The sequence below is a fragment of the Raphanus sativus genome, chromosome 6, assembly GCF_000801105.2.
Source record: "Raphanus sativus cultivar WK10039 chromosome 6, ASM80110v3, whole genome shotgun sequence".
Classification (NCBI taxonomy): domain Eukaryota; kingdom Viridiplantae; phylum Streptophyta; class Magnoliopsida; order Brassicales; family Brassicaceae; genus Raphanus; species Raphanus sativus.
The window spans coordinates 36,985,062-37,254,166 of record NC_079516.1 but is presented as its reverse complement, the minus strand read 5'-3'; the positions used below and the strand labels follow the sequence as shown (position 1 = coordinate 37,254,166).

General features: G+C 34.4%; 28 protein-coding genes, 5 long non-coding RNA genes, 3 other non-coding genes and 4 pseudogenes across 46 annotated transcripts; 19 read left to right on the top strand and 21 right to left on the bottom strand.

The window, feature by feature from the left end:
- Positions 1–10,178: 10,178 nt before the first annotated feature.
- On the top strand, positions 10,179–10,721 carry LOC108810649 (uncharacterized). Its single transcript, XM_018582753.2, has one exon. The coding sequence runs from the start codon at positions 10,234–10,236 to the stop codon at positions 10,681–10,683; it is 450 nt and encodes a 149-aa protein (XP_018438255.1). The 5' UTR covers positions 10,179–10,233; the 3' UTR covers positions 10,684–10,721.
- A 1,920-nt stretch (positions 10,722–12,641) lies between these two features.
- LOC108806022 (phosphate transporter PHO1 homolog 3) lies at positions 12,642–17,910 on the bottom strand. Its single transcript, XM_018578032.2, has 12 exons — positions 17,174–17,910; positions 15,288–15,645; positions 15,169–15,217; positions 15,025–15,096; positions 14,824–14,953; positions 14,619–14,739; positions 14,036–14,294; positions 13,840–13,944; positions 13,558–13,749; positions 13,197–13,478; positions 12,974–13,110; positions 12,642–12,885 (listed from the first exon to the last, which is right to left on the bottom strand). Exons 1-12 carry the CDS (start codon positions 17,805–17,807, stop codon positions 12,786–12,788), a joined length of 2,439 nt encoding a protein of 812 aa, XP_018433534.1. The 5' UTR covers positions 17,808–17,910; the 3' UTR covers positions 12,642–12,785.
- Positions 17,911–25,265: 7,355 nt separating this feature from the next.
- Positions 25,266–33,795, bottom strand: LOC108809644 (phosphate transporter PHO1 homolog 3-like). 4 transcript variants are annotated; one of them, XM_056988482.1, is made up of 13 exons: positions 32,873–33,795; positions 32,352–32,374; positions 32,101–32,315; positions 31,969–32,017; positions 31,817–31,888; positions 27,619–27,748; positions 27,415–27,535; positions 27,052–27,310; positions 26,346–26,450; positions 26,051–26,242; positions 25,686–25,967; positions 25,470–25,606; positions 25,266–25,365 (listed from the first exon to the last, which is right to left on the bottom strand). In XM_056988482.1, the coding sequence occupies exons 1-13, from the start codon at positions 33,495–33,497 to the stop codon at positions 25,266–25,268; spliced, it is 2,310 nt and encodes a 769-aa protein (XP_056844462.1). In that variant the 5' UTR covers positions 33,498–33,795. The 4 variants fall into 4 exon arrangements, with proteins under 4 accessions (XP_056844462.1, XP_056844461.1, XP_056844460.1 ...); XM_056988481.1 differs by adding an exon at positions 32,411–32,470 and having other exon boundaries at positions 32,101–32,374; positions 32,873–33,794; XM_056988480.1 differs by having other exon boundaries at positions 32,101–32,479; positions 32,909–33,793.
- On the top strand, positions 28,244–31,908 carry LOC130496422 (uncharacterized). 4 transcript variants are annotated; one of them, XR_008935562.1, is made up of 6 exons: positions 28,244–28,554; positions 28,758–29,070; positions 29,216–29,414; positions 29,514–29,758; positions 29,828–29,932; positions 30,030–31,908. It is a non-coding gene; the product is annotated as an uncharacterized LOC130496422 (long non-coding RNA). The 4 variants fall into 4 exon arrangements; XR_008935563.1 differs by having other exon boundaries at positions 28,244–29,070; positions 30,030–30,147; positions 30,347–31,908; XR_008935560.1 differs by having other exon boundaries at positions 28,244–29,070.
- Positions 33,796–37,996: 4,201 nt separating the features above from the next.
- Positions 37,997–40,201, top strand: LOC130495813 (uncharacterized). Its single transcript, XM_056987337.1, has 4 exons — positions 37,997–39,047; positions 39,158–39,703; positions 39,830–39,843; positions 39,974–40,201. Exons 1-4 carry the CDS (start codon positions 37,997–37,999, stop codon positions 40,199–40,201), a joined length of 1,839 nt encoding a protein of 612 aa, XP_056843317.1.
- A 7,829-nt stretch (positions 40,202–48,030) lies between these two features.
- Positions 48,031–50,177, top strand: LOC108806159 (fructose-bisphosphate aldolase-lysine N-methyltransferase, chloroplastic). Its single transcript, XM_018578196.2, has 6 exons — positions 48,031–48,543; positions 48,635–48,663; positions 48,813–49,024; positions 49,094–49,216; positions 49,302–49,706; positions 49,777–50,177. The coding sequence occupies exons 1-6, from the start codon at positions 48,065–48,067 to the stop codon at positions 49,981–49,983; spliced, it is 1,455 nt and encodes a 484-aa protein (XP_018433698.1). The 5' UTR covers positions 48,031–48,064; the 3' UTR covers positions 49,984–50,177.
- Positions 50,178–50,430: 253 nt separating this feature from the next.
- LOC108813319 (transmembrane emp24 domain-containing protein p24delta7) lies at positions 50,431–51,506 on the top strand. Its single transcript, XM_018585847.2, has 4 exons — positions 50,431–50,709; positions 50,798–51,007; positions 51,097–51,173; positions 51,244–51,506. Exons 1-4 carry the CDS (start codon positions 50,500–50,502, stop codon positions 51,386–51,388), a joined length of 642 nt encoding a protein of 213 aa, XP_018441349.1. The 5' UTR covers positions 50,431–50,499; the 3' UTR covers positions 51,389–51,506.
- Positions 51,483–54,219, bottom strand: LOC108813318 (serine/threonine-protein kinase VIK). The gene is made up of 11 exons (XM_018585846.2): positions 53,657–54,219; positions 53,483–53,557; positions 53,175–53,291; positions 52,966–53,060; positions 52,748–52,868; positions 52,590–52,669; positions 52,446–52,505; positions 52,241–52,362; positions 52,060–52,145; positions 51,863–51,978; positions 51,483–51,784 (listed from the first exon to the last, which is right to left on the bottom strand). Exons 1-11 carry the CDS (start codon positions 53,972–53,974, stop codon positions 51,658–51,660), a joined length of 1,317 nt encoding a protein of 438 aa, XP_018441348.1. The 5' UTR covers positions 53,975–54,219; the 3' UTR covers positions 51,483–51,657.
- Positions 54,220–61,959: 7,740 nt separating this feature from the next.
- Positions 61,960–64,207, bottom strand: LOC130496288 (uncharacterized). The gene is made up of 3 exons (XR_008935399.1): positions 64,087–64,207; positions 63,824–63,905; positions 61,960–62,103 (listed from the first exon to the last, which is right to left on the bottom strand). It is a non-coding gene; the product is annotated as an uncharacterized LOC130496288 (long non-coding RNA).
- Positions 64,208–82,003: 17,796 nt separating this feature from the next.
- LOC130497160 (small nucleolar RNA R71) lies at positions 82,004–82,110 on the top strand. Its single transcript, XR_008936171.1, has one exon. It is a non-coding gene; the product is annotated as a small nucleolar RNA R71 (small nucleolar RNA).
- An 8,428-nt stretch (positions 82,111–90,538) lies between these two features.
- On the top strand, positions 90,539–93,460 carry LOC108805639 (uncharacterized). The gene is made up of 10 exons (XM_018577568.2): positions 90,539–90,641; positions 90,972–91,084; positions 91,203–91,565; positions 91,642–91,728; positions 91,799–92,068; positions 92,163–92,280; positions 92,354–92,654; positions 92,731–92,925; positions 93,028–93,150; positions 93,230–93,460. The coding sequence occupies exons 3-10, from the start codon at positions 91,292–91,294 to the stop codon at positions 93,338–93,340; spliced, it is 1,479 nt and encodes a 492-aa protein (XP_018433070.1). The 5' UTR covers positions 90,539–90,641; positions 90,972–91,084; positions 91,203–91,291; the 3' UTR covers positions 93,341–93,460.
- A 3,899-nt stretch (positions 93,461–97,359) lies between these two features.
- On the bottom strand, positions 97,360–101,484 carry LOC130496328 (uncharacterized). The gene is made up of 4 exons (XM_056988314.1): positions 98,989–101,484; positions 98,355–98,898; positions 98,179–98,278; positions 97,360–98,100 (listed from the first exon to the last, which is right to left on the bottom strand). The coding sequence occupies exons 1-4, from the start codon at positions 101,117–101,119 to the stop codon at positions 97,420–97,422; spliced, it is 3,456 nt and encodes a 1,151-aa protein (XP_056844294.1). The 5' UTR covers positions 101,120–101,484; the 3' UTR covers positions 97,360–97,419.
- Positions 101,485–102,704: 1,220 nt separating this feature from the next.
- LOC108805640 (probable WRKY transcription factor 4) lies at positions 102,705–105,321 on the bottom strand. Its single transcript, XM_018577569.2, has 3 exons — positions 104,608–105,321; positions 103,333–104,108; positions 102,705–103,264 (listed from the first exon to the last, which is right to left on the bottom strand). The coding sequence occupies exons 1-3, from the start codon at positions 105,028–105,030 to the stop codon at positions 103,015–103,017; spliced, it is 1,449 nt and encodes a 482-aa protein (XP_018433071.1). The 5' UTR covers positions 105,031–105,321; the 3' UTR covers positions 102,705–103,014.
- Positions 105,322–106,216: 895 nt separating this feature from the next.
- On the bottom strand, positions 106,217–111,566 carry LOC108808367 (eukaryotic translation initiation factor 5A-1). Its single transcript, XM_018580525.1, is given in 6 exon segments — positions 106,217–106,372; positions 106,459–106,524; positions 106,596–106,730; positions 111,373–111,385; positions 111,387–111,488; positions 111,556–111,566. Coding segments are annotated over 6 exon segments (483 nt in total).
- On the bottom strand, positions 109,735–111,191 carry LOC108807415 (uncharacterized). The gene is made up of 2 exons (XM_018579700.2): positions 110,958–111,191; positions 109,735–110,719 (listed from the first exon to the last, which is right to left on the bottom strand). The coding sequence occupies exons 1-2, from the start codon at positions 111,135–111,137 to the stop codon at positions 110,480–110,482; spliced, it is 420 nt and encodes a 139-aa protein (XP_018435202.1). The 5' UTR covers positions 111,138–111,191; the 3' UTR covers positions 109,735–110,479.
- An 8,831-nt stretch (positions 111,567–120,397) lies between the features above and the next one.
- On the top strand, positions 120,398–124,023 carry LOC108805786 (uncharacterized). Its single transcript, XM_018577726.2, has 3 exons — positions 120,398–120,825; positions 121,339–121,532; positions 121,626–124,023. The coding sequence occupies exons 2-3, from the start codon at positions 121,341–121,343 to the stop codon at positions 123,900–123,902; spliced, it is 2,469 nt and encodes an 822-aa protein (XP_018433228.1). The 5' UTR covers positions 120,398–120,825; positions 121,339–121,340; the 3' UTR covers positions 123,903–124,023.
- A 7,688-nt stretch (positions 124,024–131,711) lies between these two features.
- On the top strand, positions 131,712–132,787 carry LOC108809837 (uncharacterized). The gene is made up of 2 exons (XM_018581976.2): positions 131,712–131,871; positions 131,964–132,787. Exons 1-2 carry the CDS (start codon positions 131,840–131,842, stop codon positions 132,775–132,777), a joined length of 846 nt encoding a protein of 281 aa, XP_018437478.1. The 5' UTR covers positions 131,712–131,839; the 3' UTR covers positions 132,778–132,787.
- A 1,055-nt stretch (positions 132,788–133,842) lies between these two features.
- LOC108812829 (probable inactive purple acid phosphatase 2) lies at positions 133,843–136,543 on the top strand. Its single transcript, XM_018585198.2, has 2 exons — positions 133,843–134,638; positions 135,183–136,543. Exons 1-2 carry the CDS (start codon positions 133,943–133,945, stop codon positions 136,440–136,442), a joined length of 1,956 nt encoding a protein of 651 aa, XP_018440700.1. The 5' UTR covers positions 133,843–133,942; the 3' UTR covers positions 136,443–136,543.
- A 2,971-nt stretch (positions 136,544–139,514) lies between these two features.
- LOC108810412 (putative SNAP25 homologous protein SNAP30) lies at positions 139,515–141,147 on the bottom strand. The gene is made up of 6 exons (XM_018582527.2): positions 141,024–141,147; positions 140,547–140,929; positions 140,364–140,457; positions 140,134–140,261; positions 139,812–139,909; positions 139,515–139,729 (listed from the first exon to the last, which is right to left on the bottom strand). The coding sequence occupies exons 2-6, from the start codon at positions 140,925–140,927 to the stop codon at positions 139,630–139,632; spliced, it is 801 nt and encodes a 266-aa protein (XP_018438029.1). The 5' UTR covers positions 140,928–140,929; positions 141,024–141,147; the 3' UTR covers positions 139,515–139,629.
- Positions 141,148–142,490: 1,343 nt separating this feature from the next.
- Positions 142,491–143,940, top strand: LOC108806682 (protein KTI12 homolog). Its single transcript, XM_018578852.2, has 2 exons — positions 142,491–142,643; positions 142,847–143,940. The coding sequence occupies exon 2, from the start codon at positions 142,886–142,888 to the stop codon at positions 143,792–143,794; it is 909 nt and encodes a 302-aa protein (XP_018434354.1). The 5' UTR covers positions 142,491–142,643; positions 142,847–142,885; the 3' UTR covers positions 143,795–143,940.
- Positions 143,941–145,978: 2,038 nt separating this feature from the next.
- On the top strand, positions 145,979–146,992 carry LOC108813831 (PLASMODESMATA CALLOSE-BINDING PROTEIN 1-like; annotated as a pseudogene).
- Positions 146,993–155,318: 8,326 nt separating this feature from the next.
- Positions 155,319–155,391, bottom strand: TRNAA-UGC (transfer RNA alanine (anticodon UGC)). Its single transcript has one exon. It is a non-coding gene; the product is annotated as a tRNA-Ala (tRNA).
- A 323-nt stretch (positions 155,392–155,714) lies between these two features.
- LOC108813830 (PLASMODESMATA CALLOSE-BINDING PROTEIN 1) lies at positions 155,715–156,877 on the top strand. Its single transcript, XM_018586501.2, has 4 exons — positions 155,715–155,970; positions 156,054–156,296; positions 156,363–156,399; positions 156,482–156,877. The coding sequence occupies exons 1-4, from the start codon at positions 155,919–155,921 to the stop codon at positions 156,690–156,692; spliced, it is 543 nt and encodes a 180-aa protein (XP_018442003.1). The 5' UTR covers positions 155,715–155,918; the 3' UTR covers positions 156,693–156,877.
- A 238-nt stretch (positions 156,878–157,115) lies between these two features.
- Positions 157,116–158,352, bottom strand: LOC108813829 (uncharacterized). The gene is made up of 2 exons (XM_018586500.2): positions 158,192–158,352; positions 157,116–158,088 (listed from the first exon to the last, which is right to left on the bottom strand). Exons 1-2 carry the CDS (start codon positions 158,221–158,223, stop codon positions 157,245–157,247), a joined length of 876 nt encoding a protein of 291 aa, XP_018442002.1. The 5' UTR covers positions 158,224–158,352; the 3' UTR covers positions 157,116–157,244.
- A 221-nt stretch (positions 158,353–158,573) lies between these two features.
- LOC130495812 (pentatricopeptide repeat-containing protein At1g12300, mitochondrial-like) lies at positions 158,574–159,674 on the top strand. The gene has a single exon (XM_056987336.1). The coding sequence runs from the start codon at positions 158,574–158,576 to the stop codon at positions 159,672–159,674; it is 1,101 nt and encodes a 366-aa protein (XP_056843316.1).
- A 345-nt stretch (positions 159,675–160,019) lies between these two features.
- LOC130495462 (uncharacterized) lies at positions 160,020–161,483 on the bottom strand. The gene is made up of 3 exons (XR_008934737.1): positions 161,149–161,483; positions 160,899–160,943; positions 160,020–160,331 (listed from the first exon to the last, which is right to left on the bottom strand). It is a non-coding gene; the product is annotated as an uncharacterized LOC130495462 (long non-coding RNA).
- Positions 161,484–161,689: 206 nt separating this feature from the next.
- Positions 161,690–162,493, top strand: LOC108808366 (pentatricopeptide repeat-containing protein At3g22470, mitochondrial-like). The gene is made up of 2 exons (XM_056987335.1): positions 161,690–162,352; positions 162,479–162,493. The coding sequence occupies exons 1-2, from the start codon at positions 161,690–161,692 to the stop codon at positions 162,491–162,493; spliced, it is 678 nt and encodes a 225-aa protein (XP_056843315.1).
- Positions 162,494–166,981: 4,488 nt separating this feature from the next.
- Positions 166,982–168,899, top strand: LOC130495461 (uncharacterized). Its single transcript, XR_008934736.1, has 2 exons — positions 166,982–167,155; positions 167,844–168,899. It is a non-coding gene; the product is annotated as an uncharacterized LOC130495461 (long non-coding RNA).
- A 1,058-nt stretch (positions 168,900–169,957) lies between these two features.
- Positions 169,958–170,254, bottom strand: LOC130495811 (protein AUXIN SIGNALING F-BOX 3-like). Its single transcript, XM_056987334.1, has one exon. It carries the CDS (start codon positions 170,252–170,254, stop codon positions 169,958–169,960), a length of 297 nt encoding a protein of 98 aa, XP_056843314.1.
- A 2,497-nt stretch (positions 170,255–172,751) lies between these two features.
- LOC108807302 (factor of DNA methylation 4-like) lies at positions 172,752–175,768 on the bottom strand. 5 transcript variants are annotated; one of them, XM_018579573.2, is made up of 6 exons: positions 174,394–174,502; positions 174,240–174,299; positions 173,933–174,148; positions 173,556–173,817; positions 173,261–173,473; positions 172,752–173,169 (listed from the first exon to the last, which is right to left on the bottom strand). In XM_018579573.2, exons 4-6 carry the CDS (start codon positions 173,805–173,807, stop codon positions 172,933–172,935), a joined length of 702 nt encoding a protein of 233 aa, XP_018435075.1. In that variant the 5' UTR covers positions 173,808–173,817; positions 173,933–174,148; positions 174,240–174,299; positions 174,394–174,502; the 3' UTR covers positions 172,752–172,932. The 5 variants fall into 5 exon arrangements, with proteins under 5 accessions (XP_018435075.1, XP_056842828.1, XP_018435074.1 ...); XM_056986848.1 differs by lacking the exons at positions 174,240–174,299; positions 174,394–174,502 and adding an exon at positions 175,625–175,768; XM_018579572.2 differs by lacking the exon at positions 174,240–174,299 and having other exon boundaries at positions 174,431–174,538.
- Positions 175,769–176,135: 367 nt separating this feature from the next.
- LOC108811027 (F-box/FBD/LRR-repeat protein At1g13780-like) lies at positions 176,136–177,467 on the bottom strand (annotated as a pseudogene).
- A 3,587-nt stretch (positions 177,468–181,054) lies between these two features.
- LOC108838836 (F-box/FBD/LRR-repeat protein At1g13780-like) lies at positions 181,055–182,147 on the bottom strand (annotated as a pseudogene).
- Positions 182,148–192,069: 9,922 nt separating this feature from the next.
- On the bottom strand, positions 192,070–193,721 carry LOC130495886 (uncharacterized). Its single transcript, XR_008934864.1, has 2 exons — positions 193,551–193,721; positions 192,070–192,660 (listed from the first exon to the last, which is right to left on the bottom strand). It is a non-coding gene; the product is annotated as an uncharacterized LOC130495886 (long non-coding RNA).
- Positions 193,722–207,985: 14,264 nt separating this feature from the next.
- LOC108812736 (probable inactive purple acid phosphatase 1) lies at positions 207,986–211,220 on the top strand. Its single transcript, XM_018585079.2, has 9 exons — positions 207,986–208,189; positions 208,295–208,499; positions 208,579–208,670; positions 208,748–208,814; positions 208,882–209,004; positions 209,085–209,177; positions 209,257–209,604; positions 209,680–210,321; positions 210,814–211,220. The coding sequence occupies exons 2-9, from the start codon at positions 208,317–208,319 to the stop codon at positions 211,117–211,119; spliced, it is 1,854 nt and encodes a 617-aa protein (XP_018440581.1). The 5' UTR covers positions 207,986–208,189; positions 208,295–208,316; the 3' UTR covers positions 211,120–211,220.
- LOC108812737 (ninja-family protein AFP2) lies at positions 211,199–212,849 on the bottom strand. Its single transcript, XM_018585081.2, has 2 exons — positions 211,756–212,849; positions 211,199–211,694 (listed from the first exon to the last, which is right to left on the bottom strand). The coding sequence occupies exons 1-2, from the start codon at positions 212,336–212,338 to the stop codon at positions 211,351–211,353; spliced, it is 927 nt and encodes a 308-aa protein (XP_018440583.1). The 5' UTR covers positions 212,339–212,849; the 3' UTR covers positions 211,199–211,350.
- Positions 212,850–216,408: 3,559 nt separating this feature from the next.
- LOC108808362 (nuclear transport factor 2-like) lies at positions 216,409–217,397 on the bottom strand (annotated as a pseudogene).
- A 361-nt stretch (positions 217,398–217,758) lies between these two features.
- On the bottom strand, positions 217,759–217,830 carry TRNAT-CGU (transfer RNA threonine (anticodon CGU)). Its single transcript has one exon. It is a non-coding gene; the product is annotated as a tRNA-Thr (tRNA).
- Positions 217,831–234,052: 16,222 nt separating this feature from the next.
- On the top strand, positions 234,053–236,034 carry LOC108810003 (cytochrome P450 78A5). Its single transcript, XM_018582133.2, has 2 exons — positions 234,053–235,073; positions 235,191–236,034. Exons 1-2 carry the CDS (start codon positions 234,147–234,149, stop codon positions 235,806–235,808), a joined length of 1,545 nt encoding a protein of 514 aa, XP_018437635.1. The 5' UTR covers positions 234,053–234,146; the 3' UTR covers positions 235,809–236,034.
- A 3,122-nt stretch (positions 236,035–239,156) lies between these two features.
- LOC108808361 (uncharacterized) lies at positions 239,157–241,246 on the bottom strand. The gene is made up of 2 exons (XM_018580522.1): positions 241,032–241,246; positions 239,157–240,936 (listed from the first exon to the last, which is right to left on the bottom strand). Exons 1-2 carry the CDS (start codon positions 241,244–241,246, stop codon positions 239,157–239,159), a joined length of 1,995 nt encoding a protein of 664 aa, XP_018436024.1.
- Positions 241,247–250,909: 9,663 nt separating this feature from the next.
- Positions 250,910–252,586, top strand: LOC108808360 (uncharacterized). The gene has a single exon (XM_018580521.1). The coding sequence runs from the start codon at positions 250,910–250,912 to the stop codon at positions 252,584–252,586; it is 1,677 nt and encodes a 558-aa protein (XP_018436023.1).
- Positions 252,587–269,105: the final 16,519 nt, after the last annotated feature.

Below are 269,105 nucleotides of genomic sequence, written 5' to 3'. Positions count from 1 at the left end.
CCTGATCTGTTTGCGATTCTCAGCCAAATCACGTTTCAGCATCCTTGCTCTATCTCGTTCCCCAACGACAACTTCCCTCAACTCGCTCACCTTCTGCTCAAGAGACTCATTCTTCTCATTCACAGCAGCAAGTTCTTCACGAAGTTCTTCAAGCAGCTCGTTCTGCTTCAGAACCATATCCTCCAATCTCAGATTCTGATCCTTGACCCTCAACCACTTGTTAAGCAGCACGTGATACTCCTCATCATCTGTACTGAGATCTGAACCAGAGGATTCACTAGATCCCTCCTTGCGTGCACCAAATGCAACAAGGTTCACCTTTCCATCTTCTTCAGACTCTGACTCATCAGACGACTGCAATGGACTACCTTTACCCTTCCTTGAGTTTGGACATTCACGCCGTGTGTGTCCAACACCTCTACACTCAGAGCACTTGAGCTCTCTTCGTTGTACCAACGGACAGTTAGCCCTTATATGACCAACTCCTTCACACTCGTAGCACTTGAGACCTTCTCTTCTTCTGCTACTGTCACGATCACCTCCCTGGCGACCAACCTGATTTCTCCCACCTGAGAAATTCATCCTCTTGCCAAAATTCCTAGCCAACATGCCCACGGCATCTTCAAGCTCCTGAATTTTCTCTGCTTCCTTGTCAACTACAAGGGCTATACTCCCTAGCGTACCTCCTGATGTAGACACCGAGCCACTGCCTGTCTCCATCTCTTCCGCCTTCAGCATACCCACAACCTTGTCAAACTTGAGCTCATCCGTGTTTGCAGTCATATTTAGGACCGCCTTCTGAGCTCCAAACCTTGCTGGAAGACAGCGTAACAACTTCTTCACCAGCTTCTTCTCCTTGTACTTCTTTCCAAGTACACATGCTTCATGCGCCATAGCACTGAGTTTGGCACTGAAGCTCGCCACCGTATCTGCATCTGACCACTTCAGATTCTCAAACTGCGACCCAAGATGATCCAGACGTGTCCTCTTGACACTGTCATCTCCTTCAAACGAATTCAGCAGGATCTCCCACGCCTCTTTAGCTGAAGTACTCCCCTGAATCAGCTGGAACTGCTCTACTTCAACAGCTCTGAAAATCGTCGAAAGCGCCTTTGCATTAAATTTTGATGCATTGCGCTCTGCCTCTGACCAATCCTCCTTTGGCTTAGGCTTCTTCCCATCTGCTGTGACTATGGTGGGCTCCTCCCAACCAGTCTCCACAGCTGTCCACGCATCTTCATTGATTCCTCGAATCAACTGCTTCATGCGAGCCTTCCAATGACCATACTGGTCCGCTTTCAACACGATTGCCTTCTGCACAGAAATAACCGTGTCCATCTTCACCTCTAGGATCACACCAGTAACTTAGGTGACCCGCTCTGATACCACTTGTAAGTGCAAAGATGACACAAACAATAGTAATGCAGAAGGTAAATCAGAGAGAAAAAATACACAAGCACACACCAATAGCTTTATTAGAATCGCCTTGTAAACCCTATTACAAGTTCTGCTTAATCAGCTTTACACGTCTAGTGTTACACCCTAACACACGTCACTGAACAATTCCTAAGCTACCCGCTTATGTCTCTCCACCGTCAAGTACTTCAGCCCCTGCTTCAGCACGACCCAGAACACTTCCAAGCGCTTCTCTCTCTCTCTATAAGATCAGCCTCTGTGTCTCTGTCTCTCTACAGACGACCCATAGCTATCTTATATAGTTCTCCACGTTCCCGAAACCCTAGTCTCCAAGGAACCACAATATGGACATCTTCCATATCAATAAGTGCAACTTTCCTTTTCTTGGAAAGCACTTATTCCTCTTCCTTTAAGTCATAAACTTGCTCCCCAAGTTTATTCGTCTTTGCCTTTTCTTCAAGATACTCCCTTGCTCTCCAAGTCTACACGACTCCAGCTCAGCATCTCGACTTCACATGGTCTTCACCACTCACTACGACGTCTGCTTCAGCAACTACGTCAGCGACTACTTCAGGGCGAACATCTTTACATCAACAAAAGATACCAAACGTACGGTGAACGTTGCGTGCAAGTTCGGATGGGGTTTGTTTAGGGCCTTTTATGTTGGCGTTTTGCTGTATGGTCTCCCTCAATCTAGACCGGCTCTCTCAAACCGCTGGGGTTTTTCTGTCAAAGCAGATCGACTTGTACCTATAGTCGAATTGGGAGATGGATACATCCGCCTTTCTCACCATGAACGGAGATCTAATGGAGTAAAGAGTTGAATTGTGATATGGATTGTATTTTGGTCTATCCTCCAAACGATAAGGGAAGAAGAAAGTGATAATGATAGATACGCTCTTGTCAGAAACTTGAAAGCACATGATTTTTTATTGTTAAGTGATATCATGTAGTGGATCATTGTGTAAAATGGTATGAAGGTTTAAGGGTGAAGATGTTGGAGTTGCGCTGATCTCTTAAAATGGGTACATTATCGTGTAAAATGGTACGAAGGATTACCGGCATTTGTTTTTTTCTTTTGTTATGTTACAGCACTTTCATGGATAGTCTTAGAAAGAAGTTATCTGCTCTGGTTTCGTATCTTCTTTCCCTCTATGGTGATGCTTCAAGATAGATTTGAAAGCGGGCAAAAATCGTTTTCAGTTTCTCATCCAGTCAGAATTTGTTGGCACCAGTGTGAAAGAAGCTGTAGCGACTGTGAGAAACGGCACGAGTTATGTGAAGTGTAGAAATTTCTGATACTAGATTCTTTTATTATGAGTGATTAGTTGGTTAAAATCTCCGTGAAGTAGATCTTGTATAACAAAAACATGGAAAAATATATATATATATATATATATATATATATATATATATATATATATAACACCAATATGTATTAAGTGGCGATAGAGCATGTAGATAACACAAGTTCTTTATTTAGTCTCTTTCTAGAGAGTTGATATTGATAGAAAAATAAAGTTAGTAGAAAGGCACATATACTTGATAAATGAATGTTTTGTTCTTATTAAGATTTTACCATCGTTTATTGGTTTGTTGAGCCAATAGCATGTAGTATTATAAAGTCCAACAATTATTTAGCTAATTAGAAATAGACGAAGATGGTGGAGGTGTATAGATTTGCGAAGATATGTGTTGGGGGAAAGGAAGTGAAAGGAAGCATCATGGTTAATAAAGTACTTCACAGACTACAAATGTTAAATCCTATTTCGGGTTTAAATATTCACCCTTTCTAACATTTATTTGTGTGTTGCATATTCACAGAATCTCTCAACCATTAAAATTACAAAGAAAAAGACAATATGAGAGGACACAAATGTAGAACAAATAAGTTTTAAAAGGTTATAAGAAGTAACACTTTAGAAAATTTGCATAGGCCATGAAAGACTCATCATAATCGGATAAAGTAGAGGAATTTTAGTTTTTTTTTTAAATAGAGCAATTTAATTGTCGGGATCTAATTCGGTATTCAAACAATAAAAACTTAAAAAAAAACTTGGAGAAAGAAACAGCATAAGTATATCGTTTGGAATGATTTAGTTTAAGTTCATCCTAAAACATGTTCAAGTAAAAGACATGGAGGATTTTATGAATTAAAGTTACATATTCATGTTGCATAACTTGGAAGAAACAAACATACACAAAAGTCAGTGATATTCTTTTATTTTGAAGGTTTAACAATTTAAATGAAAAAAAATTTTTTTAAGAAAACAATTTAGAAGCAAATACAATAAAGCATATACAGGAAAAATTCTATAAACTAATATCTGATTAATTAATAAATACATATTAATAAATTTATCGATTCTTAATTGGTTTTGTTAAAATATGACATATATCAATAAACTATTAAGATAATAATTGTTAGAAAACTCTATGTAAATATAGAGTCATATTAAAATAATAAGTTTTATATATAATGCTAATAATAAATTTTATTACTTCTTTATATTGATAAGGGGTATATTTTTGTTTTTTTAAGGTTTCATATTATTTAATAAAATTAAAACTAAAATACATTTAAATTGTATGATGCATATTTCATATCTCTATAATATTATTTGAGAAGTCAGTTTCCTATGTGTCGCACTCACATTAGTTCTCACGATGGTTGATTACAATGATATCCTTAATGAATCAAATATGTCTAATTACCTTATTAAAAATATTTATGTTTTCCTTTTTATTGTTGTTTCCTTTTCTTTATATAATAAAGAGAATTTAAAATATCTTAAAACGAAAAATATATATTAATATAATATGATTCATTAAAAGTAAAGTTTACAAAATAATCTTTTGTTTCAAAGTAAAGAAATAATCTTCCATTAAAAGAAGATAATCTTGAACAAATAATATATTTTTAAAGTAATAGGCATTTTATTTTAAATCAATCTATTTTTATAGTTATTAGAAAAATAATTTAAATAACAGAAATAAGATATTTAATAAATAATCAATATTATTCTTTTTAGTTTAACTTAAGTTTCTTTTTTTCTATTTTTGATATAATTTCTATAACAATATACATCATAAAATTTGAAACGAAAATATTTTTATATATAATGTGATTTCATAAAAGAGTTTACGAAAATAAACTTGGCATTAAAGTAAAATAAATCTCTTTTAAAATTTATCAGTTATGTTCTTATACTACTTTGTACTGATCATCACTTTATTTTTTTCTGGTTTTAGTTGCAAATTAACATATAACCATTTCTTTTTCAAAATCAAAAGTGTACTTACACATTCTAAGATGAATATCCAGACTAATACAATGAATACAATTAGTTCAATTTTGTTGAATTCGATTAAAAATAGTTGTACTTTACTCTGAAGAAATATATGTAACACAATATATCCACAAAATAAGTAATTAGACCAATCCAATTTTATTTAAATCTAAAATCAAATTTAGCAAAAACTAATATATTATAATTTATAGTAATATTTTCTTATTTTATACATATAAATTATAAAATGTCCGTACATAGATAAATCAATACAAAATTCTCAATAATAATATACATTTATTACCAAAAAAAATCAATTAAGCTTGATTTTGTATTATTTATATATATGCATGATGTTTGAAAAGATTATTGTTGCTATTTTCATTGATGTAACTTTGAATCAATTAATAGTTAATTTTTACTATTTGATTCTCAAAACAACATTGATTAAATTATAGATATCTTAATTAAATATATATATATACAAATCTAAGACAAGAATGAATTAAATGAAATGAAAAATAAATCAAAACTGTAAAATGTAGAACAAAAATATTACTATTGAATTAGAAAAGTACATGTTATCCAATACATCCGAATAATAACCAAATAGATAAGATATTATATATTCAAAAGCATACAGATATTTTGTAAAATATTTATATTAGAGTTAGCTATAATTTGAAATATTATGTTACAGTTTCACAGTATAAAGTAAATTAACTAAATTAACAAAATTAAATTATTTGATTAAAAAGTAAAATAAAATCCCGCTGCGTAGCGCGGGCAATTACCTAGTATTCAATAATAACACAAGTAACTCTCCAGAACATGACACATCAGATTTTTAGAAGTTTGTGAGATTGCCATGTCAATAAATGAAAAAACTATGAAAACCAATCAAATCATTTCGTTTCTACACATCAGTTTTGTCTCGTGCTTTGCCTTTTCTTCTTTGTTTGTATCACCACTTTCACTTGTCCAAGATTTACGATCAGAAATATTGAAAATCAGATGGGTTTCTACTGCTACTGTGCGGCCTCCTTTTCACGCCGTAAACCCCGTCCTCATGCCTTAACCACCGTATACGTCGCCATCGATCAGATTGATTGAAAGTGGGGAAGGAAAACGCTTGGGGCGCAAGCAAGAGTGGATGGTAATCTGACTTGCTCGGATCTCGACTTTGGTGGTTGGTACCGATCGGATGGTATCATCGGTGGATTGTGAAGATTCGGGGCGTCGAGTGATGGTGAAGACCGGCAGCTCTGATGTCGCTCCTTTCTCCTCCACGTCTTGGTTCTGCCGCATAACACCAATAAGAGCAAAGATGAGTCTATGGACAGCAGATGCGGTGGATCCAGAGGTGATTAGTTCGCAAGAGGAAGGTGGTGGTGATGATCTGAGACAAACACCACATCTTTTCCTCACACAAGAAAGAGAAGAAGATTTGAAGGAAGAACCAAGAACAATATGAAGGCTGAAGAGGGGAAGAAGAGAAGATAATACGAAGAAGTGGTTAGAAGCATTGGTGATTACCACACAAGGAAGATGACGGTTTGGCTTTAGGTAGAAGGAGATAGATATACTTATATAATTTATACACGTGTTAGGTTAACGTGAATAAGAAAAATTGAGCTTTGGTTTGATAAAAGAAATTAATTAGACAAACCAAACCGGTTTTAGTAAACCAAAGCGATTAGATGATGTTGAATCTGAATGAATGTTGATTTTTAAAGAAAAAAACAGAAGACGAGAACATGTTTTTATAACCGGAAGGAACCTATTATATTTATATAACTAGGAGTTTTAACCGCACTTGCGGGCTTAACAATTTTACAAAAATTATACATGAATATATTATCAATTCAAAATTCACTAAAATAAAGTATTCTTATGCTTTTGAAATATTTAATAATTAGTTAAGAATTAAAATTTATCATACGATTTTTTCTATTTTGAGAAAACATCTTTCGTTATGCAGAATAAACTTAAAACATTCATATATACATAAAATTATATATGTGGATTTATATTTATTTTTAAAATCTTATGATGTACAATATTTATGGATAACATAATATAGAATCTTTTAGATAATGATGATTATCAAGTTAATGAAATTTTTAAAAATTTCTGAATAATTATATATTAACAAAACTTATTGAATTATCTATTAAAAATAATAAAGACTTTAAAACTTTATGGATTAAAGTGAGAACAAAAAAGTCACTTCACATAATAAATATAAATACTTTTAATTCTTTGCTATATATATATTGAAATAAAGTCGGTTTTATATTACTAAACCAAATATAATATAAAAATATAAATAGATATTTTAGTTATACTTAAATAAATATAATATAAATTTAATTATGACATTGTGGTTATAGTTTTTAGTTATTCTCAAGATAAATATAAAGATAAATTATAAGAAAAATAATTAAAATATTTATTAAGATTAATTATTGAAAATAAAATATAACTAAACATAAAATTACGGGAACCATGACAAATAAGCAAAAAAACTAAAATTATGGAGAGTATGAAAAGTAATCGGTTTGATATTACTAAACCAAAGATAATATAGACATATATATATATATATATATATATATATATATATATATATATATATTTTTTTTTTTTAATTATACTTAAGTAAATATAATATAAATATGACATTGTGGTTAGAATTTTTTTGTTATTCTCAAGATAATGACAAATTATAAGCAAAATCACTAAAATATATATATATTAATATTAATAATTAAAAATAAATATGACTAAACCTAAAATTACAGGAAACATGACAAATATAATATAAAAATTATATAATTTTTTTAATTTTAGTTAAATATATATAATATAAATTTAAATATGACATTATGATTAGAATTTTTAAGTTATTCTCAAGATAAAGATAATGATAAATTATAAGTAAATCATTAAAATATTTACTAAAATTCATAATTAAGAATAAAATATGAATAAACCTAAAATTATAGAAAACATGACAAATAAATAAAAAACCTAAAAATATGGAGAAGCTGACACATAAGCCAAATCACTTTTTAAATAATAGTATAGATTTGATTTTGGATAACAAAAGAAAATTTAATTTGGAAACAGATTATCGTATTATTAGATTTCATCATTGTGGATTGGAAATATGTTTGATGAACTCTTCATTTTTTTTCATGTACATCCGAAATATCAAGTTTGGTGGCAAATAACAATGACACCAGTGAATTATTATATTTCATCATTTCAACAAGTGTTGGGATAATAATGACGATACTGAAAAAATGCTGGATAGTTTTTGATTCCAAGATTTGTTAACCAAGATCCAATTAGGTTTCACTGAGAAATTTTTGAAAAAAACCTATTGCAGTCTCACTGAAAAACTGTTTATTTTTTTTGTTCCTTGTGATATCATAGGCTGAGATTGAGCAGATGCCTGATATAAGCAAGAAACTTAGGTTTTATGTTAGATGGTTCCAACAAGTAAGTGGAATTTGTGTCTAAAAGAAAGAAAATATGTGTTATTCTTTAGAATCTGCACAGAAAGATGCAGTGCACATCAATGAGTTATCTTCTACAATGGGTAATTACATCACAAAACCTTTGAGGTTGGAGAAGAAAAAAACTAACCTAAGAGACTATAGACTAAACATACTAAAATACATAATTTGATGCTATGGCCGAATATTGAAGAGACAATCCCGCAGCGTAGCGCGGATAATTATCTAGTATATTTCAATAAGTTTCAATTAATTTTAATGTTGAGACCTCTACACTACGATGATCAATTTTGATCCGCGCTATCATTTTGATAAAATATACATAAATCTATATTTTTTTTATTAGAAAACAAATAAGTTAAAATTGTTATACTGTAATGTTTTAGGAAAGCCATATGTAAATTGAGAGACTTGGCTAGGCCTTTTATTCATTGCGAGGTTGGTTCCGGAGTTACAGCAAGCTTTTGGCTAGATAATTGGACGTCTAGTAGTCCGCTGATTGATCTGGCAAGGCCTAGATCGGTGTCTCGCGGGCCTATACCACCAAGGCTTGTGCAAGTAGCGGTCGGGATTGGGCAGCATTTCTAGGGACCGCATCCCGCGCGACCCACATTGAAATTGTACTGCGGCGGGGTGGGACAAGGTGGGGCGGGGACAGCCAATTGCCAACACTAATGGTGTTCATCAAACAAAAAGAAAATAGAAAGTAATTTGTTCAAAAAGAAAATGTGTTTTATTGAAAACACATCTAAATCAATAAACAGTGATAAAGACAGTAAATCATGTTCTTAGTAAAAAAAAACATTTTTTTAAAAAAATCAAGACAAAAGAAAGAACAGAATACAAATAACATGGCATGGACAAATAAATTGGAACCAAAAAAACGAACCGAAATACTTAAAACCGGAACCGAACCACTATACTCAAATATCCGAATGGTTCTTATATTTATATATTCAAAATAACCGAAGTGAACCAGAATTGAACCAAGAACCGAACATATGCCAAAATATATAAAAGTATTAATTATATATATAACATAACTAAATATATATTTATGATTTAGAAACTTATTAAAAATATCCAAATCATTTTAAGAAAACTAATTGTTATAAAGAATCCAAACTACCTAAAAATATCCGAAATATCCAAAGTAATATGAAAACTCCAAGATTTTTATCCTAATCATTCTAATTATTTGATATTCTACCCAATCTATTCAATATTTAATCTGAATTGTCTGAATTAACCAAACTACCCGAAATAACCCAACTGGAACCAAAATATATAAAACCAAACTTTTTCCGAGTATTTTTTGGTTCTTAGTAATATTATCTGAACCGTACCGAACCCAAAAAATTTCTGAACCGGACCGAACCGAACCCAAAATAAATCAAGTAGTAAATGGATCCTCTAACTTTCTACCCGAACTATCCGATACTCGAAATAACCAATCTGAATTTAACTGATATCCGCCTACACCTACCAATAAAAAAGAAGAACAAAGAGGTGAGTAAAAAAAAGAGAAGCAGAGTAGTTTTGGCTTAACCAAAGAGAGAGATCTTAAACTGAAACGTTCTTATATACACACGTATTGTACTGATGTTAATTAGATCTCAATATGCCGTCAAAAGAAAACAAGATCTCATTTTGCTAAAAAAAATGTTACTACTCCCTCCTTTTCATATTAGTTATCGTTTTAAATCTGTACACACAGACTAATAAATCATTTAATTTTGCATATTTTCTATATAAAAATGCTAAAAAAAAAAAATTTCTTTACAACGACAAATGAGAGAGTATATTTTAATAACATAGATATTTATTTTTAATAAGGGGATAAACAACAAGTAAAGGTAACATTGACTTTGACCAAACAAAAGAAGGTAACATTGACTATTAACATTGAATATACAGTATTTGTATAAACACAAAAGGGTTTATAAGAGGGTTTACAACAAGGACGGACATCTACTACGCTACGAGTCGGCTTCGTGTGAATCATGTCATCATCATCGGATCCCAAAACGGAGAATGCAACCGACTCCAAGCCTCTAATGAACGAACCTCCGTCAGAGAAACTCGGAGACTCGTCCCCGGAGCTCGGAGATTCGAACTCTTCGGAGAAACTTGGAGATTCATCAACCGTTTGGAAAGATCCGGTAGAATCTTCCAGATCGCCAAACGAGGAAGAGAAAGGAGAGTGCTCGTTTTGCGTGTACATGAAAGACGGCGGTTGCAGAGAATCATTCACGGCGTGGGAGGTTTGCATGGAGGAGTCTGAGAAGTACAAGAAGGAAGATATCGTCACCAAGTGTATGGAAGTCAACGATAAGTTGTTTGAATGTATGTATGCTCACTTCGATTATTACAAGCGGATTTTTCCCGAGATGAACAAAGAAGAAGAGATCTCCCAAGAGGAATTGGCTGCGAGGAAGCAAGCTCAGGGTTGAGTGAAACGATAGGTAAAAGTTTTTAATGGTCTTTTTTTTTTGTTCAAGGGATTATCAATATTGGATTTGGGGTTAAAATTGTTCACATTTCATTTTTTTTTTGTCAATTGTTCACATTTCATTTTGTTAGATTAAAAAAACTTTATAAGACCATTGATGGATGGTGATAATTTGATCTAAAGGTTGTTACTTTGTTAATGCCTCATCTTTTTTTTTTGTTTAGTGATCGATTCTGGTTCCAGCCTTTCTTTTTCTAGTTTGTCTGAAGATCAAGTCTCCATAGAATGGTTGTCTGGTTACCTTGATTAATCATTATGTTAACTCATTTATTACTAGTTCAGCTTTGGACAATGATGTTTATGAGTTAGCTGTAAGCCGCCTAGAATAACTGACCTTTTTCTTTTCTCTACTCCTGAATCCCTGATCTGAAGTTTCTTTGATTTGAATGGGAGGCCAGCATTGTCTCTGGTTTATCTTTGTTAGTATGTATTGGATCGGTGTGATAGAGAGAGTCTTGTTGTTCGACCCAAATTTGCAACTATTCTCAGTTAAAATTAAACTAGGATCAAGGTCGGTTCAGATCAGATTAGTAGCTCAAAAACGAAAAGAAAGAATCTCTCATTCTCAAAAACATATAGTTTCAAAACTCATCTCATTCTCTCTATCTTTTCTATTTTCATGATTGTTATTATGATATGATTTCTTGCAACTATTGTCATCTATCTATCTTATTAAAGTAGAAACACAAAGTTGGACCTAACTTATTTCTAGGTAGAAAATTTAAAAATAACTATATAATATAATTAAGTCAACTAAATCAAACTATATCATATAATTAAGTCTAATACATTTACTAATAAGAGCATGATTATCGGTGTATCTACACCATGTCCTAAGCCTTTTACATATTTAATTTAAATAAAAATTGTCCAATATAACGTAGGACGTATCTTAGTTGGGAAGTTTTTCTTCGCGTTCTTATGGTGTACGTGGCGCGATTTGAATGGGTAGGAGGAAATGGCGAGCGCAAACCGTTTCGCGAAAGAGATTCACTTCACTTTCTCCTTCCTCGTCTCCTTGTTTCTTTCTCCACTTCACTTTTGTCCCACCCATAATCAATAAATTATGATAAGTCCTAAGCTATGTCCTTAAACTACAAAAAATATTAAAATATCCTAAGGACAAAATATCTGTCTCACTGATAATGTTGCTCTAATAACAAAAAGCCTAACATCTAGCTTATTTATATGGTAAAAATATATATCGTGATTATTAATGCTAAGATTTCCAAAACGATTTTTATGGTAAATAGTTTCTGAGTATCCATAGAAGCAATATTCATGGCTATAATACTAGATTTTCTGAAAATTAAGAAATGATAAAAACGAAATCCCTAATTTCATGAAAACTATATAATCTAAGTCGGTGTTCAAAAAATAGGTATTTGATTTAAAACGAAACCCGTAATTTTAAATTTATCATTAGATATTTAAATATTTATTAATTTTAATACTTTTAATTTATTACATAATCTAACATAGAGATATGACATAAAAATATAATAAGATTTAAGTTAATAAGTATTTAAATATCTAATGCTAAATTTGAAATTAACTTTAAAAATTAAAAGTTAAAAATTTAAATCAAACTGGATGATTCATCGGTTCAACGGGTTCCTTTGGGGTTTAGCATTTTTGCTGGTTTATCGGGTTTTAAAATAGTGACATTTCTTAAAACTCTAACTGTATTACATTTCAGATCACCGGTTCAATCGCAGATTCATGTCGGGTTTAAAAATGTTGATTTAAATACAAAAATATTTAAAATAGACAAAAATCTTACAAATTAATATCATTATTAATAATGTTGATAAAAAATTCATCATAAAATATCCCGCGGTTTTAAACCGCGGGTCAAAATCTAGTAACCATTTAAAAAATAAGTCGCAAAGGGGCAAATTGAATAGAAAGAAAATAATCAGATGCAATCATGAAAATAATCTAATACTATTATGTTTCTTAACACGATTTACAAGATAAGACATTGTAAACAGTTTGATGGATTTTTGTGGCTAAAGAGTAAATAAATAGTCTTGAGAAACTCTAATCGTCCTTATCTTCATCTTCATCGTAGTTGAATGGTAATGGAACAGATTTGAAGGCTCTATATTTCCCAACATTGTTCAAATGCTCATTCTCTAATCTGTTTTCCACAAACAAACAAAAAAAACAGAGAATTACTAACACAATGTGCAGAATTAATGATATGAGTTTTGAAGTATTTTTCCGACCTGAAGAAACTCCATATACCACGACGAATAATCTCAAGACTAGCAACAACGGTAACCATCGTCTGTTTATGCATAAAGGAGAAGTTGAAATCCAGAACCGTCTGAAGCCACGCAAATCTCAGCAGGACGTTCAAAATCTGATACATGTTCTTAAACATCAGTTGCTACGAAACATGTTTTGATGGAATGAATATTCTTTTTTTTTTATGGTTTTGAGACTCACCATGGCGATGAAATATACTTTCTTTTGAGGTATGAGAAGTTTATCTCGAAGCCAGCGGTTTTTCGATGTCCGGTTTAGAAGTCCCCAATCATGAACAAAGTCCCAGTAAGTAGAGAATATTGCAGCTGCAGCTGAGGAGATAGCGGCTACTACCTTCCAAGCGATGTCACCTTTATGGAAACTGTAAGCAGTTCTCAAGCAAACAGCTACTATTGTTAAGAAGTACTTGACTCCGTTGTACCCTTGCTCCACGTTTTTCTCCTCAAACAGCCGTCGCAAGCACTGCATTGAATACAAGTTTAGTTACTGAATGAATGTCTAGAGATGTTGAAATTTTTCTTTGGAGAGAAAAGCTAAGCACCTGAAGGAGGCGAGACACATAAGGGATTATACCAACAATGAACAAGAAAGTGTTGTACACACTATTGCTACAAGTGCTCTTTCTGTGTCTGAAGTCTCCCCAACCATAGTAACATATGTAAAACTCGATGCTTCTAAGAGCTTGAACTTGGCTAGTAAATTGATCCGCCAAGAAGAAATCAGGCAATGTTACCTGCAGGATAAGTGACGGTTCAAGTCCTATTATTATAGTAATTCACAACATTCTCGTTGGGTCAACCATCTTATTAGAGCTCTAGTTTACCTTGTAAAGAGGAGCGGCGAGGCAACGAAACACACAACTCAGGAAGAAGAAGCGACTTGAGCGGTAAAAGAAGTTGAATGGCAAGACTAGAACCACAAACATAGCCTGCAAAAGTGAAAAAAACAAACATAACGAAGTTAATATTATGCTAATGTTTTATTACAAAGCTCCAATTTTCCAGGGTTTAGAATTTTACAATAAGTAGAAAAAGAGGAAGGAGTTCAGTAAACGTTTGATAGCCTTTGGTTTTAGGATCTGCCTCCATGTCAAGATTGGCAAGAACACAAAGCAATGCAAAGACTCCAATGGTGAAACCCACAAGGAGGACTTGTCTGTATCCAAGTTCAGTTCCTTGCTTGAACCCAAATATGAATGAATAGTTTACTTTATATCGCCTCCAGTAGTATATATTAGCAGCATACATTATTATGTGCAGCACGATAAACCCGAACAAGCTGCAAGAAGCATTAGAGAAGACAACAACATCTAAGCACCATATGTTCCAACTCAAAGGACAAGAATACTAACTTATTGTTATGGCGGAACCAGAAAATTTTTATACCGGGGTCAAATCTTTTTTTTCAAACACAATTTATAAATCATTAAAAATTATAAATTATAATTTTACTTTTTAATGTTTTTAATAGTTTTAGTGGAATTATATTTTTGTGGGGTTAAATTTTATATTTTAATGGAATCAATAATTTTTTTTCTTAAATAAAAACAAATATATTTAAAAAAACAGTGGTGTCAGCTGACCCCACTTCCCATTTAGTTACCTATAAAGAGGGAACATAGTATTCATGTACTGCTTCTGGCCGTCCCCCTCTAAGATATTTCGGGTGCGGATGATGGCTACAAGAGCCACTATAAGAGAGAATACGCATCCAGCAGAGAAACCTGAAAACAATATATTCTCATAAGCACACCACCACAAAGTTTGAACTTCAAAACCAAATGCTGCCTCCATATTATTGTTTTTACCAGTGGAGAATGTAATTATGTGTCTCTCTTGTTTCGTTTTAGGCCGTAAAATGTTCATTCCTTTGGTTCTATTAGCATTTGCAAAATGCTTTACGAATGTAGCTTCAACACGCTCCATGAGTCGCACAACCTGTCACAACAGAGGATCCGTGTAAGACTTCGTTGAGAACAGAGAACTTGAGAACTAAGCAAACCTCTTACTTCATCAGAGCTTCCCAGGTATGAACTATCAACCGCTTTCATGTAATGCTTCGTTGCATCCCTTGAAGTTATCTATAAACACACATTTCAGTCATAAAATACATAAACCCCTTCAAGAAGCCTAAAGAAAGTCTCAAATCTTACCTTATCATACTTCTTCAGTACCTTCGATATTGCCAATACGTTCAAAAAGCTGCATATATATAATTTAAAACCCATTAAAAAAAAATCTAAAAACCTACACAAATAAACACCATACGCACCTGTAACTTTTGAGAAGCCTCAGCTTCTGATAAAACACGATGAAAGCATGCCTCAGCTTCTCCTGGACTTTCATCAGATTTTCTCTGCTGAACTTTAACTCGTTCTGCTTCGGAACCTGGAGAACTCCTTTAATGGTGGAAAGAGGCGTCTCTTTGGTGTTGTTGATACTGACTCGATCAAGAATATCTAATGGAGCTGGTCTAACTGCTCTCATCCTGGTCGTCTTCACTTCATTGACCGATTCTTTGACTGCATTGTCTTCTCCTTCTTCTTCTACTTCATCATCTTCTAATTTTCCAGCTCTGCTCGACCCTCCTTCCTGTATTGCCTCCATATGAGCTTCACTTCGAACTTTCACTACAAATTTGAAGTGTCGGTCTGGTAAGTTAGGTGACAATACGATTTAATGAACCGGATCTTAATCAGAACCAATTATAATCCCTTTGGATGTAGTGGTTTACGCTGACCGGTACAATACAAAGCTAAGAGTAAATTTATGCTCTTTATGTTTTCATTTTCCTTCACACATTAAAAACGATTAAATAATCTGTTTTGTCTCTAACTGGTATTTTGTTTTATTTATATTTTGATACTTAATCAAAAATAGAAAACTGAAAAATTTATAAATATATATGTTATTAATTTATAATTCTATTTTTATCAACTAGTAAAAGGTTATCATTTAATTTTTAAATTGTCCAACAAGAATTATAACAATATTTTGAATATATCTTAACAAACTAAATAACAGATATTATATAAAATTTAGTACTAAAATAAAAAATATGTTTAATAATTTAACTTTCAAAAATTTAATTTACCCTTCATATTAAAACTTTTAATGGCTTTTAATGTATGCATACATACTAATAAACTAGATGTAAACGTTAACATTTTATGACAATGTATTTATACTATTGCAAGAATTTATTTGAGATTTATTGATAAATTATGACAATAAAATGATTTATATAAAACTAAAATGTTATAATAAGGTTGAAGTTCAACCGTTGAACAATATAAATTAACAATATTATACAATAGACAACCTTCAATATTAAATAAAATAACAAATTAATTTATGATAAGTTACTAAATTTTTCTATATATACGAGTAAATAAAGTTATATATTGTCGCTGATAAAATGACTAAACCAAATTCAAAACAAAAGAAATATAATTTTTGCTAAAAACATTTTATATAAATATAACATAATAATTTTGTTTAGTTGATTTTATAAATGAAATAAAAATAAATTATTCAGTTTTCAACGTGGATAGTATTCTAGTATGTATGGATTAAAATATAAAATGACATTTAAAATAAAACAAAATGTTTTACTCTCTTCGTTTTGATTTAATAGTTGTTGTAAGAAAAAATATCATTTCAGAATAAGTGTCATTTTAGAGTTAAATGAAAAATTTATTAATAAGATTTTTTATTTTATTTTTTTATTAGTTGAAATGTGGTTAGATATATAGTTAAATGTGTTTTTATTTTGAAAATTTATAAAATTATACGTAATCTTGTGTGCATAAATCTAGAATGATAACTAAAATAAAACAGATGGAGTGTCAAAATGAACTTAACAGGAAACAAAGTATTTAGGTAGTCCAAAAAATGAAATTTACCAAATTCAATATGTCAAATAATAGTTGGTTACTGTTGGAACCGGGGAAAAAAAAAGATAGAACCAATTCAAGTCTGGTTTTGTAGCAGGAAATAAATTGGGACGAAAATAAAACATCTGGTTTAGTACTGTTAGTCTGTTAGATTTGATGTAATTGAATATAAAGATCGGACTACTTTTAAATTTTTGTCTGTTTCCTGTCGAAAAGTGAGTGAGTTAGGTGGAATAGTACATAGGTGTGTATGATTGCTTACTGGATTTAGCTCCAGCGGGAGTAGAAGCGGAGATAGTAGCGGCAGAAGTAGCAATATCGGAAGCCAACCGACTGATCTCCACCGTCCGTTCATCCCATCCCCACCCTTCTGGATTCTCCACTTTGACACGAAACGCTATCAAAGCGTCCATCTGTTTGTTTAGCACCGACGCTTCTTTCAACACTTCCTCCACTTTCTCTTTATAAAACTTACTCACTTTATTGAACTCGTCGTCTAGTCGCCGGAAAAACACCAGTTCATACTCTCCTCCTTCCTCCGCCGCCATCAGAAACGTAGTCTCGCAACCGCCATCCACCGTGGTGTTCACTATAATGGGACCCGCAGTCGTAGTCGTCGACGTTAACTGTACCCCTTCCTCGACATCGTGAAAGTTGGTGTGTCTTTGTCTTCTTGAAGTAGAGAGTAAGCCGCTAAATGCGCGGTGAAGTGTCATATTCCGGCTTAATCCTTCACCGCCTTGGTGATTCTTGGCGCCACCACGAGGAGCTGAATTGTTGGTTCGGAGTTTGAACCGGATGATTTCTTTGAGCAGGGTTTTGAGAAAGCTGTAATCCATGTAAGCTTGTTGCCACTCTGGCACCATCTGAGATGAATACTCCTTCCCGAACTTCATTTAGCTTCTTGTCACTAATCTTTTTTTTTGTCACAAACTTCTTGTCACTAATCTATGTACTTAGTTTGTGTTTAATGTTTTGTCTATGTCTTATGTTTCTCTGGTGAGGACCAGAGGACTCGTGTTCGTATATATATTAATATATATATACACCTAGGTCAAGGAGAGACCGGGACAAGGAGAGTTGTTATGATTAATTTAACATTTTTTTAATTAATTAATTTAACATTTGTATAATTTAATTATGATTCTTTTTTTGAATCACGATTTTATTCTGATTAAAGAAGTTTTATCATAATAAGAGTGCTTCAACTTTATAGCTTTTTCATCAACTTTATTGAATTCTTGTTATTAACGTGTATTCAATCAGGGCAACTAGAGCGCGTGAGGAATTATATGTTCATACAAGGTAAATACTTTTCGATGGTTTTTTTTTTCATCAGTATGATTATACATTTAGACTTTGATTGGTGAATAATAGAGTAAAGTGGTAGGATAAAAAAGGTTGAAAGAGGAGAAAATTGAAAATATAAAAAGTAAAACTGGGAGTAAAACTGGGAGTAAAACTTTTCGCTTGATTACTATAGAGTAACATATTACTTAGTTTTAATTTATTTGGCTTTAATGGGAGAAAAATGGTTTCTACCTGATTGGGTAATTCAGCATAAAACACTTTTTTTTTTGTAACTTAGCATAAAACACTTTTACTCCAATACATTATCACTAGATATGCCTTTTAATCGTAGCCTTAAGTTTTCAGAATGCGAAACCAACATTTGTTTAACAAGTTGTCTTAAAGTATAATTGTATCATCGTACTTTTGATTTAAAGACCACGTTGATCTTGAAAAAGTAGCTCAAAATGTTTGGCAAATTCGATTTTAACTTAACCATTAATCGGTATCGTCTATTTATTTCTAGATACGTAGTGGACGACCCTAGTCTCATTGTTTATGACCCATATCATATGACGTTTAGAGGTCAATGGTATTGTCATTTCAAAAGCAGAGAACCAAAAAGCCTTTCTTCAAAAAAAAAAAAAACAGAGAACCAAATTCATTGATGAAATTGATTACATGCAACTAATTCATTGTGGAACATTGAACATCTATATTATTAAAAGAGAAGTACCCATATAAAATACCCTTTAATTTTCACTTTTATTTACAATTGCATGCCACTGAAGTAATTAAATGAACCTATATTAAAGTAATCATTGTCTTTTCCTATTTATTAAACATTTTCCTAAATTACTTTCAGCTTAATTTTTGTATTTAATATGTTTCCTAAAATAAAGGAGCTGATTTTTAGGAATATTCATATTTAAAATTGATGTTAACAATACCATTAATTATTTTGAACAAAATTCAAGTTTAAATTCGATATTTAACAATATTATGAATATTCCTAAAATATATGTTTAATTTACCATTAATTATTTTGAACAATAAAATCTATATATTCTAAGATTTTAAATATATTTAAACTACTTATAGAACAAGATGAAATATTTGTAACTGAATATTATTTTAATATAATTAAATCTCACCTAAAATTATATATTTTTCAAAAAATTCTAAAATAAATGTTTAACCATTTTGGTTGTTATTAATTATTTTCAACAAGAAAATTTAATACTTAAATTTAAATATCTTTGAATTACTTGTAAAACAATGTTTAATGTTATAACCAAATATTTTTTCTAACGTATCTAAATCTTACCATATTATCCATATCTGATCAAAATATTTAAATTCTTTTTACATTTGGCAAACAATTTAATGTTACAAGAAGTATTACTCAAACTATCAATAGGTCAATATTAATTTGTCAAATGTTTAATAACAGGTACGAGTCACTATTTTTACAGCATATAAACTATTTGATTGTTGAAAATATGATAAATATTTAAAAGTATAAACCAATACATATTTAAACAATATTCATTTATATTAAAAATGAAAATAATTACCCGTCCGGTCGAACGGGTCCAGCTCTAGTCTATATTATTAAAATAGAAGTACACTTTGAAAATGACCCTAAGTTTTTGAAGTTATTTACATTAGAATGCCACTGAAGTAATAAATTAATTTTCCTTAATTATAGTTGTCTTTTCTGATTTGTAAATGCATTTTCCTTAATTATAGTTGTCTTTATTGAATCTATATTTAAGTATGCTTATCTTTTCATATATTTAAGTATACTTGTCTTTATTGAATCTATATTTAAGTATGCTTATCTTTTCCAAATTTAAATAATAGATTTAAGCATTTAATGTATTTTCTTACTTTAAATAATAGATTTTCTTAATCAAATATTTACGAAAATAGATTTCCCAATATACTTCATTTTAACATGTTAAATATTTTTAATATTTATTGGTATAAATAATAAAATAAAAATCACACATCATAATCAATTTATATAACATATAAATAAAATATAAAATAATTTATTCATATATTATTAGTATAATGGTTTCATAATATAAATATAATAAGTTATAAATGTTGGATTTTTTTATATGATACACTGTGATATAATAGACCATCAAAATCACAAAATATAATTATTCAACGTAATAAATAATATTGTTATGTTTTAAAATGTTTTATTAATAATTATGTAATACATTTTAATTTAAATATATATATATATATATATATATATATATATACCATTAGTACAAATAAAATTTAAAATGAAAGCAAATATTTATACGGTCACGGGTCAAACTCTAGAAATAAACAACAACATCGCTAAATTATTTTTCTTTAACAAATTTATTTTGATAGAAATATTGTTCCAAATATGGTTTATATATTTTATGTATTTATAAATTAATTTTATTGGGATGCTAAGATTTTGAAATTGGAAAAAATATGACCCACCTCTATATTATTTTTATTAAGAAATTTAAATTATGTATCAAAATATTTTATTAAGCTTTTCATTTTAAGTTTTATTATAATTGCAAAAATTAATTTTCAATCGAAATTTATGTGCAAATATTACAAATTTATCATTTATTATAAACACAAAATTTAAAAACAGAAAATAAATACCCGCCCGGTCGGACGGGTCAAGGTCTAGTATCTAATTATTTGATATAACACTTTATTAAGAAAAGACTTGATATCACGCAAATAACGTTGCACGGATCTATTCAACGTAAATCATGTGCGTACGTGAAAAAAAAAAGTGAAAACAAAAATTCAAGAATCAGAGACGCAGCATTCGGAAGTTTTTTTTTCTTTTTGCTAAATGTATAACCGATAATATCATTTAGATGAATGATATATATACATTGTAATTCGAAGATATATTAGATGAATCATAAACAGAGCCAGACCTGTAAATTTAGGGGTTCTATTCCAAAAAAATATTTGATATATATACATTGTAATTCAATTTTTATATAAATTTTGACTAATTAAAATTTAAAAACAATTGAATCTGTTGAGATTAAGATGAGTGAGAAACATATATTTTTAAAAATCAGTTACAATTTTGAATTCTACCTAAAAACCAAAAAATTTCTCTGTTTTTTTTTAACTTTCTTATTATGAACCAAAAGATTGTTTCTACGTTCTAGTTAAAAGAAACTGAGTGGACGTCTTGTTCAGCAAAAAAAAAAAGAATGATTTATTATAATTTAAATTTCAGCTACCCCTGACCCACCCTAATATTCCATTTACATCTCTACCGCTAAACTTTTTCCATCAACGTTTTATACTCATATTAGTGTTTCTCCTGTACGCACGGATCAAAATAATTACATATTCTATAAATATGAATAACCCATGAATTGTTGCATTTAAACGGACACGTACCTACTTGACAAAAAAAAAACGGACACGTACCTAATTTCTGAGTGGGAGATGCAGCCCACAATAGTTTCTCTCTCAAGTTTTCATACGGATGTATCCGCAACCGTGATAAACAGAACAATGTGACCTAAAATCCGCAACAGAAAGATCGAACTCGGAATGTATTTACGTTCAAGGTCCGTCCACTACTATTAGACCACAAAGTCGGTTCAAAATTTTTCATGTTTTAAAATAAATATATGATTGCAAATATTTTATATTTAGAAATTGAAATATATACCAACACATAAAAAAATATTTAAAATACTACAGTATATGTAATTCATTCAGTTTTCTTTGTTTTTGTCTGGTAAACAAATTTTCCACTTGTTCTATAAAAAAATATCTGCATTTTTAATTAAAAATAAAGTTAAGATGGTTATAAAAAAGGTATTGAAAATTTATACCTAATGTTTTTGATAGTTTGAGACATAATATAAAGAGAGAAATCCTGATAGAAACTTTAATCATGAAAAATAAATATCATATTTAAATGGTACAATCACATTTGAGGTTCTTTCACCATTTTTCTCAAACCAAACTCCAATAGTCTCTGTATATTTTTTAATGGTTACCTTTTCTTCTTCTTCCATTTATATTTTGTTTTTTTTTACAATTAAAATAGCAAACAGAAACTTGAGATTTCAAAAGAAAAGTATATTTGCAACAAATGCAAATACTAATTTTTAAAGTATTTCATAAATGAGACAGTATTCTGAAAATATGATTTGTCGTCACTATAAAATAATATATTACACATGCAATCTTCGAATGCCCGCCAGCTCTACATAGAGCTGGGAATTTGACTCATTATCCGTGGGCTCCGCCCCGTTTGATCCGCCACGGGGCGGATGCGGGTCGAGTGATTTGAAAAAAATTGTTCGCGGGTGCGGGTCGAGTGATTTTAACGCGGGGCGGGTGCGGGTCGACAGAATTCAAACTGCGGGTACCCGCCAACCCGCAAAATTAAATTTTTTTTTTTAAATATGCTTTTTTTAACAAAAATATGTTTTTTTTATAAAATAATAATAAAAATTACGAATATTTTTAAAAAATTAATTAAATTATATTATTTATATTTTTTTTAAAAAAAAATATTAATAAAAAATTATTTTTATTTTTTTTTATTTCCGCGGGTTACCCGCTAATTTATACAGAGCGGGGCGGGTCTTATTAATAAAAAATATGATTCTTTTTTTGAATAAAAAAAATGATTCGACCCGCAGCGGGGCGGGGCGGGTCGGGGCGGGTCAATCCGCAAACCCAACACTAGCTCTACAAACTTGGGCATTAGCAACTACTCCAACAAGTCCAGGCATATTCCCGGTCCCGAATATCTATGCAAATATGGATTTTCTTTTCTGGAGAAAAAATAACATTGTTGAGCCTAAACAAGATAAGAATCCTTATCCTTAGATTATTTGGTATATATGGAAGGTTAGAAATGATAAACTCTTTCAAGGAATTGACAGGGATCTATTGGAGTTAGTTCGATATGCTGAGAGTGAATGTCAAGCCTGGTATAACGCAAATGAGATGGTTCCATCAAATGTACAATAACATAATATGGTAGAATCTCAAGTCTTAAGCTTGAGAAATATATGCATGATAGACGGGTGTTGGACATCCACATCACGTTTCAGTGGGTATGGATGGGTTTGGATAGACAGCTTCGGAAAGGTACAACTAATGGGGATACAGAACTACTTTCCGAGAGAATCGGCGTTGCACTCAGAACTGGAAGCATTGCGATGAGCGATGGAGAACATGCTTGAGCACTCGACTTGTCAAAACTTTGGAACGGATTGTAAAGATTTAATAAACATGATTAAGGAACCTCTTTCCTGACCAAGCTTTTCGACATAACTTAAGAGGATTGAGACATTGAAGATATACTTTCCAGATTTCAAGATTTTCCATATTCCAAAAACGCAGAATCGGATTTCTGACTTTTTAGATAGGACTACGAGGTCTTTTCATAGAAAGCTTTATTTTATTGGTTCTCTTTTTTGGTCTGGTTACCCAGACCATCTCTACCTTGAGTAATAGAATAGTTGTTTGATGTAAAAAAAAAAATAATTTTAAAGTTTTTACATCTTATCCATCTGTAGCAAATAAATAACAGATTTTTCCTAAAAATATGTCACAAAAAAATACAAAGATCAATTTATAAATAAAAGAACTAGTGAAACACTATATTACCTTTGTACCTGGTAAATTGGTGGAGTTTGAGAATATAGGCAAATGTTTGAGATATGATTAATTCTGGATAAACGCACAAATGCTTTAATTCGTTAAGATTAATCCGATCTGTTATTTATTTTTATTGATCCAGAAAATCAGGATATCCGTAACTTTACGAAAGGAAATACTAAAATTTAATATACGTCAAAGACAAAGTAAATCACAAATACTCTTTTGAGAAAAACAGATATCTGATCTGATCCGTTATATACATTAGCATATACATGTATATATTAAATAATTTTACATCCCTATATAAGTTTTAGTATTTTTTTATCCACTAAGTTAATTATTTTGTTATTAAAAATTTTAAAGTATTTAGTTTTTAAATAATTTGTAATGAAATATTATTATAAATTAAAATTTTTTCTTTTCTTTTAACATTTTTCAAAAATATAAGTATTTAATTATTTTTAATGGAAGAACAGATCGAATCGGATATCCGGTAGATATACTGATTTTTTCGATATCCGCAACATCGAATATCGCAAAAAAAAAAATCGAATCGAAAAATCGATTATTCCTATAGAATGGATCCTTCAAATTTTGGATATCTGATCCGTCCTCACCTCTCTGTGTAACCATATAATTTGAAGATTTCTAACGTGGATATAGACTATTAGCATACGATTTGACCGTTAAAGATTCGAGTTTCAACGACCATACGAACACGTATATGTTCATGGGAAATAGTTCTTGAATAAATATAGAATAGAGTATTATTGAGTAGTAACCTAGTTAATTTTTCTATTTAATGGTAACAGAAAGATATTGAAAGACTAAGGGACACAATAATTAGTACTTAATCGTTAAAAAAAGGTCATGTTGATCCACTTTGGACCATCTCTTTAATCGACCATTCAAACACGTATATGTTCATGGGAAAAAGTAAGGAAGTAAAACTGAAAAATCAGGAATTTAGTTGACTAATTCCATTGCAGACTCACCCATAGTATTGCGTGGTCTATGTGAACTACCACGACGAATGATCTCAAGACTAGCACCAGAGATAGAAACTTATGTTTATATGCATTTGATGACTATATTTTTTAAATGGTTTTCTCCTCTTTCAAATTAGTTGATCTTTAAGGTTCTTGCACTCATTAATTTTTTTTTTTCATTTTTATTCATTTTGCCTCTTTGTGTATAAAATTACATTAACTAAAACAGTCAAAACAATAAAATTATATTATAGAATACAAATAGTTAAAAACATTAAAAGTTTTGAATAAAACTTGGGTTTTGAAAACATCACTTAAATTAAAACAAAATAAAATCCTACAACATCCACTCAAAGAAAACAGTTTGATGGACTTTGGTGGCTAAAGAGTATACTCAGTGAAACTCTAATCATCTTTATCTTCATCTTCATCGTAGTTGAATGGTAACGGAACAGACTTGAAGGCTCTGTATTTCCCAACATTGTTCAAATGCTCATTCTCTAATCTGTTTTCCACGAACCAGACCGAAAAAAACAAAACCACAGAGAGTCACTAAGACAGAACACAGCCTGTGGAATCAGTGATATGAGTTTTCAAGTATTATTTTACCTGAAAAAATTCCATATGCCACGACGAATGATCTCAAGACTAGCAACAACGGTAATCATTGTCTCCCTATGCATGAAGGAGATTTTGAAATCCAGAACCGTTTGGATCCACGCAAATCTCAGCAGGACATTCAAAATCTGATACATGTTCATAAACATCAGTTGCTGTGAAACATGTTTTGATGGAATGAATATTTTGTATGGTTTTGAGACTTACCATGGCGATAAAGTATACTTTATTTTGAGGTATGAGAAGTTTATCCCTAAGCCAGCGGTTTTTGGATGTCCGGTTTAGAAGTCCCCAATCATGAACAAAGTCCCACCAAGTAGAGAATATTGCAGCTATAACTGAGAAGATAGCGGCTAAGACCCTCCAAGCGACTTGATGTTTCTGGATACCGTAAGCAGTTCTCAAGCAAACCGCCACTATAGTTAAGAAGTACTTGAGTCCATTCCACCCTTGCTCCGGATTTTTCTCCTCAAACAGCCGTCGCATGCACTGCATTGAGTACAAGTTTAGTTATTGAATGAATGCTTAGAGATATTGAACTTTTTTTCTTTTGGAGAGAAGAAAGTATGTACCTGAAGGAGGCGAGAGAGATAAGGGATAACAGCAACAATGAAGATGAAAGCCTTGTAGCTACTAGTATTACAAGTGTTCTTTCTGTGTCTGAAGTCTCCCCAACCATAGTAACAGATATAGAACTCGATGCTTCTAAGAGCTTGAACTTGGCTAGTTAATTGATCTCCCAAGAAGAAATCAGGCAACGTTACCTGCAGGAGAAAACACGAGAAGTGTAGGGTTGGTTGAAGCCCTACTAAGTACGAATTTACAACATCCTCTTTGGTCAACGAGCTTATTTGATCTCTGGTTTACCTTGTAAAGAGGAGCGGCGAGGAAATGAAACAGACTGGTGAGGAAGAAAAGGCGAGTTGAGCCGTAAAAGAACTTGAATGGCAGGACTAGAACCACAAACATAGCCTGTAAAAGTGGAAGACAAATGTAACACAGTTTAATGACTGATTTTTTGTACTTATATGACATATATGTCTTTTGGTTTTTTAACTATAAAAATGAAGTTCACACTAAAGTTAAGAATTCTACCCGATACCATTATGATTCGGTTTCGAGTAATGTATTAGAATTATAGTGTATTAACCATTTCCCCTTGCCATTTAATAAAGTATTTACTTCAATAAAATTATGGACATATGTATTATGTTAAGTGGTTAATTAAAGAACTTAACTACCAAAAATATATAATACATATAGGCATATGAAAGTGGTGGTTACAAAATGAGAAAAGGTGTGATTGTTAATGTGGTGTCTTCTATAGAATAAAAACAATAATCATAATAATTTCTAACCCACATAAATATTGAGTAAAAATTTGTAATATTCTCCATCAAAAATCATTTAAGGAATTAAAGGTATAAGGGGAGGAAAATCAATTGGTGAGTGGATCTAATACCAAACCAATTTGATCATTTGATCAAGGTTAGTGTTTCTTTTTTTCTCAAATATATATTATGGTTAGATAAAACCAAATCTAGATGAAATTGTAAAAGTGTTTTACACTTACAATAAATAGGAAAAGAGGAAGAAGTTCGGTTAATGCTTGATAGTCTTTGGTTTCGGGATCTGCCTCCATGTCAAGATTGGCAAGAACACAAAGCAAAGCGAACACTCCAATACTGAAACCCACAAGGAGGACTTGTCTGTATCCAAGTTCAGTTCCTTGCTTGAACCCAAATATGAAGGAATAGTTTACTTTGTATCGCTTCCAGTAGTATATATTAGCCGCATACATTATTACGTGCAGCACTATAAACCCGAACAAGCTGCAAGAAACATCAGAGAAGACAACAATAACAACTAAGCAACATTGTAACAACACAAATTCCCGATATAAATACTTAAGAAGACAAGAATACTAAGTTGTTACCTATAAAGAGGGAACATAGTATTCATGTATTGCTCTTGGTCTTCCTCCTGCAAGAGGTTTCGGGTGCGGATAATCGCTGCAAGAGCCACGATAAGAGAGAAAATGCATCCACCCAAGAAACCTGAAAAACAATATCCTCATAAGCAAGTTTCAAAAAGTTATCCTACGAATTCTTTTTTTTTTGATGCAAGTTAATGACTTTACCAGTGGTGAATGTAAGCCGGTGTCTCTCCCTTTTCGCTTTAGGCCTTAAAATATTCATTCCTTTAGTTCGATTAGCATTTACGAAATGTTTTATGAATGTAGCTTCAACACGCTCCATGAGTCGCACAACCTGTCATAACAGAGGATCCAGAGAATGTTAGGAATTATCGATCGTTTGATTGCTTAACTAAACGACACAAGATTTTTAACCCAGTTCCCTTGCGGTACCTCTGGGGTGGGAACCGTCTCCCACAACATCCACTATCAATCAAAGGGGTTTACACAAACGCTCTAAGCGCTCTTCTCGTATAAACATGACATTAACAAAGAATAAGAAGATCAAAGAAACTCTATCCTTTAGAGACATGACTCGAACAATATCTCTTAGTTTCTTCTACTCTTGATCTCTCTCTCTTAACTTCTCTTTGTCCTTGTGTTTAGGTTTTCTCGGATGATTCCTTAGGTCACATCTTCTTCCTCTTATATATACGTCCCAGTATATATGCATGTTTCCTTTTTACGTAACGAGAACAAATACGTCACCGACTTGGGTGGATTTTTCTTTTGACTGATATGGATCAGAGAATCAGGCTTAATTCTCAAGCCCATATTTATGTGAAGATAAGTCCATCCTCTCACAATCTCCACCTTGGGCTTTATTCTTCACATTTGGCCCAGCCTATCACTTGTCTCTCTCTCCTCAAGCACACGACAGTTTCTTTGTCGATGTGCACTGCTTTACTGAACAGACCAAACTATCGGATCAGCTTTCAGACGTCTCCGGTGACTCACCATTGCCGTCCCTTTCCTCGAAATATTGTGTCAGAACTTGATCAAGGACTTGATCAAGGACGTTTCTCTGTGGCAATTACCACTACGACTTGATCAAAGAGCTTCTTCCTCGAAATATTGTGTCAGAACTTGACTGCAATTCCGGTGAGCTTCTTGGTGTTTCCCTTAGAGCCTCATCTCGCCGATCCTCAACACTTCTCAGAAGCTCGAGACGGCACCTTTGATTGAGACTCTTTTATCCCCTTTGATCTCTCGATCAAAACCATCTCCAAATCGCCAAATTCTCTGTAATTTCAGACGAGTTCTTGCGATCAACCATGTGACTTGCGTTTCCTTATTGTACTCAGGAACTTCAAGAGATTCGCGACTCTCCCCCAAGCTTCCTTTCACGTCAATGAACCGCGTCGACTGCGATTTCAACGGAATCTTTTTTTTTTTTTTTTCCCGATGAGATTTCCGTTGTCAATTCTCTCTGGTGTTCCCTGCTACTCTTACACCACCACGCCAAGCTCACAACCCCTTTGATATTTTCCTTTGATAGTGAAACCCTTTCGGAAGTACCTTTGCTTGCCGACCTTTTCCAGCTTCTCCGGCGAGCCTATTTGTCTGCCTCATCCGCTAGTTCAGACAGAGTCGTATCCCTTCAGCTACTTGATCAAGGTTCATCACTTTCTTTAGCTGTTTACTACGCCCTCACATGTAACTCTTTTAACCTGAGTTCCTTATGTCTCTGTCTTTGTTCTTTTGATTGTTTTTCAGCTTACTCCACCTTGAACTGAGAATTCTTTTCTTCTTCTCTCCTCAGGTTTGTGTTCTCCGATGTGATTCAGTTCACTGGATCTCACCCACCGGCAGGTTCCGTAGCAATTAGAAATCGCCTCCACCTTGGACGTTCCTTCCCTCTAGCAACCACAACTTCGATCCTATGACTGCAACCCTTTCAGTTAGCTCTGCTTTATTTTACCATTCTCCACAGCTCCACCTGAACCTGATTCCATTTAATGGTATTATCCTCAATAAAGCCTGGAACCACTCCATTTTTTCTGTCTCTTCTGATTTCTATAGGCTATGTGAATTCATCACTTTTGATTTCTTCTCTGCAGTTTCTTCGGTGATCAATCGAAGTACTTCTGCTCCCATGATGATTCCTGTTAAAACCATAAACTTGAACCATCCTTCTAGCCTCTGCAATTTTTCAGACTTATCCGAGACAGTGAAATCACAGCTTGGATTTCAACCTCTTTCTTCACACAGTAGCTCCTTATGGAATCTAACCGTTGATTCCTTGTTTATTTCCAGCTACTCATGATGAAAGACCAACCTTCTCTCTTGCTTCCTGCAACTTCAGGTATATCCCATAACTTGATCCTCCTCTCGACTTGAGTTACAGCCTGTTTCTTTTCCCTTCTCTTACCAGCTCCTTTGGTGTACCCTTATAACTCCTTTGCTGGTCCTCGGCCACTCGTCTTCTTTCAGTTTATCCGGCAAACTGATTCACCTCCTCCACTGTTTAAGACGTCCGGTAACTCTCGTTAGACCTTGTATCAGCATCACCTATGCTTCTCTAATTTTTTTTTCTCTCCGAGAACGAACCTTAACGGAACCTGAAACCGTTTCAGATTTCCATGATGAACTCCACCTGGAACCAGAATCAACACTCCAGAATGTCTGATGCTTCACGGTTACGTTAAATCTTCACTGCGAGAGCTCAGCCTCGTCCCTTTTTCCATCCTTTAGGTAATTCCCTTTACCTTAAACCAATCAATCACACAGCCTCCTCCATGACCTTCATGAATCTGTTGTTGATCGAACTCATCCTCCCTTTGCATCTTGATTTCCTTTAATCAAATGCAATTACTTTTCTAAATCATACATGTTTCACCCAATGAAACAATCTCTGATTCAAAAAATTCTTTTTTTTGTTTAAACCCCACAGCTTTGAATCCCTCTTTATACCGCCGTTAACGGAACACGCCATCAAGCTACCACATTTGCTAGATAGACTTTCGACAAAAACTTTGATCCAGCTTTCTTCTTAAACAGAATCTTAGTAACAACATTACACCTTGTTGCCAGATTTCTTCTGTATAAGATCTGCCTTGAACTCCTCTGTGTACCGCTGTTATCACTTAACAGAACCAGCCATCAAGCCATCATCCTTGCTAGATAGACTTTCGACACACCCCTAGTCCAAGCATCTCTTCTACATAACTTAACACACCCTTTGTGTTCTTCTTTACCTCTTGTAACTCTGATCCTTATCCCTGACACTTAACCCTCCTTGAAAACTTTATCAGACCTGATTTTATATGAACTTCTCAGAAGCTCCCTGCCTGCTTTGCCTCAAGCAGACTCCATATTTCACCTCCATACTCTTCTGCTATAACCTTTCTCTTGAATCTCAGATTTTTAACATACTGTCGAAAAACTTTTCTACACATCCCTTTCCTAAGGCGTCCCCTAGACATGGATCTGTAAGTCCAGTTGCTTTATCAACCCATCCTTGAACACCAAATTGAATAAACTTTTAACAACTAGAGCAAGCCAAGATACAACCTGATTTCACAGCAAAAAATCTTGACTTCTCTATTGTTAAAATCTATTCTACTTCCATGTGCTCTCCCAAAATCTTGATTCCATAAATGTAGCAGCCTTGAGTATCCAGAAACTTCAAACATCACAATAACCATGTGATTGCAGCGGAAATAAGTCTTCAAGTCTTCAGCATCCCCGTACTTCATTAAACATCATGTTTCCCTTTGATCTTTCAATTCCAACCCTTCAATGTGTCGACTCCATAATCTCACTAACCCCGCAATCAAAACCTGGATTGCTCTGATACCACTTGTTAGGAATTATCGATCGTTTGATTGCTTAACTAAACGACACAAGATTTTTAACCCAGTTCCCTTGCGGTACCTCTGGGGTGGGAACCGTCTCCCACAACATCCACTATCAATCAAAGGGGTTTACACAAACGCTCTAAGCGCTCTTCTCGTATAAACATGACATTAACAAAGAATAAGAAGATCAAAGAAACTCTATCCTTTAGAGACATGACTCGAACAATATCTCTTAGTTTCTTCTACTCTTGATCTCTCTCTCTTAACTTCTCTTTGTCCTTGTGTTTAGGTTTTCTCGGATGATTCCTTAGGTCACATCTTCTTCCTCTTATATATACGTCCCAGTATATATGCATGTTTCCTTTTTACGTAACGAGAACAAATACGTCACCGACTTGGGTGGATTTTTCTTTTGACTGATATGGATCAGAGAATCAGGCTTAATTCTCAAGCCCATATTTATGTGAAGATAAGTCCATCCTCTCACAGAGAAGATTAATACTGGAACGAGTAAAAACAGAGGATGATTTTCCTATAGGATCAAAATTTCATAAACCTCTTACTTCATCAGAGCCTCCAAGGTGTGAAGTATCTACCATTTTCATGTAAGTCTTCACTGCATCCCTAGAAGTTATCTATATATAACACACATATTCAGTCATATAAATTAATTATTATGTAATATATAACACCAAGTCAAAGTCTCTAATTTTACCTTATCGTACTTCTTCAATATCTTCGAGAACGCCAATACATTCAAAAAGCTGCATATACATAATCTAAAACCCATCAAACGTATGAAAGAAAATCACAAATTCACAATCCTACAAATAAACCCCATACGCACCTGTAGCTCTTGAGAAGCCTCAGCTTCTGATAAAACACGAATAAAGCTTGCCGCAGCTTCTCCTCGACCATCATCAGATTTTCTCTGCTGAATTTTAAATCGGCCTGCTCCGTTATCTGGAGAAATCCTTTGATGGTAGAGCGAGGTGTCTCTTTGGTGTCGTTTAACCACACTCGATCAAGAATATTAATCGGAGCTGGTCTCATTGCTCTCATCTTGGTCGTTTTCACGTCCCTATCTCTGGTCGACACCGTGGCTCCATCATTGTCTTCTTCTTCTTCTTCTTCTTGAACAACATCTTCCATTCGACCAGCTCTGCTTGACCCTCCTTCCTGTATAGCCTCCAGATGAGCTTTACTTCCAACGTTTACTACAAATTTGAAATATCGGTCTGGTAAGAAAAGATAAAATATTTATGAAAAAGTAAAGTGATGCAAGCGTTGGAAAACCAAGTTATATGTATTTATCATCTAATACTATGAACATAAACGAGAGAATCATGTGTGTTTTCGATCCTTGTAAACTATGTATATTTTTAGTTATTTTGGGTAGTTCAGTTCTTTAAAGTTTGTTAAACTGGTTATGATTTTGTCGGAGCTGGAAAGTTTGATCCTTTTTTCAACTTCATTTTTTTATTTTTTCACTTTCTTAAATAAATAAATACTAAGTTCATAGATTAATAAAAATAATAAGTTCACAGATTAACAAATAAAAAGTTCATAGATTTTGGTGGCCGAAATTAAAGTAGATAGGTATGTGTATGATTGCTTACTAGATTTAGCTCCTGCGGGAGAAGAAGCCGAGATAGCAGCCGCGGAAGAAGCGATATCGGTAGCCAATCGAGTGATCTCCACCGTCCGTTCTTCCCACCCCCACCCTTCTGGATTCTCCACTTTGACACGAAACGCAATCAAAGCGTCCATCTGTTTGTTAAGCACCATTGCTTCTTTCAACACTTCCTCCACTTTCTCTTTGTAAAATTTACTCACTTTGTTGAACTCGTCGTCTAGTCTCCTGAAAAACACCAGTTCGTACTCTCCTCCTTCCTCTGTCGTCATCAGAAACGTCGTAACACAGCCTTGATCCACGGTGGTGTTCACTAGAATGGGCCCCGACGTCGCTGTCAGTGGTACCCCTTCCTCAACGTCGTGATGAGAACTACCGCGTCTTTGTCTTCCCGGAGTTGAGACTAAGCCGCTAAACGTCCGGTACAACGTCATTGTACGGCTTAATCCTCCGTCGTGGTGGTTCTTGGCGCCACCACGAGGAGCTGCATGGTTGGTTCCGAGCTTGAAGGCGATGATATCTTTAAGACATTTTTTGAGAGAGCCGTAATTCATGTAAGCCTTTTGCCACTCTGGTACCATTTGAGACGAGAACTCCTTACCGAACTTCATTTCGGTTCTTGTCTGGAATCTATCTAGCTAGTTATGTTTTCTGTTTCTTTGTTGGATTGTATTTTATGTTTCCCTAATGAAACCAGAGGACTCGTATATATAAGGGTAAGTTGGTTGATAACCAGTTCAGTGGGTCGAGATAAAAATATAGCAAATGTAATATCTATCATACGGGTGGATGTGCATGTCTTTCAACGACGTTTGGGATGACGTCAGCAGGAACGTGCATGGGAACTTCTGTAATTTGGAACTATGTTTAAAATCTGTAAAAGTCTATATAGCTATTAATTTTAGAATGATGTGATGGGTTTTTTTGTCGGCTGATGCGATGGTTTAGTTACAAGCCTTCAACGTACAATTACATCTATCTATCTTATTAAATTAGAAGTACTTTAGGCTTTTGTTTGGTAACAGGGATATGAATCTTTAAAAAAAAAAATTTTGTTTGGTAACATAGATATTCGTATCGTTGAATTAATATTTACATTTAAAAAAAGTTAAACATGTCCTACGTGATTTACTCACATTAACTCCACTTATATAGTCAACCTAATAACTCACATATCTTCCAAAAGCCTAATTACGTGATTCACTTGCATTCAAACCTTCCTTATCCAATAAATTGTAACAATATTTAAAATAATTATGAAGTTTAAAAAGGGAATGGTTTCATCGATCATAACTATTATACTTAGATACACCCATTATCTTTTTGTTTTTCAAAAATTTATATATATCGTAAAAATAAAGACCCGTCCAGTCAGGCGGGTTAAGATCTAGTCTATCTTATTAAATTAGAAGTACTTTAGGCTTTTGTTTGGTAACAGGGATATGAATCTTTAAAAAAAAAAATTTTGTTTGGTAACATAGATATTCGTATCGTTGAATTAATATTTACATTTAAAAAAAGTTAAACATGTCCTACGTGATTTACTCACATTAACTCCACTTATATAGTCAACCTAATAACTCACATATCTTCCAAAAGCCTAATTACGTGATTCACTTGCATTCAAACCTTCCTTATCCAATAAATTGTAACAATATTTAAAATAATTATGAAGTTTAAAAAGGGAATGGTTTCATCGATCATAACTATTATACTTAGATACACCCATTATCTTTTTGTTTTTCAAAAATTTATATATATCGTAAAAATAAAGACCCGTCCAGTCAGGCGGGTTAAGATCTAGTTTCATTTACAACTTTATCATTTCCTCCAATTTTATATGTAACCACAAGTAAGGTTAATTCGTAATATATGTGTATTACATTTTCATCCATCTAATTAAGACATTTTGTAACAAACATTCCTTTCTATTCAAATAGTTATATACCATTTGATATAATATACAATTTAAATAAATATATATTTTCTTATATTTCTTTTTTTTTACTACATTCGAATTACGAATGCAATGAACTAAAAGCAGTAGAAGATACTAATCACGGAAAAGAAAAAAAACTATTTTTTCTCTAGAAACTAAAAAATCCTATGAATTATGACAATTTAAATCGGTCGTTTCACCGCCGTTGGCTTTGATGGTGAGAGAGGCACTTCGCCTCCAACCTTTTTGCTTCCGTTTCTTCTTCATCTACGGATCGAGAGTTCCTTAATTTGTCTGTTAAGTCTTCTTGACTTGTAGATTTGGTTTCGTGATGGTGTAGTAGATGAGTATCAGTGGCTCTCCGGTGGCTTAAGTACAGCTCTAGTGGCCTTCCTCGCTTCCTCTCTCTCCATCGTATTTGGTTCTCACGTCTGGTTGTAGTGGTGTGATGGCCCTGAAGTCACGCATGTGTGGCGGTGGCATGTGGGTTGTGGCGGTGGCATGTGGGTTGTGGTGGAAGTTTGTTTGATTGGCGATCTGTTTGGGGATTATGGATCTGTTTTTCATCGGAGTTTTTCCAGCGTTTTTATCTTTTTCTGTTGGTCCTCTTTTCTCCAGCTTTCATTTTTATTTACATGGATTAAGTTTGAGCTTTCTTCATTATGCGTGGTGGATCCCTTCAGATCCTTGTTTTTAGATCTGATGTTGGTGGTCTGTTGATGGTTTCTGTTACGTGTTGGCCCCTGCTCGTTGTTTAGGCTTGAGAAAATTGTCAGTATTTTCTTATCTCTGGTTTGTGTTCTCTTTCGGAGGTTTCTTGCAGCGGTGCCCTTGTCCGATAATGGTGGTATCGCGTCTATGTGTGGGATTAGAGTTTTATTCCCTTTGAGTCTTTTTGTTCGTGGGTTTCTCATTTAAGTCGGGTCTAGTTTGGGTCGTCTTGAGCTTTGTATTTGGTTAATGGGTCTGATACACTAAAAATGAATCCTTGCTACTGTCAAGTTAACAGTTGCAATTGTAGTATTTGAGATTCAAATCCAGAGGGCGAGTCTACACTCTAGTTCTATGAGTTCCGAGATCAAGCTAAGAAGAAGATTTGACTTTGGTTTTAAAATGACGTAGAGAACAAGTAAAAAGCTCAAGTAATAAATTCAGGTTAAAAGGAGTTAATTTAGGATGAATGCGAGTGATCTCAATCACGACCGAGCAGCTAATTCAGGTTCGATGCAGTTCTATCTAGAACTCGGAGAACATGCTAGATCAACACACTGTCGTGTAGTTATTCCTTTCACTGTTCAGACCCAGCTCCTAAGATGTCGCTTGGTCTGAGATCTGATGGTGAACCTTTATGATTAACTCCGGTTTGTTCACAATGCACCTTAACATCTACTTTTGTGTGGCTAAGGATGCAATGCTCATTCATACAAGATCTAGCAACCTATTACACTTTTGATGCACAGATTTACCTAGGATCAAACGCTAGATGATCAGTTTAGCGCAGACAAAAAACAATGAATGAATGAAGATCTACTAAATGATAACATATCTATGCTCAGTCGCGAATGCACTCTATCACCCTAGATCAACAGTCGACTACTCAATCATGATGCAGTGAAGAACAACAGATGAAATTGAAATACTCATGATCAGATTAAGAAGAATAAAACTAGAGTTCAGGTTGTTCTTCGTATGGAAGAGGTGAGCCGTCGCCCTTACAAAAAGCTTGAATCCAAAAGTATGAAACTTGTCTTGCAAAAACTAGCGTAAGAAAATAAAATAGGATAGATGGCGTTTTTATATGGAGGCGCCAATAGGTAGAAAAGGAGATTAGGGCAACAGGGCTTTAATTTCCGAAATAAGAGTTTCCATATTCGTCGGGAACAATCTCGAGATCACTCCGTCTGCTTGTTCCGCTTGAGAACAGTTTCAGGACTGTTTTTCTTGAGTGTTCTCCGCAGGATTTGCTCCAAAAAGACATCTTCTCTTCATGCACCTTCACTACAAAAAAAAGATGTATTGTGACGACCTCTTGAGACGAACTGTCTCGGTCACAATTTAGTGACGTTTTTAATACGTAGTTGTGACTGTGTTTTTTCGTCTTAATTCTGTAGTTGTTTTGTCACTATATTATGACGATGTAAGTCGTTGCTATATTTAGTCACAAATAAAGACGTAATTGTCACTATAGAAATAAACGTAATGGTCGTGACAGTATTGTGACTATATGTATCATCACAAAATGGATACGAAACCGTGACGGAAATATAAGTCTCTATTTGATACATTTTTGTTACTCACCTTTAGTCATTAACTAACACCCGTGAAAGATATATTTATTGTTGCAAACTTTTACATAAATAATATAACAATTTTGTAGCTAATTAAAACCAAATATATCATGTTTACTTTTTTCACGGTTTGTGACTCAACCTTTTGAGTCTATAAAAATAGTTGCATAACAATAATAATATTAAAAATAGAGAGAAATTCTTTTACAAACATATGTCAATGTTACATTTTTTATCTAGTGCATAACTATTTATAAGGACTATAGTCCTTATCTAATATGGAATATACTTTAATATTTCCTTTTTTATATTATTAATTAGAATCCTAATCTCTTGATACGTAATTACGTACAAGACTTTTGAAAACAGAAAAGAAAAAAGAGTCCAATTACAATAGCGATAGAAAAAAAAATTGTGTTGGTTCTACAGATAATCATTGAGAAGAGAAAACAGAGGTTCTCAAGTCATCTACTGTCGAGGAGAAGGAAAAAGAAGCTCTCTGCTGTAGAAAAGAATGTCACTGGATAATGATATTAAAATTGCAAGAAAGTGGATGTATGAAAGAATCGATGGCTCCAATAATCAAGTTTCAGAAACGTTTTGTCAAGGTTTGGAGAGTTTTATGAATTTTGCAAAGATTCAACCCCTATTTCTCGAGAATGGCAAGCTATTTTGTCCATGTTATAAGTGTGACAATGGAAGATTATTGGAAGAAAAAACTGTGTGGAGTCATCTATATAATAGGGGGTTTACAGGAAACTACTGGGTTTGGATTTCTCATGGAGAGAATTATGATATTCTAAACAATCCTGAGAATATAATTACTAGTGAAGATGCTTCTGGTTTTGACTCCCAAACCGAGACAGTAAATCCTTATGTGTCAATGGTATCAGATGCATATAGTAATAAGGAAACTTCATTCGATGAAAATATGGAAGAAGAGCCTAATGCTGAGGCTAAAAAGTTTTACAATATTTTGGATGCTGCTAAACATCCAATTTATGATGGATGTAAAGAAGGTCTCTCACAACTTTCTTTAGCAGCTCGACTCATGAGTTTGAAGACAGATTATAATTTGCCTCAAAATTGTATGGATTCGATTTCTCAGATGATGCAAGAGTATTTGCCACAAGGTAACAATTCAATGAATTCTTACTATGATATAAAGAAGCTTATGCGGTCTTTAGGTTTACCTTATCAGAAGATTGATGTTTGCCAAGATAATTGTATGCTATTTTGGAAGGATTCTGCGAACCTAGAAAACTGTCTATTCTGCAAAAAAGACAGATATCGACCTACTCAAAAGTTGGGACAGAAAAAGGTTGCATACAACAAAATGTTTTATATGCCGGTAGGAGATAGATTAAAGAGATTATATCAGTCTAATAATACTGCAAGAGATATGAGATGGCACGCAGAACATTCAATGAATGGTGGAGAAATGTGTCATCCTTCAGATGGAGAAGCATGGAAACATTTTCGTGAAGTATATCCTGAATTTGCATCCGAGTCAAGAAATATTTACCTTGGGTTATGCACAGATGGTTTTAATCTATTTGGTATGTCCGGGCATAACTATTCTCTATGGCCTGTAATTCTGACTCCGTATAATATGCCACCTGAGATGTGCATGAAACAAGAATTTATGTTTCTAACCATTCTAGTCCCTGGACCTAATCATCCTAAGAGAAGTCTCGATATATTCCTTCAGCCACTGATAGAAGAGTTAAAGAATCTGTGGGATAACGGGATTGAGGCCTATGATATTTCTACTAAGGAAAATTTTATATTACGAGCTGTGCTTATGTGGACAATAAGTGACTTTTCTGCTTATGCTATGCTTTCTGGATGGAGAACTCATGGTCGATTGGCATGTCCTTATTGTATGGACCAGACTGATGCATTTCAGTTGAAGAATGGTAGAAAACAAGTTGGTTTGATTGTCATCGTCGTTTTCTACCAGCAGATCATACCTATCGGCGAAATAAAAAAAAAATTAAAAGAGGAAGGGTTGTGAGTGATGATCCACCTCTGTTGCTTACAGGCGAGGAAATATGGAACAAAGTAAATGGTTTGCCCAAAACAGTTGACTGCGGAGGAAACCATGGGCGCTTAAAGGGTTATGGTGACACTCATAACTGGCACAAGCAAAGCATTTTTTGGGAGTTGCCTTACTGGAAGACTCATAAACTTCGGCACAATCTTGATGTGATGCATATAGAAAATATTTTTTTTGATAATATCATCAATACTCTACTGAATGTTCAAGGAAAAACAAAGGATGGCATCAAATCACGACTTGATTTGAAAGAGTATTGTAACAGGAAAGATCTACACTTAACAACTGATGGCAAGGTTCCTTTCCCAATTTTCAGACTACAAGCTGATGCAAAAGCAGCTTTCTTAAAATGGCTTGAAAAAGATGTTAAGTTTTCTGATGGATATGCATCAAGTCTATCAAAATGTGTTGATTTATCTGGTGGTAAATTAACAGGGACGAAAAGTCACGATTGTCATGTTCTAATGCAACGGCTCATTCCAATTGCGTTTGCTGAACTTATGGATAAATCTGTGCATGAAGCACTATCAGGTAAACACATAACTTTTGATTACATTTATAATTTTGTCTATGTTCCTTTCCCTATTTTTCAGTTATTTTTTGAGGCTGATGTTTTGATTTGAGTTCATAGTGCTCTGTTTTGATTTTAGTTTGTAGTGCTTTGCTCTAAAGTCTGAGTCTTATACATGGTATTTTTTTTTTCAACCAAAAAAGAAATACATATATTTTTTTTTTTGAAAAATACATATATATTTTAGTTTCTTATTTCTAAACATTATGTTTTATTGATTTTATATGTAGATTGTTGGAACATCGAAACAAGGCCGTGTATTTGGTCTTGGGTCCCTCCAAAGAGGTGTTGTAATGCCTTTAGAGTCTGCGACGGGTTCTCCCCTTGGTAATGCAGAAGTGGGAACAACTCATCGAGTGGAAGAGCTTGAAGCTGAATTGCAAAAGACTCGTGATGAGTATGAAGTCCTCAAGAAACGAATTGAAGCTGTGGAGGCTTTCTGCTTCAACACCAACTAGTTTGGCTTATGGTGCTATTTATGGTTTTGGTTTTCGTTGTTATTTTATTGGTTTTCAGTTGCTTTATCTACTGCACTTCTAGGATTTTTTTCCATTTAAATTGCTGTTCAAGTTTAAACTATATTTATGAATTTTTGATTTTATGGAATTTTTATTTTCAATAATTTGTCTTTTCATATTTTGTTTTTGTAAAATAAATATCAAAAACACGTTGTAATATAGCTAACATTTACAGAATTATAAAAGTAAAAAATATATGGATATGAATATAATTCTGTAAAATTGTGACTAATTTAATAAAAATCTCTGCAATTTTTACATCTAAATTAGTAGCTAAGTAAGACGGATTTGTGATGTTTTTTCAGTGAAGAATTGTGACGAATACATGACAAAATATAAGTATCTAATTAAGACTGATTTGTGACAAAATGCATGACAATTTGAGTTAAGAAATCAGTAGCTTGTACTACGGAATTGTTACGAATTTTCAGTGACAATACGTAACATATCTGAGACTACAAATTAGTAGCAAAATAAGACTGTTTCGTGACTACCTATTAGTCCTTAATTGTGACGATTGGAGACTAATGTTTCGTCACACCGAGTTACGAAATGGAGACGGTGTGATGGTCACAAACAGTGACGGGTTTGTGACTTGATTATTAGTCAGTAACTGTGACTGTTTTGTCACTTATATATATCGTCACGACTTGTGTCGAAATTGGTACGGTTTCAATAAGTCACAACATTGTTACGGTGTTGATACCAAAAAATATTTGTGACAATTGTATTGCAACCATATACAAACAGTTACAAATACGTCACAATGTCAATATTGTGACGAAATATATTTTATTGTGACGAAAAAATTCGTTACAATACACTCATTTTCTTGTAGTGCTTCTCTTCACTCTTCTACCAACTCCAGACCTGTAAAAAATTAAAAGGACTAGACTGACACGGATTAGTGACTTGAAACAAATGAAAATATATATACAATGATGTGAAAACACCATATATCAGGGTCATAGATTCGAGATCAACTCTGAATTTATCTAAGGATGTCTAAAAATACAAAAAACATGTTTTAGAAAATATAGAAAATATAGTTTTGTGATTTTGATAGAAAAGTGTGTATAGTTTTGGCATGGAAATGTAATTTGACGATTTTGAAGATAAATATATAATTTTACGGTTTTCGCCAAAAATGTGGATTTGTAGTTTTTTGAGAAAATATATCAATGATTATTTGTTTGTTCAATTTAGATTTAAATATTCAGTTTGTATAATGGTAAATTTGTCATTTGTCATTTATCATTTTAGACACATTTATCTAACCTAGATACACCAATTAGATTTATCTGGATAAACCTCATTTTAGGCTAAATTTTTAAAACTTATTTTAGATAGATCATTGAATTGATGTCTATTTAACACAAAACAAACATCAATTCTTATCTCCATCTATATATAGTCCATTTTGATTGACAAACCAACAAACCCTTGGTGTAAATGCGTGTGTGTGTGTATATATATATTACAAAAATAAGTTATAAGACTATAGTGGTAGTTTTAGTGAACGTGACGTAGATCTACTACAAATATTGGACTGATCAGAAGCAGCACAATCAGTCATTTAGAAACAAAGAATTACCGTACACAGGATATGCAAAACAAATGCATTTAAACAAAATCCCAGTATGTATGTGTCTAACCATATTATTTGAAGTTGGATGGTCCAACGAGGATATATAGACTATTAGCATAAGATTTGAACCTTACAGATTCAAGAACTTTTCCCGATGAACACGTACGTGTTCGTATGGATGAAACTTTTTTATCCATGCATGTACATGTACAAAAAAATATTTCATCCATTCGAACACGTACATGTTCATGGGAAAAGTTCTTAAATAATTAGAAAGAGTAATAGACTATTTCTTCAACAAGCATGATTTGTTTTGTTTAATCATAAAGAAAAACACTCAAGACTCAAAAGAGTAACGGACACAATAATTAGCTGATCAAAAAGTATTGTTTTCTTTTTTGAAACTCTTTTACTATTAAAAAAGTATTGTTGAGCAGGGCATCTGTGTTAATTTCTGTAATAGATGATAACCTCTGTCCTTCGCAGGGTGAAAAAACTTTGAAAATTATAATTTTGAATATATAGATATTAGAAAGGTAAAAATCTTAGGAGTTTGCAGGATTCCAAATATTTCTTATTCGATATATGAATTTGCATCATCGTTTAAATATCACTTATTAGTATAGAGTGTGCAAACTGCGTAGGATTCCAAATCTTTCCTAATCGATCCATGAATTTGATATCCCTGAAAAAAAAAACTATAGCATCAACTGAAACAGAGAAAAGTAGTTGAGAAAAAAAAACAACAACTAACTTTTGCATCTACGAGAACCATTTTAATGGTTTCTCCATAAGCAGCCGAGTATTACTTCCAAAATTTAATGATTTCATCTTAATCTTCCACATATATTTCTTATATTCAAGTGAGAGATAAAATTCATGGAATTTATTTTCTTTTGCTAGTTTTAATCTTTGTATGTTGTGAAACCGTATAATATATTTCACGTGATTTATATATAGTACACCACAGTTATGGTTAATTCCACCTAATTTCGAAACAAAATGAATATCTATACTATTAAAGCAGGATCCTATTGGATTTTTTATTAAAAATACCCCTTTCTTTAATAACATTGCATATTTCATTAAGGGCAATCAAGTAATATTAATAACACATCTATATTGGGTCATTTTTTTTAAATCCAGCCCATTGCCCACATCATCTCTTTTGGGCCATTTGAGCCGATTAACAAATCAGATTCAATTTTTATTTTTTTTGGATCGGGTTCGAGTCAGATCTTTCCGGGTCCGGGTGGGTTCGGTTCTCATGCATAAGAACCTGAAAAATAACCAAATAACCAAAATATCTAAAACGGGTTCGGTTATTTATACTCAGAGTAACCAAAGTATCCGATTCGGTTCAAATTTTTGTATCCAAATTACTCAAAAGTAACCAAAAGTAACCAAAAATATCCATTATATACAGTTTTTTTGGGTAAACTTTTATCCAAACTATCATATTTTATCCAAAAATACTCAAAAGTACTAAAAATGACTACTATAGTTAACTTATGATATTAATTTAAAATATTAAAATAATTAAAAATATAATTATAACATATATTTTTAGATATATATTCACATTTCGGGTATCTTCGGGTACTCATTTGGTTCTCGGTTCGGATCGGGTTCGGATCGGTTCTTCGGATATAGCAATTTAGAATTCATTCGGATATTTACCCCGGGTCTGATCGGGTTCGGGATCCTGATTTTTGGGTCGGTTTTGGGTTGGTTCTTTGGGTCCGAATATTGTGATCAGGCCTATACTCATTTAAAATGAAACACGATAAAGAAAGATAAAAAGCTTAAGTCTTTTATAAAAAAACAAATATATGAAAATATGACATTTATTAAATATTTGTCAATTTAAAAAAAAATAAAGGAAAATAAACCCGCGCTTTAAAAGCGCGGGTCAAAATCTAGTTCTCTCTTAAATCTAGTACTAATAATCCCTAACTTTTAAGTCTAAAATATATATTTTTGGAAAGTTTCACAATTAAGGAAGAACACAAATAGGAAATAATATTGACTATGAGATTTAACAATATTAAAAATCGATAAATTTTTATTGAATTGTAATTGGTATATCAAATTTTATGTTGATTGCTTAGTCAAAACTTTTTGGTCCTTAAGTTAAGGGATTCAAGAGATATTGTAAAATACATCTTTTAGTTCATGTTTTACATATATTAAAAACTTAATAAGACATTTTTTGTGCAACTAATAAAGCATACATATGTAGTGATTTTTGCTACGTAGCTTCTTTTTTAAAAGATATATAATGAAGTGGATATATGTAACACATATATGGATACTTAATGTTATATATAAGTTACGAATCATATAAAAGTCATATACAACTTAATGAAATATAATATAATATATAATGTTTCTACATATGATTTTTCTCTTTAACTTCTGTCACGAACAAAACTAAAAACCTTGAGACTATTATATTTATGTGAATATGTAAATCAATCACATAATAATGATAAGAATTAGTGGTATGTGTAATAAATAACTTTGCAACCAGTCGTCTAAGAAACATATCGTCCATTTTATAATACCACATAAATCGTAGACATTGATATGGTAATATGACCAATGGCACATTATGTAATAATTCTAGTAGATTAAGGGTTGTTTTAAAATAGATGTGAGAGTGCTTGTAAGGCTGCCACGTAGAAAATGATACTTATATAAATCACACATCAAGTGAAAGTTATTTATTTTGAGTGCTCCTAAAATAATATATAAGTGATTTAATGCTAACAAATTAGCTTTTCTTTATAAATTAGCGAACCACTTTTATATACAAAAATGAATAGTAACATCAGTTATCAATTTATCAACATTTATTAAAGGTTTCTTTTCCCTTCTTTCAAGATTCAACATATTACGAATGCACATAATTTAGTGGCGGACAAGCTGGCACGAGGTATTAAATATTCTCTTTCTGCTATGTTTTATGTTGATTTTATGTCTTCGGTCTGGTTCTCCGAACCAATAGTTAGTTTATTGCTGTAAAAAATAATAATAGGTTTCTGAAGAAAAAAATGAATATATTACATATATATTTTGCCAAAGAAGAAAAGTAATAAAATAAAATGGAAAAATCATGAATATTGTTGACCAATCCCTGAGCTTGTGTTGGTGGATTTTGTCAGACTTTCTTTGATTTATTTAAATCATAATGTGGGGGCCCAAAAACCTGTTCTTAAGATTTTTCTTCTTGGATATGTGAAAGTATAAATTTAATTTTCGTTATTGGGGTCACAATATATAAATTTAAACACAAACTAGCGAGGTTAAAAACTGATTTTAACTCAATAATATGTTAACTTGAAACAAATAAACAAGAAAAAAAAACTTTAAACAATTATACAATAGAGTTTATTTACCAAATTCATAAGAATCATGTGATCTTAATATACTTTTATTGCCTTCATCCCTGAGTATGAGTCAATCATAAATATTTACAATTAGCATCAAACTATATAAACTTACATTTCTTAATAGTAGAATTTGTGATTTTGATAAATTGCTTAGTATACCATTCCTTAGATATCTAAACGTTTGAACTTATGGTTTAGTTATTATTGGGTAAGGTTTATTATTTAGGGGATGGATTTGTGTTTATAAACTTATATAAATAATTTTATATATTTATAGTGATTCAAAAAATAGTTTAATCATTTTTCATCACAAATTTAAAATATTTATAAAAATAATCGTCATTTAAAAATAATTTTAAAATTATAACAAATTTATGGTAACGATGATTCCGTGATTGCTTTTAGTGGATTACTCAATTATCACTTATCAATTAGAAAGTCAATGAGGCTATATGATTTTCCAACTAATTATTTTCCAGCTAAGTATCTTAGACATAATGTTTTTTTAAGATAGTATAGACATATAATGTTAATAGATGTAGAAGCTAAATCAGTTTTATAATAAAAGGTTATTTTTAACTTATTAAAACATATAAAAGAGAATGGTCTTTTTCATATTTTCGTATATTTAAATAACAATATTTTTTTAAAATAATGTATTGATAAAATGCTCTCAGTTATCGTGTTTCACCCATGTAGGTTTTCTTTGTCTTTTGTTGTTTATATTTCCAAAATTTTAGGTCAATTATAAATTAAGAAAATGGGATGATTGGTTGAAACATTGAAAATTATGATCACTGTGCACAATCTAATTTCTCTACAGTTTTAAAAATTAAACCAGTCAAACTGTGATCTATTACTTTTCTAAAATTATAACAATACCAAATTTTTCAAAAAATAAAATAATCCAGATTTTAATAGCATCCAAAGCACTATTTAAATAATTTTCATCACAAATTTAAGATATTTATGAAAATAATCATCATTTAAAATAACTTTTAAATAATATCAAATTTATGGTAATGATGATTCCGTGATTGCTTTTAGTGCATTACTCAATTATCATTTATCAATTAGAAAGTCAATAGCAATATGATTTTCCAACTAAGCATTTTTCAGCTAAGTATCTTATACATAATGTTTTCTTTAGATAGTCTAGACATATAATGTTTATAGATATATAAGCTAAATCAGTTGTATAATAAAAAAGTTATTTAAAAGTTTTATACTTATTAAAACATATAAAAGAGAATGGTCTTTTTCTTATTTTCGTATATTTAAATAAAATATTAAAACAAATATATATATTGATAAAATGCCCTCAGTTATCATAAATTTTTAAATCAATCATAAATTTAAGAAAATTGGATGATTGGTATATAATTTATGTTACTTGAAACGTGGAAAATTATGATCACTGTGCACAAATTCATTTTTCTACAATTTTAAAAATTAAACTAGTCAAACTGTGATCTATTACTTTTCTAAACTTATAGCCATACCGAATTTTTAGAAAAATAAAATAATCCAATTTTAATAGCATCCAAAGCTATTTCGAAAGCACCATTTAAATAATTTGTTTCAGAATATACAACTACTATCTAGTAATCATGTTTTTTTAACAACAACTCATGGCCAAATTTCTACACAGAAAGCTGCATCTTAAATTCTACAATAAACAAAAAAATCTACAATAAAATGAAAACTATAACAGCAACCAAATTATTGCCTAACTAACAGGTGAAACAGTCAAGGTGTCTTTTTTTTTTAATCAACAGTCAAAGTGTCTAAATTGACGACTTTTGAACATAAAGGAAACAAGTGTTGATTTTCCAGTCAAATTTAACAGTTATCGACACTTGGAAAAGAATAATATTCGTATGTAATTTTCAGTAATGTGACTAAAGTTGACTTGAGATTGGACTTGTCAAACGATTCACAATCTTACTAGTCGAGTACACGTTGGATATATGATATATCTGTAGACTGAAGTTAGACCTAAATAGTAGGGGTGGACATTTTACCCGATACCCGAACCCGTACCCAAACCCGACCGAAAAAACCCGAACCGAAACCGAACTGAAGTAGTAAAATATCTGAACGGGTATTGAATTAGGAGAGATTGGATATCCAAACCCGAACGGGTAATACCCGAACCCGAATGGATATCCGAAGATAACCAAACATATGTATACTTAGGTCTATATTCCTAGTTTACTTCTTTAATTTTATTCAAAATGTTTATTTTTATTATGCACATTTTTCAAAATTAGATAATTTACATATAATTAGAAAAAGTGAATTTTTACTCATTTAAAATGCTTGTCAAGATTTTTATTTCATGCATTAACAAAAGTTACATCCACAATTTTAAAATAATAATCAATTTATTATCTTTTATTTATAAAATGTTATCTTCAAATTTATTAATCATTCAATTATTAGAAAATAAAAAATCAGTTAAGTAAAATTTATAATTTTTAAATACAAAAAACTTGAGAAATGAAAAATTTAATATTTTTTTCCAAAATCTAAATATCCGAAAATCCGATCCGAAATACCCGAACCCGAACTAAAAATTCCCGAACTCGATCCGGAATAAAGAAATACCCGAACAGGTATTACACTCCTATATCGAAATACCCGAAAATCTGAAATACCCAATCCGAACAGGTACCGAACGCCCATTAGTAGTGTGGACTTCGTAATTTGTAAAGAATCTAAATATAGGCCTTGGGCCTTATACATTAATGGGCTATGTATATTAAATTTCCTTATCTATGAAATAATAATTACTATCCACTCAATACTCTACCCGCCATGACATCCTCCTCCGTCACCGTCGCGACGGGTTTTCTCCGTTCACCGTCGATCCTAAAGTCTCAAAACCCTTCCTTTCTCTTCGCTCGTCAGAGAATCCCACTCAAGAAATCTTCGGTGAGACCCATCTCCGCCTCGACCTCAGAGCTGCCGGAGAACGTTCAGAGTTTCTGGAAGTGGCTCGGAGACCAAGGAGTCGTCTCCGGTAAATCCGCCGCGGAGCCCGCGGCGGTGACGGAAGGTCTGGGGCTCGTAGCTCGGCGCGACATCGGACGAAACGAGGTCGTTTTGGAGGTTCCCAAGCGGTTGTGGATAAGCCCGGAGACGGCGGCGGCTTCAAAGGTCGGAGCTTTATGCGGCGGGTTGAAGCCGTGGGTTTCGGTTGCTCTGTTTTTGATCAGAGAGAAGTATGATGAAGATTCTGCCTGGAGGGTTTATCTTGACGTTCTTCCTGAATCTACTGACTCTACCATCTTCTGGTGGGTTTTGTCATCATTCTCTGACTATCAATCATCTAAAAAAACTTGTCTGATGAAAATGTCTTCTTCATGAAATGTGTCTCCAGTACAGGTCAGAAGAGGAGCTTGCTGAGCTCAAAGGTTCAATCTTTTTTAAAATAGTTAGACCATTTTAAAATGATTAGATTCATACTTGTTGGTTTGAGACCAAATACTAGTGTATCACTAGTTAGTGTCTGATAAGTTAAACATTGTTAACGTAGGAGTGGTTTCTGTTTGTTTGGCTTTAGGGACTCAACTGTTGAGCACCACATTGGGTGTGAAAGAGTATCTGGAGAATGAGTTCTCGAAACTGGAACAAGAGATATTACAGCCCAACAAGGATATGTTCCCATCCGGCATAACACTTGATGACTTCATCTGGGCATTTGGGATTCTCAGGTCGAGAGCTTTTTCTCGCCTCCGTGGTCAAGAACTTGTCTTGGTCCCTCTAGCAGATTTGGTAAACCCCCCTCCCTTGTATACAAAAGGATACTTCATCTTATTTACTATAACGTTTGGTTTTGAACAGATAAACCATAACCCTGCGATAACGACAGAAGACTATGCATATGAGATAAAAGGAGCTGGCTTGTTCTCTAGGGATCTCTTGTTTTCCTTGAAATCTCCTGTTTATGTTAAAGCAGGTGGGCAGGTAAGCTTCAAACACTGTCACTTATCATTACCCTCTCAAAGAGTGTACCTTTTAACGCTTTTTTTGGACTACCTCTTTCCACCAGGTGTACATTCAGTATGATGTGAACAAAAGCAATGCAGAACTTGCCTTGGACTATGGTTTTGTGGAGTCAAACCCTAACCGGAACTCATATACTTTAACAATCGAGATACCAGAATCAGACCCGTTTTATGGGGATAAGTTGGACATCGCTGAGACTAACGGGATGGCTGAGACCGGATACTTTGACATAGTAGAGGGCCAGTCTCTTCCCGCTGGCATGCTTCAGTACATTCGGCTTGTGGCTCTTGGTGGTTCAGATGCTTTCTTGTTAGAATCCATCTTCAGTAACACCATATGGGGCCATCTTGAGTTGCCTGTGAGTCGTCCAAACGAGGAACTTATATGCCGTGTTGTCAGAGATGCCTGCAAATCTGCTTTGTCTGGTTTCGCTACCACCATTGAAGAGGTAGCTCTTACTTCTCTTGTCTTTATAAGCTACTTAGAACTCATTTCTTGCTCTGTCTATGTTTCTGCAGGATGAGAAGTTTCTGGAAGGAGAGCTTGATCCGAGGATGGAATTGGCTCTCAAGGCAAGGATTGGTGAGAAGAAAGTGCTTCAGCAAATCGACAATATCTTCAAGGATAGGGAGCTTGAGCTTGATGTGCTAGAGTATTACCAAGAGAGACGGCTCAAAGATCTTGGTTTGGTTGGCGAGCAAGGAGAGATCATCTTCTGGGAGTGAGAATTAGCTTTATAGGCTCGTATAGCTTGTTCTCCTGCAGAACAAAACTCAAGGACAGAATGAAAAATCTTTACTGAAGCAGAGCCTTGAGACACAAGAGTTGAGAGAGACCACAATCTGTATGTTGTAAGCTATTTTGCCAAAATGGCCTTTTTGTGAAGTTTATATAAGATGAGATACATAATCTTGTTTTAGTTACATTTAACTTACGTAAAACAAAAAATCAAGATCAGCACACCTATGCAGCAGCAGTTTAACAGAAAAAAAAAAAAAAAAAACAAAATTTGAAAAACTCAGGGAAGGAATATCCTTATTGGGCCATAGTTTTATGAGCCCACTGCTGTTTAGCCCAAATGAATCCACGTGTTCGAACGAATGAAACACTTACGCGTGGCACTGCACGTGTTGACTTTCGTTGTCTTCTTCATTAACCAGAGACAACAAAACATTGAAACTCGTCAAATCGACTTCTCTCCGTTTCTCTCTCTCTCTCTCTCTCTATACATCGGAGCCGCCATGGATCTTCGTCGGAGCTCGATTGTACTATTAATCCTCTCAGTTCTATCTCCAGCGACTCTCTCCATGCGTTACGAGCTACTCTCGGGCCACACGAAATGCATCTCGGAGGAGATTCACGCGAACGCAATGTCCGTGGGCAAGTACAGCATCGTAAACCCTAACGACGAAGATCATCCTCTTCCCGATTCCCACAAGATCACCGTCAGGGTAAAAAAACAAACAAATACATTCCCAATCTTACCGTCAGTTAAATTTCTCTTCTGGTGGTGATTTTAAGTATATAAATGTATAATAGGTGACGTCACCGCAAGGAACGGCGTATCACGAGGCGGACGGAGTGAGTACGGGACAGTTCTCGTTAACGGCGGTTGAAACGGGAGATTACATAACTTGCATCTCAGCCGTTGATCACAAACCCGAGACGATGCTGATCATTGACTTTGATTGGAGGTCGGGTGTTCATACCAAGGACTGGTCCAACGTCGCCAAGAAGAGCCAAGTCGAAGTAAAAAGTCTTTTTAACTTTTGTCAAAACTAAACTCTTTAATTAGATTCTTCAACTAGTTCTTAAAGATTGTTTTTGTTATTGGGCAGATGATGGAGTTTGAGGTTAAGAAGTTATTCGACACAGTTACATCCATCCATGATGAGATGTTTTACCTCCGCGACAGGTATCCCTTAATCTGACCAAGTTGATTGTTTGACTCAAACACACATCTTCTTGTGGTAATGTTGTTGCAGGGAAGAAGAAATGCAGGAACTGAACAGATCCACGAACTCGAAGATGGCATGGTTTAGTTTTCTGTCGCTTGGAGTTTGTTTATCAGTCGCTGGACTTCAGTTTTGGCACTTGAAGACTTTCTTCCAGAAGAAGAAGCTCATCTGAAGACTCATTACCATATTAATATATACACAAACTATATTCATTTTTGTTAAAGCGTTATATGATCTTAACATGTCAGTGACCTGCAAACTCTCAATACAATCCAAAAGCTTTTTTTTTCTGTTTTGTTTTTGTCACCCTTTCTAGTTGTGTACTGTGAAACAAATGAGAAAAGGAAAAAGATCAAACAATCTTTACAAAAGAGATAAGAAACATAGAATAGTAATAACCAAACACATAATGTTAACTCTCATGCTTGGATTTTGGGGTATTTATGAAGTGAATAAGCCCCAGTGGTGATCCGATGGTAGAGTTTCCTTGATTTTTTCAAGTCTCTTGAGGATGTCCAGAAACGATGGTCTCTGGTTCATGTCTGCGTCCCAGCATTTCACTATTAACCTGTTACAAAAGACACTGGGTTAGGTTGGTCGGGTAGACTATAACCGGTGTGCATAGGGGCCCTTATGTTTCACTTACTCTCTTAAATCAGGTGTGCATCCTTTGGAGCGGAAAGAAGGTCTGTGTCCACCTGATACATGTTTAGCTGCTTCATATGGCTCGTAGTTCGCAAACGGTGGCTCTCCTTCAAGCATCTGGATACAATGTTGTAATGAAATTAAGGTTAAAAGTGTAGAGAGAGATAGAGATTTTTCTTATAGTTGAGATGTAAGCACCTCGTAGAGTATCATTGCAAAGGAGAAGACATCGACTTTCTTGTCGTATTTTCTATGCTTGAATACTTCAGGAGCCATATACCGGTCTGGTTTATTGCACAAAGAGGAGTACCAAAAGAGATCAAGTTAGAGCAAAAAAAAAGAAAGACGTCAACGGTTTTGACTATAGAAGAACACTTACAGCTTCCGGTTTCGCCAGTCATTTTGTAAACATCATGAGAGTTTTGAACCTTTATTAGCTTACTAAGACCAAAGTCTCCAACTTTCAAGTGGTCTGCACTGGAGTTAACCAGAAGAACATTCCTGCCAAAATATAACAGGCGAGAACCGGTTTTACAAAACAGCAAATTTAAAGTACAACCGAAGAGCTATGCAATAGTGATTACCTTGGTTTAAGATCTCGGTGAATGATAACATTAGGTTCATTGTGAAGATATGTCATCCCTCTGTTAACAACAAATTAAAAGGAAATTAAAAAAAAAGAAGAACAAATTTTCACATAATATCTCAAAAGGTAAGATTGAAAGTACCTAGCGATATCCAAGGCAAAGTTGACAGCAGTAGCTGGAGTAAGACCACCCTTTTCTTTGAGGTACTGATGAAGATCTCCCTGTGACAGTTTTAACCATGGTGAAAACATTGCAGAGATAAAAAAAAAAAAGACAGAGGACAGTGAAAAGTAAGTTACCCCGCGTAAGTACTCGGTGATTAACATAAGGGGCTTTCTTTCGGTTACCGCTCCTAAGAACTGCACTATATTCGGATGGCGAAGCTTAACTAGCAAATCAACCTCATGCCTGAAGTCCTGACTGTATCACAGCAATTACGAAACACAAAGACTCTTAGGAGAGGGAGAGACTGTTAACAAGGTGTTAGTCGTAAAAAACTCATCAGCTAAGAACTTACATAACAAGTCTATCATCTGAAAGAGACGGAAGAATACGTTTAACAGCTACTGGTGTCCCTCTCCAATAAGCTTTCACTATCTCACCAAAGGAACCCTGACAAAAAAAAAAAAAAATGTGACCAACCTCCCAATTACCCAAAACAAACCTAAAGCACAAACTCTGTTGCATTGAGCTAGAGACAGAGAATGTTCAGAAGAATAAACAAACCTTTCCAATCATGGCTGCATTGGAGAAATCAAGCTCAGCAGGTTCAATTTCCCAGTCACATTTCTTTGGAATTGGTGGTGGCACAGGCTTTGGTTCAAAGTGACTCCCGTTCTGACCCTGCATAGATAATTCAATAAGCTGAGAATCTCTGAACACAAACCACACTGCATTAAGACAGCTGCTTCAGAGAGAGAGATGAATGTTCCTAAACTTTTCAGTAACATTATTCATATTCCATACCAATCAGTACATAAAGAATGAAAGCTCCTAAACAACCTGAAGCTACAGGGAAAAATTAAAAAACTCACATAAGATAAACCGCCATGAGATTTCAGCAGCTCAATCATTTTCTGTTTCCTAGCACCTTCCGCATCAGCCAGAGGCTTTCAAACAAACAAACCCCAACACAAAACATTCAGATCAAAAAGGTTACAACAACAAAAAACAAAGAATCACAGGAAAAAAAAAGAAAAAACACTTACAGTGTTCTTCCACCTGTCCTGAGCGTTGACATCAGCACCAAACTCCAGCAGACAATCAACAACATCGATCCACCCATGAAGCGAGGCCACGTGGAGAGGCGTCCGCTTGTCGTAGTCTCTAGCGTGAACCAGAGACGGATCCTCCTCCAGGAGTTTCCGAACCGCAGCCGCGTCGTTCTGGTGCGCGTGCCACAGGATCAGAGACGTTCTGCTCACGCGTGCCTTCTCCTTCTGTTTGTCGTGACCAGCAGCGCTCGTTCCCGCGGCGGAAACGGCTTGCTCGCCGCCGTCTGCAGCCGCCGACGATTCGGAGTTCATCGGAAGCGGAAAAGATGGGATTTTTGAGAAAAAGGGTTGAGACTTGATTGCTTTGGATTCTGGACTTTTTATGGATTTTGCTTCTTTGGGGTGATTGAGGAATCGAATCTTTACAGTGAAGGTGATGATGAAGCTTGTATGTAGCTTGTTCTCTTGTGTGAACGTCGCCGTTAACTTAGCCGTCAAGTTTGAGACTTTTTCCTCCGTCTATTTTAGCGAGTTTTTTTTTAACTCTGTCACCGTTATCTCAGACTTTTCCTTTCGGTCTTTATATTATTTAGTGGCCGACTAATTTCACATTATTTGTTTGTTGGGATAATTTTTTGAGTTTTATGAACAACTAGATCATCACCCGCTCGACCGAGCGGGAGTCAATTTTCTTTTTTTCTTTATTTTTACTATATATTATATATGATCGCAATGTGTATTAATATAAAATCTTGATAAATAACAATGTGTACTAATGTGTTTAAATAAGCAATGTGTTTAATTACTAAATCTGATTTTTAAAAATTATGATAACGTAAAGTAGATTTTTTTTTATATTATTTAAAATATATAGTGCTATATATTTTGTATTTTCAACATTTATCATACAAAACTTACATTGGGGTATTATTTATATGAAAATATGTGTAACATAATATATTTATATATTATATAAACATATGCACACCCGCACGGGTTTTATTTTTAAAATGTATTATATATTGTTTAGTTTTATGTAGTATCGAGTTTGTATAATTCAATTTTGTGTTTAAAGAAAAATATCAAAACTGTCTTTCGTATGTAAAAATAACACTTTGCAAGCGCGAGTTGTGTTTTTTTATTGTAACACAAAATTTTATATAAAACTAATGTTTTTGTACATTACGAAATTTAATTTTTTAAAATAATTATTACGTAATTTCAAAGTGAATTTTATCTCTAAAGTCTAATATATTTTGTGTGTAATGGTTCAAAGCATTTTCGATATATATTATATTTCAGTTTGGTTTTTTTTAGTATTATTGTATAAGTATAATACTATACAATATTACTATTTTCTATACAATATATGAAGCTATGTGTTATTTGTTTTAGAAAGTAGATTAGGCCCAACGTAGTTATAAGAATAGTCACATCTTTATGTATGTGTCTATGACTTATCTACCTAATGTTATTCGTACTAATAAAATTAATATGGCCAATGAAAGTATACTGATCAATTTAAAATGAATTGTATAGGGTAATTATAGAACGATTAATATTTTTAGTATTCTTAGTATATATCTTATCTAAATCGACATGTAATAAATGTAAAAATCATATATGGAATATAGACAAAAAGAAGAACTGTATTTAAGGAAATACATCAATGCAAAGTTAGACTATGGTATGTATTATATATAAAGAATGAGACATTTAATTTAAATATATGAAGTCCACCTTTAATAATCCACCTAGAAAAAGTTGTAATGTTCCTGTTTTAATAAGATAGATATAAATCTAATTTGGTGTTTGATTATTACACAGTTCTATTTTGTCACAGTCACTTATAACTGAAATGAAGAACTAGTCGCATTTGAAGAACTAATATGAATTATATAAATAAATTATTAAATTGTTATGGTCCTTGGGCGTGAAGGGGACTAAGTCAACGATCCAGATAACATGGCATCACATCTATCACATGACTGCTGCTATAAATACACACGGACATGCCTTTACCATCTATTTTCATGTGATTAGAAAGTCATTCATGATTGCTCAAAAAAAAAAAGTCATTCATGTTAAAATAATCAATGCACTAGATTTAGATTTTAGTTTATTTTAATCAACTAATCATGTATGGACAACTATAAACACTCGCAAGTCGCAACTGTTTGGCCAACAAAGTCATGAAAAAAACATCTTAATTTATTTTTCTGAATTATACAGATATCTTGCCTCCCTCGGTGGATTTAGACTAACCACATAATATCAGTATAAGTTTTCGATCTACGTGTCGATCGGCGATATCAAAATTTTCCGGATCTCGAATTTTAATGGATTCACCGTTCACCCTCAAGTTAATCACCATTGAATCACAAATATGAATTCATTTTAATTTTAATCTCTAAATTAAAAACACAGATATGTTACAAAAAAAACTTAAAGAAATTATACAAAAACTCACCTAATGACTCTACTAACACTAACTAACCAACTGTGTTTGCTCCAGCTAGGGAGAACCGAGAAGATAAGCCATTCCAAGGGTTTAAGACGGTTTGGTCATCTCCATGCTGTGTGGATTCTTGACCAGGGAACAGCTCTAGCCTCTAGCGTACAAGGTGCGAGCTTATGATTAACGTGAAGCCAAGGGCGGAGGGAGAGCAGAACATGTGGGGTCAGGTGACTCTAGTAGAATTTTGGGGATTTTTTTTAAATATATTTTTGTCTAAAATTACTATAATATTTAGTTAAATTTTACCATTTGACCCCACTAATTTACATATAAATTTTTATATGTCCCCATTAGTTTTGTAAAAAAAATATTTCTGTAATAATAATATATACATATTAAATTTAAATATTAAATTTATATATTATGATCTCAGTCAAAAAAAAATTCTGGTTCTGCCACTGTGTGAAACCATGTGGGAGATGTGAGAAGATACACCTCATGACTAGTTCATGTATCGTGTTGCGAGCTACATGATGCAATAACTCAACTTTCTTGGTGAACAACTCTAAAACAAGTGTTGACAACAGTGCATACATGCTGGTTGCTTAGCATAACTACCGTTCCTCATGCATGCCAGAAGAACCTGAACTATCTTCATTAGGACAAACCCCTTCTGATGCAGGATCTGTCACCCTCAAATCGGCATCGTTTCACAGAATCAACTACCAAATGCAAGGCGTCTTCAATATTTGTAGATTTTGATAATTCAGACTAACTAGGATCTTGAAAATTATGACAAAACAATACTGGTTGTCATATATTATAAATTAGTGGTATTCCGGCGCTACGCGCGGGTTCGGACGATATATTTTTTAATAAGTTCAAAATTATTTGTTGAATTCATTTGATAATTGTTAGTAAAAATAATGTATTAATTTGGTTTAATAATTTTTAGGTCAAAGAGGAATATTGTAAATAGTTTTCACTAATTGATTCAATGAAAACAAAATAAATAGTTGACAGTTGCACCAAAATAAATATATTTGATTTAAAACATAAAGTAGAGTTGATGTTCCACAAGGAAAACATGTAAATGCATGTACTATTTGTTTTGTGATTATCTTGTTTAGATGAAGATAATAAATTTTTTCATCAGCACAAAAAAACAACATCTGTTCATCTATCTTTTGTTGTTATGAATTTCTGCAATTTCTTTTTAAAATTTATGTATTCGGTGTTATATTATGTATTTTGGATAAATTATGAATTTTCGATATTTTTATTGTTATATTTGTTATATCTTTTTTGGCTTTCAAAATGGGGAAATTTTTAAAAGAAAAGTACGGAAATAAAACTAAGGAATTCCTTAATATAAAACTAAGGAATGTTTTATTATGTATTTTTTTACCAGTCATTTATTGAAATTTTGTTATTTTGTTCTTTATTTTGCAAAACTTGAGTTTAGCGATTAAAATGGGAACATTTATTTCAGCTTTAACTTCTTATATATTTTTAGTTGTCTTGAGTTTGATGAAATGTAATATTATAATAGATTTTTTTTCTTTTTGTCTTTCTTTGTGAAAATTTCTTCTCTTTCTACAAAAAATATGTATGGTACCTAGCTTCTTTGATAAGTGTAATCTGTCAAGTAATATTTACAATAACTTGCTAACTTGGAATAACTGTACGTAGCTTCTTAAACTATTGTTAGGAGTGGTAGAGAAGAGTATCATAACTTAGAATAGCTTAACTCTGAAACTGGACTACAAAAGGCACATACATGAAGACTTGGACCCCTCTATTGTGAGGATCGATAAGCAAATCCTAAGAAATGAATTCATACATAACATGAAAGGACACTAAAATGAGGAGATTAAGAAGCACTTGGCAGTTTAACATGTGGAGAAACAGAGAGCAAACAATATTGAACAATAAATCTGTGCTTGGTTTGAGATTATTGTGCTGCACATTCAAAGGTAGGAGATAATTCAACCTCTTCTCACTCAACCTTAGGCTCCATTGATACATCACTAACCTTACTAATTACTATGATTCTCTTCGCGTTAACAAATTCTTTCTGAGTGGTGACACCAGCTCTTTCCTGCAGAACCCACATTCAGAAGTTAGGGGAATATTTTTCATTATGTATATTATCTTTCTCAAGCCTCAAAGTGTCATAAACTTTGGATTAGTCCCTCTTGAAAGCCTTCTTAAGACATATAATTGGTACTTTAGGAACCATTAATTTTTCCACACTTAGGCACTCTACCACCATCAATCCGAATTAATGAGAAACTACAACTATATTTACTGAAAAGAAAAGCCTATACCGATGTCGTTCAAGAACAGTGGAAAAAGAAATGAGAGACGACTGAGTTACCTCAGTAGTCATAGCTGCACCAGGAGGCAGTCTATCTTGCGCAAAAGAGCTTCCTATTGTTGGAGTTTCTTTATTGGGTGTTCTGGAGGTGTTAGCTGTTTAAGGACCAGAACCAGTCGAACTCAAATGCAAACTCTGTTCTCGAAGAGGACTTTGAAAGTGTCAACGAACAAAAGTTTGTATAGAACTCACCAGAACCTCAAAATTAGACTGTGGTGGACGCTTGGTGGTTTCTAAAATGCGGGAAAACAGTGAAGCTCTGCTGCTTTGCAGTGAAGTTGAAGTGGGATAGATTCAATTGGAAGGTTAAAGTGCTCCCAACAATATCATGTAAACACTGTGGAAGCTCCCACTCCTGTGGGTCTTGGTCACCGGCAGCTTTGAGTCGGACAAGAATACAAAAAAAATATCAGTTGTCATTTCTCAAAGTAAGCAACTTAGCTTCACCTGCCTCAGATATGGCCGTAAAGTAAATCATGTAGACAAGACACTATACCAAGCTTGCTGAGGAATTCCAGAATCAGACTCCAATAGACTTTTATAATATTTTAAAAGAGAGCATCTTTAGGAAAAAAAAAGAGAGCATCTTTAGAAAAAAAAAGAGAGCATCAACTAATAAAAATTAACAAAACTTGCTTTCTTACAGCCATTATGCATCTCAGCAAGTGATATAGATCTTACCATTCCCAATACGGATAAACTCTGCAGGATCATGGAATTGTATGTGAATATCACCACAGATAGTTACTGGGAACCATCAGATTATGATTGAAAGATATAGGCGATGGAATATGAAAAGGACAAACCTTTTCATCAGGCAGGAACATGTGAATCCCCATGAGTTCCCTTCTTTTCTTAACGTTCCTAGACTCTGAGAAAAAAAAGAGAGGCATCAACACTATAAGGACGAAACAATGATGAATCTGGTGAGACAATGAGATATGGAGAATTAGGGATTTGCAAAGTAGAGGAGAAGAGGAATAATTAAATTCGAGTAGTGGAAAAGTTAGACGGAATGATTTAAGGCTGGAACTTAATAGATTTTCTCAATAGTAGTTAAGAAAGCTTTACATATCGTTCGGGTTTCTTCAACGGAACAGATACAGGACGCACACAAGAAACAAAACACGTGAAATACACAGACGCACAGAAAGCCGACACGTGTCATCGTTTGTCCATTTCACCAAGATGTCGTGGATAGCCTAAGGAGGCAGATTTCCCAACTTTATTGTATTATTATAGATGTCACTATTTCAGTGGGCTTGTAGCAGGCTTGTAATTAAATGTCGCGGTCTTTACTATATAAACTAGGTGACCGACCCGCACCTTGTGCGGGTATAAAAATATTGTATAATATTGATTGAGTTCAAATGTAAGAGAAGGTGGAACAAGTGAGAGTTTCAATGCTGAGACATGATTTGCGCAAATCTCCAAGATGCAGTAGGGGTGGAATTCGTTACTTTTTCGGTTCGGTTGGTTTGTTTAGTTCGATTTTAATATTTTTTTCAACTAAAGTAAACCATATTTAGGGTCTAACTGGTGACCACCTCGGGAATAGTAGGAACAAAAAGGAAAAGAATTGATGGGAATAAAATTATGGGAATGATGAGGAACGGTTATTCCATATCAAATTTGGTGAGGAATAAATTTGTTCTTTAATTCTCTACAATAAAAGGAATGAGAAGGAATGAAAAGGAATGACTATTCCTAATGAATGGTAAAATTTGTTAGGAACATTAAGGAATGCATTATTCCTCTTCATTCCTTGGTCACCAGTTAGACCTTTAGTCTAGTTCGGTGTGCTTTATGTCCAGTTTAGTTTATATTCGGTTCGGTTTGTTTTTTTGGATCGGTTTAATTAGGCTCTTTGTCGCTTAATTTTTTAAAAGAAAAATTATGTTTTAAAACATAAATTATGTACACATAAACTATGTGAACTAAATTCAATATAAAACTGAAACAAAAACTTAAAAAGTCACAAAAAGTATATAAGAATAAAACAAATGAATGTTAACTAAAGTAAAAAAGATATCAACATCATTAGTATGTTTTTAATAAAAGTTAACTAATAAAAAAAACAAATGTAAGAAAAATATACAGGAAATAGTGATGTATTAAAAAATGTGATAGAAATCTCATAGATATCACAATCCCATAGAAACCTGAAAAGAAAATGTGATAAAATTTTAAAATATAATCCATAAGTAATATAAAATAAGAAGAACAATTATGAATTAAAAAAATCCCATAGAAACCTGCAAAAAATTGTCAAATTTTGTTAGCAATTGTACAATATAAAATAATTCGATATCATACAATATTTTTATACAATATTTTTTTGGATATACCGTAAACACTAATCTCTCTCTCTCCCCCTCTCTCTCCCTCTCTCTCCCTCTCTCTCCCTCTCTCCCCTTTCTCTCCCTCTCTCCCTCTCTCCCTCTCTCCCTCTCTCTCTCCCCTCTCATCCTCCCTCCTCCCTCCTCCCTCCTCCCTCCTCCCTCCGCCATCCCTCCTCTCTCCCTCCCTCCCTCCCTCTCCCTCTCTCTGCCTCTCTCTCTCTCTCTCACCTATTAATAGTGAGAAAAATATCTTTATTATTGATTTATATCATTACAATATCGCGAATTCCACAAAAGTAAAACAAAAAATTTAATTAATAGAAAATCTAACAAAAGCCACAGCTTAACCAATAGAAGAGTATACTATTGATAACACGTTTCAAAACTTAAACAATGTCAATGAGCTTCCGTTCAAACGCATAATTGATTCAATCTCCTCCAAAGATAAACTCTTAATTTGATCTTCTGATAAACACAAGCCTGAAAGAACATGTAAAAATTAATTTGATCTACTAACATTATATTTTGATAAAAACATGAGCTAACTTGGTTTATCTGTACTTTTCTTTGGTTGCATAATATATCTTGTGATAGTTTTTCCCAATTAGCAATTGCAAACGTTTTCTGGATTTGTGATACTATGTGTTAGCAATAGGACACAAAACAACTTGCGTAGATCTTTTTTGCTGATGCCCAATAACATGCTTCTTTAATAGTTTCAATATTTTCTTCATCATCGTCCTTCCGGATAACAGAAGAAGTTATATTTTTTCTAAAAAACGTCATTAGATTAAGTTTTGAAAATAATAAGCAACTTAAAATGTAGACCATAAGAAAATGTAAGATATATATATATATGTATATACAACAGTGCTGATATGGTTGCACGATAAGTTAGTATCAAATATTATATTCGTACAATTTATTACATTTTTTTATTGCTATATAGATTTTTTGAATTTAATGTGTTAACATAAATCATTTTTAATTATTACCAATCAATCTTTTGAATTAAATATGATGAATATATGTTACGTGATGTTGCAATCATCATTAATGTGATAAATATGGACATATTTTTCATTCAAGGCAAATTGTGAGAACTAAATAATAAATAAGAAATAATATAATTGTTAAATGACATAGTGTTGATCTTCAAGACTACTGTCATGATCTTCTTGGCTTTTTCTTTTAGACAAAGGAGTTCCTGAAAAATCAAAGAACCAGAGGAAATATCACCTAATGACTGCAACATCAGGACCTGCAAAAGAAAAGGTTCATCTCATTAGTATGCTATTGTAAATATAAATAATAAGCAATTGTAAAGTATAATACATGTTTAGAAGGAAAAGAAGAAAAAATTAATTTTTCATAATAAATATTTAAATTGAATAAAGAAAGTTATTAAATCTACAATATCATAAGCTGATTTGAATTAAATATTAGTCTTCTTGCGCAAGTTAGATTTATTTAAAATATTCTTTAATAAATTCTCAATAAATCTTATACTTATAAGGTAATTTTATTTTTGGAATATCTTGTTGATAAAGTTAAAGGAGAACATCTCGTGAATAGATTGCACCAGAATTTTGGTTGACAAGTCTCACCATAAATATTAAGTTTTAAATGCATGATTTTGGAGAGAAAATATTTTGTCAATTAATTTGGTTTCTCTGACATCTAAAATATTTAGTGGGTATTGAATGAATTAAACACAAAAAGGGTCTCAAAAAGATGTTCTTTGAATCGAGAAAACACAAAAGGTAAGTAAAATGCTAGACTTTACTAAAATATTTAACTTTCACAATAAGCTATGTACCAGAATGTTCTCAAATTAACTTTAAAATTTATCTACCTATAAGTTAGGATTATTTATGGAATATATCTATATTATTAAAACAGAAGTACAAATATAAATTATCCCTAAGTTTTCCAACTTGTTTACAATGGCATGCCACTAAAATAATTAAATGAATCTATCTTTAAGGAATCATTTTTTTCCTATTTATTAAACTATTTCCTAAATCAAACTTAACTTAATTTTCGTATTTAATATATTTCCTTAAACCAATTAACTAATTTTTAGGGATATTCAAATTTGATATCGATTTTAACTATATAAAACTTGGATAATGTTACCATTAATTATTTTGAACAAAAATCAAGTTTAAATTAGATATTAAACAATATTATGAATATTCCTAAAATATATGTTTGACTTACCATTAATTATTTTGAACAATAAAAGTTATATATGCTAAGATTTAAATATCTTTAAACAACTTATAGAACAATATGAAATATTTGTAAGTGAATATTATTTTTAATATAATTTAATCTCACTTAAGATTATATATATTTCAAAAATTTCTAACATATACGTTTAATCATTTCAGTTACTATAAATTATTTTCAACAAGAAAATTTAAATATCTTTGTATAACAATGTTTAATGTTTATAACCAAATATTTTTTCTAATGTATCTAAATCTCACCGTATTATACATATCTGATCAAAATATTTAAATTTTTTATTACATTTGAAAAATAATTTCATGTTAAAAAAAATATTATTCAAACATATCAATAGGTCAATATTTTGTCAAAAGTGTAGTAGCGGGCACGGCTCACTATTTTCTTTGTTGTATTTATAAAATATTTAAAATATGATAAATATTTAAAATATAAACCAATAAACATTTAAATAATATTCATTTATATAAAAATGAAAATAACAACCCGTGCGTCCGCACGGGTCAAGCTCTAGTTGTTATTAAAATTACATTTTAAAAATAAAAAAGAGAATATATCGGGAATAGTTTACACTAATGATTTAATTAAAAAATCTTACCCTTACAGTTTAAATATTAAAGCATGAGATTAGGAAATAAGATATTATTTCAGTAGAGAAAATACCATCCTACTAATATTTTAAAAATATAATGTGATTATCCAATTTTGATGTACAATAGAGAAAATACCATTCTAAGCGCACATCTTTTGCAGGACCGGAATGGTGAACTCTTAGAGGTCTGAAATATGAACACTTCCGTCAAATCATCTCTGAAAAAATATAAAACAAAATCACAATCAGCAAATCAAAAAAACAATGTGTATATAGAAGCTTATAATTCTAAACAATAATATAATTCTACTAATAAAAAAAAAGTATTCGCAACACAAAAAGATGCTATTGAAATGATATAACTGAGAGATGTTATCAAATTGAGTAAATTTTTTTTACCAGATTGAGGAACAAAGATGTTATCGAAATGATATATCAAAGAGGTGTACAATCAAATCGATATATAGCTTCAGTGGATAAATCGTCATAATAGGGTATCTGCATATAAACCAAAAGAAAAATCAGCTCTCATGAAATATAAAAGCTTAATGTTCTAAAATAAGAAGAAAAAAAAATCCAGAACATTATTAACAATAAAAGTTCAGAATACAAAGTTCAATGATTTCGTTTATTCTACTGTAGATGTCTTATTTATAGTAAATTGATGGACGTTTCTCATTGATTTAGCTTGCATGATAAGCTAAGAAGTAGAATTTTTAAATAAATTCTCAATAAATCTTATATTTATAACGTAATATTATTTTTGGAATATCTTGTTGATAAAGCTAAAGGAGAATATCTCGTGAATAGATTGCACAAGAATTTTGGTTGACAAGTCTCGCCATAAATATTAAGTTTTAAATGCATGATTTTAGTAGAGAAAATATCTTGTCAATTAATTTTGTTTCTCTGAGATCTAAAATATTTAGTGAGTATTTAATGAGTTAAACAGAGAAATGATCGCAAAAAGATGTTCTTTGAATCGAGAAAACACAAAAGTTAAGTATTAAAGTTATTTCGTTTTTAGTAGTGTCGATGATTAAAATAAATCGAAAAATAAATTCTAAAAAATCAATCAATAAGATCAACAGATTCTTCCCATTTGTAATAAGGAAACTAATTATTACATGTATAACTAATATTTTTGCGCGAGTAATGTTAATAGGGGGATTAAATTATTTTTTCCTTTTCAATTAGTATTCAATGTTACTTTCCTTTTATAGGGGGATCAATGAATTAAAATAAATTATTTGATTTCATAAAATGACTTTATATTCTTATATATCTATAGACTACATAAAATAATAAACCAAAATATTTATTTGAATTGATAAAATGACTTTATATACCATATTTTCAACAATTAGTTACCATAAATAGTTATTAATAATATTATGTAAACCATTTGGAATCTAAAATATTTATTTGAATTAATAAAATGGCTTTATATCATACTTTCGACAATTAATTACCATAAATAGTTATAAATAATATTATGTAAGTCATTTGAAAAGTGATGTTAATTGGTCATTAATTTATTTTTTTTCCTTACAATTAGTATTGGATGGTACTTTTCTATTATAGTGGGATCGATGAATTAAATGATATATCGAAATTACAAAATAAGGTAAGTATTTAGAGGGCTTCCCTTTTTAGTAGTGTCGATGGAAAAAAAATCAAAAAGAAATTCTAAAAAATCAACCAATAGAATCGATAGAATTCTTATGAGAAAGGCTGTGAGAGTGCCAGCTGGCAAATGTACTTTCTTTTAATATATAGAAAGATTATAATAAATAAAATTAAAAATAATCGGCCAATAAAATTATAATAATTAAGAGTTCATTTATGGTCGACACGTAATAAAAATCACTTATGTGACTTCTCAATCAATATATAGTAAATTTATTTTTTATAAATAATTTATAACATTCTGTAAATTATTTTAAAATTCTGATAAATTTATTCTTTAAACAACGATAAATAATTTAAAAATAATGTTAATAAACATTTTTGGATTTTTAATATTTAAAATCATTATTATATAATTATATTCGAATACAATTCATCAAGTAGAGTATAAAACTATTATAATTATCTTATATAAAATTTCGTTCATTATATTTTATAGTTTATAAATATTAAAAGTAAGAAATAAAATATTATTAATCTTTCTATAATTTCTATATTTGAGAAGCTTTCCAAATTTTTAATATGAATGCCTTGTCCATAAAGTATGTCATTGTTAAGACCGTATTAATTATATGGATTCAAATTTGGTAATGTTTGTGTCGATCAAATATACTATATTAATAAGACCGTATTAATTATATGGATTCAAATTTGGTAATGTTTGGTCGATTATAAAAAATAAATGAAAAAGAAATTATCAAAAATTCAACCAATAAGATTAAGAGAATTAATCTTAGAAGCTCTCTATGAATGCCACCTAAGCAAAAATCACTAAAGTGACTTCTCTTTTAATGTATAGGAGGATTCTGATAAATTTATTCTTTAAACAACGATAAATAATTTAAAAATAATGTTAATAAACATTTTTGGATTTTTAATATTTAAAATCATTATTATATAATTATATTCGAATACAATTCATCAAGTAGAGTATAAAACTATTATAATTATCTTATATAAAATTTCGTTCATTATATTTTATAGTTTATAAATATTAAAAGTAAGAAATAAAATATTATTAATCTTTCTATAATTTCTATTTGAGAAGCTTTCCAAATTTCTAAAATGAATGCCTTGTCCATAAAGTATGTCATTGTTAAGACCGTATTAATTATATGGATTCAAATTTGGTAATGTTTGTGTCGATCAAATATAATATATTAATAAGACCGTATTAATTATATGGATTCAAATTTGGTAATGTTTGGTCGATTATAAAAAATAAATGAAAAAGAAATTATCAAAAATTCAACCAATAAGATTAAGAGAATTAATCTTAGAAGCTCTCTATGAATGCCACCTAAGCAAAAATCACTAAAGTGACTTCTCTTTTAATGTATAAGAGGATTGCTTTGTATTCATTGCACTTTTCTCATTTCCAACAAGATGGAAAAACTAAATCGTTTTAAATTCACGGACAACTGTAACACTAGTATAGTTTTATACTATACATTTAAATTCAGGTACAGTTGAAATGATTCTTTCTCCTTTGATGTTGTTGAGGTGGTTGCCTTTGCTCCTCTGGTTAGTGGGAGACAATACTTTCCAGAATTTTATAACCCAAAGAATGATCAAACTTAATTAATATGATTTTTTCAACATAAACTATGTAGGAAAGTAGTATACAATGAACTTTTTATATATCTCCACTTTTGAATAATCATAATATATTATGACTTCTTCCCTTGTCTGATTAGGTATTATTGCAGCCGAATGACATGTCTCTTTCATGTTTAATTAGTGTCAAAACATTGAACCACCATTTAATAAAGTATAGTTTGTTATATTATCTATCTTTTTGTGCAACTGTTATATTATCAATCTATGTTTCACCATAAGCATAAAGCATGATATAAGTATCTTACTACATAGATACTAGCTAGATATATGAGTTGTGGACGAAAATAGCTATAGTTTCTTATGAGAAGTGATCATGTAGACAGGTGAAAAACGAATGAGAAAAATTTGTAAACCAAAACTTTATTAATCGAACTTTTTTTTAATTATTAATTTAGATATTCATACAGTGGCAGGGCCACATGAAGCAAGGGAGAGGCAGTTGCCCCCGATGAAATTTTCTCAGTCAGTATAGTTTCTTTAAAGTTTTAGTTATGCCCCCTGTTCACATATTATTTTTTGCTTATAATTTTCATTTTTGCTTCGGATAAAAATGTATATATTCTAGATCGCCACTTCATAGTATGATTCAGATGCAAATAAACTTCGTAAAGAGACTTTGTTTTTAGTGGACATATCTAGGTATTTGGTATTAGAAAATGAAATTGAATATCAAACCAATAATCATTAGATATCCACTCCCAATATTTATAGATATTTAAATAATGTGGACTACAGTTGGGAATGTTCTCTAAGGTCTACACAGGTTCAAGTATTTGTCTGGAACGTATCTGCTCCTGAATTTTTTTTTTGTCACACAGCATATTTCATTCATAATTTATGCAAAGATAAAAACAACATCAAAGACTCGATGTGCGATCCTAATAAAAAACGTTCAATACAAGGCAATAAAGAGATAGAGACACAAGCTTATATAAACTTGATAACAAGTTGAAAGAATGATCAAAAGTGCCAAGTACGATGAAATTTCTAGAGAGAGTACACCATCCTTCAAGTTTTTTTTTTTTCTTTTTTTTTAAATTGGATTATATTAAAGTGGGTCGAACTCCAAAACATACATAAGACCAACGGGCCCAACAAAACACAGCTCAGGTAAATAAAAATCAACAAAACATAATATGCCCATACCCAGGAGAATCATCTCTCCAGCACAGGCCCATTCGCCCTAAACACGAAAACCTAGAATCCCTAAGCCGCCGCGATGCCACGGCCGGAAGAAACTGTTTCGTTGCAGTGACATCGTGTCTCAATGGCTACACCACGCGCAAGCAATTGCGAGATCTACCACTTCAAATCTGTGGCTTCTTCCCAGGAAGAGCGTCAATCAATCTAAAAAGATCGAGATCTCATCCTTCGCGCTTCGAAGCCACCACACACAGACCCCTCTATAATCCGTCGGAGAGCGTTATCAACGGATTCGAGAGCTCATCCGACCACTACGCACAACAGAACAGGGAGATCAACCGGAAACCCTAGATCACCGCCTCCATCTCCCGACAACCCCAAAGCAACTTCAAAGACTCCCGCAGAGCCACAGAGAACACCAAATGTCTTCATAACCAAAGACCACCGATGCCGGCGACGCAGAGCTGACGAAACCTCCACCTCCCGGGAACAAGAACCGGCGTCGGCGGAGCTACCTAAGCCTCCACCTCCCGGAAAAATCTGAGGAAACAACCACTCCCTCACTCTTTAAAACCATTACCTTACAACGATTTACAGAAACAAAACGGAAAACCCAAATCGCTGGACAGACGGTGGTTTTGAAAATTCCTCCACCGGCCGGAGCACTATTCCTCACTTTTCTCTCTCTTTTCTTTCTCGATGATGAGGTTCTTTGACTCGAGTTATGTAAAAAAGACAGTCCCGATACACCATCCTTCAAGTTTTGCTCCTGAATTTTTATATAGAGAAATTTATATTATATTTTCTTGCTAAAAGAAAATTATATTATATATTTGGTATCCACGTAACGTAACTGCACCGGTTTCTTTTTGATGAACCATTCAGATTACTATGTAAATTATTCTGAAAATAATTGAGATTTATTTCTCAGGGTATCCTAGACTAGTCTCGTGTTTGCAACGGTCCTTTATCTACCACTAGTCCAATGCATGCTGGTTTATAGTTCAGTTTTCTTCTACTGGAGTATATAATTGATGTGCTACAAGTACCGTCTAAAGTTAGTCGTGTGTATTAAAAATAACTAAAGTTTGACCCGCCCTTTTAAAGGACGGACAATATTTTTTTTTCATCATCCTATGTATTAATCTTCCGTTTTTGTTAAATGTCTGAGATTATTATTAATCTTAAAAATTTGCATTTTGATGATTTTGACCTGCCCTTAAAAGAGCAGAATTCTTTTCGAATGATATAACTTTTTATTTTATTTTTGATTGCGTACATACTTTTAAATATTACACATGAAGTGTTATGTTCAGTGTTCTGTAACCCGGTCCGGACCCGCAGTTAAATCGATAACATCGATGACTCTATATGTAATCTGGTTAAACTCTATTTAAAGTTTCTATTAAACCCGCAATTTTGATTGCGTACATACTTTTTAAATGTTACACCTGAAATGTTATATTCAGTGTTCTGTAACCTGGTCCGGACCCGTAGCTAAACCGATAATATCGATAACTCTATATGTAATCTAGTTAAACTCTATTTAAAAATTCTATTAAACCTGCAATTTTTTATAATCTTTTATAATGGTAAAATTTATTTTATTATTATAATTTTTGGTTAGCATAATTATACAAATTAACTATTGTCATTCAACTCGCCTCATACTTGATAAATATATATATATATATATATATATATATATATATATTAACTTATGAAATTATTTATTAGTTTATATATCGTACTTTAATATTTGTTTTAATAAGTTGAAATATGTTGTAAAATTCATGCATTTGTTTTATTATGTTATTTTATAATTTAGAAAATAGTTAATAGATGAATTAAGTTACTTTATATTTATTCGTTGACGTAGCAATTTAATTATGTATATATAAATACTATAGAATTTTATTTTTAGTATATAAATAAAAAATGAATTAAAAATCGTTTTTAACTACACTTAATTATTAATTATGACTTTTATGATTTAAAAGTAAATATTAAAAACAAATTTGTATTTGCATTCTAAACAAAAGATATTATTAAGATGTAATCTTAGTAAAAGATACTTAAGAATAAATTTTTAAAGATCTTGTTTTAAAAATATTAAAATAATTGGTTAGATATATTATATATTTAATAATAAGTAAGTTGGTTATAAGAGAAAATTAGGAAATTAAATAAATATAATGGTCCAACCTAGATTATTTGTAAGTAGATAAAAAATTCTCATGTTTTAATAGTATTGACTAGATATTGACCCGCCCTTGCAAAGGGCGGGTATATTTTCAGTTTAATTTATTTTCTTTTATTTTTAGATTATTCTCAAATATGTTTAAACATGTATGTTTGTTTTCGGATGAGTTGATCTTTAGTGTGTATATATATATATATATATACTGTTTAGTGGTTTATAAATCCGGTTCATAATTTTTTTTTCATTTTGCGGTTTTGTTTGGTTCACAGTGTTAATAAAATATAAACTAATTAATCGCGGGTTATTTTGGATTATAAAGAAAATTGATTTTAAATAGTGTTTTTGATTGTTGTACATTATTATGTTATAAAGTGTATTATATCAATTTTTAATTATATAATATATAAATTAGTTTATTGGGACTTTATATGTACATTTTTGTGTAATTTTCTTTTAGGAATGTATATTTTATAGTTTATACAGACTAAAAAATTGGATTGAAACTGACCCAAAAATCAGGTTGGAGTTTGGTCCGACTATTTATCCGGGTCCAAAAGAAAGTATCTATTGGGTACTTTTTGGACTCGCTAGTCTACGTTGGATCTATGTCTTATCTAACCGATCTGGTGTCCAAAATAACCAAATATTTTTCTGTATATTAGGTACATTTAGTTATTTTGAATATGTTTTTTATGCTATAGAGACTTTTTAATATTCATGTTTGTGTTTTCGGATATAGTATTCAAAAATTATAGCAAATAAAATTATTAAAACCTTTTTAAAATATATATTTGAAGTGTATTTTCTGATAACTTTGATGCTTGATTATAACAAATAAAATTATTTAATTTTTTTAAAATATATTAGATTAATGATTAGTGTTATATAGATCTGAAATAAATATTTTTGTGGGGTTTAAGCAGTGTTCTAAAAAGCGGTTTAGGCGGCCGCCTAGGCGGCGCTTAGGCGCTAGGCGTTACAGGACCGTGGCGATTACTCTTTAAACCGCCTAGATAATTACAATATTTTAATAATAAATAATATATAATTTATTATTCATAAATTATAATAATTAATATATTGTAATATATATTCTTATGAAAATAATTTTTATCATATATAAATAATAATATTGTAATATTAAAATAATTGGTTAGATATATTATATATTTAATAATAAGTAAGTTGGTTATAAGAGAAAATTAGGAAATTAAATAAATATAATGGTCCAACCTAGACTATTTGTAAGTAGATAAAATATTCTCATGTTTTAATAGTATTGACTAGATATTGACCCGCCCTTGCAAAGGGCGGGTATATTTTCAGTTTAATTTATTTTCTTTGTTTTTAGATTATTCTCAAATATGTTTAGACATGTATGTTTGTTTTCGGATGAGTTGATCTTTAGTGTGTATATATATACTGTTTAGTGGTTTATAAATCCGGTTCATAATTTTTTTTCATTTTGCGGTTTTGTTTGGTTCACAGTGTTAATAAAATATAAACCAATTAATCGCGGGTTATTTTGGATTATAAAGAAAATTGATTTTAAATAGTGTTTTTGATTGTTGTACATTATTATGTTATAAAGTGTATTATATCAATTTTTAATTATATAATATATAAATTAGTTTATTTGGGACTTTATATGTACATTTTTGTGTAATTTTCTTTTAGGAATGTATATTTTATACAGACTAAAAAAATTGGATTGAAACTGACTCAAAAATCAGGTTAGAGTTTGGTCCGACTATTTGTCCGGGTCCAAAACAAAGTATCTATTGGGTACTTTTTGGACCCGCTAGTCTACGTTGGATCTATGTCTTATCTAACCGATCCGGTGTCCAAAATAACCAAAATATTTTTCTGTATATTAGGTACATTTAGTTATTTTGAATATGTTTTTATGCTATAGAGAATTTTTAATATTCATGTTTGTATTTTCGGATATAGTATTCAAAAATTATAGCAAATAAAATTATTAAAACCTTTTTAAAATATATATTTGAAGTGTATTTTCTGATAACTTTGATGCTTGATTATAACAAATAAAATTATTTAATTTTTTTAAAAAATATATTAGATTAATGATTAGTGTTATATAGATCTGAAATAAATATTTTTTGTGGGGTTTAACTTTTTATGATATGAATATTAAATTTTATTAAGTCAATAAAAAGAAAAGAAAAGAACTTGATAAGATATAAATATATAATTCTGGATAAGTTATTCAGTTATATCAATAAAAGAAGTGGGTCTTGACGCGTTACAAATAACATGGATCAAGTCGTCTTAATTGCGAGTAACACAAGATTTTTTTTTTTTGACAAAAGGTAACACAAGAATTGCTCCTATAATAATGTTACGTAATTGCAGTCTCTTTTAATAAATTTAGATGCAATTATCTATATAATAATTAATACAAATGAATTAGCGTGTTATTGTTATGGATATTGTGTGATGTCTATTATGGAATGTTCTAGATTTACTTGTTCCCTACTCCAAGTTACTTGTTCCCCACTCCAAGTTATTAGACTTTGTCTCCAAGCTATGTAATCCTATATAAGGAACTCATTACTCATGGAATAATAACAATTCATTCCTCTCTAAGTCATACGACTCTCTCTCTCTCTCTCTTTAGTTAGATCTATTTCGAAGACAAGAACACTAGGATTAGAACACGTTATCAGCACGATCCTGCTCCAAGATCAACCAAACTCGGAGATCATCATAAACCCTAGCCGCCGCCAACCACTTCTATCTCTAAGATCTTTTACATTCAGTTGTTTCTTAGATCTTAAACTAATCATACTTTGAATCCTTTCTTTGTTTGATTGATTAAGGTTTCTAAGAAAGGAACCAAGGAGAAGAATCGGCAAAGTTAAAGGTAAGATCTCAAGAACCCTAATCATTACTTGTGGTTCAAGCAATTCGGATTTCAAACTTCTCTTCATCTTAAATCCGATTTAAAAGTTTTTGCGATTTGATTTGGTTGATTTTAGTTCTTGTTTTATTTTAAAATCAAAACCCTAAACCCTTAATAGTTTTACATGACTTTAGTTTTGTATGGACAACAAGTGATACCCCTTTAAGGATGACACGCTATATGTCCAAACAAAACTTAAGGTCAATGTTTAACCTAATCCTAAAATCAGATTTGAATTTTAAACCCTAATCCTTAAAGTTTAAATCCGATTTTTAAGAAACCCTAAACCCTAAAATATAAAGCATGTGATTACTTGACTTTCGTTTTGTATGGACAACAAGTGATACCCCTTTAAGGATGACACGCTATATGTCCAAACAAAACATAAGGTTAATGTTTTCCACATCTTTTGGTCGATGATGCACACCATAGTGTGGCTAGACCATGATTTTCTTTTAGGTCAATGATGCATACCAATAGGTATGACTAGACCATATGAAGTAAAGGTCGATGATACGTACTCTTAAGTACGATTAGACCATAAAACAAAATCAATGGTCGATGATGTTCACCCTCAGGTGCAACTAGATTTTTCACCTGTGATTCACGGTGATCATCCACGATGATCCGCGTTGATCTATGATCCATGATGATCCTCGATGATCCGCGATGATCTACGATGATCAGTGATCCACGGTGATCCTCGATGATCCACGGCGATCCACAATCACCGGTGATGGATGATGCGCACCACAGTGCAGCTAAATCACGATCCGTTTTATTTGGTCGAGGATGTGTACCGAATGGTACTACTAGACCATTAAACTGCATGGGTCGATGTAGCATACCATATGGTATGGCTAAACCATGCACTCGTCCATCCCACTATTTTCAAGGGATTTATAAATCAAACAAGTTAATTAAGAGATGGATGAGTTATGAGAAAGTAAATTTCTAAAGAGAATGCAAACTGGCCGTATGGCTCTCTTATTTGTTTGCTGGCAGTGTGATTTAATTGTGTAATAGCCGAATGGCATTGGTCACACAAGCCATATGGCTTTATTGTTTACATACTGGCCGAGTGCCTTTTATTTCTTGGATAGCCAATGGCATCAGAAATTGTATGTACTAACACAAATCATTTTGATATGATTCAGATGTCGAGACTCCATCACTCGGATTACCCAGCCCTTGATCTCAATGGAGACAATTACCTTGATTGGGCGATGAACACTTCAGCCGATTTAAAGTCTAAAGGACTTGGGAAGTGTATCAAATACGGCAATGATACCCTTGCATATGAAAGGCGTAGAGCTGTTTTGATAATGAGAAAGCATCTCGTGAAGGATCTGTATGATGAGTGCAGTTACATCAACGATCCTTACGATCTCTGGTCGAGATTGAACACCATGTTCTTCGAGCCATTACTAGATGAGTCCATGAAAGAATGGAAGGCTCTGAGGTTCCAGGATTATGAATCCGTGGATGACTATCACTTTGATCTTATGAGAATCACCTATAGTCTTAAACTATGTGGTGAAGTGATAACAAACTATGACTTGTTAAGCAAGACTCGTGACACGATCCATTCAAAGGAAGTGTTGTTATCACAGAAGGCTAAAGGTTTCACAACCTATTACGACCTTCTCTCATACCTTTCAGCTCTTGAGGAAAAGAAGCAGAAAAGGAAAGTCAACCTCGACAAATTCGACTATGTTATGGAGATAAGTGCCGAGTATCAATGTGAGATGATATACGGTGATGCTGAAGAAGCTAAGAAAAGAAAATTCGGGTGGACTCATATAGATGATGAGATTGGTTTATTCATTGAATAGAGAACCAAATGTGAGCCACGTCCAAGATGTTATTATGGACTGGCCGGCTATTGTTTAAGCCTTTTGACATTCTGATTTCATACTTATGATTTGGTGTTTTCTTTTAAATATAATGTGTCATTCAAATTTCATAGCATTAATAAAAGTTTTTCTTTTATCTTGATTGATTTGCTTGAAAAATATTTTTGATTGCCAAATGAGAATGAAAACTCGAGAAGAGTATGTCTAGACCACCACGCCTAAGGCATGACCTTAAGAGGCACAAAATATATCACCTAAGACCCATTGAGAGAGACCCAAAATCCCCACTGGCCGTGGACAAGGATACCACAATAACCGTGGTTGTAGATCCAATCATGGTCGAGGAGGGAGTAAAGGTCGAAATGGCATTACAAGCCACATCAAAATGGTTTCTATAATAAACCAATGGGCAAAGCAAAAGGAAATGTTCCTTTAGCTTATGAAAATCGCCAAAGGCATACATATAAAAGAGGTCGAGACTACATTCTCCCTACTGATCTAATACTATGCTAAGGATCAGTGTGAGAAGGCATAAAAGCCTAGGTAACCAGTAAGGTTCACCAACGAATTTATACACTTTATGGCATGACCGGATTAGCCATCCTGGTCCGAACTTGATTAATAAGGCACAAAGAGTTATCCCATAAGATCTCACGTTGTGAAACATGTACACAAGGGAAACTCAGTAGGCTTCATTGTTCCAAGCAACACGAAAGTATAATCTGATCATGAGGATAGTGAGGACAAAACCCGTGATCATGACCATACCACAAATTCGTGTATCATGGTCTAAAACCATGCTGGCCGTCCAAGCATTACGTTTAAGTGAGGACAAACAAACGTATTTTATAGCATGTTCATGAGGGGAAGAATAAACACTCCGTGTGGTCCATGACCATACTATAAAACCCGAACATGATAAGCATGGCCGAAGGCCATAAGGCATTATAGCTTGGCCGTATAAGGTATAACCTATAAGGTTGAGACTTCAAAAGTCTATAAGCTTGGGTACACCACAAGAATACATGTATGAAAGATAAGATACATCAGGCCATATAAAGTGAGCATAGATATTCCCGTCTAAAGATGATAAAGGGTCATAGTCCAGATATAGACCATCCTAAGACTTTATGGATAAACCACCACATACCTATGTGCCATCTAGGATGGAATATCTCATATAAGGATGAGATGAAAATCGGGAATATATGTTGGATAAGAGAACATGATCTTTCTCCCACGAATTCAATGAGACCATGAGCCAAACAAAGGTGATCATATTGTGGCCAAGGTACACGGATTACATACAAGATGAATCCGACTATCCAACATCATGGAGAAAGCTATAAGCTGGTAAATAGAAAGTGGAATGGTTTTAACCATTGATAACAGGAGTTTTCAAGGCTCCTAATCAAATGATGTAGTATAAAAGATTGTCGAACCAATCCTAAGTGATTCTAAAGCAAAAGGAATGCAAGACCATGCTTAATCTAAGTGCAATCAATAAGTGGAGTGAAGTGAACTAAGAACTAGAGTAGAAATGCAATAAAGAAATGATCTTTGTTTCTCAATATGAAGCAAGAGGACTCATGGGATTAGAGAATTGACATTGGGTGATCAAGTTTCAATCTAAAGGTGGCAGCTTTTCAATTAATCTATCAACCTTAAGCCTAGACACAATCCTAAACAAACTCTATCTCTAGATGAATGTTCATTTGCTAAGGTAACTCAAGCATCAAATCTCTTTGGTTGAATGTTACAAAAGCAATCATGGAGAACAAGTCTACTAGCCATCTTAACACCTTTAACAACAAATCTCTTTGGCAAAGTATGTTAAAAGCTTAGGAGAGTTGGTTCAGGCATTTCATCAAACACCTTGTGGGTGGGAAATGTCTAAAGCTCAACTTTTGAGAGGCCAACTCAAAAGATGCATTGAGAACACTCTATAAGCAAGGAACAACATAGATCTATACTAAAACACCTTAGATCTAGCTTAATCACCCTTAGTCTCCCTAACCCATGAATCCAAAAGGAGTCTACTCACTAATCTTCATGATTAACCTTAAACCCATGGTTGATTTAAGAGAAATCATGTTGAGAAGCAAGTTTAATCCAACAATCACAAAGAAATAAGAAGAAAATAAACTAAAGATTCAATCTTTCTTCAAGGTTTCAATGTGTTCTTAAGAGAAAACAAGATAATCACATCATTAGGGTCTAAAGAGTATTTATAGTAGCCTAAAAACGAGCTGGGTCGACCCAACAAACCTGGGTTGACCCAAGATAATTTGGGTAAAAGTTGGTAAAAACAGATGTGAATATTTTTTCTAAGTGTCACAGCTGGTTTTTGACGCGTCCAATAAGCCGCTGGAGGTGCAAAAAGCCGCTGTGACATCACAGCTGGTTTTTGACGCGTCGTCACTTGGCCACTGCGAGAAGTCGAAGTTGGGCAGGGAGGTGTGTTTTTCTCCAGCGGTTTGGTGAAACCGCTGCACCAAAAGCCGCTCCAACACTTAGAATTTTCAGCAGAACTTCTGCACCGGCTTCTCGTCGTGACGCCAGGCCGCTGGGTGACGCTAGGCCGCTGGGTGATGTGCATCGGCTTCCTGCAAGGTCAAAATGCCGCTGCCTGTCACATGAAGCCGCTGGGACACTTAGTCATCACGCCATGAACTCGAAAAACACCAATCTTGCCTCCAATCCACCTCCAATTGCTCCAAAGTCACCATTTGGCATCTCCATCACCTGATAAGAACAAATGCAATGCAATGCAAACTAAACAAGTCTAAATGCTATCCTAGATGATCAAAATGCATGATAAATGAATGGTAAAATCTATTAAAAACACAAGATATCAACTCCCCCAAACTTGCCCTTTACTTGTCCACAAGTAAACTTTCAAGAACCTTTTTGGAAAAGAGGTTTGAAGGTGGGAGTTCATAGCCAAAAGAAACACCAAAAACACTCAACATGACATCCTAAAGAAACATAGCAAATAGCATGAGCAACTCTCTTATTACACTCTAGCTTCTCTAGGCCTATCAAGATACTCTTATGCCTTTACACAAGATGCAATACTCATCAACCAACAAGTCTTCCTACCAGCTCTCACATTGATTCACAGACACATACACAAGGTGGATTCTCACAAATGGGCACATGATCTCAATCATTTGGCTAGGCAAACAAATGATCTAAAGTGAATGAAGAGAAGGGTTCAAATGCATCATTTTAAAGTGGTTATCACTCAAGAACAAGGAGCTTGATCATTATGCAAAATTTATCTAAGATTAGAAGCAACTCATGCATACATGGATCCATTCTCATCATTCTACCCTTTTCCTAAGTGATTACAAGTTCTACCCCCATTCACTTCATTCCACAACCCAAATAGCAACTCATTTTCATGTCTAACCCAATGAACAAATTTCTCTTTTTCTTTTCTTTTTACTTAGCCAACAAGGGACAATCTTTGCTCAATGCTTAGCTCTTACTTCTCTTTTCCCTTCCCCACTATCTTATTGATTCTTCTTATCATTTTTTTTTCTTTTCTTTTCTTTTCTTTCTTTTTTTTTTCTTTTTAGGGGGAAGGAGTCAAAGACCACAATCTAGAGCTTTCTTTTCTTTTTATTCTAAGGTCCCTAAGGCTTTTCTTATCAATCTACACTCTTTTGTTCATCTTTCTCAACTTTCTCACTATCCAAACCCAAGATACAAGCTTATAAAGGACATAAACCCAACCATCATCCTAGAAGCTAGCTCAAATCATGATCCTATGCTAGCAAGAGATGAGAACAAATCCATGTCGCCTCCAATACTCTCAAGATTTTGCACATGACAAGCTATCAGAAAAGGCCTCACTCATGCAAATCAATGTTGGCTTCAAAGAAAGGTAAGGGTTCAAGGGTGAGGGAGTACCATTTGGGTTAACAAAGAGTGGTACAATGGAAAAAGATAACCCAAATGTGTATGAGAACCATGATCAAGTATGCAAATGCCCATAAGTGAGAGAAATTAAGTTCATTTAAGCCTAAGTTCAGTTCGGAGCTGGTTTTCAGAACAATGTCAATGGCAAGCAAGCATACAAGTTTCAAGAAGAGTTTTCAAGGCACGAAGCATGCAAGGCTTTCATGAGATGCACAAGCTACTTGATATGCTTAACTAGGGTGTCAAATTCAGTGCAAACAAGTGTTCTTTACAAGGCATTATCAACAGCTGCTCCATATGCAAGTGAATGCAATCTATATGATCTAGACTCAATCCTAAGAATGCAAGTGATGCAACTACATGATTCTTTATGCATTTTTCAATTTTTTTTTTTTTTTTAATTTTTATGGTTTTTTCTATGCATATATGAATGTACAATGCAATGCATGAGACTCACAAGCAACAAAACAAACATGATTAAATACTTGGTACCTCCCCCAAACTTAAATCACACAGTCTCTGTGTGAGTAAGAGAGAAGAAGATACCAAAAATATGATAAAGACAATGGTATGTACAAAGAAAGGTTGGAGTGATACCTCAAGTGGAGAGTGAAGTGTGGTAATGGGTGTCTAGAGCTTGAGCTTTGAGCTGGCCTTAAACTTCTGCCACACTTATTGAAAACATAAAGAAATGAAATAGCAAATTTATATACAAGGATAACCATGGGAATTCCTCCCAAGTGAGCTTGTTTTGAGTCACTAGCTTGACTACCTTTTCTCTTGTACTAGTGAGAAGGAGGATCCTTCCCACCTTCAAGAGTGATAGTGAGGACCTGAGAGAGGAGCTCTTGGAGCTTGATGGGGTCGTTTTGAAGCTGAGGAGTGATGATGGCCCTTGCACTTGAGAATGGCTTGGACCTGCCTTTGCACTTGATCTTGTACTCAATGGCTCCATCCTTGAGCTTCATTGGGTGGAGAGTGAGAGTGTGAGGAGTCTTATCAAGAGGTGGAGAATGAGTTTCTTTCACTATCTTCTTCATGTCATGAGCAGCCTTTGTGGCTTTACTCACCTCCTCCTTTTTAGCACTTTCCAAGTGCTCAACACATAGCTCTCGAGAAGACTCTCCAATAAGACCTTCTTCCTTACAAACAACAACTTCAGCTTGGGTATTCTCAATGGATGGTTCTTCACAAGTGATTGTTCCACAATACCCAACATCCATTGAAGACTGAATTGGGTAGGAGACAGCTTTGTTCACATTGAGGAGTGTGACCTTCTTGTTTGGGAAGTCAATGCAAGCTCCAACTGTTGTGAGAAATGGAGTGCCAAGGATCAAAGGAACTCTCTTCTCAATTGCCATCTTCAGAACAGTGAGGTCTATAGGAATTGTGCATGCTCCAATCTTCAAAGGAAAGTCTTTGATGAGGCCAATGGGGGTTGTAGAAGATGAATCCCCAAACATGAGAGAAGATGTGTTTGGCTCCATGCTCTCAATACCAAGACTTTTCACCATTTCCAATGAGATCACATTCACACTTGCACCAGAATCAACCAAAGCATCATTCATAGTGATCTTACCAAGGGAGCAAGACAATGTGAACTTCCCTTGAGACTCTAGCTTAGGGAGGGACTGTGGAGGGACTGGTGTATCAATCTTCAAAATGGAGATGTCCAAAAGCTCAGCCACTTCTGCTTGGTGGTGTAGAATGTCCTTGATGAGCATCATTTGGACATGAGCTTCACGCATACCGGAGATTTCTGGGAGCCTGACCCCAACATCACTAAGATCTTTTCTGAACTTGGAGATAACCTTCTTCTGAGCTTTGGTGAGGACCCTTTGTGGAAATGGGAGTGGGACCTCATATGGTGGTAGCTCAACCTCAGGAGCTTCTTCCAGCTTGGTCTCTTTCAGCTTGTGGTCAGCTCTTTTTTCTACCGGTTTCTCAGCCTTAGGCTCAACTCTCTGCAAATTCGTTGCTTTAACCTTCCTTTCAGCTTGTACCTGAACCCTTTCCATAACTTTATCCACCATCTGTGCTTCAGCGGTTGCTACAACCAATTTTTCAACTTTCCCAAACACTAGCTTCTCAATCTCATCTACCTCTTTCTCATAATCACTCAGCTCAATCTCTGAAGAAGTAGTAGAGATGATAACATTGCAAGACTCCTTGGGATTCTTTTCTGGTTTTCCTGGTAGAGATCCCATTGAGCTCTTGGAAGATGATGTCATAGAGGCGACCTGACTCTCCAAAGTGTTGAAGCGAGATGCAAGTTGTAAGAACTTGTTGTTGAGGTCAGAGTAGTTCCCATCAATCTTTGTGTGGATGTTCTTGAACTCATAAACCATTGTCTTCTCATTTCTGGCTTGAAAGTCCAAGAGTTTCTTGAACATAGAATCCACACTTGAATCTGAAGCTGGAGCTTGAGAAGAACTGCCTTGAGCTTGAGTAGACTGATTATTTTGGTTGCTGAAACCAGGAGGGTAGCTTTGCGTGGCCTGGTATCCTCCTTGCTGATTGTTGTAGTGAGGTCTTTGATGGTAGTTGTTTTGCTGAAAGTTGGGCTCCTTTCTGTACCATGTACCATTGTTGTTGATGAAGCAAAGCTCTTCTTGCCCTTCCAAACCATTAACTTCATTCACCTTAGAAGGAAACTCTTGACTAGGATCACCAACAAAGCTAACCTGCTCCTTCTTGGATTGGTTGGAAAGAACCAAGTCCAACTTGTCTTGCAAAGACTTGATATCTTTCCTTGTCTGCTGGTCATCCCCTCTGTTGGCTCTATCATACTCCTCATTGTAGACTGAGTCACTCTTTGCCATGTTCTCCACCAGCTCCTCTGCATCCTGCACAGTTCTGCCCAAGAAGAAACCATTACTAGCAGTGTCAAGCCTGTTTCTGCAAGATGGGAGAACGCCCCTGTAGAAGGTACTAAGCAAGCTTTCCTTGGTGAAACCATGATGAGGACATTGAGTAATGTAGCTGTTGAATCGTTCCCATGCTTCACCAAAACCTTCAAGATTCCTCTGTTGAAATCCTGAAATCTCATTCCTAAGCTTCGCAGTTCGTGAGTGAGAGAAGAATTTGGTGAGGAAGGCTTCTTTGCACTCATCCCATGTCCGGATGCTATCTCTTGAGAGACCCTTCTCCCATGTGTGAGCTTTATCTCCCAAAGAGAATGGAAACAGTCTAAGCTTCAATGCATCTTCAGAAACACCATTGATCTTGATGGTGCCACACAGCTGATCAAAGTTGTCCAAGTGATCTAGAGGATCTTCCAAAGCAAGCCCATGATACTTGTTGCTTTGGATCATGTTGATCAAGCTTGACTTGATCTCAAAGTTGTTGTTCTCCACAGCTGGTGCTCTAATGCCAGCCCTATTTCCATGTATGTTAGGCTGATCATGGGCACCAATTGCTCTAGCTTGGCGCTGTGGATGTCGTGGTCCAAGGTTGGCAGCTCCTTGACCATTTCCCTCTTGGGCAGCTCCTAAAGGGATCTCTCCATCTCGATTCTGGTTCTGATGGTGAGCCATATCAAAACCCAATCTGTTGAAATGACCCTGTTGCTCCTCTTCTCTCCTTCTTCTTGTGTTCTCTCTTTCCAAAGCCCGGATGTCTGGTACTAGAGGAGTGAGGTTTGTAGTCCCTCTACTTCTCAAGTTCATACACCTGAAATGAAAAAGAAAAAGGAAAAAGCAGAGCCAATATCACAATAATAAGAAAAATGACTTAGTCTCAAGCAAATGACTAAATCCCAATGTCAAAATCACAATAGAACTTGGCAACGGCGCCAATTTGATAACAGGAGTTTTCAAGGCTCCTAATCAAATGATGTAGTATAAAAGATTGTCGAACCAATCCTAAGTGATTCTAAAGCAAAAGGAATGCAAGACCATGCTTAATCTAAGTGCAATCAATAAGTGGAGTGAAGTGAACTAAGAACTAGAGTAGAAATGCAATAAAGAAATGATCTTTGTTTCTCAATATGAAGCAAGAGGACTCATGGGATTAGAGAATTGACATTGGGTGATCAAGTTTCAATCTAAAGGTGGCAGCTTTTCAATTAATCTATCAACCTTAAGCCTAGACACAATCCTAAACAAACTCTATCTCTAGATGAATGTTCATTTGCTAAGGTAACTCAAGCATCAAATCTCTTTGGTTGAATGTTACAAAAGCAATCATGGAGAACAAGTCTACTAGCCATCTTAACACCTTTAACAACAAATCTCTTTGGCAAAGTATGTTAAAAGCTTAGGAGAGTTGGTTCAGGCATTTCATCAAACACCTTGTGGGTGGGAAATGTCTAAAGCTCAACTTTTGAGAGGCCAACTCAAAAGATGCATTGAGAACACTCTATAAGCAAGGAACAACATAGATCTATACTAAAACACCTTAGATCTAGCTTAATCACCCTTAGTCTCCCTAACCCATGAATCCAAAAGGAGTCTACTCACTAATCTTCATGATTAACCTTAAACCCATGGTTGATTTAAGAGAAATCATGTTGAGAAGCAAGTTTAATCCAACAATCACAAAGAAATAAGAAGAAAATAAACTAAAGATTCAATCTTTCTTCAAGGTTTCAATGTGTTCTTAAGAGAAAACAAGATAATCACATCATTAGGGTCTAAAGAGTATTTATAGTAGCCTAAAAACGAGCTGGGTCGACCCAACAAACCTGGGTTGACCCAAGATAATTTGGGTAAAAGTTGGTAAAAACAGATGTGAATATTTTTTCTAAGTGTCACAGCTGGTTTTTGACGCGTCCAATAAGCCGCTGGAGGTGCAAAAAGCCGCTGTGACATCACAGCTGGTTTTTGACGCGTCGTCACTTGGCCACTGCGAGAAGTCGAAGTTGGGCAGGGAGGTGTGTTTTTCTCCAGCGGTTTGGTGAAACCGCTGCACCAAAAGCCGCTCCAACACTTAGAATTTTCAGCAGAACTTCTGCACCGGCTTCTCGTCGTGACGCCAGGCCACTGGGTGACGCTAGGCCGCTGGGTGATGTGCATCGGCTTCCTGCAAGGTCAAAATGCCGCTGCCTGTCACATGAAGCCGCTGGGACACTTAGTCATCACGCCATGAACTCGAAAAACACCAATCTTGCCTCCAATCCACCTCCAATTGCTCCAAAGTCACCATTTGGCATCTCCATCACCTGATAAGAACAAATGCAATGCAATGCAAACTAAACAAGTCTAAATGCTATCCTAGATGATCAAAATGCATGATAAATGAATGGTAAAATCTATTAAAAACACAAGATATCAACCATCCAAGTCTTGGCAAAGATCCTCGGACCAGATATATATGTACTGGACGTCCATAAACAAAGAAAGAATGATAGCCAGACAGACCCAAAAGAATGACTAAGTCATACCAGCTTAGCACCACTATATAAATGTCCTAGTAGAGACATAATCAAGTTGCTGTAGAAGTCTATACAAGATAGACCAGTATGTTCCATATATAAGGAACCACGGATAGAAAAAGTTAAGGTGCTCATAATGATAGATCCGGGTTCATGAAAGAGAAACCATACTAGACAATGAGATAAGACCGGCCGGTCCTAAGGTACAGGTATCATACAATGTAGCCTTGCAAACTACAAAGTATTCAATGATCCTGATAATAATAAAATCTCAATCGATTGTATCATGTCTAGAACGCGATAGAACGCGATGGAACATTATATAAGGTGTCGACACATACACACACTCATAAGTGATAAAGAGAAAGCACTTGAGCATAAGAGATATGCGAGGATCACTAACCCACGTAAGAGTACTCGTAGAGAATAGAATGGGACGTGGAGTTAAACCCAAAGAATGTATGAGATGGGCGTATTGGCCAAATACATAAGATAGACGCCATCTAACCAGTGAACAGATGAGTCTTGTGAGGAAAAGAAAATCGTGAGCAGTAGAACATGAAAATACAGACAAGTGGTCGTACATGTTGCTACATGAAGCATTCAATAGAATGGCTAAATCACACAAGGATACTCACAGGGACTAAGGAACAAGGAAATAAATTCCTATGTGGTGAATGCTACTACCTAATATCGAAATTAATAAAGATTTGGACATCTAAGGAAGATGTAGTAGACATTGGATATATCACTGGATATAAAGGTAACATAAGATACCTTGAGAAATAAGAAAGAAGTTCTCATAGAACAACATCGTTCCTGCGTTGTTCATGGACTGAAATGCAGCTGCATGCGTGTATGTACACACGATATGATAAGACTAAGTGATGCTTAGTAGAAAGTTCTATAAGAACGTTTCTGATCAGTCCATATAGTAGTCAATATATTCCTTGTGTTTATGCTTAAAGAAAGGATGATTAAGATGATTGATTCTTGGAAAGGCTATGAAGAGACTACGATGATCTACAGTAGAGATCATTAGCCGTATATAAATGTTGGGATCTATGATCCAACATACCAAGAATAGATTGATCAAATGGTCTGAGAATCCATCAGATTCACGACCAAAGGGAACCATACCGACTAGGATCATGTCCGACCTAGTTCGACCTTAATCATCATTGTTCCCGACCAATCCATCCCGTCCAGCTTGTTCCGACCAGTTCCTCTAGGTCTTAAATCCGACCTAAACCATCCAAGTGAGAGGAACGTACTATTGACCAAAAGTGGTTTAGTTTTGATTAAACTTCAAACTATAACACAATAGCCACTTCATGAACAGACCGTGGACATATACTAAAAGTTCATAAAGAGTTTTGGTCAAAAGATATGAATAAGATATATAGTGGACAAGAACATAATCCAGATGGATTATGGATGATGTCATGATCCAGACAGATCATGGACATACAAAGACATTCATGGTCGAATTTATCTAAGAGAGATAAACCATATGATCCGAATGGACCATGAATATCATGAAAGCATTTTGCTGATGCAGGTTACCAGTCCAACCCACACAGTGCTAAGTCCCAAACCGGTTATGTTTTCACATATGGAGGCACGACCATTTCATGGAGATCAGTCAAGCAGACTATATCAGCCACATCATCCAATCACTCGGAGATATTGGCGATCCATGAAGCAAGCAGAGAGTGTGTCTGGTTGAGACTCATGACACACCATATTCGGACAGCATGTGGAATCACGGATGGTAAAGACGAGCCGACCGTTCTTTACGAAGACAATGCGGCCTGCATAGCTCAGCTCAAAGATGGTTACATCAAGGGTGACAAGACTAAGCATGTTCTCCCCAAGTTCTTCTTCACCCACGATCTTCAGAAAGAAGGAGAGGTCAAGGTACTCCAAGTCAGATCCAGCGAGAACTCAGCCGACCTCTTCACTAAGGCATTACCAACATGCACGCTCAGGAAGCTTATGCAGCAGATTGGTATGCGATCACTGAGAAGCCTTCAGTTATGTTCACTTCAGGGGAAGTAATGCGGCTGTACTCTTTTTCCTATCCATGGCTTCCCGTTTTTACCACATTGGGTTTTTGGGTTTACCATGGAAAGGTTTTAACGAGGCAGTATTCCAAACGCATTACAAACTCTAGACGGTTATGGCATTACAATCTCGGTTTTTAACGAGATAGCATCTTACACGCATAATGGACATCAAGGGGAAGTGTTATGAATATTGTGTGATGTCTATTATGGAATGTTCTAGATTTACTTGTTCCCTACTCCAAGTTACTTGTTCCCCACTCCAAGTTATTAGACTTTGTCTCCAAGCTATGTAATCCTATATAAGGAACTCATTACTCATGGAATAATAACAATTCATTCCTCTCTAAGTCATACGACTCTCTCTCTCTCTCTCTTTAGTTAGATCTATTTCGAAGATAAGAACACTAGGATTAGAACAGTTATTAGGTAGTTTAGATGGTCTTATTTTCATTTTCTAAACTACTCTTAATAAATTTTAATTTTTAACACAAATCTGATGGCATAAAAAGTAATATATCAAGGAAAGTTATGGGCAAATCCATAAAAAGGATCCTAATTTAATTATATTGATTAACATCTAAATCATATGGAGATTCATTATCCGGACTTTTGTTTGACTTCACTTTTTATTTGAGAACGGTAGTAGACCAGATAAATTTGAAAAGTGTAAATCAATTTGCTACAATTTGAGTTGTCATCAAACAAATTTAAAATTTTATTCCAGTGGTTCAAGTAAAAATTATGGGTCTAACTCGATACAAGAGAAAGCTAGATGTATACTATCACTAAAAATGAAATTGTCGGTGACGTCATGTAAGTTTATACACATCGTCCGACGTCCATAATCGTATAAGTTTACCAACCACACTTGCAGCTGTTCAAGCCTCTTAACTGTGGACTTCGAGGCTTCTAATAAATCAAGAAAAACCATGGCCTGTTTTTTTTTTTCTCCTTTTGTCGGACTATCCTTTTTGCTAAAGTAATTAGCAAGAATATATAGTTTGAGCCGCCAATAGCACAGTTGAAAGTTGAAATATACGGGAGAATCCATTGCATATATCTATACTATTAAAGTACAAGCACATTTGGATTTTTACTCTATTTACCCTTATTAAAGAGGCTTTCTTTTGTATTCATTAATGACATTTTGGACATTCTGCATTGGTTTCTTTTTTAATTGTTTTTGGTTTGTCATTAACCACATGTTTCCTAATTCAATTTTGGTATGTGATTATTCCGTGTTTGATACTGCATCATTTTAATATTTTTCCAACCGGACATGTTTGAAACTGCATCGTTTTTTCTCAAACTATTTAATGGTTTGGTTTTAAACCGTTTTTTCCTAAATATAATCCCAACTATCTAACAAAAATTATTTATAAAAAATAAAATTGTTTATTGGTTCAACCAGTGGTTTAACCGGTAACCGGATTTCGATTTTAGTAGTTTTTATTGGATTTTTAAATTTTTTGTTTTTCAAACCCGAACTGAATTTATCTTTGATCAACCGGTAATCCGTTCAACCGCAGGTCTAAGTCGAATTTTAAAACATCGATCAAAACTATAAAACTGTTATATTGATTTATATTTAAAATATCTAATTCAAAATTAAAAACCTAAAAATACATGTATAATATAGTTTTACCGAACATAAATCTGGATATAAAATACATATATGAGACAGATTATATAAATACATATACAAGACGGATTATATAAATGTGATTATATAAAAAATTTACCAAACATAAACCCGCGCTTTGGAAGCGCGGATCAAAATCTAGTTTTTCTTTTAAACTAGATGCTTTGCTCCTGCGTGTAGACATAATAATTTAACAAATTATAAATAAATATATTATCATTTAAAATACCACTATAATAAATTATTCTTCATACTAATATTTACTAATAAATTTTAAAAATATTTTCTTATATATAACAAAAATCATCATAATATAATTACTTTTTATTGCGTAAAATAAATTTGGAAATATTCATAAATATTTAACAATAAATTAAATATCAGTTTTTTATATATGAAAAGTTATCATCATATTAAAAATATTTTTACCACGTAAAATACTTTTTTGGGTAGCACAAATAACCATAATGATAATTATCAAATTAATGAAAAATTTGTTTTAATTTATAATTAGTTATATAATCCTAAACTTAATTATTCAAATGTATTTTATAAATGAATTATAAATTGAGGTAAAAATGAAATTTCCCTTAAAATATTCTAAAAACCATTATATATAAACCAATGAATAATATATATTGACATTTATAGACTTATTTGGACCGAAACTCATCAAGCTGATCTAATAAAAGTCAGTTTTCTATGTATCGGTTTCACATATAAATTAAAATTATTATTCATATATGTAATTATTAAAAGTTTTTGTTATATTTTTTTCTTAATTATCTTTTAAAATTCAATTCTTTTTAATATTTTATCACAAAACATATAAATATTAAAAATATCTTAAACTTTAAATATAGACTATACATTAAGTGAATTTAAAAACCAAATTTGCAAAATTTTAGTGCTTTAAAAAACTACAACAAACGAAAATAAATCAAATAAGTTTACATATTAAATTCTACAGCCACAAACATAAAACTACATACCATTCCAATCATCTCTTCAGTTTAGCGAAAAAATATATGTACGAGCTGACTATAAGCTTAACGATTAACAAATAATAAAAGAAAATAACATAAATCAAACCAAACTAACAACCAAGTCTAAATAGAGTCTGCTGGAGATTGTAAATTTTCAAAATTTTAATTGATTAGTAAAAAAAATTATTCCACAAACATGCAGAATCAGCTAAAGTCTATTTCATATAACAGCTTCAACCAGAAGAGCATAAGATTAAAAATAAAAATACCGAAACTAAATAGAAAACCAAATGGTGAGAATAAATCTATTTAAAGTAATTATACTCCTACGACAAGGACTTTGAACTAACTAATAGATTTATATTCACTTCTTAGCTCAATAATATTTCTTTAGAAAGTAGTTTATTAATATTGGACGGCTTGGATATATAAACAATCTATTATGAATGACATAAGTAAAATTTATTGTAAAATTACATGATAACTTTCTGTCAACGTAATAATTGGACATAAGACATGGTCCATTTTTACAATAAGTTGTGTATAGATATATTTTACAAACGTTAGTTACTATTTTGACACATGTGAATTAAACCATATTTATTATAAAAAAATGAGAAGGTATATATGATCTAGAGCTCCATGCGTAGCATAGTTACTTATAGCTACGAATTGATGGTGTACACTAGGTCTGAAGTGTGCATCTAACTGGAAAAAATGGTCAGTGTATTTAATTATCAACATGCATTAATAAGCATGCTAGGTCGATGATATATGAATGCAGCTTATAACAGTAAGCATGTGGTCCTCATCGAGAACTTCACATACGAATATCAATTGTCTCGACGATCTTGATTAGACATTTTCTATCAACAACTGCATACAGAAATACTTACGCCTTGCTGTAAACTTCAACGCTCCACATTTGATGAACTAGAATACGAATATATTTTCGCCTTTATACGTTTTATTCCTCTTACCATTTTCCAGTCTTCTCGTCAAATAATAACCAAACTTGAAAATTGGAAAAAAAAATTGTAGACGGATGTGGATGTTTGTTGACATCGATGAAAAAGAAGACAAAAAATATTAAACGAGTTTTAAGAAAATTTCCATAAATGGAGACACATGCTGGAAAATAACTCAAGACTTCTGTAATTAAAAACGGTTGCTTCTTACCCGCGCGCGAAGTTCATGGGGTCAACCTCTAAAACAAACTCACTTTCTCTGTAATAAAATATCATTAAAATGTACAACAAATAAAAGAAAAAGAATTAAAAAGCAGATAGAGATTGAAACGAGGAAGAAGACTTGGGAAGGATCCGAAGAAAACGGGTTACTTAAGAATCAGTGGTGTCAAGATCTCTCTCTCTCCTATTTATTTAATGAGATTAAAATTGTACATTTTATTGACACGAAAAAAACAAAAAAGGGTCGATAGGCAGAGGAAAAGACGAACAGAACAGAGGATTTTTTCCAGAGATCCTCTTCTTCCTCTGTTCTTATCATTCTTCTCCTGGTTTGTTTTCTTGATTTCAAATGATATAGAGTTAACATTTTCAAAATATTATCGGTTCATCTTTTTTTAATGGGTCTCAAGTGTTGTTGACGTCAATTTTACCAAAAAAAAAAAGTATGTTGACGTCAACGTTAAGAAATGATTTGAGATTTGATTAATCTTCGAAAACAATGCTTAACTATTGTATGCAAGATTTTCTTGTCTTTCACGTTTTAAATCTCAAATGCTGCATTGTAATTAGGGTTTGATATCATCTGCTAATCAATAAGATAAAATTTTTTTTCCAAGAATCTACCATCAATTGATTTTGATTTTATCTCTTTGATGAAGGACTTGAAGATATACACGAATCAACATCCCATTGTTATGAATGTTGATGCACTCTCTTCTGTATACATAAGCTCTTACAGGTGACCGTCTCTGAAAGATATTTTTTAAAAAAGGTACAAGATTCTCTCTTGCATTTGTTTTTTTAATTTCTGACAAGATCATATAATACATATTTGGTGTGTGGTAGTCTCTTATCATTTCTTTCTTTTCATGTCTTGATTCTTTCCACAGATTCCTCAAAAAGTTTTTTTTTTCTTTGAGCTATTATTAGCCGGTGAATGTAGTAGAAACCCTCCAAAGCAAAAAAAAAAAAGAAGAAGATGGGTGGCTGCGTTTCTTCACAGAGAAAACTCAGCAACAAGCTTCATCAAAAGAAGCATAAACATGGTGTCAGACCTGTCAAATGCCGGTCCCAAATCTCGGCTTCGATGCCTGATGTTCCTATGAAACGCATGAGCAATGCCAGCGTCAGGGATTTTGTTCATCTTGATTTCGAAAAAGGTGCAGCCAAGATGATGTGTAAGAGAGCTGAGATGTCTAATGCTAACTTCCATGTAACTCAGCTTCAATGGAACTGCCAATTCGATGGAAACCGTAAGAACATCTTCAAAAAGAAAAAACTCACAAAGATCTTGAAATATATTTCATTGAATCTTAATTCTATTTCCAGGAGTGTCAAACGAGGAAGCTTGGTATGATTCCTATAGTTACATTGACTCTGAGTCTGATGATGGATCAAATTGTAGTGTTTTTGAAGGTAAACATCAAAAGCTTGAGAGACATTGGTTTGTGAATGAAGAAGATTGTAAACATAATCTTTCTTGCAGATGCAAATCCTTCTGGAATGGGACAAGTGATTCAGTATGAAGAGTTCTACGAGAGTTACCTGAAAATAGATGGGAACAAAGCTGAGACATACTCAAGCAAGAATGAAGTCAGCATAAAGAGAAACCAAATTGCTGATGAATGTCACCAAGAAACTGTCAAGACTACTACTTGTCAAGAACATCAAGATCACAACAAGAGATCATCAAAAGTTGTTATGGTTTCGGTTCGAAGAACATCTATTGATAGAAAATCAACATCATCTGAATTATGTAAGAAGAAAGGATCAAAGTATCTTTAGAGTTTCCATCCTTTTAATTTGAAGTTTTCTTTCTGATGATTTATGTCTTTACAACTTTGTATCAGACCGACCAAAAGCCGGTTCTGTGATTCAATGTTTTTTGGGAGAGAAGCTGAACAATCAAGGAAGCTGGTTAGAACTTGCTCCATCGAATTTCAAGCTACGTGGATTGAGCTTCTTCAGGTTCGGATTCAAGAAAGTTAGACAAACAGTTTTGGTTGATGAGTCTAAGTGTATTGTTTACATCATTTTGCAGAGACAGACAAAAGAGTCCAGCACCAAACTGTAGTCCATACACACCAATCGGAGTGGATCTTTTCGCGTGTCCTAAGAAGATAAACCACATTGCTCAACACATTGAGCTCCCTAACTTGAAACCAACGTCATCACAAGTCTGTGATGTCCCTAATATCTTGATTGTGAACATCCAGCTTCCAATGTATCAGACCTCTATGTTTGGTGACTATGATGGTGAAGGACTTAGCTTAGTCTTATACTTCAAACTGAATGAGAATTATCACAAAGAGATCTCATCTCACTTTCAAGACACCATCAAGGTATTATGATGATGATGATGATGATATATCCAAGCCCCTTTTATGTCAAGAGAGGTTCTAAAGTTTTTGTTTGCAGAGATTTATGGATGATGAGATGGAGAAAGTGAAAGGATTCACAAGAGAATCAATAGTGCCATTCAGAGAGAGGTTGAAGATCTTGGCCGGTTTGGTGAATCCTGACGATCTTCAGCTATGTTCTACTGAAAGGAAACTTATCACAGCTTACAATGATAAACCTGTTCTTTCTCGTCCCCAACACGATTTCTTTAAGGTTAGATTAGATATCTTTCCTTTAGTTTCTAGTAACTATTTTGAGACTTCATTTGTGTAACGTTGTGTGCTTGTGTGTGTTGTGTTGATCATTTGGACACAGGGACCAAACTACTTCGAGATCGATTTGGATATACACAGGTTCAGTTACATATCGAGGAAAGGACTGGAATCTTTCAGGGATAGGATCAAGAATGGGGTTCTTGATCTTGGTTTAACTATTCAGGTACTTGAAAATAATCTCTAGGCCTTTTGGTTTGGAGTGTTGCTCAAGTAAACATTTTTGTTCTTTTTTTCTGACCCAGGCTCAATCACCAGAGGAGCTTCCAGAGCAAGTACTGTGTTGTGTCAGGTTGAACAAGATTGATTTCGTGAATCATGGACAGATCCCAACGCTTTTAACTAACAAACAATGATGAGTGTCCCCATCTAATTCACTACAAAGAGACAAAACCAAAGCAGAGAACCTTCTCATTTATTTGTATTAAAGAGACATTTAAGTACAAATCAATGTCTTTTTTTGGAAACCATAGAAGCAATATTTGCTCTGAAATATATTTATTCTCATGAAAAATATTGATTTGTACAGACGTCCCAAGTTTTCTCGCAACACTTGTAGTAATAAACTAAAATACTTGTCACTGAAACTTTCGTGAAGGTTCCTTCATATTACATCATTAACTCGAAAATCTAAAGACATCATAGAAACAAAGACAAAAGCTTAAGAACTTTAGTGTTATAGCCAACATTTTCTCCTGCTGGCTGAACTTGGCCCGCATAGCTTCTTCCTTACTCATATACGCCGCTTTGATCACATCCACGGGAACTTCTCTCAACTAGGATATTTTCCGCCGCTGAGTTTGTTCATCTAAACATTGTGTACGGGAGAAGATGCAACAAAAGAGCCGTGTTACTAAGTTCCTTATGGGTCTCAATGAGGCTTATGAGTCCACTCGTCGTCATATCCTAATGCTCAAGCCTATACCAGACATTGAAGACGTCTTCAATATGGTTGCCCAAGAAGACGATTAAACCATCTACTAGACTTGATAATGTGGCTTTTCAGAACACGACCTCTGTGGATGGTTCTTCTGTTACTCCTATGGAAGCTGGTTTTGATAACAATGCTTATGCAGCTGCTATACAGGGCAATCGATATTCACAGAAACCTGTGTGTACTCATTGTCGTCGTACTGGCCATACTGTTCAGAAGTGCTTCAAGCTTCACGGTTATCCTACGGGTCACAGGCTACATCAGCAGCATAAGAGTTCTAACACTCCTCAGAACCAGTCTCAATCTTCTTCCAAGCCACAGTTTCTGCCTCAAAGTCAGTTTCAGCAGTATACTCCACTACAAGAAAACATATTATTTACCAAGGCGATATTCGTTGTAAATTCGTTGTAAAAGGGAGATTACGACGAATTTACCTCGAAAAGCGATTCGTTGTTAATCGTCCGTCGTAAAAGAAGATTCGTCGTAAACGCCACGTAACGGTTACGAGTTAATGAGTTCGTCGTAAAAGAGAAGGAAAGCATTCGTCGTAATGTCCACGTAAACACTCGTTGTAACTAACTCGTAAAGATTCGTCGTAAAGAAGTTGTAAACATTTCGATGTAAAATACACGTAAATGTTCGATGTAAATTCGTTGTAAAATTTACGACGACTTTACATCTCTGTCGTTGTAAACTCGATGTAATAGTTTACATCGTATTTACGAGTACTTCGATGTAAATTCGTCGTAAAGTTTACAACGAATTTACATCGTTATTTTATTTATTATATTATTATATTAATTTCATTTATTATTTTATTTTTATTTATAATAAAATTGGAAATTATAAAAATTAAAATTTCAAATAATAAAAAAACAATTGTTTAGAAAATAAATATTCCATAAATAAAATTTAAGTTTTAATATTTTACAAAACAAAATTATAAAAATAAAAAAATCTACGGGAGAGATACATCATCAAAGTAGTCGGTCCCGCTCGGTCCCTCTCCGCTCGTTCCCGCTCCCACTGGATCGGTAGATTCGGGATCCCGTTGTTGCATCCCGAGAGCTTCTCGTCTGGCCGCCAACGCTCTCTGCATGGTCGGGTTCCCCATCGCCATAATATCCAACAGGTTCTCGAGAGAGTCTAAACGCTCCTGCTGGGTATCCAATCGAGCCTGCATCTGAGAAGTCTCTTGGGCCCGTCTAGAAGAGTAAGACGAAGTCGCCCTTGCGACTTCGTTGACAGAACCGATTCCCACCGTCCGGCCCTTCTTTCTTGGAGCGACCTACAAAAAATAATATTAAATAGTTAATATTGTTGAAATAGTAAAATTAATTTAAACTAAAGCTTTTAAATTTTACCTCCTCGAAGATCCTGTCGACCTCTTCCGTCGTCAATTTGACGGGTAATCCATCCGGAGACTGCTGGGTGAGTTGCGTCTCCCGCTCATCAACCCGAGCAGCCACAGTGTTGAAGAGCTTCTCGGATGCAGGATCAACAAAAGTCCCGTCCGGTTTGGCGTGAGTCATCTTGAAGAGGTCGGACAAAGATGGCATGACTCCGGTCTTCTCAAACTACAAAAACCAATAATAAAATATTAAAAATTGAAATTCAAAGTTATTAATAAAATAAATATTACAACTAAAACTTACAGCGTCGAGACGGATCCCGGCATGAGGTTTTTGCCCGGTGGTATGGAGCATAGGCAAATTCCCGTCTTTATCCTTGGTCCTACGGGAAGCGGAGCAGGAGTTGGCCTTCCGGATTGAGCTGGGTAGCTTCCAAAAGGCGATGAGGCCATCCCATACCTCCTTGGTGACCCCAGTGGGCTTCCCGTCATAGCCGTAGATCTCCCACTTATCCTTCCAATCCGAGACCGTGTTGGTAAGGCGAGTCTTCGCCTTTGCCTCGAATTCCTTCTTCACCATTTCGGTGATTCCTAAGGACCAATTCCACCTTTGCTGAAACAAACAAAATTATAAATTTAATAAAAATAATAAATTTAAATATAAAAAAGAAAATTGAAAAATTACCGCAAACTGTTTAAACCAAGTGGTCTTGACGTGATCTGGAGTCAAGCTCCAGTTTGGATAAGCTCCGTCTAGGTATCCCTTCATCGTCTTTGAAACGCTCCGGGAAACACGGTTGTTGGCCCCAAACCTGCAAATTGAACCAACTTGTTAATAAAATATATAAAAATGATTTGAAATTTTTAAATTATAAATTTACTTACCAATAAGTACCCGGCGGTCTATCGGGGTCCAAAACGTCCATACCCTCCCGTCCAGGCGCGGAAAGCAAATCCTCCACTGTATATCTTGCGTATGGTGCATGAGGAGGCACCCGCAAGTCTGGATGAACATCTACTCCTGGAATGGGCTCCTGCGGAGCTTCTGGTGGAGGAGGTGGAGCCATCTGAGCTGCTGGTGGCGGAGCTGGAGCCATGTGAGGTGCGGGAGGAGGACTCCAAACTCTCTGAGATGTCTGAGAGTCCGGAACGGCATCAGAAGATGCTCGGCCGCCGGAAGAAGAAGACGTCCCGGTACCGTCGCCAAACATCTCATGATAAGTCGGTGGTGGTTTTTTCCTAGGAGCCATGATCTACATTATTTAAAAAAAATAATTAAAAATCACAACACTATTAATTAATTATTTTTTTTTAAATTCTCTATACTAACCACCTAAACTAATTCCCTAAACTAATTCTCTAAACTAATTCCCTATACTAACCACCTAAACTAATTAAAAAAAAAACTAACTAGAGAGAGAGAGGAGTTACCTTAGAGAGAGAGAGATTTGTGAGGAATGAACGAGGAAGCCTCGTTCAGGCGTTGCATATATAAAGAAAACATGTTCCTCGTACATTCGTCGTAAATTTACGAGGAATATACCAGGCCCGCGTTTTTGGATTTACGACGAAAGTACCAGGCCCGCGTTTTTGGGTTTACGAGGAATATACCAGGCCCGTCTTTCTGTTTACGACGAATTTACTAGGACACGTGCTTTCAGTAATTACGACGAATGTACCAGGCCCGCGTTTTTGGGTTTACGAGGAATATACCAGGCCCGTGTTTCAGTTTACGACGAATTTACGAGGACACGTGCTTTCAGGAATTACGACGAATGTACCAGGCCCGCTTTTTTTGTTTACGACGTGTTTACAACGAATCTTTGAAACCACAAATCAAATCCCTAAACCCCGATTCATGGTTTACAACGAAGTTACGACGAACCTAAACTTTACGAGGAAATTACCAGGCCCGCGTTTTTTTTTACAACGAAATTACAACGAAATATGTGAAACCCCGAAAATCAAAATCCCTAAACCCCAAACTTACATATCTATACTTTCATATCTTCTACACATTCAACCTCTTTTTCCAACTGAAACCATAAACTCCAAATTTTTTTTAAATGCATATTATATAAAATAGAATTTGATACACATATGAAAATAAGATCTTCTAATAAAAATCAACATTTGTTACATATTTTACATCATGAAGAATCGTTTGAGTTCTCATCAACATCACTACAATGATCATCATCGCTTCTATCGAACTCATCTTCACGTGCTTCATCCGTCACATCTTCGGGAAGATCTTCATATTGACGGTTATCCGGGTCGATCAAAAGAATTTCATCAGTTTGTTGATCAGGTACCTCAACTTCATTGATTGCATCTTCTTCTTGCAAAGGTGGTTCTTCTCCAGCAACAATCCGTCCACGAGGTGTTATTTTGATAGCAGTTAACCAATTTATCCCAGAACTTCGAAGGCGAGGGTATGGAAGGAAGCTAACTTGTTCGGCTTGGGAAGCTAAGATGAAAGGCTCGAATTTGTTATATCTTCTCCCAGAATGGATATCCACAACACCAAATTTGTTAAACCGAACACCACGGTTCTCCACCGGGTCGAACCACTCGCATTTGAAGAGGACACATTTTAGCTTCAACAACCCTGGAAATTCCACTTCAATAATCTCTTGCAAGATCCCGTAAAAGTCTGTTTCACCTTTCACACATATCCCGTAGTTGCTTGTTGCCCGACGTCTCCCATACTCATATGTATGAAAAGTGAAACCTCGTGTGAAGTACATAGATGATGTGGTGACCTTTGCTACTGGACCTTGGATCAAATCATGAAACCATACAGGATAATATGGATCGTCATAATCAACCTACAAATTAATACATCACTGTTAGAATTTTACATTAATAATAATAGTACCAAAGATTACTTAATATGTTAATATTACCTGTCCTTTTAACCACTTGACAAAGTGCTTATCTTTCCTTGCATCCACCTCGGTTCCGGATATTCCTGGTATTGCTTCTTCAACTTGAGATACAAACAAGCTGCAAATTAAACAAATGCATCATATCATATAATTAATTAACATCATATCATATAATACACACGAATATTATTTACCTTTCAAAAGAACGCATCACAGCATCCTCGCAGTTGAGCAGAATATAAGTGTGGGCACTATGCTTATCCTCATCACTGGACCACCATACTTCTCTCAGTTTACCACCAAACCGTCCAATTTGGCAGAAAATGTCAGGAACACCGTCTACTGCATAAGATTGCGGTACTCCACCATCATCATATCTTCTAGGAACTCTTTTCCTCGTACGAACCGTTGAAGCAAAGTAGTATGATGTGAAGTTAGATGTTTCTGCTGTCAAACTTCCAGCCACAATCGAACCTTCCACCTTTGCAAGATTTCTTGCTTTCCCCTTCAAATGTTTCATAGAGCGCTCATATGGATACATCCATCCATTGTGAACAGGTCCGCGAAGTAATGCTTCGTACGGGAGGTGGACAACTAGATGTTCCATGACGTCAAAAAATGATGGAGGAAATATCTTCTCTAGGTTGCACACTATGATCGGGATGTTCTCATGAAGTTGTTCGATGACTTCTTCCTTGAACGTACGTGTGCTAAGGTCTCTGAAGAAAGCTCCGATCGCTGCATATTGCAAATATAACTCAAATTAGTAACATTTCATAGTATATATATATATATATATATATATGTATATTATTAATTAATATTTACCTGCAAGTGCTTCATGTACATTTGTTGGAAGGAGCTCAGCAAAAGCGAATGGAAGTAGTCGTTGCATAAACACATGACAATCATGACTCTTCATTCCTGAGAACTTTTGACCTCGTTCAACACATCTTGACAGATTTGAAACGTAACCATCAGGAAACTTCACTTCTGATGCAACCCAGTCAAACAAAGTTGACTTCGCTTCTGATGACAATCGAAAGATGGGAACAGGAACATTTCCATTGCTCTTGATATGTAACTCACTTCTTGAGCAAATATCGGGTAAGTCCATCCTTGACTTTTTGTTATCTTTTGTCTTTCCTGGGACGTTCAGTATTGTATTCATGATGTTGTCAAAAAAGTTCTTCTCTATATGCATCACATCCAGGTTGTGGCGTAAAAGAAGATCTTTCCAGTAAGGTAGCTCCCAAAATATACTTTTCTTATGCCAATTGTGAGAAACCCCATACCCATCAGGCATATTACCAGGAACATGCCAGTTTCCTCCTTGCTTCACAGTTTTCTGAGCTCCGTAATAATCAATGTCCTCCTCGATCTGCTGGCCTGTGAGATATGGAGGAGGACTGTCTCTGACAACTTTGTTTTTCCTAAACAATGTCTTATTTCTTCTGTAAGGATGGGCAACAGGAAGAAATCGACGATGACAATCAAACCAACAACTCTTTCTACCATTCTTCAGTTGAAAAGCATCCGTAGATCCATGACAATATGGACAAGATAACCTTCCATGAGTTGTCCAGCCAGACAACATTCCATAAGCAGGAAAGTCACTTATCGTCCACAGCAGAACTGCTCGCATCGTAAAATTGGTTTTCGTGGAACAATCATAAGTTCTTACCCCTTCTGACCACAACTCCTTTAGCTCCTGTATCAGTGGTTGAAGAAATACATCCAACGACCGTTTTGGATGCTTCGGCCCAGGGATTAATATGGTCAAGAATAGAAATTCTTGTTCCATGCACATATCCGGCGGCAGGTTGTACGGCGTAAGAATAACTGGCCACAAAGAATACTGTCTCCCAGACATACCAAATGGACTAAATCCATCGGTGCATAACCCAAGATAGACATTCCGAATATTTTCAGCGAAATCTGGGTATACCTTGTTGAAATGTTTCCACGCCCTTGCATCTGATGGGTGAGCGACCTCGCCATCCTTCTGGACATGTTCAGCATGCCACCTCATCCATGCAGCAGTCCTCTCCGATTGGTATAATCTTTTTAACCTGTCTTTAATGGGTAGGTACCACATCCTTTGGTACGGTACCCTATTCCTCCCACGTCCTTGCGGCTTGAATCGTGGTTTCTTGCAGAATCGACACTCTTCTAACTTCTCATCATCCTTCCAGTAGATCATGCAGTTGTCGATGCAAACATCTATCATCTCCGAAGGCAACCCAAGACTATAAACCAATTTCTGAATCTCATAATAAGATTCAGCTGACACGTTGTCTTCTGGCAAATACTCTTTGAACAACTCCGCCCAAGCATCCATGCAATTCTCAGGTAAATTATGATCCGTTTTAATGTTCATCATCCTAGCTGCTAGAGACAATTTAGAGAGACCTTCTCTACAACCAGTGTAGATTGGTTGATTTGCAGCATCTAACATTTCATAAAACCTTTTTGCATCCAAATTAGGTTCTTCTACATTTCCAGTTTCATGAGCTATTGTAGTAGTTGTTTCTAAAAATGCATCAGTAATCATGTCTTGAACCCTATCATGATCTACCATCTGCTCCTCCTGATGATAACTAGATTCATTATGCAAATGATTCGGTTCTTCACTATTACCAGCAGCTTCAAAATTATTACTACTACTAGCTTCATTTCCACCATAACCCTCCCCATGTTGATACCAAATATAATATTGTGGTGTAAATCCTCTGTTTAGTAAGTGCTTCCATACAGTTTCACTACGAGCAAATTTTGAATTCTTGCATTTCCGACAAGGGCAGAACATCTTACCGCTTTCCTGCGTGATCGGTGTACAGCCCGCCTGGTGCATGAATGTCTCTAGCCCGCTTAGAAATGCATCCGTCACTCTACCGGAATCATCTTTATGCGAATACATCCAACTTCGTAACTCGTAAATATTGAAGCCATCAGCCATTTGTTTTTCTTTTTTCTGGTTTTTTTTCTTTGATTTCGTTTGTGTGTTATTTGAATTGAGAAATGATCATATATATAGACGATTTTCGTAAGTGGTAGGTGAAGGTATAACATGGATTTTACAACGAAAAGTTTTACTTTGCTTTTACATCGTTTTTACATATTATTTACAACGAATTTACAACGAAGTTAGCTTATTTTGAACTCCACTATATGCACGTTTTCACCAAAAGTAACGGTTACATGATTCCTCGTAAATGGCTTGTATATTTACAATGAGTTTACGACGAATTGGGCTTTCCACGTAAATCACTCGTAAATTTACAATGATTTTACAACGAAGTTAGTTACTTTAAACCACACTATATGCACGTTTGTCACCAAAAGTAACGGTTACATGATTCGTCGTAAATGACTTGTATATTTACAATGAGTTTACGACGAATTGGTCTTTCCACGTAAAAGCCTTGTAAAATTACATTGGGTTTACGACGAAACGTTTTCGTTGTAACTTTACAACGAATTTACGACGAATATTTATTTACTCGTAACATCGTCGTAAACACCATGTAAATTTACGAGGAAATAATTTCCTCGTAACCAGTCGTCGTTATAGACGCGTTTTCTTGTAGTGCTCTTGCTACTGCTAATGCGGTTTCATCTTCTGGCTCCCCTCTGGACATCAACAGCTTTACCTCAGATCAAGTTCAGAGTCTGTTGAACCAGTTGATTGCTCAAACACGGGCTGCTGATAAGCCGTCTTCTCAATCACCTTCTGGCACTATTACTGAACACGGTTTCATGGCCTCAACTTCTACTGCTGGTAACGTTTCTATTGTGTTTCCTTCCACTAACCTTCGCTTTGAAAGTCATACCATCCGTGATCAGCTCAAGAATGGCTTTCTTCGTCTCTTTCATGTCGGGTCAAGTAATCAGCATGCTGATCTCTTGACAAAGCTTCTTCATCCCGGTCCATTTCACTCACTCCTTCGTCGTTTCTCCATTTCAAACTTCTTCTCACCATCATCGACTTCGGTTTGAGGGAGGCGTATTAGAGATTGGTTAACTTAGATTATACCGGTGGTGAAATGTCTTTAATTTAATCATTTGGTTTAGCATTGGTTTAGTTTCCTTTTACTAAACCAATTGCATCGTATGTATATAACAAACTCTGTATCTTCATTTTTCCAATTTGAGAAAGTATTTTTCATTCATAGCAACTTTCTTAATACCAGAGACAGAGAAGCACTGTGTTGGGTCAGGCTGAACAAGATTGATTTCGTGAATCACGGACAGATCCCAACCCTTTTAACTAACAAACAATGATGAGTTTCCACATCTAAGAGACAAAACCAAAGAAAAAAGAAAATAAAAAACTTTCTCATATTTGTATTAAAGAGACATTAGGTACAAATCAATACCTTCTTTGGAAACCATAGAAACAAGATTTTCCTAAAATTTTATTAATCTCATGAAAATATTCATTTGTACATTATTCAAACCCCATGAAAATAACAGTGAGATTGCTCTGTAAATTTCATTCAAGCAATGACTGAGAGTCTATGAGAGAGACAAACCAAAGCAAGTAGGTCAATAATGTAGTATATTAAACAAAAGAAACACACAACAGTTATAGTGTTACAACAGATAATCTCATCCGCAAATTGTATAACCTATGCTTTAAAACAATAACACAAAAGCTTTCTCATGTACAAAAGAATTCACATACAGAAAATCTGAAAAACCTAAAAAGCTCTTAAGTTTTATTCTTTTCTTTCTGTAAACTTCTAGATTTCTCAGACAAGTGTATATAGAAAGAAACCTGCTCAATTTCTACCAAAAGATTCCATCAAGGTTGCAAGCTTTTCCATGAAAAAAGATCAGAGTTCCCATCTCTTAAATTATGTGCTCTTCTTTCAGCCTTAGACGAGCAACAGGCTGCTGATTTAAGTTAGCCAAACCGCCATGTCGATTCTCTGGCCTTAACTGTGCAGCTGCTGCTGCAGCATGGCTGCTTGATTTAGATGCAGGAAGGTCATGGTTATGTTTTCCTTCATATGTTGTTACTACAGCTTTTGGATCTGTTGCTGCTCTCTCTACATGTTTCCTCACTCCACATCCCTGTGTTGTGCACTTGTAGTAACTCCTGTGGATCAAAAGTGAACATTTAAAACAATAATGTTTCAAGAAATAAACTAATGTTTTGTGTATTACCTTGGATAAGGATTCCCTTTAACCACTTTCTGTCCATACTTGCGCCACCTATATCCATCATCTAAGAGATCAACTTCACTTGTCGTTTGGACAATAATCTTAGGCTCTGTCACAGTTCTATGTGAAGTAGAAACCGCAGCAGCTGGTTCCGAAACTCGAACTTTCTTGGGGTCACGTTCGTCTTCAGCTTTCTCTCTGACACCACTTTCTGCATTACCAACTTCTTCACTGTCGCTAGCCTCAGACGTTTGCTCTGTAGTAGCTTGACTCGCTGCTTCATGTTGTTCCCTCTTACTCTTGTTGAAGCTGTTGTTATTAACCGAAGTCCCACTTAGAATACTATCTTTGTTGTTGTTGTTGCCTCGCTTAGTGTTCAGAGGAGGTTCATGATTGTGCTGACCCTTGTAGATGATTTCCGTTACTTGTCCATCAAGAGACCTCTCGACCTTCTTCTTGACAGGACACCCTGGATTGGTGCACTTGTAATAGCTTCTAGGAAACTCACTGCCTTTGACTTGCTTTTGACCGTACTTTCGCCAGTTATAGCCATCATCAGCTGGTTTGTCAACATTTAGAGGGTGCTGTGACCTCTGCTCAATGATGGTTGTATTTGAGGTTTCTCTTGGAGCTAGTAGTGAAGAATCCGGAGGTGATGAAAATGATTGAACCTGAGAGGAAGTAGGGTACTCGGTTTGTGGTTGCATATTAGCATTAACTTGAACTGCTTGTGCTGTGACTTGTGCTAGAGCTTGCTGATGTGTCATTCCATATGCTCCCTGCAAATTGTTAAATGGTTAGATTCTAAATCACCCTACAAAAAGAGAATAGCTTATCAAGGATATCATACAAGACTAGGAATCTTTTAGATATGGCAATAATAGATCTTGATGAAGATTTATATATATATAAAACCTATGAGCAGGTCAAAATCTTGATGAGTAATTTGATCTACAAACACCTTTTTCCCCTAAAAATTCATACCTTTCAATACAGTTGAGCTGCAAAGTTCCCCAAATTTCTCTAATAAACCTTAATTCATAACTTATAATCTTATTATCTACCAGTAAAATGGTTATTACAAGTCTATGATCTGTTAGAAATGGAATTTTACATAGATTTGCTAACAAAGAAGAGTGTTTTCTTCTTTTTTTTTCCCTGAGCAAACAAAAAAGAATTAGCTAAACAAAGAAAGTTATAAATATTTAGTTTCCATAAATAGATTTTTGAATTTAAGCCCCCAAAACAGAATAATAACATGTTGATGAAGTCTTGAACCTGAACGGGAGAGAAAAGACCCAAGAAGCTAGGCGAATCCATCAACATCGCCGGACTTAGCCCTGGAGGTACGGTGAACATCGACGGCGACTGAGAAATCGTCAAACCGGTGGGTCTGCTCTGCTTGAATCTCGGGTCAACATCATCACCACTCGAGCTATTATTTCCTTCTTCACTAGCCGTCGCGGCGGCAGATGCAGCAGCCGCGGGAGAAGCCATGGCGCCGGCGAGGAGCTGAGAGAAAGACCTAAACTCATCGGACTCCGGGAACATGTTTGAGACCAGAGTCATGGGACCAGGGCTGAATCCAACGCCAGCGTTGAAGAACATCTCACTAAAGGGCCGTGGAGGAAGAGATAAAGAGGGTCGCGACGGAGCTCCGATCGACTTAGATGTCGACCGATGTTCTTCCTTCTCCGACATCGATCCCAAAAATAATCAAACAGCACAAAAAAAGTCTTAAAACTTTTGTTTTCTCTCGCAGTATAAAAAAGTCCACGCTGCAAAACAATCTCTCTCTTTCTCTCTCTCTACTTGTGTAAAGTACTTAAATTCATTTTTCTTCTTTTTGAAAAACTAATTAAATTTTAGATTGACTTTCTTTTAGTAATGTGCAGGAACGAAGAACACGTTTCGAAGTTGTACCAATTACCGAATTTGATCTTTTGATTTGAGTTTAGGTTTCACCTTTTTTTCTACAAAAAGCGTCGGTATTGGAATGTACGTACGTTAACCTGGGGAGTGAAGAGGCAAAGGACAAGGCCACAGCTACTCCACGTTGTCTGAAAATTCGGAAATGACAGCTGGCATTCTGTTTTGAGAGCCCATTCTGTGTCCTAATGGGCTGTCGTTTAAAAGCCTAAATCATATGATGTCTGAGATAAGTATATACTTTAGTCGATATAAACATAGATGGTTACATATAATTTCTTTTAACAAAATTCACGTGAAAGCAAACGATTTTGGTAAGTCACTTTATTTAGGTGGACTTTGGGTGTATATTTGTAAACTTGAGGTGATGGAAATAAAGCAAAGCAGCAACATGACTTTTGAAGAGACATTTGACTTTAGAAGGCCAGGAGATAATATTATAAACATTTATGAATCTATGTGGGACTCACGTAGGCCGTAGAGGTATTAACCTTTTCTTATATTACAACAATGCATACGAAAATTTTATAACTGTAACCACGAGTGACGACTTTGCTCGCAATGCCAAAAATCATGGTGGGAGAGATTGACATTTGAGCAGCCAAAAAGAATCAAACAATAAGAAGAAGAACGTCTCAGGAAAAAGTTGACGCCGATGAGACATTAGTAAACACATTAATTTCCAATTTTCCAATGTAGAGAAACCAAAATTCAAGAGAATCTCTGATGAGTAAAGAATGAATAACAATAGAAGAACTTCATAAATCTTTTATATCTTTTTTTTTTTTTAATCTTTTATATCTTTATTATGAAGTTCTTCTAAATCTTTTATCAAAAAAAGAACTTCATAATAAATATAGAAGAAGAGATGCACGTAGATTATAATTAAAAAGGTTCATAAAACAGATGATTTCCTCTATAAAACGCCGTTGTTGATAGACATTGGGTTTTGTAGTTTTCACATGGGAGCAATGTCCTTGAGAGCATTGATCTGTTCCTCTCCCATGGCAGACATCACACTCACCACTAAATCTTTTCCCTCCTCAGAACCACTCTTGATCTGTTGGAGAAGAGCATCATCAGTAGGGAGCTTGAGGTCATCCTTTGTGCTACCCTGTAATTAATATGATTTTACAATTAGAACACAAAAAGTTAATAAACTATTTAGAAGAAAAGGTAGCCAAAGGGATAAGTAAATACACATACATATCATCCATCTTCAGAAATGTCAATCAGATGATAATCAATACTGTTGACGTGAGGAACCTGAAACCCAATTCAAAAGAACCAAAAAATGAAAAAGAGAAGCAGTGAATCAAAAACAAGTTAACACATACATCACAATTGTGAGAAGAAGGAAAAAAATATTATATCTTCGAACTCTTGCTGGTGAAGATGTCAACAGCAACAAAGTGACATTTTGCATGAGCATGACCATGCTTCCCAATCTTTGACGTTGAAACCTCTACAACCTGCAACACAACACAACAAGCTCAATCACAATTACCCTAGCATGCAAGAAATCCTAGCACTTGTGTTTGATCATGCGTATGAACTAAATTCACATAATCTATAGATATATAAGATGAGAGGAAGAGATGAGAGGAAGGAACTATTAGTGTAATCAATGTCGGTTTAATGTGTTTTGGTCTCAGGTTTATTTTATCTTGTAAAACGGTAACAAGCTCACTGTATAAACTTGATGTTGCACACTTTTACATTTAATAGAAATGAGAACGTCAATTACAACTTCATCTTCTTCATCTGTTTGTAAACAGTAACATGGTATCAGAGCAACCGATCTATTTCTTCATCTCTTTTATTCACGTAGCTTTATCGTTGATTTTTTCGATCAATCTTTCTTCATCTTGTGATCGAAAAACTTGGCTATTCCACCAAGATTGGAAATAAATCACAAAGCGATGGTTATTTGCCGATTAACACGCCACGATGCTCGATGGGCTCAATCGGCAACTCGTCGGATTCCAATTATGGAAACTTCAGTTCCGTCGTCTCCCGAACCTCTGATCGTATAGCATTCATTCACCATTCTTGCTTACGAATAGAGATAATTCAGGTCTATCTATCATATCTGAAATGTTAGATGGAACAATTTATGATAACTGGTGTATTTTCTATAGAGATTGCCTTAGATGCTAATAATAAACTAGCTTTCATTGATGGATCTATTGCTAGGTTTATCGAATCACATCATAATTACTGAATCTGGTCTTGATGCAATTCAATGGTCAAATCTTGGATTCTTAATATTGTTTCTAAACAGATCTACGAGAGCATTATTCGATCAATGATGCCGAAGAGATTTGGAAAGATTTGGAAACTCGTTTATACATCACGAATCTTCCAAGATCTTATCAGTTATCTCAACAGATCTGGTCTCTCTAGCAAGGTTCAATGGATTTGGCAACATATTACACCACTCTGAAAACTCCAGGATGAGTTATAATGGTGCTAACTGTGTCAATACTTGTCGCTATTATGATTGCTGCAAGGCTACAAAAGCGAAGATAGATCATGCTAAAGTTATCAAATTCTTAGTGGTTTAAATGAATCCTATTCTGTAATCAGGAGCCAAATCATCATGAAGAAGAATGTTCCGGAGCTCTCTAAAATCTACAATCTATTGATGCCAACTTGTAACTCAATCGTTTATGTCATCCATCTATATCAAAAACAAAGTCAGTTATAGATGTTCTTGGCTACAAACAAAAGAATAAAGAATATTTTCACTGCGCTATATGTCCATACTAGGGTAAGCCCGCTCTACGGGCGGGATTTGATTATTCGGGTTTTATAAAAAATATCTTTTTGTGTCAGTTTTCTTTTATACTACTATATAAAATACATAAGTCAATTAAATCTGGGCAAAAGAAAATAGAATTATGATCTCTAATATCATTGTATACTTGTTCTTTGATTTTGCATCGTTTAGCAGTGCATACTATAGTCTTGCGAATTTGGTTCGAGCGTAACAACTGTCTGCACAACAGCATGTGCTCAACTCCACATGTTCTCTTAAAACTGATCGATAGGACGCTCGGAAATATATATCCTTCTAGCAAAGAAAGCTCGCAAAAAGTTTAGCTCTTATAAAAATTTAGCTTCATTTTTATAATATGTTTAGGGAAATCTTTGTCATTGTTATTGTAGTTGTTTTGTAGAATGTAAGTAAATGATATTATTAACAATGGAGATTTTTGTTTGGCTTTTGTTTTTTTTTGTCTTGTGTGAAAGTTCTTTGATTATATTAGTTTATATATTAAGTGATTAATTAGTATTATTAAAGATTGGTTGATTTTTTAGTGAATATGTTTATATATTATGTTTGGACAATTATTTTCATGAATTATTTACGTAGATGTGATATTTAAATATTTAAAATCAAAGATGTTTGACTAAATTGCATAATACCATGCATATTTATGATTTTTCTGAATAAATCAATAACTTCTTTTTATTAAGAGAGTAGTTACTTTATTTTATTTATTCTTATTTATTTATTACCGAATTATTGTGTATTACAAACTCGTTTAGACTTTACTGCTATAACTTCAGTCTTCACTATTATAATTGAATTAGGCTAGCTTATTTTAATTTGAATTCCTTTGTTTTTTTAATTCTATTTTTAAGACAAAATATCTCTTGCTTAAACTAAAAAAAATACATCTGTTTATTTTAATAGTGGTGTTTTTGTTGCTAAATATTTTTTACTGTTTCCAGAATAATAATAAAACAATACGAAACCAAAATCTGGTTAACAAAAAAGTTTCATAACCACAGCATAAATACTAAAATTACCCGGTCTACCAATTATACTTCAACAAACCAAAACCAAAACTGATTAATTAATAAGTTGCAAGACAACTACATTATTCAGTGAAAGGTAAACACGTAGGAGCCAGAAATGGAATTGGGAAATTTGGCCAGCTTCATTGTCTCCAAAGTTGGAGTGATCAGGACACCTTTATAGTTTCTTAAGATTTGGACCCTTATCACCCACTCGTTGTTTCCTCCTTAGTGTTGACCAGTGGATCAGTTTGCAGAGGAATTGGTTCAGACACTTCTGAACTGCCTTCGAGCGTCACACCTGTTGGTATTATCTGGACTAATGGTCCTCACCACGCTACCAACAAAACTTGTGTGAGTCCAGTATTAGGAGATGAAAAAGAATCTAAAAGCAAAGAAACTAAACCATTGATTAGATATGTGATATCATCTCATTCTCATAAAGAATGAACATTGACAATAATAAGGACTGCAGAAGAGGCAACCTCTGACGTTGCCTACTTAACATGATCCTTTGACGTTGACCGATCAGTTAGATTAGTAGTAAAAGCCATGTAAACATTTTAGGTGTAAAGATGAGGATGCAAAAATAAAAAGCTGTCTTCAACTTTATATTACAACATGTATGTATAAGTAAAAGTGTATATTGCTTATCTTGGACGATCAAAATGAAAAAGCTCCACTTCTCTTATTGAATCATTCACACACATACTTACGACCCTCTTTCCTGTTCAAAGCAACTCATCATCTTGGTCAAAGTAAATAACTATAAAGGTAAGAACCTATTCAAAACTGAACTCCATAGCAAAAGTAAAGAAAAACGGGAAGCCAATACAAAACAGAGCAGTGCAATCAAGAGATTATTCAAGAAATTATCGTATCCAAACAGATAATATGTTATGAAATTGCCGTATATGCCTTCTCCCCAAAATGATGTCACGCACTTCTCGATCGATGACTCTAAACAAACTTATCACCGTTATTGACTGCTGATGTCACGCACACAACCGTTAACGCCATAGATGAAAAATCGCAGCTTGAGCCACCACAGTCCTCAGCATTCTAGGAGTAGCTGCTGAGCCTTGCCTCAAAATAGATTGCGAAATGGATCAAGGCGTAAGAGGATCAGCTTCCAGACCTCTGATAGCAAAACATGCAGTGTCAAGGCGTAAGAGGATCATTGCCACAGCACACAGACAGCAAAGAGTGGTTATGTTTAAAATGAGCATAAGAGAAGATCAAGTGTCTGATATCCCATCACCGAGGAAATTAAATGAGCATATCAGCAACTGTCGTTAGAAATCACCATAACTTTTTCTGATTTCTTGTGATGCAAGCCAGAGAACACTGACACGTCAGAATGTCTGAGTGTTCACTATACCTGGAAACTGAGTGTTCGTGTTGGCTAAGCCAATCAACTCAGACTGGTTACGGAACCGGAATGCTTCTTCCGGCAAGGGAGAGACAGGTTCAGCCAACTCCTCGAAAGAGGTGTTCTCGTGAACCGGATCATCAACGGAGAGTCTGTGAGTCGGAAGTTTTGGGCACATCTGGAGACATCAAATCCAGAGACAGAGAACATGGTTCCGGCGGTGAATCTTTCACGGTACGTCGGAAGAAGGCTAGAACCAATAGCAGCTTGCATCATGGTCCCCTGAGAATAAATAAAAATCAATATGTCATAACCAACGATTCGTAACATCATGACCAATATAGCTAAGCATAATAAATCAGACAAAACACGACTTCATCTTCCTAAACACAAATAGAAAAAAAAAACAGAGCGATCAGAAATCAACAATCAGACATGTATCATCATCAATATAGTCAAGCATAATAAATCAGAAGCCTGGCCTCGACAACTTTTGATCCTTTTCTTGGTATATTTATACCCGATTCGACGACTGGAAGATGCATCTGGAGAGTTTGTAATCACCATTAAAGACAGAAGGGTTAAAGTCAGAGTTACACGACGCCTCCGTTACGAATCTCAAACGCCATCGCCACAGCCACACCGCCGCATCGATGAAACCGAAGACCAAAGATCTATTCCTTATTAGGACCATAAACATCGCATCAATTATATGACGAAGCCCAACACGCGAGCCCAATAAGAGAAGGTATCAATTAAGCGATCTGACGTATCAAACAAAGAAGGCATCAGTTTCCACGCTGGAATCTGACGTGGTTCAACCTGGAGAGAGTTAACTGAATTATATATAAATATATGTTCATTTTCAAAACAAAAGCGTCTTCTCTATCAATCTAAGAACGACATATGCGATAATGCCTTTGATCTCTAGGAACCTTGCAGGGACGCCTTGATGGCAATGTAACCGTTCTTACGGATGGTTCCAGCTTGTTGTGGGTATGTTTTGGACACTCCCGCGAGATGATGCTCCTCATTCGATATGGTGTTGCACCTAAAATGCAAGAGGGAGTTTCGATGATTGAATATTTTTTGTGATAAGATCAATTCCAATAGGACACCAAAATACCATTTTTTTAATAATATAGTTAAACTGATGACAAAAGAAAAATATAGTTTAAACTTGTATTACTTGCTAATACAAATTTTATTAAAATAAATATATTGTTTTGTTATGTGTTTTCATAATTAATATTTTGTAATTTTAATATAGTATATTATATAAAATAAATACATGTATAATATTGTTAAACCAAAAATATAAATGTAAATAAATTTTATAAACATATAGTTACGAAAATTTAATAGACATAATATCAAAGTGTGATAAAATAATGATTTGTTAATTTCAAATAATAAAAATATAAAAATTATTAAAATAGAAAACATCAAATAATATATAATATTACATTTGCTGTAATATTTTGTGTTATGTTTAGAGATGACAAAAAAATTAACATTAAACATCAAATTTGGTGTAAATTTGGTATTATGGTCTCAAATGCTCTAACCGCCGAAACGATACCAAGTTTAGTTACTACGAGACTCGAAGGTGGTGACGCACTTTTTTATGGGCTTTTTAAAGAAGGCCTTTATAGAGATTGAGATGGCTTAAACAAGGCCTTTCTCCACCGTTTGATTACATGATCTGACTTGATTAATTATTACTCTTAATAAATCTAGATTTAATCTAATCCTAATATTCCTTTTCATATATAGTTAGTCTTTTCTGTCAATACACATACTTTATAAGAAAATACATATTGTATTTAATTATTAACGGGAGTTTTGTATCAAAAGCATATAACCTAAGGTTTGTTGCCATGTAGAAGCCGTACACTTCAAGCTTTTCATTTCGGTTTCATCACTTTTTTTCTACAAGATTTGGCTCTTATACCGACTCTGAACATAGCTCGTAACCGAACACAGAAGTTGAAGTTGAAAATGACTTGGACGCACCCACCGTTCATGTCTTTTCAAATCATACTAACAATCTAGGGTTCCATCCCACTTTTTTTTGCTAAAATGTTCAATCCAACTTTCAAATCTTCAATACATGTGGCACAAACCACGTACTTAAACGTTAATTACATCATCTGATACTAGTGACGAAATTATCTTTCATTATGGTAACTGAGATAATGAGGGCATCTTTTCCACTTTTCACTCGTCTTTGTCGACAACATTCGGTGATTGGTCCTTTCAATTTCTAAATAATAGCAATATAGCATCACGAATAAGCCGTACACGAGCCAGTGAAAGCGACATAATATAATAATCAGATCTAACCTAATTCAAACAGAATGAACCCAAATGAATATAACGTTTATTTAAAATGATCAAAATGAACTTTGGTTCTAAATAAATATTTTAGACTATCGAAACATATTTTTTCATGACAAAACCTTGTGCCTTCAAGAATATCTATGACGAAAAGCCTAAATATATAATATGATTTCATGTTGCATGTGGCATAAATAGATCACCAATTACACCATGCCTTATCGTCTCTGGAAATTCCGTTTTAAAAAGGTCTCTTTGGTTTATGTATGAACATTTTGTACTTACATAATTATGCCAATATTATCAAAATTTGAAAGCTAAAAAGGAAAATGCTTTTTCGGTGATCTTTGCAAAATTGTATATTTGGCAATGGGCTTATTATCATCAAATCCCAGTACTACAATGGGGAAAATCAAAAGAAGAAAGAAAAGACAGGGAAAGAAACACACAAATAATGTGGATTATCTGCTTAGAAGTTTACCAAGAATCCACCTATAATAAAATTGTTCAATATCTCACTCTACATTTCATGGCAATGGAACACTTTAAGATGATTTTTAGATTAGATTGGTTTATCTTGTCGTTCGTAAACGAAGCATTTTGGATCAAAAATTTCTACACTAGTTCCAAAAAATAAAACCTCTAATTATTATTAGTTTTATCAACACATCCACAACGAGTAACCATGATTAAAATTTAAAAACACGGTTAGGAAACTCAAGCATTTGTCACTATAGATATTAGATCACTACAAAAGTTACTTATGTCTGGTTTAGTTGCATATTTTTGTTTCGAAACTGGCCATTTATTTTGACTAAATCCGTCACTAAAACAATTGAAAAGAAAAACAATTTGTTGATGGACACGGACAACTATCCAAAATGGATTATTTGTAAGGGTAAACGTTTAGCCTTAATATAAGCTTTTGCGAAAAAGGTTTGTATATGAACTATCAAATGCACAACCCATTCTGATTGATTCATGTTTGATTGTCCCTCAAATATTTGATCTATAATAAAAGAAGAGGAAAACAAATTGTTACAGATCTCGATTAGCTATAGATTTTATTGGAATCTACTTTTTCAGGCTATAATTGGACAATTAAATGTTTAGGTCATTGCTTTGTGTGGACAAGCATGGTTTGTCTACGTTCTAGATGCTTTTCAAAAATTGATGCAAACTTTTCGATAGGGACTATCTTTATGTAGCTAAGAAATTATTTAACCAGCGTCTGATAAATTATTGTAGACTAAAAATTGACGTTAAAGACGAGGGGATTTTAAAATAGTTTTTTTTTTTTGTAAAAAGGAGAGGCAGGGGAGCTAGTGGGAGACGAGTTGCAAATAATTTACCTTTCAAACACCTTTTCTAATATTCAAGGGATCAAATATTTTTCCGATTAATAATATGCTTAATGACTAATGATAGAGTGACATATAATTTTATAGTTTTCAACCACCATAGTTCTGTAGAATCATGATTTATGAATTATTTTGGTATTTTCAAAATAAAGGTTCATATACTTTATATTAAATTTCGATTCACCAATGTTCTCAGTTAAATTTAATCTTGAAAGATTTCATAATAAAAAAATATTTTGATGGGAAAATATAATTTAATTTAATAAAAATAATGAAGAAAAATGATAGTCGCATACTTGAATATTTTTTTTTTGAATTATATAGGGGTATCCTGACTCTATAGTAGTGTTCCAAATTAGTTACGTGTTACCACGTGTCGATCTCTTGTCTCCGGCGATATCGAAACATTAATTTTCTATTGGTCGGGACTCGAACTCGGGTGATTTTACCGTGTTGGGTTTTTTCCTCAAATTAATGATCAATTTATGTGTATACTTGAATAGTTGCATGTGTATATAATGGAATTTTGTTTTCTCTTTGATTCTCAGTGAGATCAATTTAGTGGGACATACCAGAAGAACTATGATAGGACCCTTGACTAATACTCAGCTAATAAATCTTAATTTATTTTTCTGATGAGAGCGACATTTCCGAAAGCATACTTTGGACCACTTTTAAGGTCTATTCCCAACTTATCTTGAACCCATAAAAGCATTATAACTATTGATATGTATATATATCATATATAAATAATACATTGCCTTGGGTCTATTATTTGAGTCTTCGAATTATTTATAATAGTTTCTTTTAATCTAGTAACTTTATAGATGTAGATTTTGTATCGCGTTGAAGCTTAAATCTAGTAATCCCGTATCATGCTATTGCTTTTATAAATATTGATATATGTAAATATCATATATAAATAATACATTGCCTTGGGTCTATTATTTGAGTCTTCTAATTATTTATAATAGTTTCTATTAATCTAGTAACTTTATATATGTAGATTCTGTACCGCATTGAAGCTTAAATCTACTAATCTCATATCATGTTATTTCAATTTGTTTATTCTTTAATCACTCACTATTTTTTTTCTTTTGTTGATAAATTCTATCGGCTGATTCGGTCGATCAGAAATGTACTTAGAATAGATTGACTACAACACTGCTTGATCCAAGTTTGAAATACCTTCTGACTAACGTTAGAAGTAAACTGATCATCTGTTACGATTGACACATCTAAACTACTTGGACCAAAACTCAAATCCAGATGATAAGATATTAAGAGATATAGCACAAAATTAAAAAAAAAGTTTCTTAAAATCTATGGTTAGTGACTTGTAATGATATCAGGTAACACCTAGTTAAATTGTTGGAAAAAAAATACATTGTTAACTTAAACAGATATACTTTTACAAAAAAGAAAAAAAAACTTAAACAGATTGATGTAGCATATGTTATTAGAACTATTTCCCTGTATTTTTGTTTTGCATTAAGTATTCTTGGATTCGAAAATTTTAAAATTAGAAGATTTAAACTTCCAGACGTTAAAGAAGTAGTGGTATTTTAGTGTTAATTTTTGGAGACAAGTATGTATCTATATCAGTTTTGGATTCGTTTTCCATAGAAATTAAAATATCATTTCTTAGTTAATCTAAATTTAGAATTTCGTTTTAGTTATTTACATTATGGACCGTAATAGAAATGATCGACCTACTTCTAATATTAATCAGAAAGTATTCTAAACTCTAATTAAATAGCATAGTATGTTTTAGAATTAGTCCATTCTATAGCATTAATTATGTTTCTTTCAAAATTGACTGGATGATGAGGCCATCAAACCAGTAGCTGAACCGGAGGTCGACCCAACACCCTGCTCAACTAACCATGGCGCCAACCAGAACATATGTGCACCAAAAATGTCATATCTTTCAAACCAGGAGGTGTTCCACCATGAAACTAATTTTCATGGATTCTACACTCAAGACGGAGTCAGACCCAATTGGAACAATCAAGAAATCTATCCGAACCAGGAAGATATGAATTTTATAAACCAGAGGTTTCTCAGCCCATCCATTCGCGAGTACCAGCCTTTAGGAGATGATTTGAGCCCAGCCAAGAGACGTACCGAGCCAAAAACAATTCTAGAAGTAAAGAGGAGTTTATCAGCTTTCCAGAAAGCCCAAGATCACGAGAAATGGTCAAGGAAATTGGAAGATATGATCAATTTCCCAAAACCGGCTAAACCACTTCTGCACTTGCCTTATTTGGAAGATCCAGGTTTCTCATCAATCCAACCTCAAGAACTGCAACCAGGCGACCTTCTAAACCATTCAGAGGAACTCCACATGATCTTAGGAAGCACCAGAGTACACTGGATCAGGCGGATCCCAGTCGGACCAGAAGATAGACTCGGTTTGCATCAATTAGCCAAACCGATATTATTTATTGAAGATCTTCAACCCAATCACTTTGGTCCGACCCAAACTTATCTATGGAAGCCAGGAGATCATATAAACCATTCAGAAGCAATCCAAGAAGATATTAGCTGCACCAGCACCCACAAGATTAAGAGAATCCTCTTGCACTCCAACTTTCCTTATATGGAGCAAACCGACATCAATGCCCAACAGCTCTTAATCCATCAGTCTATGCACGAGTTAAGCTTCTTCCAGACCACAAAGAAGATTCCCAGGAAGCTAACTTATCCCCTTAAACCATCCAGATACAAGAAGAGCACCATGTACATTCATTTGGCCAAGAATCTCTTCTTTATGCCTCCAACGGCTAGTTTTCTAATCATTTGATTTGTTTCCTTTTCTAATTATTTTAGAACATTATGATCTTTGTCTTTGAGCATTATATAAGCTCCTAGACGTGCTTTGTAAGAACCACCTTTCAATCAACCAAGTTTATAAAAAAGTTTATCTTGTTTTTATTCAAAGTTTGTCTTTGCATAAAATCTGTCTTTAGGATTCAAGGAGTGATTCTTTGTTGTTCTATTGATTTCGTGAGTCTAGTTTGTTCGTGTGATTCAAACATACTTAGTACACAGATTGAGAGAGTCAATCAACCCACCAGATTGAGAGAGTCAATCATCTTCTATCCATAGTCCATCCAGCAAGATCGGTAAGTTGGTTATACGACCATTTGCTTGTCTTCCATCAACCATCCCACCAAGGCCCATTCTGTGCCTGTATCACCGGATAAACCGATATGTAAACAAAATATTCAGACACTACCGGAAGAAAATATGGAATTAACCTTGTGGGTTTGTGACATAAGAGACGGAACAAAATGATGCCATGCCACAAACACAGGGGCCCAAGAGGGTAGCTTATTATTTTGACCGAACACAAATGCCTTTTTATAGATATATTTGTGAAGAATTTTGTTTTTTAAAGATACATTTGTGAAGAATTTCTTTTCTTTGTTAACATATTTTGGGATAATTTCAGAAAAATTAGTAACTATGTGAGGAATAAAAATTATAATTTATACTGTCTTTCATATATTTTTTTTGAAAAGCCTTGCATATATTTACAGCCTTTTCAGAAAAGGTTTGGTCACGTCGATCGTAAAAGTGTAATGATTTTGTCACACAATTTTTTTGAACAAATTACAATTGTCACTCAAATTTTTATATTATAACTGAGGCTTCTAGTTTTCATGGTAAATGATTCACGGCTGTGAGTTTCGTTATTTGGATTCGAATCATGATTACTGATAAATTTACATATGGCAACTCCAGCGTACAAGATCGAAGACTGTTCACGGTGATCTACATGGTAACCAGCACATGCTAGGTCTTTGGTCGCTTCAATCTCTAATCTGAACCATTTCGGTGAGACAAGAACACTCGGTTATAGATAGAAAAATTCCCATTATCAGTTTACGTAAATATGTGTCCAGGTAAAATAACAGTCCAATTTTGATGCCAAACCATTTTTAAAGATAAAGGTAGTTTCTAGAAAGAAATTTAAGACTAAAATAGAATTGAAAAAAGGAAAAGAAAAAGAAAATAGAAAAACATGTTCTCGCAAAAAAGGGTGAGATAACACTACGGTTAAACCAGGACGGATGCCTTATAGAATCTTCAAAAAATATTCTATTATGAAATTTCCAAAACTCTATGCTTGAAATTTAAAAATGTTTTTCTTCGAAATCAAAATTTCAAATTTAACTTCAAAATTATTTATATTTTATATTATGATCCTCATATTTTCATAATTAATTTAAATTCATAAAAGCTTTGTATATTTTGAACAAAAAAAAAGCTTTGTATATAACTAGACATATACAAAATATTAAAACAATATTAATTAATAAAATGTGTATTAAACATAATATTTTAAATAGATATAACATAATTAATATTAAAATTAAACAAAATACCATGTTGTTTCATAAAATTATTTTTGTAATGCATATATGATCAATTTCGAAGTAAAAATGACTCTGTTTATTTTTTAGTTTGTAGATTACAAACTAAAATTGTTGAAATCAGGTGATCTTAAACTTGTAAATACATTAGATCTGAACAAGAAAGTAAAAAAATAAATATTGCTAAAAGACTTAACTTCTATCGATGATATTAATACTCGCGAAAACATGTGATCTGAATAAAAAATAATCGTACAAAAAGACATCAAAACAACAACAACAACCATTTTCAGTTCCACAAAATTTGTTTGGACAATATTTTGGATATTTTAGAGGTTCCGAATCAAATTTACCTAACTGTTTAGTGTTGTTATAATATTTAAATTGGTATAATATTTATGTCTTCATGTAATTTTCTTAAAAGCCTTTGTTGTTGTTAAGTTTCTTTTGTATTGTTGTTGTCAAAATCTAGTTTTAAAATATTTAAAATATTAATTTAAAATGTTATTTAGTTTTATGTGTAAAACACAGATTTAAATAAAAAATATTTTATGAGATATAAACTTTTAAGGATTAATACGACAAAAAAGAAAATATTTAAGAATTATAATTATGGTTTGTAATTGTAATGACCAAAATGTAAACAAAATACGAAACTTCAAGTATTGAATAATAAAACTTTAAATTTATAGTTTCACTTCTCAATCAAATGTGAAGTTTTTAATTTTCATTATGGAGAACAAAAAAATTTATATTTAAAAAATTTAGAGTGTGGAGATGCTAAATCATGTATCTCTTTTTAAGTAGTCCAAAAAGTTTAAATTAAATACATAGCTAGATGTAACTCTTAAATATTAATATAATAATTGTGAAAACCCCAGAATTCTATGAAAATTAATGCTCTGAGGGTCTGATGATTAAAACATGTTTTTTTTTGCTTAATCCCTATATGAAGAGTTAAGAGGGTTAAAATAATATAATTGTGCAAATATTATGAATAATTTATGTATTTATCTTGAGTAATTTTTATGGGTCAAAACTTTGTGTATTTATTTTGAATAGATAACATGACACTATATAAAATAGCTTATTATCGAGTAAAAATAAAATGACACTCTTATTTGTTAAAATATACAAGAATCTATAAACTCAATAAGTGAGAACAACATACATATTTTGCGATTTTAACTTCTCTATTCTGTAAATATATAAACTAACTAATGTAGGGGTTTTCATTGCAATATTACTCAAGAAATAAAATAAATAAATCCTTTTTTTGAACGAATATAAATAAATCCTTATTCCCCCTTATAACTATTTGAAACTCCAGAGCGATGTTCCTAGATTCCATCAGTATCCATACCCCCTTTTAAGTTCTTATAATAAAAATTAACTCTGATCACCAATAAAACGTCTTCTTTTGGTAAAAAAAACTTCTGATAATCTAATAAAACTTCAAGTATATAAATGAAAAATTTGATTCCACAGTAGCCAACGCGAGTAGAGGCACAGATTTTAGGTGGGACCTACCATTTGTTTGCTCTGTCGATAGTATATTAATTACCGATTTTTCAATTGTCTATTTGAAAAATATTGACGCTAACAACAAAATAGAAAAACAAAGAATGCGTAACCAAGGATTTACGAAAATTTTCCATGACGACATGCCCGTTTTGGATTTTCAATTTATAAATTATATGTTTTTATTATACCATATGGTAATCAATATTTAAATTACAACATACATAAATATAGAATTTATATGATTTAACCAACTAGATCACTTAATCCCATAAACCCATTTCTTATTTTCTTTAAATGTATAGATTATGTTAAAAAAGGATGAGAGTTATTACATTTAACCAAAGTACAGAAAAAATAAAATAAAAAGGAGAAAGAAAAAGCAGAGAGAATAAAAAAGAGGGGATGTTGACAAATAAATTCAGGTCTCGTTTGTTTATGTGATTTTTGGGATCTTTCCTTTTCTCTCTATAAACACAAAACCAAAAGAAGTAGACGAAGAAGAAGAAGAATAAAGGAGAGTTCTTTTTTTTTTTGGTGAGACAGATAAAGAGAGAAGAGTGGCCCAGTAGATCGAAGATGATGACGATCTATTTTCTTCCATTAATAGTGTGTTTACGCTATAGTTATTATACCCAGAGACTATAGATTCCAAAATTTTCTTCAGAGCTTTTTTTCTTTCCATTTATTTTCTTCTAATTTCACTTTGTTGAAAACTTGTAAAGTCTTTATTTTTTTGATCTTCTGTCAAGGCGAGTTGGCGATAAGAGGATGTGGGTTTGAGGTAAAAAAGAATACTCTTTTTTTTTTCTTTTAAACTTTTGTCTGATGATTTGGAGATGTTCAATTTATAATCTGCTCAATTCTCAATTTAGTTCAATCATGTCTTTATATTTTTTCTTTCTGCAGATTCTTTGTAATACATCCAACTTTTGTTATTTTTTTGTTTTTATTTATCTCGAGATCCTATAATTGACTTGTCTGCGTAAGAACTCTCATCCTTTTGAAGACGACCTTTAGTTATCACCGAGTCAAAACCCTTGTCTGAAAAGTCTCATCATCACTTGTTTCTTCTGCCTATATGTTTTGACTTTTGAGCTACTGTCTAAAAATGAGTTTATTATGGTGATGGAGCTCATGGAGTTATATGAAGTTTTTGACTTTACTGATGAAATGCTTGTTGTGTTGATTTAAGACTTGGGGGACAGTTTCAATGTCTTTTTTTTTTGTAATCAGATTTGTTCATCTCTGGTCCACCAAGACTAAAGTTTGATTTTTATTGTTTTTGTGTGAGTAGGAATGGGAACAAAGATTCACTGTGAAAGCTTATTCTCTGGACATCATCACTCTATGAGAGATCTCAACAACGAGTCTAACGGTTGTAGATGGCCATTGTTCTATGCTGCTGACAATAGAGATCAATTCTACAATGATGACAAAGATGTGGTGAGAAGGACGATGCTTGAACACGAAGCTGTTTTCAAGACACAGGTTAGTTAGTTACTTAGTTAGTCACCAGAGGATTTTCTCTGTCTTTCTTCAGCTTTAAATGTTTGTGAATTTGTCATCTTTTTTTAAAACCAGGTTCTGGAACTTCACAGAGTATACAGGATACAAAAGGATATGATGGATGAACTGAAAAGGAAACAGTTCAATAAAGAATGGTTTCAAAACGAGGCATCATGTTCATCTCAAGCTACTAATAATGATGATCTCCGTAAATGGAAAATGCCTAGTTTCCCTTTGGCAAACTCGGTCTACGATAGACCCTCCATGTCAGTAGTGGAGGATAATGGTCCTGTTGTTCCATGGCAGAATGGAGCTAGCTCCAAGAATGTGGAGGAGGTTAGACCGTCGAAAATCAGGAGAAAGATGATAGATCTTTGTCTTCCGGCTGATGAGGACAATGAGGAAGTTGTGGAGTTGAAAGATCACAGGGTTTCGAGTCAGCTTCCTAATGGGTATGGGTCAAGTAGTAGTAGAAGCAATGGCTTGGCTGATTTGAATGAACCATTTAAGGCTCAAGACACAAACGAGTTTGCTTATGGCAGTGTAAGGGAGGATGCTCCTCTGCATCCAGATGAGAATGGCAAACAGAAAGTCTGGCCACATCGCCCCTTAAGAATTGGTAAGATGATGATCCACCAAGTCGTAAATGCAGATCATTACCCTGCTACTCAACCGGCCAAGCCAATGGATTCAACCTCTCAGCCTATGCAAGTTTTTATGAACAGTTCACAAAGAGTAATGGGTTTACCTAATCCTAATCATGGTCCTCCTCCAAGCTGGAGAGAAAGGACGTTTATTGACCTAGAAGCTGATACTGATGATACTAACACTAATCATGAATCAAGTTTTGCTTCTCATCAACCACTCCACTTGTATCATCCTCCAGATTCTGCTGTCCCTTGGAACCATATGCATTCCTCTTGGCAAAATCCTAGCTTTGGCTTCCCTCAGAGAGTTGCTAGGTACCCGGTTGATAATGGTCAGAAGATACAAGGGTGTCTTGGAGATAGATTACCGTTTGAAAGCAATGGTAGAAGTGATTACAGGCCGCCGGGAAATAATACATTATTGGATTTAAATGGGTCAGAGGTGAAGTTTGTGAGAGATTTGAACTTGAATGTGACACTTTCTTCAAACACTTGTGTTGTTGAAGTTAGTAAGGATGAAGCTACTTTACCATGGCTTGCTAAATCCAAGAGTAATGATGCTGTTCCGAGTCCCAATATCAAAGAGGAGACAGGAAAGAGTGTTGAGAATCTTATACGGATAGAGAGTTCAAAGTCTGCTTCTTGTTCTAATAAACCAGAGACTGAGAAGATCAACAACATTCCTAGAGATGAACGCAATGCAGTTAGGATGATGCTAGACATCAACGAACCACTTTCGGATGCAGATCAGCCGATGGAGGAAGAACATATCTGCAACACAAAGAAGGTTTCGGTTAATAGTGATAAGTGTCATATTGATTTGAACATGTCCGTTATTGAAGAAGAAGAGGAAGATGAAAACTGGTCTGTTCCTACTACCACTTCAAGACTGAGTTCAAAGACAATCATGATAGATTTGGAAACTGTTCCCGAGTCTGATGTTGAAGAAGAAGATGATGATGTCTCTGGAGATAATAAACCTTCAGAAGAGTCAGAAACAACAACAGCAGCAGCAGCAGAAACAATGGTAGCCATCTCTTCAGCTTGCTTCGATAGAGAGGTTGAAGCTACAGAAACAATCATCCTTCACTGGTTTGCAGAAACAGTAGATACTCACAGAGAGAACCTAGACCAGAAGCTAGCTTCTCTCTCAAGGAACCAAGCGCGTTCCATCGAGGAAGTAGATTACTTCGAGTCAGTGACCTTGCAACTACCTGAGACCACAGAAGAAGAGTACATGCCTAAGCCATTAGTCCCTGAGGACATCGTATTAGAGGAAACCTCTGCGGTCGTCACGAGCCAAAGACCAAGAAGAGGAAACGCGAGGAAAGGAAAGCAAAGACGAGACTTCCAAAGAGACACTCTCCCTGGACTCGTGTCTCTTTCGAAACACGAAGTGACAGAAGACATTCAGTTGTTTGATGGGTTGATGAGAGCAGCGGGAAGCTCCTGGACTCCAAACGGTTTAGCAAGGAAGAAAACCGGGTCGAGAGGTAGACCGAGACGGGTCGTCACAATCCCTGAACCGGTGTATTATCCGGTTCCTGCTCCTTGTCCCTCGGTTCAAAGCAAGAACGGTGGTGAGATTGAAGATGGAAGCTTTGCAGGTTGGGGTAAAATGACAAGAAGGCCGAGGAGACAACGTTGTCCTTCTTCAACTGTAACTACTACTACAAGTAACCAACGGCACGCGCCTTTCACGTGATAGTTAGTATTTGTATCATTCCTGTCTGATTCTTTCCAACGTCGTCGTATAGAGATATTATATATCATACTGTGATTTTCATGGAGGATTTTTTTTTAAATAAAAAATTCGCTTGGTGACATAGATGAAGATAACTTATTCAAATAATCCAAGAGAGAAGTTAGAGAGGAGAGAGAAAGTAGATCGGTGGTGTGTTCTGGCCGATGACGATGGGCTTTCTCAGCCATGTCGTCGGCCGGGAGTTTTCAAGTTTTGTTGAGAGTTTTTTTCTGGTTGTTTTTTTCCTGCTTCCGTCGGTGCACCGCCTTCTCGGTGGCCGGTCGGCTTTTGTCTCCGCTGTCGCTTCTGTTTCTACAAAGGAGGACGGTCGGCTTAGAGTTACCGCGTCACCATTCCTTTCGGTTGACGGCGGATCTTGTTTATTTCCCTTTTTAGATTTTATTTTGCTAGCTTGTTCTGCGCTTTAGCCGTGAACGGTTTGGTTCCGTCGGGGTGAGAGGCGCAGAGAGCAAAGGTCTTTAGTGTGAGTGTCGGTTTAGTAGTCGGGAGAGTTATGAAGATCTCCGACGGTGATTTGAAGTTGTTTCTCACTCGATCTCCTTTTTCGGTGTGGTTGGTGTTAGCAAAGGTTAATGAAGAAGGAGACCTCGTTGAAGCGATGGAGTCTCTTCTATGGAAAACACACTGGAGTCAAGGCGTTTGTGGTGAGGAAGTGGTGGAGCGGCCGGTTTCCGGTGAGGTCTGGCGGTGCGGTCAGGATCTCGGTGGTGAGATGCATGCGGCGGCAGCATCTTTTAGATTTTAGGGTTTCCTGTGATTGGGCCGTGAATCCGTGGGCTTTTGGACGTGTTTGGGTTTGTTGGCCCGGTTTATGTTGTGGGCTTCAACCTTTGTATGTTATTGGGCTTGACCCGTTTTTTCTTTAATAAAATTTAGATGGAAAAAAAAAAAACTTATTCAAATAATCACTTTGTACTCTCTCGTAGTAACTATTGCTATATATTATTTTAAGAATTATCCTAGCATAGCTTTAATTTTTTTTTTGTCACAGATATAATTTCATCAAAATGAGTAAAATATTTTATTAAAGAGATAAATATAAACTTATACTCATAGATTTAACTAATTTAAACTTTAAAATTTAGATTTAAGGGACGAAGTTTTAGGATTGAAGTTTAAAATCTTATAAAATAAAAATTAAAGTTTGAAAATATTTTTTTTAAATAGTTTCATTAAACATTTTTATAATTTTTTAATAAATTAAAAAGTAAAATAAAAAAAAAAGTTTCAAAAAAATTTATAAAAAAATCAAATTTGTGCACATATAATTCGAAACTATTTTTTTTTCAATTTTATTTATAGCTATATGTCTATGATATAATGATTTTTTTATAGTGTGACAAAAAAATGATTTTTACCTATTAAATAAAATATTTTTATCATTTTTTTTCTTACGACTCTTTTTATAACCTATCTAGGAGAATTACCCTTTAATTTTTGTTTTCTCTTTCTTACAAACATTTTTATGACAAAAATTTGGGAAAAAAAACTATTTAGAAGAATTATTACTCTTTAGTTTCTAACTTTTTCAATTGTCCTTCTTCAACTGTAACTACTACTACAAGTAACCAACGGCACGCGCCTTTCACGTGATAGTTAGTATTTGTATCATTCCTGTCTGATTCTTTCCAACGTCGTCGTATAGAGATATTATATATCATACTGTGATTTTCATGGAGGATTTTTTTTTAAATAAAAAATTCGCTTGGTGACATAGATGAAGATAACTTATTCAAATAATCCAAGAGAGAAGTTAGAGAGGAGAGAGAAAGTAGATCGGTGGTGTGTTCTGGCCGATGACGATGGGCTTTCTCAGCCATGTCGTCGGCCGGGAGTTTTCAAGTTTTGTTGAGAGTTTTTTTCTGGTTGTTTTTTCCTGCTTCCGTCGGTGCACCGCCTTCTCGGTGGCCGGTCGGCTTTTGTCTCCGCTGTCGCTTCTGTTTCTACAAAGGAGGACGGTCGGCTTAGAGTTACCGCGTCACCATTCCTTTCGGTTGACGGCGGATCTTGTTTATTTCCCTTTTTAGATTTTATTTCGCTAGCTTGTTCTGCGCTTTAGCCGTGAACGGTTTGGTTCCGTCGGGGTGAGAGGCGCAGAGAGCAAAGGTCTTTAGTGTGAGTGTCGGTTTAGTAGTCGGGAGAGTTATGAAGATCTCCGACGGTGATTTGAAGTTGTTTCTCACTCGATCTCCTTTTTCGGTGTGGTTGGTGTTAGCAAAGGTTAATGAAGAAGGAGACCTCGTTGAAGCGATGAAGTCTCTTCTATGGAGAACACACTGGAGTCAAGGCGTTTGTGGTGAGGAAGTGGTGGAGCGGCCGGTTTCCGGTGAGGTCTGGCGGTGCGGTCAGGATCTCGGTGGTGAGATGCATGCGGCGGCAGCATCTTTTAGATTTTAGGGTTTCCTGTGATTGGGCCGTGGATCCGTGGGCTTTTGGACGTGTTTGGGTTTGTTGGCCCGGTTTATGTTGTGGGCTTCAACCTTTGTATGTTATTGGGCTTGGCCCGTTTTTTCTTTAATAAAATTTAGATGGAAAAAAAAAAAAAACTTATTCAAATAATCACTTTGTACTCTCTCGTAGTAACTATTGCTATATATTATTTTAAGAATTATCCTAGCATAGCTTTAATTTTTTTTTTGTCACAGATATAATTTCATCAAAATGAGTAAAATATTTTATTAAAGAGATAAATATAAACTTATACTCATAGATTTAACTAATTTAAACTTTAAAATTTAGATTTAAGGGACGAAGTTTTAGGATTGAAGTTTAAAATCTTATAAAATAAAAATTAAAGTTTGAAAATATTTTTTTTAAATAGTTTCATTAAACATTTTTATAATTTTTTTAATAAATTAAAAAGTAAAATAAAAAAAAAGTTTCAAAAAAATTTATAAAAAAATCAAATTTGTGCACATATAATTCGAAACTATTTTTTTTTCAATTTTTATTTATAGCTATATGTCTATGATATAATGATTTTTTTATAGTGTGACAAAAAATGATTTTTACCTATTAAATAAAATATTTTTATCATTTTTTTTCTTACGACTCTTTTTATAACCTATCTAGGAGAATTACCTTTAATTTTTGTTTTCTCTTTCTTACAAACATTTTTATGACAAAAATTTGGGAAAAAAAACTATTTAGAAGAATTATTACTCTTTAGTTTCTAACTTTTTCAATTGACACTTGTTTTTTATTTCACCCTTAACATAATCAAAACAAACAATGTAGAGCTCCGGATCGTAAATCCATAACAAGTAACCAACGATATGCAACTTTCACGTGATAATTGGAATAATTATACCACTAGGTAATAACCCGCATTTTGCGCGGAGTGAGTGATTGTTTGAGATTTTTATTTTAATCTTATGATATTACGAATAACCAAGTTATATGCACAAATGTTAGATCTAATTGTTTGATATCAAATGAAAGTGCGAATGTATATATAATGGATGATTAATTGTCTAATTGAAAAAGCTTGTGATGTAGGTTAAGTGTCAAGTAGATTTATTCTATGAAAAATATATAATAGTATGCAATAATTTCAATCAACTTATTACCAATTTAAGACAAAAAACCTACGAAATAGATTTATTGTTATCATAATTAAAAGTACGATTACAATTTAAAAATGACAATAAGTAAAGAAAATTTAGAATCTCCAAGAAACAATATATAATAAAAAACATGATAAAACCAAAAAATCACGAAAAAAGTCTTCAGAACTCATAATTTGCAATCCTATAGAGATAAATCAGTAAGAACTAATTTACCGAACAAAACGTAGCTGATAACCAAATGCACTAAACTAATTGATATACATTTTTCTGAAATCATCAATCTCAGGAACATCTTTGGGTTCAAAAATAGTTTTGGAAAACCCATCAATATTGATCACATGCTTCAATCGACCTTAAAATGAAAAAGAAATAAAATGATACCAAAAAATAAATAAAAACTCACATTGCATAAATCATTTCTTAACACTTGCATGAATCTTATCACCCTGTACATGTTGAAGACAGTTTCTTAGTAATAAATAAAAATCGTAAATAGCAGTATACGATTCTAAAAGTGTATAAATTCACATTGGAATCAATGAGAACCATTTTAATGGTTAGGCCACCAGCAGAAGAATACTGTTTCCACAATCTCACCATACTCATTCTCACTTTCCACATTTTTTTGAAAGGTTTCAAGTCGGAAACGTTGTTAAAATCCGCCATGAGTTTGCTTAAGATATAGCTAAATAAAATTGTTTATTCTGGAGAGAAGGAAGTGATGAGTCGATTCAAGAAGGAGCACATATATTTATACTAAGAAGCGCAGCCGTGTAGGGCAGAAGAATATCGATATTTCTGATATCGACGTAATTAAAGTTCATGGATCTAATATTAATTGGCGTAGCTTGGGCTAGAAGGTGAATACTAAGACTAACCTAAATTAGTTAGCCGTCAAATAATACCTTCCTTTTTTTGCTAAGAAAATAATACTTTTCTTTTATATGACTAAATGTCCATTTAAAATAGAACAAAAAATAAATAAATTGATTCGAAAATAATTGATACAAAATCTAAATTCTTTGTATAAAAAAATCTAAAGACAACTAACCATAATCGTGCTCCTTAATAATGAATCGATATCAATCCAATTAATAATACCGTATATTATTATTCTTCAATCAAGGTGACTTGTTACCAAGACAGTAACTCATATTATATTCTCAATAAGAGCCACGAGATAATAATACTATACGGGTTAATTTTTACACCGTATAAAACCTTCCTTTTATATGAACAAAATTCCACGGCTCAATTAATATAGTCAATTATTAATTGATTCAAAAATCTTGAATCCATAATTTAAATTCCTTATATAATACAATCAGAATTATTTTTCAAGACTACTCTCCATAACCGCCTAGTTATTAATTACTGACATTAAGCCAATTAATATAGAATCCCTGTAATTAGGCTTATAAACACGATTTTTCAAGACTACACCCCATATTGAATCCATGTAATTAGGCTGATAATCACGATTTGGTTACCTAAAATCTAAGATGTCATATATACTCTCAAATTAGATATAATTCAATTTGATGTTTGACCAAGGAGCAATTTCTAATGCAAATTAAAATAGGAATCCCCTTATTATTATCAGTACTATTGCGCGAAAAAAATAAAAGCAAGGCGCATGAACACTAATTTTGTAGAATTATATGCACTAAACCGTGATAAGTTAAAAGACTGACTTAATTTATTTCAACATTCAAATGCATGAAAGACAAAACTAATATATATATATATATATAAGCCAAGCAAGTATAATATAAATAATGAATCGATATTAATCCAATTAATTGATACCGTATATTCATCAATCAAGGTGACTTGTTACCAAAACCGTAACTCACATTATATTTTAGATTTAAGAAAAACGATTGTTACACCAATCACAAAATATTATTCTTCAATCAATGTGACTTGTTACCAAAACCGTAACTGACATTATATTTTAGATTTAAGAAAAGTTATTGTTGCACCAATCACAAAATCATTTGACCTTGATTTGTACGTTTAATATAATTTAATGCATGTTATTAGGTTTTTAGTATTTTTTTTTTTACAAAAATACGTTATTCTTATAGTTTTCAGTGTAAAATTTTAATACTTGATATTTTAATTTCTTTTGATAGTAATATAAATTATATGGATTTAGGAACTCGCCAATGATACAAAAAGATAACTGTCTTACTATATAATCTTTAATTGTATGTGGAATATATGTCAAATTATATTTAAACAAAGTTTATATATAATATAATATATGTATGAATAGATTACATATGATAACAGAATAACGTGAAGTGTATATAGGATAAGGAATATACACTACATAACAGAATAATTTGGTCTATAAATAAAACTCTACGTAAACAATAGTCTACGTATCATTAATTTGGTCCATAAATAATACTCTACATAATTAGTTTGATACCGTATTAGTAAGTATTTAACTACGGAGCGCAGTTTATAGGATGTATAATGTCATTAGTCAGTGGTAAATGTTGTAATATGTCTAGTGTAGAAAGAGTTTTTCAATTTTCCTTGTGAGAGAGCTTGTGAACATGCCACATAGGAAATGACACTCATGTAAATAACACATGAGGTAAAGGTTAGTTTGCTATAATGCTCCTAAAATAATATATAGGGGATTAATTCCTGTCCGATTCCTTTCAAACGTTGTCGTATAGAGATATATAATATCATACATTGATTTATGAGAATTCGGCCAAAAAATCATGAACTTTGCACGAATTGCCATAATAAATACGAACATATTGGCCATAAATACGAACATATTGGCTGGCCAAAAAAACACCGAACTATATTTGACTTTAAACTTTAATCAGTAAGTTATTGATGACTCGCCAAATTAAACACACCGTTACAAAATGATTTGACGTCGTTTTGAGGATCGAACCTGAAAACTCATGGCCAAATGACGAGGTTTCTTGCCACTAGACTACTGTCACTTTTAAGAATATCCATAACATGTTTTTTTTTAATTGAGTATCAAACAAATCTCAAAAATCTAAATTTTTTTTTAAAATTCCAAAAAATCTTAAAAATTCAAGAAAATTCTGAAAAGTAAAATTAAAATTGAAATTACAAATAAGTTTTTTTAAAAAAAATCAATACATTAAAAATTTCAAAAAATCTAAAATAATTCAAAAAATGCAACGAATTAAATTTAATGGTTAAAAAACTTGAAACATATTTTTAAATAAATTAAAATATGTAATATAAAATAAAATGATGTTTATCACTATAGATTTTAGTATGAATAATGTATTTAAGATAAAATATACAAATGATAATTAAGATACAATAAACAAATGATATTATCACAATTTTTTTTCTAAAATATGATAATAATTAAATGAAAAACATTTGTAGTGTGATAAATATCAATTTTCTATTTTATCTCAAATATATTAATTTATAAAAAAGTATGATTAATGTATTTAAGATAAAAAAAACTCAAATGATCTTAGATACATTAATTTTTATAAAAAAAATTTAATGTTTTGATTTTTTATTTAAATATTTATAATTTCAATTTTAATTTTCAGAATTTTCTTGAATTTTTAAGTTTTTGGAATTTTTTTAAAAAGAATTTAGATTTTTCGAGATTTGTTTGATACTCAATAAAAGAAAACATGTTATGGGTATTCTTAAAAGTGACAGTAGTCTAGTGGCAAGAGACTTCATCATTTGGCCATGAGTTCTCAGGTTCGATCCATGCGAACAACATATTTTTGATAATAAAAATAGGTAAAACGACGTCGTTTCATTTCATCTCAAAACGACGTCGTTTTACTTAACGATCGTATTTAACGTTGATTAACCACCGTCTTAACTGTTTAGTTAACGCTGTCTTAATCTAGTCGGTCAATCAAAGTTTCTTAATAAACTGATAAAAGTCAACAAAAGTTCAGGCTTTTTTTAGCCAGCCTCAAGTCCATTTTCTTTTGGCCATTCTTGCCATGTTCAGTGTTTTTTTTGCCGAATTCCCGTTGATTTATTGAGGATTTTTTAAAAAAAATTCGCATTGTATTTATCCTGTAAGGTTTAATTCTAACCAAATTCTAAATTGGTTTACATGTAAAATGTTCCAATTCGGTTGGGTTTGGTTCAGAAACATAAAAGATCTCTTCTGAATAGTTTGTGATCTCTCTTAATTACCCTTTGCGCCCTCCAATTCATAGATATTAGTAACAAGTTCCCACAAATATCCGAGTGGTTTCAAAAAAACCCTAAACCCCCAGACATCGTCTCCTTTCGTTAGTGAACAGAACAACAATGTTTCGTCGTAGCTCTCGCAAACTTCCACGGTCAGTTTTCCCTTCAACCTTTGTTCTATTTTTATTTCATAAGATTTTAATTTTTCGAAATTGCTTAGTTGAATTATTAAAAAAAATTGCAGTTGGGGTAAAAGATTCAGCAGCAAGTCGGAGGAGGAGGCGACGACGATGAGCTCGAGCTATTCATTTACAGAGGCATCTTGTATGCAACATTGGCGTAAAAACTGGGAACCCCAAAGAAGGAATCGATTAACATCGAGTACTTTCGCTCAAGCAATCGGGTTCTGGCCAAACCGTAGAGTCCAGCTCTGGTTAGAGAAAATCGGAGCGATAGAGCCGTTTTCAGGCAACGCAGCCACGTGTTGGACCAAGATCAAAGAGCTCGAAGCACTCAATCGTTACCACGTTCTAACGGGACACGACTTTGTCTTTCCCGAGTTCGTTACTTTAACAGAAGAAGATGAAAACTGGTTAGGAGCTTCACCCGATGGAGACATGTACGGTTTGGTCAACGAGGGGTCGAAAGGTATGCTTGAAGTGAAATGTCCGTACGGTGAGGGTTATCCGTGGAAGAAAGTGCCGTGGCATTATGTTCCACAGGCTCAGGGTTTGATGGAGATTATGGGGAGAGATTGGTTGGATTTGTATTGTTGGACGGTTAATGGGAGCAGTCTGTTTAGGATTGAGAGAGATTCTTTGTTTTGGGGAGAGATGAAACCGACGCTTGTTGATTTCTGGGAGAGACATGTTGTTCCTGGGAGAGACAGGTTTAGTGATAGCTCTCTTGTGATAACAGATCCTTTAGTGGATCTGATTGAGTTTGTGCCTGAATCTAGGCATGAAAGATGTAATCAGATTTTGCGTGGGACTGAGAGGATTATGGATAACTCTTGTAAGCGTTTGTTTTATGAAATTAATGGCCAAATCTTAGACTGATCACCAAACTCTCTCTGTTACTTCAATTTTATTAGTGTATTTAATTTGTTCATTCACTAATCATTTCAGTCTGTTTGTTAAACACTAAAACGTATAAAGACACTCATGATCTTTGAAAGCCACCAGTTGGTTTGACAAAAAAAAAGGCACTAGTTGGTTTTTCTGCGCAGAAATACATCTTTCAAAATAATTATATATAAAATATAAATAAAAATTCCATTTTGTTGATTTAAAATAAAAGCAAAATCATGAATAATGATTTATTATTTATTTTCCCATTTAACTTAACAATATTTATTTAGTTTTTCGGTTAGTAAAACTAAGTTCAAAAATAAACAATTACATTTATTTATCGCAGTAAATCAATAATCATCACACAACAATTACTTATAACATTTAAATCTAAATAAATTCAATACTTGAACCAGCTTTGTGGTCAAATGGTAGTGGATAGGTGTGAAACGCAAACAAAATTTGATATTTCTGTTATGCAAAATTAAATCATACTATTATATTCATTTATGCATATATAAGTCCATGTTTTATGATCCGTTTAAATGCCCTAGAAAAAAAATCCATTTTCGGACTTATGATTCTCCAGGATTCAACTGTATTAAAAAGTTTTGCTTTCAAAAAAGAAGTAAGTTCAATACATTAAAAATTTGATTAATCATCTATATACCTTTGGATCCAGTATGACTTAAATATTTAACTCTTCATAAAACTTTAATCAACTTGTCATAGTTAAGCAAAAAAAAAAAAAAACTTGTCATAGTTTATTTGTTGAAATAGTTTATTTGTTTAAGTGATTGGGTAGCGGAATGGTGTAGGAGAAAGAAGACTTCGCCAGGAAAACAAAGGAAGCTTAGTGGAGTGGAGACCAGCATGAACTAAATCAGTTGAACTTCCTCTATAACCAATACCATTTTGTATGTGTTACAAAAAAAAAAAAATCAATACCATTTTGTATAGGCCGAATAAGGCCCATATGTTTGGGGTTGAAGGGGTTGAATAGGCCCATATAGAGGGAAGGTGATACGTCATAATGATAAATCCAATCCAACTAACACATCGAACGACAAACGTGTTGTCGTATTAAACAGTATCTTCTTCGTCTCCAGCGACAATTTTTTTTCTTTTATTACATTCCTCCGGTCGCGTCGCCATGATCGTCGACTTCTCTACCTTCATCCTCTTCGTCTCTGTCTTCGCTTCCTCAGCTAACGCCAAGGCCACCTTATCAATCTCCCCCAAAACTCTAAACCGATCCGGCGATTCCGTCGTCATCCAATGGTCCAACGTCGAGTCTCCCTCCGATCTAGACTGGCTAGGCATCTACTCACCCCCAGACTCTCCTCACGACCACTTCATCGGCTACAAGTTCCTCAACGTCTCGCCGACGTGGAAATCGGGCTCCGGCACCATCTCCCTCCCTCTCACCAACCTCCGATCAAACTACACCTTCCGGATCTTCCGATGGACGCAATCCGAGATCAACCCGAAGCGCATGGACCACGACCAGAACCCTCTGCCGGGGACCAAGCACCTTCTGGCGGAATCGGAGCAGGTGGGTTTCGGATCCGGCGGCGTCGGGATGCCGGAGCAGATCCATCTGGCGTTCGAGGACAAGGTTAACAGGATGCAGGTCACGTTCGTGGCTGGGGACGGTGAAGAGCGGTTCGTGAGGTACGGGGAGGCGAAGGATGGGTTGGGAAACTCCGCGGCGGCGCGTGGGATTAGGTACGAGAGAGAGCATATGTGTAATGCTCCGGCTAATTCCACCGTCGGATGGAGAGATCCCGGGTGGATTTTTCATACCGTTATGAAGAATTTGAACGGTGGCGTTAGGTACTACTATCAGGTAAAACACAATCTGAATCAAAAGGTCATGTCTTTAATTTTTGGAAGTAAGATATAAGAGCATCAAAGGTTATGTCTTTATGACAGATGATCATCAAAGGTTATGTCTTTTTTTTTTGAAAGTAGATGTAAGAACATCAAAGGTTATGCCTTTATTTTTCTGAAGTAGATGTAAGAACATCAAAGGTTATTTCTTTATGACAGATGCTCATCAAAGGTTATGTTTTTTGTTTATTTTGAAAGTAGATGTAAGAGCATCAAAGGTTATGCCTTTATGACAGATGATCATCAAAGGTTTATGTCTTTTTTTTTTTTGAAAGTAGATGTGAGAACATGAAAGGTTATGTCTTTATTTGGAAGTAGATGCGAGAACATCGAAGGTTATGTCTTTATTTTTTTTTGAAGTAAATGTAAGAACATCAAAGGATATGTCTTTAAGACAATTGATCATCAAAGGTTATCGTCTTTTTTTTTTTGTTGAAGGAGATGTAAGAACATCAAAGGTTATGTCTTTATGACGTTTTTTTGTTATGTCTTTGTATTAGGTTGGGAGTGATTCAAAGGGATGGAGTGAGATCCACAGCTTTATAGCTCGAGATGTCTACTCAGAAGAAACCATAGCTTTCATGTTCGGAGACATGGGTTGCGCCACGCCTTACACCACGTTTATCCGGACGCAGGACGAGAGTATATCCACGGTGAAGTGGATCCTACGTGACATCGAAGCTCTTGGTGACAAGCCGGCTCTCGTTTCACACATTGGTGATATAAGCTATGCTCGTGGCTACTCGTGGGTGTGGGATGAGTTCTTTGCTCAGATCGAGCCTATTGCCTCGAGAGTTCCTTACCATGTCTGCATCGGTAACCACGAGTATGATTTTCCTACTCAGCCTTGGAAACCTGATTGGGGAACGTATGGTAACGATGGTGGTGGTGAGTGTGGTGTGCCGTATAGTCTCAAGTTCAACATGCCTGGAAACTCATCGGAACCCACCGGAACGAAAGCTCCTCCGACGAGGAATCTGTATTATTCTTACGATATGGGGTCGGTTCATTTTCTTTATATCTCCACTGAGACGAACTTTCTTAAAGGAGGGAGTCAGCACGAGTTCATAAAGCGAGATCTTGAGTCTGTGAACAGGAACAAAACACCGTTTGTCGTCGTGCAAGGACACAGACCGATGTACACTACGAGCAACGAGGTTAGAGACGCTATGATTAGACAAAAGATGGTGGAGCATTTGGAACCGCTGTTTGTGGAGAACAACGTGACGCTTGCTCTGTGGGGACATGTTCATAGATACGAGAGGTTCTGTCCTATAAGCAACAACACTTGCGGCAAACAGTGGAGAGGAAGCCCGGTTCATCTAGTGATCGGTATGGGTGGTCAAGACTGGCAACCGATTTGGCAGCCGAGACCGAACCATCCAGGGCTTCCTATATTCCCTCAGCCTGAACAGTCCATGTACCGAACAGGTGAGTTTGGGTACACTCGTCTAGTTGCAAACAAAGAGAAGCTCACTGTTTCTTTTGTGGGTAACCACGACGGGGAAGTCCATGATGCTGTCGAGATGTTAGCATCTGGGGAAGTAATCAGTGGGAATAAAGATGATACTGTTAAGACCGTGCCTGCATCTGCAACACTTGTGGGAAAATCAGAATCTAATGTCTCATGGTATGTCAAAGGAGCAGGCTTGTTGGTTATGGGTGTGCTGTTAGGGTTCGTTATAGGGTTTTTTACCCGGGGAAAGAAAGTATCTACATCTGATAACCGTTGGATCCCAGTCAAGAACGAGGAGACATGATATTAACCAAGTGAATCTATTTCGGGGCACGATTTGTATAGTATATATCTTTGTGAGAACCGTGCTTTGCACACTGTAATAATATTGAATTCTTGCAAGTCCGAAGAGTTTGTCTGAAAATCACTCTACGATCTTTACAAGCTGGAAGCACCGTGGCCTAGTGGTCAAGGTTTAAAGGCTTCTACACCCAAGTCTGGGGTTCGAATCTCAGGCGACGCAGTTTCTACACCAGGAGGTCTGGGTTTCAATTCCCGGAGAAGGCGAATTATACAGAATATTGGAGACAAATTTTACAAGGGATCTTCAGCATGTCGCAAGGAATACCGTCAGGAATGAATCTCATAGGACGGCTCAGGGTGATGCAGTCAGACATGAATTCTCATAAGGCAGGTAGAATGGTCAGCTGTAATATCGTCTATGTAATATTTCTCATTGTTTCTAATAGCATAATAAACCCGACAAAAAAAAAATCTTTACAAGCTGTACGATTATAGGTATGTATTAATATTGTTTATAGTTTATTGTTTATAGTTTATAGGAACATGATTTGTGTTATGAACATTGGATGTATTATTCCATATTTTAATCTAAAATAATGAAACACCAAAATGTAGTAAGACTTTATTCAAATGTATTACGTTATTTTCTACTCCAAAATAATATATTTTATTAATTATTATTAATAATATTTTTCACTTATAAAAATTTACCAGTTAATTCCAATAATTTTATGTTTTACAAAAATTTCTTAAATTATAATTTAACTAAACTAAGCATTTATTATTAAAAAGTACAAGAAATCATAATGGCATTATAATATTTTTTCACATAAATGAACAACTAATGTATTTCTTAATAAAAAAAACCTTCTTTATTTTTGATATTTCTAAATCGAACAATACAATTTCGATGTATTTCTTAATAAAAAAAACCTTCTTTATTTTTGATATTTCTAAATCGAACAATACAATTTCGAAATCAGACATTTTCATTTCTTTGGCAATTTTGATATCTGGAGATAGAGCTTTTCTTCCAAGTTCAATTAGTGTATTAAATTCACAGTCATACTTAATTATCATGTTATGTAAAAGGGAAAATTTGGATAAATGCACTTCAACAAGATTATAATTTGAAAAATACACCCTTGATTTAAGCATTTGGAAAAATACACTTATTTATATATAAATTTACCAAATTACCCAATCTTAATATTTTTCAATTCCTATTATATTTTTTTTAATAATTGTTTTAAAAAGGAAAAATCGTTAGAAAATATGCATAATATCTTTTTAATATACTACACAATATCTTTCTCATATCTTTTTAATATATTTTTTTAAAAATATTATTTTGAAAAAAATAAAATAACACAAGACCTTCTCGTCTCTTTATCTCTGTTTCTGATTTTTTTTTTCCTTTCTCTCTAATTTTACAGATTCTTCCTCTCATTTCAAGAGGTTTGTTGATTCATGAATTGGATTTCAGTTTCTAATTCTTCTGTTTCTTTTTTATTCTGACAATAGTTCTGTCTTTTTTTAAAAAAAAACCATGTTGTATTTAGCTGGAAATTTAGGAGAGTGGAAGATGAATAAAGAATCATGGAAATTCATAGTGAATACAAGAGCAGAAAATTTGGATGCAAATTACTTCAATATGAGTTAATGGTATTCATGCCACGTTAAAAAGAAGATTAACAAGTCAAAGCTTTAATGTTAATTAGTGTTCTTCTTTTACATATTCAAAGTAAAACAAAATAAACACATACCTGAATTACTTGGTACCTATCGGTAGACGATGACTTGAAGAATGGAAATTTGGTATAGAATGCAACATGACTTGTGTTTAAATAAAGTTAACAAAATAAAATAAAATCCATATCATAATTTATTTATTTTATATATCTTTGTTATTGTAACATATTCATCTTTAAACACATATTTATCTTAAACACCAATAATTATAATATTCTTATTAATTATGAATTTGTATATTAATTATTTAAATACTAAATTGGGGTAAAAAGTAAATTCACATTAAAGAAAGTGTAGTTTTCAAAAAAAATTAGAAGCAATGCATTTTTCAAATTTCAAATCCTAAATATGATATTTTGCAAATTATCCCTATGTAAAATTACATATATATATATATATAGTCATGATATTATATAATACATTTTTCTAAATCGAATATGCATGTCCTTTCACACTAGCAAAACGCAACTGTAAATTATTTTATGTTATTTTTATTTTATATTATTATCATTTTTAATTATGTTATGTATTTTAATGTTAATTTATTAAATAACAGAATATCTTGTTTATTTATGTTATTGTATTATTTTAAAATGTTATTTAGATAAAAAAATATTAAACATCTAAAAGATTATTTCACAAATAAAAAAAAATCATCACCAAAATGGAATAATGAGTAAAATTACTCTATAAATAGAGTAACTCTAATTATTATTTCATTTTTGGATTGAAAATAGAATAAAGTTGGAAAAGATTTACTCCAAAATGATGTTAGAAGTAAAAAATTGAGTAGAGTTAGAGATGGCCTGACAACTGACAAATGCTTTTATTGAATAAAACGAGTTTGCAATATTTTCAAAAATACCACTTTCAAGGTACCATTATTCATCTTTACCACCACTAAAGACACATTTTCAATAATACCTTATTTATTAAAATGGTAAAGACTCTTATATCTTTGTTTTTATATATTTTTCAAAATTCTAATCCCAAATTCTAATTCCTAAACCTCCAATTCTAAACCCTAAACCCAAAATCTTCAACTCTAAACCCTAAACCCTAAACTATATACCCTAAATTCAATATCCTAAACCCTAAACCCTAAAGTCTAAACTATAAACCCTAAACCCTTAACTCTAAACCCTAAATCTTAAACTCTAAACCCTAAACTATATACCTTAAACCCTAAAACATCAAATCTAAACCCTAAATCCTAAACCTTTAAATCTAGACCCTTCATTAAAAATAGTGGTAAAAGTGGTTAGTGTAAACATGAAAAGTGGTACTATGAAAATGGTATTTTTGGCAATTTCTCTATTTACAATTATTATAGCAAAGAATGAAACAAAGAAGAGAATTTCAGAGCTGTACGAACGTAAAGATATATAAAATACATATAGGACATAGTAGTTTTTTTTTTGGTTTGGGAAGGTGGTTTATTTGGAAAGCAAGTGACGTGCCCGTTGATTAGCTCCTTGAACACGATTGTTCAGCTCATCAATATCTCCGTCGAGATGATCAAGAGCCTTGTTTTGCCTGCAAATAACAATAACAATAAGTATTCTACGTATAAAGAAGGTATGAAAATACGCATGTATGTATGTGTGTGTTATCTGACTTGTCGAGTTCAGATCCCATGTCAAGGGCCATGCCCTTAAGATCACCCAAAATGTCACTCAAATCTGAAAGTCCGTCGTCTTGCTTTGCCTTCTCTTGCTGAAAAATCAAACATACCATTTTGTTAAGATTCACAGTTAACGCCAATGTGCAAGAAATCGCTAGGCCTAATTATGGGCTGAGATAGGCGGAGACTAGACTGACTTTTCTAATGCTTAGACCGATTTTTCTTTAAAAAATCGTTAAGCTTAGATCTAATTTGTCGAGTAGATAGATTTCTAGAATACTACTACTACCAAGATAAGAATTTGAAGAAGACAAACCTCCACTTTCTGCAAAGCACTTGTTGGTTGGTCTGACGGTATCGGTTGGCTACTGGATCGTCCTTTCGCAGCCAAACCGAGTTTCTCTCGTTCTTCCTTGTTATTCCCGCTCTTCTTCGACGGTTTATCTAAACCAATTCAACCAAAACATGATCTTTATCAAGGATCATGAATCATTAAATAATATAACGATTTAAGACGATACAATTTGTAGATTATATAGTCTGTACCTGGTGTGATCATAGGTCCTGTGATTTCTTTACCCTTCTTAGGTTTCCATGGCTTAGAAAACATTCCTCCTAAGCTGTTCAAAAGCTTCTCTCCCTGCTCTTCCAAACACACATTAATCAATAATTTTTTTTTTGAAAAAAAACAGAACGTTTACGTAATAAAAAAACAAGAAACGGGCTTACCCGACCGAGATCTTTATCCATGTCAACAGCCATAACATGAGTCCTGTTAATCTGTTCACCTTGCGCGTGCAACATATCAAGCGTTTTTGTAGCATCCGATCTTATATCTTCAGCGATCCTAAGACAGTTGTTGACACCTTTGGTTGTTTCTTCGGCTTTATAAACCGCGTACTTCTCTAAGTCCTCCGTAGTTTGGCTCTGCAGATCACCAGAGTTGCTGAAACCCTTCTTGTACTTGTCGTCATCCTCGTCGAAATCTGGTGTGATTAGGATTGGTTCAGAAGTTGTTCTTCTTCCTGCGTTGATGGTTCCTCCTCCTTTGTTGTTTGATGATTCATTGGGAACTTTGTTGTTCCCTGGAGATTTGAAAAGTCCAAACATATCTATTCAAACAATGAGAGAAAACTATTGATCAAGTTTTCCAAAGAGAATGATCCATAGAAAGGAAAAGGAAAATTATTATCCAAAAATAGAAACCTGTGACAAAGATGTGAATTTAGATCCTCTCTTTCTCTCTCTCTCTTTTTATGTACCGTTGAAAGGATCTAAAGATGAAGGGGAGACGCGTCAAAGAAGGACAAGTGATCAGCCACTAAGGTTCTCTGTTTACTCTTTATTTTTCAGACAGCTAAGTGGCTCTATTCTTTAACTACCAAAACACTCTGTTTCAGAGGTTGTCGCAAGATCTAAGATAGTACTCCATTTCGATCCGTGCTTGGCAAACGCAGAATATTTTATAATAAAAAATTCCACCAATAACTTAATAAAGATTTTGTTAATTTGTAAAATTAGTGCATTTTTCTTTTTTTTGCATTTTAACCAATGGTTTTAATTTCGATCCGGACCTATTGTCAAACCGGTTAATATGGTGATCTGATAATTCGGTTTAAGTTTTTTAATATATCCATATTTAAAACATATAAAAATCACTAAAATTCGAGACTAACCGATTGAACTGATGGATGACTGAACGTAATCCAATTTGAATTAAGTTGTAATATTTTCAGAATTTTTCACCTTTTAATTTAAATTTTAAAGTTTACTGTTTCGCAATTTTATGAAATTATGTTGTTTCTACAAAATTTTAACAAAAAATAATAGATATAAAATAATGAAAAATTATAACTATCCTCGTTGTTTAGCAGCACGTGCCTAGCAACTTGCTTTGGCTAGGGATGGGTGTTCGGTATCGTTCAAATCCGGGTCAAGTATTTCAGATTTTTGGGTATTTTGATATTGGGGTATAGAATCAGTTCAGATATTTCTGTACTTTGGGTTAGGTTTGTGTATTTTAGGTTTAGGTTCAATAATTTTAGGCCGGGTTCAGATATTTAGATTTTGGAAAAATTATATTTTTCATCTTTTTAATTTTCTTATATTTAAAAATTTAGCTTTCGATTAACTAATTTTTTTATTTTTTAATAGGTGGAATGATTAATAAATTTGGAGATAATATTTCAAAAATAAATATACATTAATTTGACTATTGTTTTTAGAAATTTGATGTAACTTTTGTTAATACATAAAACAAAAAGATTGATATTCATTTTAAGCGAGTATCAAACATTTTCTCTGTAATATGTTCTTAAAGTATATGTAGGATCAATATAAATATTTTAAATAAAATGAGAGATGTAAAATAGAAATATAAGGGTAAATTTATATATGTTCGGTTATCTTTGGATATTCATCGGATTCGGATATTACCCGTTCAGATTTGATTTTCCAATCTCTTTTAAATCAATACTCGTTCGGATATTTTTCCATTTCAATTTGTATTTCGGTTCGGGTTTTTTAACCGGATTCGAATAGGGCTTCGGGTATCTTACCCGGGTAAAATGTCCACCACCCCTTTGGCATATCCGCGTATGCAGCTTTATAAACCGAAACATAATTGAGATTCAATCTGAACAAACCGGACCAAACAAATTCAACCGGTTATAATCTAATCCTCTCATAAACCCTAAATTCCCAAATCAGATTCTTACGCGACCTTTCTTCAGCCTCTCGACAACTTTTTGATTCCCGTGTCGATCTTTCGCCGCTTCTCTTTAGATTTCGTAGATCTACAGTCCGTTGCATCTGCTTGTGATCCGAGTAAGTATAGCTTATATCTCTTTTGATTCATGAAAAGCCTACTTTCGTGTAGATTAATTTTACTCTGATCATACTTTAATTTGCTTGATTTCTTCATGATCCCTAGTGTTGCTTATTGACATAGCTATTAGAAAGTTGGATGCTTTGAATCTGGGGGTCTTTGCCTATCCTCTAGTTATGGTGTTTGATGTTCTGTTTTGCAGACAGTGTTATTCACTCAACAACAACAAGTTTCAGACCGAATGGCGCTAGTTGTGATTTGCGGGCAACCTTGTAGCGGGAAGTCAAAAGCTGCAGCAACCTTATCCGAAGCACTGAAAGAATCCGAAACGAAGCAGAACGTTAGAATCATCGACGAGGATTCGTTTCATCTAGACCGGAACCAGAACTACGCCAACATGCCTGCGGAGAAGAACCTTAGAGGGAAGCTCAGGTCGGATGTTGACAGATCGGTTTCGAGAGGAGACATTGTTATTGTGGATTCTTTGAACAGCATCAAAGGTTACAGATACGAGCTGTGGTGCATCGCACGCGCCGCTGGGATTAGGTACTGTGTTCTCTTCTGTGATGTGGATGAGACTCGGTGCAGGGAGTGGAATATGGAACGTGGGGATAGAGGTGAAGCTTCGTATGACGACGGTGTATTCGAGGATCTGGTGAGAAGATTCGAGAGACCCGAGAGGAGAAACAGATGGGATTCACCTCTCTTTGAGCTGTACCCTTCTAGGGATGGGATAGAGAAGTCCTCTCCTGTGGTTTCAGAGGCTGTGACTTATCTGACCAAGACTGTTGATTCCAAAACTCAAGACGTGAGGATCCTCCAGCCGAGCATAGCGACGCAGACTGCTAGATTCTCGGAAGCGAATTCTCTTTACGAGCTGGACAGAGCGACGCAAGAAGTCATCAATGCGGTCGTGGAGCAACAAGCGCTCGGTGGGGCTATAAGCAGAGTTACTCTTGGCAATGATCTGCCTCCGATTGAAATCTGCAGACCAGTTGGACTACCGGAGCTGGGTAGGCTTCGAAGAACGTTTGTTAAATTGATGGGTCAGTCGAGTCTGAGCGGGCCACCGGTACCAACTGATGCAAACAGTGGAAAGAGACGGTTTGTGGATTACTTGAACAGAGAGTTTGGAGGTAATAACGCTTGAGATTGGTGGGTGAAGAAACATTTTACTATTTGTTTTTTTTTTCATCTTCTCAACAGAAGCCAAGTTTACACTTTGTGCTCTTCAGTGAAAAGTTGTGGACTAATTGATGTATTTGTCTTATTCAAACAAACATATAGTTTATCATTTATCAAGTTAAACAGTATTTTGTGTGTAATGATATCTTTCCAGTTTCTTGAATCCCTTTGTCTTTGGGGCACGAGTTTGCCACAGTTTTTTTGGCTTAGACTACAGATCAGCGGTTTACTTTTCTTAATCCATGGACTAGACTAAAAAGGTATTTGACCCCATCTATACTATTAAAGTACAAGCACATTTGAATTTTTACTCTGTTTACCCCTATTAAAAAGGCTTTCTTTTGTATTCATTAATGACATTTTGGACATTTTGCATTGGTTTCTTTTTTAATTGTTTTTGGTTTGTCATTAACCACCGGTTTCCTAATTCAATTTTGGTATGTGATTATTCTATATTTGATACTGCATCATTTTAATATTTTTCCAACCGGACATGTTTGAAACTGCATCGTTTTTTCTCAAGCTATTTAATGGTTTGGTTTTAAACCGCTTTTTCCTAAATATAATCCCAACTATCTAACAAAAATTATTTATAAAAAATAAAAATTGTTTATTGGTTCAACCATTGGTTCAACCGGTAACTGGATTTCGATTTTAGTAGTTTTTATTAGATTTTTAAATTTTTTTTTTTTTTCAAACCCGAACTGAATTTATCTTTGATCAACCGGTAATCCGTTCAACCGCAGGTCTCAATCGAATTTCAAAACACCGATCAAAACTATAAAACTATTATATTGATTTATATTTAAAATATCTAATTCAAAATTAAAAACCTAAAAATATATGTATAATATAGTTTTACCGAACATAAATCTGGATATAAAATACATATATGAGACGGATTATATAAATACATATACAAGATGGATTATATAAATGTGATTATATAAAATTTTCACCAAACATAAATCCGCGCTTTGAAAGCGCGGATCAAAATCTAGTAAAGTTTTAAAGTTGCACAGTTTCGGCTAGTGTTGTACCACACCAGTCTGTCTACTCAAAAACTATCTCCAGGCTAATGTTGTCTGAAGGTATCTTGAAACTTTCTTTTGTTTAATGTCAGCTAGTGTTGTACCAGTTGCGTTTTACATTGTCTTTCGGTTCTTGCAGATACGGACTGTGCTAGGCATCGCTTGCGTATTAATTTGGTAGCTCTGGTGCAAATGGTAGCCAAGTCCCGTTAGCTCTAAGTAGATAAAAAAAGTATCTTCAAAAATAACTTAAACTGTACATGAAAACTGAAAAAAGCAAAACAGAATTGGAGATGCGGGGGATCGAACCCCGTGCCTCTCGCATGCAAAGCGAGCGCTCTACCATTTGAGCTACATCCCAAATTGATAAAAGCATCACTACAATTTAATTAAATAAGACCAGACGATCTACAATAACAACAATCTACAAATAAGCAGTAAGTACAACTGACAGAACCGAAATGATTTAACGAGAAAACAGGTGAAACAGAAATGCGTGCAACCACACAATTATCAGAAGATGCGGCGTGCAACCACCTGAGAGGGCCCCGCATAGTTTGTCAATTTCTTTTTCTTACCGTACGTAATAAAATCAACTTACTAAAGATGTTCAGAGCCGTCTTGAATTATTTATAGATCCTGTTCAAAAAATATTAATGATATATTTAACGATATAATGAAATAGATTTTTTTTTTAAATTATAGCTTTATTTATATATATTTGATATCTTTTTGAAATTATCAGCTCTAAATTTAATATTATATCTAAAAGTTTGATAATTTTATATCATAATTTATATATTTATTTCATAAAATTTTCAAAAAAAAAATATTTTTTAGTTTGGACCCGGTTCAACCGCTCCACTTGCACGTGCTGTTAGACGGCCCTGAAGATGTTCATACGTAAATACAATCAGTTTATTCACACTACAAACCATAATATCGTATTTGGAACTTTGTAACCAACTGATTTACTTACAAGTTTCTATATATATGTTTATCAAATCAACCTTCATTTTCCAAAACTCTAAAAGTTCTCTACATCATCTTGATTTTGTTGTGTGCCAGGCTGTCTATTTCGTGCTTCTCCTAAAAGAGTGATCTTAAGACCAATCATCATGAGAATGTTTCTAAGTCTCCTGCTTCTCTTGACCTTGACCCCATCTTCAAGTAAGTCGTTCTTCTCAACTTGCTATCCGGTTTCATAACAGTATTTAAGATTTTCTTTCTCTTTCGCTCTAGGTGCTATTTACTGTCTCTGCAAAGATGGGATAGGAGACAACCAGCTTCAAACAACACTAGAATATGCATGTGCACAGTTAGCAGATTGTAAACAGTGCCGTGCGAAGAGTTATAGGGGCATAAGGCAAGTTTTTAAAATAAACTTATTTACAGCTATAGTGAAAATAATTTTCAAATAAAATATATCATTTTCACCAAATATACAAATCTAACACTGTACAAGAATAAATTTATCATGTGCTATATTATGTCATATAGAAAACAAATATACATGGATTCAGAAGGTGAGTTAGTTAGTCAACTCTAGATTGAAAATATTTTTTTTTAAACTAAGTCTAAACCACTAAAATATAAACTGATTAAAATTTTGGGATTCTAAGAGTGTTATATAAATTGGGGGCTTGAGGCGAGTGCCTTTTTCAATACACTGTAGGCACGCCTCTGATTGTAACCCAATCCAGGACAAGGGTCCTTGTTATCAACCAAACACCATGAAAAGCCACTGTGATTGGGCTGTTAACAGCTACTTCCAGAAAGCAGCTCAAGCCCCTGGAAGCTGCAACTTCTCTGGAACTGCCACTAGTACACTACCAGTCAAACCCCGCCTTTAAGTAAGTAAAAAAAGGTCTACATCTTTGATGAGAAAAGTTCTGGTCTTGATGAGGTTCTTTTGTTGCAGATTTGGTTACTGGATGTATATATCCTTCAAGCCCTAGGTAATGATCACTTACACAAACCTAAACCTGTCTCATTTACATGGATATGCCTTATAAATTTTTTGGTTTGTGTATAACAGCTCTCCAGGGCCGCCTCCTAGCAACGGTGCTTCCAGTTTGGTCATTTCCTCTGTTTTCATACTCTGTTTCTCATCACTAGCGTTTCTGATGTAAGGGTCGGTGCAGACACAAAGACATCCACATGGGTCCTTCTTTGATTCCCTTTTGGGTGGAAAAGGAAGCTTATGTGCTTTGTTGGGGTTTATATATCTGTTCCTTCATTTATGTAAAAGATGCTCTTACTGGAATATTTAAATATTGAGTAAATAAATACAAAAAGAAAAAAAAACAACAGAACATCAAATCTCAGTCATGAGAATGTAGGCTTTAATGATAAAGACTTGTTAACAACTCGTGGGTTGTGTAAGAAGATATTTTTTTTTTTAATTTCGAATGATCAATCATAGACTGAAGAAAATTTCATTCAACTAAAAAAGACCAAACAAGAATAAACTGAAGTGAAGTGCCAACTACTACTTAAGGTAGGTAAGAAACACACCTTCAACTAATATACACTTTCAGCCTCTTCACACAGGCAAGTCTCTCTAAAGGAGTCACGGTCGCTTCATTGTAAGTTCATCCCACCTGACATAAACAAGAATCACAGCCACATGTTATTCAGAACAAGAAACAGAGAAGTACACAATGTACACACTTCGCGTTTCTCTAACACTGAACATAAAGTAAAAAAAACTGAAAAAAATGTTGTTAGTTTGAACTTAAAGAAGCCTTAATCAACAAGTTATTGTTTTCCTAGCTGGATAATGATCTCTTATGGATAATGATCATTATATGTTTTGTGTTTATCAACTAGGAATAGGTTTTGGTGTTGGCTATATAAAGCCTTTGTCGTGTGATTGATATGATTAAGAGTTGTGTGAGTCTGAAACCTAAAAGCTTAAGAGTTTGTTCTTAAAGCTATTGTTGTTGAGTGATTGAATAAGAGAAGGACTTCTTATTATCTCTGAGATTCTATATTTGGTATCAGAGCTATAAGAAGAAGATCCAAGTCAATTAAACCTTGCAAAGAAGATAACAATGGCGGACGAGAAAAGTATAGTCGAGACACCTGCGAAAGATACCGGACCTTCATCGGTAAAGCTTCCAATGTTGAATGACACCAACTACACGGTTTGGGCCATGAAGATGAGGATTGCACTCAAATTCAATGAAGTTTGGGAGACCATTGAACCGGGCATTAAAACCGACAAGAAAAACAACTTAGCTATTGCTTTGTTGTTTCAATCTATACCTGAATCTCTGACTTTGCAAGTTGGAAGCAACGATACGGCCAAGGAGGTATGGGACGCTATTAGAACAAGACATGTTGGTGCTGAAAGGGTTAGAGAGGCGCGTTTGATGACTCTAACGGCAGAGTTCGATAGACTTAAGATGAAAGAAGCTGATTCTATTGATTCCTTTGTTGGAAAACTATCCGAGATTACTTCAAAGTCTGCGTCTCTTGGAGAAACCATTGATGAACCGAAACTCATTAAAAAGTTTCTGAAAAGTCTACCTAGGAGGAAGTTTATTCATATGGTAGCATCGATTGAACAGCTATTGGACCTAAAGACCACTAGCTTTGAAGATATTGTTGGACGAATGAAAGCATATGAAGAAAGGATTAGCGAAGAAGATGAAGTTGTTGAGACACATGATGATAATGGAAAGCTTATGTATGGTGATACGAGTCAAGACTCTTACGGAGGAAGCTCTAACAGTGGACGGGGTCGAGGACGTGGAGGTTGCTCTGCTTGGAGAGGTAGAGGCCGTGGTCGCACTGGCTCAAACTACCAAACCCAGAGAGAGGCATTTAAGCAGAGGCAGAATGGAGATTTATCTCACATCACATGCTTCAGTTGTGACAAACAAGGTCATTATGCAAGTGATTGCCCTGAGAAGAAGCTTAAGCTCCAGGAAACTGTTGAGAAGAAAGATGATGACACCCAAGGCGCTGACGAACTGATGGTACATGAGATAGTATATCTCAATGAGAGGAAAGTGAACCCGTCTATCTTTGATTCAAACCATGACACTGAGAAGATATGGTATCTAGATAATGGCGCCTCGAATCATATGTGTGGAGAACGACGGTTCTTTTACATGCTTGATGAAACAGTGACTGGCAAAGTGAGATTTGGTGATGACTCTAGGATCGACATCAGAGGGAAAGGATCAATTCGGTTTGTGCTTGATAATGGTGAAAGAAAAGTCTTGCATAATGTCTATTACATTCCAGGTCTAAGAAGTAATATCATTAGCTTGGGACAGGCAACTGAAGTGGGATGCGAGGTCCGTATGAAAGATGATACATTGGCTCTGTTTGACAGGTATGGAGATCTCATGGTTACAACCAAGCGAAGTGCAAGCCGACTCTACAAGGTGGTTCTGAACGTTGATCAACTTCACTGCTTACTAATACAAATAGCAACAGAGTCATCTTTGTGGCATGCTCGCCTTGGTCACGTCAACATCGAAACATTGAGACAAATGATAAATAAAGCACTCGTGACTGGAGTTCCAGACATCTAGATTAAGAAGGAAACCTGTGTGTCCTGCCTACCTGGAAAGCAAGCAAGAAGACCCTACCCACAAGCAACGTCGTTTCGAGCAACTAATCCACTTGAGTTGGTTCACGAAGACTTGTGTGGTCCGATTTCACCACAAACACCAGGCCTGAAACGATACATACTGGTGCTCATAGATGATCACACCCGATACATGTGGACTGTTCTACTGAAAGAAAAGAGTGAAGCATTCGAAAAATTTAAAACTTTCAAGAAGAGTGTTGAACAAGAAATGCAGAAAAGGGTCAAGATGTTTTGAACAGATCGTGGAGGAGAGTTTCTATCTTCAGAATTCAGTGCTTATTGTGATAAGAATGGTATAAATCGGCACCTAACGGCACCGTACTCTCCGCAACAGAACGGAGTGGTGGAGAGACGGAACCGTACGCTCTTGGAGATGACGAGGAGCATTCATAAAGGGATGAATGTTCCAAACAGGCTATGGGGAGAAGCATTAAGGCACTCAACTTATCTGATCAACAGGTTGGCCACGAGATCTTTGGAAGGGAAGACACCATACGAGATGTTGCGAGGCAGAAAACCGAATGTAAGTCACATAAAGGTGTTTGGTTGTGTAGGATATGCACGAACAGAAGCTCCGGGAAGAAGAAAGCTTGATGACAGAACCAGAAAACTGGTTCATCTGGGAACCGAACCGGGATCCAAAGCATATCGGCTACTAGATCCTAATACTAAACGTATAATTGTGAGCCGAGATGTTGTTTTTACTGAAGAAGAAGAGTGGAACTGGAGTAAAACAGAGAAAACAGAGGACTCTGTTTCTGGCGAGTTTATTGTGGACTTAAGGACAGGAGAAAAACCGAGTCTTATCGATGAGATTGGTGAAGATACAGCAGAGGAAGGAGATGATAGTATAATAATATCAGATGAGGACGATAATGAAGAGTATACAGTTGATGAGGACGATGACACTCCACCGTTACGAAGATCACAACGAGTAAGCACTAAACCAGGGTACCTTGATGACTATGTCTTATTGGCAAAACTCGATAGTGAACGTCTGTTGATGGTGATAAACGAAGAACCATATGACTATGATGAAGCAAAGAGACTGAAAGTGTGGGTTGAGGCATGTAAAGACGAGATTCACTCCATAGAAAAGAATGGAACTTGGGATTTCGTTGATCTACCTGCAGGTGCAAAGCCGACTGGACTAAAATGGATCTTTAAGGTTAAACGAAATGCAGATGGCAGTATCAACAAGTTCAAGGCTCGTCTGGTTGCAAAGGGGTACAGAAGCATGGAATTGATTACGACGAGGTCTTTGCCCCTGTTGCGCGTATTGAAACCATAAGATTGATCATTGGATTGGCGGCTTCAAGCGGATGGGAAATCCATCATTTAGACGTCAAAACTGCGTTTCTCCATGGAGATTTATTGGAAGAAGTGTATGTAAGTCAGCCGCAAGGGTTCATTGTCAAAGGTAAAGAGAGCAAAGTTTATAAGCTCAAGAAAGCCCTTTATGGTCTACGACAAGCACCACGAGCTTGGAATATAAAGCTGAATCAGATTCTGGTTAAAGGTTTGAAGTTTCATCGGTGTCATAAAGAGCCTTCTCTATACCGAAAGGAGATAAATGATGAACTTCTCATCGTGGTCGTATACGTAGATGATCTGCTCGTTACCGGGTCATCTAAAGCATTGATAGATGGATTTAAGCGAGAGATGGCTACGAGGTTTGAGATGAGTGACCTTGGCTTGCTGACCTACTACTTAGGTATTGAAGTTCTCCAAGGAGAAGATGGGATTGTGCTTAAACAAGATCAATATGCTCGTAAGATACTTGAACAAACAGGTATGACGTCGTGTAACTCTACACACATACCTATGGAGATGAATTCAAGCTACTCCAAGGCAACAAACGAGAAGAAGATAGATGAGAAGGAGTACCGTCGCAGTATTGGGTGTCTGCGATATCTATTTCACACACGTCCAGACCTCTCGTTCTCTGTTGGACTGTTGTCTCGGTATATGCAGGAACCAAGAGAGTCTCATGGCGCGGGACTGAAACATGTCTTGAGATACCTACGAGGTACTTGCGCACTTGGACTGCAGTTTTGTCGAGGTCAGGATGTAAAGCTTGTTGGTTACAGTGATAGTTCTCATAACTTAGACATGGACGATGGCAAGAGCACAACTGGTCACGTTTTTTATCTTGGAGGAAGCCCTATAACTTGGTGCTCTACGAAACAGGAGATCGTGGCGTTGTCTAGCTGTGAGGCAGAGTTCATGGCCGCTACTGAGGCTGCCAAACAAGCCGTGTGGCTCCAGGAACTACTTGGCGAAGTCTTGGACAAACCGTGCAGAAGAGTGGTCATTCGTGTTGACAATAAATCTGCAATACAGCTAGCTAAGAATCCTGTCTTCCATGGCCGGAGCAAGCATATTCATAGGAGGTTTCACTTCATTCGTGAGTGTGTTGAGAACGAGCAGGTGGAGGTTGAACATGTACCCGGAAGTGAACAGAAAGCTGACATATTGACTAAGCCGCTTGGAAGGATCAAGTTCATTCAAATGAGGGATATGATTGGAGTTGAAGATGTGAGTAAGTTCAAGCTTAAGGGGGAAAATGTTGTTAGCTTGAACTTAAAGAAGCCTTAATCAACAAGTTATTGTTTTCCTAGTTGGATAATGATCTCTTATGGATAATAATCATTATATCACTAGTAGAAAAATGTTATATAGACACGACGATTTTCGTGACTAACGTTTATTTTCCGTGACTATACACCGATATAAACACGAAAAGTCACGAAAAAATTTAGTGTCTATACGATCGTGACCAAAATATACCGTGACTAAACGTGTACAAAACAGTCACGTTTTCTGACACTGTTATTTTCGTGGTTTATATTTTGTCACGCTTATGTTCGCTGACTATTCCGTGACTATTTATTAAAAAAAAACAAAAAAAAAATATAATTAGTAAATTAAGATTTAATGAATTAAAAACAATACAAATATGTTTTTCGTATATATGGTCATATACATATTATATCATACACATAACATATATACACACATATATACACATCCGCGAGCTTGACTGAAGATCTAACTTCGCCGGCACAGCTCCGCCTCAGCTCTGGTTTGTCATACCACTGCCTCCTGTTCGTCGCGCCTCCGCATCCGGTTCGCCGCGCCTCCGCTTCAGCCTCCAGTTCGTCGCGCCTCCGCCTCGTCACTACGTGCGGCATGTCTCCGCTATCTCATCCTTCGCCTCTGGTGTGCCTCCATTACTCCAGCTGTTCTCTACTCCAGATTGTCTCCACACCAGATCTGTGAGCCGAGATGTTTGTACGATCTAGATCTGTTGCCGAACATCGAAGCTCCGCGTGCGAGAACAACTCCGACGATAACTGCATCTCACACCAGTCTCAGGCGCAACAACAACACCGTATCGTAGGAGTAGATTTGGTAGACAGCGAAGGAGATCTGGTGATTGGCATAAGGAAGAGATTTGTGTTGATAATGGATTCGATAGTGGTTGATGAAAAGATTATGTGAGTGGATTAGAAGAAATCGATTTGTCTATGTTAGGAGAAAGAGAATCGTTTGTAGAAGAAAGAGAAACACTTTTTTGTAGAGGAAAAAGTACATGGAAAAACGAAAGAAAAAGGTAGGAAGCAATATGAGCCACTAGATCAAATTGATCAATGGTTAAGACGGTTATCCTTGTCAAAAAGAATAGACCAATGAGAAATTTTCTTTCACTAAAGTATCTTGCTTTTATCTTTTTCTTATTTTCGACTTTTCTTTTTTTCTTTGTAACACATGCATCCTCTACCATTATATGTATTTTGTTATTATCATTAACTGTTATTTCTAGGTATTTGGTTCATAGTTTTCAGATAATTTAGTTTATTAAATATTAAGTTTATAATGTAATGTAGAGTTAACTTCAAAATTTAGGAATTAAAAATTTTAAAGGATTCAGTTCACATTTAAAATGATTTAGTTACATTTAACAGGAGAAAAAAAATATTATTTTTTTCGAGAAAGAATACAAATTATTTTTAAACAAAAAATTTAACTTCTGAGTATATATAAAAACTAGATTTTTATTTACATTTTTAACTAACTAAAAATTATATCTTGAATCATTTTATTATTTAAGTTTTGAGGTTTGGATAAGGTTTGTGGTAAGGTTGAACTAGGGTTTGAAGTAGGGTTTGTGATTATGTTTAAAGTTATGATTTGAACAAAAAAATTAAAATCTTTTAATTTTCTATAAGAGTTAGATCTTAGTTTAAGTTATAATATAGTAAACTACATTGTATATTTAGAGTTTAGGGTTTCAAAATTGCATTTAGGGTTTAGAGATTTAAACAGTCACGAACAAAGCGTGACAAATTCGTGGCAAATCGTGTCTATGTCTAGTCATGTTATCTTATGTGACAAAAACATGACTATTTTTGTCACGAAAATGACACGATTAGTCACGTTTTTTCCTATTTTCATATTTTGTGACTATTCGTGACTTTTTAGTGACTAAACAGAAAATAGTCACGGACATAACTGACTAAAACGTGACTATATGAGTAATTTCTACTAGTGTATGTTTTGTGTTTATCAACTAGGAATAGGTTTTGGTGTTGGCTATATAAAGCCTTTGTCGTGTGATTGATATGATTAAGAGTTTGTGAGTCTGAAACCTAAAAGTTTAATAGTTTGTTCTTAAAGCTATTGTTGTTGAGTGATTGAATAAGAGAAGGACTTCTTATTATCTCTGAGATTCTATAAAAAGAAGAACCAAAGTCAATCAACAAGATTCCCATCGATTTCATAGAACAAACGGTTACAGCTTTCACTAAGTATTTCAGCTCTACGCATAATCTTCTTGCAATCTTGATGCCTCCGCTTAGGACTAAACTCTCTCAGCTTCACATTAGGATCCTTTATTTCCACGTCAACAACGCGGGTGCCACCAGACAACATTTGTAGCATCTACAAGTTGTTATTCAGTTAAAACCGTCTCTCTCCTTAGGTGTTATTCAGTTAAAAGAGTATATACTATGTGGCAAACAAAGAGAAACCTATGTTCCTTGTTATAACATGTCAGAGAGTACATTTGCTAACCGAAAACTGTGAGTTTGCAAGAGAAGAGGAAAGATGTCTAGGTCAGCTAGTGTTGTACCATCTTATCGACTCAGAAACTAACTTCAAGCTAATGTCGTTTGAAGAAAAATAAGCAATGTTTTGAAAACCGGACTGGACACCGACTCGGTGTAGTTACTGGTTGACTGGTTGGACCGGTTCAATCAGTCGAACCGGGTTTTCTATTTATGAAAAAATAAATATATATAATTATATATCTACATATAATATACTATTTTTTATTAACTAAAAATAAACAACAAACATAAATATATATATATATATATACTATGTGAACTGAATTGAAAAAAGCAAATGATTTACAATTACAATTATCATATTTATTTATTTTTACAACTAACATCTCAAATTTTATGAATATGACAAAATAAATATAATATATATAGTATATGAGAGTCAAAAATCTATTTTTACATTGTTTCTTAAGAAAATAAAAAATCAATTAAATAATAATAGTTGAACATTAATTATCAGATATTAAATTTTAGTAAGTAATAATAGAAAACACTTAACTATATGTTAATTTTTAAGAACCGGGTTTTAAAATTAAATCGGATCACCGGTTTTACCGGTTTTCAGCCGGTTTTTCTTCAGCGAGTCACGGTCGGACCGATTCGACCGGTCGGTCCGATCCAGTTTTCAAAACACTGGAAATAAGTTAGCTCTAAAAATATAAAAGTATCTTGTAAAATAGTTTGACTGTTACAAAAAAACTGAAAAAAGGAAAAGAAATTTGGAGATGCGGGGGATCGAACCCCGTGCCTCTCGCATGCAAAGCGAGCGCTCTACCATTTGAGCTACATCCCCAATTGTTATGCCAAACACTATAGTTTCTTTAGTTGATTTTTAACCAAAAGGTCTATAATAACAATAGTCTACGAATAAGTACAATTAACAGAACACTAATTGTATTATAGTGAAAAACAAGTCAAATAGAAATGCGTGAAACACACAATTATCAAAGATGCGTTATGCAACAACCCGAGAGGGCCCCACATAGTTTGTCAATTTCTATATTATTCTACGTTATAAATCAACTCAAAATATATACATATCGTATAGTTGGACTTGGAACTTTGTAACCAAAAGACTGACTTACAAGTTATATATATATATATGTATATCACCCATCATTTTCCAAAACTCTAAAATTCTTAACATCTTCTCTCCTTTTTTTTTTCCTGAACTCTCTTCTTTCTAAAGCCATCATCTTGGTTTTGGTGTCTGCCTTTTTTTTGTTTGATCAAATTTTGGTATCTTCCATCTTGGTTTTGGTGTCTGCCTTGCTGTCTATTTTGGTGCTTCCCCTGAAGAGCGATCTTAAGAAAATCATCATGAGAATGTTTCTATCTCTCTTGCTTCTCTTGGCCTTGACCACATCTGCAAGTAAGTCTTTCTTCTCTTCTTGGTAAAAGGGTCCAACAACAGTATTTAAGATTTTCTTGCTCTGTTTCGCTTTCTCTCTATAGGTGCTATTTACTGTCTCTGCAAAGATGGGATAGGAGACAACCAGCTTCAAACATCAATTGACTATGCATGTGGAACCTTAGCAGATTGTAACCCAATCCATGACAAGGGTCCTTGTTATCAACCAAACACCATCAAAAGCCACTGTGATTGGGCTGTTAACAGCTACTTCCAGAAAGCAGCTCAAGTCCCTGGAAGCTGCAACTTCTCTGGAACTGCCACTACCAGTCAAAACCCACCTCCAAGTAAGTAAAAAAAGTCTACATCTTAGATGAGAGAAGTTGTGGTCTTGATGATGTTCTCGTGTGCAGATTTGGTTACTGGATGTACATATCCTTCAAGCCCTAGGTAAATGATCACTTCCATTAACCTAACCTGTCTTATTTACATAAACATGACTTAATAACAAGTTTGGATGTGTGTATAACAGCTCTGCAGGGTCGCCTCCTTCAAATACACCACCAGCAGGAACAACTCCGACAAACGGAACCGGAGGCTTTACTCCATTTCCGGGAACTCCTCCTGCGTTTGGTCCAACCGGAACCGGAGGCTTTACCCCAAGCAATGGTGGTCGTTTGGTCATTTCCTCTGTTTTCACACTCTGTTTCTCATCACTAGCGTTGGGATTTCTCCACGTGTAGAGAGACAAAGACAGCCACTTGGGTTGTCTTTGATTCCTTTTTTTGGGTGGAAAAGGAAGCTTCAGTGCTTGTTCTGGTTTATATCTCTGTTTCCTTCATTTATGTAAAGGTTGCTATTCTTATTGGAATATTGAGTAAAGCAATGCAAAAAAAAAAACATCAAATCTCAGTCATGAGAATGGAAATGAAGTGACCTGGGAACTGGTGGGCTTTGATGATAAAGACTTGTCAACAACAACCTTACCAGCTCGTGGGTTGATTAAGAAGATACCCTTTTATATTTCTCATGATCAATCATAGACTAAAGAAAATTTATTCAACAAAAAAAGACCAACCAAATAATGAACGAAGTGAAGTACCAACTACTACTTAAAAAGAACGTTTTGGTAAGGAAGCACACCTTCAAGGCTTCAATAATGGGTCTAAGAAACACCTTCAACCTCTTTATAACACAGCCAAGTCTCTCTAACAAACTCTGTAACCAGTTTGGCAGCAGCAAGCAGGTGTCTCTATAACACTGAACTTTAAAGTAACAAAAAGAAGAAGCAAAAATCAATCAACAAGATTCCCATCGATTTCATAGAACAAACGGTTACAACTCTCACTAAGTATCTCAGCTCTACGCATAATCTTCTTGCAGTCTTGATGCCTCCGCTTAGGACTAAACTCTCTCAGCTTCACATGAGGATCCTTAATACCCACGTCATTGTATATCTCCCTCGCAGGCACCACATGCTTCTCCCAAAACTCAACAAGCGCCGGCTTCATCTCCTCCCAAAACTCCTTGTCTCTCCAAACCCTAAAGAGACTGCTCCCGTTGCGAGTCCAGCAGTAGAGATCCAACCACTCCGTATCCACAATCTCCATCAAACCCTGAAGCTGCGGAACATAGTTCGAAGGAACCTTCTTCCACGGATACGCTCCTCTCGGCTTCTCCCCGTCACCATCACCTCCACCTTTGTAAAACGGACACTTCACTTCTACGACAGAGGTTGAACTCACTCCTTTGATCAATCCATCGGGAGAAGCTCCTAACCAGTTCGTCTCTTCGCCGTTCTTGCTGTACACAACGAATCCAGGTCTGGAGATGACTTCGTTCCCTGTTAACAACTTGTATCTCTCGAGTGCTTCGACCTCGTTCTCAGCGTCCCAAAACGTGGCTTCGTTTCCGGAGAACTGTTTAGCTACGCCGACTTTCTCTAACCAAAGCTCGCGCCTGCCTTCGGGCCAGAACCCGATGGCGCGCGAGAAGCTGCTAGCTGTTAACCTGTTCTTCCTCAGATCTTGCCAATCTTTGGTCTCGTTTTGAGGTTCTGTTGCTTCTTTCTTACTAACGAGCTCAGAGTCGGGTTCTGCTTGAACGTGCAAGAAGCGATGACAGAGAGCTAACTCATCACTGCCAAAAGAAATAGAAAAAAAAGGATCAAAAAAGTTACTTACTTTGCTATATATTACATAACTAGTGAACTAGAGAAGGTGATCAGAGAGAGATAACTGACCGTGTGCGCTTGTAAAAGGTGCGACGAAGCATATCGGCGGCGACGACGACGACGCGGGGGAGTGGATAAGATCGATTTCTGAATTTTGAGGGTTTAAGGAAAGCGACTCTGATTCAAGTCTCATAACTAATGGGCCGGCGGCCTCACAGTTATAAAACATAATTCGGTTCGGTTTAATTTAATTAAAACATTTTCTGGTTTGAAATCGGTTCGGTTTATTGCCTGTCACAGGTGAAGTTTATTGCGACGTCGTTTTAGTTAACCGGTCTTCTTTTGTTCGCTTCTCTCTTCTCCTGAAATTGCCCTACGAAGAGGAGGATTCATTTGAAGCCCTGAGATGATGTTGAGGGCACAGAGATGTGGTCGTCTTACTACCCTGAGAATGGCTCGTCCGCGTTCACCTGAGAGAGGTACTCTGAGAAATGCTTTCTTCCAAATCCCATACGAGTTCTTCTGCGAACGAGGGTTTTCTGGTGGTGTCAGAAGCAGCAGCGATAGAAAGATGTCTTCTTGTTACGAAGAGAGATTGAGAGGTGGTCTCGTCAATATCAAGAAGGATGATGCTGTTGCTCTGTTTCAATCCATGATTCTCTCTTTTCCTCTTCCTACTGTCATAGATTTCAATAAGTTGTTTACTGCAGTTGCCAGAACAAAACAGTATGATCTTGTTTTGGATCTCTGCAAGCGAATGGAACTTCAAAGGATTGCTTATGATCTCTACACTCTCAACATTATCATCAATTGCTTCTGTCGTCGTAGTAAACTTGGTTTTGCTTTTTCTGTTATGGGAAAGATGTTGAAACTTGGGTATGAGCCTAACACAGTCTCGTTCTCTACTTTGATAAACGGTTTATGTCTCCAAGGTCGAGTTTCCGAAGCTGTGGAGTTGGTTGATAGAATGGTGGAAATGAAGGTTTTTCCACATCTCATCATACTTAACACTCTTGTCAATGGGCTTTGTCTCCAAGATAGGCTGTCTGAAGCAATGTCTTTGATAGATCGAATGATGGCTAATGGATGTCAACCCGATCATTTTACCTATGGTCCAGTTATGAACAGAATGTGTAAGTCAGGGAACACTGCCTTGGCCTTGGATCTTCTCAGAAACATGGAATATAGAAAGATCAAACTCGATGCTGCCAAATATAGTATGATCATCGATAGTCTTTGCAAAGATGGGAGCCTCGGAGATGCACTCAGCCTTTTCAATGAAATGGAAACCAAAGGTATCAAACCAAATGTCTTTACCTACAACTCTCTCATAGGAGGCTTCTGTTTTGCTGGAAGATGGGATGATGGTGCACAGTTGCTGAGGAATATGATTACTAGTGAAATCACACCGGACGTTGTCACTTTCAATGCGTTGATTGATTGTTTTGTCAAAGAGGGAAAGCTTACCGAGGCTAAAGAGTTGTACAATGAGATGATCACAAGAGGCATTGATCCAGATATATTTAGGCCCTGTTTGTTTCTCCATTTCTAATCTCCATTCAGCTGCTCCATTTGTGTGATCCATCTAAATGATCCATTCAAAGTTTTGGCCATGTTTGTTTCTCCATTTGGATGAATCATGTGAATGAACCATTTGAATGCATTTTATGTTTGTTTCTCCATTTAGATGAATCATCCAAATGAATTTAATAACCAAATTACATATATACCCCTATTTTGATTTAATCATATCTTTGATATTAATTTTAAATGTACTAAATTTTATTATTTAGTCTAAAATATATTTACACTGAAATTATTTTAAAATTAATATTTTGACATTTATAAATTTTTATTTCATCTAAATTTATAAAAATTCATAGATTTTTATTTAAAATTGCATTAAAATTTATAGCTTATAATAAAAATCAAAGTAGAAACACAATTCAAAGTAGAAACACAACTCAAAATAGAAAAAAATAGGTTAATGTACTCATTACAGACCCAAACTATTGACTTGCGATCCAAGTAACTTTCACAGCATGTGAAAACAATGTTATACGTTTTCATCGTCTCATGTCTTTGGACCACACACAAGAACTTCCACACTCCAACCAATACGTTTAAATTGCTACACCAATAACTTAAGATTCACCCTCTTCACTCATCTGCTCCCTTACTATCAAGACAACCCAAGAAGAGAAAAAACCTGCCATATAAAGAGTTCTTGGTCAGTTAATCAACAGGACCTTATCACTGCAAAGACCCATAACCAATGCTCACAGGACCTTATCACTCTAGAACTAAAGTTTTTCTAACAACACTTGCCAAAGTAAAGCCAAGTACCTATCCGATCCAAATACTCTAGAACTAAGCATCAGTCAATAACCATCTACGAGCACATAAACACACAAGAGATGCTGTGATTGAAAACCACAATATAAAAGCACATAAAGCACATAAATCGACCATTAAACTCAAGACTGAACTGAATTACAAGCAGAACATAAGCTAAATCTCTAAAGACGACAATAAGAAACAGATCATCACAACACAGATATATAAAGTAAGCGGAGACATCACAAGTCACAACACAAAATGAAGCCTAACTAGCAAGCGGAGTCATTGTTTCAAGTTCATTAGAGCACAAAACAAAGCCTAACTAGCAAGCGGAGTCATTGTTTCAAGTTCATTAGAGCATAAAGAATGTTGCTTGGCTCTGTTGGTTAACCAACAAAGATGTACAAAGAGAAAAACAGACAAGGAAACATCATACCTTCTCAAGCTTTGCGTTAGAACACTCTTGAAGATCAATAGCTTCCTGTCATATGGTTTATAATCAAGTTGAAAATAGAGACAGAGTCAGTACTCAAGCATAAACCCAGTTCACGAATTCAAAAGGGAAACCAGTGATCTCTCTATGAACACAAGCAGATCAAACCCATAAACGAAGAACTCGACCGAGAACAAACCCATAAACGAAGTTCAAACAAATAAGCATGGATCTACGAAGAAGAAGATCAAACCGGTGAGAGAGATGACGAGCCGGCGAGAGAGACGGCGAGAAAGACGGCGAGAAAGACGGCGAGAGAGATGGCGAGAGATAGAGACGGCGAGAGAGATGACGAGAGAGAGACGGCGAGAGATCAACGGTGAGGTGAGAGTTTGCGACGGTGAGGTGAGAGCTTCAAGCTCCTTTCATGGTGGCGAGAGAGATGGCGAGAGAGCGACGGTGAGGTGAGAGACGGTGACTGAAAAAGGATGAAATTAGGTTTGTAATATTTGAGTTTTACCAAGGGTAATTTCGACATTTCAACATTTCAACTGAACCAGTTCCAGCCAAATGATCTGATTCGGTTCAGTTAACTGGTTTATAGAATTAAAACTAAATTTTCGAAACTCATTCAACTGATCCATTTGGATGAGTCGTACTTTTTGTGTCTAGACGAACAAAAGACTCAGCTTCATCCAAATGGTTCAGTTGAATGAGGAAACGAACAGGCCCTTACATATAATTCTTTGATACATGGGTTTTGCTTGGGGAACCGCTTAGATGAAGCTAACCAGATGCTGGATCTGATGGTTATCAAGGGATGCGATCCTGATATTGTGACTTATAGTATCCTTATAAACGGCTATTGCAAGGCTAAACGGGTTGATGAAGGTATGAGACTTTTCCGCAAAATGTCTATTATAGGAGTGGTTGCAGATACAGTCACTTATAACACTCTCATCCAAGGCTTTTGTCAATCTGGACAACTTGATGTTGCCAAGGAACTTTTCCAGGAGATGGTTTCTGAAGGTGTTCATCCAAATATCAAGACTTACGGTATTTTGCTGGATGGGTTGTGTGACAACGGAGAACTAGAGGAAGCCCTGGAAATACTTGATAAAATGCACAAGACTAAGACGGAACTTGATATTGGTATATATAATATCATCATTCACGGGATGTGCAATGCTAGTAAGATCGATGATGCTTGGGATCTTTTCCGTAGCCTCACTATCAAAAGAGTGAAGCCTGACTTCAAAACATATAACATAATGATTGGAGGATTATGTAAGAAAGGCTCACTGTCTGAAGCGGATGCATTGTTTAGAAAAATGAAGGAAGATGGGTATGAGCCAGATGATCGTACGTACAACACACTAATCAGAGCACATCTTCGAGGCTGTGACTTAGCAACATCAGCTAAATTTATAGAAGAAATGAAGAGTTGTGGGTATAGAGTATGTATGTATAAAGGGCAGTATAGTAAAACATCTAGACCTAGTATTCTACTTGTATTCAGTATATATACGTGTATTGCACATACTAATAAGATTATCCAATTCCATAAACCTACATGGTATCAGAGCATTGATCCATAAACAAAACCCTAGCCGTTATTTTCTTTTCTTCCTCACGCTATCTTCTTCCCCACCCGGTTTCTTCTTCCCCAAGCTATCGACTGTTAACAATGTCGATCACTTCAAACGAAACCATTGAGATTTCTGAAACTCCCAAACTCTTGAACATCAACATGACTAACGTCACCAAACTTACGGCCTCCAATTTTCTTATGTGGAGCCGTCAAGTTCGAGCTCTTCTCGATGGATACGATCTGTCAGGCCACCTCGACGGATCCAGCGTTCCACCTTCTCCGACGATCACGACTGATGGAGTTGTGACCGCTAACCCCGCGCATCTTCTTTGGAAGCGCCAAGATCGCCTTGTTTACAGTGGGTTGCTTGGGGCGATCACCGTCTCGATCCAGCCTATTCTGTCTACTACGGAGACATCGGCTCAGATTTGGGACACCTTGTCTTCTACATACGCCAAACCGAGTCGTGCTCATATCCAGCAGTTGCGACAGCAGATCAAGTCTTGGACCAAAGGCACGATGACTATTGATACCTACTTTCAGGGCTTCAAAACTCGTTTCGATCAGGTGGCGCTTCTCGGCAAGCCATACGATATCGAGGATCAAATTGAGTTCATCTTAGAGGGACTACCAGAGGAGTACAAGCCGATCAAAGATCAACTGGAAGGCCGTGAAACTCCCCCATCGCTTGCGGAGATCCATGAGAAGCTCTTGAATCACGAGAACAAGCTTCTCGCCAAGAGCTCCACCCCGGCGATTCTTCCTGCTACGGCCAATATGGCTAACCATCGGGGCTCCTACAGCAACAACACACCACGCCACACCAGTTCTCAGCCCCGAAACAACCACAACACCAACCAGCGATCCCATCAAACTTGGCAACAACAACAGTTCTCGCCAAGAAGTGATACTGCTCCGCGGGGATATCAAGGACGCTGCCAGTTCTGTGGCGTTCAAGGACACAGTGCTCGACGATGTCCGCAAATCCAGGGGGCGTCTAACGCCAATAAGACGAGCACGCCACCATCGACGCCTTGGCAACCTCGGGCTAACATGGTGACTGCTCAAAACTACAATCCCGGAAACTGGATTTTGGACAGTGGCGCCACTCATCATCTGACTACTGATCTCGGCAACTTGGCTCTCCATCAGCCCTACACCGGTGGAGAAGAAGTCACCATCGCAGATGGCTCCGGTCTGCAAATCTCGCATACGGGTTCCACAACTCTCAACTCTTCTACTCATGCCTTTAAACTTCGCGATATATTATATGTTCCTAACCTTCACCGTAACCTGATCTCTGTTTATCGCCTGTGCAATTCTAATAACGTTTCTGTTGAATTCTTTCCTGCACATTTTCAGGTGAAGGATCTCAGCACGGGGGTCCGGTTACTCCAAGGCAAGACTAGAGACCAAATGTACGAGTGGCCGGTTTCTTCATCAAACACCATCTCCCTTTTTGCTTCTCCCACACCGAAAACCACTCTAGCTTCCTGGCACTCCCGATTGGGACACCCAACTTTTTCTGTTTTGCAATCTATTATTTCCAAGTTTTTGTTACCTCTTTCTGCTTCAGCTCAAAAAGAAAACTCTTGTTCTCATTGCCTCATTAATAAAAGCCATAAACTTCCATTTCATACAAACACTATCTCTTCTACTCAGCCTCTTGAATACTTGTATACCGATGTGTGGACCTCACCTATTTTATCCATCGATAATTTCAAGTATTATCTTATCTTTGTTGATCACTTCACCCGATACACATGGTTCTATCCTCTCAAACAGAAGTCTCAAGTCAAAGAAACTTTTGTTCACTTCAAAAGCTTAGTGGAGAAACACTTCGGCAAGCCTATCAAAAATTTGTACTCCGACAACGGCGGAGAGTACATTGCTCTACGGTCTATCCTCTCCTCACATGGGATCGCGCATTTCACCTCTCCACCTCACACTCCAGAACACAACGGCATGGCTGAGCGCAAGCACCGTCACATTGTTGAGACAGGCTTAACTCTACTCCACCAGGCTCGCCTACCGACAACATACTGGACATATGCATTTGCAGCTGCGGTGTATCTCATTAACCGACTTCCGACACCGATCATCGAGAACCAATCGCCCTACATGAAGCTCTTTGACACACAACCAAATTATCTCAAGCTTCGGGTGTTTGGGTGTCTGTGTTTTCCATGGCTCCGACCTTATGCTCAACACAAACTCGACGACCGGTCTCTACCTTGCATCTTCCTCGGTTACTCACTGACGCAAAGTGCGTACCTGTGTCTCCATCAACAGACCGGCCGAATATACACCTCTCGGCACGTTCAGTTCATTGAGACTACGTTCCCATACATGGCTTCCCCACCAGTGAGAAGAGATAACGATGAGAACCAACCACCAAGCTTTGCTCCTCCGACGCTTGTTCCGATCGCGCCACTCGTGCACTCTGTCGCGCCTACGCCCCCGTGTCCGGATCCTCACCACCAGGAAACACCAGGAAATAATACAACAGGTACTGTTATTGGTTCTGTGCAGGTACATGAAGAGAGATCTCCTCCACCCACAGCCCCCGCTCCGCAACCACAAACTCTTCCCACTCCACAACCACAAACTCTTCCCTCTCCACATCCGCAAACTCTTCCCTCTACTTCCACTACCCAACCTGCACCCGCACCTGAACCTATCCCATTGCCCTCACCACCTATACCTACAGTCTTACCACCTCCTCCCACAGCAAACGCCCATCCTATGCAAACCCGAGCTAAGAACAAAATCACCAAACCAGCCCAAAAGCTTACTCTTTTAGCTGTAAACCAAGCCAAGAACCCTCTTCTACCCACCACTGTGGCCCAAGCTATGCGAGATCCAAACTGGAGACATTCTATGGGAGATGAGTACAATGCTCAAGTTCGGAATCAAACGTTTGAACTGGTTCCGCCGGCGCCAAATCAGCATGTCATACCCACTAAGTGGATTCATACGATTAAATATCTTGCTAATGGTTCCATTGATAGGTACAAGTCGAGATGGGTGGCTCGCGGATACAACCAAGAGTATGGCATCGACTATGCGGAGACGTTCAGTCCGGTTGTCAAAACCCTCACGATTCGTCTCGTACTTCAACTTGCCGTCACTCGCGCCTGGCCTATAAAACAGCTGGACGTCAACAACGCTTTTCTTCAAGGAACACTAATGGATGAAGTCTATGTTTCTCAGCCTCCTGGTTTCGTAGATACTGATAGACCACACTATGTGTGTCGCCTCAAGAAGGCACTCTATGGACTCAAACAAGCACCACGGGCGTGGTATCAGGAACTACGAAACTTCTTACTCCAGACGGGCTGTATTAATTCGGTTGCAGATACGTCTGTCTTTGTTTACATCAAGGGAGCTCACATCGTATACATCTTGGTCTATGTCGACGATATAATCATCACTGGAAGCAGCAGCCTGATCGTTGATGGCGTGATACATGTTCTTGCCACTAGGTTCTCGCTAAAAGAACCCACGGATCTTCATTATTTTCTGGGTGTTGAAGCTACAAGAACTTCTGCTGGTCTGCATCTTATGCAACGCAAGTACATCATAGATCTCTTAACTAAGACGAAGATGTTGGACGCCAAACCTGTCCTCACACCTATGTCCGTCTCGCCGAAACTGACGCTCAAGTCGGGCACGGTTATGGCTGATCCGAGTGAGTTCCGTATGCTAGTAGGGAGCCTCCAGTATCTCTCTATTACGCGACCTGATATCGCCTACGGCGTCAACCGTCTCTCCCAATTCATGCATCAACCCACCGATGAGCACTGGCAAGCCGCGAAACGTGTACTCCGATACCTTGCTGGCACTCTTTCCCATGGTATCATGCTTCGCCGCGACACGCCACTGTCTCTCCATGCGTACTCCGATGCGGACTGGGCGGGAGATACAGATGATTACATCTCCACTAATGCTTTCATCCTCTTCCTTGGTGCAACACCAATAGCGTGGTCGTCTAAGAAACAAACCGGTGTTGCTAGATCTTCGACAGAGGCTGAATATCGAGCCGTTGCAAATACTGCTGCAGAGATGAAGTGGGTTTGTTCGCTCCTCACTGAACTTGGGGTCTCGCTCTCGCATCCGCCAGTCGTCTTCTGCGATAATGTAGGAGCTACGTATCTTAGTGCGAACCCAGTCTTCCACTCCCGTATGAAGCATCTGGCGTTAGATTTTCACTTTGTCCGCGAAAATGTTCAGTCTGGTGCCTTGCGGGTTACTCATGTTTCAACTAGAGATCAACTTGCGGACGCTCTCACCAAACCTCTCTCTCGGACGCGATTCATAGAACTGATGAACAAGATTGGAGTTGTTTCACTACCTCCATCTTGAGGGGGCGTATAGAGTATGTATGTATAAAGGGCAGTATAGTAAAACATCTAGACCTAGTATTCTACTTGTATTCAGTATATATACGTGTATTGCACATACTAATAAGATTATCCAATTCCATAAACCTACAGTGGGTTCTCTTCAGATGCTTCCACCGTAAAGATTGTTATGGATATGCTATCGAGTGGTGAATTGGACAAAAGCTTTTTGGATATGCTTTCTGGTCCTTCTGGAGACAGATCATCATCGTTGGATTGAATCACCAAGATTCTGACTCTGGTTGCTCCTCTTCCCTCAGTGTCTGGTTCGTCACTCTACACTTCCCACCATTAATTTACATTGAGAATATATTTTTCCTGATTAAGAGTTTGAGCTTTTTTTCTGTAAGATTCTCTTCTGTCCAATTGATTGATCTGTGATGCCTTTGGAGCTAACGGTCTCTGTGGGTTTAAAGGATCACTCACTAGTCACTAACTAATGTTTTTTTTTTGGTTCACTGAATCAACCAGTGTTCTTGTTTTCTGATATTTGGGAATCTTAGGATCAGAACCAGATTCCTGGAGTTGATGTTTGGATAAGTGAGTTGAATTTGGACATCTTCTGGCCAAACCCAGAGTTGACTTCCTTTGTTTTAGTTCTTTCAGTGCTCTTTTGATCTTCTAAGGAAGGTTCTTGGCATCTGTGCAGGACTGATGATTTTAGAGCTATGATTCACAATAGCCACTCTTTTGGACATGAGATCTTAGTGGCTCTCTTAAGAACTGCCTAGTAGCTATATTTTCTAGGTATAAATCGATAGATGAGGTAGAATTTGTTTTTGAAGTTCTAGTGTCAAAGATCATCTACAACTTTTATTATGTTCACTCGAGTGAAAACCTCATGTAGTAAAAGTGTTGTGATTGGCTTTAAATTTAAAGTATCCCAGATTGTTTCTTCTGCTTATTAATTCTCTTGTGTTCCGACTAACCCTATCTTTTTTTTTTTTTTTGCAGGTGGGTTACAAATTGCAGTCTCCCTGCTCTCTGCTGTTGCTGTGTGTTGGAGGAGGAATGCTGCTTCTGAGAAGGCCCTTCCTTCTCTCTGGATCTCGTATGCTTATAACTTCTCCTTGTCTTAGATACTCTTAGAGGTTGATTGTTTCCAGCTTTTGAATTAGTTTTTGGCTTTTGTTTTTGAAAAATTTATTTTTTTAGACAATCAAGTTTTTAAGAAAATAGATTCCCTAAAATCTAGGAAAACTAGTTTTTTCAAGTAACTGTATTTTTCAAAGAAAAACTAAAATCTAAGTTTTTGTGGTTTCTGTAAAATCCAACGACAGTTTTCCATTTTTTTTAATTTAAACTTTTGCTATATTTATGCATTAACACATGAAAATAAATAAAAACAATAACTACTATAAACAATCAGCTCTAGTACAAGTTTTTGTTTAATAGTATATTACTAAAATAATTTCTATTTATAACATTTTAAAAACTTCTCAATAAAATAAAATTAGTTATTTAAATTTATTTTTATGTAAAGTTTATATGTTTTGTTGATAATCTATTTTTCTTTGAAAAAAACAAGATCTAAATTCTCTTGGTTTTCCCTATGACTAAAAATGTTTTTCTTTTTTAAAAAAAAATCAATAATTTTAGTTATATCTTTGTGACATAAATGTTATAGAAAATTAATTAATTTTTTTAAGTCTGTATATTGTAAATCTGTTACACTTTAATTTATTTTTGTATTTTGTATTTAAAATCTACTGCAAAATCAAAAACCAAAAATCAAAAACCAAAATCTAAAATCTAAAAACCAAAAGCCAAAAACTAAAAACCAGAATCCAAAAACTTGTAAAACAATCATCACCTTAATGTTTCATTGTCTGTTAATGAATACTAGCCTTTGATCCGCGCGCCCACGCGGGTTTCAAGTTTTTTATAAAATAAATATTTTATATATTTTTAATACTCACTATATTACATATTTTTTATATGATATGTATACGCATAACATTTTTATTGTTTATACATTGTAATTTTATCTCATTTTAATCATTTAGATGACATATTAGGTGTATATATTGCATTCATACGCATAATTGCATATATTAGGGTCAAAAAGGCATCTCTGGAAGTTTAAGGCGAATTCGTATGGATATTTCTGTGAATTTAGAAGTGTTGGGGCAAACGTGAAAACAACAGACAATTTCAGGGACCAAGGCTGCAAATAGAATTATTCGGTGGGTCTACATTGCACTTTCAAAAATTTTGGGGCTAAATCAAGAGGATGTCTCTGCACAATCCTAATTGTGGGGCCAAACAGAAAGGAATCAATATGTTGGAGGACCAAATCATAAAATAATCCAAAATGTGCCATTGTTGCTCTCGAGATCAAAGGGGATGCCGCAACGGATATCACGATGCTCACCGTAAGTCGCAGAGGAGGAGATGAACTCAGCGGTGAAGCTTGAACCGGCTCTCTCATGGTGGACTGTCGCAGATCGAGCTAGGCCATGGCCATGGGGAAGAAGCTCTCATGGTGGACTGTCGCAGGGCCAGATCCAAACACATCTAATAATTTCCAAACCACTTCCGCAGTCACTATTCATCTTTTTAAATATAAAAGCTTGAAGATGAAACAACCTAGTAACAGGGGAAGATGAAAACTATCAAAACTGATAATCAAAAAACTTCAGCTGAACCAAAATTAAAGTAGGAAGAGTGAATATCCAAAAGAAAAAAAAAACCGGAAAAACCACGACTACTCAAAATTAAAGTCAGACGATTTTCTAATGTTATAAAACGACTGTGTATCAGACAGTGGCATAAGTTAGTAATTTTTGTGCAAAACTCAGGTCTAAGTACTATTTGTACTTCCCCTTCCCCTTAGATAGTTTAGATTGTTCTACCACTTTGTTTGAGAATGCACTATTCCACAACATGTATGACGGAAACAGGTTTCTTCTGTATTTTCTTTTTAATCATATGAAATATCTACACATTTGATAACCCTAAACCTTTTGTTGATAAGATATATTTGAAATATATCTACTTCTTTATACTCCTCTTTTTCTTGAGATACCCAACTTCAACAAAAACTCTCCACTAACAGAGATCAGAGACTAAAGAATCGTAACACATAGAGGTGCATTTTTTCTAGCTCCAACCACTGTTAAGTAAAGCCTATCAACCTTCTCTCTTTCATCTTCTTCATTCCTCTCCATCATCAGATCATTATTTTCATTCTCGTTGATGATCTCTAGGTTAAGCCAGGGCACATTTCTCGCAAGCCTCTTGCATCCACCAAGCGTTGCTTCACAAGACGACATCCAAAGGGATTGCATTGTTCTGTACTTATCGACATCAGCAAGAAGCGCAGCGTTCCTAAACAGACTGTCTCTTATCTCCAGCTTCCTCATCTATTTACACCCATTCAACACATACAACATTCCTTTGTCCGTGTCCCCAGCAAAAGCTATTGAAAGCATCTCAAGCTGTTCTGCGTACATACCAATGTAGAGGAAGACTTTGTTTGTTAATAAACCCGATACAGAGAGACGTCTTAGACCCTTGCAGGCCTGCACAGTTGCACCGAAGCCTTCGTCTATGATAGAGAGGCGGAAGCTTAAAACTTGAGAATTCGTCAAGATCAAGAATGATCCTGAAGAACGGGATAGACTCTTGGCGAAGTTGATACTCTCAACTCGTCAAAAGGGTTTTCGAATTGTTAATACTCTTAACAAGTTCGAAGATTGGCTAGAGTACTCCTCTAAGTGCTGTAAAGCTCTGTAAATAATTGTTATTAAAATTCAAGATGTTCTCTAGACATTCTCGTGATCTTCTTTTATAGGAGAAAGAAGATCCTAACCCCTAAACAAAATGGAAAAACAAAGACTAAAGCCTGAAATAAAAAGGAAATTAAAGCCTAATGTAAAAAGGAAAACTAAACACCGTCATTGTTTAGAAGCTTCTCGAGTCTATGCTGCATCAGTCTAGTGATTGAGACGTGGTGTGGTGTGGTCTGTTTGGCTCGAGGATGCATAGCCTGAACATGATGAAGTTTGGACAGTTTTTCGCCACGGTTATGAGCGCTGTGTTTGTCATCTGTTTGCAGAAGTAGAGAATGTAACGAAGTCCAGCTCACGAAGATATCTGATAAGATCAACACATCCCATTGTTAAGGAGATGAATATAACGTTTCCATTACATAGAGAGGACAAACATCTTACCAGCAATGGAGGCAAACTTGCAAGATTAATTACTCCTTGGAAGAATTTCCAAAGTTTGAGAATCTCCGTCATCTGTATACTTTGCTTTTTTTTTTTAAGGTTATGAACAAATCTGTTAATTCTCTCTAGTATTGTTTTTTTTTTTTTGTGCACCTCTCTAGTATTGTTTTGTAAATGATAATACACGGCACTTTGTTGTTTTGCTCGCTTTCTCAGAATCTGTAGAGAGACTGCAACATGAACTCCAAATTCCCTCGTCAAATAATAAGTATCACAGATCTTTCTCATCAGCTATTCTTTGAATGCACACAAGTAATTGGTCACGAAGAACTAGCCGAGAAACTTGTGCTTAGTTGCAATGAGAGCATTGATATGATGAATCTTCTTGTCTTGTCCATGACATGTCGTGATTTTTTTTCTTCTCGAATGTAGTTTGTGTTGAAGAAACTTTTTATCTGCGGATGCTTATCAGTTTTGCTTGCTTAGTTATATACTCCCTCCATTTCAATATAGTTGATGTTTTAGAAAGATAATTTTGTTTTAAATTAGATGAAGTTTTAAGATTTTAAAGTTAACTTTAACTTTATTGGAAACTGTTCAACCAATTAGATTTTACTGGCTTTTTTATTATTGGTTAATTGATTCTAAAATATTTTTTTTAAAATAATTTGTTTAGAAAAATCTAGTTTTCTTAATCTTTGTGCACTAAGACAAAACATCAAGTAATATGAAACGGAGGGAGTATATATTAGTCATAAACCAAGCACATAGATTAAAATATCTGCGTCCAAGATGTCACCTTAATAATTGTCTCTCTACTCTTTGTCTTGTGGTAATCTAATCTATTAATACTGAAGTACAAATTTAGAATAACCCTTAAACTTGCACAATATTTACAATAGAATGCTACTAGAATAATTAATAAACTTACCTTTTATTATTCTTTGATTTTTCTGTTTATTAATGAATTTTCTAAATCTAATCTTACCTAAAAACATGGTAACAAGAAAGTCAAAATCAAATTGTCATCTTCTCTATTAAAACCTATAATAACTACGTGTATAGACAAATCATATAAACTGTATTTAATTAAATTTAAACATGTTTAGTTGGTTATTTTTTAAGAAATACAAAGGATTTGTACATACGATAGAAATAATGGCATTACCATTACAAACCAGGGCATTCTCTCCTTCAAAAAGTGGAAAGAAAATTCTCCAATTTTCAGTACCATCATCATAACATGACTTCTACTTTATCACCTCTTCTTTGAATACAAACTATTAGAATATACCTTTGATCTTTTTTTGGATAAAACCACTTTTATCTTCTTCATTTATACAAATAATATACACAGGTGGCAATCTATAAGTCAGTAACCTGAACCGGTTACGTATAAATCAAAATTTACATTTTATACAATTTAAATATGTTTTTATCAATACCAAATATATAATATACAAAACGTAAAATTTATGTCTAGACCGAACCAATATAAGATATATTTCATTTAACCAACCATTCAAATTATTATTTGTGGATTTACCGAAATATGGTATATGAAGAGAATATTCTAAAAGTAAAAATAATCCTATTATCCTATTTGATTCCGGTTCGATTTTGATGTATAAAAACCTAAAAATATTCAAATACTTATACAGTTAATTATATTATGACACATATAAAATATATATTAATAATCATGAAAATATAAATTTCTGAAAAAATAGTAAAAAGTTAACATCCGCACGGGCGTGCGGATCAAGCTCTAGTTAAATCATTAAAACTCACTTAGTCTTAATAGAAGTATCAACTTATTAGCAACAACCTCGGTCTCAGTTTCTTCTTCTTTTTTATTTATTTGCTTGTTACTTACGCTTGGGCTTTGGCTTCAGGTGCTTCCACAAGTTCATGAGATAAACCACACCTTCTTTGAGAGTCGCCTTTCTTCCTTCTTTGAAGTTCCAAAGCTCAGGCACTATGTACCTCCCACTTCCATTATACTCATTCCTCTCCATGAGCGCTTGTGCCACTGCTTCAAACACTTCATCACCCAGCTCTTTCTTCAGTTCCTTCAGCTTCTCATCTTCCTCATTCAGCACCTCCTACCAAAATTTTGTTATACAGAGCATTGTTTAAGAGAGAGAGAGAAGAAGAAGAAGAAAGAGGTGTATTGAATTGAATTTTTGCAGTTACCTTGTGGATTCCGTGTATCTGGATGACCTTAATCGGATGCCAAGCCGAGTCTCTCAAGTGGTCGTCCCATAAGGAACAAAGCTTTGCAGCTTCTACATCAGCCTCTTCTGCTGGATATCTCTCTTTAGCTATTTTTTGGAATGGTTTCTCATCCAAAGCTCCCATTCTCTTCACTGAGATCTTACCACGTACTCCCAACTCTTGCATTGAACTCTTGGTAGCTTAGAGACATGGTTAGTATCATAATATCAAATGGCAAAGCACTTACACTATCATTTGGTTGAGAATTGGTTACTTTGATCAAAGCCTTGCGAGCATCCTGAAGCTCATCGTTGGTGTAGCCATGTTTGACAACAAGAGTTTGATAGAGTGACTCTTGGAATTCAGACTCCTCTTCCTTTTCCTTGAGTTTTTCTTTAGTCTTTTCAATCTCTTCCTTCATATCAGGATCTTCCATGTGTCCCATCACCTGCAGTCCACCCCTCATTCTCTCTATCTCCAGCTCCAGTGCCAGTTCATCATCTAGTTTCTTCTCCAGATAACTCATCTTTCTCCCTCTGTAATAAAACACCAACCACAGTCAAGCTTGCTTCATAACTATTACCAAAAATCAAAAACAGACTGCAACTCAAACATTATTAGCCTTCATACAAATAAAGCAAAAGCCTATACCTGTTGCTGTTTTGCCAATCTCGTCATTTCTTCATCAGTTTTGTTTTGCTCTTCAATAGCCATTAAGTTCTGACAAAAATCAATTTAAAACATTTTATCACAAATCATTGCACAAACTTTATCAAAAAAGGTATAGTGCTGTGCCATCTTTCATTTCAGAGTAGTATCTGTACTCCAGATCATCCAGCTCTCTTCGTGAATATACATTGCTGCAACCTGCAACCAGGAAAACATGTACAATTTACACGGTTAGTTAAGAAGCCAAGGAAAATGGTTCTGTTTGTGACTAATCACTGAAAAAGTTTACATCTTTGGAAAGATAAAGAGCAGAGGAGATCAAAAAGACATGAACTTTAGTGAGAAGGAGCTACAGAACACAAAACCCGTTTAAAACCCTAACTCAAAATCCAACAGCATTTCGCTAACAAAAGGAAGATCAGAAAAAAAGTTGACGTCTTTACTCTTGTACAGAGCTTAGAAACACGAAGAAAGAGAGACCTGAGATTGATTTCAACCTACAACCAGAAAACATGTATACTTTACACAGTAAGCTACAATTTTGGAAAGTTTGGGAGTGATGAGTGAATCCTAAACCTGAGATTAGGGATGTTTAAACGGGCTCGAAGCCCGCGGGCTTGACGGGCTTTATTTAAACGGGCGGAACCCGTACCGGTTTATATATAAAAAATGTCACATCTTTGGTAAGAAAGTTCACATCTTTGGTAAGAAAACAACTAAGGAGATGAAAAGACACCAACTTTGGTGAGCTTCAGAACACAAAACCCATTTAAAATCCTAACTCAAAATCCGAACTAAATTTCGCTAACTAAAAGAGACGATCAGAAAAGATGCCATCTTTAATCTTCTAACTAGATTTTGACCCGCGCTTTTGAAGAGCGGGATATTTTACGATGAAAAATTTCACTAATAATTTAACAAATATTTTGGTAATTTTTTAAGAGTGTGTATTTAAAATATTTTTTCATTTAAATCAGTATTTTCAAATTTAACCCGATTGTGATTATACCGGTTAATCCGGAAATCTAACAATTCAATTTATGTTTTTAAAATATTCATATTAAAAAATCACTAAAACCCGAGACTAACCGATTGAACTGATGGATGACCGATATGTAATCTAATTGGATTTAAATTGTAATAGTTTCATAATTTGTAATCTTATAATCGAAATTTTAAAGTTCACTATTTTGCAATTTATGAAATTATGACGTTTCTACAAAATTTTAAAGAGAAAATGATAGATATAAAATAAATAAAATTAATTATTGTATTATTTGGAAACATTGATGGTAGTATAAAAATATATTGTTTGAAAATATTGATAGTAGTATATAGAAATAAGTATATGGTTTGGAAATACTGATAGTAGTATAAAGAAATAAGTATATTGTTTGGAAACATGGATAGTAGTATAAAGAAAGGAACATTAATGATTAAATGTATGTTTAACTATAAAGTATAAAGATGTATTTAATTTAAAAACTTACAAAATAAATGTTAGGTCCAACAGAATGTTTCTGTTTTAATAAGATAGAAGAGCTTAAAAACACGAAGAAAGAGAGACCCATTCGTCCATTTCAGAAAGAACAAATTTTGCAGAATATCTTGTGTAGATACAAAGCGAGCTGCAAGGTAAAAAAACAAGCGAATGGAGGAGAAAGATTCGAAAACCTTTCGAGAGCGAAGAAAATGGCGACAAGTGTTGAGTCTCCTTGGGAGCAGAGCAGGTGCGCACGTAAGCTTTTGCTTGTTGGAGTGGAGAGGAAGTGAGGAACCAAGTGAGAGACGTCGATCGTGCGGTCTTTGTAGACCAAACCAAACCAATAATAATTCAATGCTAAATTGAATAGGCTTTTGTTTTGTGTAAAACTAAATTAAATAATCAGAAATTAGTTTCTTTTTATTTATACGTTTGAAATTTAGAATATTACTTTTGGGGTTTAAAATGATTACTTTCAATTATTTTTTTATTTTTTTTCATAAATTTGACATATTCAGATGAGAAAAACTAAAATTGAACCAATAATAGATATTTAAATGTATAAAAACATATAAAACTAAATTTAGGGGATGCAAGATCATCTTATTGGGACTTTTGAAAAAAAAGAGGAAAACAAAACTGACTAAGAAGAAATTGATAATGGTAAACTGAACTAAAAAGAATACTCATCAAATGATAACATTAATCCTCTTCTATAGCTCGAATGATAATTTCACATCCTCAAGAATGTTTTGTCAGTTTATTAACCTTGTGGAATATCTCTAATTTCACAACATTTCGAAGATTATAAACTGTAGGGATTATAATGAATTTCTTTAGTACGGCTGAGTTCTAAAAAAAAGCAGCCGCACTGAAGAAAGTAGCTGGCTAATTTTATCTTTCTTTCTTTCAATTCAAGTTTTTTTTTTTGTATTTCAACACACTCAAGAGTCGATGACACACACCGTGACACATCTGTGAGTTCCAATCCCTCCTTCATCTCCTCTAAATGAACAACCTTCTGCAAACACACACACACAAAAATGTGGAGTTTTCAATAATACACATCCATAAAAAACATAAGAATAAGATGGTTTTTCCAAGATTAGGTGTTTCAGATTTGGGCAATGCTCAAGAAAGGCTGGAAGAAACTGCAGTAACTTGCGATGGAACACGGCTTGTAAACGGGATAAGTTATTGAATTTAGGAATCATTCCTAATTTGGCAGAGATGATTATACTGTATGTCTTAATCTCGATATCTCATTGAGAAAATCACTGGTTTCACTTCTATTTTATATGTTCCAAGTATTAAAAAGCACCCAAAACCCAACAATAAACTTGATATCAAGGTCAACCATAACAAAGAAGTCAGGTTCTTTACCACAATGCTATCAATCTGATCATCACCTAGACTCATATATATGCTCTAGTCCCGGAGCATCAATCTCAAGTGTGCATTCCACTCTCGAAGGGACATATTTCTTCCTAAATGGCAGCACATGAAACCTCTTCAAGCTCTGAGTCCTAACAAGCATAGCCCTAAATTCATCATCCAGATCCCTCAACAAGGTCAGCTCCTCAGGAGCAGGACACCCTAAGATAAGATATCCAGATGCATGAATTTAAGAGAAGGCATGAAAAGAAAACCAGGATGCACAAGTCCAGAAGACGGGAGCTTTAGGTAAACCAATGTCCTGCTCGTGAAGAGATTAATAGGCATGATGTCAAAAGCAGGATAGTGAAGATTGTCATCCTCTATCAAATATTTACTGCTCTCAACATCAAGATGTCGTGTCCCCCGGTTAATGAATGTGCGGATCCGATCCCTGAACCCGTCTATCACCGTGTCTCTGCACTTAACCTTGACTTTAAACAGAACAGACTCAGGGCTAAACTCAAGAAGCTTGTCAATGATGCTTAAGAACACTTGGTCGGCATCATAAGGAATAGAAGAGCAGTCTAAGTCAAGACCGGGAACGCTTAGATACAGATTCTCCCATCTCTTGGACAAAACACTTGTCTGCACCGATTGTTTTGTCAGACATCACAAAACGAAACCCTAAGAGAATCAGCAAGCAACAAACCGCATCAAAAAGAGAGAAATATTTTGATCGAATCCAAGGCGTTGAGTTTCTCTAATCAATCACAAGACTTCAGACTCCATGGTTTCTCAAGAACTCACCTTGGCGGACTATATCCGCGGGAGTTATCGATAGTGCAGAGAGAAAAACTGTAACTTTTGGTATAGCTCAAAGTACTCGAGCGTTTACTGTTTATACGTTCGAAGCGATTGCAACTCCTTTGATTGTTTCAAGAATTAAGAAAATGCTGTGTTTTCAAATTTTTAGAAACAAATAATTTATATGATGTATTTCTTAGATCATATCTTAATCTTATGAAATACCTCTGTATTGAGACCTCTGTTTATATAAAACTAGATATGAGTCCGTTCATTGCAATGAGTTTTATTTGGTGTTTTAATTTAACAAAAACTATAAACTAATATTAAATTGTTTTGTATAAATTGTGTGAGATTTATTTAATAATTGAAATTTTTTTTCACACATAAATTCAATTTCATATTTGTATGTTATAATTATGGTGTATAGATGAATCGTTATCAACTTTATACCTAGGCATTGAGTGCAAATATGGTAAAAGTTGTAGGCATTGAATGCAAATATTCATATTTAAAAGTTTAAATTGAACCAAACCTGAAATAAAATTAGAATGAGATAAAAAAACTGAAAGTTAAAAACGCCAATCGAGTCAATAACAGCATTATACACTTTCTTATGTACCAAGTTAATGTTTTATTAAATAAGTTTTTAAATTTTTCTTTTTGCTAGGATTTTTTAAAAGAAGGAAAACATTCTATTTTTTTAAAACAGGAAAATATTATTTTTTGATCAAACAGGAAAACATTCTATTTTATAAAAATACTATTAATACTCTTTTACATTTTTGTTTAGGATTTTAGAAAAAATAAAATTACTATCATATAAATTTCTAAAATTATCTACTCTTTAGAATTTCATAAAAGGTAAACTGCTTTCAAATAATTATTTCTAGTTACTGATAAAAAATTAAAAATTTACTATTTTTACAATTTGTATCAGTACTATTTTTAAACTTGTTTTATTAGTTGAATAATTCATAGTATCATGTTCATCATCAAATCCTCTCTTAAAAATATTATCAACTAACTTTTTACAAAAAAAAATTTGTTATGACTTAACAAAATATGATACAAATCTCTTTTGTTTAGGATTTCAAAAAGGAAAAAATTATCACAAAATTCTTTTACAAAATTTCAGGGTCTTAAAAAAAGAAATTAATACTACATAGTCTTTTACAATTATATTTTTTCTAGGATGTAGAAAATTAAAATTGCTATCAATAATTATCTCCAGTTAATATTAACTATTTTTCAGAGTTGCCAATTTCAAAATTCGTTTTTAATATCACAAACATTTACAGTTTTTATTGTTAACTAAATATTTTTAAAAAGTTAATTAAATATTTTTTTGTATTATGTTTATCACTAAACTTTAAAGTAAAAATTACTATAAAATTCTCTCTGGTCAGGATTTAAAAATAAAAGAAAAAGAAATATAATTTGGTTAAATTAAAAAGGAAACAATATTTTACAAATCCCTTTTATTTAGGCTTTTTCTAAAAGAAGAAGAAGTTATTTTCACATAAAGGGCATGTTTTTATTGACACATTCACAACTTTTTTTTAATCGACACATGTCACAATCATTTCGGGTGATATATTTGAAGTTATGTTTTGTTTATAATTTTTAACACATAATTATCTATTAAAATTAAAGTTAGTTGATTATAAGAAAACAAGATTAATTTTACAATTTTATTTTATTATACTTTTAAAAGAAAGTAAATACTTATTTTATAATTAGTTTTTCTTTAAGTTTTATACAACTGACTTATTTTTTATAAAAAAATTATGTTTAATTAATTATATGTTTTGTCTTATACATACAAACAGATATTCATCATATTCACACATACTTATGTACAACACCAATATCGTAATTAAAAAATTATGTTAGCATCATAAGATGTATTAAAGATAATATAAAATTGAGTTGTATCAAGAAATTAAAAAAAAATACTTAGGTATTATTTTCACGTAAATGCTATTATGTTTTGTAAAAGTAATTGTGGAAACTTAAACCTAAATATAGATGTCAAGTTTGGGCACTCTCAAGTATACCATAAAATCCAGATATTTTTCCCACCAGTATCATCTCTTTTGGAGAGTCATCTCAAAGATGGATGATCATCAATTTGCATGGATTTTATGGTACATCTGAAAATGAAGAAATAACAAAGTCTTTAGTAATTTGGACATTAACCCCAGAGATACGCTCAAATTAGCAGAAACATAATCAACACTTTGGGCTGAGACACAAGAAATGAGCTTTCAACGGGCAGTACAAAAAGTCGAGGTCAGGAACCTCCCAATAATTGAAGGAAGATGGTGTTTTACAGATGGTGCGTGGAAAGACAAGGATCTTTATTCAGGGCAAGGTTGATTTAGCACTCTACGGGGTTTCGATTGACTGATGGGGGAAATGAATATTAGGGCAAGTCTATCACCTCTTCACTCAGAGGTGGAAACATTAATATGGACAATGGAGTGTATGAGGAACTTACGTCAATTTCAGGTCACGTTTGCAACAAATTATTCTCAATTGGTGAAGATGATTTCGGAACCAAAATAATTGCCGTCTGTAAGTTATTTGGAAGATATTAAGATCTTGCGAGAAAGTTTTTTCAATTTAGAGATCATTCATGTACCTCGGACAGAGAATCCAAAGACGGACAGTCTAGCACGACGTGTCAGATAACAACTGTAGTTCGTCATTCACATGGATGCAGAGTTAGCAGTTTGGTTCACAGAGTCATGATGAATTTGTATATGTTGATGACAACAAAAAAGATATGAAATTTAGTAGGGATAAAGATCTCACATCGGATGTTGGAAGAGATCCTTAGTAATACATAAGATATATGAGTCACTCCACTTATAAGCAATTGGTTTTACATTGAAGCCCATCTAGTTTAAAAATATATTCATTTTGATTTTCTAAAATCCCAATGAAAATTAAAAGAATATTTGATAGTAGTTTTCCTTTAAAAATATTATAAAATGATATTTATTTTAAAACATTTTTAGGGATTTATATTTTATAGTTCATATAAAGTATTTTCTCAAAAAAATGAATCAGATAAAAAGAACAAAAATATAAACTCAAAAGAAAATTGATATTTAAAGTTAAGAAACATATTAAACCAAACTTAAGAGAATGCAAGATCATCATTATCTAAACATCCAAGAAACTGAGATTGAGACTTTTGGAAAAGAAAAAAAAATGAAAAGAAGATTCGCACTCATACTAACAATGGTCAAGGAATCCAACTAGAACTAAAAGGAAGACTCGTCAATGACAACGACCTCCATGACTCGAATGATAATTTCACATCCTGTAGAACGTTTTGCGAGTTTATTAACTTTGTCGTATATCTCTGATTTCAGAACATCTCGAAGATCATAAGCTATTGGACTCATAATGAGTTTCTTCAGCACTGCCTAGTTTCCGAGAAAGTAACTGGTTGCTTTCATCTTCCTTTCCTCCCATTCAAGTTTTTCTTGTATCTCAACACACTCAAGAGTCGATGAAACATACCATGGCACATCTGTGAGTTTGAATCCCGCCTCCATCTCCTTTGGATGAAGAACCTTCTGCAAACACACACACACACACACACACACACACACACACACACACACAAAGAAAGGCTGAGTTTTTAATAATACACATATCCATAAAAACATGACAATAATGGTTTTACCAAGACAAGATGTTTCAGCGGGCAACACTCAAGAAAGGCTGACAAAAACCGTAACAAGTAGATAAGGAAAACTGCTTTAAAACGGGATAAGTTGTTGAACTTGAGAATCATTTCTAGTTGTGAGTAACGAACAAGGTCCTGCACTGTTTTGGCAGAGATGATCATATGTCTTACGCTCAGTATCCCATTGAGAAAATCACGGATCTCATTGCTCTTTGCTAAGTCGAGGGATTAAATAAACTGCCAAACTTGACAAAAAACTTGATATCAAGCTCAACCACCAACAAAGAAGTCAAGTTCTTTACCACAATGCTATCAAACTGATCTTCTTCGAGACTCATATACTCTAGCCCTGGAGCATCAATCTCAATTGTGCATTTCACTCTTGAATAGTAATCCCTTAACTGCCTAAGCGGTAGCACACTAAACCTCTTCAAGCTCTGAGACCTCACACGCATAACCCAAATTCCGCATTCCCAATTCCATAATCATCATACAGATCTCTCACCAAGGTCAGCTCCTCAAGAACATGACAACCTGAGAGAAGCTTCTCCAGATGCACACACCATTTAACTTCTTCGAGATGCATGAATCTGAGACAAGGCATGAAAACAAAACCAGGATCCATAAGTCCAGAAGATGAGATCTTTGAGTAAACCAATGTTCTGCTCTTGAGGAGATTCATAGGCATGATGTCAACAATAGGATATAGACAATTGCGCTCCTCTAAATAATAGATACTGCTCTAAACATTGAGATGTTATGTCCCCCGATTAATAATTGTACCGATCGGGTCCTTGAGCCCATCTATCATCATGTCTTTGCACTTAACCTTAACTTTAAACAGACTTGACTCAGGGCTAAACTCGAGAAGCTTGTCAATGAAGCTTAACGATGACAGAGCAGTTTAAGTCAAGAACGGGAATGCTTAGATAAATATTCTTCCATCTTTTCGACAAAACACTTGTCTTCATCGATTCTTTTGTTGGAAGGTATGAAAGTATTTGAGTTAACAAAGATTCCGGCAATTCGCTGATCCTATCAATTCTAGATATCACCAAACAAAACCCTAAAAAATCAACAAACAACAACAACATATAAAAAGAGTTATTTGATCGAATCCTAGGCGTTGAGATTAGCTAATCAATCACACAATGAAAGACTCAATAATCAACTCATTGTGGACTGCGGGTTGAGTCGCCAGAGGAGTGTATCGGCGGGAGTGATCGAAAGCGAGATAAAGCAAAATGATAACTTTTTATTGTCTGAAGACGAAACTGATTGTTCAGAATTTATACGACCGGTTCCGGTTCCGTGGGAGCGTTTCAAAAATGAAAGCTATCATTATGGTTGTCGATATATTATGAATATTTCTTTTATTTTTTGACAAAAAGTATACTATTATTGGTTATGTTTTCATATTTTTGGGGTAAAGTGGTTATATTCTCATGTTAAATGCCATTGGAAAATTTAGGAAAAAGGTATATTTTCCATTATCATTTATCAATATTGGTTTTTATATTTGGGAGATTTACTATCTAAAAAATATTTTCTAAAATTATATTTTTGGTTGTCAATTACGAAAGGAAATGAAAGGAAAATATAATAGCAAAGGATATGTTTACAAATTGCATTTAATAACGAGCTGCATGATTATTATTCTTAGGTTCATCCCCTAGTGTTTGAGTATTTGATATTTGATATCTTTTAGAAAAGGAAACAAAATTTAATTTCAAAACTATATTATATTTTTAAAATAACAAATATAAATACATAAAAAATAGTAGTAGTTACAAAAATAAATAAATTAATATTATTAAGCTTTTAGTAAAATACTAAACCCTATACCTTAAATCTTAACCCTAAAATCTTAGGTAAATCCTAAACCCAAAAATTTACCTAAGTCTTTTGATAATCGAAAACCCTAAATCACAAATATTAAGAACTAAATCATAATAACACTAAACCTTAAATTCTAATCACTAAACCCTAAACCCTTGGGTAAACCCCGAACCCTTGGATAAATCATAAACTCAAACATTATATATTGGTCGGTGAACCTACATGTTCATGAATTATCCAAGGGTTCGGGGTTTACCCAAGGGTTTAGGGTTAGTGATTAGAATTTAGGGTTTAGTGTTTTTATGATTTAGTTTTTAATATTTATGATTTAGGGTTTAGGATTTATCAAAAGGTTTAGGATTTACCTAAAAATTTTGGGTTTAAGATTTATTGTTTAGGTTTTAGGATTTAGGGTATAGGATTTAGTATTTTAGTGAAGACTTAATAATATTAATTTATTTATTTTTTGTAACTATTACTTTTTTTATGTATTTTTTATTTTTTATTTTAATCTAATTTGGAAATTCAATTATGTTTCCTTTTCTAAAAAATATCAAATATCAAATACTCAAACACTATTGGTTGGTGAACCTAGAGGTTCACCTTAAGGGGTGAATCCAAGAATAAGTCTTTTATTTACGAGTTATTCTTGGGTTCACCCCCTGGGGTGAACCTTTAGGTTCACCAACCAATAGGATTCAAGTATTTCATATTTAATATATTTTTAAAAAGGAAACAAAATATTGTTAAATTATATTATGTTTTCAAATAAATAGCTAAAAATAAATAAAAACAGTTGTAGTTGCAAAATTTTTTTTTAATAAAAAGTCTAAACCCAAAATACTAAACCCTAAACCCTTGGGAAATCCGGAACCCTTGGGTAAACTCTAAACCGTTTGGATGAATCATAGTTTTAAAAATTAAAAAAAAAATCTTTTTTTCAATTACTACTATTTTTATTTATTTTTAGTTATTTATTTTAAAAACATAATATAATTTAACAAGATTTTGTTTCCTTTTTAAAAAGATATTAAATAAAAAATAATTGATTTCTATTGGTTGGTGAATCTAAAGGTTCACCCCTAAGGAGTGAACCCAAGAATAAATCTTTATTGGGTGAATTGGCGAAATAGCTAAGTTTGGAATGTTAATTAAGTGGGTGACTATGATTTTGACAGTATTAAGTAACTATCATTTGTGTACCATTTTGTCCGGTTTTAACCCTTTCTCTTACCGGTAGAAGGGAAAAAGCAAGTCACAGGGAAAAAAGTGAAGCCAAGTCTAAAGGAAGAAAGGAAGCCACATCATAAATATGACTAATAATAAGGCCACATCACACACATACAAACCACATCACCCAAATTAAGTGAGACCACATCACACACATACAGACCACTAAGGGAAGAAAGGAAGTCACATCGCCTTGGTTAAATATGGCTAATAATAAGACTATATTACACACGTATAAAACACATACAATTTACTGGAAATATCAACCCACATCCGAGATAATAACACTAAACCCTAACGTAGAAATGTCAACTCACATCTAAGATATAAACAGTTTCTCCCGTTTCCAAATAATAACATTCACCAAATTCATAATACTATACTACATGGTGGATATAGTATAGTACTTTATGGTGGATATAATATACTACATGGTTTGAAATTTCTACGAAACCATAAACATTTGCCCTTAAATACTAAACCATAAACATTGAACCCTAAATTCAAATATAAACCCTAAATCCAAATAAAGAAGGTATTTCATATCACCGAAATAGTATATAGCTATAACCCAACACACATCACTAAATGCAAAACCCAAACTCAACTTTTGAATACTAAACCCTAAACAGCTATCACTAAACCTAAACCCCAACCCCCTCCTTCCAAATACTATTCCCAAACCTCTCTATTAGTAAATTTAAATCCTAGGCAGGAACCTAAAAACCCAAATACAATCTATAATTAGGCACATTTATTTGGTTAGTAGGTTGCATATTTTCTGTTCCATACAATTTAAATAGTATAGTAAACGAATGTTCCAAATAATCAAATTTTTCCAACAATCGAAAGCATGAATTTCATATTACAATCAATTATACAAAATGACAAAGAAGAGAACTATCAAATTTAAAATATGACAGATTATTAGGTTTTAAGGAATAATATAGAAATCTTTCTCAAATAGTATGGTAACCTTAAATAAATAGCTACACTAAAAGAATATATACTATACTATTTCTTTCCTCGAATATAGTATAGACGACGAGTTCATCTTCTTCAATTTTTTTTTTTTCAAACATGCTGATTAAACTTCACTTTGTTCACCACCGTTGTTTTTCACCACCATACAGAGATCATCTTCATCTCCTCTCTTTTTCTTCTGACACAGGGACGCTTTTACCTGTTCTCCGTCGTTATTTTTCACCATTGAATCACTAAAACAAACAAAACATAGTATGAAAACAAAACCAAAAACAAAAACAGAGTACTAAAACAAAAACAGAGGATTAAAGCAAAAACTCAATTGTAAACATCAATGATTTAAGAGAAAGAGGTAAATAAATGAAAGAGTTGTATTGTTTGCTCACCGTAACCTTTCGCCGTAAACATAATAGAGTTCGTCGGAAGTTACCATTGAACAAAATTGATTAATCTTCTCAATAATTACTAATAAAAAGTGTGACTAACAAAGGGACACACGTGTGATCATAAAAAATGTGACTCACAAAAGAACACATGTGTGATTACAAAGTGTGAACAAAAAAGAGAGAAAAAAACTTTGCCACATTAATTATTAATATAATTTTGTTTTCTTTGTTTGCAGGTTTCTCAGGTTATTCATGAGGGTAATATGGCTATTATTTAAAAAAGAGAAGCAGTGTATAGGTGAGTTAGGAATTTTAGCTATTAGTTGAGTTATCTTTTGTTTGATTGCTGTATAATGCAATTTCCCATCTTTATTTACAAGACATTTTTTTTTTGAACATGAGAGAACCAATCCATTATACATGAGAGAACCAACTACAAGGGTCCATTAAACGAGACTATTCACGTCGTTCCCTGACATTTCTGATTTCTCTGACAACTATAAGAGTCTTTTTTTTTGTAACTGGCTATAAGAGTCTTCCATTAAACGAAACTGATCTTCTAGTATTTATACGTTATACGTTTGAAGTGGTTCAGATTCCGTTTGCAGGGTGCGTTTTAAAAAAAAAGGTATTATATTTTATACTAGTGATATTCCGGCGCTACGCGCCGGGTTCGTATGTTATACTTTTACATAAATATATAAATTATTATATGGTCTTAACAAATAAAATATGTTAAATATAAAAATAAAATATATTAAAAATGATATTTTCTGATCTTTATTGATAGTGGTTAGTGACCTTGTTTGAAGTTGTTTAGTTCAAAGTAGAATAGGATAAGTGGTTGTTACTAATAAATTTAATAAAAATAGAATAAAAAGCTGATAGTCATAAACAAAGTTAATGTTTTATATAGAAAACATACTTATATTATTAATTATTAAAGTAACTATATATAAACTATAAAACTTTTACTAATATATTTAGTTCAAATAATAGAAAGATGTAATACTGTTCAAATTTTATAAATTTGATAAAAAAATATGGGTGAAGTGTCAATTTTTGATAAAATAATTGGTAAGTATCTAATATATATTTTTAAAATTACCATGTTGGCTTTTAAAATATAGAGTGCGAGCTGTATGTGTTACTTTAGTTTTAAGGTCTCTCAAAAAGATGTATCTTAAAATAAGAAACATAATGGAAGATTTTGTGTGTGTTCATAACGAAATTCTTGTTTATCCACTCTTATTTAGAAATATCAACGAATCTTAATATTAATCTAAATATGTTTTTTAGCTAAAAACTATAAATGGTTCATAAACTCCTCTATTTAATGGACAACTTCTATTTTAACCGGAATAGAAGAATTTCACCAAATCTTCCTAGTAAAAAAATCAATTTGTTAATTAGTAAATGAGATGTTAGCATCTATAACGATCATCAGAAAGACAATTTCTAACTATCTGTGACATTCGGGCTTACTGACTTGTTGCACTTAGTAATGGTTTGACAATAAATGGTTAGTGTGGTGCAAAGGATTAATGGTAAGGGTGGTGTGTGGTTTACATCAATTTTAAATAACTTTAGCAACCAGGCAACGTTTTCAAATTTCTCTCAGATTGGAAGTAATGATTCTTTTTTGTTTAGTTAAGTTTTATGAGTATATTAATCATGTTCACGGTTTTTAAAATGTACACACGGATAGCATGCATCAGGGAAGTTATTGGTTTCCTTGTACAGTGTAACATGGGAAGATACCATAGAGTTTATGTGCCAATACCAATAGACCAAATGTTAGTCTTTTGGACATGAATCGTCATCAGTTACTAAACATTATTAGATTGGGATGAGGTGAAATTTCTAGATTGATTATATGGCGGTTACATCGATTGCATTGAAGAAGGGGAATCGTAGAGGCTCCATTTTCCATCGTCAACATCAAATATAAAGAAATCCTATAAACCAATGTTTTGACACCCGACCTGGACACTGAATCGGACAATTTACCGGGTCTCTGGATCATTGGATCAACCGTGGGTGAACCGCGGTTTAATAAATGAATTAGTTTTATTATAAGATAATATATTAGCTATGAAAATAAATATATAAAAATTAAAGTTAATATTTTAAATGTTTTCAAACACAAAGTAGTAGTTTGGATATGTATCTATTTTATGTTTTTTTTTTTGAAAATAATTAACTTTAGTTTCCATTTTTGTATTTTTATTTGACATACAAAATATTAAGAAATAGTTTAAAAGTATTTAAAAGAAATATGTAACATAAGAGTTATGAAATCTAAAGAAAATCAAGACATAAAATTCATAATAAATTAAACTTTCAATCTAAAATTAAAACATCATTGTAATAAATTGTCAAAACTTTCAATCTAAAATTAAAACATCATTGTAATAAATTGTCAATAACAAAAATAAATTAACACCTAGTAACAATTAACACCAAAACACATTAAATAAAGTTGAGAAAAAATTTTAATTATTAAAAGGAGAATGACACATGACATTTTTCCCCCTAAGGAGAAAAAAAACTCAAATTTATTATATAAGATATATAGCTTAAAATCTTAGAAGATATTCTAATATTTACTTTACTATCTGGGTTTATAGTGTTTTTTATTATTTTGTTATTTGATATAAAGTTTTTGGATTTTTTTTCTAAATTTTGCTTCTAAATTAATCTTAATTTGATTATTACATATTAACATATTTAATTTTGATTTAATTTGATAAATATTCTGTTTGGCTATCGAATATAAATTTCTGATTTTTTTATTGAAAGGGTTATACCAAGCTTAGCTTAACACTTGCACTCTAATTATATACATATTTAGGCATTCTATTTTTATTTTGGTACACATACAATTTTTCTTTTCCAACAGTATACATACAATTTTAAATAAATTTATTGATGGTTAAATAATTTGAAATCTTGTGGACCTATTATTCAGAAATAACATAGTTTATTTCTTCTTAAATGTGAATCAATACAAAACGCTGTTGATGTTATTCCTTTAGTTGACACATAACTTGTCACCATTTATGATTTACTTGGTTGGTTCCTAATGATTATGAAATGATTAATTTTATAAGAAAGACCATGTCAACGCTTCATTCCTATTGAAATGGTTGAGTCTGCTTCATTCCTATTGAGACACCAAGTCTGTCATAAGTGAACGATGTGGCGTAGACGTATAATGGCTGTCCAAACTCCATCTTCCACCTCTGGAAACAGAGGAACAATGTGCTCCATAACAATTGCGCCATCACACCAGCAGGAATTGCGAAGATGATATACAGAGATGTGAAGTGTACCTATCTTCTCAAGGAGGAATCTTGCTCTATCTTGTTTTCCTTTATTTTTCCTTGAAAAAGTAGTTCTAGATTGACTTGTTGTAAATCTAAACATCATTTTTATGATATTAGCATTTTAGCGAAAATAAAAGTATAATGATATTATGGCTTTGTGCGTTTTTAATTAGATCATTTTTCTGTTTAGTTTGTAAATTCACTGTTTTGATAATTTCTACTGTCTATTCCATTAACTAAATTAATGAACGGAGAAAATTGTTATGCACGAACTTAACTTAACTATCTGTAATATACTAACATATCTTTTTATGGTTGTTCTGTGTGCTTTTCATGGTGGCGATAGAGATGTATTTCTCTTTGGATTAAAATATTTGAGAGGTAGCAACTGATGTAGATCAACGAAGCGGACACTCTTATTTGTATGTCTAGATTCTCAAAGACAGAGTAAGGAGGGGTTGTCAAACAGTATCATGTTGATTGACCAGAAACACTATCATGTTTATAAATTAAAAAACAAAAAACTATCCTACGCATTTTGTCTCGTAAACAAACTAAGATTCTCATGTGCAGGAGATAATTTAAGACAACTCTAGGCCTCGAATAAAGATTAAAGTCCATACCAAATCTAGTGTCAAAAACGCAAGGCTAACCGAGACACCAAACCAAAACACATCATTTAATTAGGAATGCCATGTGTCATTATTCCCCCCCCCCAAAGAAAAAAAAGCCAACTTTATTCATAAAGACTACGATCAGGGCCGGCCTTGGGCTAAAGCCCATAAAGCAAGGGCTTTAGGCGCCAAAATATCAATATATTTTAGGGGCGCCAAAATCTTGCAAAGGATCCTTTAGTGTGGTGGTTTGTCGACTGTTTCTTTTAAGAGAAATTCTTGGGTTCACCTCTAGAGTGAACATTTAGGTTCACCCAACCAATAGGATTTCGTTATTTCATATTCAGTATCTCTTAAAAAGGAAATAAAATATTGTCAAATTATATTAATATTTTTAAACTAAAAAATAAAACTAATAAAATTAATATTAATTGCAAACAAAAATACGTTTTAGAAAAATATATTTTTAATATCATCAGCCAAACACTAAACCCTAAACCCTGAATATTAAACCCTAAATCCCTGGATAAATCCTAAACCCAAGGGTTTAGGGTTTAATATTTATGATTTACCCAAGGGTTTAGGGTTTACCCAGGGGTTTAGGATTTAAGATTTAGGGTTTAGGGTTTAGGGTTTATCCAAGGGTTTAGGATTTAGTATTTATGATTTACCCAAGGGTATATGATTTACCCAAGGGTTTAGGATTTATTATTTAGGGTTTAGGGTTTAGTGTTTTGCTGATTTTGTTAAAAATATTAAAAAACAAATCCAAAGATTTAAGATTTATCCAAGGGTTTACCATGGATTTAAGGTTTATGATTTAGGGTTTAGTGTTTTGCTGACGGTATTTTAAATATAAAATCTTTTTTTGCGACTACTATTATTTTCTATTTATTTTTTATTTTAAAAACCTAATAAAACTTGACAATATTTTGTTTACTTTTTTTAAAAGGTACTGAATATGAAATAACGAAATCTTATTGGTTGGGTGAACCTAGGGGTGAACTCAAGTATTTCTCTTCTTTTAATCTGTACAGGAAGGTTCGAACCTTACCTTAACCATATCCTCTCTTTTTCTTTTTTGTTAATGGCAATAAATGAAAAGAAGATTTAATCCTTAAATATTTTCATTACCTTTTCTAACAATTTAGATTTCCTTATATAAACGAATTAGAGTAAATGACATTAAGTTTTCCTAAAGTAAATTATATTACGTTATAAATAAAACAAAATCCAATTAATTTTGTTTCCTTTTTGATAATAATGATAACTAAAATGATTTGATTGTAGATATTTTGATTACATTTTCCTAACAAATTTAGTTTCATTTATCTACGGAATAAAATATTTGATATAACTTATAAGTTATAAAATAAACAAATTAAACAAAAACTAAATTTTGATAAAAAAAGCTATATTTTTTTATCATAACGATTTTGGTTACTTTTGATAATTTTAGTTTCCTTTTAATTTATAACATAAACAAGGAAGCTAAACAAAGGTTAATGATTTTCGTTTCTTTTAAAAGTTTCTAAATCTCAAAATATGAATTTATCATAAATTAAAAGACACTATAAGAACTTAATAAATTCTTACAAACTAAAACTGGTGCTATTATAATATTTGTCTATTATTTTGTTTTAAGATATGCGTTCTCTTCTCAAATTTATATTCTTCATTTAATGTTTCTTGTTCTATGATTATGAATGCTATCTAGTTATGGTATATTGACAAAAAAAATCATGATAATAAAATTGTGTATTTTTGGATTTTCAAAATAAAGAAAAAATATTAAAATTGTGGGGCAGTATTTTTTTGGTCCGCTTTAGGCGCCGTGTCAATCCGGACCGGCACTGACTACGATTTGGGATTTTTTGGTTATAACAAGTAAAAGAAATTCAGATCCATTCATTCATTACCCATATCCATTAGTATTGATTACATATATAATTATATACTCTTTCCGTTTTCAGATTAAATGTCGTTCCAGGGAAAATTTTTCGTTTCAAAATAAGTGTCGTTTTAGAATTTCAATGCAAAATTTATTAGTAAGATTCTCCAGATTATTTTTCTATTGATTGAAATGTAGTTAGATATAATAGATAATTGTACTTTTATCTTGAAAATATATAAAATTATATGTTTTATTAATATATGTGTATAAGTTTAGAATGACAAATAAAATGAAACGGAGAGAGTACAAGTTTAGAAAAAAAACTTTTAAACACAACATGGACTAGATGACACGACTCCTCCAGCTTTAGTATCTATTACTATAAAGAAGGGTGTATCCCTCCTGTGAAGACACGTTGGATTCCACATCAGAAATTCAGCTTTTCTATGTGCGACACGTGTATCTTTTCTAAATCAGTTAATTGTTACGTTGTTGTTTCGATTTAATATGGGTTTTCTGCTTTACAAATTTTGGGCTTTCTCTTTTTATTTAGTTTTGTGAAAGATAATAGCCCAGCCCGATTAGAAAGAACAATCGTCTTCTTCAATCTACATAAACCGACAATAGCGTTGAATGGAGGTTGTGTGAGAACAACATTCCAGAGGGATCTCTTGGTTGAACTTCTTTCGCGTCGTTTTATTTGAGACTCTTCTCCTCCGTTACGGATCCCTTATAAGTTCAATCATTGTCATTAATGTCCATCTCCCCCACTCCTTCCACAATATCACATTCATTGCATCTCTCATTTTCTTCCAGTCGGTAAATCTGGAGCTATAAATAGCTTAGTTTGTCTTCGTGAAATTCATCACTTCTCTCTCCTTCTTGCTGACTTCAGAGACGATGACTGCAGCACCACCGCCGAGCTGCGGCTTCTGAAGATTTGGAAGGCAGAAATGTGACCAATCCTCTGTTCCACGATCCACTTCACCAATCCTCCGTTCTCTTTCTGACCACACAAGAAGAAGATCCTCGACCCAAGCGAGAATAGCTTATGTCCTTGACACCTGAAAACGAGTTCCACTATTTTAGAATCTCAAATCGGTGTTGAAGGTATCCTCAAGTATATGATTCTTTGTATTAAAGGATATATGTATGCGTGAAGGAAGTGCTTTCTTTTGTTCATTGTGAGCGAAATGTATCCTATAACATTGCTTTTATACATTGATTTTTTCTCAGATATGCACATAAATATATCAGAGTATGAATGAGCCAACATATTGATTCATGTTACAATCAGTTAAGTAACAAAGAAAATATAACAATGCAAGATTCAGAAGGAAACAATGCAATTTCTTGATCAGTTTCATAGTCTACAGCAACAAACTCACAACTTAACTATCAAAATATAACTTTATTGTCTAGCATGATTCATAAACCGTAATACAAAATTTATATCCATCATAGGAGTTGTTTAGGGGATTTATAGAGAGAACACTAACCTGTCAATTGTTAAGCATTAGTTGCATCTGACACTTAAACCAGCTAACTGGGAATTTATTGACTATCCACATGAAGCGTTAGACAAAATCAAATACAGTACTATCAAAAGAAGTTTATACATAAGCCCTTTTCAAGAAAAAAAAAACAGTTTATACATTTGAAGTAAGAGTCAAACTGTGACCTATGATCTATAGCTAAAGGCATGCAATCAAACTAACAGTACTGGTTCACAACATAGCTCTTTTGAACATCCTCATTTTTAATGTAAACAAAACTCTACTTTACCAGAGATCTATCAAGATCACAACTCAAATTTGAATAATTCGGACAATCTGAGATTAAACATCAAGAAATTTCAATTTCCATAACCACACTAAATGAACATATTTGAAGAAGATCTTTCGTTTGAAAAGAAGATTTTCAGAACTCATATCAGATTAAAGGGATGCGTTACCTTATGGAAGGCTCAATTTTCGCCGAAGATCTGATACTTTTTTCTTTTCTGCTTTGTTAATTAAACGTGAATTGTAAAAAAATTATGATACACAGCAGCACAGAAAGAGACCCCCACACACTAAAGAGTTTGCCTCTAATGTTTATGCTAATTTAAGAGACTGCGAGTCGTTTTCCCTCTACTAAACCGGCACACGTTCTGTTTCTCAGAATGTAATTTTTCAGTGTCGTACCTTTTTTTCAGTACCGGCACACGTTCTGTTCGGTATCGTACTTTAAAAAAGTAAATACTATAAAAAACAAACAACTTTATCAAACACAGATTTAGACTCCTGTATCAAAAACAAACAACTTTAACAAAATAAATACTATCAAACACAACTTTGTCATATGCAGCCACGCTACAATAAACAAGAGGAAACAACGACATATGGCTCAACGCATAAACTCCTGTATAAATTCCCTCACCCACTAAATGTTTGTTTAGTATTTAAATATTTTAATTTTAATTATTTACGCCACATATATACTAAATCAAAAGGAAGGATAAATTGACTAAACATATCAAAAGAAATTACCTATGGTTTTGTGTTAAATCCATCGATTATAAATTACATTATCCTTGCTTATATTAAATATTTACCAAGTTCTCATTAAATTGTTTTTTGTAAAAAATAATTTTTTATTATTGTGAACACGAATGTAATATTGTTTTATTCAATATAAATTTAAAATATTATGTACTAAAATAAAAAATTAAAATATATCTCTACATAGACCAACAAAGACATATAATATAAAATTATCTCACAACAAGCAAATACATCATAATTTAAATTAGATCATTTGTACTAAACAAACAAGTTATGTACAAATAATTCAGGCAATTTGCTCTATGTTTATTGACTCTGAGATCCATCAATATTAGTTTCAGGCGACTATTATGCAAGCCACCATTAATACTAACCGGCTGTAGAGAGGACGCAGAAGAGAATGATGAAATAAGAGAGAATCACCTGCACATGGACCTTCTAGGAAACATGGTTAGAATGCTGAATGTAGAAACAAATCTTGCGGGTTTAGTGTCTGTTTCTTATGTGTGATGACCAAGCAGCAAGCTTATACTCATGAATTGGAGATGATGTTTTCAAGCGCTGAAAAAAAAGAAAGGAAAACGTCAATGACTAAAGGTAAAACCCCATCTTTTCATGTTTTCAACTACTTACGTTTGATGGTAATTTGATCCAAAAATTTCTTTGTTTGAATATACTTGGATTAGTGGAAAAAAAGAGTAGAAGACCATAAGTAATCCACCAAGATACTTGAGACACAACATTGTTGTCGAGAAGGTTGATGTATTTGCGATCGGTGACGGTGTATTGCTTTTAGAGGTCAGAGCCAGTCGTAGAGTTGTTCATACATCAAGCCGACAGAGCATCGTTTCATGGGTAGTAATGTATCTAAAACTCTATTTAGAATATCAAAAGTTTTCTGGTGAGATCATTGTTTCCTTACACACACAATTATGCAGAATCTTTTCTGGATCCTTGGCTAGAAAATGAGTTTGATCAAACAGAGACGAAATGAGTGATGACAACAGCTTCAATGTGCATTCCTCATATAGCCGCAATGCAACCTGACATGAACCTGGTATGCTATATAAACCAAACCTTTAGCCGAACCCCATATTTTGTGTATTGGGTTTAAATCGAGTTTCTTGGTTAGCAGGTAGCAGGTGCAGCTGTTCCGTGGACAAGAAGACGGCTCAGCTGAAATGCAGCAGAAGCCATGAACTCAACTGCCACAGGCAACTCCTAACGGAGTGAGTAGAAAAAATCAAATATAAATTAATGTCTAATAACCATTGTGTTTAATTATGCCCCGCTTTAGTTCTCCTTGATTGAGTTTTACTTATTATTATTCTCCATTGGTTGCTTCTTTTATTTCTCTAACCAAACGGTGAATATCACCAAGATTATATGTTTCTATGGTGTTTTACTGATCTTTGTTTAGTCTGAACACCAAAGGTGTTGTCAATCTTTTATAAAGTTCATTATAGTTTTAACCGAAGCATAAAAGCCAAGTAGACAAAGAAACTCAGAGTAAAATGAAGCGTTAAACATATGACCTTTTTCACAGCTAAAAACATTAGTTGCTTATGAATACAATTGATTCAACTGTTTTGGCCTAGAACAAGACATGAAACAGTTATTGTTTGTGTTCAGAGTTCCCTAATTTCAAATTTCATGTAGCTACCAAATACATATCAAATTAAAACATAACTCAAAAAATATATCAAACTCGCATACATGCCTAACTCTAATAAAAGTAAAAATATGAAACATAAAAAAACCATTGTTTTTAAAACAATATTTCATAATATTATGCATACCTCGCAAGAACAAACGAAAATATAATAAATTCATATATGAATATTTTCCATTAAAATTATTTTATAATTCATATTCCGCCCGTAGGGCGGGCCGACCCTAGTGTAAAAGTATAAATCGGCCAGTAATGGTGAAAAGGTAGAAGATTCGGTCAACTTAGCTAACAACTAGACGTTACACACACAAAAAAATAGACGTTACACCTGTTACCACCGTCCATGTTGCAAGAATCTCTTGAAAGTTTTGATTTTCGATGAACATTGCATGGTTTCGACCGTTGATAACCTGTTTTCTTGGTGGAGCACTCGGTTATTAAGAAGTTTAATTAGACTAAGTAGTTAATGAGAACTTTCACACTGATTAAAGAGAAATTCTTGGGTTCACCCCTAGAGTGAATCTTTAGGTTCACCCAACCAATAGGATTTCGTTATTTCATATTCAGTATCTTTTAAAAAAAGAAATAAAATATTGTCAAATTATATTAATATTTTTAAACTAAAAAATAAAACTAATAAAAATTAATATTAATTGCAAGCAAAAATACGTTTTAGAAAAATATATTTTTAATACCGTTAGCCAAATACTAAACCCTAAACTCTAAATTTTAAATCCTAAACCCCTGGGTAAACCCTAAACCCCTGAGTAAACTCTAAATCATAAATACTAAACCCTAAACCTTTGAGTTTATAATTTATCCAAAGGTTTAGGGTTTAGTATTTATGATTTACCCAAGGATTTAGGGTTTACTCAGGGGTTTAGGATTTAAGATTTAGGGTTTAGAGTTTATGGTTTATCCAAGGGTTTAGGATTTACCCAAGGGTTTATGATTTACCCAAGGATTTAGGGTTTAGTATTTAGGGTTTAGGGTTTAGTGTTTTGCTGATTTTGTTAAAAATATTTTTTTTAAAAATCCAAAGATTTAAGATTTATCCAAGGATTTACCATGGATTTAAGGTTTATGATTTATGGTTTAGTGTTTTGCTGATGGTATTTTAAATATAAAATCTTTTTTTGCGACTACTATTATTTTCTATTTATTTTTTATTTTAAAAACATAATAAAACTTGACAATATTTTGTTTCCTTTTTTAAAAGATACTGAATATAAAATAACGAAATCCTATTAGTTGGGTGAATCTAAAGGTTCATTCTAGGGGTGAACCCAAATATTTCTCCTGATTAAATGCAGTCAGTTAATGAAAGTATTTGACTCAGTTTAGTTGGAAAGTTTTTTTTCTTTTGTCAACAGTTAAAAAGTTTCGAGTCCATTGACCGCATTTTGTATATCCGTTTTTCTTTTGACCTTGACGACTAGTCGACTAAAGGTAATTAATAAAAAAGGATTGCCAAAAATCACTACTTCAAATACATTATAAAAGCTAGGAATAATAGGTTAGCTTCACAATTGAGACACACAAAAACTTCTACCCCAGAAAATGAAGAAAATGTTCCTGAACTTTGTTCTATTGTCTTTTCTTCTTGGCGTTGCCTTCCGTAAGTATACCACTTATCGTTCATTTTATAATTTGAAACATGAAATCGTATATATATATGAATACACAAATTTATGATTATAATTTACAGAAATGATTATTCATGCTGTCAAAATATATGTTTTAGAAACCGGGCCTTGTGGTCTGATGGTAAAGGAACCTCGGCTGAGGTGCCCGCCATCATGAGTTCGAACTCCGGCCACAGCGGATTTAACATGGTTTCAGTTTGGTCTCCAGAACTATTCTCGTCAGTTCCAGTTGGACACGGTGGAATAGTCAGACTAAGTGAGAAGTCCGGATACCTGGATTATTAAAAAAAAGGATATGTTTTAGAGGTGTATTAAGGTTCATGTCGGGATTATAGTTTTCGTACCAAAAAATGTTAGAAGTAAAAGTATATATTGATGAGAACCTTTTGCAAGATGACAAATTTTTGTTTTATAAGGAAAAATAATTTTCGTCAAATTAAATACACTAAAACACAAGATTTTAATTAACTTATTATATGTTAGTAATATTTTTTTGGTTTTTTCTTAAAATCATAAAATAAATTATCTATCTAACAAGATCCATTATGCATGAATTAAAATTGTATATTAATATCAATATGAATTGATACTATTTAATTATTTATGATTAATAAATAATACTAGTATATAACTTTCAATTAATAGAAAATATTACATTTTGAATTTTTAATAAAATTATCTGTAACTATTGATTTCTCCATTATGGGTATACTTATCCAATACCACAATAATTTGTATTTCTTTTCTTTTTATTATATATAATTTATCATCATTAATATTTTATAAAAATTATGAATAGTTTGATCATTTGTATTTTATTATTATTTTATTGATTAAATAAATATTTTTTTAACTTGTAAATTATTTATATTTAGAATATAATTTAATACTATTGAGATATTCTTTAATTTAAGATATATGAATTTGATTTTTTTGATAAAAAAATCTGATAAATCAAATTACACTAACAACATTGAATTACAAAATAAAATTAATATACAACAATTTAATATTGGTGAGATATTTAGTGAATATTTCCATCATCTAAAGTATATTATAAAAATTAAAAGCTGGCTAAGAAGAATATATTAGCTTCACTATTGAAAAACACAGACTTCTATCCCAAAAATGAAGACTGGTTTCCTTAAATTTGTACTATTGGCTTTTCTTGTTGTCGTTGCCTTCCGTAAGGACACTACTTATCGTTCATTTTCTAATTTGATGCTTGCAATCGTATTATATATATATATATATAGGTTATACAGATAATTACTTGTGCTATCAAAATATCTATGATTTAAAGGCATTAAGGTTTATGTCATGTGGGAATTATAGCTTTTGTATGAAAAAGAATTGGTAGTAAAGGTAGATATTTTTATTTTTATTATACTTATTTTTACTAATTTCTTGTTCCAATTTCTCAAACGAGATTTGACCCAAAACATGAAAACTATAGTAGTATAAACTAATCTTTATAAATCAATTTGTTTTGTTAACAAACCATGTTTGGACTAACACATTATTCAAATGCATGGCAAGATCTTGCAAATGGAGCCGACGTGAATCATATGGGGCAATGTGACACAGACCTTGAGTGCTATACCATGCGTTGTCACAGAGGTGAAGGTTATTGTGATCACAGCAAGGTCGACGGAGTTTGTAAGTGTCCTAAAACATGTAGCTCAAACCCTGAGTGCAATGGCATGGGTTGTGACACAGGTCCAGGATATTGCTTCGGCGGAGCTTGTAAGTGTCCTAAATTACAAGCGGCGGAGAAACACACAAATGGAGTCGACCTGAATCATCTAGGGCAATGTGACACTGACCTTGAGTGCTATACCATGCGTGGTTGTCAGAGAGGTAATGGTTATTGCGATCAGAAAGACGGAAAGTGTAAGTGTCCTAAATAGAGACACAAATAAACATGACTAGAGCATATGAGTCTTTTTTTATGTTCCCGACTTAAACATGGGCAATTTGTATCAAACTGCCCAAGCATAAAATATGTATCCCAAAAATAAATAAATATATTCTTAAAAGACTAATCATGACTGTTATCTTTAGAATCATTTTTATAGTCTTTTATTGCAAACTCTTTTTGTTATACCAATACATTTGTACCCACACTTGTAAGATGGAGATCGCGTGCGACATGAAACTCGAGCTGTCGCAGTGATATAACTTATGATATGTGTTTATATGGTGTCGAAGTTTGGTTTAGGGGGTCAGATAAAGGAATTTAACCGCCAAGTTATAGAATCTTGATGTTTCACATGTAAAAAACAAAGTTTATACTCCCTCTGTTTCAAAATAATACATACTAGATCATTATCCGCGCGTCTGCGCGGATTTATCTTTTGATTCACATATTTTATATACATGTTGTATATTATTTAAGATTTATATTATAAAAAAGTTAGAATGATCCGGAACCAAAAAAAATCGATCCGGACAAAAAAAATCAAATACCTACTTAGATCCAAATGTTGAAAACTCGAAGAACTCATAACTGAAATAAACAGATTTATACCCGACCCATGAGCTAAATTTCAAACATAATATCTTTTGTTATATTTTTAATTCATTTTTTGGGTTGGTAAGATTTACTATTTATTCGAAAGATGTTTGGCTAACTTAATTGTATATATTCGTAGGTTTCTTTTTTCTGAACAGGAAAAAAAAGATTTGGGTCTTAATTAAATTTATCTTATATAACAAATTGCTGCTATAAATAATTTTTATAAAAAACTAATTTGTAACAATAATATCATTTTTGTTATAAATTTGTATATCATGGTTTATAGGTTCAAAGTATAGAGTTAGTCGTCTTCATAGTATTGCTAATATTGATAGATGCAAGTTAATAAATACAGATAATATATTGTATTATTAGTAATCTGTCGTATAGTATTATATGTTAGTAGATGTATTATTAATAATCTATCCCCTATATATTAAAGGAGAAGCATTTTTAAGGGATTTCCTTAAACGGATTGATGAGGTCGATGATGTGTATTCACGACATGTCTTTATTTCAGAAAAATCTGACGTGTCAACTCGAGAGCGTTTCTCTTCAAAATCATGAAATTTAATGCTAACTACAACTTTCCTTTTTGAAACTTTAGCTGCATAATATGTCGATGGAAGAAGCTTTTACGTGAAAAAACATCATCTTTCAACTGCATATCGAACCTTAAACAAAAGGGAAAATAGAAAAAGTTTGAGTTCTATGGGAAATCTGGTTTAAGCTAGGTGTTTTTGTAGTCAAAACAGAATAAAACAGAATGGAGTTTTGCTGTTTCAGAAACGAAACACATTGATAGAAAAATTAGGTGGGCGCTTGTATCACCTTCGTGTTGTGATGCTAGTTCTTAATGATCAAGTTGATGAAAAGCCAATTGGGTCTAGAGAGTCATTGTGAAAATGGTTATTATCTATCACTTGGAATCATCAAACTCACGTACAATGCCGATGTTCTAAGTCGAAGAGATTATTTGTGAATTGTGATAATAAGATTTAGTTAAGTCAACTTGCAAAGACAAAGAACAAAACTTTGTGCTAACATTCATTTTCCGATCTTTCAATTTGCAAAGAAAAAGCTCATAGTATGTTTTTCTACTCTCTCTAAATTGTTTCGTGCTACAAAAGTTCTACCCGTTTACACAAAGGTTCTCAGCATGTCCCCTCGGTAGCCAGTCCACTCAGAAACTCAAAATGTATAAGATTCTGATCCTGAACATTCAATCCTACAAAGACAAAGCTCTCAAAGATCAGTTTTAAAAGTTTCACCGATTATAAAAAGCTTCTACAGGGACATTGTACGTGAGTTTAGCAACAGTGCTCCAATGTACTGTGAGTTAATACATTAGTTTAAGCGACATTGTACGTGGGTTTAACCTGCCTCTTGGTTTAATAAACATGTACAAGCTCGCTTACATAATAAATATAACCCAAATAACCTGGACAAGCTCGCTTAAATATGTTTAGCCACAGACGTCTAATTATAAGATTCTATTAACCCAAATGCATTTTTCATTGACCAAGAGATCATCAGTTATTATAAGATTTTGTTTCTGATGGTTAAACCTGGAAAGACAAAGCTCTTACATATCAGTTTTTTGTGCTAAACCTTGCCACCCGTTATAAAAGAGAATATTGTTTAGTTTAGAGTGTTCCATATCAAAATGATGCTGCAAAGGTTGAATGATCAGTGTTTGTGCTAGAAATTGTAAAACCTTTGACAATTTCCAACAAACCAACAGATATGTCCTCTCTTAAACAAACATGTCATCTCATGAGAATCAATCATGCAAAATTCAATGTATATAATTAAATATTATTTTTCATATATCAAGGTTTCACACCAACGTAATTTCATGGTGTAATTATATCAAGGTTTACTTACATTACATACACTATTTCTAGGTTTCAATTGGGCACTGATGACTCAAAACGTTCATGATATGAAGGTGTAATCATCAGTGTACGTTCAAATACATGCCATAAAAATCTTTTATCGTGTTCTCCTCATGAAATTTGACCATGCACAATTTCATGTATCTAATTTTTTCTTAATATATATCATGAATTCTTCAAATACATGCCATCTTTTGCAAATTTTAAAATATGACATTTGTAATGATCAAACAATAAGACGCATTAATAACTTATATATTTTATCAGAGTTTGGATTAAAAATATTAAAATAATATGTTAATACTAATAAAAATTTTGATTACAAAAATGTTAATATTTAAAGTAAAATACAAAGTTTCAGGTTTTCGGGCCGGTCCTAACCCAAACGGCTTAAGCACAAAATATCCAAAGCTCAAATGGGCTAAGCCCGGAAGGTCCGATTTTTTGGGGCTTATAAAACTAAGTCCAAACCCGGTAATTTTTAGGGCCATGCGGGTTTGGGATGTGAGCTTTGACCCTAATTAACATGTCTATGTTAAAGTAAAGTATTAAAAAAATTATAGAACATGTTTTGTAATAAAAATTCACTTGATGACCACATTATGATTTTTATAGATATAAAAAGTGATAAAAAGTTTAAGTCCAAATCGATCATGTTCATCGTAAATTTAAAATAGATTTTGGTACACAATTTCAATTACAATTACAAATGCATAACCCAACATATAGATATATATGATTATATAAAGAAAACATAACTGTATGCATATTAAAAAATTCAAAAACATATACATATTTAATTTGTCAATACTATATATTTTTAAATTTTATTATATAAGCTCACCCTGCGGAAAACGCAGGTCTTATCCTAGCGATTAAGTAAATGGATCAGAATGTGTTTTGGTTTAAAAATTGTTGAATACCCTAAATAAATATGAACCATCATCACTTTCATTTAAAACTTTTGCTACAATAAAAATATAGGATTGGACAAAATATGAATCCAAAAACCCGAACCAAATTCAATCTGAAAAGTAGTACTGAACTTTAACCAAAACTGGTTACATATTCGACCGATTTAAATATTTAGTATTTAGAGAACCGGAACCGAATTCGATCCGAACCAACATATTTCGGGTGTCCAAGTATATTCGAACCAGATATGTATACTTAAATATATTAATTATTTTTAAATTTAATATCTAAAAGAATATACAAAATATATAAGTTATTTTTAAGTTTTCCAAATACCTGGAAATATATAAAAATAAAGTACATGTTTAAAATAGGTAAACAATACTAAAAATACCCAAAATTCTTAAAATGTCTATTGATTTTTATTCAAATATTTAAGCTAAACAAATTTTGATGTTACATTTATGTATTTTGGCATAAATTATTCAAATTTATATATTATATATTATTTTTTATTTTTTTAGATTTTATAAACTAAAAATATATATGAACTTTAATTTAAAAATAAATAAATGAGTTATTAGAATCTAAACCGAACCCGCAAAAATCCGAAGCGAACTGAATCCGCAAATATCCGAACTTAACTGAACCAAACTGAACCAAATGATACTCGAATACCCATCTTTAATCAAGCGTAAAAAGTTATCGATAGAAAATAGATATTACTTATAATATTTAAATATATTGCAGTTAAAAAAACCCACTCCGCGCAAGGCGCGGGTTATCATCTAGTTTTATAGTATAATATGCTAGTGGATGTATCTAGCTTATAGTAAAATATATGCAATATAAGGAAACATGCGTAGTAGATATAATAATAAGGTAAGAAGTGAAAAACTATGATAATGGTTGATATTAATTATTTATAAAAAGGCATGTCTAATAATAAGTAAATTAATATAGCACTAATTACATAAGGTCCAACTTTAAAATCCACCTAGAAAAAGTTGTAATATTTCTGTTTTAATAAGATAGATTATAAGATTTTCACACTTATTAAGAAAATATATTAAAACATATTTATTATTGCATAGTTTTTTTGTAATTTTATGTTTCTTATATTTCTAAACCAATAAGATTTCAAAAAATGTAATTAATGTTTTTGAAAACTATAATTTTTTATTATTAGTTGACAAAAAATACATTGAAAATATAAAAATACTTCTTTTTGAAACAAATTTTTTTCCTCGAACATAGATCTTATTGAAACGGAGGGAATATAGTTCAAGGGGTGTTGACCGACTATTAATACATGTGGGTCCACTTTCTGATAACGAGTTTATCGTACACCTGTCGTACACCTGTAACCACGAATAAAACATCTAAACCGAAGTCCAAGGCTAGTGACCTAGAATAACCCACTAATCTATTGGCGAACGACAGAACCGATCTCGAAAGTCTCTGGTCTCCCTCTAGTGTTGTGTTGTTTAACGTCGGTTGGATTTTTATTAGATTCCAAAGCCCAAAGTCACTGTTTTATTACAGATTTAGCAATGTTCCAGGTTTCTGGATTTGGGCCTGGTTTGGGCCTACAGAAAATCAATCCGAAGTTAAACCAGATGATTCTTTGGAGTCGAAAGGACAACTTAAGTATACACATTTTTATTAATCAAAGACAAAGTATATAACATAATCCTGTGGATGGATGACAAAAAATAAAAACATGATCCTCTGTTTTCGGCAATAAAATCTCAACTTTCCTGACATTTAAGCAAATTAAAATTCAAAAGTCAAAGCAAAAGACTTTAGATGTGAATACTGTATTAGTGTCCGTTTGACAAGTAAACTCTTGATGAGCCACCGTGGCTCTTTCTCTTCTTAAGAGAACGGTCGGCTTTAGGGTTTCTTTTGGTGCAGAGGTTTTCTATGCTCCGATGTTTTTGTCCGTTTATTGTGATGATTTTGGTTTCAGATTCGGAGGAGATCTCGAATTTTCGATCGATGCTCCTCGGGGACGAAAGTGGTGATGTTGTGACTTGTGGTCTGTGACGCCTCGGGTGAAATTGCGGATGCGTCCCGTTGAAGCTCTCCGGCACTCTAAATCTCTTCACGACGAGGAAGGGGATCCAGCGACACGTGCACATGCCCTGTGAGGATGTCGACACGTGGTGGTTTCTCTTCTCGGTTGTTGGTGGAGCGGTTTGGATTGGGTTTTTGGTTTGGTTGTTGGGTTCAGGCCGGTTTATATGGTTAGTGTAATCCAATTTGGTTTTTGTGGGCTTTGCTCGGTTGTAAAATACTTTGGATCGTGGGCTTTTTTAATATATTCTATTGACGGAAAAAAAAGGGAAATTTGGGAAAAGAGAACTAAAATACTAGTACTTTGTCCCCTTAGAATAATTTTAGTAATGTTTGTCCCCTTAGAACAAACTTTTAATAAAACCCAATTTAGTCCTCCGATTGATTTAAGCCTTGAATTAATAACAATTTAATTTTCTTAAATAAGTAGTAATCCTATACTAATTAAATCGATATAGTAGTAAAATATTAAAAAAACTAAAAGTACAAAGTAAATAAAAGTTAAAAAAAAAACAGATTAGTCTTTCTCTCGACAACTGCATGCTCGAGAAGAGGCGATTCCCTTCTCCACCATCTTCTTCGGCGCGTCTTGATTCGCCGACAAATTCTACGCCGGCGATCCATCTTTTCATACTCCTTCCTCCATCCTCCTTCCTCCTTCCTCCTTGGTATTTTTCCTTTTCTCCTCCTTGTTTTCTCCGAAATTGTTTTGCCATTTAACTCACCTTGTTTTCTCCGACAGCGTATATAGGAGTTGACGCGAGGAGGACGAAGCCTCTACTGACCATTAAGAACAACAAGCTCTTTTATTTTAATCTCTGTCCCTCTTTTCCCCAAAATTGAAGGTTAGGGTTTTTGAGATCCCCTTTTCGATTTTGTTTTTTTTTTTGTTGATGCATGTATTGGTTACATAGTGATGTGCATGTATTGTTGTTAATTACAATAAAGTCGATCAATTTTGGGGTTTTTTTGTGATCCTTTTGTATACAATTTAACATGTTCAATCGATTAAAGCTTGTTAATGTTAGGAGTTTGGTTGTAGTTGATGTGTCAATTGATAGCGAGTAGAAGCTCTAAGTGAATCAAGTTTATTGTTTGAAATTCATATATTTTGATATATTAAGTGAACAATTATGCATGATATTGGCTAAGAGGGTAGGATGAGATGGCCTTATATTTTCCTTATGTACCAGGAAGAGTTTGAATTGTTTAAAAACCATTCAATTCATGTAGATGGTTGTCATTCTAGTTTGCGGTTGTGTTCATTGTGAGATTGAGTTATATTTTATTTGGAATCCGTTTTTTATGTAGTTTGAATTGTATAATGGAGTAGTGAAATTGATTTTGTTACCATGTTTTGTTTGTTGTTCATTCCTCGATTTCCTAGAGACATCACTAACATTTGAATTTTTGGCTTTTATGATTTATAGGAATGGTGTACCAGTTTCCAAAATGCATACTTCAACAAGGAGCTGAGCCCCAAATAGATAAGATTAACAACATGTGTAGATGTGGAATTCTTGACGACATCAAGAGTGCTCTCGGAGATGAGTATGATGAAGTTTTGAAAGATCCTGTCTTCGGTCCGATTCTGGCTATCATAGAGAACCAGCTCATTTTCTCAGGGAGGATTATCCACAGCTTCATTTGCAAGCAGCTTCACTTTTTATCCGATTTCACAAGCTTGTAGTCGAAATTATGTTTTATTGCACATATCTCCATTGTTGCCTTCAAAGCTGTTTTGCTAGTAAAATGTTGACCCTTTTTCACAACATCTACCAGAGAAAAACGGACATACTTTCCACTGATCATATCTTTGTCATGCTCGTTATCATCATCACTTTCATCAACCTTGTCATCTTCTTCTTCATGCGTGGTTTGACCATCAATAGCAGCATCTGAAAGTTCATACGACATAGCCTTTTCCTCTCTGTTAGACGACTCAGCAGCTTCTTCATTCATGTTAGATCCGACCTTAGATCGAATACACACACATAACCGCTTTGAAGCTTGGTTCTTCACACATGTAAGAAAGTTTTTCAGTTGCTGATCACTGGTGATGAAAATCGGTGGTGCATCATTTCCACTCACCAAATCAGAAGGTAAGTAACTCAGCTCGATATTGACCATGTTTAAATCGACTTCAAACTCCTCACAAACCATAACTCCAAGGTGCTCAACGGTTTTTCTTGTGTCCAAAGTAAGTAATCTACCTCCATTTTTTCATCAATATGAAATTTCCAACCGTTTCTTCCCGATGATTTCAAAAAACCAGAATAGACATATATGTGCATTTTTGAAGATTTGATTGAGAAAAATTTAGAAGAATTATGAAAAGGAGAAGAAACCACACGTTTTTTTCTAAACTGTGGTTGGCAACGATGAACTGGAATTTAGGGAAAAAATTTTAAAAAGGAAATAAAAAGATTTAATAGATTTAGAAAATATTTTGTGACAGTTATTTCCAAGATTTTCGGATTTAGTTACGAATCCGGTAGAACATACTTTCTACAACTGGTAGAATATAGATGAATTGGTAGATAGTGAATACAGAGAAAGTAGACAAATGAGAGTTTAGAAGAAAGTATATTCTTCGAAGGAAGACATAAGAACATTTATTAGGTCTTATGATCTTCCAATTATTCAGACAAGAGTATAAAATATAGATTATGTACTCTACCTTTGTAGATTTAAATGGTTTTGGTGTATTTCGCTGTCTACCATGTGTAGATCGTTGTGGTTGTAGTAGATTGTATATTCTGAAATGCCGTAGATGGTAGATCTGATATATTAACAACTTTAGCCCATTTTGCAAACTGTTATTCCAAATATTTTTTTATAAAAATAATATTTTTCATATATACACATACATAAATACTTCATGTTTCATATTTTTCTTTATCTTTTTGCTTTGCAGATTATTTTATATGAATTTTTATAACCTTCAAGGGTAGTGGAAGTCCAAAAGTGAAAAAAATTGATTTAGTTCTAAGGGGACAAAGTATTAGTATTTTAGTTCTCTTTTCCCAAATTTCCCAAAAAAAAATCCTCTTGATGACAAAAAATAAAAAACATGATCCTCTGTTTTCGGCAATAAAAATCTCGACTTTCCTGACATTTAAGCAAATTAAAACCCAAAAGTCAAAGCAAAAGACTTATGGTGTCATGAAAGCTAGCCGTTTGACAAGTAAACTCTTGATGAGTGAGCGAATCTCAGTACTGGATATTCTCCAAATCTAAAAACTCCTCCGACTTTCATTTTTCTCGCGATTGCTTCTCTTTCCTTACTTTGATTAAAAAGACAAAACGAAAGTCACTGGTAATGTCCTAATTCTGCTTTGTTCGAATCCAATTACTTGAAATTTGATTCTTGTCAATTTACTTGAACTGTTTTTTTCTTCTTTTTTCTTTTTGTGAGTTTCAGGATCTTCCCTCTTGTAGTAGACATGAGAAACCACCAACAATCTGTTGCAGTCTTGGTGACTCTTGTTCTAGTATTATTATCTCTTGGTGGAGCAGTGGAATCTCATAAAGACCAACCTTTATCAGGCATCGCTATCCATCAAACAACATTCCATCTCAATGACAAAGCTCATGTCAAAGCCTCTCCAACACTTCTTGGATCTAATGTAATTAAACACATTCAGATCCCTTTTTCATAGTATTTGATGGAAAAAAAATAATCCTAAAACTTGAATAATTTGGCAGGGTCAACATAGTGAATTGGTGTTGGTTGAGTTTAGCTCTCCACACCCATCAGATGATGATTGGATTGGAGTGTTCTCTCCTGCAGATTTCAAGTATATATTATTATTAAAACATTCCTTCTCATGAACTGTATAGTTGTATATTTTTAACACTGTTGTTGTTACTACAGTGCTTCCACTTGTCCAGGAGATAACAAAATGGTGAGCCCACCTAAGCTTTGTTCAGCTCCTATCAAGGTACTTTTCTCATTCTCCTTGCAGCAAATCAAATCGTTAAGCTCATTCATCTTGTCTCTCTTTACAGTTTCAATATGCAAACTTTAGTAATCCAAGATACAACAACACTGGAACCGGTTCTTTCAAGCTTCAACTTATCAACCAGAGATCAGATTTTTCCTTTGCTCTCTTTTCTGGCGGTTTGCTGAATGTAAATACTCAATTCACTTACAATTTTCTATAGCTTAAAAAAGGTTTCTAAGCTAACCTTTTACTTTGGTATTGTGATAGCCAAAGCTTGTGGCTGTCTCTAACAAAGTAGTCTTTGAGAACCCAAACGCACCAGTCTACCCTCGCTTAGCGCTAGGCAAAGCATGGGATGAAGTAAGATCCTTGTAATAAAACCCTTTTTTTTTATTGTTTCACTTTAAAGAAATCGAAATGAGTTTTTGTCTTTTAACAGATGACAGTGACATGGACTAGTGGTTATGGACTCGACATAGCTGAACCTGTTGTTGAGTGGGGGGTTAAAAGAGGAGAGCGTAAACTCTCCCCTGCTGGTACATTGACCTTTGGCCGCAACACCATGTGCGGTGCACCTGCAAGAACCGTTGGATGGCGTGATCCTGGTTACATACACACAGCTTTTCTCAAAGAGCTGTGGCCTAATACCAAGTATACCTACAGAGTTGGGCATAGACTAGTGACCAATAATGCATTTGTGTGGAGTAAAGAGTATCACTTCAAATCTTCTCCATCTCCAGGACAGAACTCTCTCCAACAAGTTGTAATCTTCGGAGACATGGGAAAGGTTTGATAAAAACAATATCAGATTGTTTTATTTGTTATTGGTAAAGCCTCTCATGTAGTAAGATTGTTGTTGCAGGCTGAGGTTGATGGCACAAACGAGTATAATGACTTCCAACGAGCTTCTCTAAACACCACAAAGCAGCTCATTAAAGATCTAAAGAAGACGGATGCAGTTTTCCACATTGGAGACATCTGCTATGCAAACGGATACCTCTCACAGTGGGATCAGTTCACAGCTCAGATCGAGCCTATCGCTTCCACTGTTCCGTACATGATCGCAAGTGGAAACCATGAGCGTGACTGGCCAGACTCGGGATCGTTTTACCAGGGTTTAGACTCTGGAGGAGAATGCGGTGTGCCAGCTGAGACGATGTTCTATGTTCCCGCTGAGAATAGAGCTAAGTTCTGGTACTCTAGTGACTACGGGATGTTTAGGTTCTGTGTGGCTGACACAGAACATGACTGGAGAGAAGGGACTGAGCAGTACAAGTTTATCGAGCAGTGCTTAGCGTCGGTAGACAGAAAGACACAGCCGTGGCTGATATTCTTAGCGCACCGCGTGCTCGGTTACTCCTCCACGTCTTTCTACGCGGAAGAAGGGTCTTTTGGAGAGCCGATGGGGAGAGATAGTCTTCAGAAGCTGTGGCAGAAGTATAAAGTCGACATTGCAATCTATGGACATGCACATAACTATGAGAGAACATGCCCTGTTTATCAGGTAAACAGTAGGCCTGTGCATTTCGGATATGGGTTCGGATATTTTGGGTTTCGGGTAGTTCGGATAGGGAGTAGGAGGATCCACTGAGTACTTGACTTATTTTTGGTTCGGTTTGGTTCGGATAGTTTCGGGTTCGGTTCGATTTAGATAGTAAAACTAGGAACCGGAAAATACATAAAATAATTTCGGTTCGGATAGTTCGAATAGTTCAGATAAAATATTGGTTATTTAAGATAAAATATCAAATAATTATGATGATTTAGATTAAAAGTTTGAATATTTTGGATTATTTTGGATATTTCGGATATAGAAATATAGGAACATGCGGGTTGAGGATCCTCGATTCGGTTTTGGTCTGGGTTCGAAGATCCTCGGTTCGGTTTTGGTCTCGGTTCGGTTCTGGTTTTTTTGCCTAGGCCTATACTGAACAATGATTCCTTAAAGAATACAGAACCGTTTAATCTTTATTGTTCTTTTTTGTTGTGTGTGTAGAGCGTATGCAGGAGTAGTGAGAAAGCTGATTACAAGGGTACATTTAATGGGACGATTCATATTGTTGCTGGAGGTGCAGGAGCTGGTCTTGCTGAGTTCTCTGATCTCCAACCGAACTGGAGTCTGGTCAGAGACTACGACTATGGATTCCTAAAACTTACAGCGGTTGATTACTCTAATCTTCTGTTCGAGTACAAGAAGAGCAGTGACGGAAGAGTCCATGATTCGTTCAAGATATCAAGAGATTATAGAGACGTCTTGGCTTGTGCTGTTGATAGTTGCCCTGCAACTACACTTGCTTCTTAAAGAAAAGAAGAGAGAATCTTGCAACTTGCATGAACAACTCGTTGGTTACACATCAATTATAGTTACTGGCAAATGCTAATAAAGCAAGAGTCATTTAATAATTTGATGATTCTATGATGTTTCTCAAGTATTACACATGAGAATCTTGATGAGATTTTGGCAAATTCATTCTTAAAAGCCAAACAAAAGCAGAAGAAATTAAAAGGAAAAGATAACGTTCCAGTTTCATTGTCAAAAGGTGGAAGGAGAAGTATTGACGACGATATGCCGAAGAGGACGATCAACATCACCACCACCACCGTGTTTAACAAACTCAGCAGGTGTCAAGAAACTACCGTGGCAAATGCACATGATCCTAACTTCCTCTCCTTTACCATACTTGTATAGAATCCCATCGACACGTCTACCGTTTGGACCGTCACCTTTGGTGAACACACACGGCATGTCGAACAAACCAGTAGACGTAGCAGCCGTCCCTTTGCCTTTACCATTCTCGTTGTCGCTGTTATTAGATGAACATCTTGTCATCATCATCTTGGGGCTTCTCTCGTCACCACCGCAACTGTTTGATGAACCTACAAAGATAAAGTCTTAAGACCAAAAACAAATGTTTACTACTAATCTTGAAAGCCTTACCTTGTTGGTTCTTGTTGTTGTCCAGCTCCGACAAGCTCGACGAGCTACCTCCTCTCACTACTCCATCGGAATCAACAACACACGCTTGTCTAGGAGAAACCAAATGTCTCTGTAGAAACCCGCTTTTACTAGCGGTGATACATCTATCAGACTCAAACGGCGTCGTTTGGGAACTCTGTTGTTTCTCGCATCTCCTCCTCTTAGCTTCCATTCTCCTAAGCGACTGCATCTCTTTCCTTTTCCTCCATTCCTCCTCCATCTCCGCTGGTAACGACGTCGTTCTCGCTAAACCCACCGTGTAATTCTCCGGCGGCTCAACCTCCTCCCTCTCGGCCACGATAGAACCCAAAACAGATGAAGAACGTTTAAGCTTCCTCGGAGTCTTGTCTACTCCGAAACGACCACCTAAAGACAGACCAAGATTCAGCTCAACCGCAGTCTCATCATCTTCGCAGTCTGATGATGTTTCATCTCTTCCGTCAACGTTTTCAGACATGAAGCCTCGTAACAGATCTCTCGGGTACTTGTTTATGTCTAGAGAAAGATTTGTTCCTCTGTTCCATGCCCTTGCTTCTTCCCCCATAGATATAAATGATTTAAAAAAAAAGATTATTTTTGTTTTCTCAGATGATTGAAAGAATGAATGAAGAACACTGACTTCACATGCGGTCAAAAATCTGTTTTTTCTTCTTTTAAAAAAATAAAATAAAATATCAGAGACGGTGAAGAAGACGAGAAGCTTTATTTGAAATTGACCAGAAGAAGAAAAACCCTTTCAGACATTAGAGACAACCCCTTGACTGAGAGGAGGAGGCAAGTGGCCGCCGAGTGATCTGTCTTTACGACACGTGGCCGGTGGATTACGTCGCCGTTCCATAGTGCTGCTTGAAGAAACGTGTCTTAAAGCAACTGTGTTTATCAGTGTCATGACACGTGTCTACCAGTTAAAAAAAAGATCCCTCTTCTCTTTTGTCTTTATGGCTAAAATAAAGTAAATGAAACTAAATAAAGACTACCGGTTAATAATAATAACACAGAACAAAATTTGATTCCATATGTAAAACTAGATTATCATCGTTATTGATCTACTAGAATTTCAAAATGAGACTTTGTCTTCCAAAAACTTGATTGAAATTGCCTTCTGAAACTTTTTTGATTATGAAATGAAGGAATGATTAGGAAAAAACATATATAATTGAAACATTGATAATTCTAGCGACTCGACAACGTCACTCACGTGGGACGGTCTGTAGGTCCCATGAGGAAGCAAGTTGCTTGTGAAAAAGTGACGGAGAATAACACTTCCGTTGTATATAGCGAATTAACTACTACAAAAGGTGATTGCAATAAACTAACTAGTTTAACTAAAAGACTAATTGTAAAGTGTGCTAAGCTAAAAAAGTTTGATTATTGACTTAATCTTTTGATAAAGAAGAGTAGAGGTTAAAAATATAACAAGCTAATTAAGTGAAAAGTCCTAGAGTTTACTGATTGATTCAGTGATAGTTAGCTGCCGGAGAATGAAATCTATAAATTGAAAAAGAAGATTTGTAAGATCCTTTTGGTGTGTCACTTTGTTGAGTCAAGTGGGGACCGAAGGAGAAGATCTTTAGACATCAACCATAAAAACCAAAATGTCGCGTGTCATTCACCTGTTGGTTTGTGTAATAATAATGCAACTGAAGATACTACTATGTGAATACGACTGAAGAAGACCCTATCCCCTTTTCCCATCATCAGGCCCATAAGGTTAAAAGGCTTTGCCCATTTTGGTTTGATACCTAAAGTTTTTATAATTTGTTTGATTTGGCGAAATTTAACTTTTTAATTGAAAAAATAAACTATATTCAGTTTGGGTAAAAGTCCGAATATACTGAATAAATAACAACACCAGGAGTTTGATTAAAAATGACTGTTCCAACTCTTTTACAGGACCGTCTTAAAAAATTTAGTAGCCATAGTGAATATGGGCCTTTTATAAACATATTCTTAGTTTTTTCACATCATTTTTTAAGTTAGAACTGAAAGAATTTCAATTTTTAGTCTGGAAAATTGAAAATGGTAAAACGTGTAACTTTTTATTTTATTTTATATCGACACAAAGAAATAGATAGCTGTTTAATGAGCAGACCTAGAGGGATTAGCGAAAGGAAATACAAAGAAAACCAGACTTGTTGTATGTGAATTAGTTTTAATAACTACTAGATTTTGACCTGCGTTTTTGAAGTGCGGGATATTTTAACATGAAAAATTTCACTAATAATTTAACAAATATTTTGGTAATTTTTAAATAGTGTGTATTTAAAATATTTTTGCATTTAAATCAGTATTTTTAAATTCAACCCGATTGTGATTATACCGGTTAATCCGGAGATCTGACAATTCAATTTATGTTTTTAAAATATTCATATTAAAAAATCACTAAAACCCGAGACTAACCGATTAAACTGATGGATGACCGATATATAATCTAATTGAATTTAAATTGTAATAGTTTCATAATTTGTAATCTTATAATCAAAATTTTAAAGTTTACTATTTTGCAATTTATGAAATTGTGACGTTTCTACAAAATTTTAAAGAAAAAAGGATAGATATAAAATAATTAAGATTAATTATTGTATTATTTGGAAACATTGATAGTAGTATAAAAAATATATTGTTTGGAAACATTGATAGTAGTATAAAAAAATAAGTATTGTTTTGAAACGTTGATAATAGTATAAAGAAATAAGTATATTGTTTGGAAACATGGATAGTAGTATAAATAAAGAAACATTAATTAGTGATTTAATGTATGTTTAACTATAAAGTATAAAAGTGTATTTAATTTAAAAACTTACAAAATAAATGTTAGGTCCAACAAAATGTTTCTGTTTTAGTAAGATAGATGAACCTTTTACTACACTAAAAAATTATGGATCTTTAATAAATTAAAATATATTTTTATATTCAACTAAATAACATTAAAAAAAGATTTGAACCCATGGACCCAAGTCACAGCCGAGACAATTTCTTTCATGCTACTATATCTTATTTCTAATCTCTATTAGACAGTTTTTTTCTTTTAATTTTATATGTCAAAACGAAAAATCATAAAATTAAATTAGAAACATGAATATTTTTTATTTGATTTATAGAGTTTGATAACAATATTTCAAAAATCAAAAAAAACTGTGTTTTCATATTTCCACGAAAATCATCAAATTATGATTAAAAACGATTTTAAAATATTTTTTCCAAATTTGAAAAGTATAGAACTCCATCTCTAATGGCTAAGAACATCCAACAACTCCTACAGCTTCCTTAATCTTCTTTGATCTCCACCATAGTTTTCTTGTGTCTCCTTGTTCATGTCTCCCTCTTGGAAACAACTCTTCTTTCTCACTTGCCTCAGGTTCTTCTTCTCCGGTCAACCAACTCAGCTAACATCAGTTTCTTGTTTGATCTTAGCATGTCACGTTGCCATCTTCTTTGGATCTTCTTCTCCGATTTTATTCTTCTTTTCTTCAGTCTCTCTCTTAGAGTGACTTCATCTTCTTTTGTTCATTTCCTAACACGCGCTCTAAAAACCATATTGAACTCTGATACCATGTTAAATTTTTGGTCTTGGCTCTATGACTTGACCTCTCCACTCTACTCTGGCCCAGCTTCTCTTTTCACTCTGTTTTGTTCTCTGTTTTTGTTAACTCACTCTCATGTTTTCACTTGTGCTTCATCATAACACAACCACACTCTCTTTGTCATTTGTTTTGTTTTTGTAGAGAGAAGACAGTAATATCTAATTGTCTACATTAATTTCTCCAATTCTTTTTCTTATTAGAATAGTCTATTCTTTTATAACAACAACACATACATACTTATATTAGTTTTCACTAACTACTACACACACCTTGCTTACACAACTTCTTCTAGTTTATGTTCCTAATGCTTACACAACTTCTTCTAGTCTATGTTCCTAAAACACTAGACTATTCTTACAAGCAAGCTTTCTCTTACACATCAACCACTTAAACAACTCCTAACAACTCTATCCTAACAACTTAACTTAGTTAGCTTTTAACCAAACTAACTTACTTTTACTCTATCCAAACTAACTTAGTTAGCTTTTAACCAAACTAACTTAGGTGTGTAACCCTAACTTCTACATACACAACCAAGTCTTCTTCTTTGACTTCTTGTTCTTCCTTTCTTGCTCTTCACGGTTCTTCCACTTCTTCTTCTGTTTCTTGCGCTCCAAGCTTCTTCTTCTACATGACTCCTTGGTCACTTTTTCTTCTTGTGTGGTAAGCTTCCTTGCTTTCATTTCTTCTCTTGGAGGATTTAATCAAAGTTCAATCTCAACATCCGTTTAAAATCGTTGCCCCGAGGCCTAAACCCTTTGTTTCTGAAACTAGTCTCGCTCCTGTAACCTCCATTTCGCGTTGAGGATCTGCCATTCTCGTTGTTTCATGCAGCAGAATCAATGGGTTTTTTTAACTTCCTAAATTCAACTAAAGTAGTAAACTTTATTTGATTAAACTAACCTCGTTTCTCTTCTATAGAAACTCTTCTGTTTCCTATTCTTATAGGTTATAGCTGACTCTTTGTCAGCCTAGAGTTGTGTAATAATAGGACATCAGAAGAAACCTTTGAATGTTTCATTGAGTTGCTTTGGTGTAAGTTACACCGTGTAACTTCTAACTTGGATAACATCTTATTCTTAATGGCACCAAATATGGAACCACCCTCAGCTAACCCATGCAAGATAGGCTTAGGCTTTGTAGGAGAAGCTTGGACAATTGATATTTACTTAAAACATTGAAACAAAACCTAATTGGTCGATTGATTCAGCACAAGAATGTTGGGGGAACTGTCGCAGCAGCCTTTAATTCAGGAGCAGCAGCACACAGCTTTTTTTCCAGGTTTAGCTGGGAATTGTACCCTAAGTGTGAGTTGTGAAAAACTTTAGATTATATAACCGAGATTGAGACTGAGAAATGGATACACACACAAGGAAGACTCACTGGTTTTGTGATTTTCCATTTGCTATAGCTCTTTCTTCTTTCTTCACCACAGATTCTTGACTAGGGATGTTAACTGGCTCTGCAACTTCATTTGCCGGCTGCTCTGCTGATCAAAATGTGATCAAATAAAACATTGGCCAATACTCACCTAAGGTAGTGTCTGTTGTTTGAACTACTTGAGTAACCACCTCCTTTGTTATAGATTCTGGTTCAACAAACTCATCAAAGACATACCTAAAGACATCATTGAGCACAAATTATCTTCCTTCATGCGGCACAAGGAAAAAAGACTGAGAAAACCCCATTACATTCTTTCCCCACATCTTTTACGGTAAGTAAGTAAACCCGTGAGTGACTAGAGTAACAACTCCATTCTTGTAAGAAGCTTGGGAGTCGGCAGTCAAAATCTGAATCTTTGAATTCTCGTAATCAAAAGGACATGATCTGCTCGTTAATACCCTACAAAAAGCAAAAAGAAGAAAGGATTTGTCAGAAACCATCTCTCCATTGGAAACAGGGCGTCCTAAAACACTATCATCAAATATAAAATCAATGCACTTCCGCTGGTGGTTGTAGTATTTCTGAGCAAAGGCATTGCCAACAATGTGAGGATGGAGCATTTGATTCCAAAGACATCTCTACGTAAAGCTAATAGATTTACTTTAGTGTCGGAACAAGAATAAATCAAAGTCTGCTCGAAACTGAAACTACAAGAGACTCATAATAAGAACTGGTAAGAGACTTTAATGTAAATGTCCCACATTGTCACTCAAATATACAGGACATGCATTAATTCACAAATCTCAGTGTACCGTACAGCTTAGCTAGCCAGAGATTGATTGCTTAACTTTACATTGTGAATATATAAATTGAGTTATTGAAATGAGGTCCAAGAAAAGCATAGAGTCAAAATCTGAGATCAGAGTGGAGACAAGGACACACACGAGTGATGACTATACATTAAAGAGCATAAAAAAAGAGATTTGAAGACCAAGAAAGCCCCCGGCGAGGATCGAACTCGCGGCCTTTCGCTTACGAAGCGAACGCAATACCACTATGCTACGGAGGCTCACTGAGCATGTAGTCATTTATATATATTATATAATTAAATAGTAAAGAACACAAATATGTGAATGGTTGCTAACTTGTTTTTGACATCGAATGGTTGCTAACTTGAGTATCGTATTCCAAATACATTACGTGCATCCGATTACTTTGAGGTTACAATAATACTAGATGTTTTCTTGGGCAGAAATAATAACTTATTAAAAATGTTTTATTACATTAGTTTTATTAATTATTGCAACTGAACACTACAAGAAAACAAAACAGGTCTATTGCAAGGAACATTTGCGAGTGAAAGTTTTCCTTGCAAATATGCGACAGATTTGCAACGGAATTACAAGAGAAAATAAAACCCTCGCAAATCTCTCGCAAATCTGCAAGAGAAAACTAGTCCTCGCAAATTTGCAAGCGATTTGCGAGGAAAGTTACAGAGTCCTTGCAAATCTCTCGCACATTTGCGAGGGCTAATTTTTCCTTGCAAAATTTGCGAGAGATTTGCGAGGGTTTTATTTTCTCTTACAATTCTGTTGCAAAGCTGTCGCAAATTTGCGAGGGATTTGCAAGAATGTATGTGATATTTATAAATTTTATTACATTTCTCTCACAAAATCAAATAAATTTAATAAATAAAATATTAAACTTAAATATTTAGTATTTAACAAGTATATCAAAATATATTTTTGGAAAATTACAATATCAGTCAACTAATATTCACGGGATTAATATTTTCTGATACTTTAACTAATATCACGAAGTACTAAACATCAAAACTCTATAATTTATACAATAAATACACATCAAATAAATTTCTAAAAAATGAAACAAATTTTCAATTTAACTATTATTTTCAAAAAAACAAAAAAAAATATTAGTCCACAATAAATATAACAAAACCCCAAACGAAACCCTAAAATCATTGACTTATGAATTTGCAAGGAATTTGCAAGAAATCCCTCGCAATTCTCTTGCAAATTTGCGAGAGAATCAAAACGGTCGCAAATTTGCAAGGCAATTGCAATAGATCCGTCACAAATCCCTTGCAAATTTGCGAGGAAAACAGAATCCCTCGAAAAATTTGCAAGGGATTTGCGAGGACCGCTTACAATTTCTTTGCAAATCCATTGTTTCAAACACTTTAAAGATTTGGGTTTTCATCAATGATTTTGGTGTAATTAAACATTGGCTGTTTCTCACATTTCCTCTTAGTGGTAAGATTATTTATCTAAGATTTTTATAGCTTCATGTATCTCTATACTCTAGTTAATGTATATGTACGTTAACATCAAACCCTTATAACTTATATAACTCATATACGTCAACTAAATTTCCGGAAAATGTAAAACATATTTTTATATTAATTATTTGTTTTGAACCGAATCACAAAATATATATAGTTTACCGAAAACGTAACAAAATTCTAAATGAAACCCTAAAATACACTATTTATGAATTTGCAATGATTTTGCAAGGGACTCCTCGCAATTCCCTTGCAAATTTGCGAGAGAATTGTGAGGGATCCATTGCATTTTCCTTGCAAATTTATTTTCTCAACTCCAACTTTAAATAAAATCTAACTTTTTATAACATAATACTGTATATATATATAATATCTCAAACTATAATACAAAATTTAAAATTTTACATTATACATTTCAAAAACAAAAACACTAAATCAAAAACAAAATCACTACTGTAAAGTCAAACACTATATCTCAAACCCTAAAATCTACATATAAACTTTATACCCCAAATCACTGATCTAAACAAAAAAACTATATTTTCAAATTTAAACAACAAATCAAAAACTTAACTTTAAAATTTAATCTTTTAGAATTTAGTTCCAAAACTTAAATTTATACCTCAAACACTATATTACAAACCATACACTTATAACCTAAACCTTATACCCCAAATCATAAAATCCAAACACCAAATTTAACATTTTCAAATTTAATCACCAAACTTAACATAAACTAATAATCTAAATTATTAAAAAAATATTCTTAAATTTAACTCTAAACCCCAAACCTAATACTCCAAATTAACCTTACATAAAAAACAACCTTATATCATAATACACTGATTAAATAAATTTATAAAATTATATTAAATCAAGTTGTGTTATTCCTAACCCAAACCTAAACTACAAATATAAATTTAGAACATTTCAAGTTTATATTCTCAAATTAGTTTTAATTTTTTAAAACCAAATAAAGAAAATACATATTAGTTTACCCAAAACTTAATAAAACCCCAAATGAAATTCTAAAATACATAAAATTATATATATATATATATATATTTGCAACGGATTTGCAATGAAACCCTCAAAAAAAAAACTCTCGCAATTCCGTTGCAAATTTGCGAGAAATTCGCAATGGAAACTAGGTCAATATATAAACACATTAACCTACTCTTCTTCTTCATTACAGCCGTCAAAGAAAAAAAAACACCAATGTTTTTTTCTTTTCTCTCCTTCCTTGTCCTCCTCCTTGCCTCCATATCTCCTTTCGCCGGAGCTCCTGACGATGTGCCGGAACCCTCACCGCAAGCTCTCCTCTCTCTCTCTCACTGACGGATCTATTTATCTCCCGGCCACGCTCGCTACACCATCACCACCACCACCACCACCATGGTTCGACCTCTCTCTTACTATCTCTCTGTCTCTCTGTTTCTCTGTTGTGAACTGATTTTTTTTTGTTTTAGGGTTGGAGGAGGCAAGGCAAGACGAGGCCGGAACCACACCACCACGGTTTAACCTCTCTCTCTTTGTCTATCTCTCTGTGTTTATATCTGATTTTTATTTTCCTTTTGGTAAAGGGAGGTGAAGGATGGAGAAGAAGCTTGATGGTTAAGGAGACAAGGCCAGCCATTGTCGCAGTGGGCGTGGTTGTGCGGTCGCAGTGGTGGTGGTGCGGTGGAGACGGCTGACTATCTTCTAGGGTTAAGAATTTTTTTTTACAATTAGGTTTGTTTAGGCTTAGTTTTAGGTTTAGTTAAACCGGTTAAATTAACTAAACCAGTTTATTATTTTATTTTTCAGGATTTTTAATATATTCATTCATGTGTTTAAATATGTATTTGTATGTATATGTATGTACTGGTTTCAATATATATATATTTTATATATTTATTTGTATTTTGAATTTGTATTTTTATTTTTTTTAATATCTTTAAAACAATTTGCAATGGAATTATTTTCTTGCGAATTTCTCGCTAATTTGCAATGAAACGAGGTTCGTTGCGAATTTGCAATGAAATGAGGGTTGTCGCAAATTTGCAACGAAATGAGGTTCATCGCAAATTTGCAATGGAACTGCGAGCATTTTTAATTTGCGAGTAAGGATTTGCGAGGAACATGTTTCCGTCGCAATTCGCTTGCAAATGACGATTTGCAACGGAATTGCGAGGATTTCTTCCCTTGCAACAGACATGTTTTCTTGTAGTGGAAATTTTGTTTAGTTTATGAATTTTTTAATCTACACTGCCATTTAGTTTAAATAAATAAAATTTATTTTATTTTTTATGAAATAATAATTTTATACATCTTTTTATAGCTGCATTATAATGATCATAGATATATTACATTTTGTAATAGTTTATGTCATCATTTTCTTCTTATTGTGATTATAGACTTAGACAATCAATTGGTAAATAATATATATATATATATATATATATATATATATATATATATATATATGATATTATTATTATTTTTTTTGTCATCAACAAACACAGACTCATATAGACTCTGCGAACCAATAATATATATGATATTATTTAAAAGCGATAATATATATTTTTAAAATAACTAGATAAAATTTATAGATAATAAACATAAGTAATTTGCATAGAAGTTATATTTGCAGAATAAAAATACTATAAAAACTATTTACACAGAGAACTTTAGCCAACTAAACCAGAAGATAACTAACAATTATAATGCAAATAAATTTCCTTGTACTTTTAGTGGGAGGAACTGCACTCATCATGGTCTTAGTAGATCCGCCCCTGATTACAACATACTATATTTTCAAAATTATTATTGTTTTATTTCTTTCAAAGTTTAAAATATAATATTATTATTGTTTCAACATATGTGGAAGTCTCTTTAATCGAACAATTTAACCAAAAGTTGATTAATGTTTATATATTAAGAGATTTTAGGTATAAATCCAAAAAATAAAATCAAATTACACAGATTAAAAAATAATTATAAGAGATTTTCAACATGATACAAAACGTACCATCGAAAATTTCATAGAACGACTTAAAATAGCGTAGTCAGACGTATATTCTTTTAAGATTATAGAATTATCGGCTGTAAATTATACAATGTAATATTTTTTATCATTTTAAAAATAGCGTAATTAACTAGACATTCAGAAAAAAAAACTGTTTCAACATATATATTATGAAAGTACTACATCCATTATATATATGTGTGAAATTTACATATATGTACGTGAGTGTGTTTGCTTCTTTAACCAAAAAACAATCAATGTACATCCTCAACCACATGGCAAACAAGGGCAAGAGGAACCACAAGATGATGACAGGAGAAGAACTATGTCAATCTGGTTATGCTCAAACCGAACTAGAAGTCATAACTTTAAGATCGCTCGTTGTCCCGTCATGGACTTGATTGGCCTTTCACTTTTCATTTCCTTTCATTTTTGTTGTTCTTGCTTATTTCTACGCGTTACCGTAAAATCATCTTGGGTTCCATAATGAACAGTTGTCAATAGTGAAATATTCTCCTGATGATATGTCTTTGTCAACTAAAAAGTTAAAACTATAGAACATGCACCTTTTCCCTTAAACTGCTTCAGTGTTTACAAAAGTACTAGTTCTATTTCTATGTATTTAATATTTATGTATTTCGTTGGTCAAAGTTTCTGACCAGTAGTTGAACCAATTTTTTCTTTCAATTAAAATTTTTATTCAATCCGAGAAACGGAAATCCAGATCCGGTTGCAAGTACGGTTTTGAAAAAAATTATCGATATTAGCCTATTATATCCTAGTTTCGTCCAACCACTCAAATCTGCATGTTCCACTATTTAGCTGTAAGCATCTCTAAAGCTCAGTTGATGTTCTCGACCATTGGTGTGACCCTAAGAATATGAAGTTCTACTTGTTGCCTCATATGCCATAAGTTTCCAAATCGCCTTTAGCACCGATTGTCTCATAACTTATAATCATCCTTGTCATTTAAGCGCTAGCTAGACAGAAAATAGAAGTGGAGGTCTCGAGTGACCCTTACTGAGAAGAGCTCCAAGAGATCAAATTGTACACACCACTATCTCATAACGAACCTTGTAGAAGACGAGTTTATTTCACCGTCACCACCATATCTGGTTGTCTCATATACTTGCACAGAAAGTCACCAGACTACAGCATAGATCAAGTGAAGCTTTACGGCACTGAAATGCATAGCCGGTTTCGAAGGCATACATATGAAATTTTTGCATGGAGCCCATGATTTTTCTAAACATTTTGGGGCCTAACTTTCTCCATTGTTGTGTTAATGTATCAATGTATAAATGCTGCCGAGAAGTTAAAAAGCGGTGAAACCTCTTATAAAATGCAAATGCATTTAAATCATATACATCATTTTATGTTATTTAATATGTTAATGAATGAAAAGAGAAATTAACTAATTAAGCAGTACTTATATTTATACTAAATTACACTTTTTCACAATTCAATTTTCTTTCACGCTTCTTCTACTAACGCTTCATACAAATTTCAAGAGCAAAACATAAAAGAACAATCAAAACTAGAAAGCTAAGCTTTTACTGAAAAATCAAAAATAGCAAAAACTTTGATTATGAAAATTTAAGGGATGATTTGAAAAAAAAAGAATAAGAACAAAATATATTTCTAAGAATTGGTAATTTTTATTAGTTTTGAAGATATTATGATATTTTATTATAAATCTGAGTTTTATAGATATTATAGGGGCCTTGGTTTTTAATTTTGTATTGGACCAAAAATATATCAGGATTGGCAATGTCTTAATGTGTAGAAGACCAAACATTTGACACGAAGGCAATTAATGACTCCCCAAGAATCGTCTCGATGTTTGAGACCTCCAAGAACCAGACGTTGTAAAACATTTACTTTTTCGTTGAAAAGAAGTAACTTTTTTTTTGTGGAATCACTGTGGTCTAGTGGTTAAGGTTTAAAGGCTTCTACACCTAGGTCTGAGGTTCGAATTCTAGACGATGCAATTTCTTAACCAGGAGGTCTGAGTTTCAATTCCCGGAGAAAGCGAATTATGCAGAATATTGGAGAAAAGTCTTACAAGAAATCTTCAGCATGGTGCAAGAAATACCGTCAGGAATGGATCTCATAAGGCGGCTCAGAGTGATGCAGTCAGACATGAATTTTCATAAGGCAAAACCCGACAAAAAAGTAACTTTCTTTTTTTGGTAAAGTGAAAAGAAGTAACTTCTTTTATGTTTGTATAATGTTGGTTTTATGGGGCTGGTGCTTTAAGATCTCCAATGTTTTATTCTATATTTTTATTTTGAAATGGTTGAATACTAAAATGAAGTTGAATTTGATCCAATGTGCTCTAAAAATATTCTAAATGATTTCAATTTTATTTAACTAATTATGGTTTGTAATACATTTTACTTATAAAAATTCCATTTAACACCCCAATATCTTATATTTACAAAACTTCCATAGGAATATAATTTATCTAAACTAAACATTTATTATTAAAAATATATAATAATCATAAATATATATAATATAACATATTTTGGTTCAGTAATGAGCATTGAAGTATTTTTTCCACAAATGGTCAACTAATGCATCTCATAATAAATAATGAGTTTTTTTTTATTTTGGATTTTCTCAAATCGAGCAACAAATTTTTAAATCGTTTATTTATCGTTTGGACAATACTTCACCGATTTTGGTGGTACCAAAAACGATTTACCGAATTATTAAATCGTTTATGTTAATTTTTTATATTTTTATGTTTAGTTTTGTTATTTTATTAGTTTATGTATTTTTTATTAAATAATCTTTTATGGAAATCATATTTCTTTTGATGTTATTGTATTATTTTTAAATATTAAGTATAAACTAAAAACATTAAAATTTAAAAGACCATCATATAAATTTAAAAAAACAAATTTAAAATGGAGTAGTGGATTGAAAATAAAATGAGATTGGAATATATTCTACTCCAAAAATAATCTTTGGAGTAGAAAATTGAATATGATTGAAGATATTCTAAGAACATGTCCAACCTCACTCTATTATCTATATTATTAAAGTTGAAGTACATTTGGAGTTTGTTTGGAAACAAGGATAGTAGAATAAATGAGACATGTTTGGAAACATGGATAGTATAATAAATGAGATATGTTTAGAAACATGGATAGTAGAGATGTGTACTTTCTTTTATTTACACATTTAGCCATTGTATTTTCAATAAATTAATAACAATGAGAATTGATTAGAAACATGAATAACATATTTTTATTTATTAGTTAATCAATATTAACTTTATGCCAATTATAAAATCAAAAAAAGTTAAATAATTAGGTTTTACATATGACTAAACGTTTGGTTTAGTTTATTTTACTAAAATATTTTATTTTAGTTTCAATCGGTGGAAAATTACGTACCCAAAAATATAGTTCAAAGATATGGTTTTGTGAATAAAATAATAACTTAAATCAAAATAATTAAAATGTGTTACATTTATTATCACTTAATTTTTTACTCCATATAATTATTTTACTTGAAAAAAAAAACTCTTTCTATTTCACTTAATTTAGCCAAACACATAGAAATAGTTTTTTATTAATTTATAAAATCAGTTAGACATGAACATTATATGTCCATGTAGGTACATGTTGTTCTTTTCGGATATCGTTTTTCTGTTTTGAAACCAAGTCCCGCTTCAATATTATAAACTTATGTGTGGATTTTGAGGTTGATCATTCTGGATCTGGATGAATTCGTTTCTGATGTATAGGAATCTAAAAATATCCAAATAACCAATGTATCTAAAACGAGTTCGGATATTTATAACAAAAATAGCCATATAACCTGATTCGGTCCAGGTCTTTTGAATATCATTAGTTATATTATGATACATCTAGAATATATAACACTAATTATGAAAAATAAATATTGATGTATAAAAATATACTTCAGGGGCCAATTTAACAAAATATTACTTAGTTCAGTTGAAATAAATATATTTAAAATATTTATATGAACTGAAAAAGAAATCAATATAAAAGTAGTGTACATTTGGATTCAAAATCATTTATTTTAACAACAAACTACACACATATGTTGATTGGTATACAAATTTAAATTACAATGTAAATATTTAACTAATATAGAAATATGTCACATTGTTTAAACAAAATATCAATGTAAAAGTATTGTATAGTTGCGTTCTAAAATCATTTATTTTAACAACAAATCAAATAAATATGTTGATTGGAGAGAGAATAAAAAAAAGTTAGAGAAACACATAGTTTACTAGAGACACTCTATGTGTCGAATTTATTATAAAGAAAGTTTTACTAAGATAAATTCATTTAATAATTACAAACAAAAATTATATTTTATAAAAGTGAAAATAATATCCGTGCTTTCGAAGCGCGAATCAAAATCTAGTTCACTTTAAAATAGAATTCAGAGTAAAAAGTACTCCAATGGTTTTTTATTTTCCATTCTATTATAAAATTAAATTTGTTCTATATATAAGATAACTTATTTATTTTTTGTTTATCACTTTATTTTTCACTATAAAATAGAGTACTATTGAAAAAATAACCAACTCTATTATAAATGTATTCTATTTTAATAAGTTAAATATAGTAAACCTTTAGAGATTTTTTTTTTTTTGGGGCAAAACCTTTAGAGATTTTAAGTATGATAAAAATAACTCGTGCTTGGCCTTTGGGTTTAGGGATTTGTGTCAGGTTCTGGATGTATTGTCCTTCTCCTATACTTATAACATCATCCAGTTGTCCAAAAAAATGTTAAAAGGTTCATTAACAAAAACGTTTTTCTTTTGTAAAAGTTCATTAACAAAAATGCATGTTAGTAGTAAATCATGTTAAAGACTTGTTTTCAACAGAAACAAATGCATTGGAAATCTGTATCTGTTTTACATTATGCAGAAAATGATGCAAAGACGTGGAAAGACGTGGATATACAATCTTGGGAGATTTGCATGCTTATGTTCACAGAGGAGCATTGGAAAGCAAGCGGGTACGGAAATTTCCACTAACAGGATCTATGAAATGTAATGTTGATGGTTCTTATATCAACTCGAGATGGAAGCTACTGCTGGTTGGGTGATTCGAGATTCAGAGGAAACCTTAAAGGTGCAGTATAATAATAGGAAGGAAAGTAGGCAATGCCATGGAAAGTGAGGTACAAGCTAATTTAATGGCAATACAACATTGTACCAAGAATATTGTAAGCTCTTGATAGAGAATGGCTATAAGAAAGCAATAGAGATATTTAATAACAGAATATTACATTTTGCTGCAACTGGATTAGAAAGGTAAGATGGTGGAGTGGAAGATTTGAAGAGATCTCATTTAAATGGACTCAAAGATTAGCTGGTTGCAGACAAATTGGCAAAAACAAGACTATCATATTCTATTCCTTACTGTTTTCATTATTATTTCCCAACTTTAATAACAAGTCTTCTTCATGAATGTATGTAGGTTCACGTTTTTTTTTTCCGTCGAAAATTTATTATTAAAACTAAAAGGGCCGAGCCCAACGAAATACAAGAGGGCCGAGCCCATACACTAAAGTCCACATCAGGCATCGAAAACAAATAGAAAGCCCGAAGGCCCATAGCCCGACAGCCCAAAAAAGGAAAACCCTAGCAGCTGGAAGCGGCCCCGCCGCATGCTCAACTGCTCCGAGTCCCTGACCTTCCCGGAGCTCCACCGCTCCTTATCTTCTTCACCGCCATAACCTCGACTCAGGTGCTAATTTAAAGGAGAGATACAATCGCCGATGCGAGATCTCCTCCATCTCTTTTCATCACTCTCACCTAGAGGAAAGCACGCGTGAAGCAACACCACAAACCGTCGGGGAGCTTCACTACTCCTCCGACTCTCGATCCATCACTCCACCATAAGACTCTCCCTCTGCTCTTCTAAAGCTTTCCGGAGAGCTACAATCGACAAAAGTCGAAATCTCATCCGACGAAAGCAGTTGATACCGCATATCGAGAAGAAATAGAACTAAAAAAGAAAGAAAAAGAAAAAACCAAAGCCGCTGTCGACCGGAGTATATCGCGACGCGGAAACTTGAGCCGACCGCTCTCCTTCATCTAAATAGGAGCCGCGACGGAGACAGAAGCCGACCGGCCAACGAGAAGATAGTGCGCCACCGGAGACAAAAGATAAGCTGAACGGATTGACTGACGAGAATACCACCGGAAAACATAACCTGACCGATGGCGTGTCTGAGAAAGTCCACCGCCGTCGGTCAGATCGCGATCTACTTCTCTCTACTTCTCTCTCTTCAGTTAATACTTGAATTACTATTCTACAACTATCGTTGGGGTTACTTGTCTTGGCTCACTATGTTCATACTTGTTTTATTTTCTCAAAATACAATTCCATTATTTCATAGTTTGCGGAGGTTCACGTTTATGATTAACGAAATATGAAGTTATAAGAAAATCATGTTAAAGGCTATTTTTAACCTAGTGGCTATTTTTCAAGCCAACAGACTTCATACTTCATGGTTCATGCAGTACAAGGGAGGTAGGATCGTAAATACTAGTATACATGTTTTCGAGTTACTATCGACACTATAGTTAAATGTGAAAGGGAACTGGAGACATCGCTGTCAAATACTATATATAAATTACGAAACAGTAAATCAAGCAGTAGAAGTAGCTGAACGAAGCAGGCCTAAGCTACACAAGACTACATAACACATTACAAAGCTTTTACGTATAAGAATGTCAGCTTTCTTCAATTCCTGTATTTTCTTTTAATCATCACTACCTTTTGTCTCCCCTTTTAATCTCTTACTAGATTTTGATCCGCCCTTCAAAGGGCGGGTATATTTTTGTTTTCAATTTTCTTTTTAGAAATTTAATTTTCTATTTGTGTATTTTGGAATCATATTTGTGTTTTTTTTAAATCATACATGTGTATAATATTTTTCTAAAAAAGTATTAAAAACAAATTTTGATAATTGTGTTGAATTTGTGATGTTGCATAACTATGCTCTTGTATCCAATTTTCTAAAGTTCGATCTGGACCTGCAGTTCAAATGGTAAACCTGGTAATCCGGTTTGAGTTTTAGGAAAAAAAATATCATTTAATAATTTGGTATAATCCAAAACCGATTATCAGTTGAATCACTGGTTGAACCAATACGTAACTTTAAATTATTAACTTTTTGGGTTTTTAGTTGTATTATTAAAATGTGTTTTTTTCTAAATAGTAAATTAGATTTTTATTTTATACTAAAATAAGATTATACGATCTTGTGGATTATGTTAATTGTTATGATTTAGCATTAGTTTATTTTGTTATCGATTATATATTATAATATATAATTATCAATAAACTAATTATTTGTACATGCAACCAATAGTTTTACATGCAACCAATAGTTTTCCACGGAAAATGTCCAAGAAGCTGATTGAAAAGTAAAAAATCAGCGACTACATTTAACGTGCCGAAGATTCTACGAAACCTAATTTTTTCAACCTTCCAATGATCAATCAGGTACAAAGGTCCATGTGGACTGGACAAATAAGTCTAGTCGTTGGTTAGCTTTTTTCCTTTTACCGTTAGTGAAATTTGTAATAGTGTACATCGAAGTCTGATACTATGTTATTAAATCAAATGGTTTTTAAAGTGTTATATCAGAAAACCAATATCAAACTCAACCCGTACTATAAACCGATTAATGTTTTTGTTAATGTTTGAACATTTTAATTTTAATATATTTTTAAGTAAATATAAATATATAAAAATTGGTTAATATGGTTTTCAATAAATTAAAGTAAAATCACATTTAATAAATATTTTTTAAACAAATAACCTATCTAAAACCCGTTAAACTAAATGAGTGTATATGAATATTTATTTCTATTAAAAATTTATTTAAACTCTATTTTAACATCATGTCATGTGCTTTGTTAATTGATAAATTTAAGGGGTTAGAAAACCGAAATTCGAAATTGAGCTAATAATAATCTATTTCAAACTTATACCATACAATTAACATTAAAAATTATATAAACATAATAATCATTGACTTACAAAATCTTTTGGTGGCCTAGTGAAACCGTACGCGCATGTTTCTTTATCCCGGGTTCGATCTACTCACAGCATTTTTCAGTTTTTCTATCTTTTTGTTTTTTCACTAATGGCATAAGCGTAATTTTCTTATCTTTTTCCTTAGTCGAATTAGGTTAAGCAGAAAAGAGTTACTGCCGCCTTGGTTTTGTATGTTTCATTCTCCTTGATCAAGTTTTGCTGCTTTTTTTCATTCGCACAACGATTCAGAGATTCAACCAGCGATTCAAAGTTTCGAACTTTTGCTGTTCAAAGTTTCGAATTTTTCATTTTTGTATTTATACACGAATTGTTAGATCTTTACAATGGTTTTTCTGTACAAAGATTGCAGCTTCTTGTTCATTTTACTTGTTACTGTATATTGCATTATAAAACCAAAAACAGCCATGGTTAACCATGAATATATAAGTTGATTGTCTGGATTTTATTTGTTATGTTATATTGGAAGATAGAGATTAGAGAGTGAACAAAATAAAGATAGAGATTAGAGATGTAACTGCTCGTGCGAACTGATCTGCAGGAAGAAGCATAACTAATTTTATTTCTGCAGTTACTATAAAAAGGTGTGTATATATTTATATAATGCAGTTATAAAATTTTTAAAATAGATACAACATTTATCAATTGGACATGTTGAAGAATTAATAGAATAGATTATTATTTTTTTACTTACATATCATAGTACAATTATTTGTTATTTGTTAATTTATTTATCGTCTACAGTCTAAACCCCGTAAAACAATAAAATTAGCAATGTGAACTGTATAAAATATATTAAAAAAACTAAAGAAGCTTTGTGATTGTACAAAAATTACAAGGACCACGCGAGGCCTCTAAAGATAATAATCACACGGAAAAGATTTGCTTTTACAATTATGAATTTATGATATTGATATTGACTCCACTACCGATTTGACTCCATATACGTGTCTCATAATTTAACTCGTTTGATTATTTCTTAAAATATCGAATTGTGATGTAAAAGCTTCGAACATGTGAGCACGCCTTAGAATTAGATGCCAGATGTATTAACTCCGCCTTTAGATCTAAAACTACGGCTTTGATTGGTAAAAAATAGAGTAAAATGGTGGGATACAAAAAAGTTGAAAGAGGAGGAAACAAAAAAGTGAAACTGGGAGTAAAACTTTTCTTCTCGCTAGTTATAGAGTAATAGATTAGTCTATTTTTTCTCTTATTTGGCGTTATTGGGTGAAAAACACTTTTCACCTGATTGGCTAAAAGTCAGAGTAACTGAGTGGAAAATACTTTTACTCCAATTTATTATCGCCACATGTATTACTATTTCCTCATATTTATTAGTGGAAAGCAAAAAGTAGAACTCGAATTTATTTAACTTTTATATTTTGATTACAAAAAGCAAAAAAAACCTGCATCAATTCTGTAAAAAATTGGAAAATTATGTACATTTTGTAAAATTTTATTGATTTATAAACTCATTTCAAGTAATTGTAATTTCATTGAATACCTCTCATATTCTGAAAATTAAAATATCTAAAATAGATGTTTTGTTACCACAACAAGTTAATATAGATTCTCTCTCTATTTTTTTACTTTCTAAACCCAACAAAATTTTCATTATCGTTTTTTCCGATCTACTTTGACAACTGTTAGTTGTGTGCATTACCACTGGAATTTCTTACTTCTGTTTTTTTTCTTTGTTTTTTTTGCTCTGCCTTCATCCTCTTTCTCCAAATTGTCGAGATGCTAGGCGCTCTAGAAAGACATTTTCGGCTCCAGAGGGGTTGGATCCGTGGTTGGCTAACTTTGTTCCAAAGTTCCAATGAGGCGGTGAGAGTTGGGGTAAGGCGTAGTCGGTTTTAGCGTCTGGCTCTGGAGATTCTTGATTTTAATTTGTAGATCTTGTCGGTGTTCTCGAGCTGGAGGCATGTGGTGGTTCCGTGGTCTCTCTCTGTGGTGGTTGTCGTGCTGGTTGAGAGGAGGGAGGAGATTACCCCTTACTGTCAGTTTGTAGTCTTGTTGAGGGTTAAACGCTTTGTTCTAGTTCAAGGGAGGCGGGTGTTGTCCATCGACGACACATCCTTGGTGGTGTGGTGGCTACACCTTTTTGAAGTTATCGTGCATAGCTGAGGGTGATGTTCGGTGTCATGTCGTCTATGGTTGTGTTCCACTCATTTTGCAGCTGTTCTTCCTTTGTACCACTGTTTCCATTTCATCATTTGCAGTTGTTGTGTCTTTCATTGGTTGGACTCCTTTAAGCTTGCCTATGATCTCTCCTCGTTTCTCCATCAAAGTTTTTACTGGAAGTACCATCGAAGACTGGTATGGACTCTATACCGGAGTTAGGATTCGCTGGTTATTCAAGTTTGACCGGCTTGGATCTAGCCGGTGATGTGGGGACCTCGCTTCAGTTCCATCATCATAGTGTGGGGAAGGTTTCAGTTGTTTAGTTTTCCTCACAGGCGATTCTCTTTTTATGTGCATATTTAAAAGATTGCGGTTTGATGGTGTCTCCTTATCAGCCTGTTGCTTTAGGTAGGCAGTTGCTCGTTTAGGATTGCGTTTCAGGCATTGTGTGGCATTTTGTACATCTTCGGTTTTGGTAACATTTGCAAGGCATCATGGTAAGTATTCAGAACAATCTCTTATTATTCGTCTTGTTTTTCAAAAACAGTGACGATTATAAGTTTCATGGAATTCATTGAGATCTAACTACTCTGAAAATGACATGTGAAGTCTCAACATCCGAAACAACTGGAAGAATTTTACCGTGCCGTGATCAATAGTTGAAAATGAAAACCGATTCCAAAGTATTTCGAAAAACGAACTAGCGAATGTACCAGATTTAGTGGACGAACGAAATTATGTTGTAATAGTTTGATTTTGAAAATTTTGTTCAAACTGGGTTTGCAACCGGTTTTGATTTCATGATTATTCAGGTCGATTAATATATATATATATAAACATGTATTAAAAGAAGGTTTTCTTACCATTTCAGTTAACTTTTCTTCATTTTCTTTAGTAATATTATCACAAAATGCATCAATAAGATACTAATACATCCGTACCATTAAAAGAACTTTGATAAGAGTGGCAATGACGGCTGTGATTCTCATTTCGATTCTCTTATTTAGTATTATTTCTCTTTTCCAATATACTAACATTATACAACTATTAGTACTTTTTAGTTAATTAACTCCACCATATATCTTAACTTTTATAAGGAAAGCGAATAAATTCCTATCAGATTATTATTATTAGCTACTATTTCTAATGCGAGGTTGATATTTCTCCTTTATGTTAAATTGTTTTAGAAGTTTATGGAGTGAAGTATTACAAACATTTTCAATGTATGTGGCAGAAAATATCTTGACTTTGTTGCAAAATTATTTGCATGACACACCAAATCTTTAGCTTTTAAATTCCCACACAATCCATATGAATCACATTTTACTACATGCTAACGATTTTCGAAAATTATTGGTTCTGGTTAGAAACACTCCCAAATCATTATAATATTTTTTTTTCAAAAAATCATTACAATAACAATATATTAGGACTAAAGTTTTAACAAACGAATTTATTTTTCTGTCTAACAAAGTTAGCAGATATATTATAATTTTATCATAATAACTGTATCTAAAGGACATTTTTGCAACAAAAGTTACGTTTTAAAAATGGTGATTTTCAAAACAATTTTGAAAATAACAAAGTCACAGCGATATCAAGAATTACACCACCATTCCATGGTTTCATCAGTAAAAGTTATCGACTTTCCTTTGACCTAAAGACAAAATAATCAATGTTAATACAAACTTTAAAAACAATTAATCCAACATTAAAATATCAGTGATGCAACGCCACCAAGTGACAGTCTATTTAAACACTCTTTCCATGCATACCATTTCATATCTTCATAACTCTCGGTACTTCTCTCTGCTCTCTCTCTCTCTCTCTTTCACACACACGCTTTCTCTCTTCTTTCACTACTCAAGCCTAGAATGTCTCCAGAAGCTTACACTCTGTTCTTTAACTCTCTCAACCTGCTTACCTTCGAAACTTTTGCTTGGCTTTCTCTCTTCATAGCCACAATTGCTTTCTTTCTCTCACCAGGTGGGCTCGCATGGGCCTGCACCAAGTCGTCTAAGACTCGCGTTTCGATTCCTGGTCCATCTGGTTCTCTTTCCGTCTTCTCACGCTCCAACCCTCACCGCGTTCTCACAGCGCTTGCCCAACGCTTTAAGGCCTCTTCTTTGATGGCGTTCTCCGTTGGGTTTACGCGTTTTGTGATCTCCAGTGAACCGGACACGGCTAAAGAGATTCTAAACAGCTCTGCTTTTGCTGACCGGCCGGTTAAGGAGTCAGCTTACGAGCTACTATTCCACCGCGCCATGGGGTTCGCACCATATGGTGAGTACTGGAGGAACCTGAGGAGAATCGCTTCAACGCATCTTTTCAGTCCGAGAAGAATTGCGAGTTTCGAAGGTGTTAGGGTTGGAATCGGTATGGAGATGGTGGAAAAAATTAAGAGCGTTGGTGGTGGTGAAGTTGAAGTGAAGAAGGTGATTCACTTTGGTTCCTTGAATAATGTAATAAAGACTGTTTTTGGTGAAAGCTACGACTTTGATGAAGTTAATGGGGATGGATGTTTTCTGGAGAGGCTGGTGAGTGAAGGTTATGAGTTGCTTGGGATATTTAACTGGAGTGATCACTTTGGTGTTCTTCGTTGGTTTGACTTCCAAGGAGTGAGGAAGAGGTGTAGAGCTTTGGTCTCTGAAGTCAACACTTTTGTCGGCAGCATAATTGAGAAGCACAAGACGAAGACGCGCAACAATCTCAATGGAGAGGAAAATGACTTCGTTGATGTCTTGCTTGGCTTGCAAAAGGATGAAAAGTTGTCTGATTCCGACATGATTGCTGTTCTTTGGGTAAACTCTTTACTTGTATTTGTTTTTATGATAAGTTTTTTTAAAAATAATATGTTTCTAATATATGTTTCTAATTATTTAATAATTTTTGATGTGGATTTTTGATTTTTTTATTAGGAAATGATATTTAGAGGGACAGATACAGTTGCGATTCTAGTGGAATGGGTACTTGCAAGAATGGTATTGCATCAAGACATTCAAGCAAAACTCTTTAAAGAGATAGCTTCCGTTACAAGTAACAACACTAGATCATTGTCTGATTCCGACATCTCAAAACTGCCGTACCTTCAAGCTATTGTCAAAGAAACCCTGAGGCTCCACCCACCTGGCCCTCTCCTCTCGTGGGCCCGTCTCGCTATCCACGATGTCAACGTAGGTCCCAACCTTATCCCTGCAGGAACCGTAGCTATGGTCAACATGTGGTCCATTACACATGACGATAAAATCTGGACCGACCCTGAAGAGTTTAAGCCTGAGAGGTTTATTGAAGGTGAAGAAGTCAGTATCATGGGTTCGGATCTTAGGTTGGCTCCATTCGGTTCGGGTCGTCGGGTTTGCCCGGGTAAGGCAATGGGTCTAGCCACTGTTCATCTATGGGTTGCTCAGATGATTCAGAATTTCGAATGGGGTAAGGGTTCTTGTGATGTGGAGCTCACTGAGGTTCTCAAGCTGTCTATGGAGATGAAGAAGCCGTTAAAGTGTAAGGCTGTTCCAAGGAATGTTCGTTTTGGTTGATGGATCCGATTATCTGTTGTATCGGGTCAAGGTACTTGTTTAATAACTACTACGGTAGTCTATTTTAATAATTAATAATTATGGTTTGTTTAGGAAGTTAGGGTTTTGGCACGTCTGCTAAACCTCTCTAGGGTTTTGGTGTCAAGTTTTTTTCACTTAGCTTTTATGTTTGCTTCATGCTTCATGTCGGCTTTGGTTTAGTGGCTATTCAATAATATATCACATATATAAAATTGATTAGTCAAGTTTATGCAATATGAATTATCGTACTATTTTACCAGCAAAGATCACGTACAGTTATATTTTAATTTTGTTCCCTCTCGTACTATGAATTATCAGTTATGCCTAATATTGAAATATTTCAAATAATATTGAATTTGACTCGTCGGATTTAGTGAGCTTGCTCGCACTTTGGTAATCCGAGAGAATATGTAACTGTAAATTTTCTTTTTATGGTCTAGTACATCACATGTTTTTTTTTTAACGCTTCATAAGCTTTTTAAGCTTACAACTTAAAATCAATTGACAGTAGTGCTTATAACCATTAATCTCACAGAATTCATCATACTTTTTTAGATTGAACATACCACTATCCAGAACGGATTAATGGATCAGAATATGAACCCGCTCTGATACCGTATTAAATTTTTTGGACTTCAATTTTAAACTAATTGACAATAAATGTAGTGGTTCAAATTTCTTATATATTATCCAAGTCTCATACATATTTTCAATATAAGATTTTCTCTTTAATACGCTTTGCTTTATTGATAAAGATTTGCATATTACATCGCAGAAGAAGAATACGACAAATAATAATGAGAAATTAATGGTCTTTCAGAAGGACAATATCAATGGTAACACATTAGCAATAACAAACTGATCTTGTTTTGAAATATGATAAATTAGGTGTTTCCGTGCCAGCAATATAGTACACGTTATGATCATTGATGAAAATATCAGCTGGATCATGTGTTAGCATGTTGATCGAGATGATCCAGAGTTCTAACATGTGAGTAAATCATTGGATATTACGCTATTTAACCCACTATAATATGATAGTAGATAATGAACAACTGATTTTCTTCTTACACATGCTGATCCATCATTACGACATGATCAAAGATACTAGAAAGGCGGGAATAACTAAGAAAATCAACCATAGTATATCTCTTGTAAATTTGTGACACTCAATGTTTTACGCAAGTTTAATGTCTACTTGCACAAAAACATATTTTTTGGATTGTAAGCATTTCCAGGGATATTAATAGTCTGTTCAATCCACTAAAAGGCAAAAGAAAACACAGCTCTTTAGATGACGCTATATTCTTTTTACTGGCTTTGATTTTTTTATTTTATTTTTAATATGGTTCTTTTAGGGTTGAAGAGTGACATAAAGGGTTTAAGTGTTTAATTATGAAATCTAATTGGCTGATTAGAAGGTTTCATCAGATGATTAGATATATTATTAAGTACTATTTCCACACTTGATGTTTTTTTTTCCACACTTGATGTTTGTCTATATATTCTAATGTGAAAGTGATGATTTAGTTATTATGTATGCATAGTTTGTTAAGGGTTGCTACTTATTCTCTACTTGACCCATTAAATTCGATATTTGTCTTAGGTAAATTGAATATCAAGTCATCTATTTAAATTAATTGTAAGTATAAAATAAATATTTTTAGCAAAAAAAGTATAAAATAAATATCTAATATCAAAATAGAAGTAACTATCTACGTTGTTAATTTGTTAATCGTTTTTACTAATGAAGAATAATAGATTTTTTAAATTATATTAAAATAATTTGTTTATATTTTCATATTTTTAAGTAAATTACACATATGTTATATATTTCTTATAGAATTTTGGAGTTTTTCTTATATATTTTGTTTTTCACAATGACTAGAACATTGAAAAACATTAAGATATTCTTTATAAATAGTTAAATTATTTAGCTTGGAATTTCAACAATTACCAAGTAAATGATAAATAATTATTAAGTATATTTCAAGTAGTTTACAAGTAACAAATAATAAGATAAGACAAATAATGTGTAAATCTACTGTTTTAGTAAGTATTTGATACTGTAAATACTTTTTTTAATAAACTAATTACAAATCTAAAATTATACTACACTTACAAGAAAAATCGTGTACTAAATATACTAAAAATACAAAAAAAACGGGTTGTGTCCACCCCTACAACTTGTATCACATATTGATAAGATATTATTTGTCGACGAATACTAAATTGTCAAATATGTATTCGATGTTTATTATATCTAGAAGGGAAAACTGCCAATTCTATCATGAACCTGATCTCTCCATTGTTTTCATACACGAATTATCGGATCAAGCCGAAAACACCATGAACTAATTCTTTTTTTGAATTTCAACCATAAACTTTTTCAATTTGGTTAATTACTACATAACCGTACCTGATTTTGGTTTACCTAGCTTCGGGTGTTGACATGGCACACACGAACCTATAACAGATTTGGTCGGTTTAATGACGAACCAAATTTAAAAAAAAAATCTTTTTGACAAAATGACAGTAGTTTTGTTGCCTTGACTTAACACATATTTGGGGGAAATAATTATTAGGGCTCATCGTGATTTGCAGAAATAAAATGAAGAAGAAGAAGGAAGAAAAGAGAGGTGACATGGGAGATGAGCCAGAGACAAAAGGAGATGAGTCATTAAGAGCTGAGAATGAGAGAGAGGAGACAGAGAGGGATGAACCAGAGAGGTATGAGGCAGAGAGGTATGAGGCCGAGAGGAAGAGGATTTGAAAAGGACACTGAAGATGGAACTTAGGAGCTTGAAGAACATGGTTGTGTGTGTTGTAGTGTTTGGTATTTTGTATAAGTTCTTTATGTAGCTTGGTTATAAATCTGCATTATCTGTGTAATAAGACATGTATTATGTAGTAAGAAGATGAACGTGTCATGTCTGAAACGTGTTTGCCTCTATTTTTTTTATTCACTGAAATAATTCCATTGATTATATGCCCATGGACAAGAAAAGAAAGGAGGGGGTGATCCTCAGTTCGAGAGAAACAAAGAAAAGGTTTTTGTAAAAACAGAGAAAAAAATGAGCAAAACCAGAGTCTCTTCTGAAAAAACAGATAAAAAAAGAAACAGCAGGGAGCTCTTCTTTATGCTGTCGATGCTCTATTTTAAACACCAAAAACAGTGGCTTTCGCATAAAAAAAAGTACCATTACCAAACAAAAGTCTTGGAGATAACACAAATTAGTTTCAAAACACATCAAACATAACCATAGCATATCCGAAGCATAGCATAATAAAAACTAGAAAAAGTCAGAAAAAACCAGAAAAAACATTTTAGTTGATCACTTGGCTAAGCATTGGTTGTTGGGAGCTTGTCTTGTTCTTCTTGGGTGGACGTTGAATCTCAACACCAATGCCAATACAGCCTCGTGTGTTGTGTCCAGCTGCTCCACATCTTCCACAATGGATGGTTCTTCTTGCTCTAGAAATTTTTGTTGGAGACTCTTGTGTAACCTTTGTTTTCTTCTTGCTCGGTGACTCGTTCTTCCCCTTTATCCTCTTAGGAATCTTCTTTCTTCCTAACGCTGAATCTGTATCTTCTGTTGTTGGAGGCACAATCACAGCCTCGTCAGTCTTGTTCCAAAAATTCACACCATGAACAGCCTCAATTGGTGTTTGGTATTGCATTCTCCACTTTGAAGTGAGATAGCAATCACCAATGTAATCCTCTTTCTTTCGCTTCTTCTCTACAATAACTTTCAGTGCATGACGACAAGGCAACCCAGAAATTTCCCATTTTCTACACGTACAACTACGCTCCAACATCTTTACTTTGTATGATGAGTTTTTCTCCTTCACTTCAAAGCTTTCATGACCACAAGGATATACCTGACACGGCCTGATCTTTGTCTGCTCTAGTTCCACTCTCTCCACTGCTTTAATACTAAACTTTCCTCTGTGTTTCATTGATATAACCTTTCTTGCCTCTATCCGAAGCATAGCTCTTCGGCGTATCGTCTCTAACATCTCCACAAATGGCATATATCTTGCAGGGTCTATGGCATGGTTAAAGGATTCAGATATGTTGTTACTTACATCATCACATGAAGATGTTGGTGAGAAGAAAGCAAGGCTGCAGTTTTTGGGATTCTTCATCATCATTGAGTTATAGACATCCATGTCGTATGCCTTAACTTCATCCACCCTTTTGTTGTATTGAGCTGTATTGTAACTCTTTGCGACCTTCCAAAACAATCCTTTCATGTCAGCTCTGTTAGGATATAGCTTCTTTAGGTTTGCGTAGATGTGTCTTGCACACATCCTATGCTCGACCCGTGGTAATAAATCTTCTACAGCATTTAACAACCCCTTTTGTCTGTCAGAAATCACAGTAAATCCATTACCATCTTGCAGGTTTAAGTCGATTTGCAGCTTCTCAATAAACCATCTCCAGTTGGGTTCATTTTCAACATCAACAACAGCCCAAGCAATGGGGAACATCTGGTTGTTGGCGTCTCTTCCGACTGCTGCTAACAGTTGACCTTTTGTTGTGCATTTAAGAAAGCATCCATCAAGACCAAAGATAGGTCTACAGTGGGAGGTCCATGTCTTCTTCAATGCAGCAAAACAGACATAGAATCTGTAAAATACATCACTACCATCGTCACTTTGGACTGTCTCTAGATGCACTGATGAGTCCTTATTCGACTCTAATAACTCAACTCTGTAATCTCTAAGCCGTGAGAACTCTAAGTCTTGCTCCTCTTTGATAATTTCTAATGCCCTTTTATTTGCGTTCCTGCACTGATCTATGGTTGCAGTTAACTCCCAACGCTTCTGAATATCTTCTAGAATCTCTTTCGGCATTAATTTAGGATTTTCCCTTATGTCATCAACGAACAACCCAGCAATAGCCTCTTGTGTAAGCAGTCTTGAACGTCCACTCCTCATGCAAGTGTGCTCTTTCATTAACACTTTAACTAGCCACTTCTGCAACGGTTCTTCATAAGAGCAGTAAATCTTCCACATACATTGTTCCTCTCCTTCTTCAGCTTCACTAGCACATTTCAATTCTGATTTGTCTTTCTCCCAACGCACATACTTAATATTCCACCTATGCTTTAGCACATAGTCAACCATAGCTTTTTTGAAAGCCTCCAAACTGTCAAAAGCTTGTCTTAATTTCAGATCACACTGCCTTTTATGTACCTCAAGTACCCTTCTTTCTCAACACCATCTTCATCATCGTCTGAACATACAGGTGTAGCATACTCATCAAAATCTTCATCAACAAAATCAGCCACATTCCTTTCTACTCTTGCTTCTTCATCAAATTGTTGCTCATTCCTCTCGGCCTCATATCTCTCTGCCTCTGAATCTGCCTCATACCTCTCTGTTTCATCCCTCTCTGGCTCATCTCCCATGTCGCCTCTCTTTCCTTCTTTCTTCTTCTTCGTTTTGTTTCTGCAAATCACGGTAACCCTAATAATTATTTTCCCCAAATTGTATGTTTAAGTCAAGGCAACAAAACTACGTAGTTTTGTCAAAAAGATTTTTTTTTTTTAAATTTGGTTCGTCACTAAACCGACCAAATCTGTTATAGGTTCGTGTGTGCCATGTCAGCACCCGAAGCTAGGTAAATCGAAATCAGGTACGGTTATGTAGTAATTAACCAGATTGCAAAAGTTTATGGTTGAAATTCAAAAAAAAGAATTAGTTCATGGTGTTTTCGGCTTGATCCGATAGTTCGTGTATGAAAACAATGGAGAGATCATGTTCATGATGGAATTGGCCGTTTTCCCATATCTAGAAATAGCCCAAAAAGTTGTAAGGCTTGATTTGTTTTTCCCGAAGCCATAGTTGAGTGTAGGATACTATAAATTCCAGATTTTCATTTTTATATAGAAAAATATCAAATAACATGTAAATATGTAAATGAGGAATACTGTGATTTCTCAGAAGATAATACTATTTATCTTAACTTTGAGTACTATCAAATGATTAGGCATTAGATGTTAGAACATCTCCGACTCTTTTTTATAATAAATATCTCTAAAATAGAGAAAAAATAAAATTCGTTTTTATAGTCAAAAGAATTAGACTATAGTATAAAATATTATATTTATCTCTATAAATATAAAAATGGGCTTATTTGCTTAATAATCAAAATCATAATGGAAATAATGGAAATTAAGTGTATGACATTGATGTTGACATAATTAAAAAACTATCATTTGTGTCTCATATTATCCGGTTATACCCTCTACATGTGTAAGTTGCCAATACCAAAAGAAGAAAGAGATGACACGATGGTTTATGAAGTCAATCCATTTTTTTTTGGCTTAAACTCCTTTGTGTTATTGGAGATGATGTAACAAAATAATATATGGTAAATTAAACACATACATATGATGTTAACAAAATGAAATGTGGCCAATATTTATCGTACACTATTCATACTTCACACAGTCAAACCAGAATGTTTTATTCCATATAAACAAAATAGTATATAAGAGTGAGTTAGTGAAACCCCCACCTAGATGATAACACTAAACCCTAACCTGGAAATGTCAACCCACATCCGAGATATAAACAGTTTTCTCCGTTTTCAAATAATGACATTCACCAGGTTCATAATACTATACTACATAGTAGATATAGTATACTACTTTTAGAGGTACGAGGAACTAAACTTTAGTTCTCATTCAATAATTCAGAGGACTTTAGTAGCAAGGTTATATGGATGTTGTACTAATATATTATTGAATAGAATAAACTGACATTACGACATAGATGAATTCATATCACTAATACAAGTAATAGAGTAATGAGGGTGAGTTAGTAAAACTCTCACCCAGATGATAACACTAAACCCTAACTTGGAAATGTCAACCCAAATCCGAGATATAAACAGTTTTCCCCGTTTTCAAATAATGACATTCACCAGGTTCATACTATACTACATGGTGCATATAGTATAGTATTTTTAAAGTGTACGGGCTCGTTCAATAATTCAGGATGAGTTAGTAAAACTCAACTTAGATGATAAAACTATACCCTAACCCGGAAATGTCAACCCACATCCAAAATATAAACAATTTCCCTCTGCTGAGAAATATTGAAAGTAACCAGATTATTACATGTTTATGAAATAGTATAGAAATATGTCACGAATAGTATGGTACCATTGCATAAATAACTACACTAAAGAATATATAGTATACTATTTCGTTGACTGAATATAGTATAGACGACGAGTTCATCTTCTTTAATTCTTCTTTTTTCAAACGTGCTGATACACCTCCACTTTGTTCACCATCGTTATTCTTCACCACCATGTAAATATCATCTTTGTCTCCTTTCTTTTTTCCGACACAACGATTTTTCTACCGGTCCGTCGTCGTTATTTTTCACCATTGGAACACTAAAACAAAAACAAAAGCAGAGTAAAAACAGAAACAGTAACTGTAGCAGAGAATAAAAATAGAAACATAAACACAATATAAAAATAAAAACAGAAACATAGTATAGGCAAAAACAAAAACAGAGTAAAAAGTATGATGTCACCTTATTCTCTACGGTGCCATCTTCTCCTCCAGATTCAATTTCATAAGTCATGAATCTTTGTTTTTTCCTTGCTTTGAGATAAAGTGGTGTGTGTTTGTACGTACCAAGAAGAAACAAAGATTTGGTGAAAAAAGGAAGAAGAAGAAAAGAGATGTGTATCAATAATAGCCACAATTTATCATATTGTTTATTTAATATTTATTTTAATATATATTTCTCAGCAGGTTACACAGGTCACAACTAAGAGGTAATATGGCTATTTTTTTATATTGTGGAACTGGTATATATATGATTTAGGGATTTAGCTATGAGGTGAATTAACATTTGTTTGATGGTTGTACAATCCAATTCCCCTATAAAAATACTATTTTCTTATATTAAAAAAAAGAAGAAAATAGCCTTTTTCTATTCATAGAAGTAAATATATCATCTTTCTATTATGGAAGAATATATTGAAGCAAAAGTTTCATCTCTATTTCAGAGATCTCTATTATATAAGTGAATTGGAAATAGTCTTGGATGTCAGACTCTCGGTGTATAACCCCTTTAACCCCAAAAATCACTAAACCGTCGAGAATGGTGGACCTGCGTCCAATAAGCTTATGCTCAGTGGTGTATAAGATCATATCGAAGATAATGGTGAGAAGACTACAACCTATCCTGCCTCTGATTGTGTCCCCTTGTCAATCAGCCTTTGTTCCGGAGAGACAGATCTCAGATAACGTCTTGATTGCACATGAGATCGTTCATAGCCTAAAAACTCTCAAGCCAATCTCAGGGGAGTTTATGGCGGTTAAATCAGACATGTCGAAGGCTTATGACAGAGTGGAGTGGAAGTACATAAGGTGCCTGCTGTTGGCTTTAGGATTCCATACTAGATGGGTTGAGTGGATCATGTTCTGCATCTCATCGGTCACCTTTTCAGTGCTTTTGAACGACAAACCACATGGTTTTATTACTCCCGAGAGGGGATTACGCCAAGGTGACCCTTTGTCGCCATCTCTCTTCGTACTATGTACGGAAGGACTATCTCACTTGCTCTCGAAGGCCGAAGCGCAGGGCCTGATCTCAGGAATCAGATTCTCGCCAAATGGACCCGCTGTTAGTCACCTGCTGTTTGCTGACGACTCCCTCTTCATGTGTAAAGCTTCAGTGGAACAGGCGGAAGCTTTAAAACAGATCTTAGCCCAGTATGGCAGTGCAACAGGTCAGGTGATTAATTTAGACAAATCGGCCATTACTTTTGGGGAAGGCATTGAAGATAGGAACAGAGAAGACACTCAACAATGCTTGGGAATTTTTGGTATTGGAGGGATGGGGAAATACTTAGGTCTCCCTAAGTGTTTTACTGGTTCAAAGGTTGAAATTCTCAAATATCTCCATACAAATCTCAAAGCAAAGCTGTCTGGTTTCTTCTCGAGATGTCTATCACAGGGAGGTAAAGAGATAATGCTAAAAGCTGTAGCATTAGCATTACCAGTCTACGCTATGGGATGCTTTAAACTGCCTAAGACAATCATTCAAAACCTAACCTCAGCCTTAGCGGAATTCTGGTGGAGCTCGGTGGAGAATAAAAGCAAGATTCATTGGATGAGTTGGGATAAAATGTGTATTCCTAAGAGGCTGGGTGGCTTAGGATTCAAAGATATTGAAAGCTCCAATCAAGCTCTACTTGCGAAACACTCATGGAAGATACTCCAAGAGCCTGACTGTCTACTAGCCCGTGTGCTAAAGAGTAGATACTTTGAGAATAGCTCCATCTCCGAAGCTACTCTAGGAGTGAGGCCATCCTATGGATGGAGGAGTGTATTACATGGAAGAGACCTTCTGCTCAAAGGCTTACGAAAAGAGATTGGTAATGGCAGGTCCTTAAAGGTTTGGACTGACCCTTGGTGTGATTTTGGAGGCAGATTCAATCCGTGGATGAAAAACACTATGATTGACCTTGAATTGAAGGTGAGTGATCTCCTGTGTCTACACTCGGGAACATGGAACGAAGAGGCGCTAGCTCATCACTTCTTTGAAGACGATGCCAGTAGGATAAAGAAACTGAGGCCTCTGACTGACCAAGAGGACTTCTGTGTTGGAAGCATGAAAAGTCAGGCTCTTATTCTGTAAAATCTGGCTACTGGCTTGCTTCAAAGATTAACCTCTATGAAGCTCTTCAAATGGCAGACGCACAACCCTCACTGAATGGGTTAAAAGAGCAGGCGTGGCTCACACAAACAGAACCCAAGATCAAGCACTTTCTGTGGAGAGTACTGAGTAGCGCTATACCTGTTATGGAGGCTCTATCAAAACGTGGAATGAAGGTGGATGAGAGGTGCCAATACTGTGGGACGGAACCGAAGACTGCAAATCATGTGCTTTTCACTTGCCATGTAGCCAGACAGACTTGGGCGAGATCTCTGTTTCCCCTCCCACAAAATGGATTCAGTGAAGTCTCAGTTTTTACTAATCTTCACTACCTGTTCCAGATGAGCAAGAACATCCAAATTCCTCTTCAAATCAGAAGGGTTTTTCCGTGGGTGTTGTGGTCCTTATGGAAAAATAGGAATAAATTTTTCTTTGAAGGGAAAGAATTTGATGGAGAAACTTCTATAGCAAAAATACAACAAGAAGCTGAGGTATGGTTTTTAGCTCAATCTCTTGATCACCAGGAGGAAAAAAAGAAGAACCAGGAGGATGAAAACCTCACTCGGAAGTGGAGAACTCCACCCACGGGATGGCTCAAGTGCAATGTTGGTTGGTATTGGGTAAATAAAACCCATACGTTGGGCTGTGCGTGGGTGGTCAGAGACTCCAAAGGTATGCCGGTTTGGCATAGTAGGAGATCCTTTGTGGAGATTCAAAACCTAAATGATGCAAAGGTTACGGCTCTATCGTGGGCACTAGACAGCATGGTGGCTCATAGGGTGGAGAAACTGATTTTGGGCATTGAAGACCCTATGATGTGTGGTATTTTGGAACGGCCAAAGGCGTGGCCATCTTTTAGAGTGGAAAGTTCTGCTCTGTTGAATAGGTTAAGTTATATCCCTAACTGGAAAATTAACTTAGAAGGAAAGGGAATTAACAAAGGAGCTTATCTCATTGCCAAGAGTGCTACCTGTCTGTCGTTTGCTCAGTCGTATGAAGCGGCAGGACAACCAAGATGGCTGTCCACTCTTTTTGATAGTGAGAAAATGTGATCCTTTATCTAGTTTGTCTTTTGGTGAAGAAGATGTAATTTTTTGAATCTGTCTTCTCTAGTAGGGTGATCTTTTAGCTAATATACTCTGTGGTCTGGCATTTTATGCTGTGCAATCCTTTGGTCCCATGGTTTATATATAATTAATTTTTGAGGAAAAAAAAAGTTGTTTCTTTTACACAAAAAAATATTGTTGTGTTGAAAAAAAAACATTGTTGTTTCTGTTGTTCCTGTGAACTGTCACATTATTAACCACATATTCAAATGTACGAAAACGTAAACTTATAATATGCTAAAATGACGTAGAAACCAACGAAACAGAAATTTAACAATCATAATTCGACATATTCTGTTACCAAAAATAACAATTTCGACATAATAATCTCCTTGTTTCTTTCTCGAAGAATATTATTTGTCCGATAGGAACTCAACACCATTTAAAGTTTGCATTAAAAGTTAATACTTATCAACATACAAATGTTTAATGTATATATGGATTAGATAGAAATTATGACTCTTTTGTATTAATTTATACTTCAAGATCGTATCCTTAACGTCCTCTTTTTCGTTCGTTCATGAATCTTCCATTGCTGATTAACTATTCATATTCCTTAACAAAAATTCATTGATGTGAAGTACTCCTAATAATTAAAATATACTCGAAGAATAAGAGGATGTATAGGGAAAACTCGTCAGTAAAATAAGAGGATATTTTTTCACAAAAAAAATAAGAGTATCATGTATTGACCGTATTATTGTAAAAAACTCGTTTTCCTACTTGTTTATAAAAAAAATTGTGATTGTCTTTATATGATAAATGCGTTTTATGTTTTGTACTAACATATTTGAATAAGTCCAGAAAATGGTAATTCATCCGCTGTATGTTTAGATATTCTTTTCATGTAATTAGCAGTTCTTCTACGTAATCACGTTATATACTCCCTCCGTTTCATATTATATGTCGTTCTAACCTTATACACACATATTAAGAAAATATTTAATTTTACATATTTCCAAAATAAAACACTATTACCAATACACCTAACCATGTATCAACCAATAGAAAAATAGAAAAATAGAATATTGTCAATAAATTTTGCATTGAAAATCGAAAACGACACTTATTTTGAAACAAAAAATTTCCTCTAGAACGACATATAATTTGAAACGGAGGGAGTATAAAACTAAAATATCTAGATCAAATTATCATGGAGATATAGATAAATAAATTTTAAATGTTAGGAGCGGTGGCATATCTTTATTATCTTTCAAATCATTGAAAGATTGAAGTTTAAGACTATTTGTTAGCGTTCAACTAAGGATTAATAAGCCTTATAATACAAGAGGGTAGCTAGGGTTTTTATGCTTTTGGAAAAGAAAAAGATGTTTACCTTTATGATAAATAAAAGCGATATACTGTAATCAGTTCAACATGTTTGGACATGATTGTTTCAGCTGTATTGTATTCCAATGCGACAATAGCGTTGTTTAGGAGTCGCCGATGGCTCACAAAAACTTATATTTGAAAATAATATTAGGGAATATATATATATATATATATATATATATATATATATATATATGTGTATATATGACGTAAACGGTAGCATGTTACAACTTACATGTATAATTAACAGCTGATATCGGAGATGAATTTTTTTTTTTTGGATTGAAGTACTAAACATCTCAGGAACAACATAAACAATATATACTTCTTTTTTTTTTTGTCAACTGATTACTTGCATAAATAAAAAGGAGTCTCAGCAGGCCCAAAGTTATGGGTTTACAAATAGAAAAGCAGAAGAAAAGAAAGGCCTAGACAAGGATGGGCCGTCGAAACAGAGATAGAGGCCCGGGATAGAGCCCGTTTGGCCAGGAGGTCCGATTCTCTTTTCACTTTGTGGGATGAAGGAGAAAGAGACATCGGAGAAAGCTGACGAGATCTGTTGAATGTCGCGAAAAACACCAAAGGTCTCTTTAGTCTGCATGTTGCCGTTGATTGCTCGCACGAGCATTTAGTTGTCGGAGAACATAGTGATGTGGTTGTATCCTTTCGTCGCTGCTTCGATGAGGGCCGATTGTAGAGCGAGAGCTTCTGCCATCAAGGGGAAGGTCACGAAGTCTACTGAGAGGGATCCTGAGCGATGTTCTCCTGAGATTGGACCGGTGAAGGTCCACAATATATACTTCTTAATATTATATATTTGATAAAAAAAATCCATTATATAAAACTTTACACCAGTCCAAAATAAGTGCAAGTTGCTTTCCTTCCCATCTTTTTCTTTCTTTATTTTTTTTTCCTTTCTTTACATTTTCCATATTCCATTGAATCGATTCTTCGACTCCTTCATTATAGATATGACTGATTCACCACCAAAGAATCGATGGTAGACACATGAATTGGAAAGATTAATTATGCCCGGTTGCAATATATATGCTTTTTGAAATTCACTAATTTATAAAATCGTAGGATGCACTTTTAATCAAAATTTAGGTAATATCTAAAATATAATTTTTCACAATGATGGTTCTTCCTTTTAGGCCGGAGACATATTATCCAGAATCAGATTTACCCGAGATCCGCTTTGAAATACAATATATGGAATGTCCGGATCCGAATCAGGATATTAAAAGGTAGCATTTGTCAAATCATGATATCTTGATTTTTAAATCCGGATTTGAATTTTATAAAAATATTTTAAATTTTAAATTTAATCAATAGCTATAGTTGATATACTAATATTTATACATAAAATTAGTTTTATAATATAATATCTTATTTTATAATCATATATATATAAATTTTATATAAACATTTATATATGTATTATTTTAGAATTTTACTATTTTAAAAATATATTTTTAATTTTAATTATTATTTTTACGGATTTGAATCTGGATCCAGATACTCACGGATAATATAATTTATATACGGATATCTCGAAAGCATCGATCCGGATAGTAAAATCACGAACCCCAATATCCTAATTTTCCGGATATTCGGATCCATTCTACCCCTAGTCCCTTCGTACACTAACCACATTTATTTGGTTTTTATGTCTAGTCTATTTGTTATACACTGCTTGCTTAGAAATTTCATCTTTCAGACTTTAACTTATTTCTATATGAGTGGATGTTCAGGATATACATTAATAATTCAAATTCTCACCTAGAAAAGTAGTCTACATTACCTAGGATAATCTGCCAGAAACAAATCACCCTATATATAAGGGCATCTGATAAATGGAAGATTTTTTTATAATGCTTGAAATTTGATTCAACTTTCACTATCCAGTTTTCCAAATCGTCATCTATACCAATATTATGATATAAAATAGGAAAATGACTGGGCTATGAATCATTAGCCCTCTTGGATTATCTCTGCCTCTCATTGGGCAAGAGAATTGGATCCTCTGTCTTAGGGTTGTAGACACTAATCAGATCATTAACTATTCATACTTTTGTTGATCTTCAAGTGGCTTAATTAATGATTACGGTTCTTTTTGTAAAGCCGAATTTAGATGCTTTTGTTAAAGCCAAATATTCCCTTGCAACTTATAACAATCGTTTTAAACATTTTAAAATACATTAAAGCACATGTTCGAAAAAAACGTATGGCGACGGCGACAAAGACGATTTTGAAATCGCAATGAGATCTTGGTTTGATCTCGACGATTTCGGTGTTTATGAGGTTCGATTGGATGAGGAGTTTCCTCGATGGGTTAATTTTGAGGGATCTAGGGTGATTGTTACTATGGGCTGGCGGATTGCGACGATCCACGATGGTTTTGCGAAGAAGGAAAGTCTGAAAATGAGAGATCTCGATTCAGCTGCGGGTATACAGGGAATGGTGGGAAGTATGGAAAGAGATCAAAAAGAGATCGATAGCTCTGGCAAGGGATATCCTCGGCTCGAGAATGGGAACATTGGATTTCGACTTCGATGTCTGATTTGGTATGTTGTATCACTTAAACTTGATTTATGTGATGGAATAGGAGTTTTCAATAAAGGTCCCAAGGAAACTTGCGATTTTCAGAGAGATTTGATACATGTAGTTAGGCTTATTTTGGATATTTTTTCTGGAAAAAGGATCAATCAAAGATCGAATGGAATTGCCGTAGAGGTTTTTGAGGATTTGATATCCATAAGTAGAAATTCTCAAGATTTTTTGGTGATTAACGTGTTGTGTAGGATCTTTTGTCTTAATTTGGAGGATCATTTTATAAGTGTGGTAGCATCATTATATATAGAGGCAATTGTGAGCAGGGAACTGATATCAAGCGAAGTTTGTTTACCAATTCTAAAAGCTTTCTTTTTTCTCTCTAATTTCATTATGTCTCAAGGTCAATGGGTTGCGAGGTCGGGAGGAAAGAATGTTGAGGTGGCAAAGCCAAGGTTACGCATTACGGTTCCAAGGTTTGACAACACGGAGCTTATTGCAAGCTACTCCAAAACCTTAATTGGTCGGTGTATGAATCCCCACAAGCAAGATATGAAGATCTTGCTGTTCATGCTCCCACGCATTTGGAATGTGGAGGGACGGGTAGCTGGTGTGGACCTCGGGTTGGGGAGGTTCCAGTTCGCCTTTGATCTGGAGGAAGATATTGCGGAGGTGCTCAAGATGGAGCCTTTCCATTTTGATTATTGGATGATATCCTTGGTGAGATGGAGGCCTGTGTTGGAGCCAAACTACCCGTCAAAGATCACTTTCTGGGTCAGGGTTCTTGACATCCCATTGCAGTTTCGTGCGGCAGAAACTTTCCAAAGCGTGGGAGAAGCTATTGGTGTGGTGCAGGGCCCGGTGGACCTCGCTGGAGGAAGAGTTCGCGTGGAGGTAGATGGCTTCAAACCTATGGTTTTTTCGATGGAGATTGACTTTGAAGAAGGCGTGGAGATAACGGTGGCTCTTCGGTACGAGAAGCTTTTTGGCTTTTGCAGAGAGTGTTCTAGGCTAACACATGAGCAGGCTCGTTGCCCAAGTTTGAAAAAGGAGGATACGGTAACGACGGTAGCTGGGGGAGCGGGGGATGAAGGAACAGGGGATGATGGATCCAATGCTACAAGCTTCAGAGCTGCGGTAATTCATGGTTCTAAGACACAGGGAGATAGGAGAGATGGGCAGTCAAACCGGTCTCAGATGGCTAAGGGTATGGATAAAGGTAAAGGCATTGCTCGTCAAAAGCAAGGGCATTATAGGAAGGAGGATGCGTACCACCCTTATAGAGAAAAGTTTTTAAAGGGATATGGTGAAGGATCTTCCTTCAATGGAAAACAATCAGGCTATGGGGACAGAAGGATGGGTGTACAACTTAGGGGTCAACATGAAGGTGAGACTCTATCCAAAAACCCAACGAAGCTAATGCTTGATGCTTTTAAAGGGGTAAAACATGGTTCTGTTATGGAGGTTGCTCCGGTAGTAGCTCCGGACGAGAAGGGATCTGGCTCCAATGCACGCAAAGCTCTATTTACTGAGGATACGGTTCCTGTTGCTTCGTTGGTGGCTCAGGCGCAGGAAGACAAACTTGTGGAAGAGGCCAAGGTAATGCGGGAACAAGGTGAGATTGGTGAGGAGCTAAACGAGGTGGATGAGCAGATGTTGCACTCCCAGGCGCTAGATGAGGCAAATCTGATGGTGGAGGGTGTGGTTCTGTCTGATACCGAGTTGCTCCTGGAGGATGGTGAGGAGTTAGAGGATTGGGAACAAGGGGAGATTATGGATTTTGCTGAGGAAGAGGAGACAAAAGTTGAGAATCAAGAAGACCTCAAACAAAACGATGTAGTTCATGTCCAGAAGGAGGCGGAGGAGCAGATGGTGGAGGATACTGCTGATGAGAAAGAAATCAAGAAGAAAGGTGGTAAGCTTGAGTCAGGTGCGACAGGAGGACCGTCCAAGAAGCGTGGAGTGCCAGGGTTTGTTTCCCCTCGCAAGAAGCTCTTGGCTTTGGCTGCAGCAAAACAGGGAGATAAAGCGAAGAAGGCTCCCCCAAAGCCAAAGCACTCGGCAGCTTAAGGTGGTTAAGCCTTACTGGTTTTTTTAAGTAATTTCAATAATGTTGGATTCCCATATGAAATCTATTAGTTTTGAGTTTTGTGTTGAGGGCAGTACTTGCTCTTTTATTTTTCTTTCTGGTATTGTTTGGTTGAGGCAGAGTTCTGTCCTTCTGTTGTTGACTACTGAGGGGTCACAAGAGATTAATAAAACATATTTCATTTGGTATCAGTGTGATAAGGGTGTCCACATGGACTATTGTGTGTTGCGATTTATGATTCATTGTACTTGTGTTGAAGGTTTCTTTGGGAAACTGATTGGTCTTTTATGGGTACACTCGGGTTTTAAAGTTCAAAATGGCAGAGGTATCTTTATGGTTAAGGAACAGGGACGAGTACAGGTTAATATCTGGGAGAGGGAGCTACTGCAGTATAGCAATGGTACTACTTGGTTTTTATTAAATTCGGTATACTGGCTGGCCTCATCAATCCAGTTTCAGAAGTTTGTTTGGCCTGATTATGGGATGAGAAGGGTCGAAGAGAACGATACTGTTTTCATGTTGTGGAACAAAGGCATTACAAAACAATTTATTGGGAGACTTGTAATTTATATAGTGGTGATAGCTACGAAAAGTAGACTGCTGCTCTGCAATTGTAGAATATTGGAGCATAATGGGTCACCTTATCTTACAGTTATAATGGTTGATAGAGCAGAAATTAAGTTCTACAGATATTTAGAAAGGGTCAGTGAATCTTTTTCTTTATGTTTCTGGTATGGTGCTAATATTTCTACAGATGTTTCTGGTATCTTTTTCTTTATCTGGTATGTTTCCTTTTCTCACGGACGAGGTCTGATGGTTAAGTCTTTATTATGGCTGAGAGTAAGGGGAGGGGTTCCTTTACGAGAACAAGCTCTGTTTCGATTCTATTTGGATTGTTTCGTAGGTATTTAATAATTTATATTTGATGAAGATTTTAAGTTGGAATTGTCAAGGTCTTGGGAGCAAATGGACTATTAGTTATTTGAGGGAAATATATTATAAACATAAACCAGTGTTCATGTTTTTGTCGGAAACAAAACAAAACTTTGATTTTGTACAATCCTTTCAGTTTCATTTTGGTTTTACGCATCTTCATACAGTTGATCCTCTTGGCAGGAGTGGTGGTTTAGCATTATTCTATGATTCTAGTTATAAGGTGAATATTATATCATCAAGTAATCGGATCATTGATGTGGAAACAGAACATAAAGGAAAGCGAATCTTCTTATCTTTTGTTTATGGGGAGCCTAACCAAAACATAAGGCAACCAGTCTGGGAAAGATTAACAAGGATTGGTATCTCAAGAATAGACCCGTGGTTTATTATAGGAGACCTAAATGAGATTAGAGGTAATCATGAGAAAGAAGGTGGTACTCTACGACATGCAGATACGTTTTTGGACTTTAATAACATGATTGATAATTGTGGATTGATGGAATTTCCTAGTATTGGGAATACTTTATCATGGAGTGGGAGGAGGAAAGGACATGATGTGAAGTGCCGGTTGGACCGAGCTCTTGGCAATAACGACTGGCACAATATGTTCCCATATTCCCAGGTAGAGTACTTGGGTATGGTTGGATCGGATCATAGACCGATTGTGGCTTCGATTGAGGATAAAGTTATTAAATTCAGGGGTTCGTTCCGGTTTGATAAAAGATGGATAGGAGAAGATGGGCTAATGGAGTCAATCTCGCGGGGTTGGCAATCGAAACGGGTAAACGATAAGGTCGGAATTGTGGATAGAATACATTGGTGTAGACATGAAATTTCAGTGTGGAGGAAGAACAATCCCCCATATGGGAAAGAGAAAATAAATACTCTCCAGAAAGCACTTGAGGAAATTCAAAATGACTTCACAAAGTCTAATGAAGAGGTATTGGAGGTGTCTCGGAAATTAAAAGAAGCTTATAGAGACGAGGAGGAATATTGGGAACAAAAAAGTAGAGTCAAATGGCGCACTTGCGGGGATAGAAACACGGAGTTTTATCATGCATTGACAAAACAACGGAGAGTCCAAAATAGAATAATTGGTTTACATAAGGAGGATGGAACGTGGGTTAATTCGGAGGAGGATATTGAGAGAGTGGCGGTTAACTATTTTGACGACTTATTTCGAACCTCGTCTCCATCAGGTATTGAGAGTTTTCTGGAAGAGGTTCCAGCTTCGGTTACAGAAGCTCAGAATAATAGATTGCTAGCAAAGGCCACTGAAGAAGAAGTTAAGGCAGCACTTTTCATGATGCACCCGGAAAAGGCTCCAGGACCAGATGGAATGACAGCATTGTTTTATCAACAATCCTGGTCAGTTATTAAGGAGGATATGGTTCGTACGGTTAATGAGTTTTTGAGAACTGGGGAATTTGATGGCAGATTGAATTTGACAAATATTTGTCTGATTCCAAAGACAGCGCGACCTAATAGAATGACAGAACTTAGACCCATCAGCTTGTGCAACGTCGGGTATAAGATTATCTCGAAGGTGTTATGTCAGCGACTTAAAGTAATACTACCCAATTTGATTTCGGAAACACAATCGGCATTTGTTTCTGGGAGGTTGATATCGGATAATATTCTCATTGCGCAGGAGATGTTCCACGGGTTACGAACTAATAAATCATGTCAGGGGAAATTTCTAGGCATCAAGACGGATATGAGTAAGGCTTATGATCGAGTTGAGTGGAGCTTCCTCCAACAAATACTATTGAAAATGGGGTTCTCGGCAGAATGGGTTGCGCTGACGATGAAATGTATTTCATCAGTCAGTTACAAGGTTTTAATTAATGGAAAGCCTAAGGGGCATATAATCCCAGAACGAGGATTACGCCAAGGGGATCCTTTATCACCGTACTTATTTATTTTATGTACTGAAGCTCTAATAGCGAACATAAAAAAGGAAGAGAGGGAAAAGCGGTTAACAGGTTTAAAGGTAGCCAGGGCTAGCCCAGCAATTTCCCATCTACTTTTTGCGGACGATAGTTTATTTTTTTGTAAGGCGACAGCGCAGGAGTGTGGAGTAATTCTTAAGCTACTTAAAGAGTATGAGAAGGCATCAGGTCAACAAATTAATTTTTTGAAATCATCAATCCAGTTTGGTCATAAGGTTACAGAAGAGGCCAGAGTAGTTATTCATGAATTGTTAGGAATCTCCACTTTAGGGGGTATGGGGAATTATCTGGGCATTCCCGAGAGTCTCGGCGGGTCCAAAATTCAGATATTTGGTTTTTTAAATGAAAATGTCAATAAGAAGGTTAATAGTTGGACTGTTCGGTTCCTTACACGAGGTGGTAAAGAGGTTTTAATTAAATCAGTGTCTTCGGCTATGCAAACACATGTTATGTCCTGCTTCCGACTCCCAAAGGGGGTTACAAAAAAACTAACGAGCACCACAGCACACTTCTGGTGGGGGGGAAGCGGCAACAAAAAAGGTATACATTGGTTTTCATGGGACAAAATGTGTACACATAAAGAAGAGGGTGGTTTGAGCTTCAGAGATCTACAAGATGTCAATACGGCTTTATTGGCAAAACAATTATGGCGACTAATAGATAAGCCAGATTGTTTATTTTCGAAGGTGTTTAAAGGACGGTATTTCCGCAATTCTCATCCATTGGATGAACACAGATCTTATTCTTCATCTTATGGGTGGAGAAGTATCTGTTCAGCTAGATCTCTGGTTAAAAAAGGGCTAATCAAAAGAGTTGGAACCGGGCAATCGATTTCCGTTTGGAATGACCCATGGATTCCTGCTCCTCGCCCGAGATCAGCACAACAAAAAAATCTTGTTCAATTTTTAAATCCATCCTTAACGGTGGCGGATCTCATCAATCCAGTTGACAGATCTTGGAATGAAAACCTGCTCAACGCATACATACACCCGGACGATGTTAAAATCATCAGAGGTATGGCACTTAGCCGAAATCAACGGCCTGACACATATGGATGGGCGTTTACAGAATCTGGAAAATATTCGGTGAAATCAGGATTTCGAACGGAAACTATATACCCAGATAGAGAGCCAAGGATAACACCTTTCGGACCAAATATAAAACCTTTACTGGCTTTCTCCTGGAAACTAAATTGCTCGCCAAAATTGCGGCATTTCATTTGGCAAGTACTATCCGGAACATTACCAGTGTTCAAAAATTTAAAGACACGTGGTATTGAATGTGATCTTAGATGCAACATTTGTGGAGCTGAGGAAGAAACAGTAAATCATGTACTTTTTGAGTGCCCACCAGCCTTACAAACATGGGCCTTATCAAGGATCCCGTCTCCCCTAGGAGTTTTTCCCTCAACATCAGTTTTTACAAGTCTGGATTACTTATTTTGGAGGCTACCGAAAGAAGTAGATTCAAACTATTTTCCTTGGATTATGTGGTATATTTGGAAGAACAGAAATAACAAGATCTATACAAATAGGAATGGGAATCCCCAGGAGATACTGCGGATAGCGGATCTTGAGGAAACCCTATGGACAGAGGCACAATTATTGGTACCGCCTCCTACTGGAAATGTTCAGCCTCCCACCGATTGGCAAACTTGGGGATCAACCAGGGTATGTTTTGTCGATGGATCTTGGAAGGAACAAGATGTGTTTACTGGACAGGGATGGTACTGCCGACAGATAAACTCAGAAGACAAGATGATGGGGGCAATGAATCTCCGACGTAGCCTATCTCCTTTACATGCAGAATGTGAAGCGCTGATTTGGGCAATGGAGTGCATGAAGACCCTGCAGTTCTCAGATGTGGTTTTTGCTACAGATTGTTCTCAATTGGTGACGATGGTGTCCTCACCCGAAGAATGGCCAGCATTTACTACGCACATGGAGGAAATTCGCCGAAGTAAGACTTTCTTCCCTAATTTCAAGATCAGACATATTCCAAGGGCGCAAAATACAATGGCGGACAAGCTTGCTCATGGGGCAAGGAGTTCACCTTCAGCTATGTTATATGTCGATTCGATACCTCCGGTTTGGCTTTCCGAATCGGTGGAATCACGTTAGAGTAGTTCATTGTTGTCAAAAAAAAAAAAAAAAAAAATACATTAAAGCCCAAAAGGCTATCTATTTTCTGCGCCACTCATTAATAGCACTCGCATGAATTAAAAATAAATGTACTCCTTCTATATCCCTTTAAACAGTGTTTTAAGAAATTTTTTATTTACTTTAAACGATGTTTTCAAGTTTCTATGCAAAGAATAAATACAACTTGATATTTTTGACAATTTATATTCTGCAGTATGATTCTTTTACTGGTTTTATTAGTTGTACTTATTGTTATTTATAGGTAAATTGAATGGAAGTTTGTAATTCCTTAATATATATGCCAAAACCTTAAAATCCATTTATTTTGATACAAAGGGAGTACAATCTATACAAGTAAAGTAAAAACTCTATAAATTATAATTGTGACTATGATATTTTATTAATTTACAAAAAAGAGTTTCTAGATTTTTTATTTTAGAATATATAATTTTATAAAATAAACAAAATAATTGATTTTAGTGTATATAAATTAATTAAGTTTTTGAAATAAGAATTAAAAAATAATTATTTGGTGTGTAAAAAATATGTTGGTGTGTATAGAATATGTTTTATAAATTTTAAATGTGGTTTAGATATAATTTTACTAAATATTAGCAGTGTTAAAAAATATAGAGATATATCTGTTGTGAAATAAAACAAATAATAAAACTGTTTTTGTACTTATATAAAACGTATATATACAAAATTTCCCCGATTGAATGGGGGGGGGGGGCAAACGCCGACGAAAACATCGCTTGGAAGTAGCAAACTATAGCAAAGTATCAGATTTACGGTTGCTTTGCTAGTCCTTGGAAAACGGATGTCGCTGATCTAATTAATTTATGATTTTAATAGATTTATTTACATAGGATTTTCTAAAATATTATTATCTTATTAATTTATCTATTTGTGTCTTATTTTGAACCGATCCAACTTGGAACCAGATAAAATTATTAATTTATAGAGTTTCTATTGTATATCGATTATCCACCGTATGAAGGTATGTAATCCTTAGTCAAAATTACAAAATATGATCGGAAATAAGGACTTTGCGATGGTACAGGAGGACTCACAAGTCATGGATTAGGCCAAGTTTGCCTCTGCGATTTGTCTTTGTTCAAAGGTGCTTTGTTGATGTCTCTTACATGTTTCTTCCTTGAAGTTTCTGGATTTTATTTGATCTGTTTTTAGATTGTACTGGTTATGGATGTTGTTTATGTCATGTTCTTTCCCATTTGTGGGCTTAATTTTCCAGGGACAGTGTTTGTTCGCCTGGCTGTTGTATTCTTGGATTGTTCATCACAATCGCCAGCCTTTGTAATCGGTTGCAGTTATAATAGAATCATTAGTGTCTAAAAAATGGACTTTGCGATGATGGTTTAACGGTAGGTGAGTTTTAGGTTGTTAAATAATCCAAGTTCGAAGAAATCCCATTACATTATATTATATGATGATTATATGGATATGAGTATATAATTGCTTATACTAGGTAAGAAATCCACACGGTATCGGGTAGAAGTTTATTTTATAAATAAATATCACTTTATAATTTATAATTTATAATTTATATAAAAATTCTTAATTTTAGTTTCAAAAACAATTTCATGTCAAAGCATAGAATATATGTGTTTATATGTAATTATAGATAATATAAGAAATGTATATTTTATAGTTTTTCTGTCACCGTATAATACTATAGTTTTAGACTGCAACTAAAATACAAATATGTCAATATACCAATTAAAACATATATCTTATATTAATTTAGGTAAGTTATTATAGAATTTTAAATGATATTTAAATATTTTTGAATCAATTAAAATAATCAACAAACATTTAAATTTAATCATTTACTAACTTCGTAAGGTAATTTATAATAACAAATGTTTATATTTTTGAAGCTTTGTAAAAAGGGATTTTTTCAAATATGACCTAAAATTTCAAGCCTAACAGAAAAATAATCTATGTTTTTTTTTAATTTTTTTTTCTCTATTCACCCTAGAAATTCGAGTTATTCACGAAAATGCCATTAATTTTTTTTCATTTTTCTTTTCGAAAATGAGTATTTTACCTTATCATCCTCATCTTCATCAAGTATTTATAATATTGTCATTGCCATCAATACACAAACCACTATGAACAACTAATTTGAAATTCTTAATGCACCAAAGTTTCAACTTTTACTCTTCAGATCTAATTACTTATGCACACAAATCATATATCTTTCACTTTCTCATTAAATTCATAAATGAAAAACAAGATTTTGATTCCAAGCTTTGTAAGGTTCATAGATACATTGAATCTCATGATTCTTGGTCATCAGTGACTTGGTAGCTTTTGTAGTGAAGTTATGGGTGCTTGGAGAAGCTAAGCAAGTCATCTCACATGTTCAAAGTATAAAATTGTTTTTTTTTCAGATCTGTTTGCGAAGATTTTCAGAAGACTTCGAGAAAAATTTCAGAAGACTTCGGTAGACATGTCCTCCATCAAGAAGACTTCCGTAGAAGTCTAGGGAAATCTTCTAACTTTTCTTTGTTAAAAAAAAACCTGAAAAATCCCAGAGAAAACATTGTCAAAAAAAAAAAAAAATCCCAGAGAAAACTTCTCAAGATGTCTTTTCAGATAAACATGTTAGTTTTGCAATTGATCGAAGTTTGTCACAAATTTGACTTTTTATAGAAGACGGTCCTCGGAGAAGACTTCTAAGTCTTTTGAAAGTTTTCCCGAAGTCTTTTCACTGTCGCAAGAAGTCTGCGAGGGTTACTTTTACAATTGAAAATTAATAGTAAAACATTTAATATTAGAGAGAAGACTTCTTTTAAAATTTAATTATGAGTTACTAGGGTAAGCCCGCCCTACGGGCGGGAAGTAGATCAGTAAATAATTTAAATAATCAGAATAAATATTTAATATTAGTTGTTATTATTTGAATTATACATATTTTTTAAAAATTATATGTTATTTGATTTGAAGACTAAATAAATCAAGTTATCTGAATAATTGGTTATACTTTTTTAAATATAAATACTACCTATTATGTTGGGTTAGAATATGTTTTTCTAAATAAACCATGTTATCTGAATAACTGGCTATGATTTTTAAAAAAATATTATCTTCGTTCCTAAAAGACGTATGTTCTGGAAAAAAATTGTTTAAAAAAGATATATTTTTTACTTTTTCAATGAGTGTTTTTATGAGAAATTGTAAGTTTCAAAAAAAATTAATAGTATTTATTGAATTTATATTGGTTAAAAGTTATGGAAAATTGTTATTCATAAAAAAAGTTGCATTTATAATCAAGATTTAGTGAATTTTCTTAATATATGAGAAAAATCTAGGATATTTATCTTTTAGAAACAGAGGGAGGACTACTTATTATTTTTAAAATGTTAAAATGTTTTCTTTTGTTTAGTAATTTATGTTTTAATTATAAATTAATAATTAGATGTGGTTTTACATCATTTCTTGTAATTTCCAGAAAACTTTTTCATTTTTGTTAGTAGAAAAGAAACAAACTTGTAAATGGATTCATAAATTTTTATTTCATTTACTTTTTATTTCATTTATTTTTTTAATTTTTTAATTTTGTTTATTTCATTTAATTTTTGTTATGTTATACTTTTGTACTAAATTTAGTTTTACGGTAGGATTTTGATAGAATTTTATTTGTGTTAAAATATATAATTAATTATAAAATTATTTATGTAATATTAGATGTTTGCTTTCTACATGATGCGAGTACGCCTGCACTTGATATACACATTTTTTTGGTAACATGTTAAGCTATCTTGATTTACACATGAACCCAAGTATGTCTATTTTTTAACTTTTGCTATAAATCATCCAAGTATGTCTACAAAAGAGTTATCCCATTTCTTTTTAAATACAACCCAAAACAACCGATAATATGATTCAGAATTTGACCAGCTTGTAGATATTGACGATGCAAAAATAGTAAGAAAGCCTGAGATGTAAAATGGCAGTGAGAGTGACTAAACTCTCACACTTCTTTTGAATGTCTGACAGGAACCTGCAAATTCAAAACTGCATGTAATAAAAGTTGCTAGATAATCTGCAAGATAAGCTAATTGCTTATTAAACAACATATACAAAGCCATCAATAAGAATGCATAATGTTTTGTAAAAACACAAAAAGTGAAGTACGTAACCAAAGAATATAAGGAATAGACACTAATTACCTGGACAGGAAGTTAAAGTTAGCTCTCAAAGTGATCCGATCCTTTCCCATCTCACCCTCCCGAAAAAGCTATACATCACAAAGCAGGAATAGGTAAACAATTTAATGAAATAATATAGTAAAAGAAATAGTAATAATAATAATATAGTTGTGAAGAGAATTAGCTCAAGAACATAATTACCTGAGAGATAGTTCGCTTGAAAGTACTGAATTTTAACAAAGGCATCCAAGATACGTCCCTATATACAATGTTGCATGAGAGTTAATGGGTGGTGAAGCCAACCAATTCTAAATTATGCGCTCAGTGAATGTTTACCAGTACAATCCGTGCTTCATCCATTAACTGCTGATCAACACCTTTCTCGTATTTTGGGTCTACCTGAATCCAAAACATCTATTTTAGCTGACACCCAGAGTGTGAGAGTGGACTTATGATATGGAAACATGGAGACAAATGTTTAGCTGACACAAACAAACATCGCAAGGAGATAGTGGACCTAACGTAAGTGAGATTCGTTTCTTACCTCCGACAATAGCAACAACCACCTTAGGATCAACACCAGAGTCAGGACTCAGGCGTGCAACAAGCCCATTAAAAACACTTGGGCAGGCCGGAGTGTTCCTGCAGCAGAAAATAATAGTTACACATCATTTTCAAAACAGAGCAGTGACATGTATTTTCAAAAGGCACTCAACAAATCGAGAAATTAGATATACCTATAAATCCAGAAGGTTGACATGCGGTGTTGAGTGCTCTGGGTCTCTTCGTTATAGATTGTTTCAAGAACATTGGCCAGTCCTGAAATCAGCGATGAGGATAGATGATTTCGCAATTCTTCTGGGAAAAAAATTGAAGTGTTAGTTGTGATTATGATGTTCACGGTATGTAGACCGACCTTTTTATAGTTGTAGCTGCACCGCCTTGAAAAGAGGGTAAGATTCATTGAATGATAAATCGTGCTAGCAGTGGATTGAAGGAGTTAAGAGGTCCTTAATGGCAGTGAATCAATGCATCCCGTAACTGTTTCGTGGAGACGAAACAGCACCAGGGCATCTCGATCCAGGAAATCTTCTTCACGATTCTTCTCAAAACGATGATATGAACGCTAAAAATCTAAAAGTCGCCATTGTTGAAGAAGGAAAAATCGGACAATAAACTTAGCTTTTGATTTTCTTTGATTTCTTTTATCAGCCCAAATAACCTAACGTAAGCCCGACAATGAAAATAAAATAACCTGATACGAAGCCCAACATGAAAACGTGATAGTCTAAGTCGAAAGCAGCAATTTTTTAAAAGACAATGGACACGTGTCGGCGTCTCCTGGAGGTAATTGATGACGTGTCACACTCTGGAGAGAGGAAACTCTATTATATATAAATAGATAGATTGTTCAAACCTTTGGTTACGATATAGTCAATTGCAAAAGATTTCTAAAGAAGTCTTCCCTAGAAAAGTCAGATATAGTCAATTGCAAAAGTCTTTTAGGTAGATTTCTTGCGACATTGAGAAAACTTTGAGAAGATTTTCAGAAGTCAGAAGTCTTCCCTAAGAAGTCTCAGAAAGTCTTCTATAAAAAGTTGAATTTCTTACAAATTTTGGTCAATTGCAAAACTAATTTGTTTTAGAAGGTGACATATTTTATAAGCTACGTGGAATTTTTTAATGGTGTTGAAGTTGTTGGCCTTTTAAAACTTCCAATCCATAATTGGTGAGGTTACTGTGTTTTTGTATTATGGGTTTGCAAAAATTGATAAGTTTACTTTAATAATTATGTTTATAGAAAGAGTTTGGGCCTTATATAGAAAAAGAGTAATAGCTGTTAGTTTGTTGGAGAGAGAAGAGAGAGAAAGTAAATCGAAATTTGGATCCGGTGGCCGGCCGGCGCGTGAGCGTCTGTGCCGTCGCCGGCGTCCGTTTTCCTTTCAGCCAATAACATCAGTCTGATGTCCTTCCCCTGTTTCTTCCGGCCTCCGCCTTGTCCGAGCTCTGGTCAGCCATCAAAATGGTGGTTCTGTTTTTGGAGTAACGACGCGGCGGTAGGTTTATGATGGTGCGGTGGAGACACGTCTAGTTCGGGTTTTCTTCCGGGAGGTGGAGGCTCCCTCAGCTCCGTCGACGCCGGCCTCTGTTTCCGCGAGGGAAGCTTCTTCAGTTCTGCCGGCGTCGGCTTTGTCTCCGGGGTGTGAAGGTCTCCTCTATCTTGCGCCTCCGGCTCTCGGCTCCTAGTATTTTAGGGTTTAAATCTTTGCTTTTATTTTCTGTACGGTCCTTTTGGTTTGGTTGTCTGTGGCCTCGATGGAGGCGGATGAAGGGCTCCGATGGTTAGATCGGGCTTGCATGCGATGCTTTCTCCTGAGTGTGTGCGGTCAATAGTGGTGGACGAGATCTCGTAGCGGCGATCGATGCTCTCCGATTATGGCCACTCGAGATAGGAAAAGTGTTTGTGGTGGTGATGTTTGGAGTTGGTGAGATCCGGTTTGGTTCCGGTGAACCGAGGAGCGGTTATCCGGTGATAGCGAGAAGCGGTGGTGATGTGACGCCTGCGTGACGCGTGTCCTTCGCGGTAGAGGAGGCGAACACGTGTCCTACTCTTTTCAGATTAGATCTTTGCGCGGCTGCATCTCGAGTTCCCTTTTGCGCTAGGGTTTTGGTGGTTTGTTGGGCTGTAGGCCCAGTATCGTTTTAAGTTTGTTTTCTGTACTTTGTAATCGGTTTGGGCTTGGCCCCTTTTATATAATATATTCCATGAAAAAAAAAGCTGTTAGTTTGTTATTATTAGATCTGTTTAAAAGACCATCTTCACCTTCATCGAATAAAGAGTGATATTTGCCAAAGAAACATAACTTAAATAGTTCAGATAGTATTGTACTTCTTCCGTTTCAAAATGTTACACATTTTGATTTTTTCACACAGATTAATAAAATACATTAAATTTAAGTATTATATGCATAATTTTATGCGATTATCTATTTTCCATGATTCTAAACCAATAAGAATTCAGTAAATGTTATTAATCTTCTTGAAATATACAATTAGTCATTATTAGTTGATAAAAAGTATATTAAAAATATAAAATATATTTTTTTTAAACAATTTTTTTTCCCTAAAATATGTATCTTTATAAAAAGGAGGGAATAGTGTTTTTGATACTTTTCCTAAACATCCAAGATGGCAAAAGGCTTCATAGTGGTCAAAGACCTTACCAGGCTTACTTGCATCAAAAGGTAACGCGTATACTAACAATGTGTATGCTTAGACAGTCCGTGTCCCGTTAGTGTACAATATTCTCATCGTTTATTTTATTGTTGAGAACCAAAGACATAATCACTTTTATTAAACCAAATGAATTGCGCGGCTAGTTTGCACATAAACAACATAGAGATTATGCAGAAACATCGAAAACGAAAACAAAAACTGGGTTTGTTTGAATGCTCCCATTTGATAATTTCTTTCAAAACAATTTTTTTTTAGAAACCTGTTATCAGCAGGAAAAATCGTAATGTAAGAAGAAGTATATGGATTGTTCTGCATCTTGATTTGTCTCGTAATGTAAGGAGTAGTATACCTGAAGAGTTTATTAACGACACTATGGTAATTATTATGAGAAACAAAATAAGCATCTCGATGTATATAAAATCATGTACACAAAAAGAATTGTTATGTATATCTATTCTTGACCAATCATATACACTATTCTTTTTTTTTTCACATACACTATTCTTGATGTATATAAAAGAAGCATCTCAATATGGTGATTGGTCAACAATATGTATGTTTATAGAATCAGTGCCTCAGTAATCTGCGACGTTTCAAATATAAAATCATGTACACAAAAAGAAAGTTTCATTCACATTTTACCCCAACAAAAATAAAAAATTCAAGTTTCAACGATTAAAAGAGTTTACGAACCCAAATACAATATAAGAACTTGGAAACTTTGTCTTGAGAGGTCCATGAGGGTACACCTTGATCTCGCGTTGATACATGGGTGACGCGGAGTGCTCCTGACTGGACGTTGTTGCGGACGAAGTGGAAGTCAAGGGCCAAATGCTTCATCTTGGAGTGAAACACCGGATTTGCGCTGAGGTACGTCGCGCCGACATTGTCACAATAAATCGTAGGCGTAGTCAGCTGTTGAACTCCAAGCTCGTGAAGAAGAGATGAAATCCAACAAAGCTCAGCTGCAGTATTCGCAACAGACCTGTATTCCGCCTCGGTAGATGATCGTGCCACGCCATTTTGCTTCTTGCTGGACCAGGCAATCGGTGTTGATCCAAGATACACAATATAGGCATTAGTGGAAATGAAATCATCAGTGTCACCAGCCCAGTCGGCATCGGAGAAGGCATGAAGATGGAGTGGTGATTGCTTGCTGAAATAGATACCATGCGATAGAGGGCCCGCAAGGTACCGAAGAATACGCTTAGCTGCTTGCCAGTGAAGCTCTGTAGGTCGATGCATGAACTGTGAGAGGCGATTGACACTATACGCAATATCTGGTCTTGTGTATGTCAAATACTGAAGGCTGCCGAGAAGCATCCTGTACTCCTTGGCGTCTTCAAGTGGTGAACCAGAGAGGAGTGTAAGCTTCGGCGTCGTGGCTTGTGGTGTTGAGACAGGCTTGGCATCAAGCATTTTCATCTTCGTTAGTAGATCGATGATATACTTTCGCTGCATGAGATGAAGACCAGTCCTTGTGCGTGTGACTTCAAGACCTAAGAAGTAATGCAAGTCTGAGGGGTCCTTTAACGAGAACCTCGAAGAAAGAACATTGATACAGGCGGAAACCATGGTGGGACTGCTTCCGGTGATGATGATGTCGTCTACGTATACAAGAATGTAGAGGACATGAGGCTCACAGATGTAGATGAACACGGAAGTGTCGGCAGTGGAGTTGCAGCATCCCATTTGACACAAGAAAGTCTTGAGTTCCTGATACCATGCTCGCGGCGCCTGTTTAAGACCATACAAGGCTTTCTTTAAGCGACAAACGTGGTGTGGGCGATCTGGATCAACAAACCCAGGTGGCTGGGAGACATATACTTCTTCGGAGAGAGTGCCTTGGAGGAACGCATTGTTGACGTCAAGCTGTTTGATAGGCCAAGCTCGGGTGACCGCAAGTTGCAGGACCAAACGAATTGTAACAGACTTGACGACAGGACTAAATGTCTCGGCATAGTCCACTCCGTATTGTTGTGTGTAACCACGAGCAACCCAGCGAGACTTATACCTGTCAATAGAACCATTAGCAAGATATTTGATAGTATGGATCCACCGAGAACCAATAACATGTTGAGATGGCAAAGGAGGAACCAATTCAAAAGTATGGTTAGCAATTTGAGCATCATACTCAGCACTCATAGAACGTCTCCAATTCTCATCTCGCATGGCCTGGCTCAGGGTAGTGGGAATTTGAGGAGTGTGTGTTTGAGCTAAGAGGGTAAGCTTTTTAGCGGGTTTGGTGATATTGTTCTTCGCACGAGTGCGCATGGGGTGGGCATTTTGTGGTTCAGGTTGTGGTGCTGGAGGTGTTTGGGAGACTGGTTCAGGTATTGGGGGAGATGAAGGTTGAGGTTGTGAAGTGGGTGGTATTGGTGGCGATGCTTGTGGATGTGAGAGAGACGGTGAAGGAAGAGAGTGAGTGTTTGAGATACCTGTGTTACTAGGCGATGCAGAATCAGTCGATGTAGCCGGTGAACTCTGTTCCGAGCCACTTTCATTACTTTGTTCTGTCGGAACAGAACTCTGTGACAACGCTGGTAGCGTCGTCGATGGGTGAGGATCCTGGCTCGGGGGAGGTAACGGCGACGAGTGTACGAGTGACGGAGCAGGGACGGGTATCACGGTTGGTGGAGAGAAGGAAGGTTGAGAATGTTCGGGAGCCTGAGTTTGCACCGGAGGTGGTGTAGGTGTTTGAAATGGGAACTCCGATTCCGTAAATGTAACATGTCTGGAAGTATAAATGCGACCAGTAGGCTTGTGAAGACAGAGATAGGCGCTTTGCGTCAAGGAATACCCAATGAAAACGCACTGCAAAGAGCGTGTCTCGAGTTTGTTGGGAGCATAAGGGCGAAGCCAAGGAAAGCAGGCGCACCCAAAAATCCTGAGCTTGAGATAGTTTGGCGGCTTATCGAACAGTTTGGCGTATGGAGAGACTTGTTGGAGCACCGACGAAGGTTGGCGATTGATGAGATATACTGCGACAGCGAAGGCATATGTCCAGTACTCAACAGGCATGGCGGCTTGATGGAGCAAGGTAAGACCCGTTTCTACAACATGCCGGTGTTTGCGTTCAGCTATACCATTGTGCTCCGGGGTGTGAGGTGGAGAGGTGAAATGGGAGATGCCATGGGACGCCAAGAACTTTCTCATCACAATGAATTCGCCTCCATTGTCAGAGTAGAGATTCCGGATAGGTTTTGCAAAGTGTTTCTCAACTATCTTTTTGAAAAGGGTAAAGGTTTCCAGCACTTGAGACTTTCTTTTGAGTGGGTATAGCCATGTGTATCGGGTAAAATGATCCACAAAGACAAGGTAATATTTGTAGTGATCAATAGAAATTATAGGAGAAGTCCAGACATCAGTATAGATGTATTCAAGGGGATGGTTTGAAGAGATAGTATTTGAGTGAAAAGGAAGTTTGTGGCTTTTATTAATAAGGCAATGAGAACAAGGTAATTGTTTTGGAGAAGAAGTAGAAACAGGTAACGAAAATTGAGAAACAACAGTTTGCAAAGTAGAAAAAGACGGATGTCCCAAGCGTGAGTGCCAATAGGTGAAGGAGGTTTTCGAGGTTGGTGAGGCAAAGAGGCTGATGGTATTAGGGGAGGTTACTGGCCACTCGTACAACTCGTTTTTAGTTTTGCCTTGGAGCAACCGGACCCCCGTGCTGAGATCCTTCACCTGAAAGTGGGCAGGAAAGAATTCAACGGACACATTGTTAGAATTGCATAACCGATAAACAGAGATAAGATTTTTCTGTAAATTTGGCACATAAAGGATATTATTTAAGGAAAAAGATCGAGATGGGGTGGATAAGGAAGAGAAACCAGTATGCGAGATTGGAATTGTAGAGCCGTCGGCAATGGTGACTTCTTCACCGCCAGTGTAAGGCTGGTGAAGTGACAGGTTGTTCAGATCAGTGGTGAGATGGTGCGTCGCTCCACTGTCCAATATCCAGCTGTTCGGGTTGTAGGCTTGCGTCATTGCCGCATTAGCTCGCGGCTGCCAGGAGGTCGGCGGAGGAGCGTTGCTGCGCGGGCCGGAGTTCTG

Coding starts and splice junctions, on each gene's coding strand:
- LOC108805640 (XM_018577569.2), bottom strand. CDS start 105,030: ATGTCGGAGAAGGAAGAACATCGGTCGACATCTAAGTCGATCGGAGCT. Junction 104,109..104,607: donor GTCTTTTCTCTCCCGTTCAG/GTTCAAGACTTC, acceptor AACAATTTGCAG/GGAGCATATGGAATGACACA. Junction 103,265..103,332: donor AAAGGGAATCCTTATCCAAG/GTAATACACAAA, acceptor TTTGATCCACAG/GAGTTACTACAAGTGCACAA.
- LOC108809837 (XM_018581976.2), top strand. CDS start 131,840: ATGTTTCGTCGTAGCTCTCGCAAACTTCCACG. Junction 131,872..131,963: donor AGCTCTCGCAAACTTCCACG/GTCAGTTTTCCC, acceptor AAAAAATTGCAG/TTGGGGTAAAAGATTCAGCA.
- LOC108808361 (XM_018580522.1), bottom strand. CDS start 241,246: ATGGGAGATGAGCCAGAGAGGGATGAAACAGAGAGGTATGAGGCAGAT. Junction 240,937..241,031: donor GAGAAAGAAGGGTACTTGAG/GTACATAAAAGG, acceptor GCTAAAGCATAG/GTGGAATATTAAGTATGTGC.
- LOC108812736 (XM_018585079.2), top strand. CDS start 208,317: ATGAGAAACCACCAACAATCTGTTGCAGTCTTGGTGACTCTTGTTCTA. Junction 208,671..208,747: donor TTCTCTCCTGCAGATTTCAA/GTATATATTATT, acceptor TTGTTACTACAG/TGCTTCCACTTGTCCAGGAG. Junction 209,005..209,084: donor TTTCTGGCGGTTTGCTGAAT/GTAAATACTCAA, acceptor GTATTGTGATAG/CCAAAGCTTGTGGCTGTCTC.
- LOC130495812 (XM_056987336.1), top strand. CDS start 158,574: ATGGCTCGTCCGCGTTCACCTGAGAGAGGTACTCTGAGAAATGCTTTC.
- LOC108809644 (XM_018581798.2), bottom strand. CDS start 33,497: ATGAAGTTCGGTAAGGAGTTCTCGTCTCAAATGGTACCAGAGTGGCAA. Junction 26,243..26,345: donor TCGCCGCTCCTCTTTACAAG/GTAAACCAGAGA, acceptor TTTCTCCTGCAG/GTAACGTTGCCTGATTTCTT. Junction 25,968..26,050: donor ATCTCTCTCGCCTCCTTCAG/GTACATACTTTC, acceptor TACTCAATGCAG/TGCATGCGACGGCTGTTTGA.
- LOC108805639 (XM_018577568.2), top strand. CDS start 91,292: ATGGGTGGCTGCGTTTCTTCACAGAGAAAACTCAGCAACAAGCTTCAT. Junction 91,729..91,798: donor AAATTGTAGTGTTTTTGAAG/GTAAACATCAAA, acceptor TCTTTCTTGCAG/ATGCAAATCCTTCTGGAATG. Junction 92,655..92,730: donor ACTTTCAAGACACCATCAAG/GTATTATGATGA, acceptor TTTTGTTTGCAG/AGATTTATGGATGATGAGAT.
- LOC108806682 (XM_018578852.2), top strand. CDS start 142,886: ATGGCGCTAGTTGTGATTTGCGGGCAACCTTGTAGCGGGAAGTCAAAA.
- LOC108813829 (XM_018586500.2), bottom strand. CDS start 158,223: ATGCTTCGTCGCACCTTTTACAAGCGCACACG. Junction 158,089..158,191: donor ACCTTTTACAAGCGCACACG/GTCAGTTATCTC, acceptor TTCTTTTGGCAG/TGATGAGTTAGCTCTCTGTC.
- LOC108812829 (XM_018585198.2), top strand. CDS start 133,943: ATGATCGTCGACTTCTCTACCTTCATCCTCTTCGTCTCTGTCTTCGCT. Junction 134,639..135,182: donor GCGTTAGGTACTACTATCAG/GTAAAACACAAT, acceptor TCTTTGTATTAG/GTTGGGAGTGATTCAAAGGG.
- LOC108808360 (XM_018580521.1), top strand. CDS start 250,910: ATGTCTCAAGGTCAATGGGTTGCGAGGTCGGGAGGAAAGAATGTTGAG.
- LOC108813319 (XM_018585847.2), top strand. CDS start 50,500: ATGGATCTTCGTCGGAGCTCGATTGTACTATTAATCCTCTCAGTTCTA. Junction 50,710..50,797: donor CCCACAAGATCACCGTCAGG/GTAAAAAAACAA, acceptor AATGTATAATAG/GTGACGTCACCGCAAGGAAC. Junction 51,008..51,096: donor CCAAGAAGAGCCAAGTCGAA/GTAAAAAGTCTT, acceptor GTTATTGGGCAG/ATGATGGAGTTTGAGGTTAA.
- LOC108805786 (XM_018577726.2), top strand. CDS start 121,341: ATGGGAACAAAGATTCACTGTGAAAGCTTATTCTCTGGACATCATCAC. Junction 121,533..121,625: donor AAGCTGTTTTCAAGACACAG/GTTAGTTAGTTA, acceptor TTTTAAAACCAG/GTTCTGGAACTTCACAGAGT.
- LOC108808366 (XM_056987335.1), top strand. CDS start 161,690: ATGCTGGATCTGATGGTTATCAAGGGATGCGATCCTGATATTGTGACT.
- LOC130495811 (XM_056987334.1), bottom strand. CDS start 170,254: ATGAGGAAGCTGGAGATAAGAGACAGTCTGTTTAGGAACGCTGCGCTT.
- LOC130496328 (XM_056988314.1), bottom strand. CDS start 101,119: ATGGCTGATGGCTTCAATATTTACGAGTTACGAAGTTGGATGTATTCG. Junction 98,899..98,988: donor TGTACATGAAGCACTTGCAG/GTAAATATTAAT, acceptor TGCAATATGCAG/CGATCGGAGCTTTCTTCAGA. Junction 98,279..98,354: donor GTGATGCGTTCTTTTGAAAG/GTAAATAATATT, acceptor TTTAATTTGCAG/CTTGTTTGTATCTCAAGTTG.
- LOC108812737 (XM_018585081.2), bottom strand. CDS start 212,338: ATGGGGGAAGAAGCAAGGGCATGGAACAGAGGAACAAATCTTTCTCTA. Junction 211,695..211,755: donor CAACAACAAGAACCAACAAG/GTAAGGCTTTCA, acceptor TTATCTTTGTAG/GTTCATCAAACAGTTGCGGT.
- LOC108810412 (XM_018582527.2), bottom strand. CDS start 140,927: ATGTTTGGACTTTTCAAATCTCCAGGGAACAACAAAGTTCCCAATGAA. Junction 140,458..140,546: donor TGGATAAAGATCTCGGTCGG/GTAAGCCCGTTT, acceptor TTGGAAGAGCAG/GGAGAGAAGCTTTTGAACAG. Junction 139,910..140,133: donor GTGCTTTGCAGAAAGTGGAG/GTTTGTCTTCTT, acceptor TTGATTTTTCAG/CAAGAGAAGGCAAAGCAAGA.
- LOC108813830 (XM_018586501.2), top strand. CDS start 155,919: ATGAGAATGTTTCTATCTCTCTTGCTTCTCTTGGCCTTGACCACATCT. Junction 155,971..156,053: donor GGCCTTGACCACATCTGCAA/GTAAGTCTTTCT, acceptor TTCTCTCTATAG/GTGCTATTTACTGTCTCTGC. Junction 156,400..156,481: donor ACATATCCTTCAAGCCCTAG/GTAAATGATCAC, acceptor TGTGTATAACAG/CTCTGCAGGGTCGCCTCCTT.
- LOC108810649 (XM_018582753.2), top strand. CDS start 10,234: ATGTCATCATCATCGGATCCCAAAACGGAGAATGCAACCGACTCCAAG.
- LOC108813318 (XM_018585846.2), bottom strand. CDS start 53,974: ATGAACTCCGAATCGTCGGCGGCTGCAGACGGCGGCGAGCAAGCCGTT. Junction 53,558..53,656: donor AGGACAGGTGGAAGAACACT/GTAAGTGTTTTT, acceptor TTTGTTTGAAAG/CCTCTGGCTGATGCGGAAGG. Junction 53,292..53,482: donor CTCATGGCGGTTTATCTTAT/GTGAGTTTTTTA, acceptor TTATCTATGCAG/GGTCAGAACGGGAGTCACTT.
- LOC130495813 (XM_056987337.1), top strand. CDS start 37,997: ATGGTATCAGATGCATATAGTAATAAGGAAACTTCATTCGATGAAAAT. Junction 39,048..39,157: donor GAATGGTAGAAAACAAGTTG/GTTTGATTGTCA, acceptor TGTTGCTTACAG/GCGAGGAAATATGGAACAAA.
- LOC108807302 (XM_056986848.1), bottom strand. CDS start 173,807: ATGAGTTATCTGGAGAAGAAACTAGATGATGAACTGGCACTGGAGCTG. Junction 173,474..173,555: donor CTCGCAAGGCTTTGATCAAA/GTAACCAATTCT, acceptor TAAGCTACCAAG/AGTTCAATGCAAGAGTTGGG. Junction 173,170..173,260: donor AGATACACGGAATCCACAAG/GTAACTGCAAAA, acceptor AAATTTTGGTAG/GAGGTGCTGAATGAGGAAGA.
- LOC108806022 (XM_018578032.2), bottom strand. CDS start 17,807: ATGAAGTTCGGGAAGGAGTATTCATCTCAGATGGTGCCAGAGTGGCAA. Junction 15,218..15,287: donor AGGCTTCTCAAAAGTTACAG/GTGCGTATGGTG, acceptor ATATATATGCAG/CTTTTTGAACGTATTGGCAA. Junction 13,111..13,196: donor AAGTATATTTCATCGCCATG/GTGAGTCTCAAA, acceptor AACATGTATCAG/ATTTTGAACGTCCTGCTGAG.
- LOC108810003 (XM_018582133.2), top strand. CDS start 234,147: ATGTCTCCAGAAGCTTACACTCTGTTCTTTAACTCTCTCAACCTGCTT. Junction 235,074..235,190: donor ACATGATTGCTGTTCTTTGG/GTAAACTCTTTA, acceptor TTTTTTTATTAG/GAAATGATATTTAGAGGGAC.
- LOC108807415 (XM_018579700.2), bottom strand. CDS start 111,137: ATGTTTATGGTCCTAATAAGGAATAGATCTTTGGTCTTCGGTTTCATC. Junction 110,720..110,957: donor TCTTCCAGTCGTCGAATCGG/GTATAAATATAC, acceptor ATTTATTCTCAG/GGGACCATGATGCAAGCTGC.
- LOC108806159 (XM_018578196.2), top strand. CDS start 48,065: ATGACATCCTCCTCCGTCACCGTCGCGACGGGTTTTCTCCGTTCACCG. Junction 48,544..48,634: donor ACTGACTCTACCATCTTCTG/GTGGGTTTTGTC, acceptor TCTCCAGTACAG/GTCAGAAGAGGAGCTTGCTG. Junction 49,025..49,093: donor TGGTCCCTCTAGCAGATTTG/GTAAACCCCCCT, acceptor GGTTTTGAACAG/ATAAACCATAACCCTGCGAT.